At 48.5% G+C, this 251,158-nt stretch overlaps 4 protein-coding genes across 8 annotated transcripts in view; 2 read left to right on the top strand and 2 right to left on the bottom strand.

Moving 5' to 3' along the window:
- Positions 1–10,369: 10,369 nt before the first annotated feature.
- On the bottom strand, positions 10,370–59,596 carry ppil4 (peptidylprolyl isomerase (cyclophilin)-like 4). Its single transcript, XM_038800616.1, has 13 exons — positions 59,439–59,596; positions 56,708–56,775; positions 54,659–54,723; positions 47,217–47,334; positions 44,468–44,610; positions 41,128–41,224; positions 36,180–36,296; positions 33,332–33,456; positions 28,948–29,014; positions 21,800–21,911; positions 14,674–14,770; positions 14,040–14,175; positions 10,370–10,725 (listed from the first exon to the last, which is right to left on the bottom strand). The coding sequence occupies exons 1-13, from the start codon at positions 59,506–59,508 to the stop codon at positions 10,489–10,491; spliced, it is 1,452 nt and encodes a 483-aa protein (XP_038656544.1). The 5' UTR covers positions 59,509–59,596; the 3' UTR covers positions 10,370–10,488.
- Positions 59,597–59,632: 36 nt separating this feature from the next.
- Positions 59,633–95,507, top strand: LOC119967731 (katanin p60 ATPase-containing subunit A1-like). 5 transcript variants are annotated; one of them, XM_038800617.1, is made up of 12 exons: positions 59,633–59,802; positions 74,956–75,129; positions 76,489–76,557; positions 77,046–77,203; positions 80,779–80,953; positions 82,060–82,178; positions 82,437–82,542; positions 85,601–85,759; positions 87,044–87,170; positions 88,895–89,029; positions 89,855–89,981; positions 91,419–95,507. In XM_038800617.1, the coding sequence occupies exons 2-12, from the start codon at positions 74,968–74,970 to the stop codon at positions 91,615–91,617; spliced, it is 1,536 nt and encodes a 511-aa protein (XP_038656545.1). In that variant the 5' UTR covers positions 59,633–59,802; positions 74,956–74,967; the 3' UTR covers positions 91,618–95,507. The 5 variants fall into 5 exon arrangements, with proteins under 5 accessions (XP_038656545.1, XP_038656547.1, XP_038656546.1 ...); XM_038800621.1 differs by lacking the exon at positions 59,633–59,802 and adding an exon at positions 76,661–76,749 and having other exon boundaries at positions 75,009–75,129; XM_038800619.1 differs by lacking the exon at positions 76,489–76,557 and having other exon boundaries at positions 77,136–77,203.
- A 1,201-nt stretch (positions 95,508–96,708) lies between these two features.
- Positions 96,709–211,029, bottom strand: capn9 (calpain 9). The gene is made up of 20 exons (XM_038800615.1): positions 210,702–211,029; positions 188,395–188,464; positions 182,452–182,570; positions 178,643–178,776; positions 168,835–169,003; positions 167,989–168,072; positions 161,420–161,505; positions 159,158–159,235; positions 154,599–154,759; positions 148,737–148,906; positions 144,926–145,134; positions 143,365–143,401; positions 139,848–139,931; positions 134,661–134,718; positions 132,902–132,966; positions 129,137–129,205; positions 128,956–129,034; positions 123,958–124,074; positions 103,067–103,125; positions 96,709–98,683 (listed from the first exon to the last, which is right to left on the bottom strand). Exons 1-20 carry the CDS (start codon positions 210,924–210,926, stop codon positions 98,657–98,659), a joined length of 2,100 nt encoding a protein of 699 aa, XP_038656543.1. The 5' UTR covers positions 210,927–211,029; the 3' UTR covers positions 96,709–98,656.
- A 15,506-nt stretch (positions 211,030–226,535) lies between these two features.
- Positions 226,536–251,158, top strand: part of agt (angiotensinogen) — a 29,223-nt gene continuing 4,600 nt past the window's right edge. Inside the window, exons 1-4 of the mRNA XM_038800622.1 lie at positions 226,536–226,568; positions 233,282–234,044; positions 240,356–240,608; positions 248,703–248,850. Coding sequence (XP_038656550.1) covers positions 233,306–234,044; positions 240,356–240,608; positions 248,703–248,850 — 1,140 coding nt within the window. The 5' untranslated portion in view covers positions 226,536–226,568; positions 233,282–233,305. The remainder of the gene's footprint in view (positions 226,569–233,281; positions 234,045–240,355; positions 240,609–248,702; positions 248,851–251,158) is intronic.

Raw genomic sequence — 251,158 nt, 5'->3', positions numbered from 1 at the left:
TTACCCCCCCATACGAACGCCATGATAAGTTTGTCCAGCACTTTGAAAAAGGCCTTGGGGATGTAGATCGGAATGGATCTAAACAGGAAGAGGAACCTGGGCAGTACGTTCATTTTGATCGTCTGGACTCTCCCCGCGAGGGAGAGTGGGAGTGTGTTCCATCTTTGCAGGTCCTTTTTTTAATTCCTCCGTCAGGCTGGTGAGGTTCCATTTGTGGATCCCTTTCCAGTCATGGGCTATTTGGATCCCCAGGTAGCGGAATTTATGTCGGGCTTGTTTGAACGGCAGCCCCTTTAGTGCTGCCCCCCCCCCCCCCCCCCCTTGCAGGTGTACTGGGAATATCTCGCTTTTGCTCATGTTGAGTTTGTAGGCCATGCTAAATTGCCCCTTAATTGGGGGAAAAAAATAAAATTCAGAGTGGACATGTGGAATTGTTTCCAAACCACTTAGCAAGTACATATCTATTTAGAGTTCATAATGCCAAATGTCTTTCATTGACTGGTGGAGGGTGGAAGGATCTTAATGAGTATGAAGAGAGGGGCCAGGCAGAAATGTGGTAATTAATGTGGAAGTGGTCGCAAAAGCTGTGGCAAATTGTTTTTTGTTTAAAATTTTTTCCAATTGGGCAATTTAGTGTGGCCAATACACCTATCCTGCACATCTGCACTCCTTTGGATTATGGGGATGAGACCCACGCAGACATGGTACAATGTCCAAAGATGTGCGGGTTAGGTGGATTGGCTATGCTAAATTGCCCGTAGTGTAAGGTTAATGGGGGGATTGTTGGGTTATGGGTATACGGGTTACGTGGGTTTAAGTAGGGTGATCATTGTTCGGCACAACATCGAGGGCCGAAGGGCCTGTTCTGTGCTGTACTGTTCTATGTTCTATTCTATGTTCTAATGTGCAAAGAATGGACATTGATCTGGGTCTTCAGCACCATGAGGCAAAAGCTAGCATCTGAATGTGGAAGAGCCCACAGATGCTGTGGCTGCTAACAGTACCATTCCACGGGGCAGTGTCTTAAGAAACTGAAGGATCTATCAGGGGTTGTAGTGTTCTTGGGATTTTTTTTAAATTTAAGATTAAAAAGGTTATGAAGCAAAGATGTTTATATGTCGATGGGGTGTTCGAGGTTAGGTGATATTCATTGGTCATTAAATTCAGAGCGGGGGCAGTACGGTGGCGCATTGCTAACCACTGCACCACCTTACCGCCCTGTTTTTGTTCTACTTGCAATGAGCCTTTACCGCTAAAATAGAATGTCACTTATTTCACTTTGCTTCTACATTGTTCTTTGTCTCATTTTCGGCGGGAGGGAGGGAAATTGTGCTACTCCCAATGACCTACTGTACCAGCCACCAGGTGCGCTCTTGCCACCTAACGGCTGCAGTTGGGTTTCTTCAACTGGTCCACAAGCCATGAGTCCAACAGCATCCATTTCGTCCACCCTGGCACCATCCTGTCTGCAAGTGGAGGGTCAGTCTTTCCAGCAGGGCAAATTTGTGCAACAGTGCTTCCATATCACTGATGAGGATGGTGCCTGATTCTTTGTTGATCGATGTATTAGGACGGTAAGACCATAAGAAATAGGAACAGGAGGAAGCCGTTTGGCCCCTCGAGCCTGCTCCATTCAATAGGATCATGGCTGATCAGACATTCCACATACCCACTTTCCTGGGCTTTCTCTTGATTCGCTTACTGATCGAGAATTTATCTACGCGGCCATAAATATATACAAGGACTCTTTCCCCCGCACCTCTCTGTGGCAAGGAGTTCCAAAGATAGTCAGCACTCTGAAAGAAGAGATACCTCCTCATCTCAGTCTTAAATTGGCAACCCTTTATTCTGAGACTATACCCTCTATCCTAGACTCTTCCATGAGGGAAACATCCTCTCAACATTTACTCTGTCAAACCCCTTAAGAATCCTATATATTTCTATGAAATCACCACTCCACTTCTAAATTTCAATGAGAGGAGTCACAACCTGTTTAACTTTTGCTCAAAAGATAATCCCTCCAGACAGGGGATCATCCTAGTGAACCTTCTCTGAACCGCATCTAATGAAATAATATCCTGAAATAAGGGGACCAAAACTGCTCACAGTACTCTGGATGTGGTCTCACCAGCACCGTGTACAGTTGCAGCAGAAATTCCCTACTCTTATACTCAAATTCCCTGAAATAAGGGCTAACATTCCTTTAGCCTTCCTGATTACCTGCTGCATCTGTATGCTAGCTTTCTGTGTTTTGTGCACAAGTACCCCCCAGTCCCATTGTGTTGCAGCTTGTTCTGCAGTTTTCTTCCATTGAAATAACTTCTGTTCTCTCTTCCAACTTGCCTTTCTACCTATTTTTGTATCGTCTGCAAATTTGGCTGCAGTACATTCGTTTCCTTCCTCCAAGTCATTAATATTTTTTGTAAACAGTTGCAGTCCCAGCACTAATACCTGTGGCACCCCACTATTTACAAATCGGCAACCTGATAAAAGAACCACTTATCCCCACTTGCTGTTTCCTGCCCGTTAACCAATTCTTCATCCTTGTCCATATACTACCTCCAACACCATGAGCTCGTATGACTTAACCTTTTGTGACATACCTTGAAGAAAGCAAATGGAATGTTGGCATTTATAGCTAAAGGAATAGAGTATAAAGGTAAGGAAGTGTTGTTGCAATTATGCAATAAGAAGCCACATAACAGCAGGTTAAAGTCCAACAGGTTTCTTTGAAATCTCAAGCTTTGGAGTGCTGCTCCTTCCTCGGGTGAAATGGAGCCAGTCTCATAAACACAATAGATATAAGAGACACAAAGTTGCAAGATAATTACAGATTGGAATGTTGGAATGCGAGTCTTTACAGGTACATGGAGTGAGAGTGGAGTGAGTGATAATCACAGGTAATCAAGGTCAAAAGAACAAAGAAAAGTACAGCGCAGGAGCAGGTCCTTTGGCCCTCAAGCCTGCGCCGACCATGCTGCCTGTCTAAACTAAAATCTTCTACACTTCCAAGGTCCGTATCCCTCTATTCCCATCCTATTCACGTGAATTGTCTCAAGCCAGGGCAGTTAGGATTCTGCAAACCTGGGCAGTATGGTGGGGATTACATGTAATGTGGCCATTCTCACACGTGTGGAACCTGGCCAAGTTTCTGCTTGGCGATTCTGCATTGTGTGTCTTGAAGAACGTTTGGAGAATGTTTACCAGAAGCTCGAAGGCTGAATGTCTTTTGTTTAAAATAATTTTCTTGAAAAATTTTGAATTTATACAACAACGAACCATAATAAAATACCAAAAATAACAATATTAGCAATCATAAACATTCACCCCACCTCCATGAACAACACAGCATTTTAACAACAACGCCAATTAACACAATATTAACAACGCAAATTAACACAATATTAAGTTACATAATAGAAACTACAATAAGGAACACCCCCCCCCCCACCCCCTTCCCCGGGTTGCTGCTGCTATTGAGCCAGGAAGTCCAGAAAAGGCTGCCATCGTTTATAGAACCCTTGTATTGATCCTCTCAGGGCAAATTTCACCCTTTCCAATTTTATAAATCCCGCCATGTCACTGATCCAGGTCTCCACACTTGGGGGGCCTCGCATCCTTCCACTGTAGCAAGATCCTTCGTCGGGGTACTAGGGACGCAAAGGCCAGGACACCGGCCCCTTTCGCCTCCTGCACTCCCGGCTCTACCGCAACTCCAAAAATCGCGAGTCCCCACCCTGGTTTGACCCTGGATCCAACCACCCTCGACACCGTCCCCGCCACCCCTTCCAGAATTCTTCCAGTGCTGGGCATGCCCAGAACATATGGGCGTGGTTCGCTGGACTCCCCGAACATCTGGTGCACCTGTCCTCACCCCCAAAGAACCTACTCATCCTAGTCCCGGACATGTGGGTCCGGTGCAGCACCTTAAATTGGATGAGACTAAGCCTCGCACATGAGGAGGAAGAGTTGACTCTCTCCAAGGCATCCGCCCAAGTCCCGTCCTCTATCTGCTCCCCGAGTTCCTCCTCCCATTTAGCCTTCAGCTCCTCCACTGATGACTCTTCCACCTCCTGCATTACCTTATAGATGTCAGACACCTTCCCCTCTCCGACCCACACCCCCGAAAGCACTCTGTCCATCGTCCCCCGCGAGGGCAGCAAAGGGAATCCCTCTACCTGTCGCCTCGAAGGCTGAATGTCTTTGACTGCTGAAGTGTTCCTCAACTGGAAGGGAACACTCCTACCTGGCGATTGTTACATGGTGTCCGCACGGTATCGTTGATTTACCACTTTCCTGCAGCGTATGAGGTAGGCAACATTGGCCAAGTTGCATGTGGTGTTCTCGCGTGTAATGGTGGCACCCATGTCGATGATCTGGTATGTCTTGCAGAGGTTGCCATGGCAGGGTCTTGTGATGTTGTGGTCCCTGTTCTGAAGGCTGGGTAGTTTGTAGCAATGCCATCTTGTGGGGAATGCTGATGTAGAGTGCTGAGGGGCCCATTGCTGAGGCGTGTTCCTGGTTCAGTGGTCCGCTCAGGACTACCTGCAAGATACCTTCAAGCAGTTGAGACAACGGTACTATGCCACCTACATGCACACCAACAACAGGAATCTTGAGAAACTTGGCATCGCTATCAGCAACCAAGCCACAGCACCACAGTTGAAACCAGTGCCACTACAGGGAAATCTATTGTCAACTTGTCGGAATACTCCCTTCAACCAGACAAAATCAAAGTTCTTAGCTGGGGGCTCAATTTCTGACCCACCACCAAAATGGATCCCATCGGTCTCACAGCAGACACAGGAATTCATCAGGCAAACATGGCTCCGGGAGTTCTCCCACAAACCCCAAGGTGTCAACAATGAACCCAAGAGACAACCAACAAACCTGAACAGCCGACAGGTTCGCAGTGCAGCAACCAAAGAGGAAAGAGTCGAATTGGACCCTTCCAGAAGGCCAGTGTCCTCAACTTGTATGCTCAAGCCATCAGGAGATGGGTCACTGCCAGACTCATCAGCCGTGCTCACAAGATAGCTCCAAACGTTGCCCAAGCACAATGCAACGCTATCCATGCTCTCAAGACCAACCACAACATTTTCATCAAACCAGCAGAAAAAGGACTACTGCAGAGTAGTGTACCGACAACCCAACAACCAGGAAGACTAGTTACCCACCGATCCGACCAAAGAGCACACCCGCCAATTCAACAGACAGCTCAAAATCTTTGATCCAGACCTTCAGATCATCCTATGTGTTCTCATCTCACGTAGGAGATCTCTACTGCCTCCCAAAGATACACAAAGCCAACACACTCGGCCGTCCCATCGTATCAGGCAACAGGACCCTGTGTGAGAACCTCTCTGGCTACATCGAGGGCATCCTGAAACCCATCGTACAAGGAACCCCCAGCTTCTATCGTGACACTACAGACTTCTTACAGGAACTCCGCACCCATGGACTAGTTGAACCAGGAACACTCCTTGTCTTGGCATTCTACAACAGCATCCCCCTTGATGACAGCCTCAGTACTCAACAAGAAGTTCTTCATCCAGACAGGCACAACAGCCATGGGGACCAAGTTCTCACCACAATACACCAACACTTTCATGCACAAGTCCGAGCAAGCCCTCTTCGCTGCATGGGACCTTCAACCAACATTATACAAAGAACAATACAGCACAGGAAGACCCTTCGGCTCTCCATGCCTGCACCAACCATAGTATCTGGCTAAACTAAGACCTTCTGTACTTATGGAGTCCGTATCCTTCCATTCCCACCCTATTCATATATTTGTTTAGATGTCCCTTAAATGGCGCTATCGTTCCTGCTCTCACCACCTCCCCAGGCAGCGCGTTCCATATATTTACCACCCTCTGTGTAAAAAAAACTTGCCTCGCACATCTGTTGGGGGGTGTAAGGGGGGTGTTCCTTATTGTAGTTTCTATTATGTAACTTAATATTGTGTTAATTTGCGTTGTTGTTAAAATGCTGTGTTGTTCATGGAGGTGGGGTGAATGTTTATGATTGCTAATATTTTTTTTCTTTTTATAAATTTAGAGTACCCAATTCTTTTTTCCAATTAAGGGGCAATTTAGCGTGGCCAATCCACCTAGCCTGCACATCTTTGGGTTGCTGGGGTGAAACTCACGCAGATATGGGGAGAATGTGCAAACGCCACAGTCAGTGACCCAGAGCCAGGATTCAAACCCGGGTCCTCAGTGCCACAGTACCAGTGCTATCCACCGCGCCACATGCTGCTGCCACGCCCCCCCCCCCCCCCCCCCCCACCCTCCTCCGGTGCGCTTTAAACCTATGTCTTATAATATTTGACTATTCTACCCTAGGAAAGAGCATTTGATAATCCACTCTGTCAATGCCATTCATAATCTTGTAGACCTCTATCAGGTCACCTCTCAACCTCCATCGTTCCAGTGAACGACACTAGATATATCGACATTTTCTTCCTTTGGACTCATGGCGAAGAATCACTGAAACGACTACACAATGGCATCAACAAGTTCCACTTCACCATCAGGCTCACCATGGACTACTCTCCAGAATAGCTTGCATTTTTGGACACATGCAGTTCCATCAAGGACGGTCACCTCAGCACTTCACTCTAATGCAAGCCCACGGATAACCTCACAATGCTCCACATCTCCAGCTTCCACCCTAAACATATTAAAGAAGCCATCCCCTACGGACAAACCTTCCATATACACAGGATCTGCTCAGACAAGGAGGAATGCAACGGACACCCACAGACACTGAAAGACGCCTTCATAAGAATGGAATATGGCACTCGAATCATCGATCGACAGTTCCAATGCACCACAGCAAAAAAACGCACTGACCTCCTCAGAAGGTGAACACGGGCCACGACCAATAGAGTAACTTTGCCATCCAGTAGTTCCCCAGAGTGGAGCAACTACGACATCTTCTTTGGATCAGTCAACATGCCATTGATGACGACCCATATCTCGCCAAGCCATCCCCACACCACTACTTGCCTTCAAACAACCGCCTAACCTCAAACAGACCACTGTTCGCAGCAAACTACCTAACCTTCAGAACAGCAACCACGACACCACACATCACTGCCATGGCAACCTCTGCAAGATATGCCAGATGATCGACATGGATACTACCATCACACGTGAGAAAACTACCCACCAGGTACACAGTACATACGACTCGACCAACGTTGTCTACCTTATATGTAATGGTATGTCTAATCTAAGGAGAGTAAACAAGATGATGTTCATGTATATCAACACTAGATGGTATCACTGAGTAGTCTTATAAAAGGCTGTCTAAGCATTCTGGGAGAAGCTGATGGAGCAGGATAGCGTGGGCATCATTGGCTACAACAATATTTATTGACCATCCCAATTGCCCTTGAGGAGGTGGTGGCTCACTTCTTGAATCGGTGGTGGATGGCATCCAATCAAGCAGGCTGTTTTATTCTGGATGGGGGGGGGGGGGGGTCAGGCTTTTTTGAATATTTTTGCAGCCGCACTCATCTAGGTAAGTGGAAAGTATTCTATCACACCCCCAACTTATGGCCTGCAAATGGTGGACAGGATTTTGGGAGTCAGAAAGCAGGTTACTTGTCACAATTCCCAGCTTTGAACCTGCTCTTGTAGCCACAGTATTTATATTTCAATTCAATTTCCGGTCAATGTAACCCCAATGATGTTGATAGTGGGGGAGATTCAGTGATGGCATTGCCATTTAATGTCATGGGGAGTTGGTTAGATTCTCTCTTGTTGGGAGGTGACATTGCCTAGCACTTGTGTGGGATGAATGTTACTTGCCACTGATAACCTGGACAATATCCAGGCTTGGGTTTATGTTTCATACGGACATGGACTGTTTTAGTCTCCAGAGTTACAAATAGTGCTGAACATTGTGCAATCATCAGAAAACAGACCCGTTCCTAACCTAATGATGGAGGGAATGTCATTGAAGAAGCAGTTGAAGATGGGCAGGCCTTACAAGACTACCCTGAAAAACTCTTGAAGTGACGTCTTAGGACTGACGATCGACTTACAACAACCATTCATCTTTCTTTGTGCTAGATGACTCCAACCAGTGAAGAGCTTTCCTTCTGATTCCCACAATGCAACACTCAAGTCAAGTCCTGCCTTGATGTCAAGAGCAGTCACTCACCTCGAGTTCAGCTTTTCAGTGCATGGGACCAAGGTAGTAATGAGGTCCGGAGCTGAATGAACCTGGCAGACCCCAAACTGAACATCAGTGAACAGGTTATTGTCGAGCAAATGCCACTTGATAGCACTGTCAAAGACATCTCCATTACTTGCTGATGATCAAGAGTAGACAGATGGGGTGGTAGTTGGCCAGAATAGATTTGTCTTGCTTTATGTCGACAAGACATACCTGGGCAACCTTCCACGTTGCGTAGATGCCAGGGTTGTAGCTGTAATGGAACAGCTTGGCTGTTACGAACCTCAAGAAAGTTCCAACAAAATTTAAGCACCATGCCCAAAATATTTAGTTTACCTTTCATGGTTATCAGAAGATCTTGTATTTCGATAGCACCCTTCACATTCTCAGGATGTCCCAAAGCACTTCACAGCCAATAAAATGTACTCGCTTCCAATGTAGGAAATATGGCAGCCAAATGTTGATGGTGGCGCAGTGGTTAGCACTGCTGCCTCACAGGATTAAGAACCCAGGTTTGATCCCAGCCCTGGTCACTGTCCGTGTGAAGTTTACACATTCTCCCAGTGGGTCTCACAACCCAAAAGAGGTGCAGAGAAGGTGGATTAACCATGTCAATTGCCCCTTAATTGGAATTTAAAAAAAAGATGGCAGCCATATGTACGTAGCAAGATCCCACAAACAGCAACAGAAATAAACAATAAATCTGTTTGGCTTCTAGCCTTAAATAATGTTATTTGAGCCATATGTTGCTCCAGATCACTGGGAACATTTCCCTCGTCAGCTGTAGCACAATTGGTAATACTCTCACCTCCGATTCAGAAGGGTGCAGATTAAGGTCCCACACCAGAATCTGAGCACAAAAACAAATAGCTGATTCCCCAGCATTGCACTGAAGGAGTGCTGCACTGCACTGGTGAAAGTGTCATCTGATGTTAAACCAAGATAGCTGTAGCTTTCCCAGGTTCTGTGGCACTATTTCAAAGAAAATCAGGGAGCAACTCACATTGTCCTGATCAATATTTATCCCTCAATCAGCATCACTAAAACAAATGCTCCTGTCATTAAATGTAAGAGTTTTCTGAGTGCCACAGTGCCACATTTTCTACAACACTACTACACTTCTACCACTACCTACTTTAGCTGTAAAGACATTTTGGGATGTACTTTGGTCGTGAAAGATTATATATAAATGCAATTATTTATGTTATTTTGAATTGTGCTATGGAGTGTTCTACTTCCATCTGAGATGGTAGATAAGGCTTTGGTTGTTCTGAAAAGACAACACCTCAGGTAATGCGGCACTCCTTCAGTAGTCAGAATAGAGTAATGTGTTCAACTCGTAGGTGGAACTGAAGGCCACAACTTTTTGATTCAGGCACCACTAACATTAACCAAGACGGACTCAAATCTCCACAGTTGTGCTTTTGTGAATGAGCTATGTTTCTTTTTGTCTTCCTTCCACTTTCTTTAGAAATTTTTGGTCAGGCTAGTTTATAACCATCACCCAAAGGCAAACCCATCAATCCTGCTCTAAGTTGTACTAAAGGGGAATGCAGTAACCTAACACAAAGCAGAAATAATATTTCACTTAGGTACTGAAAGCAGTCCTGTCCACCACCATGTTACCCAGGGACCATCAGCTCAGTTATTGAACCATTCATCAGAAGTAATAAAGTGTGTACGGAGCACAAAGTTGCCAGGAGTGTCATGTGATTCCACACAAGTAGAAAATTAAAAGAAAACAGTTTGACTGCATGGTTTATTAAAATTTTAAGAAATCAAAAGTTTTTAAATCACACACTTGTACCTGAAATGGTTTCTCACCCCCACGCTCGCTATTCTTCCAACCTTTCTCACCCCACTTTCACCATCCTCACCTAGACACTGAGAAGGAACAGATAGTCACCTGACTCTATCCACGCCCACCTCACTCATTCTCTCCAGCCGTCCCCACTCCATTTGCTCTCGCTCCAGCTGTCCCGACTCCATTCCCTCCCTGTCCAGCCGTCCCCGCTCCACTCCCTCCCTATCCGTCCCCACTCCATTCCCTCCCTGTCCGCCCCCACTCCTTTCCCTCCCTGTCCGCCCCCACTCCTTTCCCTCCCTGTCCGCCCCCACTCCTTTCCCTCCCTGTGCGTCCCCACTCCATTCCCTCCCTGTCCGTCCCCACTCCATTCCCTCCCTGTCCGTCCCCATTCCATTCCCTCCCTGTCCGTCCCCACTCCATTCCCTCTCTATCCGTCCCCACTCCATTCCCTCTCTATCCGTGCCAACTCTATTCCCTCTCTCTCTCCCTTCTCATTCCATTCTCTCTTTGGAACTTTTGGGACTTCTGCTCCTTCTTTCCTCTGCCCTTTCTCGATGTTTGGATTTCTTCTTGCTCCGGCTTCGCTTGTGGTAATCTTTCTCTTGGGATTCACTCCTGCTTCGGCTCCGATGTCGGTCCCGCTTTTTATGGCCCCTTTCTTTTTCCTTGCAGTGTTCCTCAATGTTAGCAGTGTTTCTGTGCTGCTCAATCTCTCGGTCAGCTGTTCCCTGTCAAGTTAACAAAATAATTTTTTCAGAAGATCCTGAGTTAACCTTTTTTTAAAATTTAGAGTACCCAATTCATTTTTCCAATTAAAGGGCAATTTGGTGTGGCCAATCCACTTAACCTGCACATCTTTGGGTTGTGGGGGTGAAACCCACACAAACATGGGGAGAATGTGCAAACTCCACACGGGCAGTGACCCAGAGCCGGGATCGAACCTGGGACCTTGCCGCCGTGAGGCAGCAATGCTAACCCACTGTGCCACCGTGCTGCCTTCGATCTGGGGTTAACCTGATGGATTGATGAGAGCGAGGGGATGTTTAGTCCCTCCTTCCTGCCTTGCTATTGGCCCATTGCTACTCTTTACCCTATAAGTTCACTTCATCTTCCCTTTTGAGAGATCTAGTAAATCTAAGAAGTATGTTTATTTTTCTTAAACTGAAGCTATATCAGCAGTAGCAGCTGATAATAGTGGAAGAAAATAATGGGGTTCTGAAATGATCACTTACACACAGCAAGCCAAAAGAACCATCTGCCTGACGGGGTTACTGATACAATGTTCTTAACTAATAATGTGAGGTTATCATTTTGGTAGGAATAACAGCAAAAGGGATTATTTAAATGATAAAATATTAAAACATGCTGCTGTGCAGAGAGACCTGGGTGTGCTAGTGCATGAGTCACAAAAAGTTGGTTTACAAGTGCAACAGGTGATTAAGGCGGCAAATGGAATTTTGTCCTTCATTGCCAGAGGGATGGAGTTTAAGACTAGGGAGGTTATGCTGCAATTGTATAAGGTGTTAGTGAGGCCACACCTGGAGTATTGTGTTCAGTTTTGGTCTCCTTACCTGAGAAAGGACGTACTGGCACTGGAGGGTGTGCAGAGGAGATTCACTAGGTTAGTCCCAGAGCTGAAGGGGTTGGATTACGAGGATAGGTTGAGTAGATTGGGACTGTACTCGTTGGAATTTAGAAGGATCTTATAGAAACATATAAAATTATGAAGGGAATAGATAGGATAGATGCGGGCAGGTTGTTTCCACTGGAGGGTGAAAGCAGAACTAGAGGGGGCATAGCCTCAAAATAAGGGGAAGTAGATTTAGGACTGAGTTTAGGAGGAACTTCTTCACCCAAAGGGTTGTGAATCTATGGAATTCCTTGCCCAGTGAAGCAGTTGAGGCTCCTTCATTAAATGTTTTTAAGATAAAGATAGATAGTTTTTTGAAGAATAAAGGGATTAAGGGTTATGGTGTTCAGGCCGGAAAGTGGAGCCGAGTCCATAAAAGATCAGCCATGATCTCATTTAATGGCGGAGCAGGCTCAAGGGGCCAGATGGCCTACTCCCGCTCCTAGTTCTTATGTTCTTAATAAGCCCACTATTCAGAGGTTTCCCTATTTGTGAAATAAATCAGGAAATATAACATTAGCAGGTGACACAACAAAAAACATTGTTGATGTGATTACTTTGGCTCATTTATGTGGCCAGTTGATGTGCCAGTGAAGGTCTTCAACCGAAGGGACTGATCTGAGCATATGAGATTGGCATGGAGCTTTGTAAATTAGGAGCTCATTACAGGAAGCTATGTGCATAGACAGAAAATCAGAAGCGGGGGTCTCTGGAACTTTCCATCATGTGCATACTGTACTGTTCACAGTTCTGGTCTCCATAATATAAAAAGGATTTTAAGGCTCATGGGAAAGTGTAAAAGAAAATTTAGAAGTGCTGGGCAGCACGGTAGCACAAGTGGATAGCACTGTGGCTTCACAGCGCCAGGGTCCCAGGTTCGATTCCCTGCTGGATCACTGTCTGTGTGGAGTCTGCACGTTCTTCCCGTGTCTGCGTGGATTTCCTCCAGGTGCTCCGGTTTCCTCCCACTATCCAAAGATGTGCAGGTTAGATGGATTGGCCATGATAAATTGCCCTTAGTGACCAAAAAAAGTTAGGAGGGGTTATTGGATTACGGGGATAGGGTGGAAGTGAGGGCTTAAGTGGGTTGGTGCAGACTCGATGGGCCGAATGGCCTCCTTGTACACTATATGTTCCATGTGCTATGTTCTGCGATACCAGAACAGAGGTTATAATAATCCGGTGATTGAATAGGTTGGGTTTCTTTCATCTAGAAAAGATAACAACGCTGAGAGCTGACTGATTGAGGTCGTTAAGACTATGCAGGGGTTTGACAGGGTAGATGTAAACGTTTTTCCATTTCTTCGGGAGACCGATACTTGGGGCCCATAAATATGATGAAGTCATTAATAAATCTAAGAGAGAATTCACAAGAAACCTCTTTAACCAGGGTGCAGCAAGAATGTGCAATTCCTGACCTCAAGAACAACAGAGGCAAATTACATAGGTGCATTTAAGGGGAAGAGAGAATGGGCAGCATTGTGGCGCAGGAGACGGAATGGACAGCACGGTGGCGCAGTGGTTAGCATTGCTGCCTCATGGCACCGAGATCCCAGGTTCAATCCCGGCTCTGGGTCACTGTCCGTGTGGAGTTTGCACATTCTCCCAGTGTCTGCGTGGGTTTCGCTACCAAAACCCAAGATGTGCAGGGTAGGTGGATTGGTCACGCTAAATTGCCCCTTAATTGGAAAAAAATGAATTGGGTACTCTAAATTTATTTTTGAAAAATGTACACGAGGGACAAAGCAATAGAACGATATGGTGATTTTGAAGAATTAGTGTTGGAGAATAAACACTGGCACAGGTATGTTGGGACCAAATTGCCTGTTTCTGTGCTGTACATTTTATGTTATGTAATATGTGCTCTCAACAAATGAAGCCTCAAACCAGGGATACACGTTCCTGAAAGTGGCTCAATACTGCACTGTCCCAGAGTCAGTATGTGCTCTGCCTGATGCTGCTAGCTAAATACAGAGATTCAAAGTAATGAACAGAAGTAATGGCAGCATGGTAGCATGGTGGTTAGCATAAATGCTTCACAGCTCCAGGGTCCCAGGTTCGATTCCCGGCTGGGTTACTGTCTGTGTGGAGTCTGCACGTCCTCCCCGTGTGTGCGTGGGTTTCCTCCGGGTGCTCCGGTTCCTCCCACAGTCCAAAGATGTGCGGGTTAGGTGGATTGGCCATGATAAATTGCCCGTAGTGTCCTAATAGTAAGGTTAAGGGGGGGGAGTTGTTGGGTTACGGGTATAGGGTGGATACGTGGGTTTGAGTAGGGTGATCATGGCTCGGCACAACATCGAGGGCCGAAGGGCCTGTTCTGTGCTGTAATGTTCTATGTTCTAGATCTATAATGAAGCAATGATTGTAGGCCAAAATATTTATCCTGGTTAATAAATAAATAGTACTTTCTACCTTGCATTTTGCTGCCTTCAACCCATCACCTTCCTCTTCTGAATGCCGACGATGCCGTTTCTCCTTATGGCGTTTCTTTGAATGCCGGTGGCTTCCACTTGTCTCAGCCTCATCCAGTAACAGTTCATATTTGGAGCTATTTATTTTCATTAAGGGACAATAATTTTACTGAGTGCGAGCTAACAGCTCTGGGGAGAAATTTACAGACTTTAATTGAGGTTGTTGCACTTCCAGTGCTAGAGATGGGAGAAAACAATATCAAAGCTTTCTGATCTTCCGTTCATGCATTTACCTTGGTTTCAAGTACAGGCTTCCCTCCAAAGTGACAGGCAAGATGTCCTGTCGGCACAGAGTCCAGGTTTATTTAGAGGGAATAGGTTTTCCCAATTTACTCTCATCAAAACTTATCATCTTGAACACCTCCATTTTGTCACCACTTAAACTTTTCTGTTCTCAGGAGAATAGTCTTAACTTTTCCAACCTCTCCTCATAATTGAAGTTCCTCATCCTTGCTAACATTCTGGTAAACCTCCTCTGTACCCATTCTAAGGCTTTCCCGAATGTGCTGCAAATACTCCAGCTGAGGTCCAACTATAATATACTATTTATGACTGCTGGACAAGTCCAAGGATACTCCCGTTTAGGTTGTACTTTATCCTTCAGAGTAATGTTGGAGTGTTTGCCGTCGTCCTTCTCATACTCCTTAAAATCTTCTTTGGTGTATTTTGCACCTGTGAGCAAAAAGGTTAAATAAAAATTGAAAAAGCAGGTTAACAATCATATAGAATCGTATATTTGTTGCAGCTGAGGAGGCCATTTGCGTCAATGCCAGCTCACTGCAAGAATGACTCAGCAAGCCCACTCCCCTGCCCTTTCCTCCAGCCTTACAATGCTGCAAAATAAGACAAGGAAATTATTTTGAGATGCTTTGGCTCAGTCAATATTACTGCGCCGGAAGCATTAAAAAAAAATGATTATGGAGGTAAATGGGGTTCATTGTTGGTGGTGAAGTGGCAGCACCTCCCAGTCATATGGTTATACCAAAGCTGTTGGTGAGGAGGGAAAGTCAGGAGGGATTGTAGCTTATCATAGATTATAATAGAATTTACAGTGCAGAAGGAGGCCATTCGGCCCATCGAGTCTGCACCGGCTCTTGGAAAGAGCACCCTACCCAACGTCAACACCTCCACCCTATCCCCATAACCCAGTAACCCCACCCAACACTCAGGGCAATTTTGGACACTAAGGGCAATTTATCATGGCCAATCCACCTAACCTGCACATCTTTGGACTGTGGGAGGAACCCGGAGCACCCGGAGGAAACCCACGCATACACGGGGAGGATGTGCAGACTCCGCACAGACAGTGACCCAAGCCGGAATCGAACCTGGGACTCTGGAGCTGTGAAGCAATTGTGCTATCCACAATGCTACCGTGCTTAAAAAAATGCCTGGTTTTTAAGACATCACCAGCTTTCGGATAGCAAGATCAGAGATACTCTACCTGTGCCTTCATCAAAAAAACTCAATTCAAGTAGATGAAACACAATTTTCCTTTAATAAACATGTGGAGGCTTTCCTTAATTAACCCACATTCATCCAAGTGACTGTTCATTTTGTCCCAGATTACAGAACGGTAAAGAAGAGAGACTTAGTGTACAGTGTCCTCATTTTGCAACTACATGCAACAGTCAGGTATCAGCAGTGGGGTAAATAGAGCCTGACGGTTCTGATGGGGTTAACGGGGATCTGGCAGTACTGGAATGTGGACGGGCAGTGGCATAGCTATACAGAGTAGGATAGATTACAGAAAAATGCAACCCAGGCTCCTTGCTGGACAATTCCACTGCCAGTTACCAAGCTTTTGGGAAAAACTAACCCTTCATCATCATTTGATCAAAGCTTCAACATTGTGAGACTGCAGAATTAAATCCACTGTTCAAACTTTGTACAATGATATCATGAAAATATTACTAGAAGTTTGCCTGTGCCTTCTTCATATGACTATCCTATTATCAAATATTCCTGCATCAAGCAACTTGTTCAGCTCACTAAATCTGCGCTAGGTTTTTTCTACAAATGAGGCCCTGGTCTAATCCCACCCATTTCTTCTTTTAAAAAACATTTGGAGTACCCAATTATTTTTTTTTCCAGTTAAGGGGCAATCCACCTAAGCTGCACATCTTTGGGTTGTGGGGCGAAACCCATGCAGACACGGGGGGGCGGGGGAAGAGAGAGAGAATGTGCAAACTCCACACGGACAGTGACCCAGGGCTAGATTCGAACCTGGGACCTCAGCACCGTAGGCAGCAATGCTAACCACTGTGCAACGTGCTGTCTCTAATCCCACCCATAGAACATTACAGCACAGTACAGGCCCTTTGGCCCTCGATGTTGCGCCGACCTGCGAAACCCCTCTTAAGCCCATCTACACTATTCCCTTATTGTCCATATGTCTCTCCAATGACCATTTGAATGCCCTTAGTGTTGGCGAGTCCACTACTGTTGCAGACAGGGCATTCCACGCCCTTACCCATATCTACTCATTCCCTGAATACTTTGCAAGTAAGTAACTAAATAATTCATGTTTCAAATAATATGCAAGCTGCCTCCGGTTGCAACATATAGGAAGTCACATGCAAGGTAGCTCCCGCTAGAGTCCTTGATTTTAGTTCTTTTCACCCGGTTCCCGGGGGTAATTGGTGGACACATTCATCCCAGTTGAGAGCCTTTTGGGTGAGGATGTCAAATGGCACAAAAAAGAATATTGGAAAGGTGTGAGCAGTAGGCTTCTGAGGAATTCAGTAAGATGTGGAGTCCTACTGGATTAAAGATGGCAGAGACAAGCTTGTTGGGTGGGGCCACACCTATTATAGTGGACGAGCTGATGGAGATAATGGCTGCCAAATTTAAAAGACAATTCGGCAAGCATCGAGAGGCATGGGAGAGAAATGATGGAGACCCTCTAAAACTCGATGGATGATACTTTGGTAAAGGAGGCTTTGGGGATTACGTCGGAAACAGTGTTTGAGCATGGTGAGGTGCTGAAGGGGGTGGAGGGAGACACTGTTGTGACATAGCGATCAGCTGGCCTGGCTAGATGCCGAGCTGTGGAGACAGGAACATGGGCGAATGAGCCACGACGAGCAATGATAGCATGTTTTCAGAGCTATCGGATGGGGGAAAAGGGTCCTGATGTGGACTATGGAGAATCGGGAGGTTTGGTGGGAAGACAGCAGTATTCGGATATACCAAGATGTCATGGCAGAATTGGCAAGGAGCCGGGCGGCCTTAAATAAGGCTAGGTCAGTGCTTTTTAAGACTGGTGTGCAGTTTGATGTGGTGTACCCGGCAAGTCTGAGGGTTACGCATAATGCCAAGGAGATGGCAGAGGAAGCGGAGGCTTACATTAAGGCTCAAGGACTTGAACTGAACTGAGTGGGTTTGCAAGAGACTTTGCTGGTAGTTGGGACGGGTTTTGTTGTAAAGATGTGTAATTTGTTTTTCTTTTATGGGCAGAGTTGTTAATTGAAATTGATGTGGTTTGTTTGGGGCTTTTTCTTTTGGTTTTGTTTTTTTTCTCTTTTGGGTGGGCATTTGTAGTTCAGAGGGTGTTTTGATTGGGGTGAGGGGGAGGAGATGTGTGGTAGATTCAGAGTTGAGGGAGGGGGAGGAGGAGTTTCGGCTTTTGGGTGGGGTGGTTATTTTTTTTAGTTTCTCTCTTGGATTGTTTATTTGTGTAATGTGGGCTCTGGCGAGGGGAGGGGTACCTCGCTTGCAGGCTGAGGCTGTGGCTAGTGAATGAGTAGCTGGGGGATTTCTGGGATGGGGGGGTGGAGTAGAGTGCTGATGGTGACTGGGGTTGTTCTTTGTCCCATCAGGAGGATAGGGCTGGCTTCCATCTTGGGTGGGCTCTGGTTTTAGAATTATTGGGGGTGGAGGGGAAATTCCCTTGCAGTGGTAATAGCTGACTTAAAGGGGGGTGGGGGGTGCGGCGAGTGCCCCGGGTCGATTAGTTAGCTATATGCGGGGGTTGGGAGGCCCAGTGAAGCAAGCGACAGTTTCTCTCATTTGAAGAGTTTATGGGACGATGTGGTGCCTTTGTCGAACACTCTCCCACGGGCGAAGGATCAGTTTAGACTCCATAAGGGTTGGATGAGCCAGAGGTTTTACTCGGGCTTTAATAGCATAGCCCGGGGTTGGTAATACTAATTAACAAAAGAGTTTGGTTCCAGATGAGGAAGGTGGTAGCGGGCCAGAGTGGCAGCTATGTCATAGTTATGGGGACATTGGAGGGCAAGTCGGTAGTTTTAGTGAGCATGTATGTTCTAACTGGGACGTTGTAGAGCTCAAGAAGAGGATACTGGCAGCCATGCCAGATATGGACATGCACCAGTTGATTTTGGGGGAAATTTGAATCGAGTCCTGAACCCTAAGTTGGATCGGTCTAAGCCAAAGTCTTTGGCCCCTTCGGGGTAGTGAAGGTTCTGATGGCATTCATGAAGGGGCTAGGTGGAGCGGATCCGTGGTGGGTTTGGCACCCTGGGGGCTCTTTCTTCTCTCCGTTGCACAACGTGTACTTGCGCATCGCATTTTTTGTGATGGGGAGGTCTCTGCTGCCAGGGGTGATGAAAGCAGAATATTCCAAAATCATGATTTCAGGTCACGCTCCGTACCTGTTGTACATGGTCTTGGAGGTGGGCCGGCGTAGAGTTTGGATGTGGGGCTGTTAGCAGATTTGGGATGCTGTGTGAAGATAGCCAGGGTGATTGAGGAGTGTGTGGAGTTTAACATGAATGGGGAGGTGTCGCCCTGTGGGACGCCCTGAAGGCGGTGGTGAGAGGGGAGAGGATCTCAGACAAGATGCAGGGGAATAGGGAGGCAAGGAAAGAGCGGCAATGTTTGGTGGACAAGATCTTGGAGGTGGATATAAGGTAGGAGTGACCCCATTCCAGAACTTGGCTAGGAGAAAGAAGTTGCAGATACAATTTGATTTATTATCTACTGATAAGGCAGTGCGCCAGTTGCAGTGCTGCGGGGGAGGGGGGCAACATACAAAATCTGGGGAGAACGCCAGTTGCCAGCTAGCTGATCAGATGAGCTGGAAGGCGGGCAGCACGTTGGTGCAGTGGGTTAGCCCTATTGCCTCACGGCGCCAAGGTCCCAGGTTCGATCCCGGTTCTGGGTCACTGTCCGTGTGGAGTTTGCACATTCTCCCCATTTTCGTGTGGGTTTCGCCCCCATAACCCAAAAATGAGCAGGGTAGGTGGATTGGCCATGCTAAATTGCCCCTTAATTGGAAAAATTAATTGGGTACTCTAAATTTATAAAAACAATCTTCAAATAATCTTCAAGATGTTTATCTGGTTAACTTTTACTGTGAAAATCCACTAGTCACCACATTCCGCCGCCTGTTCAGCTACACTGAGGGAAAATTCAGAATGTCCAATCCACCTAACAGCATGTCTTTCGGGACTTGTGAGAGGAAACCGGAGGAAACCCACACAGACACGGGGAGAACGTGCAGACTCCGCACAGTGACCCAAGCCGGGAATCGAACCTGTGACCCTGGTGTTGTGAAGCAACAGTGCCAACATCTGTGCTACTGTGCCGCCCTAGGTTTAGGTGATGAGTGGAGAAGGGGATGGAAGGAATGGGTGGACTTGTTTTTAGACGGACGAGTTGTCAGAGAAATTTCAGTTTTCAGTGCGGATTGGTTTAGATACCTACAGGTTCGCAACCTCGCAAAAAAGGTCTTTCCAACATCCCCTTTGTGCCTCCTTCCTCATTGTTGGAGGAGTTGCCATTGTCAGAAGGGGAGCACGTCGGGGTTTATGGTAGAAGAGGGTTTATGGCAGTGTCTGGAGGGAGTGAAGGCTATGTGGGAGGAGGAGTTGGGGCCGGAGATGGGAGGAGATGAGGGTCAGAGATGGAGGATGGGATGTGGTGTGTGGCTCCGCCTAGGATGAATGCAACATTGTCATGTGCGAGGTTTGGGTTGATACAGTTGCAGGTAGTGCATAGGGTCAGTTAGACCAAAGCCAAGATGAACAGGTTATTTGCAGATGTGGAGGATGACTGTCAGCGATGTGAGGGGGGCCCGGCTAATCACGTGCACACGTTCAGGTTGTGTCCTAAGTACATGGGGTTCTGGGTCTCCTTCTTTAGCACCAAGTCAGCGATTCAACAAATTGAACTGAAACCCTGATCCTTAAAGGGCCATATTTGGGGTGCCGGAGCTGTAGACTGGGGCGTGGGCAGATGTCCTGGACTTCGCCTCACTGATTGCTCAAAGGTGGGTGCTGCTGGGATGGAGGTCAGCTTCTTCACCCAGTGCCTCAGTATGACTGGGGAACCAAATGGAATTTTTATATCTCGAGAAAGGGTGATGGGGGTGTCTTGTGCCGCATGATTTATTGTGTTATCGTTTGTGTATAAAATTTGAAAAATGGGAATAAAAATTATATATTTTTAAATAAAATAATATATAAGCTTCAGAAGAGAAACAAGAGTTAAGAAACTTTTCCAATGATCACTTGCCTTGCTACTGAATGTTGAACAGAAGAAACAACCTGTTGCTACTTATCCTATCAAATCTTCAAATAATCTTTAAGATGTCTATCTGGTTAACTTTTAACCTGCTCAGCTTTTGCAAAAAAATTTCCAATTTCTCAAGTCTCTCTTCATAGCTATAATCCCTCAACTCTGGTAATATCCAGCGACTCTAAGCTGCATTTTCTCAAGTTTTTTTAATAATTGGGTGCCCAAACTGTATGCAGCACTCCAACTGTGCCCAACTAAAGTCTAGTATACGTTACAACACTTAGATCTCAAAGTACCTTTTTTATGGTTTGTTCTTCCTGTGGCTCTACTTATAATGAACAGCAAATCTGCAAAGCCAGGTCCCTCGGTTCTAACTCTCCACTTTGCTTTCATGCTGACCATTCTGTCCCCAGCCTCCTGCCGTGTTCCAGTGAAAGCACAACGCAAGGAACAGCATCTCATCTTTGGATCAGGCATCTGGGTTCAGTATTGATTTCAACAATTCAGACCGTAACCTCTGCCCCCATTTGTTTTACCGTTGCAGGTTTTGGATTTACCCCATTTTCACTTTTGGACGTCAGCAATCCATCATCTGCACCTGCCATTCACATCTCCTCTAAACACCTCTTTTTCATTTCATTATCACTCCCATTTGGCTTTGCATCACAAACTCTTTTAACATTTCATCTTTCTTGTCTTCCACCAAGCCACAGACCTTTCCTTCTCCTCTTTTCCCCACTCTCCTGCCTTTCAATGGCTTAAAATCCTTTGCATTTCTAACTTTTTCCAATTCCAACCCGAAACGTTAATTCTGTTGTTACTCCCCATATGCTGCCGGAGCTGTTGAGTGTTTTCCAACAATTTCAACTCGAGCGCTTTCTCTGTTAGAGAAGAGAATGCCTTATAGAAATACTGGGGGCATCAAATGGTATTTATAAAAATACTTCAAAGTAAGCTATAACATTAGAACCGAGGCAGATTCAAATAGATGAAAGACAAATTTCAGTCCCATCAGAGGCAGCTTGTTTGCAAGAAGTGTGTTAAACACTACAAATAGAGTCTGAGCAGTCTAGTCTAGATGAAAACATCAGCTTCACTTCAGAGCCAGTTACATGCTGTGATATTGGGGGAAAGTTATCATTGTGCCAGATTAATAATGACCTTTTAAGTTTGCATATGAAAAGCAGGTGAACACAAAATTGTAACCAGTGAACCTACCTTTCCCCTTCCACTGAACCTTAGCCACAGATTGGCTGAAATCCACATGTATCCTCCTATCATCTATCAGCACATTATCCATCTTAAAGTAAGCTTTTTCACAATCCTCTTGCTGTGAGAAAATACAAAGTGCAGAAGACGTGTTTGTCAAGGTTGGCAATGCTGTCTCTCACAAATCAAACCATACATAATTCACAGTTTTCAAGTTAGGTTGTAGAAAATAGCGAACCACCCTTGAGATGGGACTGCTAATACTCACTTTCCCCAACACTGGAGTTGATGGTGAGCAGGAAGAAATTGCATATGGAGTTTGGGCTACTCTTGACAGGAAAAGCAGTTCACCAGCTGTGACGCTCGAGTGGCACATTTTATGAATATGGGGAGAAGGCCAGTCCCCTGTTAATGCACCAGCTGAGGCGACAAGCTGCCTCCCGGGAGATAGTGCAGGCGAGGGGCTCGAGTGGCAGGTTGGTCTCCACCCCAGGAAAAATTAGGCTTTATGGGGCCTTTTACAGCAGACGTTAAAAGTCAGAATCCACAGAGGATAGGTTGCCCATGTCAGAATTTTTGGATGGCTCGTCAATTCCAGTTGTAGAGTGAGAGAAAAAGAGTAGGAGTTCCCATTGAGCCCAGAGCCTTAATGCAGTCAGGTAAGGCTCCGGGCACAGGTGGGATTCCCGATTGAATTTTACAGGAAATTTGCAGGTCAGCTGATCCCACTGTTGTTAGATATGTTAATGATTCATTGTCCCGGGGGGGGGGGGGGGGGGGGGGGGGGGGGGGGTATTGTCGGTTGCATTGCGCAGGCATCGTTCTCTTTGATTTAAAAAAAATGTTTATTTAGTTTCATATCTTATAACCAACAATTTATAAATTACAAAACCGCGCCAAAGACCAAGCAAGCAAGTAAGTATCTTCACTACAATCGTGGCTGTGACCCCACCTTGAGTCAGCATACATATTTTACATTCCCCAAAATGGCCAAAACAAGTGTTTTTTTACAGTTTGATTTGGGCCTGAGCTTGCTGTCAGACCTTTCAATTGCGGCACTGACCCTCACATTCTTTTTGTGTCTCCCTCCCTTTCATCCCCTCCTGTCTACACCCCCCCTTCCCCCCCCCCTCCCCCCCCAACGTCCTGTGGAAGCCTTATTCCGAACCACTGATGGCAGATTTTATATTCTCCAGCCTGAGAAATTCTGCCAGTCTGCAGTCTTGGGTGGTGGACTACTGGGGAAAAAAAACTCTTTCTCCTGGGTGTGTGAACCTGCAAGGGTCCACTACCCCTATCCTTGAAGGTGTTCAACTCCCTTGCCATATTCATTAGTTTCCCCGATTTGGGGGACTTTAACTGCATATAGGACCCACTGACAGACAGATCCAGCCCCATTCACTCCATGTGGCTGGTGGCTGGGTCCCTGCACTCCGGGGTTGCCCTTTGCTTTGGGGCCCACCAAGATGGCCACACTTGGTGCCACTGTTTTCACTGCCAACACGTGCAACCTGTCGTAGGCAGCTTTCTACCACCCCCACCCCACCCCACCCCCTTCTTGGATACGTCCTTCTCTCATGTTTCCTCCTCCTCCCCATTTTCTAGAGCTCTCCCTTCGCCCCTCCCCACCCACTTCTACCAGCACTGCTTCCCTATGAGGAGCTGTGTAGAGGTCCTCCTTTGCACGTACTTCCCTGCACTAGCTTGCCGGCTAATGTGGTGGCCTCCCTCCTGGGAGTAATCCCTATTTTCTTCCTCCCCCGCTGCCCTCACCTGTTTCTGCTCTCCCCCTCCTTCCTGGGACTCAAAGCTAGGTCGAAAGCAAGGCATTTTTGTCCCACGCTAATGTTGTTCTCTTTTTAAAACAAATAAACTTAAAGTACCCAATTAATTTTTTCCAATTAAGGGGCATTTTAGCATGGCAAATTCACCTACCCTGCACCTCTTTGGGTTGTGGGGATGAGAACCCCACAAACGCAGGGAGAACGTGCAAACTCCACACGGACAGTGACCCAGGGTCGGGATTAAACCTGGGACCTCGGCGCCGTGAGGCAGCAATGTGCCACTATGCTGCCAATGCATTTCTCTTTGAAGTGAGTTTGACTTCACTGGTGGCGCTGTTGCTGCTGCTTTCCCAGGCCATGTCCTCGCACAAACCCGTCCGTCTCAGCCGGTGTGGTGAAGTAGAATTGCTTCCCCTGGAAGGTTACCCACAGTTTGGCCGGCTACAGCATAACCAAACTGCACCCACTCTTGTACAGGGCCACCTTGGCTATTAAGTTCGGTACGGTGCTTGGCTAGGTCTGCCCAAATGTCCTGGTAGACTCAGATTGAATGGCCCTCCCACTGGCAGGACCGTGTTTGCCTTGCCCAGTTCAGGATCTTCTCCCGATCTTGGTATCGGTGCAGTTTCACCATTATGGCTCTTGGCTGCTCCTCCGCCTTAGGTTTGGCTGGAGTAATCGAGCTCCTTGATTTTGAAGAAGGATAAGGATCCGACAATATTGTGGCTCATAACTCCCTATTTCATTATTGAATGCAGATGCAATTCTTTTGGTGAAAGTTTTGGCAATGGGCTTGGAGCCCTATCTTTCGCAGGTGATATCGGAGTTTGTTAAGGGGAGGCCACTTTTGGCCAACATACGGCTACTACTTAATATTATTTTGTCCCCATCTCACACCTCTGAGCTACAGTGGAATGGGGGTATCTGTTAGAGATCCTTGGAAGGTTCGGGTTTGGGCCTAGATTTATATCTTGGCTACGGCTTTTCTACAGAGTTCCTGCCGCGAATGTTCATACAAATGTCCAGAGCTCGGAATATTTCCAGTGAAATAGAAGTACGAGGCAAGGTTGTACATTGTCCCCCCCTATTGTTTGCCTCGGCAATTGAGCCTCTGGTCATAGCATTGAGGTCATCAATGGGATGGAGGGGAATAGAGAGGGGATGGAGGGAGCAAAAGGTGTCCTCGAATGCAGCTGATCTGATGCATCTAACGGATCCTCTCTTCAATGTAGAGGTAATGAAGGAGTTTTAGCTTCTTCTCAGGGTATAAGTTGAATTTGGACAAAAGCAAATACTTTCCAGTGAACTACCGGGAAGGGGTGCTGATTTGGAGACATTGCCTTTTTGCTTGGCCAGATCTAGTTTTCATTATCTGGGAATCCGGGTAGCCCACAACTGGGCCTCACTTAATAGACTCAATTTTACTGGCCTATTGAATGGGGTTAAGTCTGACTTGAACAAGTGGGACAACCTCCCGCTTTCCTTGGCGGGCAGGGTCCAGTTGGTGAACATGAATGTCCTTCCGAGGTTTTTATTTTTGTTTCAGTCTCTCTCAGTTCTCCTTCTCAAATCTTTCTTTGTGAAGATGAATAAATTGGTTTCTTCCTTTATGTGGGCAGGCAAGACCCCACAGATTCGTAGGCTGTTTCTGCAGAGGGAGATGCAGTTAGGGGGGGCCTAGCGCTACCTAATTTGTTGTTATACCATTGGGCTGTGAACATTGAGAAAATACGGGGCTGGCCATTCTGAGGAAATGGAGACAGCTGGGTGCTATGACAATGTTAGCCTCAATCTGCAGAAATCATCGCTTTGTTCCAGCGGTTTTGGAGTCATCGTTCAGGTCACGGGCGAGGAAGAGGTTGGAGAGGTTTGAGAACATGTTTATAGAGGGGAAGTTCGCTTGTTTTGGATACTGGTTGGGTAAATTCTAACTTCGAAGACTAATGTATTTAGGTTTTTCCAAGTGTGTGACGTTTTGCGCAAGGAGATTCCTTCCTTCCCCTTGGCACCCTCATCCTCTATGTTGGAAAGCGTCCTTTTGCTTGTGGAGTTGGGGGAGGGGAAGAACCCGGATATTTATGGTCGGATTTTGTCAGTGGAGCAAGCTGGATTGGATGAGGTAAAAAGGAAGTGAGAGAGGGAGCTGGGTCCAGTTTCTGATGGGGCGGGGGGGGGGGGGGGGTTTGGTGAGGCGCTTCACATGGTCAACTCCCACTCCTCATGTGGTAGGCTCAGCTTGATTCAGTTCAAAGTAGTGCATAGGGCACATCTGACCAATGGGTGGATGAGTGGTTTTTTTCCGGGACTGGAGGCTAAATGCGAGCATTGTCCTTGGGGGCCAGTCATGCTCTGGTCCATGTCCTAAACTTGTAAACTCTTCAACACCGTGCCAGGGATTCTTGGGATTGAACTGGAGCCTTGCCCGCTGGTGGCCAATTTTGAGGTCTCGAACTCGCCGGAGCTACAGACAGGGGTGAAGGCATTGCTTTTAAAGCCCGGAGCAGAGTTCTGCTTGGGTGGAGGACTCCAGTTCCGCCAAGTGCTTCGTCCTGGTTGAGTGACCTTATGGACTTTTTGTACTTGGAGAAGGTCAAGCAATTTATGAGGGGGTCGACAGAAGAGCTCCACTCTAGGTGGAAGCCTTTAATTTCCTATTTCAAGGAGTTATCCACCTTCAGTTATTGGGGGTGGGAAGGGCTTTTTGTTACAATTTGTTTTCTTTTTGGGGGTGGAGGGGCGGGAGAATACATTTGGAATTGTATTTGTTCTATGTTTTGGTTTTACTGTGTTATAACAAAACATTCTCTCAATAAAATTTTTTTTAAAATAGAGCTTTCTTTGGAAGTCCCGTACTTAAAGAGACAGGGACCTGCTCCCTCACATTTTAGGGATTGATTTGAATGGCACAGCTTTGGGACCACCACGATGGTTTTTGGTAGTCAATTTGTCCACCACCAGAGCACAATATGAGCTGATACAATCAGATCTTGCATAAGCAAAACCAGGTCTTTCACTGGAGATTGGTGTCAGCCACATTAAAGATGACAGGCAATAAGCCTAATTTTGAGCAGTAGTGTTCAAGAGTGCAACAGAGGTTTGGAACATGGATTCAGTATGACTGGAAATCTGATTTTGCAAGGCTCTACATTACCAAACATTGCAGGGAAATTACAAGCCCTGACCAAAATTCCTTTTTACCGAATATTGCCAAAATACAGGCAAACCATTCAATAATTTCTGATTGCAGGATCTTGCTGTGTGCAAATTGACTGCTGTGTTTGCAGCTATAACAAGTGACTGGACTTCAGTGTACTTCATTCGCCATGAAGTCCATATCAGGAGTCCCCAGAGATGCATGGCACCTCAACCAAGTGTCAGAGAAACCCCTATGCAGTGAGAGAATGGTTGTGAATCCACTTTAATCTCAGGATGGTTCCAAACTCAGTTTAAAAATTAGTACGTCGGTTGCAAAAATGAGTAATTTCCCTGCAATGTTTGGTAATGTAGAGCCTTGCAAAATCTGATTTCCACAGTCATACTGAATTCATGTTCCAAACCTGTTACATACTTTTTTTTTAAATTTAGAGTACCCAATTATTTTTTCCAATTAAGGGGCAATTTAGAGTGGCCAATCCACCTATCCTGCACATCTTTGGGTTGTGGGGGACGAAACCCACGCAGACACGGGGAGAATGTGCAAACTCCACACGGACAGTGATCTAGGGCCGGGATCCGAACCCGGGTCCTCAGTGCCGTAGGCAGCAATGCTATCCACTGTGCCACCGTGCTTCCCCAACCTGTTACATACTTGAACACGACTGCTCAAAATTAGATTTCAGTCCGACTTAGTGCCTGTCGTCTTTAATGTGGCTGACACCATTCTCCAGTGAAACACCTGTTTCTGCTTATGCAAGACTCTGATTGTATTAGCTCATATTGTGCGCTGGTGGTGGACAATTTGGCTCTGAAACTTTTCCATTTCTACCAAAAACCATCATGGTGGTCCCAAAGTTGTGCCATTCAAAGAGCTGTGAGATCTTTTACTTCCACATAAACAGAATTAAAATCTTCTCTGAAAGACAAAACTGTTGACAGTGAAGCACCTAGTAGCAGAGAAACCACTCTTATCTCTGGGATTGAATGCAAGCACATATCTGTCCCAAGGATAGAGGGGTTTCTCTGTCACTATGAATTGTCATTTCCCTGCAATTTTTCAGTGTGCTAAACAATAACTATGCAACTTATTTGGGTCTCTCAATAGAACATAGATTGCAGAAGGAGACCATTCGGCCCATCGAGTCTGCACCGACCCACTTAAGCCCTCACTTCCACCCTTCCCAGTAACCCAATAACCCCTCCTAACCTTTTTGGTCACTGAGGGCAATTTATCACGGTCAATCCGCCTAACCTGCTCATCTTTGGACTGTGGGAGGAAACCGGAGCACCCGGAGGAAACCCATGCAGACACGGGGAGAATGTGCAGACTCCACACTGACAGTGACCCAGCGGGGGATCAAACCTGGGACCCTGGCGCTGTGAAGCCACAGTGCTAATCACTTGTGCTGCCCACGGTGTGGCTATTGACTAATCACAGAATTGTTACGGTGCAGAAGGCAGCCATTCGGCCCATCATGTCTGCATCAGCTCTCTAAATGAGCATTATGACTTAGCGCCATTCTACCTTTTCCCCCTAACCTTGCACATTGTTTCAAATAATCATCTAATGCCCTCGAGTGCCTCGATTGAACCTACCTCAGCCACACTTCCAGACAGTGCGTTCCAGACCTGAACCACTCGTGTGAAAAAACTTCACACGTTGCGTCAGCTTCTTTTGCAAATCACTTTAAACCAGTGCCCTATTGTTCTCAATTCTTTTATGAACAGGAAGAGTTTCTCTCACCCATTTATTCAGGTTCCACATAAGATAGAAAGGCATGCGGTGGTTTGAAAACTGTCCCACTATTTTTAAACAAATACAGCTTTGTGACTATCTCACTTTCGACCATGTCGACTGGTGCTTTGAAACACAAGGCATTTTACTCCATCGTATGCACCATATGTTGACTGCGACCAATTGGATCTGTATTCTGCCACCAATAATCATGCTGGTAATCTCAAGGACTTTTTAATCTATTGGACAGTGTAACCCCACTGGAAGACAGACAGAATTTCCATCTTTATGGCTTTTTCCAACCTGCCACATTTATAACAGCCGATGGGGAAATTCCTGGCTGAGATTTTGATTTATGACAAACACTAATTTAAAATTCTACTCGTAATAAAATGTGAATATATACACCAAAACTGGCAATGTTGTAAACGATACTTAAACTGATATAAACTACAAACCAGTTATAAAGTGTAAAGTCTCACCTTCTCAAACTCAATGAAGGCATAACAGAGAGATTCTCCAGTTTTCCAGTCTCGGATGATTTCACAGCTGGAGAACAGATGTTGATAAGTTAAACTAAAGACTTTAACACTTAATAAAAATAATAATCTTTATTGTCACAAGTAGGCTGACATTAACACTGCAATGAAATTACTGTGGAAAGCCCCTAGTTGCCACATTCCGACGCCTGTTCGGGTACACAGAGGGAGAATTCAGAATTTCCAAATTACCCTAACAGCACATCTTTTGGGACTAGTAGGAGGAAACCGGAGCACCCGGAGGAAACCCACGCAGACACAGGGAGAACGTGCAGACTCCGCACGGACAGTGACCCAAGCCAGGAATCGAACCTGGGACCCTGATGTTGTGAAGCCACAGTGCTACTCACCCGGAAGCCTCACACTCAGCCATACATTCCCGAAGGATATATGGCAAGATGGCAGAGGACCACTCACACATTACTTCCTTCCTCTATTCTTATCATTCTTAAACAAGTGGCCTTGTTTAAAGTAAGCCAAGTAAGAGGGAATCCAAAGCAATTATTTGGCTACAACCGATTTGAGGAATCTTAAGGTCATGCAAAGCCCTATATAAATCAGATACTTTATATATAAAAATGCAACTGTTCCATTACACTCCTGACTCGTTTATTTAATTTCTGGAGAGACTTTGCAGACATTTGCCACAAAATAAAAAGCTGCTGACTTTCGCTCACAGCCACAGGATATATGTGGCATTACCAGATGATTTTTCATCGATGGCAACTGTCCCCCCGCCACCCTAGGATGTGATCTTCGGAGTCTCAGCAGTGGTAATGCCACTAAACCAGACTCTCCCTTGTTGGAGATGGTTATTTCCAGGTACAAAAGCCCTTTGACCTCTCAAAAAGAGTACTGACAGAAAGCCCAAGAAACATTCTTATGTTGAAGAGATAAACCACAGCAGGCAGTAGTTACAAACATACAAATAAATTGATTGAAAAATATTTTCTTTTTCTTACATGTATACATTTATTATAATGAAAAGGATATCTTATTTAACAAGTACGTAAGGTAGCACGGTGGCTAGTACTGCTGCCTGATGGTGCCGAGAGCCCGGGTTCAATCGTGGCCCCGGGTCACTGTCCATGTGAAGTTTGCACATTCTCTCCATGTCTGTGAGGGTCTCACCCGCACAACCCATAAACATGTGCAGGGTAGGTGGATTGGCCACACCAAATTGTCCCTAAATAAATAAATTAATTACCTTATTTTGTCATTTTTAATGGGAGAAGTGATGCTCTCACACACAAAGGGATCACAAACACACTACTATTCCCACTTATTCTCTCGCCCCATGCCCACCCTCCCCCACCTCTCCCTTCCTCCCCTGTGCTGCTACCCCTTCCTCACCCGCAGCCGCCACCTCTCGCACTCGCACCCGCCACCTCTCCCGCACACGCTACCTCTCCCTTCCTCCCCTGTGCTGCTACCCCTTCCACACCCGCGCCCGCACTCGCAGCTGCCACCTCTCTCGCACTCGCAACCTCTCCCGCACACGCTACCTCTCCCTCTCTTGTGCCCACCACCGCTCCACCTCTCCCTCCCGATTTCCCCCTCTCCCTCCTGCCCCCCCCTGCATCGCTCTCTCTTCCGCGCACACGTCCCTCTCTTCCTCACCCATCCCTCTCTTCCCCGCACTCACACGCCCTCTCTTCCCCGCACTCACACGCCCTCTCTTCCCCGCACTCACACGCCCTCTCTTCCCCGCACTCACACGCCCTCTCTTCCCCGCACTCACACGCCCTCTCTTCCCCGCATTCACACGCCCTCTCTTCCCCGCACTCACACGCCCTCTCTTCCCCGCACTCACACGCCCTCTTCCCCGCACTCACACACCCTCTTCCCCGCACTCACACGCCCTCTTCCCCGCACTCACACGCCCTCTTCCCCGCACTCACACGCCCTCTTCCCCGCACTCACACGCCCTCTTCCCCGCACTCACACGCTCTCTCTTCCCCGCACTCACACGCCCTCTCTTCCCCGCACTCACACGCCCTCTCTTCCCCGCACTCACACGCCCTCTCTTCCCCGCACTCACACGCCCTCTCTTCCCCGCACTCACACGCCCTCCCTTCCCCGCACTCACACGCCCTCCCTTCCCCGCACTCACACGTCCTCTCTTCCCCGCACTCTCTTCCCCGCACTCACACGCACTCTCTTCCCCGCACTCACACGCTCGCTCTCTCTTCCCCGCACTCACACGCCCTCTCTTCCCCGCACTCACACGCTCTCTCTTCCCCGCACTCACACGCTCTCTCTTCCCCGCACTCACACGCTCTCTCTTCCCCGCACTCACACGCCCTCTCTTCCCCGCACTCACACGCCCTCTCTTCCCCGCACTCACACGCCCTCTCTTCCCCGCACTCACACGCCCTCTCTTCCCCGCACTCACAAGCCCTCTCTTCCCCGCACTCACAAGCCCTCTCTTCCCCGCACTCACACGCCCTCTTCCCCGCACTCACACGCTCTCTCTTCCCCGCACTCACACGCTCTCTCTTCCCCGCACTCACACGCTCTCTCTTCCCCGCACTCACACGCTCTCTCTTCCCCGCACTCACACGCTCTCTCTTCCCCGCACTCACACGCTCTCTCTTCCCCGCACTCACACGCTCTCTCTTCCCCGCACTCACACGCTCTCTCTTCCCCGTACTCACACGCTCTCTCTTCCCCGCACTCACACGCCCTCTCTTCCCCGCACTCATACCCTCTCTCTTCTGCACACACATGCCTATCTCCCTCCATACACACCCCTCTCTCCCAAACACACCCACAGCTCTCTCTCCCATATACAACCACACCCCTCTCTCTCCCCCCAAACACACACGGCTCTCACTTTCTCTCATACACACCCACAGTTCTCACTCTGTTCCTTGCCCTTGGCCTTCGCCACCCACAGCCCCAGCAACCCCACAGCATTGTGGCCTCATAGCACCATTGTCCCAGGTTCAATTCCGGCCTCGGATGACTGCGTGCAGTTTGCACCTTCCCCCAGTGTCTGCGTGGGTTTCCTCCTGATGCTCTGGTTTTCCCTCCCCACAGTCCAAAGATGTGCAGGTTAGGTGGATTGCCATTTAGCGTCAAAAAGATGTGAAGGTTAGGTGGGGCCTATTTATGGTGCTCTTTCAAAGGGTCGACACAGACACGTTAGGCCAAACGACCTCCTTCTGCACTGTACGAATTCGTCCTGAACTTACAGCGCTTAACCCCTAGATGAGTATCGCAGTTAGGGAAATGCTGGTCTGTTACATGCACGTACCTGTGTCATAGCTTCACCAGGTTGGCATCTTATTTTCGGTATGTTTGGTACCACTTCTGGTATTCTACATTGAACTAAAGTTGGTCATCCAGTTTCATGATGACATGAGGGATAGGCTGGTTGTAATGGAATATAATTCTCCTCTTATTGATGATCCAGTGTCTCATGCATGCTCAGTTGTGTGCTGCTGAACCTGTATTTAATCTATCACATTTAGCACAGTAGTAGAGCCTCATGACACTCTGGAGGGTGTCATCAGTGTGGAGATCGAATTTGACTTTCACAACAATTAGCAGTGCTAACTTCCATCAATGCCAAACTAGAATGGCAGTGCAGCAAGTAGTTTGATGAGAACAAGGTCAACTAGATCACTCCCTCATGTTGGTTCACTTGCCAACTACTGCAAGCTCAATCTGGAACTATTTCCTCAGAACTTAGTTAGCTCGATCACTGGTGGTGCTACCGAGCTACTCGGTGACGGACAATGAACCCCGATAGTGGTGTTCAACACAGAGGAGTACTGATTTATCACTTAGAGGGGGATAGTTGATAATCAGCAGGCTTCTTTAGTCTGAAGCTTTGAGACTTTATTAGATCCTGAGTCAATCTTAAGTACTCCCAGGGCTACACCCCCCACTGTTCTCCGCATCTGGGGTGGTAATGGGGCAGTCTGGAACATTGTCTCACTCTCACAATCATACCTACTAGCCACTGATTGGCTGTTGCGTGACTAGTGAGACAGCTCTCCCAACTTTCACAGCAGTCTTCAATTATTAACAAAGATACCTTATCTTTCCAAGGGAGACTGGACTAAGTAGGGCGTTGTCATGTTCTGATTTGATACCTAGGCCACCTCGGAGTGCTCTGTCCAGTTTAATTCTCCCTAGTTTTTGCTGTTCATTTCATACAACCGACTAGTTTACTCAGCCAATAGTTACAACACAACTGCAGTCATCAACATTTGAGCAACGTTTTAGTTAACAACTAGTTGAATGTCATAAAACCATTTCATTACCAGATTCACAAAAAGACACCTGCTTATTTACAAAAGTAATAATAAAAAAGAACCTTTTGATTGATCCAAATCTGGAAAAAATGATTTCCAAATCTTCATCAGTGGTAACTGGATTAAGTTTACAAACAAACAGCACATTTTCAGGGGGCTTTATTTCTGCATCTGGTAGATCGCCAACCTATAAATATTAAGATTGGGTCTTGTAAGCAGTAATTCTGGAAAAAAAACAAGTCAATAAGATCTCAAAGCATAATTAAATTTAACTTCCACCAGTGTCTGGATAAATCCAAGGTATTTCTTCCAAGGCATTATCATTCTCATTTACCTCATTTAGTGAGATAACATCAACCTACATGGTAAACTTGTGCGTTTTCTACCCCTTAACCTTCCCCCACTTATTTCAAGACCATTCTTAAAGCTCACTTTTTGACCCCCTCCTAGTCTGTCTTCTTTGGCCAGCATCCATTTTCACGTCTGTGAAGCACCAGGGGACTGTATTTAAAGGTACTACCTGGTCTGTAGTGAGTTAATATGGACATTGTGATTTCTTTCTGATGTTTACACATGATGCACTGTTGTTTTTCATGTGTCCTTTTGATGAACGTTATGCCCACAGTGCCACCTACAGGTACAAGGTATTTGCATGCTTTTAGTTTACTGTGTAATAGTTTGTCACACAAGCAAACAGCCTACAAAGCCCTGACCGCTTTCTGATATCTTAAACCCAAAGTTACCTGCTTGATAGTCACCAAGCACAACTCTCACAAATATTTCCAATTCCTTTCACCTGATGAACAACTGCATAACCAGTAACTTATTTTAAGCAATACCCTCAAGATAATGAGAGGTAATGAAATAATAATAAAATCTGCATAAATAGTCTTTCTTCAAAGTGTGTAAAGGGGCATGGAAAAATGCTTCCAGGTTTTAAAAAAAGATAACCCAATCCATTCATAATATAGAATCAACGAACAGAATTAGACCATTCAGCCCTCAAATCTATTCTGCTATTCAATCAAACTAAGTGACATGTATGGAGATTGCTAGACTTTTGGGCAAGGAAAACAAAAGGAGATGGAGTGGGAGAGTGAAATTTATTTCAGAAGCGAAACCGACATCTTACTTAATGGCAGAGCAGGATTGAAAAGTTGCTTGTTCCTATTCCTCTTCCTTGTTTTTGCATCTCTTAACTTCAGCTACCCGTCTTGTTTGTTGTAACCTTTAACACCCTTGTCTAACAAAAACGTATCAATCACAATAGTGGGAGAGTTCCAATCTGTACTACCTTTATGTAGAGGAAGTGCTTCCTGACATCACCATGAACCCCACAGCTATAGTTTTATGGTTATATCCAGTAATATAAAGGAAATCATTTCTGCCTACCTTATCAAATCCTTTGAATACTTTAATACTTCAATTAGATCGCTCTTTAATCTTCTATACTCAAGAAAATACAAGCCTAGTCTATGTAACCTGTCCTCATAACTTAACCCTCTAAATTCCAGCATAACGTTGGTAAATCACCCTCCTGAGGTGAAGTGCCCATAACTGAACGCAACTTCCCAAGTGGGGTTTCACCAAAATATAACTGTAATGTAACCTCCACTCATTTTTATTTCAGCCCCCTTGATATACACAGCAATTTTATCAGATAACCGTCACAAATTGTATACTGATTAACCCCAATATTACTGTCTCTATTAAATTGTTTAGTACTGTATTACAAACAAAAGTATTCACTTTGAGAAAGGATGTTACTTCTTGGCACCTGTTCAAAATGTAGGTTTCACTCATTTCCAATAATGTCTACAAGTCCTAACTTCTTGTCATTTTTAAAAATAATAACCAAGCTTTAAAATATCTATTCAAATTAATGTGCTTTATATTCTATAATTAGGTACTTCCTGGATAGTGAAAGCTTAAACTAATGTTACTGCCCCATTACACTGGAGATTAGTGCTGCCACTCTTTTCTAATGGCTGGCATGGTGACCACACACAATATTCTAAGTGTGGCCAATGCATCATAAAACATTAACATAATCTGTGTACAGTTAGATTCTTGCATTCAGTTAGACTTATTACTATTGTCTGGACATTAAAAATGCCTACCATTATTGCGGCTTCTGTGGTGATTCAGTTCCACTCCTACCCGAATTAGACGGTTGCGGGTTCATGATCCATCCCAGAGACTTGAGCACAAAATCTAGGTTGATACTGAGGGAATGCTGTACAGTGGTATCATCTTTCAGATAGGGGCACTAAACCAACGCCTCCAAGAGTTTGTACTATTTTGAAAAAGAGTAGGGGCGCTTTCCCCAGTATTCTGACAAATATTTATTCCTCAACTAACATAATTAGAAGGTTATCGTCATTTATCTCATTGCACACAATTGTATGCATAAATAACAAATTTCCTACATTTCAACAATGATTGCTCATTAAAAATTTACTCTACTTGGCTGTAAAGCACTTTGAGATGTCTTCAGGTTGTGAAAGACATTGTTGAAATGCATGTCTTTCTTTTTTCTTTTTATTTATCTACTTAGATCATCCATGTTTTCAACCGAAACCCTATGATTTTTTGAGTATTATCACATCCATGTATGTCTACCAAACCACATACTGATCTAAACTTTCCTACAAATCTTTTGGTTCATCTAATCTCAACTCTTCTGAGGTGCGTTAACAGCAATGTCACAGCTGTGGAATCAAAACATTTCAATGGGATCAGGTGTTATCTACACAGCTCTACTGTGGTGTGCGGATAACAATGGGAGGAACGAACAATTACTCTTCACATGTATGGATTAGAAAGCATGGAATAGATTGAATGCATTGTCTGTACTCCTCAAAACAGATTAAAGCCCATTTAAGGGGTTATCATAATTAGTTTCTTTACCATCTCCAGTAGTATGGCTCGTGTTTTTGCATCTTTCTCTGCCAGCACCTCTTCAATTTCATCCAGAGTTTTTCCTTTGGTATCATCTATTTCTTCATCAGCTCCTATTCTGCCACTCTAAACAGAATCATATGTCAAACATTTAAATCAAGAACATTATTTGAATGAAATAATACTGAAAGCATGCAAGAATATACTCCTTGTATGATACAATTTTAGCACTCGAGGCCAAAATAGTCTCTAATTCTTTATTTGGAGTGCATGGTCAGATAGTTTAAGTGAGTGGTACGTTTAAACTTTCTTGTGTGGTTGCATGCATACAACAGTTTAAAGGGGTTGACTTGCGTGTAACCTGAGCAGCATAGAGGGAATGTTGTTCAAGACATACTATTCATTTCACACATTTCATGCTCGAGGATCATAATCACTTCTTTTTTTGATGGGATCTGACCAAAGCAATTTCAGTAACATCCTGGTTAAGAAATATAGGTTGTCATTTTGTTCAATGATGTTTCACACTCATTTGACAAAAGACCCCTCATCCTTCGATAGCTCTATCCACACATGGGGCTGGATTCTCTACCCAGCTGCGCCACATTTCTGTTTCACCCCACTGGCGGGATGCTCTGTTACGCCGGCTGGTCAATGGGGTTTCCCACTGTGGCCGTTGAGAAACCTCCCGAGCTAAACAGAGCATGCCGCCGGCGGAGAATCCAGCCCATGATGTTTACATTTACTTCCAGTACAAAGTATCTCATATTTATCTGTCTGTACTGAATTTCATCTGCCACTCATCTGCACATTTCAATTTGATCTTACTCTTTTTGCTTGGGTATCTCTCCTAACTCAACTATTCTCCCAGCTTTAGCGTCATCTGCAAATGTAATCAATTTGCATTGTTTCCAAGCCAATAAAGTGGATCAAGAACGGAGAAAAATACTATTTTAAAATAAATTTAGAGTACACAATTTTTTATTTTCCAAGGGGCAATTTAGCATGGCCAATCTACCTGCCCTGCACATCTTTTTTGGGTTGTGGGGATGGAACCCTCGCAGACACGGGGAGAATGTGCAAACTCTACACGGAGAGTGACCCGGGGTCGGGATCGAACCACTGCGTTACCATGCTGCCCTGAACAAAGAAAAACACATACTCACAAACTAAATCAGCAAGGTGCAGAATTCTTCATGAAGCACTAGTAAAAGTAATTTGTTCACTCTATATGTTCACTATATAAAGTTAACTGGCTAATCTTCACTACTGCATCCCATCAGGATTACAGCACTGGAAGCCTTGCCACTCCCCATAGAAATGTCCTGATGTTGCTGAAGTATTTTTATGAATCTACCTGCCAAGATGCATGCATCCCTATACTACGAGTCCTTGACTGTAGAGCTGCTGGCAGAGAGAAAAAAGCTGCTAATGGACTTTAACCTGCTATCCACTAGGAAAGCAGTGTACCAACTCCGCCAGACACAGGGGATCTTCTACGAATGTTCTATGTTCTAACACGGAGACAAGGCTGGCCACCTATTGGCTCACCAGCTGAGAACTCAGGCAGCCACTAGGGAAACAGCGCAGGTAAAGGGTAGCAGAGGCAGACGGGTAACAGAACCAAAGGAGATCAATCCGGCATTTGAGACCTTCTACTGGGGACTGGTGGGGGAAGACAGACGGGGGGAGCTGGAAGCACCAATGATCTGGGAGAAATCATGGAGAGCATCAGCTCCATGCAGGCGGGGAAGGCACTGGGACCCGACGGGTTCCCGAGAGACTTCTACAAAAAATTTGCACCAGTCCAGGGACATGTTCACGGACCCACTGGCAAGGGGCGCCCTGTCCCCCATGCTAGCGCAGGCCACAATTTAATTGATACCCAAAAAAAGATAAAGACCTGACAGAAAGTGGATTATACGGACCCATTTCACTGCTGAACGTGGATACGAAAATACTCGCAACGGTCCTGGCCAAAAGGCTAGAGGGCTGTGTACCAGAGGTGGTCGCAGAGGACCAAACGGGCTTTGTCAAGGGTAGGCAGCTCACAGCGAACATCAGGTGGCTGCTGAATGTAATAATGACCTCCCTCAGGGAGAGAACACCAGAGGTGATCGTCTCCCTGGACGCAGAAAAGGCCTTCGACAGAGTCGAATGGAGCTCCCTCCTCGAGGTACCGGAACGGTTTGGGCTAGGATCGGGGTTCACCGCCTGGGTGAGGCTCCTGTACAAAGCTCCCAAAGTGAGCGTCCGAACTAACACCACCAGTTCTGAACACTTCCAGCTGCAGAGAGGCACAAGACAGGGCTGCCCCCGTCCCCACTCTTGTTCGCGCTAGTGATCGAACCCCTGGCAATAGTCCTGCGGAATGCGAAAAGCTGGAAGGCAATCTGGAGAGGAGACAGAGAGCAGAGTCTCATTCTATGCAGATGACCTGCTCCTCTATGTCTCGAAGCCACAGGAGAGACTGAAGGCAATACTGCAAATACTGAAAGAGTTTGGAACCTTCTCGGGCTACAAACTTAACCATGGGCAAAAGCGAGGCATTCCCAGTGAACCCAAACAGGGGATGAAGAGAGCTAGAGGGTCTCCCGTTCAAAACAGTCCAGAACAGATTCCACTAACTGGGGATCCAGATAGTCAGAGACTGGACACAGATCCCCAAGTGGAACCTGACTAGCCTGGTGGAGGAAGTAAGAAGAGACCTTCAACGGTGGGGCTCACTACCACTCTTCCTGGCGGGGAGAGTGCAGACGATCAAGATGAATGTACTGCCAAGGTTCCTCTTCCTGTTTAGATCCATTCCGATCTTCATCCCCAAGGCCTTTTCCCAAAACGCAGACAGTCTAATCATGGCGTTTGTGTGGGGGGTGGGTAAGAACTCGAGAATTCCCAAACAGACACTGCAAAGAAGGAAAATCAAAAAGGGCTTGGCCTTACCAAACCTACAATACTACCACTGGGCAGCAACGGCAGAAAGAGTGAGGGGATGGGGACAGGAACCCAACACAGATGGAGGAGGTATTCTGTAAAGGAACGACCCTGCGGGCCCTGGCCACAGCAGCACTCCCATCCTCCTCAACAAGAGACACAACGAGCCCAGTGGTAGCGGCCACGCTGAGAACACGGACCCAGCTGAGACAATACTTCGGGATAGCCAAAATGTCCCCAATGGCTCCCATATACGGCAATCACAGATTCCCCTCAGCCATGCAGGATTCCACCTTCAAAAGATGGAGGCGGGACGAGGGCACATCGACGGTCAGGGACTTCTATGTAGGGCACAGACTGGCGACACTAGACGAACTGACGAGGAAGTGGAGGCTAGCAAAAGGACAGGAAATGAGACAGCTCCAAATAAAACACTTCCTCCGCAAAGAGACAGTACTGGGGACAGAGGTAGGATGGGGACTCTGGAGCGAAGCACTGAGCTGGGCTAACTCCACCTCCTCCTGCGCAAGGCTAAGCCTAATGCAGCTCAAAGTGGTGCATAGAGCGCACCTGACCAGAACCCGAATGAGCAGGTTCTTCCTGCAGGTGGAGGACAAATGTGAGTGGTGCCAGAGGGGCCCAGCCAACCACGCTCACATGTTTTGGGCTTGCCCCAAGCTTGCTGGGTTCTGGACAGCCTTCTCGAGGCAATGCCCAAGGTTGTGGGGGTGAGGGTGAAGCCATGCCCAATAGTGGCAATCTTCAGGGTATCGGAGCAGCCAGAGTTACACATGGGGAAGGGGGACAACATCCTCGCTTTCGCTTCCCTAATCGCACGCCGGAGAATCCTGCTCGGCTGGTGATCGGCAGCACCACCCACAGCTGCAGACTGGCTCGCTGACCTTTCGGAATTTCTTCACCTGGAGAAGATTACGTACGCCAGCGGAGGGTCAGAGGAAGACTTCCTGGATACTTGGGGCAGTTTGTCGGGCTGTTCCAAAACCTGTTCGAGGTCAACAACGAGGAGTAACCTAATAAGAATTAAAATAAAACACCAGGATAGATGAGGTACCAGAGGACTGCGCAGACCGACAGCTTGGTACTTCTTTCCAACCTGGGGAATGATGAATTCTGGAACAATGCAACCTCCATTATGGAATTCATTGATCTTGCATGACTTTGCCTTATTAATTTTCCCAAACCGACAGCTTTGAAAAAGAGTCATCGGACTCGAAATGTTAGCTCTTTTCTCTCCCTACAGATGCTGCCAGACCGGCTGGGATTTTCCAGCATTTTCTCTTTCGTTTCAGATTCCAGCATCTGCAGTAATTTGCTTTTATTAGTTGAAAATTCTTATTGTTGTAAATTATAATCTTGTTCTTACAACTAGGTTTGGTTTTCAAAAACAAAAAGCCAAAAATGTTCAAAAGCTATTGGAAGATGCAGAATACTGCTAACAGAAGCAACAGCGTACGCACTTTTTCATGGTTCTCTACATGCACTTAATTTCAGTTTTCCAATTTTAAATTCTTATGTCCATATTTATAATGGAACGTGCCTGCGTAAATATTATACTTTTCATCCAGAACAGGCACAAGTACCACAACTGATAAGCGGTTTAGCAAGTTTATAGTAACTTCATTGCAGTGTAATGTAAGCCTATTCGTGACACCAATAAAGATTATTATTAAATGTAGTCCCCATTATAAATATTAATGTAAGAATTTGTAATAGAAATATAAAATTAAGGACATTAAAAGAATTGAATTATGCTGGCGCGTCCTAATCCAATTATGGTTTACCCTTTAATCCCACTTCATCTGTAGACAACACTCGACCTGATTCCATGATTTCACGTGACATCAGCTAATATCTATTGTGCGTATATGCACAAATATAAAAACCATATAACGCTTGAGTTTCTGCCAAAATCTTAACATTCTATTGAGAAAGATGCATAACTAAGCCAAGAGGAAGTTTTTCAAAACCGATGGGTACAGAAAGTGTTTAAGTAAATACTCACATCGAGTTGTTCTTTGGTGGGTTCTGGTGAGCTATCTGGAATTTGCAAACCCTGAGGGTCATCAAATGGATCCTCCAGTATTACTGTGTGGGTTATCCTAATATAAAATAGACATTTACTTTAAAGAAACAAACTCTTAAACCTTTTAATTAACCAAATGGGAATCATGCATCCCCTACGAAACAGTACAAATTGATATCGCACACATAATTTAATAATCATCACAGCTTTATACTGTACTGAAAAACCTATTTATCATGATAATTACTGTTCCCTGAATAGTTTCTATGTTCTTAGTACTTCCGTTCATAAATTATATGTTGCACAAAAGCAGCTGAAGACAACTTAGAACCATAGAATCCCTACAGTGCAGAAGGAGGCCATTCAGCCTGCACCGACCCTCTGAAAGATGACAGATATCTCATGAAACTTTCCTAATGCTTCTAGGAATAGAAAGGGAACAGAAAGCAAACAATATATTTCCAACATCCAATCCATGCTCCAGCAAATTTGCTGCAACAAGTGTTTATGCCTGTTCTTTAATTCTCTGCACACAGGGTATAGCTTTGAGGACTACAGCAAACTATTGAACTCCTGACATTAATAGAGTTCTGAACTAAACATCAACAATTCTTCCAGTATTTCCTATTCCCATTAACTCAGAGACCGACAGCTTGGTACTTCTTTCCAACCTGGGAAATGATGAATTCTGGAACAATGCAACCTCCATTGTGGAATTAATTAATTTTGCATGACTTTGCCTTACTCATTTTCCCAAACTGCAGAATCAACTCCATTATTCCAATAACATGGGTATAATAGAAGATTACCTCCATAGAATAATACACATCAACACTTTCATCCCAAGGGTAAAAGCTCAATTCAAGGCAAATAAGAGAAAGCTTTTTAAAGCACGGGGATGTATGGATGGATAGGATATTCACAGGGATGAGTCATAAACCAATGTTCTAAATTTAGGTACAATTGACTTTGAAGTAGAAAATTGACCATAATGGACTGGGAAAGACTATTAATAGGTAAAATTACAAATGAACGGTGGGAATGAAATAATTGGTTCAGAGCAAAGCTGGACAACAACTTATAGGGCTCTGAGAAAGAGATGGGGAAGTAGGACTAATTGGATAATTCTTTCATAGAACGACACAGACTAAAATGGGCAAATGGTCTCTTACTGTACTGTACCATTTATTTCATGATCCTATGTGCTATAAGTTGTAGTTATGGAGGGTAGCACCTCTGGAAAACAAACGTAGCCGTTTTATTTAACTTACTATTTCAAATTACGGGATAATTTGAAAACATTTCAAACAAAAAAGGGACAAGCTATGTCTGTCACGAATTAGGATCCTCACTGACAAAAGAGTTGAGGTACTTAAAGCAATTCTTCAGGTAGGTGGACTTGTCAATTGGATTAAATTGTTTAAAAGTTTTTTGTACAATACTACCATATGCAAGAACCGCACAACAATTTGGTTTAATCAGGAGCATCAGCAAGACGTGGAAGGACAGCAGCATTCAGTTCAGTACATTTGGCATTTGTATCCATTATAACGTTTTATTACTGGGAGCTGCACTGGAAGCACTGGAAACAATCTCCCCAAGAATCCCTACAGTGCAGAAGGAGGCCATTCGGCCCATCGAGTCTGTACAGACCCTCACGGGGGGGGGGGGGGGGGGGGGGGGGGGGAGTTGGGAGGGTTGGTGGGGTGGCTGTATGTGTTAATGCTGACTATGGGCGAGTCCTGTTTCCTCTTTGTTATTTGTTTATGTTAACATGCGGGCTGCTGTTGGGGATTTGGTGGGAGAATGGGATTGTTGTTGAAATGGGGATTGACATTGCATTTGTTACTGATTATGGTTTATTGTTGGTGGGTGTAAATTTTGGAGAAAATGTGAAAAAGGAGAATAAAAATATTTTTTAAAAACAGAACTCGACTTCTCTGGGAGATGATTTCTGGTACAGCATCTTGCATCCAGTAAATGATTGTGAGACCAAATTGGGAGATAACAATAGAAAAACAGTCAACAAGAAGTTAATTACAAGGGAAGTAGATTGTGTGCTTGACTATGTTTCAAGTAGGGTTTTTGGTTTAGAGCAAGCTGGTTTGAGGGACCATTTCTTTCAAGGAGAATTCAGTTGAAAATCTGTGTGTTGGCTAAAAGAGGTTTTTAAACTGAAGTACCCTACAAAAGAGCCAAATTGAGAAGAGAAAGGGAGTTTATAGATACAAGACTCCAGAGTTAAAGAACTTTAGAACCTGGAGAGTTCTGACCTGAATTGGTCACGTTCAAGACGAAATGGCCATGCCCGTGTTTAATGGGTGTCTACAACTGTGTTACAGTTGGAAGAGATTTGAAGGCGGAACCTGGCCGCAGCTGAAGGCCTAAGAAATCTCTACTTTTACATGAATCTTTGAAGTAATATTCAGGTTGTGGTTAATCTTCCAATATTTATGGGTGGCCCGGTGACTCAGTGGTTAGCGATGCTGCCTCACGGCACCAAGGACCAGGCTTGATTGTCCGGCCCTAGGTCACTGTCCGTGTGGAGTTTGTTTCTGCGTGAGTCTCACCCCCACAAACCAAAGATGGGCAGGATAGGTGGTTTGGCCATGCTAAATTGACTCTTAATTGAAAAACAAAATTGTGTACACCAATTTAAAAAAAAAAAAATTCCAATATTTGACAAGAAACTGTCTTGCATTTTTTGGGGACACATCAGATGTAACTGTAGGACTGTACTTTCAAAATCTTGAAAATGTATAAATTATGAAGGTACATGAGTGGCTATCTGTGTGGAATTTGCGCTTCCTCTACGCGTCTCCGTGGGTTTCCTCTGGGTGCTCTAGTTTCCTCCCACAGTCCAAAGATGTGCAGGTTAGGTGGATTGGCCATACTAAATTGCCCCTTAGTATCCAAACGGTTAGGTAGGGTCAGTGGAGGTGACTCTTTCCAAGGGCTGGTGCAGACTCGATGGGCCGAATGATCTCCTTCTGCACTGTAAATTCTATGATCTTTAACATAAGTGACTAGTTAAGATAGACTATAGTTATTATAGTATTCATGTTTGATTTTTGTATAGTAAAATTATTTTGTTTTAAACTGTGAACCATGTGGCTTCATTCTTTTAGTAAATATCTGGGTTTTCGAGTTTACAAACAAAAAATGAAGTAAAACTTTTAACGATCTCAACTAAGATCATAACATTCATTCTGACATTTTCTTTAATATCTAAAAGCCACAGCAAATATTAAAAGAAACTAGGTCCTGTCAATGCATTCTTTGCTATATATTTCCATCTATATAATTTAAATGCACAGACCTAATATCTTGATAGGGACAGAAATCCTTGTCAACAAAGGTCTCGTTGATCTTCATCAGGATATCCATGCCTTCAGTCACCTCACCAAACACTGTATGTACGCCATCAAGGTAATCCACGTTTTCTCCTGCAGTGATCAAAAACTGGTGGGGTCAAGGAGGGGAAGTGGTGCAAGAGTAGAATGAGGAGAAGGTGAGTAAAAGTAAGATGGCAACTAGAAAGTTCTTCTTCATTCTCGCAGTGATACATCACAGACACAAGGCCATGATTGACTGGTTCTAGAAAAACAATGTGCTGACCACATAAGATTTTTATCATGCTGTCATTCATGATGTCATGGGAAGTCTCCTGCTTCCTGCCAAGGATGTATATCACAAAACCACAACACCACACAACCCTGCCAGGGCAATCTCTGCAAGACATGCCAGATCATCGACTTGGATACCACCATTACACGTGGAAACACCACCCACCAGGTACGCGGCACATACTCGTGCGACTCGACCAATGTAGTCTACCTCATACGCTGCAGGAAAGGATGCCCCGAAGCGTGGTACATTGGCGAGACCATGCAGACACTGCGACAACGAATGAACGGGAACCGTGCGACAATCACCAGGCAGGAATGTTCCCTTCCAGTCGGGGAACACTTCAGCAGTCAAGGGCATTCAGCCTCGGATCTCCGGGTAAGCGTTCTTCAAGGCAGCCTTCAGGACACGCGACAACGCAGAATTGCTGAGCAAAAACATAGCTAAATTCCGCACGCATGAATGCGGCCTCAACCGGGATCTTGGATTCATGTCGCATTACATCCACTCCCCACCATCTGGCCTGGACTTGCAAAACTCCACCAACTGTTCTGGCTTGAGACAATTCAAACCTCTTTAACCTGGGGTTACCCCTCTCTCTGGATCGGTAATGATTTGATTACCTGCAAATGCTCGCATTCCAAGCATTGTCCAGCATCTCTGACTTTGTCTATATAAATGCTTCTGGATCATACCTCTCCAGTCACCTGAAGAAGGAGCTGCGCTCCGAAAGCTCGTGTTTGAAACAAACCTGTTGGACTTTAACCTGGTGTTGTAAGACTTCTTACTATAGTTTCAAATGGTTAACATGTCTTAGTGAGTGTGCTTTAGGCCACATTTCCTGTGCCGACTACTCTGGGATGTGTCCCTCAATCTGACAGACATATCCTTTCTATCGTCACAACCCAACCACTCCACAATCCAAATTGATATGGGATCCTCATACATTGTTGTTTTAGATACGAGACTGATGAATACAAAATTTGAAATAAGATTTCATAATTTCAAGAAACTGTCACGTCATTGAGAAATTGGCTGCATTATGATTGTGTAATAAAGCTCATCTTTGGTCCCAACCCTTTAGACTGGCTCCATTATTTTTAGAAATTTAACTTTTCACTTAAACATTGTCACGATCGGAATTTTGCTACATCATTTTTAAGCCTAATGAAAGTTCATATGATAAATGGACAACAAACAAAATATCTCAAAATGGGTGTTGATGTACATAAGTACCTATTTCTCTTTATTACAAATTATAGGTTGTTTATCCCCACAATCCAGTCATAAGTGAGGCCAAAGGTTTAAAAAATAATTTTAAACGATCCAATTCTTTTTTTTTCCAACTCAGGGACAGTTCAGCAAGGCCAATCCACCCTGCACATCTTTGGATTGTGGGGGTGAGACCCACGCAGACACGGGGAGAATGTGCAAACTGCACACGGACAGTGATCCGGGGCCGGGATCAAACCTGGATCCTCGGCACTGTGAGGCAGCAGTGCTAACACCACCCAGCCGCCGGCCCTAGTTAGGCCAAAATTAAAGAAATTTTACTTTCTGCTCCCCCAGTGATCATAATGCAATTTAAAAAAAATAAAAAAAATTTAGGGTACCCTATTCATTTTTTCCAATTCAGGGGCAATTTAGCATGGCTAATCCACCTACCCTGCAATCTTTGGGTTGTGGGGTTGAAACGCACACAAACACAGGGAGAATGTGCAAACTCCACAGGGACAGTGACCCAGAGCTGGGATTGAACCTGGGACCGCAGCGCCGTGAGGCAGCAATGCTAACCACTGCGCCACCGTGCTGCCCATCGTGATGCAATTACATGACATATAGCAGCGTGTGTTTGTGTGTCTGTGTGTTGATTCATGCACAGATATGCAATTGAGAGAGAACACAATGAGGTGGTTAGGATCTTAAAAAGCTCAGAGCAAGGTTCCTGTCAGCATCCCCTTTCACTGACACTTCAGTATTAGTATGAGAAGTGATCTGCCTTTCCATAGCCACTTTCTCACAAAGGCACCTTATGTTACAAGTTTGTTCAAAAACCGAATTTGACATCAGAGGCTGAAATGAGTTCAAAGGGTGGCCAATCGATTCCTGTGCTGACTGTTAATCTTCACTAGGAAAGGTAGGTATCAGTACTCTGTGTAACAAGGGACGTGTACATATACATCTGTGAATCATCTTTATGTCCTTCACATAACCTTTCTTATACAGTACATGGCTAAATTAGAAATCAACAAAAAGGGAGCATTACAAAGAGTTCAATTTACATTTAGAACTAGTTATTGACACATTAAATAACATTTCCTCCACTGCTTCAATTTGTAAATATTAGGAAATTATTCATGAAAAATTAACAATTCTACAATACTAGATACACACATACCAATATATAATGCACATGAAAAATACAGGTGCTATCAATCTACCTGAGATGCATGCTGATCACTGCCATTATTCACCATGGATACAGTTCCTTTTTTCTTGTGCTTAATTCGGGGCACTTTTTCTGCCTCGAAAAATCTTGCCTGATCTCCATAGAGCTTACTGTGGGATAGGGGAAGAAAAATTGTTTACCACAATTGGCAAAACAATTTCATGATAAGCTGTACTCCATCGTTCAGTAATCAGAAGGGGGTATCCCCAAAGACATTGTATCCCTGGGAAAGAAGCAGGGGGAAGGATTCATTCAATCGTACGCTTTCCTGATGCAGGCCAATGAGAAACCACTCCCAAAAAAAGGCAGTGCAACCGAGGAGATTATCCAGCAAAAAAGTAATTTGGCCCAGGACAATTCCATTTGGGAGACTAAACACACTATCAGGAAACTAATGTATTGGGAAGCTGTATTATAAATCATGCTACTGTCAGCAATATGAAACCCAGTGGCGCAGAAAAAAGGGATCAGAGGGCGAGACAGTGGAATGAAAGAAACATGCAGAATGTGTAGTTAAAATGACCCACAGCACAATAATGTTCATATAAAGTACACGTCATGCAGGTCTTGGTGAGTAAATCACCAATTATGTTCATTTATTTTCATTTCTGGGTTTTAAAAAGCCACACGTTTACAATGGAAATGTTCACCGATGCAACAAGGGTAGGGCTCTAACAATATTTAGTAGTTCTGTGAATGATAATGGGAGTAATATTGTCATTGAGATACTGGACATTTACTCAAGAGAGTATATTGATAAAATCTGTGGTAACAGAATACTTCCCGAGATATAAAACTACTCAGAAGCCAGGTCAGCCATGGCTCAGTGTATAGCACTCTTACCAGTCAAAACGTCATGTATTCAAGTCCCACTCCAGAGACTTGAGCATATAACCTAGCTGGCACACCAGTGCAGAACTGAGGGAGCACTACAGTGTCGATGTGCCTCTTCTGGATGAGATACATCTACGGTTGCGTCTGCCCTCTCAGGTAGATGCAAAAGATCCCATCGCTTTATTTAAAAGGAGTTCTAATGCCTTGGCCAACACTTTTTCCTCAACCACTATCATCAAAAGAGATCCGATTGCTGTTAGTAGGACCTTACTCTGTGTATATTGGCTACTGTGTTTGCTACTTGTGCTGTGATTTAGACCATGTTGGGAGTTGGAAATCATGTTTTCAACATTTTACCCCTGAATTGCCCCTGAAATTTTGCAGGGCATTGTGGATTGTGGTTACATTTTGAATTGGAAACATAATTCTGCTGAATGCACAATTTATAGCTTTTCTTAAATATGTAACGTCCCCACCATTCCAGTAACATTCAGCTTTGAGGTTTGTCCGAAGGACACCAAAGAACAGATGTCTCTTTATAAATTCTCACTGGTCCAGTGATGTACAGCTTGCTTCTATCTTTATCTTTAGCTATGTTTGGCTCATCCAGTTTCTTTATAAACAATTCTCAGGGTTTAGCTGATGCTCGAAAGGTCACATTTATTGCCCACGTCCGCAAGTTGCTCCGAGAAGGTTTTTTGCGAGTTCCTGCAGTCTATGTGGTGGTGGTATTCTCCCTTTTGAAAACCACTTGCTTAGCTTTAAATCTACACTTGCGGTTTTGCTAAAAATCTACTTTATTTTTATAAATATAATATATTGTCATGGGAAAGCCAGCATTCAAAATGTATATAATAATCTTTATTGTCACAAGTAGGCTTACATTAACATTGCAATGAAGTTACTGCTAAAATCTCCTAGTCGCCACATTCCGGCGCCTGTTCGGATACACTGAGGGAGAATTCAGAATGTCCAATTCACCTAACAGCACAATTACCGAAACAGTCTTTCAGGACCCGTGGGAGGAAACCGGAGCACCCGGAGGAAACCCACGCAGACACGGGGAGAATGTGCAGACTCCGCACAGTGACCCAATCCGGGAATCGAACCTGCGACCCTGGCGCTGTGAGGCCACACTGCTAACCAATGTATTACCGTGCCGCCCGTATAGTAGTACAAGAGGATCACATTAAATTCTGCAGTGTTATTTAATTGGAAGTGGACAATCAGATGGTTTGGGTTTACCAAAGATATCAGATAAGCTTGATGGTAGTCCACAAATAGTAAGAAATATGTAGTTTTATATACTTTTCCATGTACAATAATTTTTAGGTACTATATTTTATATTTGAGGTAACATGTTGTATGAAACTAGATATTTATAGAAACAAAGGGTAAGAAGTTAGACCAATATGGAATGATTAAATGAAAATCAAAACTGTTTACAATGATAATAAGTGTGAAATGTAGAGTTTAAAAATAAGAGACAGGAAAAGGACGATTCAAAATGAACTACGAAAGGAAACGAGCAGGAAACAAACACTGATACCAAGAGCTTCAATAAAAGAGGAAGAGAATAGCTAAAGTAAATGTTTCCCTTAAGAGGATGATAGGTAATAATGGGGAACACAGAGATGGCAGAGGCACTGAACCAATATTTTGCTTCTGTCTTCACGGTAGAGGATAATAAAAATTTTCGAAGAACAGCAGTTAGTGCAGAGGAACTTAGTGCAATAACCATAACGAGGGAACAGGCACTGAAAAAACTAATAGGATTAAAGTCTCCGGGGCCTGATGGCCTGAACCTTAGGGTATAAAAGGAGGTGGCAGCAGAGATAGTGGATGCATTGGTTATGATATTTCACAATTCCTTGGATTCTGGAAAGGTGGGTTGGAAACACGCTAATGTAACTCCCCTATTCAAAAAGGGAGAGAGGCAAAAAGTAGGAAACTAAAGAATGGTGAGCTTTACTTCTGTGGTGGGGAGTTGCTGGAATCAATCATTAAAGAGGAGATGACTGAACATTAGGAAGGACAAAGCTCAATCCACCACTGTCAACATGGTTTTTTAAAGGGCAAGTCATGCTTGGCAAACTTGTTCGAGTTCTTTGCAGGCGTAACCAGCAAGGTGGAAATGGGGAACCTATGGATCTGCTATTTCTAGGTGCCACATAAAAGATTGATCCAGAATGTGAGTTTGCAGGGAGTGGAGGATAGAATACTAGATTGGATTGAGGATTGGCTGACTGACTGAAAGCAGAGGGTTGGGTTAAATGGGCCCTTCTCTGGTTGGTGAACTGTTACTAGTGGGGTGCCGTAGGGTTCAGTCCTTGGACCTTAATTGTTTACAATCTATATAAATGATCTACAAGCAGGGGCAAAGTGTAACATAGCAAAATTTTGGATACTAAAATAGGCGAGAAAGTAGGCAGTGAAGAGATAAAGAGTTTACAGACGGATATAGATAGGCAAGAACGGGCCAAAATTTGGCAGATGGGGTTTAATGTGGATACATGTGAGGTTATCCACTTTGGCCAAAAAAATAGTCAGGCCAATTATCTGAAGCAGATTCAAAATGCACCTGGCCAGAGGGATCTGGGTGTCTTTGTTCATGAATCACAGAAAGTTGGTATGCAGGTACAAAATGTAATGAGAAAGGCAAATGAAATGTTAGCATTTATTGCAGAAGGACTGGAGTATAAAAGTAGAGAAGTATTGTTGCAATTGTATTGGGTGTTGGTGAGACCACATCTGGAGTACCGTGTCCTGTTTTGGTCTCCTTATTTGAGGAAGGATGTGGTGTCATTGGAAGCAGTTTAGAGGGGGTTCATCACCAGATTGATTCAGGGATTAAGGGGTTGACGTATGAGGAGAAATTAAACTGTTTGGGCTTGTACTTGCTGGAGTTTAGAAGGATGAGAGGGGATTTGATTGAGGTATATAAAATACTAAAAAGGGATCGATAAAGTAAATGTAGACCAAATGTCCTCCTTGTGGGGCAATCTAGAACAAGAGGTCACAGATATAGGTTGAGAGGCGGTAGATTTAAAACTGAGATGAGGAGGCATTACTTCTCGCAGAGAGTGGCGAATTTGTGGAACTCGCTGCCCCATAGTGCGGTGGAATCCGAATCACTAAATGGTTTCAAGAGAGAACGATATATTTCTGATTAAAAACAGGTTAAAATGATATGGGGAATAGGTGGGGAGGTGGCTTTGAAACCAGGAAGAGATCAGCCATGATCTGATTGAATAGCGGAGCAGGCTCGAAGAGCTGAATTGCCTACTTCTGCTCCTAATTCCAATGTTCTTATGTCCTATGTTCCAAAATGACTAGGCTGTTTGCATATTTTGATCGTATTGTCAAATTGGTTGCAATTGTGTTACCAATCAACAATTTAGACTCCAAATCATCTTATTAAATTGTTAACTTTAGTTCAGGACTACTTACATTATATATTAATGACTTGGATGCAGGGATAGAAGGTACTATAGCCAAATTTGCAGGTGACACTAAAATAATATGGATAGGTTAGGCGAGTGGGCCAAAATAAGGCAGAGGAGTTTAACGTGGATGACGTGAGGTTATCCATTTTGGACAGAAAAATAGAAAGGCAATTTATTGTCTAAATAGAGAGACACTTCGGAGTAGAGGGATCTGGGTGTTCTCGTGCATGAATAAGCAAGGCAATAAATAAGGCAAATTGAATTTTGGCATTTATAGCTAAAGGAACAGTGCCAATGTTTCCTCTAGTAGGGTAATCTAGAACGAGATCAGTTTTAGGATAAGGGGTAGCAGATTTAGAACAGAGACGAGGAGAAATTACTTCTCTCAAAAGGGTCGGGAATCTATGGATTCACTACCCCAGAATGCAGTGAATATTGGGACATTGAGTAAACTTAAGTCATCGACAGATTTTTAATTAGCAATGAGTTGAAGGGTTATGGCTAACAGTCAGGAAAGTGGAGTCGTGGTCAAGATAAGATCAGCCATGATCGTAAAGAATGGCGGCGCAAGCTTGAGGGGCTGAATTGCCTCATTCTGCTCGGAGTTCTTATGTAACTATTGATGGTGCATTGATGCAACTGTGAATGGTTATATCGATGGTCTAATTGATGTAAACATAATTGGCATTTCAATGGTCTATTGGGTAACCATGAATGGCGTATCGGTGGTTCATTGATGTAATCGGAAATGGAGTATTGCTAGTTTATTGCTGTAACACTGAATGGTGTATTGATCATATTGATTGTGGTATGGATGATGCGAGTCAATTGCTTTTACCAAATATGGTAGGAGAAATCCTGGATACCAGAGCTAGAGAGGAATAAAAAGGGGTTTCCAAAAGTACACAGTTGTACAGGTTCATAGAAGAAAGCGGATAGAAGTGACTGTGGTGGCAAAGAGACCGTTGTCCGCTTCCTTATGGAACGTACCTTTGCAAAAAAGATCTGGAGAGATTAAGTGGGTTTTTGTTGAGGTTCGCCCCACGCAGCTCCATGACGCAGGATTCTATGCTCTATGGGCTATTGCCAGGCATGCACGCAGAGACAAGTATCTGCTATTTCTGGAAGATCATCAACTCGGTGATGATCTTCAACTTGGTCTGAGCAAAACTTGCAAAAATAGTCTTCCAAAAATTGTCCCCGACCGAGCATTGCAGACTGGCACATTCCAAAGTCCAGGACTATGCACTGAGGGATGCACTAAAGCTTGGTGCAGCTGCTACAATGGGGGAAGGTCGCTGTCCAAGACCTTTCAGCCATAATGAACTGAGGGGCTGGGAATTGTATAGAACCCCCTCGGACTTTATGACTTACATTGAATGTGTACAGTCAATATGATAATAATCACAATTGTATTGAAGCACCTCAGAGTGCAACATGATATATGCTGAGAAGCCGAATATTGTTGCACTTTGTGATGGTCATTGTGAAATGTTTGTAATGTTCTTTCAGATACGTTATGAATAAAGTATATTTTTGCAAAAAAAAAAGAAACAGAAGGAAGAAGCCAGACCAAAACTAGCGTCCACCAATGCCCAAACTGTTCCAAAGGGTAAAGACCTTGTAAACTACAGCCTGATTGTGAAGTTTGCTTTCTTACTTAATAAATCATTTTCTTTACACTGAAACTACAGCCTGATTGCAATTTTTGCATTGTCAAAAATCCGAATAAAGGTTCATGTAACTTACAGAACCTTAGGCAACACGGTGGCGCAGTGGGTTAGCCCTGCTGCGTCACGGTGCAGAGGTCCCAGGTTTGATCTCAATTCTGGGTCACTGGGAATGTGGAGTTTGCACATTCTCCCCGTGTTTGCGTGAGTTTTGTCCACACAATCCAAAGATGTGCAGGCTAGGTGGATTGGTCATGCTAAATTGCCCCTTAATTGGAAAAAATGAACTGGGTACTCTAAATTTTTTTAAAAATTAAAAATAATAAAAAAATTTTAAAAAACTTTCAGAACCTTAAAGAATGAGGAAATATATTTGTGTACAATCTTAGAGAGGTTGTATGCTCTATTCTGGATTAAATTTGCCATAGTTCGTTCTTGACATCATTGACCAGGTGCCCACCTAACTTTAGGAATCTATTTATATAATTGCCAGACATCCCCATTTGGAATTTTTATTTATTTGCAGTTCAATTATTCTGAAGTATAGTTACTTGGCAGCCAATTTGCACACAAGACTCCATAAACTGCAGTGAGATTAACATCCAATTCTTCCGCTTTTAGCTTGACACTCCTGTGAAGTGGTCAGGGCATCTTGATGTGTTAAAAGAGCTATATAAGCTGTCTGACAGATAAATTGTTGGGCAAGACACCAGAAGAACTCATCTTTTTTTTATAGTGCTGTGGTATCTTTTATGTCCAACATTGGCAGACAGTGCTTGATAACTAATCACTTGAAAGAGGGTACCTCAAATAATAGGATACTTCCTTAATTGCCTTGATTACTACTCCTTCCTCAACTATTCAATCCCCCACCACCGACAAGCAGTGCAGCAGTGTGTACCATTCCACAAGATGCACTGCAGGACTTCACCAAACTTCCTTTGGCAGTACCTTCCAAACCCACAACCACTACCGTCTAGAAGGACAAGGGCAGCAAATACATGTGAACACCACCTGGAAGTTCCTCTCCAAGTCACTCACTATCCTGACTTGAAAATATATTGCCGTTCCTTCACTGTTGCGGTGTCAAAATCCTGGAACTCCCTTCCCAACAGCATTGTGGGGCTACCTAAACCTCAGGGCCTGCAGCGGTTCAAGAAGGCAGCTCACCACCACCATATCAAGGACAATTAGGGATGGGCAAGAAATGCTAGTCTAGCCAGGGACTCCCACATTCCGCAAATGAATTTTTAAAAACACAGGAACGTCAGGTAATATAGCGTGCCTGGATTGAGCTCAAACCCCATAACCAAAGATAAGTATGTTACCTGCAGTAAAGTAGCAATGAAGCTACTGACATTTTATTGGATTTAAACTGCAAGAAATGCTGATTGAGCAGGATTCTGGCTAATTGCCCAAGTAACAGTTTATTCAGAAATATGATCCAGCCACTGGCTTAATTAAAATACTTAAGGGGTACCAACCAAAAAATAGATTCTCCTCCACGACCACTTCCAGTTGGGTCGCCAGTCTGTATAACAAAGCCCCTCTGTTACAAAACAAAATAAAAAGTGACCAGGTGTTTACAGTAAGAAAGTAATATATACTTTTTTTAAAAATCAAAATTAAACTGAAAAATGTCAATTCATGTCAATATCCTCACCAACTGAATTTACTCCAGACCTCAAAATTTCACCTTTTCCTTTAACTTCCTGAATTAAAAAAGTTATTTTATTGTTTTTTTTATTGTTCTGTGCACATTTTCTGATACTCTGCACCTGAGCAACCCAACAGCAGAGGCAGCTGAATGGATTTTCTTTCTTTTGATGAAGAAATCCACGAACACTCGTTAGAGGTGAGCAAATGGAGGAAGCAGAGAGTGGTTGAATTGCAGTTGGCAACAGTGAATAGGAACCTGGGAGTTATCTTTGCTCTCCAGGATGCTCTCCAGGATGACTTGAGTAATGTGCAGTTTTGGCAGAATGATAAAAGACTTGGTATACTTGATGTGGTCAAGCCAGATTGGCAATGGCTAAGTCAGTGCACCATGTATGCTCATGTTTTCACCCCTTGTACTTAACGTGGCAAAAATGAAGACCATATGGAAGGAAACAACCAGGATATAACAAGGACATTGCAAGACGTACAAGACAGTACGGCAGGACTTGTGCAAATCAACCACTGTAGAGGTATCGTAGCAAATGGGGCCTAAAGACTAAGCAGTTGGGAATTTAGGAGTACAATTTTAAACAAGTTGGGGCAAATGCTTTTTCAGGGTCGATTCAGGGAGAAAATTATACTGAAGTAGGGAAACGGGTTGTGGGTGTTGAGCGATACAAGGAAGCAATCAAAGATAGATTTGAGAACAGGCAATGTATACTTAGACCCTCTGGTACCATGCAGGATAATGGGCTGCAAGACTCCAAAACCAGCTGATCGTAATGCCTTTCACTCCATCTAAAGTGGTGCCCCGCTCTTGAAGGCGGCCCCCCCATAACTGTACTTTGCCAGGTATTCTTTGCCCAGGCCCGTCTTTATTTTCCATCTGGTGCATTCAATTCTACTGTCACTTTGGCAGAGCATACAATTGAGATGTGAAATATGCATCCAGCTATTCTCAGTCGTCTTTTTATCATGATGTCCCCAGGCAATTCTGACTAGCTCTCTGAACCACTTCTCCATGTGATGCACAGGATCTTATATAGATAACACTAGTGAAAAACCTCCAACTTGTGACACATCTGCTGTTCTCTTCCACATCTATCCAGCATAGACTGCAGTTGGTACTACCATGGACATGTGGCACTGCGGCTTCATGGTCGTGTTGATGGATGTCCTGACCATGTAAAATTGCTGGAGGATGGATGTTGCTTTTTAGATTCTTGTGTGGATGTCAATCTATTGGGGAACGCATGCAACTTTGCCATACTCCTGTGATTATGGAGTCCATGGCGCCCATGCTGGTGGTGTCACACATCTGGAGTCATGGTATAAGCTTTGAAGATGTTACTATTTCATGACAGGATGCCATACTGTCTTGTGATTTACTAGAACTGTCAATGGATGTTATCAAAAGCCTTCAGTGAAGTTGATAACAAGTTGCTACTGGTACTCTAGGTTCTGGTCTATGGCGTTCCTAAATGTAACGATCTGTTCGCAGCTTGATCTGCCACCCATCCTGTTCTTCACCAAGGCAACCATCTTTTTTTACGTGGTTCAAAATGTTCTTGCCAAACACAATACAAAAGATTTTAAATGTGACTAAGTGTTCGCCACAAAGTGGACAGAGCATGTGTCACTCGCATCTATACTTTGTCAAATTGTATAGTTCACAAGGTTCGGTAATTTCACACACTGAAATCTTAATATTGAAATTCCAGTACATCGCCCACGTCATTCTCCAAGTCTTTTCAAATTACATAACATAATCACAAAATAGCAGAGCCGAACAACCTGAAGACGATTTTCTTTGCCTTTTTCATTTCAGGAGAACTAACAAAGTTTAAAGATATTGAAAACGATTGGAAACTCACCTGAACATTGTGGATGAGGCAGTAGTTGTAATACTTGATCTTACAAAGCTTCAGAAAATTCAAACAGGCTACAAACAAAAAAGACATAATTTATGTAAAACGTAACCCCAAAAATCTTTTCAGATTAAATAGGACATAACACAAGATTGTTATTGTTGCTTCAGCATTTCTCTTTTTATTGTGATTGTTCCATCACCCACAGGACTCACTTCTCTGGTTTCCCTCCCCTCCTTGTTTTCAAAAGCTTCCTCAAAACCTTTCTGTGATCACGCTTTTTACCAACTCACTTTTCTTGCTTTGTATTGACCTTTCTTTCCCCCTCCACTAAGACATGGTCTCCACATAAGCAACACAACAGAAATCTAAGCAGCTAAGTTTTTAAAAAATAAATTTAGAGTACCCAATTATTTTTTTTTCTAATTGAGGGGCAATTTAGTGTGGCCAATCTACCCTGCACATCTTTGGGTTGTGGGGGTGAAACCCACACAGACACAGAGAGAATGTGCAAACACCACACGGACAGTGACCCAGGGCCGGGATTCAAACCCAGATCCTCAGTACCGCAGACCCAGTGCTAACCATTGCGCCATGTGTTGCCCCTGCAGCTAAGTTTTTTTACTGCATGATTAAGCTTCAAGGGAATCACAATGCCATCAAGGACAACTTTAATCATGGTCGCTAGTGTAAAAGTATTCGGAGCCAATTCAATTTTAAAAAAAGCAGAACTCTCCAGTGCTTTTTAATACAGAGCTCTAGTCCAATTAGTATCACCCTCTTGTCTTGGAGTCAGGGGGTTGAGTTCAAGTCCCATTCCAGAGACTGGAGTACAAATTCCAGACTGACATTGCAGCACATTGCTGAGGGAGTGCTGAATTATTACAGATGCCATCTATCAGATGAGGTGTCAAACCGTGTCCCTGTCTGCCCTCTCAGGTAGATGTAAAAGTGACTGCTATTTTGAATAACAGGAGCGTTTTCCTCAGTGCCCTACAAACATATGCATTAGAAGAAGGAGACCACCATTTGACCCCTCGAGCCTGCTCTGCCATTCGATAAAATCATGGCTAATTTGATTGTGATCCTTGTGGCCTAAATACTTTCCTGCCTACCCCCTACCCAATCCCTCCCCATACTCTTTGGCACCCTTGTTAGTCAATAATCTATTTAGCTCTGCCTTAAGAATAATCAACGACTATGCCTCCACCCGTCTCTGGGGAGGAGACTTTCATAAACTCTTGACCCTCCGAGAAAAAATTCTCCTCATCTCTCTAAACCGTGTCTCCTAGTTCCAGTCTCTTTCACAAGGAAACAATGTTTCAGTATCTGTTCTGTCAAATCCCCTCAAGATTTTACATGTTTTGATAAGATAAACTCTCATTCTTCTAAACTTCACTGGTTACAGACCCAATCTTTCCTCATTAAATAACCATCCGGTCCCAGGAATCAGCCGAGTGAACCTTCTTTGAAACTGCTCCTCATGAAATTGTGTCCTTTCTTAAATAAGCAGACCAAAACTGTAAACTAGTATCACCAACACCCTGTACAACTGTAGAAAATCATTTATTTTATATTCTATTCCCCTTGCAACACCAGAATTCCATTTGCTTTTCTAACCACTTGCTGTACCTGCATACTAACTTTTGTGATTCATGTACCAAGACATCTAGATCCCTCAGTACCTCAGAATTCTACAATCTCTCCAGTTAAATATGTTGCTATTCTTCCTACCAAAGTGAACAAGTTTTTATTTTCCCACATTATACTCCATCTGTCCACTCAGTTAACCTATCCAGCACTCAGTTAACTTATCCATATCCCCTTGCATGCTCCTTATACCTTCTTCACAATTGTATACCCTTTCTTTGAGTCATCAGCAAATTTAGCAACCATACATTTGTTCCCATCATCCAAGCCATTGTATATAGATGGCATTTTATTTGAATTGAGCATTTTATTTATATTTATATTATGTCTCAACCAAGACCATAAGAAAGTACAGAGAGTCGTGAACACAGCCCAGTCCATCATGCAAAACCGCCTTCCATCCATTGACTATCTACACCTCCCGCTGACTTGGGAAAGTGGGCAGCATAATCAAAGACCCCTCCCACCCGAGTTATTCTCTCTTCCAATCTCCATCGGGCAGGAGATACAAAAGTCTGAGAACGTGCACTAACAGGTTCAAAACAGTTTCTTCCCCACTGTTACCAGACTCCTGAATGACCCTCTTACAGACTGAACTGATCTCTTCACACATATTCTCTACTAGTACTACACTCCTGTATGCTTCACCCGATGCCTGTGTCTATATATTTACATTGTGTATTTATGTATGTCCTATGTTTTTTCATGTATGGAACAATCTGTCCAGACTGTACGCGGCCCAATACTTTTCACAGTACCCCAGTACCTGTGACAATAAACCAAATCAAAATCGCCAAAAGATATAGTTGTTTGCGGGATAAACTCACTGTTTGTAAATTTGCTGCCAGGTTTCCTACACGAGAACAGTATGACACTTCAAAAAGTACTTTATTTACTGCAAAGTGTTTTGAGACGTCGTGGAAAAAGCGATAGAAATGCAAAGTTTTCTTATTAGATCGCTGAGAAAAGATTTAATCCCCTTTCCTTCACATTAACCATATATTTTTGCAGATATGTGTAATAGGCTAACTAGAACGAAGAGGGTGACACCGAGAACTGCTTTCCCGAGTCCCGTGTTACTACTAACCTCGAGGCCTCTCCTCCGTATACAAATCGATCACCAAATCGCCCAGCGTCGTTTCCAACAGCACCGCCATTTTCTTTTCGGCGTGACGCAAAATGGCTGCCAAGTGAAGCGTAGCCCGACGTCGGGGCCTGACCCGAGCTCCAGCGGCACAGGGCGTGGCCCTCACCTGCTCCCGGCTCCTGCGCCTGCGCTCTCGCATACAGACCCGGTCCCCGCGCCTGTGCCCCACCTCCAGCACACCCCCATCGTCCCCGCGCCTGCGCCCTCCCGGTCGTCGTGCCGCCTCCAGAAGCTTCTAGTGGCGGTCGCTCTTCGCGGCTGAATCTGCTAACCGGCTCCGCAGCGGTGTGTTCGGCCGCAAAAGGTATCTCCCACTCCCCGTGGTTAGATTAGCTGTATCTTGTTAGAACATAATCAAATGTTTTCGTGTGTGTGACCCCGGAAAAGTTAGTCAAACTCACCAACCTCGCGCGCTCCCTTCCGACTCCCCCTTCCTCTCGCAGCTTGTACTTTTTTTTCATTTCTATGCCCTGTAAAATTACAGGGTTTTATTTAGTTGTCTGCATTGTATTTTTTTTTCAATGGCGAGAGAGAGGAGGGTGGCAACCCACTTCTTGCATCAGGACAGTGAGCACCTCCAGTATTTACTCCCAAGCAAAAGGCAGTGATCCGTTTCCCCATTACAAACTCCTTTCTTTGTCACTGACTCAATCCTTGCTGACATCCACTCTCCTCTAGGTGTTCCTGGTAAGGTGAGGCAGACATACAGACTGCATGAAAACACCCGCCAGGTCAGACAACACCTCTGAAGAGAGGGGAAAACAGGTCGCTGACCTTTCATCAGAAAGTTATACAAAGTGATACAGGCAACAGAATGACAGATGTGTGGCTGCCTCAGTGAGGAAGGGAATACTGAAGAGTAGGGAAGAAGCAGAAAAAAGTATTACAGAAACGAGATGTAGACAAGGCATCAACAGTGTGCAGGGTCGAGGTAGTTATTTGATTTTTAAGTGTTGAGGTGGTCGTTTATTTGTGCAGTAGTATGCTGGTGCCAACAAGTGTTCGAGAATCATAGCCTATTCTGAGGACGAAAGGTATCCAGATCGGAGAGAAGTATATGAGAAAACTTATTGTAAAAAGAATTGCAACAAAATAATAAAGGACAGCTGGAGAACTGCCTGTGGATGAGATGGCAAAGTGTTTAAGGAGGCCCTGTGAAAGAACTTGTGAGGGTACTGGAGGTGTGACTACTAAAATGACAATTGCAAAGTTGAAGCAGGAAAGAGATCAATTTGAGAAGAATGGCACTGAGGAGAGGTAAGCTGGGCAGTAATAGCACCAAAGGCAAACATGTACCAATGCAAGTATCTTTGTTTGTGGAGAGTCATCATTTGGTAATTTCTGTGTTTTCAGGCAGTGGGTGGCACGGTAGCACAGTGGTTAGCAGGGTCCTAGGCTCGATCCCCGGCTTGGGTCACTGTGTCTGCATGGGTTTCCTCCAGGTGCTCTGGTGTCCTCCCACAAGTCCCGAAACACGTGCTTGTGTAATTTGGACATTCTGAATTTCCCCTCCGTGTACCCGAACAGATGCCGGAGTGTGGTGTAACTTTATTGCAGCGTTAATGTGGCCTACTTGTCATTATTAAAGATTATTATATAAAAAGGAGAGATTCATAGAGAGAAAAGAAGAGATGGTAAGAAAATTTAAATCATGGTTCAATGTTAATGGAGTGAATAGAAGTGTGTAGTTGTCATCGACCAACAGAACATCAAAGCTGAGATGAGGAGGAGTTTTCAGATGGTAAGAATAGGCTTTGGGGGAAGAAAGTGATGGTGTGCCAACTGCCCTAGTCTGAATCAGTGTGATATCCTGGTTCAGAAATGAAGCAAACTGAAGAAGGGTAAGGTAAATATGAACAAGTACAACTTAACAATGGAGGTAGAGGTGTCTTTATAAAATGAGAAACTACAAATAATAACTTAAATTATTCCACATATTCCTGTTGAAGCTCTGATGTTTGGTAGTTGAAAATGATGTGAAGGAAGAAATTTATATCTAAGTACATCAACAATGAAATTTGCATAGACCTGCATAATTTGCATATAAGAACAGTACATAAGAACTAGGAGCTGGAGTAAGCCATCTGGCCCCTCGAGCCTGCTCCACCAATCAATGAGATCATGGCTGATTTTTGTGGGCTCAGCTCCACTTTCCGGCCTGAACACCATAACCCTTAATCCCTTTATTCTTCAAAAAACTATCTATCTTTACCTTAAAAACATTTAATGAAGGAGCCTCAAAGGGCAGCACGGTGGCCTAGTGGTTAGCACAACCGCCTCACGGCGCTGAGGTCCCAGGTTCGATCCCGGCTCTGGGTCACTGTCTGTATGGAGTTTGCACATTCTCCCCGTGTCTGCATGGGTTTCGCCCCCACAGCCCAAAAATGTGCAGAGTAGGTGGATTGGCCACGCTAAATTGCCCCTTAATTGGAAAAAATAATTGGGTAATCTAAATTTTTTTTAAAAATGAAGGAGCCTCAACTGCTTCACTGGGCAAGGAATTCCATAGATTCACAACCATTTGGGTGAAGAAGTTCCTCCTAAACTCAGTCCTAAATCTACTTATTTTGAGGCTATGCCCCCTAGTTCTGCTTTCACCTGCCAGTGGAAACAACCTGCCCGCATCTATCCTATCTATTCCCTTCATAATTTTATATGTTTCTATAAGATCCCCCCTCATCCTTCTAAATTCCAATGAATACAGTCCCAGTCTATGCAACCTCTCCTTGTAATCCAACCCCTTCAGCTCTAGGATTAACCTAGTGTATCTCCCCTGCACACCCTCCAGTGCCAGTACGTCCTTTCTCAAGTAAGGAGACCAAAACTGAACACAATACTCCAGGTGTGGCCTCACTACCACCTTGTACAATTGCAGCATAACCTCCCTAGTCTTAAACTCCATTCCTCTAGCAATGAAGGACAAAATTCTATTTGCCTTCTTAATCACCTGTTGCACCTGTAAACCAACTTTCTGTGACTCGGGTTTGCTGTTATTCCTATCAAAATGGATAACCTCACATTTGTCAACATTGTATTCCATCTGCCAGACCCTAGCCCATTCACTTAACCTATCCAAATCCCTCTGCAGACTTCCAGTATCCTCTGCACTTTTCGCTTTACCACTCATCTTAGTGTCATCTGCAAACTTGGACATATTGCCCTTGGACCCCCAACTCTAAATCATCTATGTAAATTGTGGACCCGACACTGATCCCCGAGGGACACCACTAGCTACTGATTGCCAACCAGAGAAACATCCATTAATCCCCACACTTTGCTTTCAATTAATTAACCAATCCTCTATCCATGCTACTACTTTACCCTTAATGCCATGCTTCTTTATCTTATGCAGCAACCTCTTGTGTGGCACCTTGTCAAAGGCTTTCTGGAAATCCAGATATACCACATCCATTGGCTCCCCGTTATCTACTGCACTGGTAATGTCCTCAAACAATTCCACTAAATTAGTTAGGCACGACCTGCCCTTTATGAACACATGCTGCGTCTGCCCAATGGGACAATTTCTATCCAGATGCCTCGCTATTTCTTCCTTGATGATAGATTCCAGCATCTTCCCTACTACCGAAGTTAAGCTCACTGGCCTATAATTACCCGCTTCCTGCCTACTTTTTTAAACAGTGGTGTCACGTTTGCTAATTTCCAATCCACCAGGACCACCCCAGAGTCTAGTGAATTTTGGTAAATTATCACTAGTGCATTTGCAATTTCCCTAGCCATCTCTTTCAGCACTCTGGGATGCATTCCATCAGGGCCAGGAGACTTGTCTACCTTTAGCCCCATTAGCTTGCCCATCACTACCTCCTTAGTGATAACAATCCTCTCAAGGCCCTCACTTGTCATAGCCTCATTTCTATCAGTCACTGGCATGTTATTTGTGTCTTCCACTGTGAAGACCAACCCAAAAAACCTGTTCAGTTCCTCAGCCATTTCCTCATCTCCGATTATTGAAACTCCCTTCTCATCCTCTAAAGGACCAATATTTACCTGAGCCACTCTTTTTTTTGTTTTGTATATTTGTAGAAACTTTTACTGTCTGTTTTTATATTTCTGAGCAAGTTTACTCTCATACTCTATCTTACTCTTCTTTATAGCTTTTTTAGTAGCTTTCTGTTGCCCCCTAAAGATTTCCCAGTCCTCTAGTCTCCCACCAATCTTTGCCACTTTGTATGCTTTTTCCTTCAATTTGATACTCTCCCTTATTTCCTTAGATATCCACGGTCGATTTTCCCTCTTTCTACCGTCCTTCCTTTTTGTTGGTATAAGCCTTTGCTGAGCACTGTGAAAAATCGCTTGGAAGGTTCTCCACTGTTCCTCAACTGTTCCACCATAAAGTCTTTGCTCCCAGTCTACCATGGCTAGTTCTTCTCTCATCCCATTGTAATCTCCTTTGTTTAAGCACAAATCACTAGTATTTGATTTTACCTTCTCGCCCTCCATCTGTATTTTAAATTCCACCATATTGTGATCGCTCCTTCCGAGAGGATCCCTAACTATGAGATCATGAATCAATCCTGTCTCATTACACAGGACAAGATCTAGGACCGCTTGTTCCCTTGTAGGTTCCATTACATACTGTTCTAGGAAACTATCGCGGATACATTCTATAAACTCCTCCTCAAGGTTGCCTTGACCGACATGGTTAAACCAATCGCCATGTAGATTAAAATCCCCCATGATAACTGCTGTACCATTTCTACATGCATCAGTTAGTTCTTTGTTTATTGCCTGCCCCACCATAACATTACTATTTGGTGGCCGATAGACTACTCCTATCAGTGACTTTTTCGCCTTACTATTCCTGATTTCCACCCAAATGGATTCAACCTTATCCTCCATAGCACCGATGTCATCCCTTACTATTGCCCGGATGTCATCCTTAAATAACAGAGCTACACCACCTCCCTTACCATCCACTCTGTCCTTCCGAATAGTTTGATACCCTTGGATATTTAACTCCCAGTCGTGACCATCCTTTAACCATGTTTCAGTAATGGCCACTAAATCATAGTCATTCATGATGGTTTGCGCCATCAACTCATTTACTTTATTCCGAATACTACGAGCATTCAGGTAAAGTACACTTATGTTGTTTTTTTTTTACCTCTGTTTTGAATCTTAACATCTCCAGTTTTATTCCTTTTAGTATTACTGGGCCTATTCACTGAGCTCCCCTCAGTCACTGTACCTTGTACTGTCGCCCTTTTTGATTTTTGACTATGGCTTCTCTGCCTTACACTTTCTCCCTTATTTCCTTTTGCTTCTGTCCCTGTTTTACTACCTTCCAACTTCCTGCATCGGTTCCCATCCCCCTGCCACATTAGTTTAAACCCTCCCCAACAGCTCTAGAAAACACAGGGACATCGGTTCCAGTCCTGCCCAGGTGCAGACCGTCCGGTTTGTACTGGTCCCACCTCTCCCAGAACCGGTGCCAATGCCCCAGGAATTTGAATCCCTCCCTCTTGCACCATCTCTCGAGCCACTCATTCATCCTATCTATCCTGACATTCCTACTCTGACTAGCTCGTGGCACTGGTAGCAATCCTGAGATTACTACCTTTTGAGGTCCTACTTTTTAGTTTAACTCCTAACTTCCTGAATTCAGCTTGTAGGACCTCATCCCATTTTTTACCTATATCGTTGGTGCCTATGTGCATCACGACAGCTGGCTGTTCATCCTCTCCCCCTAAATGTCCTGCAGCCGCTCCGAGACATTCTTGACCCTTGCACCAGGGAGGCAACATACCACCCTGGAGTCTCGATTGCGTCCACAGAACCGCCTGTCTATTCCCCTTACGATTGAGTCCCCTATCACTATAGCCCTGCCATTTTTCTTCCTGCCCTGCTGCGCAGCAGAGCCAGCCACGGTGCCATGAACCTTGCTGCTGCTGCCTTCCCCTGGTGAGCCATCTCCCTCAACAGTATCCAAAGCGGTATATCTGTTTTGCAGGGAGATGACCGCAGGGGACACCTGCACTGCCTTCCTACTCTTGCTCTGTCTTTTGGTCACCCATTTTCTATCTCCCTCAGTAACTTTAACCTGCGGTGTGACCAACTCGCTAAACGTGCTATCCACGACCTCCTCAGCATCGCGGATGCTCCAAAGTGAGTCCATCCGCAGCTCCAGAGCCGTCAAGCGGTCTAACAGGAGCTGCAACTGAACACACTTCTTGCACGTGAAAGAGCCAGGGACAGTGGACGTGTCCCTGAGCTCCCACATCGCACACGAAGAGCATGACACTGGTCTGGGATCTCCTGCCATGTCTTAAACCTTAGGTAAACTTATACAACTACAATTTCAAAAAACGAAAGAAAAATAAAGAAATTAGACAATGAAAAGAAAAACTACTTGCCAGTCACTTACCAGGGTTAAAAGCACTTCCTCCCCACCAAGTTTCGAATTCCCACCTAGCTTCAAATTCCCAAACTCACTCTTGGTTGTGCCTCACTCTTGGTTGTGCCTCACTCTTGGTTGTGCCTCACTCTTGGTTGTGCCTCACTCTTGGTTGTGCCTCACTCTTGGTTGTGCCTCACTCTTGGTTGTGTCTTCTCTGGCTCACTGGGAGAACTCACCCAGGGTCTTAGATGCTCCCTGGTTCTCTCCCTGCAGATTAAAAGTCACAGGCCAGAAGGAGAGAACATAAAACAGTAGAGAAAAAGCATCTTCTCCCACTCTGCACCGAATTACCTCACTGCACCAAATTACCTCACTGCACCAAATTACCAAGTTCCAACTTCCCACTCTGGTTGTGCATCACTCCGGCTGTGTTTTCTCGACTTGCGCAAAGCTTGTAGTAGGCCATTCAGCCCCTTGCGCCTGTTCCATGGTGATGTAATGAAGAATGGCATAAGTCTATGGAGGCCTTTGTTTGAAGGATCTGTTATCGAATGGATTTGTAATCATGACCCCTCCCTGTGTAAATTATAATACTATACCTCATTATGAAAGTATATCATGTGAGAAGTGTTTAGTAATATTTTAAAGAAATCTGTGTTTGCTTTGAGATATCAGTGAGATGGGAGTTCTTGCTTCTCACTGCAGAGCTCATCACTCGGCACTTCTAGATAGGTTTGAGCTTAGTGAAACTGGTGCCCAGGGTGCATTTGTATTTTAGTTTTAGTTTTAGTTTTTAAATTTAGAGTACCCAATTTCCTTTCCAATTAAGGGGCAATTTAGCGTGGCCAATTCACCTACACTGCACGCATCTTTTTGAGTTGTGAACTTGTATTTTAGTGCTTTTTGTTTGGGTTTGAGTATGTAGTACTTAGAGGGATTTTTCTTTAAATTCTTCTCTCAAAGAAAGTGGAATTCACCTGGCACCTACTACCAACCTTAGAAACTGCAGTCTACACACTGATCTTTGTGCTGTTTTCAGTGTTCCTCCAAACATACACCCTTAGGTGAAACAGGCAGCCAGCCCATTCTGCGTGGCACATGTGTTGGTTGCTGGCTGTCTTGGCTCACGCCCTGTCTGCCTCCATCCATCACTCATTCACTTACTCATGTCTCATGCCCTGTCTTAGGCAGTTACCCACCTGTAATGCTCGCCCTACCTAGAAAGCATTTCTGCATTATTTTGCAGGTCCAAAATTGCGAATCACTGTAAATAACATGATACAGGAAGTGTGGAGCACTGGCAGAATGCAATATAATAGCAAAATACTGCAGATGCTGCAAATGTGGACTGAAAACAGAAATTGCTGGATAAACTCAGATCTGACAACATCTGTGGAGAGAGAGAAACAGTTTTTAAAAAAAAATCTTTTTATTGGCATTTTCAAAATTATATACATTGCCGTTTGTTTTATTTATTTTACAGTACAAAAAGGCTTCTTGGGTTTCTCTATTTGCAGTGTGTCGCCGTCTGACTCAGCGTAGAATCATTCCTACCCCTCCGTCCAGCTACCCTCTCCCTTACCCCCCACCTGATGCCCCCCCCCCCCCCCTTGCAGTTCCTCCCTCGCTGTTCCTCCCTCGCTTTCCTCTTTCTAATCATTTATGTGTTGGCCACAAACCGGTCTCGGAAAAGTCGATTGAATGGCTCCTATGTTTTGTGGAAGCCCTCTTCCGCCCCACGGATGGCGAGTTCGAGCAGGATTCTACGGCAGGCGATCAGGGAGGCAAAGGCAAGGGCATCCGCCCTCCTCCCCATGAAGAGATCTTGCTGGTCTGATACCTCAAACTGCTACTTTCGGGCATGACTCCATCCTCATCCCCACCACTTTGGACATTACCTTGAAGAAGGTTGTCCAGTACCCAGAACATGTGGGCGAGGTTGGCCAGGCCACCTTGGCACCGTTCACATTTATCCTCCACCTCTGGGAAGAACCTGCTTATTCGGGTTCTGGTCAAGTAAGCTTTATGTACCACTTTTAGCTGTGTTAGGTTGAGCCTCGCGCATGTGGAGGTACAGTTGACCATGTGCAGTGCTTCGCTCCAGAATCTCCAACCTATTTCGAACCCCAAGACTTCCTCCCATTTCCTCCTTATCGAGTCCAGTTTGGTGTCGGCCCTCTCTCGCAGTCGTTCGTACATGTCATTACGATTGCCTCTGTCTAGGATGTCTGCGTCCAGTAGTTCTTCTAATTTGTTGTGGTGGTCGTGGATATGTCCTTGTCTCCTTCTGTCGGAAGTTTTTAAGCTGCAGGTATCTGAGTTCTTTGCCTTTAGCTAGTTGGAATCTCTGCGTTCTTAGTCCAGTGTTGTGACCCTATCAGTGTATAGGTCCCTGAATGTCAATGTCCCCCTGTCCTGTCTCTACCTTGCAGATGGGGGCATTGTCAGACATTTCGGTCAGTCCGAATTGCTGCTGTAGTTGGCTCCTGTTGGAGGGTGGCTAGCACTAGGCTGCTGGAGTGCAGGGATGGGAGTGCCGCTGTGGCGAGGTCCCTTGCAGGAGGCAGCCTCCGCGCGCACCCACTTGGCTTCTGGCTCCTTTATCCATCCCATCACTCTTTCTGCTGTCGCTGCCCAATGGTAGAATTATAAGTTTGGGAGGGCTAGCCCTCCCCTAGATCTTGTTTTCTGTAGGACCTTCTTTGTGATCCTAGCATTCTTTCCCCCCATACAAAAGTCATGATTCACTTGGCCAGTGAGTTAGAAACTGCATTGGGGATACGGGATGGATTTTAGTAGGAAGAGGTACCTGGACAGAGAGAGAAACAGAGTTAACGTTTCAAATCCACTTGGCTCTTCGGAGCTGCTTTATGTGCAAATAGAGTGTGCAATGAATACGTATAACAATGAGAGAGAAAAGATAAAACAAAGAAAGAGAAGGGCAGAATTAAGAGTGTTAAACTCAGGAAACTGGTAAACTCCAGACGTAGTTACTGAATGAAAGTCTTGCATGAATATAATGCCTTTCTGTATAAAAACTTTACAATGTTTCACGCAAGTGATTTCGTTTCGAGGACCAATAGTCTTTTGTTGGTTAAGAGGTAAATTACCAATTAATGTCTTTTGTTGGTTTAATAATTGAGGGAGGAATGTCAGCCTGGGAACTGAATAATGCTCTCTATTCTTCGCTCGGGATCATTGCCATCCACTTAACGTAGCCGGATAGAACTTTGGTGTAACTTTGCTTTCGAGGAACAATAATGTTGAACCCACTGCTATATGGTGTATCTATCTTTTAGATTATTTGCTCAAAAATTGAGTAACGTTTTTATATCTGAGTAACACAATAGGAGAGCCGCTAGCTGTTGTTGAAATCTAGTGAAGCTATGTTCAGGTAAACTATTCCAAATGTACCATGCGTCCCAGTTGGTTGTGTTTCCTGAAGTTTTTTTAAAAAATAATTTTTATTGGAATTTATTACAGAAAATATGACAACAAACAATGAAAAGCAACAATATAGCCCCATAATAACTGTAACACCCCCAAGACCGTATCAACGCATGTATCACATCCCCCCCAAACCCAGTAAACAACAAGAGAACTTAAAAAATAAATAAATTAAATTAAATAAGCAAACATAGTCATCGTCTCCCCCGCCCCCTTCTCCCCCCCGGGTTGCTGCTGCTGACCCAGTACTCTATTGTTGAGCCAGAAAGTCGAGGACAGGTTGCCACCGCCTAAAGAACCCTTGTACCGATCCTCTCAGGGCGAATTTGACCTTCTGTAGCTTAATAAAACCCGCCATGTCGTTGATTCAGGTCTCCACGCTTGGGGGTCTCGCATCCTTCCACTGTAGCAAGATCCTCCGCCGGGCTACGAGGGACGCAAAGGCCAGCACACCGGCCTCTTTCGCCTCCTGCACTCCCGGCTCCACCCCAACCCCAAAAATCGCGAGTCCCCAGCCTGGCTTGACCCTGGATCCTACTACCCTCGACACCGTCCTCGCCACCCCCTTCCAGAACTCCTCTAGTGCCGGGCATGCCCAGAACATATGGGCATGGTTTGCTGGACTCCCCAAACACCTGACACACCTGTCTTCGCCCCCAAAGAACTTACTCATCCTAGACCCGGACATGTGGGCCTGGTGCAGCACCTTGAATTGGATGAGGCTAAGCCGCGCACATGAGGAGGAAGAGTTATCCCTCTCCAGGGCATCAGCCCATGTCCCATCTTCGATCTGTTCCCCCTCCCACTTAGCTCTCAGCTCCTCTACTGACGCCTCCTCCACCTCCTGCATTACCTTGTAGATATCAGATACCTTCCCCTCCCCAACCCAGACCCCCGAAAGCACCCTGTCACTCACCCCCCTCGCGGGAAGCGAAGGGAATCCCTCCACCTGCCGCCTAGCAAACGCCTTTACCTGCAGATACCTGAACATGTTCCCCGGGGGAGCCCAAATTTCTCCTCCAACTCCCCCAGGCTCGCAAACCTCCCATCAATGAACAGGTCCCTCAGCTGGTTGATGCCCGCTCTGTGCCAATCCTGGAACCCCCCATCAATGTTCCCCGGAACGAACTGATGGTTCCCTCTTAACGGAACCTCCATCGAGCCTCCCACTTCTCCCCTATGTCACCTCCACTGCCCCCAAATCTTGAGGGTAGCCGCCACCACCGGACTCGTGGTATACCTCGTAGGAGGGAGCGGCCACGGCGCCGTTACCAGGGCCCCCAGGCTTGTATCTCCACAGGACGCCCTCTCCATCCGTTTCCATGCTGCCCCCTCCCCCACCCACTTGCGCACCATCGACACATTGGCCGCCCAATAATACCCCGAGAGATTGGGTAACGCCAGCCCCCCCACCATCTCTACCCCGCTCCAAGAGGACCCTCTTCACCCTCGGGGTCCCATGCGCCCAAACAAAGCTCATGATGCTGCTAGTCACCCTCCTAAAAAAGGCCCTAGGGATAAAGATGGGCAAACACCGAAAGAGGAACAAGAACCTCGGGAGAACCGTCATTTTGACGGACTGCACTCTACCCGCCAGCGATAGCGGCACCATATCCCACCTTTTAAATTCCTCCTCCATCTGCTCCACCAGCCTGGTAAAATTAAGCTTATGGAGAGTCCCCCAACTCCTGGCCACTTGCACCCCCAGTGAAACTCTTCACTGCCCTCTTAAACGGGAGCCTCCCAATTCCCTCCTCCTGATCACCCGGGTGTACTACAAATACCTCTCTTGCCCAGATTTAACTTATAGCCCGAGAAGCTCCCAAACTCCGCCAACAGCTCCATCAACCCCGGCATTCCCCCTTCTGGGTCCGCCACATATAACAGCAGGACGTCCGCATACAGCGATACCCGATGCTCCTCCCCGCCCCGCACCTGACCCCTCCACCTCCCTGACTCCCTCAGCGCCATAGCCAGAGGTTCAATCGCCAATGCAAAGAGCAAGGGGGACAGGGGGAACCCCTGCCTGGTCCCACGGTAGAGCCTGAAGTACTCCGATCTCCTTCCATTGGTAACTACACTCTCCATCGGAGCCGCGTAGAGCAACCTCATCCATTTGATGAACCCCTCCCCGAATCCGAACCGCTCCAGCACCTCCCACAGGTACCCCCACTCAACTCTATCAAACGCTTTCTCTGCATCCAGCGCCACCACTATCTCCGCCTCCCCCTCCACCGCCGGCATCATAATAACATTTAGCAATCTCCGCACATTCGTGTTGAGCTGCCGTCCCTTGACAAATCCTGTCTGATCCTCGTGTATCACCCCTGGCACACAGTCCTCTATCCTGGTGGCCAGGATCTTCGGCAGCAACTTAGCGTCAACATTGAGGAGCGAGATAGGCCTGTATGATCCACACTGCAAGGGGTCCTTATCCCGCTTCAGGATCAGAGAGATCAGCGCCCGCGACATCGTCAGGGGCAAAGCCTCCCCCCCCCCCCCCCCCTCTCCCATGCCTCATTGAAGGCTCGCACCAACAGGGGACCCACCAGATCCGCATACTTTTTATAAAATTCCACCGGGAACCCATCCGGCCCCGGCGCCTTATCTGACTGCATTTGACCAATCCCCCTGACTAGCTCCTCCATCTCTATCGGCGCCCCCAGCCCCTCTACCAGCTCCTCTTGAACCTTTGGGAAACATAGCCTGTTCATGAAGCTCTCCATCCCCCCACCCCCCCGATCGGTGGCTCCGACCGGTACAGTTCCTCGTAGAAGCCCCTAAAGACCCCGTTTACTTCTGCCCCCTTCTGCACCACATTCCCACCCTTATCCGTCACTCCACCAATTTCCCTAGCCGCATCTCACCTACGGAGCTGATGCGCCAACATCCTGCTCGCCTTCTCCCCATACTCATACTGCGCCCTCCTCCACTGTGTCTCCGCCTTTCTGGTGGTCAACAAGTCGAACTTGGCCTGCAAACTACACCGTTCCCCCAGCAACCCCTCCTCCGGTGCCTCCGCGTACCTCCTATCCACATCCAGGAGGTCCCCCACCAGTCTCTCCCTCTCCCTCCTTTCCCTATGGGCCCGGATGGAGATCAGCTCCCCCCGGATCACTGCTTTCAGAGCCTCCCAGACCATCCCCACCCGGACCTCCCCCGTGTAGTTGGTATCAAGATACCCCTCAATACTTCCCCGGACCCTCCTACACACCTCCTCATCAGCCAGCATCCCCACATCCAGGCGCCATAGCGGGCGCTGGTCCCGCGCCTCCCCCATCTCCAGATCAACCCAGTGCGGAGCATGGTCTGAAATCGCTATGGCCGAATACTCGGCATCCTGCACCTTCGGGATCAATCCCCTGCTCAGGACGAAAAAATCTATGGACATGAGAGAAAAAGGAATACTCCCGCGCCCTCGGCCTCCCAAACCTCCAGGGATCCACCCCTCCCATCTGGTCCATAAACCCCCTCAGCACTTTGGCTGCCGCTGGTTTCCTACCCATCCTTGAACTGGACCGGTCCAGTGGGGGATCCAGCACTGTGTTAAAGTCTCCCCCCATGATCAGGCCCCCTGCCTCCAGGTCCGGAATGCGGCCCAACCAGCGCCTCATAAAGCCAGCATCATCCCAATTCGGGGCATATACGTTAACCAGCACCACCTTCTCTCCCTGCAGCCTACCCTTCACCATAATATATCTGCCCTCCTTGTCCGACACCACCTCAGACACCTCGAACGTCACCCTCTTCCCCACCAGAATCGCCACCCCCCCGGTTCTTCGCGTCCAATCCTGAGTGAAAAACCTGCCCCACCCACCCCTTCCTCAGACAAACCTGGTCCGCCACCTTCAAGTGGGTCTCCTGGAGCATAGCCACGTCCGCCTTCAGCCCCTTCAGATGAGAAAGTACCCTAGTTCTCTTATCCGGCCCATTCAGCCCCCTCACGTTCCAGGTGATCAGAGGGCAACCCGCCCCCCTCCCCTCCCCCGCCGGCTAGCCATAGCTCATCGACTGCTCGCCCCAGGCCAGCGTGCCCCGCCCGACCAGTTCCCCATGGCGATAACGCCTCTCCTCTACCCCCCCGGCCCACACCAGCTCCTTCCTGGCCATTCCAGCAGCAACCCGGTATCCCCCCCATCCCCCCCCCCTCCAGGCTAGGACCCCTCCTAGCCGCGACGCACCCTCCATGGTACTTCCGTGAGTCAGCTGACTTCTGCTGACCCCGGCAGCTCCCGCCAAAACCCGTCCCCTCCCGACATGGGGTCATCCCCCTCTTGCCACACCTCCTTGGCACCGCTTCAGCGCGGGAAAAAACCAGTAGAGGCCACGCCCCCACCGCCAGCTCCACCCGCCCGCCCCGCAGCGTGGGAAACCAGAGGAAAGCCCACGCTTTCATACTGCTACACCCCACCTTTCTGACGCAGCTCCCCAAAATCCAGTTTCACCCCAACCCCCAGCCCCGTACAGAAGAGAAAATAAAAAACACAAACCCCGAACATTCCCCACATAACCCAAAACCATACCCAACAGACCCACCCGGAAACAGAGCAAAAAACCAGCATAAAAAACACATGTCAAAATTACAAAACAGCAACAGCAAAAACAGCAACGACTATAGTGTGCCCCCAGACCCTAGTTCAAGTCCAGCTTCTCCGCCTGTACAAAGGCCCACGCCTCCTCCGGGGACTCGAAGTAGTGGTGCCGGTCCTTATATGTCACCCACAGACGCGCAGGCTGCAGCATTCCAAATTTGACCTGCCTGGCATGCAGCACCGCCTTCGTCCGGTTGAACCCGGCCCGCCGCTTAGCCACCTCCGCACTCCAGTCCTGGTAGATTCGCACTACCGAATTCTCCCACTTGCTGCTCCTCTCTTTCTTGGCCCAGAGCAGCACACACTCCCGGTCGCTGAATCGATGGAACAGCACCGCCCGCGGGGGTTCATTTGTCTTGGGCCTCCTGGCCAGCACTCTGTGGGCTCCCTCAAGCTCCAGGGGCAAATGGAAGGATCCCGCTCCCATCAACGAGCTCAACATCGTGGTCACATAAGACGGAAGATCCGACCCCTCCGCCAGGCCCAGGATCCTCAAATTATTTCGCCTCGTGCGAATGTCCAGCTCCTCCAAGCGGTCTTGCCACTTTTTGTGAAGTGCCTCGTGCAACTCCACTTTCCCCACGAGGACCACGGCCTCCTCCTCCCGCTCAGCGGCCTGCTGCTGCAACTCCCGAATGGACACCTCCTGGCCGCCTGGGTCTCAAGCAGCCTGTTGGTAGTCACATTCAGGGAGTCCAGCAACTCAGCCTTCAGCTCCGCAAAACAGCGCAGAAGAGCAGCTTGCTGCTCCTGCGCCCACTTCCACCAGTCCTCGGGTATTCCGCCGGCCGCCATTTTGTCCTTCTTCCCCCGCTTTTCTTGGGGAGCTGCTGCAGCCTTTTCTTTTGCCCCACTCCGGGTGAGCACCATAAATTTCGGGGAATGCTCCTCCAAACACCTTCCCCCACCGGGATTTATTGAAACAACGCCGTTTGGGGCCCTCAAATAGGCCCGAAAGTCCTTTAGTAGCGGGAGCTGCCGAACGTGCGGCTTAGCTCCGCATAGACGCAACCGGAAGTCTGTTTCCTGAAGTTTTAAACAATCTTTGTGTTTGTTCTTCTAGAATGCAGTTAAAATGAGTCTTCTGGAAATCAGTGAGAATGTGAAGTTGGGCCGAGAATATGCATTATTGGGAAATTATGATTCTGCAATAGTGTACTACCAAGGAGTAATTGAACAGATTCAAAAGTACTTGTCTTCTGTTAGAGACCCTTCATACAAGCAGAAATGGAATCAGGTAAGAGCCTCACTCTTTTCAGATTTCTGTGGCCTATTGCACAACTGATGTCCTGCACTACATGAAAACATTTCCGGTTCTGTGCTCATATTTGCTATGTCTAAGTTGGAAGCTGTGATATTTGACAGCAACAACATATAACCAATTATATCACAGGTGCTATTCATTTCCAGGGAAAATAGATTTGATTTGCAGATTCTGGGTCACCCTTCCAGGCATCTCTTGTTGAGTGTAAATTGGCTGGAGGTGGAGGAGATACTAACAGAAAATCCCAGTTCTGGGAATCGGCAAATGCTGTCAATTATATAAAAAAAATGTTTTTACTCTTAAATGAACAGATAATAATAATCAGCGCCTTTGGCTTTACCTGATCAAATTTCAAGACTTATTTTGTTTGGGGGAGCTGCACTATTCTCTCTCACATGCACTCGTTCTCTCCCTCGCCCCTGTTATTTCTTCCCTGCACTCTTCACCCTCTGTCCTCCACCCTTTCTTCCACTCCACCCCTTTTCCCTGTCCCATCCATCTATATTATCCATCTAAACCACACACAATAAACAGTTGCTCAAATATTAAGCTATACCTGAAGAAAAATAATTCTGCAGATCATCAAATCATTTGGAAAACCTGTAGTCCTTTGCAGAATGGTAGACTGATAAGTTCTGTAATGTGTTACACATGCTTAGCGGTTAGCAATGTTGCTTCACGGCACCAGGAATCCAGGTTCCTTCCCGGCTGGGTCACTGCACATTCTCCCCGTGTCTGCGGGAGTTTCCTTGGGTACTCCAGTTTCCTCCCACAAGTCCCGAAAGACGTGCTGTTAGGTGAATTGGGCATTCTGAAATCCCCCTCAGTGTACCTGAACAGGTGCCGGAGTGTGGCGACGAGGGGATTTTCACAATAACTTAATTGCAGTGTTAATGTATACCTACTTGTGACAATAAAGATTATTATTATAGTCTTCATCACCTGGGAACTGCAATCATATGTTTTAATTGGCAACTCCCTTTAGCCAATTATCAGCTGTGGGAATGATTTTTTTTCAGCGTGTGCAGTGATTACCAAGCCAAGCAATAGTAGTGGCTAAATGGAGCTCTCTGAGCCCTCCACTGAATTTTGTCAGGGGGCAGTCTTCAGTGACCTGAATCATTGATTGGGGTGCACTACAGCTGCAGACCAGGTTCTTTGTAAGGCCCCACTTGTATCAATTTGCTGGACAAAGTCCTTGGCCAGTGTGAAAAAGGTTGAGGAATGTTTATTGTTGGCGCAGCATGTGAAGTCGGGTGGTTGGGCTGTAAGACCTGTGATGAGCAAGTGGTTTTTAATGGTGGCATGTTGGTTCCATTCCTGCTGCCATAGGAAGGATATCAACCTGGCCCATCTCCAGGCTTTGGACAGACGATGCATCTGAACAAAATACAAATAAAGGTACCAAAACAGCCAAAGAAAACTAAAGATCTTTAAGTTTGTTATTGAAAAATGTATATTTTTTATGTCTTCATAATGTTCCAATTTTTTCTTTGGCTTTTAGAAGTTTATGTTGCTGAAGAAAATAATATCTGTTGCTTAGTGCTGTGGTTCCACTGATGTCAAAGTCTAGAATTCTGTGCAGCTGTTTTTGTAAGTTTAATAAAAAAGAAAGAATTGATTTTGTCCAGTTTTTTTTTTAATTTCGATTCTCAAAACGAAATGTTTTGCCTCCGGTGAATTACTTTTCAAAGTACAATTGATATTAAACATAGCAGCAGTGCCCCAGAATCAGCTAATGAAATAAATGACCAGTTAAGTCAGTTTTTGTGGTTGAACATGGGATGTTGACCAGGACAACAGGAGAAGTCTATGATTTGTACATGTTCAAAATAAATCCAAACTCCTTAACTGAATTAATGCCTTCTATTTGCTGTGTATCTCATCAGGTATGGCAAGAGATAACTGAAGAATGTCAGCATGTCAGAGAGATTATGGCAACATTGGACGGCTTTAAACATGGCAGTTCTCCCTTGCAGGCAGGAAGACATGAAGGACCAGCACGTGACTTAGAAGTCTGGTCATTGCCTGTGCCTGTAGAACGCAAGTACGTAAGATCGTGTGTACTGTTATAACGCTCTGGGCTAGTGCCAGTTAACCAATTGAACCAACTTCCTCCAAAACTGTTTCCTAAGATTCACTCAGCGCCAACAAGTCTGATTTCTCCTCCCAAAATACAAAACCTAGGAACACACTGTCCACACTGCTTAAAGGCACATTCTGATTATGGGTCTACGGTCCAAAAATAATAAAATAAATGGGACCAAAGAAAATAAACATGAAGGACTCTTAGTACTATATTCTACAACGATGCATTAAAGAATATTTGCAATTTACATTTTGTGGATGGCAAAGTGTTGTTAGAGATTGCAATTACGTTTGATGAGGTACATCAAAAAAAGGCCAAAATATATCTGGTTCTTCCATCCTGGTAGTCACAATGAACAGCACTAACAAAGTTGTTGAATGTAGAGAAATAAGATTTACACCATTTCAAATAAAAATGACAATTCTAGAGCAAATGTAAACTTGCCTATAAAGTTAACCATTATATGTTAAAAATGCAGCTCACAACTTTCTCCCACATATGCTTGCCCCTGTCCTTAGGATCGGGGGGCTTTTGTTCTACTTTGTTTCCAGAGCTTTAATTTTCAGTTGAATAGACAATTATAACTCCTGTGTTTATAATTACAAATTTGTGTTGCGCAAAACATACAATATGTCGTCTTCACCTGTCTTCTTTCAGTTACGAAGCTCATGCACGCACCAGGGTGATCCATGTTATATGACAACCAGACAGAAATCCCACTACTGTGGGGCAGCATGGTAGCATAGTGGTTAGCACAGTTGTTTCACAGCTTCAGGGTCCCCAGGTTCGATCCCTGGCTTGGGTCACTGTCTGTGTGGAGCCTACACGTTCTTCCCGTGTGTGTGTGGATTTCCTCCAGGTTCTCCGGTTTCCTCCCACAGTCCAAAGATGTGCAGGTTAGGTGGATTGGCTATTCTAAATCCCCTTAGTGTCCAAAATGGTTAGGTGGCGTTTCTGGATTAGCGGGATAGGGTGGAGGCGTTGGGGCTTAAGTAGGGTGTTCTTTCCAAGGGCCGGTACAAACTCGATGGGCTGAATGGCCTCCTTCTGCACTGTAAATTCTATGATTCAAAAAGTTGCAAGGAAAATTTCCAGCAAATAAAAACTCCACAACAAATCCCACCAGCATGCACCATTCGCATTTATCACTGGTTGTTTCTGTCGAAGGTATAATGTGGAATCTCCATTTGCAGAATTCTCATACCTCTACTTGGAGTTGAGCAGTTTATCCTACAGGGAAACCTTAAAGAGGACTTTTGACACCCTCTATCAAAGAGAGGGCATTAGCTATCCACATCATAAGAACCACTTTAAAATTGATCATTTGTTCCTTGAAGAATGCAAGGCATTTTCGTATGGTTGTGTTGCTACATGTTTTGAGGGGAATGAAGGTATTTGCACTGAATGTTCAAGAATGAAAGCCTCAAATTGGAAGTTTTTTGTGTGTTTTGAAACATTCTAATTTGAACGTTCTTTACATTTTTCCCATTGTTTATTTACTGCCAGCCTTTTAGTCTATCTACCCAATCAACATTTACCAGTTGCCCCTCGTACCTATATAATTGGCTCCGTTTAAGGTTCTTGTTTGTGATTGGAGTGTCTCGTTTTCAAACTTACTGCGGAATTCAATTTTTTTGTGATCTATATTTCCCGGTGGATCTTTTATTATGACATCACTAATTAACCCTTCCCCATTGCACAATACTAGATCTAAAAATGTCCGCATATGTCCGGGCTAAGTGGATTGGCCATGCAAAATTGCCCTTTAGTGTCCAGGAATGTGCAGGTTAGGTTTTGGGGTTACAGGGATATGGTGGGGTGTACAGGTGAGTGGGCACGGGTAGAGTGCACTTTCGAAGGTTCAGTGCAGTCTCGATGGGCCGAATGGACACCTTCTGCACTTTAGGGCTTCTGTGATCCTATGAAATAGCTTTATCCCTAGTTGGTTCCACGTGATATTTAGGAGCATGAGTAGATCATTTGACCCTTTTATGCCTCCAAGAAACTCACAACAGCACTCTTCCAAACCACATTTGCCAATTTGATCGGTCCAGTCTATATGAAGAACTGAAATCCCTCAAATGTTATTACATTGCATTTGCTCCAAACTCCAATACATGCTTGTTTAATATTCTGTCCAACTGTATACCTATTTTTTGGGAGGCTATAAACTACTCCGCATTTCCTCTTTTTTAAATAATATTTTACAGTAACATAAACAATGACACCAACATGGTAGAATAAACATTCCCGCGCCCCCAGCCTAATCTTCACACACCTCAACCTACAACAACAATGCCCCCCCCCCCCCCCCCCCCCCCCCCCGCATCTGCTGACATTTTAATTTTCCCCGAGAAAGTCGAAGAACGGCTGCCACCTCCGGGTGAACCCTAACATTGACCCTCTTAAGGCGAACTTTATTTTTTTGAGACTGAGAAACCCAGCCATGTCACTAACCCAGGTCTCTACATGGGGGGGGGGGGGGGGGGGGGGGCTTCGAGTCCCTCCACATTAACAAGGTCCGTCTCTGGGCTACCAGGGAGGTAAAGACCAAGATGTCGGCCTCTTTCGCCCCTGAACTCCCGGATCGTGGGCAGCACGGTAGCATTATGGATAGCACAATCGCTTCACAGCTCCAGGGTCCCAGGTTCGATTCCGGCTTGGGTCACTGTCTGTGCGGAGTCTGCACATCCTCCCCGCGTGTGCGTGGGTTTCCTCCGGCTGCTCCGGTTTCCTCCCACAGTCCAAAGATGTGCAAGTTAGGTGGATTGGACATGATAAATTCCCCATAGTGTCCAAAACTGCCCTTAGTGTTGGGTGAGGTTACTGGGTTATGGGGATAGGGTGGAGGTGTTAACCTTGGGTAGGGTGCTCTTTCCAGGAGCCGGTGCAGACTCGATGGGCCGAATGGCGTCCTTCTGCACTGTAAATTCTATGAAGAAAAAAAAAATTCTATGATCTTCCGACACTCCAAAGGTTGCTATCTCCGGACTCGGCACCACCCATGGTTTTAGTACCGTGAACATTGCCGTAGCAAAATCCTGCCAAAACCCTCTAAGCTTCGGGCATGCCCAAAACATGTGGACATGATTTGCTGGGCTTCCCACGCACCTCACACACCTCAACCCCGAAGAACTTACTCATCCTAGCCGCTGTCATGTGTGCCCGGTGGACTACCTTGAATTGTATCAGGCTAAGCCTGGCGCATGATGAGGTATTAACCCTGCTTAGGGCATCCAATACTCTGCATTTCCTGACATATTCCTAATCTCCACCTATCCTGATTCTATTTCCTGTTTTTTGAAATCAAGATCCTTTCTTTTCTCCTTATGTCATCCTGTCTTCCTTCATGATCAGAATATTTCCCCATTCTGACTTTATTTCTCCCAACCGTGGTCACCTTGTAACCATGTCTCTGTAATTGCTCTTTAGCATTTTTGTATAGTTATAGGCAATAAAATGCAGCTGAGCATGTGTAGAGATCATGATCTAACTTGCTCTAAGTAGCCTGATGTGTATTTCCCTGAATGTAGACCATCACCACACCCAAGAAAACGACAGTCAACTCCTTGCAATGATCTCCGAGCTCCTCAAAAAGACCGCCTCGGAGTTCCAGTGAGAGGTTCTAGCCGTCCTGTACCCCGAATAGGAAACAGTGACAGAGCCAGAGCAAACAAAGGAAAGGAAAAGAAAGGAAAGGAAGACAAGGTAGGTTTTATTCAATGAAAATAAGTAATTATGTAGGGTGAAATACTAAAGAATAAATTGATGTGACCAAGAAAATCTTCCGTCCTTTAGGTATTTCTAAAGGTTGAGTGAAGCTTTCTGCTGCTTGAATAAGCTTTCTGCTGCTACAACCTGATTGCCATAACATTCTCTAATTTCCCACTGCTTTTAGTAGAGGATTTGTCCAATAGACTTGCAGGGGAACTGGTTTATGGAAAATCAAATGGGACCAGATACATGAACTACAAATATGAGCAATGTTATATTACTATACATCCAATATTTCTCTCTAGCCGTACAGGCCCTGATGCACATTTTCCATTTACATAACGCATGGTTTATAAAGTGAAATAAAAATCTAATTTGAAATTCGTCTGAAGTGCTGTCACTGTTGTGTGAGTGAAAATAGCGACCAATTTGGGCGGGGGGAGAAATTCATCGTAGGGCTTGAATCTACAGTGCTCTGACTAAGGCCCGAGGGCAACAAGTGAGTTAAGCTGACACTTTTATGTTTGGTTATTGCAGGCATTCATAGTTTAGTTTGTGCTTTACAAGTCTTCTTGCACTTCCTTTGAAAATTCGCAAATTGCAATGTGTTATACGCATTTTTCTGCTAAATATTTGTTATTGCAGTCTACAGAGAATAGCTTAAAGGGAAAGCTTATTCCATCCCCTGAATTCAGCTGTACCCCATATATACATTTTTTGAAAATAAATTTACAGTACCCAATTATTTTTTCCAATTAAGGGGCAATCTAGCATGGCCAATCACACAGGCATGGGGAGAATGTGCAAACGCCACATGGACAGTGACCCGAGGCCGGGATTGACCGAGGTCCTCAGTGCCGTGAGGCAGCAGTGCTAACCACTGCACCACTGTATCTCTCCCTCTCTTTCCCCCCCCCCCAATGTACATTTCTAATAGGAGTTGCTTTGAAAACTTGGATAGAAATAAATTCCCAATAATTAAAATTAAGATCTGGATCTTTACCAAATACATTTTTCAGTGGGATGGTATAAAAGTAAGACAATCTCTGAGGTTATGAAATAGAAGAAATAATCCAATGTGTTAATCTAAATTACTCTAGGTGAAACCGATTGATGCCTCTGAAAGTGAGCCAAAAAAATTTGATGGGTCCGGAAATGATCGAGATTTAGTAGAAGCTTTGGAGCGAGACATAATATCACAAAATCCAAATGTTCGATGGTAAGTAAATCATTAGTGTCTGATTCTTTTGAAATCTGATATAACTACTGAAACTGCATATACCAATTCTGATTTGAAATAATGAACTGTAACTTTTTTTATAACTAAGGCAAACATTAAAGGCATGTCTGATTAATTGAACACTTTTTTGTATAATGTTATCAAAGACCAGTTTTGATTTCTCATCCTAAATGTAACCGGAATGAGACAATTGTGAAATACTGTGTCAACAAGTAATTCAACCTATTTTGTGTTTAGGGATGATATAGCAGACCTGGCAACAGCAAAGAAATTACTGGAAGAAGCAGTAGTTCTGCCCATGTGGATGCCTGATTTCTTTAAAGGAATCAGACGACCGTGGAAAGTAAGATAATATTCAACATTGTCGATCTTTTTAAATAAATATTTTTGTTGGTATTTTCAATTTATACACACTAACACTTTACATTTAATATTTACAGCACGTGTGGTTCTTAGTCTTGGTGTTTCCATCCATCCCCCCCCCCCCCCCCCTTCCCTTCTCCCCCTGGCCCCTCCTTGCATTCCCCTCTTTCGTTCAGGGTGTTCTGTCCCCTACTTCCTATTCTCCCCCACCCCCCTCCTTTCCCTTCATGTTTTCTGTTGCCTGCTTTGTGGGTTTATGGGGACATTATGACCCAAACACACTCCTCTTAACTTTTACTCTTTAAACTTAAAATTCTCAGTCCCAGACTTAACCCTATTATCATTTGTAAGCTCCCAATACATCAAAGTGCATATGTACGTTGACCAGCCAAAACGGTACACTCCATTTGTGGCATTACTGATGAACTGTGCAGATTTAATGTAAGCTAGTACTGGTTGTAATAAAAGTTGTTGAGACATAATAGTATAAATGGTATTGTTAACAATTTTACATTTAGTTAATGTTTTCAGTGATTATTAAAATCAAACTTTTTTTCCACATCTGCAAATTAAAAGCAAACTACTGTTTCATGTATGAATGTGATTCAGTTTGTATTAATTCACATTGTTTAACCTGACATTCCCTCCCATCTACTTCTCCCAAAATTCTGTCAATTGTAAAAAGCTGCAGTAAAAATGAAATGGTCTAGCAGTTTCTCGGTAAAATTAGAAATCTATATAGTTTTTTTAAATTGCAATTAAGTGTGGCCAATCCACCTACCCAGCAAATTTTTGGGTTGTGGGGGTGAGACCCATGCAGACACGGGGAGAATGTGCAAACTTCACACGGACAGTGACCCGGGGCTTGTATCGAACCCGGGTCCTTGGCGGTGTGAGACAGCAGTGCTAACCACTACCACCCTGAATTGTATATAGAGTTAAATAAACTTGTTTATTCTACTCATAATTGTTCTCTCTTAGCAACTATGTGACTATTGAATTGTTTTTATAATTGAAAGGCTTTCTTTGAGCTCTTTATGGCCTTCTAAATTACTTGTAATCACAATTGTGAATGAAGATAAAAATCTTTCTTATTCTGAGTTTGCTAAATGGGCAACATGGCAGCACAGTGGTTAGCACTGTTGTTTCACAGCACCAGGGTCCCAGGTTCCATTCCCGGCTTGGGCCACTGTCTGTGCGGAGTCTGCACATTCGCCCCGTGTCTGCGTTGGTTTCCTCCGGGTGCTCCGGTTTCCTCCCACAAGTCCCGAAAGACATGTTGTTAGGTAATTTGGACATTCTGAATTCTGCCTCTGTGTACCCGAACAGGTGCCAGGAATGTGGCGATCGGGGCTTTACACAGTAACTTCATTGCAGTGTTAATGTAAGCCTACTTGTAACAATAAAGATTATTTTAAAAATATATATTGTGTGTTTGTTCAGCAGAGTAAGAATTGCAAGGTTTGAGACGAGATTTACTTTGGGGTCAATTTTAACTTGGAGAAGCATGTGAATTTTCGAGGGTGGAGAGGTTAACCGCCAGATTGTTTGCAATATTTACATTGATAGGTTACCTTTACAATGTCTAACCTCCATTTTGGAGCTATGATCGATCAGATCAGCATGGGTGCCACTTATGCTCCAGCTGTTGCTGCTCTTGCTGTTGGCACTGTTGGGTTAGCACTGCTGCCTCATAACACCAGGTGCCCAGATTCAATTCCAGCCTTGGGTGACTGTGTAGAGTTTTCCGTGTCTCCCTGTCCAAAGATGTGCGAGTTAGGTGAATTGGCCATGCTAAATTGCCCCTTAGCGTCCAAAAAATGTACAGGTTAAGTGGGGTTATGAGGATAGAGTGAGGGAGTGGACCTTAGCAGGGTACTCTTTCTTGGGGTCGGTGTAGACTCAATGGGCCAAATAGCTTCCTTCTGCACTGTCGGGATTCTATGATGCTACTGGTCGCCTTACCCTCATCTAAGGTCCAAAGTAAAGCAGCATAATTGTCAGTTTGACCATATGTATGCAGTTTGATCCATAAGCACAATATTGATCACACGATCCCATAAATTTTGATTTAAACTGAATAATGCAAAGAAGGATATGTGGATAACATACTAGAAGCTTAGTAGGGACTGAACGATAAAGATTCAGAGGGCCAATGAGAAAGTTGTATTGTTTTAAAACTGAAAGCAATTAAGAGGGAGCACAATTAAAGGTTGGAGATATTCAAGTGGCTTGCTTATGAAATGACCAGATTTTTTTGTGCCTTATCCAAACATGCAAGAGAGGCGTTAAAACAACCTCTCAAAATATTGGAGCAGAATTTGGATGTGACCACTTTTCCTGTCTCAGAATTGCTGCATGTTGTTAATGGTCACTTTGTTATTCCCTGGATATGTGGTTGTAGCAGAGACAAGTTGCTGGAGATAGTAAATGTTGCTGGGCCAGAGTCGAGACCTGGTCACTTGTGTCTGTTCTAGATTGCTTTTGTTCAACCATTCCAATATTGTGAGTTGATCTTAAGATTTCTGTTGTTGAAATTAGCCTTTTTTTCGTATGTGTCGGCACTGTGGCTCTTTGTTTGTGCCGTTTAACATCGCATCATGTAGGGCAGCACGATGGCACAGTGGTTAGCACTGCTGTCTCACGGTGTTGAGGTCCCAGATTCGATCCCGGCCCTGGGTCACTGTCCGTGTGGAGTTTGCACATTCTCCCCATGTTTGCGTGGGTTTCACCAAAGATGTGCAGGGTAACAATAATAATAATCGCTTATTGTCACAAGTAGGCTTCAATGAAGTTACTGTGAAAAGTCCCTTAGGTAGGTGGATTGGCCACGCTAAATTGCCCCTTCATTGGAAAAATGAATTGGGTACTCTAAATTTATTTTTAAAAAACTTCGCATCATGTAACAAAAAAAAATGACTTCCAATAAACATGTTCTATTATTTCTGTTGCACCAGAGGCAAAGAATAAATTACTTTCTTTTAGATAATTAGACATTACTGTCATGGATTAGAGTTTGAAAACATATATGTTTACAGGGAGTACTGATGGTTGGCCCCCCAGGAACTGGGAAAACAATGCTGGCCAAAGCTGTTGCTACTGAATGCGGAACAACATTTTTCAATATTTCTTCATCAACGCTTACTTCCAAGTATAGAGGCGAGTCTGAGAAACTTGTCCGTCTTCTGTTTGAAATGGTAGGTATTTGTACAGTTATTTGTATGTAACACACAATATCATTGATTAATAACTGGTTAATTTTCAGCTAGCAGCATGGGAAAGGAGCTCAAGAAGCAGACCCTAGATCTCAAAATCTCATCCTCGCCAGCCCCTGCACAAAACCTCAGGGTAGCTACTGAAGAAAAATACAGGGGTAACAGGCAAGGGCAGAAACAAAACTCTGTGAACCAAAGGACCTAATCCGTCATCACTTTACATAGTGGGATGGTTCCTGTCCTGGTACCCGACACCTTCACAGTCAACACGGAACTGCTGTTGAAGAGCAAATATTTGTCCTTCTGCCCCACTGACAAATACAATTCCTGCACTCTCAGCTAACTCGCGTTGATCAGTGGTGTTTGCAAGGCATTTTCCTCCAACATTTATTGGGCAGCACAGTAGCACAAGTGGATACTTGTGGCTTTACAGCGCCAGGGTCCAGGTTCGATTCCCCGCTGGGTCATTGTCAGTGTGGAGTCTGCACATTCTCCCCGTGTCTGCGTGGGTTTCCTCTGGGTGCTCTGGTTTCCCCTCACAGTCCAAAGATGGGCAGATTAGTTGGAATGGCCATGATAAATTGTCCTTTGTGACCAAAAAGGTTTGGAGGGGTTATTGGGTTACGGGCATAGGGTGGAAGTGAGGGCTTAAGTGGGTCGCTACAGACTTGATGGGCCGAATGGCTCCTTCTGCACTCTATGTTCTAACAAAAGTTTCTTACTCCCAAAGGCAGGAGCCCAATGAACTGCAGCACACAGCAAACCACAGCTCCTAGCCCTTGCAATATGTGTCCCTCCTTACAGTAGGATTTTTGTGAGGTACCAATAAACATTTTGGCCTGACTCTCCCTCAAGATTTGCAACAGCTGTTGAAGAAGGACTTCAATAACTAGAATCGTCTTCCCTCTCGGAAGATGAGCTAAAATATGATGTAGACCACTCCAACCTCTCCAACCACTCAACAGCTTCATCAGTATCTAGGGCAGACAAGGCCCACATACGTTAGCTTGTGCCTTACAATACCCCAACAAGCTCAAAATTCAGCAGGATGCATTGCCCCAAATGCAGCAACACAACAGATGTTGAAGTGGCAAAGATGGTGTTTTTTGGGTTATCATGAGAGGGTGGTTGGGTGTCATCTCTCTCAATTTACTACTGGGCTTTCCAGACTCAAACCTTTGTTCATCGCTCTTTAAAAATGACTTTATTACTGGAAGTGATGTTGAGGTGTTACCTGACGATGCATTCCTGTTTCTTGTTTTCGAGGCCAGATTTTATGCCCCAACAACCATTTTCATCGACGAAATTGACTCCATTTGCAGTCGTAGGGGAACTGCTGAGGAGCATGAGGCCAGCAGACGAGTGAAGGCAGAGCTACTTGTTCAGATGGATGGTAAGTGCTCTCTCCCCCCCCCCCCCCCCCCCCCCCCGCCGCCCAATTGGTGATGGAACCTTGCCCAAATGTTAGCCGGTTATTTAACCATGGAGAACATCATAACCAGCCCTTGTGTTTGTTTACGTTAACTATAAATGAAGCACAACATCTCAGTTTACATCCACATTACCAAAGGATGCTTCTAATTAGCAATCTTGTTAATGTCTTTCTTTGTTGTTTGCCCCAGTCTAGGTGTGCTGAGACCGATTGTGGCACATCAACTGCTGATCTAACTAAACACAAGATTGGCACGGGTTCACTAATAAAATAGAAAATGCCGGTAATTCTCCGCAGGTCAGGCAGTAGCTATGGAGGGAGACTCAGTTAATGTCTCAGATCAATGACCTTTCATCAGAGTGCAAAAAGATCAAGATAACATCAGTTTTAAGCAAGCACAGAGGAAGGGAATGAGAGCGGCAAGAACAGGGAAAATCTGATGGGGTAGAAGTCGAGAGATTAAAAGACAAAAGGATGAGAGGCAAATGATGTTGGTATTTGGAAGAGTAAAGAAACAACATTTAAGTGTAGGGAAAGTATAAGTGGGAATAGAAAAATAGCAGCAACTCTTATCTGAAAAATAGGGGCAGGAGTTATGATCTGAAATTTTTGAATTCATTTTAGACTCTAGATCACTATAAAAGGCCTAATCAGGAGATGAGCTACTGTTTCTCACTTATGGTGAGCTGAATTGGCACAGTGTAGGAGCCTGAGAACAGAGAGTTTGCAGGCACTGTGGGGCAGAAAATTTAAATGACATGTGACTGGAAGCTCAGGAACACACTTGTGGACTGAAAGGTGTTCTGCAAAGTGATGACCTTAATCTATGTTTGGTCTCCAGAGTGGAGGGGACTACATTATGAGCAGTGAGTAAAAGTGCAAGTCAATTGCTAATTCCCTGGTTCTTGGACATTGAGGAGGTAAAATGCTGGGTGTCGTTGTTGCATGGGAAGAAGATGGGGTATTGATAATGTGTGAACCAAGCTGTCACAGAGGGATCAGTTCCTTCTGCATGCTGAAAGGAAGGGGGGGGGGGGAGCGGAGAAGATGTGGCATCATTCTGGATGTGGCGGAAATGGCAGGGGGCAATCGCTGAATGTGATGGTGTGGAATGTGAGGACAAGAGGCACCATATTATTCCAGGAGGGAATGTGAGCAGAAGTGTGAGAAATCGAAACCTCCTAATCTTGAAGTGTAAGAAAGTTTTTTTTGCTGAATAAAAGCTGTCAAAATCTTTCACCTTGCACTCAGAACACTTCACAGGAATACCAATACAAGGGGGAAACTACAATTAATATTGTATGAAAAGAATTTACTGATTGGTTGGCAAGCTCTCATCGGTAGAGGCATTGCCATGGAGAATGCAACAGGTGACTTGACAGTTAACTGCCAAGCATTGTTTAAAATTTAAATCAAGCAGTTTGATCCTGATTGAGGGCATTGCCCTGAGGAATTAACCAGTAAATGGCTATCACTTATTTTGCTTAGCTTCCTTGTTTTTTTTACATTGTTTTCTTTTATCTCGGTTTTTTTTTCTCATTTTCATTCTCCTTTCTCCCTTTTTCTTTATCGGTTCTCTGCAGCAGGAACTAAATTGAACTTTGAATGATGTGGAAAGTTTCAATTTGATGTCACTTTCAGGTTATATGAAATATATTATTTTTATATCTATTTCCCCGTATTAGGTGTTGGAGGTGCATCGGAAAATGATGATCCTTCCAAGATGGTAATGGTTCTAGCAGCTACTAATTTCCCATGGGATATCGATGAAGCTCTAAGGAGGCGTCTAGAAAAACGAATTTACATTCCGTTACCTTCAGGTACCGATGACAGTTTAGTTATACTGAAGTGTTAATTGGTCGGCACAATAGCACAGTGGTTAGCACTGTTGCTTCACAGCAGCAGGGACCCAGGTTTGATTCTCGGCTTGGGTCACTATCTGCAGAGTCTCCATGTTCTCCCCATGTCTGTGTGGTTTCCTCCGGGTGCTCCGGTTTCCTCCCACAAGTCCCAAAAGATGTGCCTATTAGGTGAATTGGACGTTCAGAATTCTCCCTCTATGTACCTGAACAGGTGCCAGAATGTGGCAACTAGGGGATTTTCACTGTAACTTCATTGCAGTGTTAATGTAAGCCTACTGTTGACACTGATAAAGATTATTATTAACTAGTTGATGAAATATATAGCAATTGAAGCCTCTAGCGTGCAATGTAAGCTTGGCCTTTCTAATTGTTATTAGACTAGGTTAACATTCAGCTTTATGGATATTGCATTCAAAATTTGTAACGGAAAAGAATCGTTATTTAACAGAACATATTTTTGATTCTAAGGTGTTGCAGATTCCTTGTTACATTTGGTTGTGGAATACTATAACCTACATTTTCCTGTTTTGTTTAATTCTACAGAGTGAATCCTAAGTTATGCGGTTTACATTATCTTTAATTGATGACATTGTTTAGCAAAGCAAATGTGAAAAGGAGCAGCAGGAAAATCTTGACATTTTAATGGTGTAAATTCAGTATTTTGACAGTCTTGGTTCCAGGATCGAATAAAGACCCTGTTGGGTGTCAGCATTTACCTGTAATGGTGCTTGTCTGGTGATATATACCAAAATAAGTTCAATACAAATTCAATCTTTATTTCAGCAACGGGCAGAGAGGAGTTGCTACGGATAAACCTCCGAGAATTGGAGGTGGCAGATGATGTCGATGTCAAAAAAATAGCCGAACAAATGGAAGGGTATTCTGGAGCAGATATTACCAACGTTTGCAGGTTTGTTTCAACACAAAAGTATTGAATTCTTATCTCTTGATGCTTTATAAACCTCAGTTGTACAGCAAAATGAAATTGAAATCTAAAAACTACATGAAAACCAAAGACACTCAAATTGTTTACTTGTATATCTTGAAAACCAAAGCGGAGTTATGTGTGCTGGTAAGTGTTGGAATGAACATGCAAAACAGACTAACTGTTCACATTTGATTTGCTGTTTGTGGAATCTTGCGATGTGCAAATCGGGCTCACTTTCACTTGCAAAACAACAATGACTGCCATTTTAGAGTAGCATTGGGATAGCTTGAAGATGTGAAATGCAATCTCTTCTACTTAAACCCTCATCTATATATTCTGCACGGATGCTTATACTGCACCCCCTACCACCCCCACACAAACTTGAATTCTTATGCACTTGGTCATTTGCTTACACTCCCATGCTTGTACCTCATTCAAACTTAAATACAATTTATTTATACCAATTTTATTCCTATACTGATACAGCAACATCTTTCATTTTTCTTGCATCTTGAAGACTTAGTTCATAATAAGTTCATAAGATATAGGAGCAGAATATGCAATTTGGCCCATCGGGTCTGCTCCGCCATTTGATCATAGCTGATCTCATCCTGGCCTTAACTCCACCATTCTGCCCATTCTCCATAACCCTTCTACCCATTATCAATTAAAAATATCTAGCTCCTCCTTAAATTTACTCACTGTCCCAAGATCCACCACATTCTGGGGTGACAAATTCCAGAGGTTCTTAAAGCACTTCAGAAACGAAAGTAGACAGCAGACCATTCTTCTGCCTTTCAGTCATAATTTTGAATTAATGGTCCCACTTCATTGACTCTCTAAATAGTGAAAATAATCTTTCCCTAATTTCTCCTACCAAAATGTTGTATATTTTTTAAAAACCTCAATCACATTTTCTCTTTATTTCTACTAGAGTGGAGATTGCCTAAAGATCACAAGTATATTCTCATCACTACAGTTTCTATGACATCCTCCTCATTAATATATGCTATCCATTGGAGACAGGGATTTAGGGCTAGGTATTTTCATTAATGTGGAAGCTGATCCTTGTGTGAGGGAGGGGGTAGAAACTTGGGAAGGGGCTACTGGAGATAACACTGGGGATGCATAGCTTCTATTGATAGATATTGTAACTATACAAGGAGCAGTAGACTAGAAGGGGGGAATACATGACATACAGTAAGAAATATTAAATGACCTCAAGGAGGACAAAGTGGACGATATGGAACTCCTTCACAATCACAAATGGAGGCATTTGTGGCTTTGGTAGGGGAGTGGGCAGGTAAAATGTATTTGATACCATTTGTTTATCAACACTTTACACAGCCTTTTGCTGTGCTCATACTCCACTCTTGCTCTCTAATTATCTAATTATATTCCAATTTTAATTTTCTGCAGGGATGCTTCCATGATGGCCATGCGACGTCGCATCCAAGGACTAACTCCTGAAGAAATACGAAACATCTCCAGGGATGAATTGCAGATGCCGACAACCATGGAAGACTTTGGAATGGCCTTAAAAAAAGTTTCTAAATCTGTTTCTGCTGCAGACCTTGAGAAGTATGAGAAATGGATTGCAGAGTTTGGTTCCTATTGATCCATGTGAAACACATTTAGTTAGTACCAGCTAAATATTATTAAGTTCACTCAGGTAAGATGGAAGGTTGACTTCTTAAACCTCAGGCCAAAAATGGTTACCTTCAGTGCCCTATTTAAAAGTAATTTGCTGTCAAATCCTTACTTCTGTCCATCTTTTATTTCTTACTTTCTAGAATGTTTTTATTTAAATGGGGGATATTGACAAACCAAAGTAAGGATGTGAGATCTATGTTTTTTTTAAAAAATCAAATCAGTGCAAAGAATTCTGTTTAATTCTAATAATTATTTCTTTACCGATGTCAGTCTATTTTTAAAAAAAATGATTTTATTTAATGTCTTCTGGAAAAATTTGAATCTGCCAGTATGAGTTAATGTTTATAGTTGATGTTGAAGCAAGGATTAGTGATGACTATTAATAACTGTATGAATACAACTGTTTGCTTCAGCATCGATTTGGTCAGGGAGCTAAATCATAAACCTCATTCAGGCGAGTCAATTGTTTTCACTTCTGAATGGAATTGCAAGTAAGCATTAACCAGAATTTTTTGAATTACTATTTTTAATTACATTTCGATGGGCTTCCCTCTTAATTATTCTTGTAATTTATAATCCCTAAATCTCCTTAAAACACATCTTGAAATCCAAGTGACATGCAGAATGAGTACGGTGATAAGATGAAATTATATTCTCTTTTTCCCTGTATTCTTGTTCTCATTCATTTCAGTCTTGTTTATTTCCCTTTTCTTTTTTGCCCTCTGTTTTACTCTGATTTGTCCTTTCCTCCCTTCATCTTAACTCGTTGTTGCCTTAATCCTTTATGTGAAGTTGCTCCATAAATTATAAAGGATCAACCTTAAGGATGCCAAAACACATAAGCAGTCAGACCCACTGCATTTAATGCACACTTGTGACCCAGTTGAAAGGTGTTAGCAGGTTATACATTCCATAAAACTGATCTCTGAATATTTTAATAAATAGTCACTAGTTACAATCTTGATTCTGTTTATTCAGTCAGCACATGTAGATACAATGTATTATTCTAAAGGAAGGAATAGCATTTGACACACTTCCTGTCTGGACAATCACCTCATCTCCCCCCCACCCCCCCAAAGCTGTATAAGAGGGTTAATCTTTAGTTATTTTATTTTCTTCCTGTCAGATATTTTTGTTGTTTCCCACATTAGAAAATGCTTGATTCACCTTCTACTGATTTCTGTGTATTTCCCAGTTTAAATTCTGAAGAAAATCTTACTCAAAGATTGTGAGGGTGATTTTGAACATCTTTATTTTCACTGGGGTCCTCGATGCCAACTGTGCAAATCAGCAACATGCTCTGACCATTTTTTTCATTCAATTAAAGGGTGATGCCTGCTCCTAGTTTTAAAATGAGTCAAACACTCCCCTGTAGGAGGCATCCCACCACTAGTTCTTGCAGCTTTTAAATTGTTGCATCGCTTTACTACAGAATCAGTACAAGGATTTAGCGGGTCTGTTATCCTGCAGAAAATGATTTTGGCTGTAAGAACAGTTAAACATAATTGATTCTAGGGCAGCAAGGTGGCGCAGTGGGTTAGCCCTGCTGCCGCACGGCGCCGAGGACCCAGGTTCGATCCCGGCTCTGGGTCACTGTCCGTGTGGAGTTTGCACATTCTCCCTGTGCTTGCGTGGTTTTCGTCCCCACAACCCAACGATAAGCAGGGTAGGTGGATTGGCCACGCTAAATTGCCCCTTAATTGGAAAACAATAATTGGGTATTCTAAATTAAAAAAAAAAAAAATGATTCTTGGTGCAGAAACAAATCTAGATTGACACCACCCTATTCCCAGTTTGAGGACCAGTGTGCCATGGCTCATTAGGCAGGGGTAGACATATGGTTCACCTGGATTGTACCCAAATTTGACCTCCATGTTTGAAGGCTTGTATTGCCAAATGGAGAAACTTCATCCATGGATTTCACAATTGTCACTTAAATCCGTTAAAATGTAATGTTCCTGTTCGTTCTTACCTTAGTTTTTCTCCTGTAATCTTAATGTAATAGTAATATTCACCTATTCATATTTCTTCCATTTAGTTTGTGTGTTCGAATAAGACAACATAATTAATTGGGAACAATACTTGGGGTAAATCATCACAAGATTGATATTTTGTGTGGTTCAGTTAAAATTATCTATTTGTCTTGTTCCTGAGCAGACCAGCATCCTTTAAGGAAATTCTCTTGTGCATTGGCCATTTACTACGTTTGTGAAATTTTCTGTAGGTTAACTAAGAATGAATGTCTGACCCTCCATGTCTGCACTTCAAACTGACCTGAAATCTATGGCCTTTGACACTTATCATTGTATGTGGAAATGTGAAGAACATCCTTTTACCTCTTTGATCTCCACTCTCGATTTAGCAAAAAAGGTACACTCCAGAGCTGCCTTAGTTAATGAGGCAGATATTTGCTAAGAAGGAACAATGTCCATTACCTTTCTATTGGGGCAGAATGGTACAACTAATCAGAACCTGAAGTTTATGTTCTTATTTGTTTTATTGGTCAAAAACTGAATTGAGGATGATTTTAAATGAATTATGTCCTTATATGCACAACCGATTTGTGCAAAATGATTATGAAATGGAATTTGGAGATTAGACATCATTCAAGATGCTGAACCTTTTTTATACCAAGCCTATAGAGAGAAAGATGGAAACTCCTGGTGGTATATAAACCAAACATAAAGTGAAAGAATGGATAATCACATAAACAGACTGTGTTAAAACAATCGCATTTTCTGCAAACATTTATCAATCTGCATATTTGATGGTCCATTACAACAAATTGTTAATTTGCTATCCACCATCATATCTGTAGCAGTAAGATGTTCAAACTCAGGGCAGCACGGTGGCACAGGGGTGAGCATTGCTGCCTACGGCGCTGAGGACCTGAATCCCGGCCCTGGGTCACTGTCTGTGTGGAGTTTGCACATTCTCCCCGTGTCTGCGTGGGTTTCACCCCCACAACCCAAAGATGTGCAGGGTAGGCGGATTAGCCACGCTAAATTGCCCCTTAATTGGAAAAAAAATAATTGGGTACTCTAAATTTTTACAAAAAGATGTTCAAACTCAGCTTTTGAAACATCAATAACGTTCCATTTTCCCTCTTTGATTAAAATAAATTAAGATGTGCTCCAAAGAGTGAGTACAGTATTTTATAGATTTTATACACTTAATATTTGTACTTCAACTCTCCCAATACATTTCACTGTTTGTGTAAGGAACTGCCTTCAATAAAAGGACGCTGCTGAAAACATTTTGATGTACATTTAGTCCTGCAATTGAAGATTTGAGTTTTTCTGAATGAATCCTTTTGTGCTGTAACTGCTGACGCTACTAGAAAGTGATGATATTGAAACTGGAACTAGCAAAACCGGTGCTTACAAATACTCTACTGTTAAAACCTATGCAGAAACACATGCTGCAATCAAAATAGAAGATCCCAAATGGTCATCTAGTCCCAACGAAACCAAAGAGAACTTTGCCACCGAATCAGATAAGTATGTTTCGAGGCTCCAGGAGACAAATGATAGTCTGCAACATCCAATTTTTTAAAAATGCAACCTGCCAGCAACCAATCAACATATTGTGACAAATTTATTTTGGATCTGTCGGTGGGTTAAGATATCAATGTGTCCATAAAGACTGGCAATGGACTTTCAACATTGCTGGACCTGACGAACGTTCCTGACATGGGGAAGGAGACCAGGCTGACAACTTGGCACCAAGTGGTGACTTTATACTGTCACAGATGCAAGAGCTCTGCTTATACGGTCATGGGTGCAGGAGCCCCGACTACACAGCTGTAAGTGCAAAGGTTTGAAGGGCTATCATTAAAATATGCTACTGCTATTATTCACTTGTTATTGTTGATGCAGCTCTTTGAAGATTAAGGTCAGTGGAAGCGCAGGATTGCAATGCCTGCCGTGATGCAGAAAGAGTGCTGTCGTCATTCCTGAGTGCTTTGGTATTTTTCCTAGATCGCTGGGCAAGCAAAAAACCTTTCCAGTGATTGATGGAGCTCCAGTGATTCACAAGTATCTGATTTCGCAACTCCCTTCATGGGTGTTAACGATCACCCTGTCAACTACAAAGCACATGAAGGCAGCCTTGAAAACCTAGCAACAGTCCACATGTTATATCTAGCACCAAATCTGTGTAATTAAATAGAATGTTCAGCACAAACATCTAGCCTTCCAATCTATGCCATGATTCTGCTCCACATAGTGGGACACCTTTTCATATCACTCTAACACCATAATCCTTCTATTCCTTTATCACATGCTCATCCAGCTTCTCCTTAAAATGCATTTATGCTGCTTTCGCCAACTACCATGCTGTAGCAAGAAGCAGAAATTTACCTGTATTTATCAATTTAGTTTACTGTATTCGCTGCTCACAATGGTCTCTACACTGGAGACACAAAATCAGATTGGAAATGTTCTGGAGTCATCCCATCAGTCAAAACATAACCCCAAGTCCCTTGATCTCACTCCTCTGCAGTGTTTCATTGAACTCATCAGAGTTTTGAGGAACAGAACCTCGCCTTTCAATTAGACGCTTTACTGTCTTCTAGACTGAATAACAAGTTCAAGTTTATATCATTACTCCTGCCCCCATTTTGATTCCCTTTTCTTTGTTTATTTTCCCCTCCTGTTTCCTTTCAAATGACAGCTATTCAGGATACTGCCATATACACCTCTAGACACACTACTTTATTTTTCCTATTACCCTTTCGCCATTAAACCATTTGTCATTTAATGTAATTTGATCTTTTCTGTCTTCCCACTCTATCTTGTACCATTCCTGTTGTTCTTTTAACCGCCACCCTCCTTTTTGCTTGCTATAACGTCTCGGAACTGGAGCACTGACTTTTTCTCTCTCTGCAGATCCTGCCAGGACTGAATATCTCCTCCATTTGATATTTTTATTCCACATTTTGCCCTCGTTTTGTATTCTCGTCCCATCCCCCTGCAAATATTTAAACATGGCGCATGAGACCTTTAGCAGGAAGTAATTGAAATGTGAACAATGTAGAGGCAGAAAAACAACATGGTAGTGACTATAGACTTTATTTCCATTATCTCCACCGCATCAGCATAAAGTTGGTTTAAATGGTATAAAATGCAGAGCAGAATCTAAACCAAAGGTTAAAAACTACAGGGCAGTACTTTGGCATCTTTGGGTGTTTGACGAGCAATTCAGTAACATCTTGTAGCAAAACAATGCAACAAACACTGCACCAGGAAATATGAAAAATTATAACTCTTCTGGTGGATGCAGACTGAGGTGAGTGCGATTGTGCCAATTTATAATGTTTAATGAATTAATTGTTTTTTTAAAATATGTTCTCGGGCCATCACTGGCACACCAAGTAGCAAAGTATAGTGCAGTATTGTCACAGCACTGGGACAGTCTGAGACAGCACCTGGTATATACTAAATAGTACTGGGCCAGTATTAGCACACTTCAACAGTAATGACACAAATTGGGATAGTTCTGGCATGCACAGGAACATTCTGAGATTGGACCAGGACAGTCTGGTCAGGGAAGCACCACCCAGTGATTAGATTAGCCTGGATTAGATTAGGTATGAATATGGTGAACAAAATGGGAAGGGAATGGAAAGTTTATGTATAAAAAGATAATTTTCATTCTTCATGTGCCGCACTGGTCTTGCAGTTTATGGCAGTGTGCAGCTGAATGCAGTTATTACATCAAACGGTTTAAAGGCACATTATAGTTCTGATTGAAATTTCCTCTCCACCAACATAAGGTGGTTGGATCAGCTTTCATCTTGAAAAAAAATACTGTGGTTTTTGAACTCCAGCTCATTGTGTTCTGAGTTTTGAGTATAAACTGGCAGTAAGTCAGTGCAATAAGAAGATGTTACAGGACATGAGATCTGTGCTGGACGTTCACAAAAACCTGAGGTCAATTAAAACAGAAACCAAATAATGTGTCCAGTTATCGTGTTATAAGACATTGTACAGCATCAACACAGTCCTTGAACATGCTCTATAAGTACCTATTATATATTTATCCTAACAGCTAAAGTGTGATAATCCAATTGCTGTGCCAAACCAAATTTGCCACTGAAAGGCTAAATTCTTTCAATTAAAAAGCCCTCAGAAATGACATGGAATTACCCAAATAGTTAAACAGCTATATATATATATATATATTGCACCACTGTTTATGCCCCACATGGATCTCTTCCCACCCCACATCATCCAACTATATCAGTATATTCTCTTATTTTCATGTACATCATCCAACTATATCAGTATATTCTCTTATTTTCATGTACTTATCTAGCTTCCCCTTAGATGCATCTATACCATTCACCAACCACTCATGAATGGCTATTCCTTCAAACGTTCAGCAAGGTTATCTTGGTTTTTGGTGAGTGAACAATTAATAAGATAATCTATCCATGAAAAATGGGAGAAATAACTAATTAAGGTAAAATGATTAGGGTTGTCAAACATGCAATTCGGTGCCACAATAGGTGAATTAATGTCCCCAAGGGATAGATTTTAGTGGAAAAGTTAATATGCTTGCAGGGCAGCCTTTAATTGGTGACTAAGGTACTGAATGGATAACTTTCCATGGAAGAGGATTAAAAAGGATGGACTGAATGGGAAAGTACAGAAAAGAAACAAGCATTTAGCCCAACCAGTCTGCGTCAATGTTTATCCAAGCAAATCGTTCTAATCATATTTACCCAATCAGTGCCCATATCCCTACATTAGGGATATGTGGAATGCCTGCAAATGTTGGCTTTAAAATGGAGGAATAACAGTAGACAATATATCAAAAGCAACACCATCAATAACAGGACAGTTCTCCAAAACACTTCCAGCAAGGAAGTACAATAAAGTACAATACAAGTGAACAAATAAGACCTAATTCTGTTTACACATAGTACCCCTGTTAATGCTGAAATCAAGATATTTGTGATGGCAGAATGCACTGAAGTACGAGGATCTCCAGTTCCATCTTCAAATGTCCATGGTCATGTGGAGCCACTGTTTAAAAAACACAGCAACATGGGTTAAACAATGAAAAGGGTTGATCATGTAAAATATCATTTTGTGGAGATTCCGGTGTTGGACTGGGGTGAGCACATTAAGAAGTCTTACAACACCAGGTTAAAGTCCAACAGATTTGTTTTGAATCACTAACTTTCGGAGCACAGCTCCTTCATCAGGTGAATAAAGAGGTAGGTTCCAGAAACATATATAGACAAAGTCAATGATGCAAGGTGATACTTTGAATGAGAGTCTTTGCAGGTAATTAAGTCTTTGCAGGTCCAGATGGAGCAACTGGAGAGAGGGATACTCACAGGTTAAAGAGGTGTGAATTGTCTCAAGCCAGGACAGTTGGTAGGATTTTGCAAGCCCGGGCCAGATGGTTGGGGTGAATGTAATACGACATGAATCCAAGGTTCCGGTTGAGGCTGTACTCGTGTGTGGAACTTGGCTATAGGTTTCTGCTTGGCGATTCTGCGTTGTCGCACGTCCTGAAGGCCGCCTTGGCGAACGCTTACCCGAAGATCAGAGGCGGGAATGCCCTTGACTGCTGAAGTGTTCCCCTACCGGAAGGGAACATTCCTCCCTCACGATTGTTGCACGATATCTGTTCATCCGTTGCCGCAGTGTCTGCATGGTCTCTCCAATGTACCACGCTTCGGGACATCCTTTCCAACAGCGTATGAGGTAGACAACGTAGGCCGAGTCGCACAAGTATGTCCACGTACCTGGTGGGTGGTGTTCTCATGTGTAATGGTGGTATCCATGCCGATGATCTGGCACGTCTTGCAGAGGTTGCGTAGTGTGGCCGCTGTTCTGAAGGCTGGATAGTTTGCTGCAAACAATGGTCTGAGGTTGCGCAGCTATTTGAAGACAAGTAGTGGGGCTGTGGGGATGACCTTGGCAAGATGTTCATCTTCACTGATGACGTGTTGAAGGCCGCGAAGAAGATGTCATAGTTTCTCTGCTCCGGGATAGTACTGGACGACGAAGTATACTGTCGGTTGTGTCCCGTGTTTTTCTTGTGAGGAGTCGGTGCGGTTTTTTGCTGTGGCGCGTTGGAACTGTCGATCGATGAGTCAAGTGCCATATCCCGTTCGTACAATGGCATCCTTCAGCGTCTGTAGATGTCTGTAATGCCTCATCTGAGCAGATCCTGTGTATACGGAGGGCTTGTCCATATGGGGATGGCTTCTTTAACGTATTTAGGGTGGAAGCTGGAGATGTCGAGCATTGTGAGGTTATCCATGGGCTTGCTGTAAAGCAAAGTACAGAAGTGACTGTGATGAGATGAGTGTCTCCAAGAATGCAACCGATTCTGGAGAGTAGTCCATGGTGAGTCTGCTGGTGGGATGGAACTTATTGATGTCATCGTGTAGTCGTTTCAGTGATTCTTCGCTGTGGGTCCAAAGGAAAAAATGTGATCGATGTATCTGGTGTATAACGTCGGTTGAAGGTCCTGTACGGGAAGGAGGTCTTTGACAAACTTGTGCATGAAGATGTTGGCATATTGAGGTGCGAATTTGGTCCCCATGGCTGTTCCATGTGTCTGGATGAAGAACTTGTCGAAGGTGACGACGTCATGATCCAGAATGAAGCGAATGAGTTGCAGAATTGCGTCTGGAGATTGGCAGTTGTCGCCGTTGAGTATTGAGGCTGTTGCAGTAATGCCGTCGTCATGGGGGATGCTGGTATAGAGTGCCAAGACGTCCATTCTGACAAGGAATGTTCCTGGTTCAACTGGTCCATGGGTGCTGAGTTTCTGTAAGAAGTCATCGTATCGCGACAGAACCTGGGCGTTCCTTGTACGATGGGTTTCAAAATGCCCTCGATGTAGCCAGAGAGGTTCTCACACAGGGTCCCATTGCTTGATACGATAGGATGGTCTGGTGTGTTGGCCTTGTGTATTTTCGCAAGGCAGTAGAGATCCCCAACACGGGGAGTATGTGGGATGAGAGCACGTAGGGTGCTCTGAGGGTCTGGATCCTTGGTCTTGATCAGTCTCTTGTGTTGGCAGGTGTGTTCCTTGGTTGGATCTGTGGGTAACTGTCTGTAGTGTTCCTGGTTGTTGAGTTGTCGGTACACTTCTTTACAGTAGTCCGTTCTGTTCAGTGTGACAGTGGCCCCTCCTTTGTCTGCTGGTTTGATGACGATGATGCGGTTGGTCTTGAGATGGCGTTGCGTTGTGCTTGGGTGACGTCCGGGGCTGTCTTGTGAATGCGACTGCTGAATCTGGCATTGACACGACTTCTGACGGCTTCAGCATACCTGTCGAGTCTAGGGCAGCGGTCTTCCGGAGGCGTCCAATTCGACTCTTTCCTCTTCGGTTGCCGTATCGCAGATCTCTCAGTCTTGTGTTCCGGTTCATTGGTTGTCTCATTGGGTTCGCTGTTGGCCTCTTGGGGTCTATGGAAGAACTCCCGGAGCCTCATTCGCCTGATGAATTCCTCCGTGTCTGCCGCAAGACTGATGGGGTCCATTTTGGTGGTGGTGCTGAAATTGAGCCCTCTGCTGAGGACTTTGATTTTGTCTGGTTGAGGGGTGTAGTCTGACAAGTTGACAATAGTATTGTTTTGTATTGTTTTCTACTGTGGTGCCTAGGGAGGCTTGGTAGCTGCTGGTGGTGATGCCAAGTTTCTCAACCTTCCTGTTCTTGGTGCGCCACGCAGTATTGTTGTCTCATCTGTTTGGCGGTGTTCCGCAGCTGGTCTGCTGAGTCCTGAACGCAAGTTGAGAATATGGCCTCTATCTTGGTTTCCAGGTTGCGGCGTCTGCTGCAGAACTGATGTATGAGGTGGTTGAGGAGTGTGAGATAGGTGCGACGGCAGAGTTTCTCAGTGGAGTCTGTGTTATAGGTCGACTTGAGTGGGTTTGTAATCTGTAGCCCTTTCGGGATCTTGTCTGCTTTCTTGCATCTTTGTAGAAACTTTGTGCTCCGAAAGCTAGTGATTCGAAACAAACCTGTTGGACTTTAACCTGATGTAAAATATCAGCAACACATATTAACAAAGTTAGGAATAACCAGATGATAAGGAGAGGGTACTGAGTGAGCAGAAAGGGAGGACAGTAAGTACAAGGGCACAAGAACATGGCGCTGATTAATAAAACTGGGGAATTGACTGAGCACGTTATAGCAACTGTAAGTATAATTTACATTGAAATCCTGGGCAGCGGAGCAATAAAAGTGCAGTGTCATATTTTTCCTACAGTTGAATCCTGCTGTTGGTTGGGGCGAGGGGGGGGGGGGGGCGGTGACTGGAAAGTGAGCTCCTTCCTCGAGCAATCCCCCAGGAGGGAGAAAATGAAGTGGTGACAGAATTCAGCTCCGTCAGTGGTCTTCAAACACCCAGTAAGTTTAGCTGTTTCCTTTCCCAGGCACAAAATGATCAATAATAGACTTGAATGAAGTATTTTACACAGAATTTACAGTGCAGAAGGAGGCCATTCGGCCCATCGAGTCTGCACCGGCTCCTGGAAAGAGCACCCTACCCAAGGTTAACACCTCCATCCTATCCCCATAACCCAGGAACCCCACCCAACACTAAGGGCAATTTTGGACACTAAGGGCAATTTAGCATGGCCAATCGACCTAACCTGCACATCTTTGGACTGTTGAAGGAAACCGGAGCATCCGGAGGAAACCCACGCACACACGGGGAGGATGTGCAGACTCCGCACAGACAGTGACCCAAGCCGGAATCGAACCTGGGACCCTGGAGCTGTTGTTAAGAAAACAACAACTTACTTCATAGCTTTGTACAACCTTTCTCACCTTAGCTGTAATTGGAAATGGTGCCACTACCATGACAACGAGATCCCATGTCAGATGGGAATATGGCTCAGTGGGTAAGACTCTCATCCTGGAGTCAGCAAGTTGTGGGTGAAAGTCCCACAGCACACCAGAGACTTAAGTACACATCTAGGCTGATTCTCAAGGGTAGTATTGAAGGTGTGAGTGGTAGTCCTGCCTTTTGAATAAATCACTAAACCAATATTAATCGCTTAAAGGCAGGAGACCGAATCAGAAGTGCAAATATTATAGAAATTTAAAACAAATTGTGTCGCAAAATTGATTTTGGGGGCTAAATATCAGAATAGGAATAAAAGATACAGTTGGGAGACAGAGTTTGTTGGAATCTGCTCCTCGCAGATAAATGACTTCTGTTGCCACTTTGCGATGCCATGGTCTAGTATATCCCAACATTCATCCTGGAATGTTAAGCCTATTGACTTTTGGACATATGTGGTTTCCGTTCCCACGTACATGCAAATGCCCTGATATTGTTTCAATGCCTAGGGACATTGATCTTGGCATAGGTGGGTGTGGCTGGGTCGAAGGCTCTGCACTAAACAAATAATGGTTGAAGAACAATTTCTTACCTGCAGCAAGTTCATTGTCACCTCACCAGTCTGCCGGGAATCAAGCGACTTGAACAGCCCTGTTTTTAAAATAAAACCCACAGTGAGTACTACGGGACATATCACAAGACCTAATTATTTAACTACTATCATCTCGATGGGTTGTTCATAAAGGTGTGAGAAAATTGTCTTTCGGCTTAATGAAAGAGGACTACAAATAGTTGGCTTGAAAGGTCAGTAACATAAACTGAGCCACTACCTGGGATTAACTTTTACGTTTGTAAAAGCCTGTCCTCACACAACTCAGCCTTGGTCCCTTTGTTACAGGCCCATGACCTGGGATCATTCCTGCTGATTTGAATTGAATCAGAGCCTGGGCCTCTGACCTCTTTGTGGAGCACAAAACAGGAAAGAGGACAGACTCCGATCTGAGGGGGCTGGTTCCATTCCATCTGCACCAGACACAATATGAATATGAGTGCACCCAGATGACATTCAGATTGACCTGACCAGTACCTGACTCTGTATCTGCATTGGCCCAACATTCCTCCCAGTTAGTTGAAATTCCAATTAATAATTCCCCTATCACTCTCCATTAATCAAATACCCCTCATTACTCAAAATCCCAATTCCTCCTATCCTATTATTTTCATTGAATCAGCTGCACCAGCTGTGTTTCAAAAAGCTTCAATTCAGCGCTCGTGTGTCCGGTGTTGATTAAATTTATAACAGACATCGAATCAGCATAGCATAGAAGGAAATTATTTTGTTCATTATTCCTGTGCCTGCTCTTTACAAGTGTCCCACTATCCCAACTCCACCCCCATAGCCCTGCACATCTTTTCTCTTCGAAACCAAAATTCTTTTGGAAGTTACTATTGAATCTGCTTCCATCACCCTCTCAGGGAGCCATTACCAATCACCACCCTCTCAGGGAGCCATTCCCGATCACCGCCCTCTCAGAGCCATTCCCGATCACCGCCCTCTCAGAGCCGTTCCCGATCACCGCTCTCTCAGAGCCATTCCCGATCACCGCTCTCTCAGAGCCATTCCCGATCACCACCCTCTCAGAGCCATTCCCGATCACCGCCCTCTCAGAGCCATTCCCGATCACCACCCTCTCAGAGCCATTCCCGATCACCACCCTCTCAGGGAGCCATTCCCGATCAGCGCTCTCTCAGGGAGCCATTCCCAATCACCGCTCTCTCAGAGAGCCATTCCCGATCACCACCCTCTCAGAGCCATTCCCGATCACCACCCTCTCAGAGCCATTCCCGATCACCACCCTCTCAGGGAGCCATTCCCGATCACCGCTCTCTCAGGGAGCCATTCCCGATCACCGCCCTCTCAGAGAGCCATTCCCGATCACCACCCTCTCAGGGAGCCATTCCCGATCACCACCCTCTCAGGGAGCCATTCCCAATCACCGCTCTCTCAGAGCCATTCCCGGTCACCACCCTCAGAGAGCCATTCCCGATCACCGCCCTCTCAGAGAGCCATTCTCGATCACCGCCCTCAGAGAGCCATTCCCGATCACCACCCTCTCAGGGAGCCATTCCCGATCACCACCCTCTCAGGGAGCCATTCCCGATCACCACCCTCTCAGAGAGCCATTCCCGATCACCGCTCTCTCAGTGAGCCAATCCCGATCACCGCCCTCTCAGAGCCATTCCCGATCACCACCCTCTCAGGGAGACATTCCCGATCACCACCCTCTCAGGGAGCCATTCCCAATCACCACCCTCTCAGGGAGCCATTCCCGATCACCGCCCTCTCAGGGAGCCATTCACAATCACCACCCTCTCAGGGAGCCATTCCTGATCACCACCCTCTCAGAGAGCCATTCCCGATCACCACCCCCTCAGAGAGCCATTCCCGATCACCGCCCTCTCAGGGAGCCATTCCCGATCACCACCCTCTCAGAGAGCCATTCCCGATCACCGCTCTCTCAGTGAGCCATTCCTGATCACCGCCCTCTCAGAGCCATTCCCGATCACCGCCCTCTCAGAGCAATTCCCAATCACCACACTCTCAGGGAGCCATTCCCGATCACCACCCTCTCAGGGAGCCATTCCCAATCACCGCCCTCTCAGAGCTATTCCCGATCACCGCCCTCTCAGAGAGCCATTCCCAATCACCGCCCTCTCAGGGAGCCATTCCCGATCACCGCCCTCTCAGAGAGCCATTCCCGATCACCGCCCTCTCAGAGCCATTCCCAATCACCGCCCTCTCAGAGAGCCATTCCCGATCACCGCCCTCTCAGAGAGCCATTCCCGATCACCGCCCTCTCAGAGCAATTCCCAATCACCACCCTCTCAGGGAGCCATTCCCGATCACCACCCTCTCAGGGAGCCATTCCCAATCACCGCCCTCTCAGAGCCAATCCCGATCACCGCCCTCTCAGAGAGCCATTCCCAATCACCGCCCTCTCAGGGAGCCATTCCCGATCACCGCCCTCTCAGAGAGCCATTCCCGATCACCGCCCTCTCAGAGCCATTCCCGATCACCGCTCTCTCAGTGAGCCATTCCCGATCACCACCCTCTCAGAGAGCCAGTCCCGATCACCGCCCTCACAGAGCCATTCCCGATCACCGCTCTCTCAGGGAGCCATTCCCGATCACCGCCCACTCAGAGCCATTCCCGATCACCGCCCTCTCAGAGCCATTCCCGATCACCGCTCTCTCAGGTAGCCATTCCCGATCACCGCTCTCTCAGAGCCATTCCCGATCACAACCCTCTCAGAGCCATTCCCGATCACCACCCTCTCAGGGAGCCATTCCCGATCACCACCCTCTCAGAGCCATTCCTGATCACCGCCCTCTCAGGGAGCCATTCCCGATCACCGCCCTCTCAGAGCCATTCCCGATCACCGCCCTCTCAGAGCCATTCCCGATCACCGCCCGCTCAGAGCCATTCCCGATCACCGCCCTCTCAGGGAGCCATTCGCGATCACCGCCCTCTCAGTGAGCCATTCCCGATCACCACTCTCTCAGAGCCATTCCCGATCACCAACCTCTCAGAGCCATTCCCGATCACCACCCTCTCAGGGAGCCATTCCCGATCACCGCCCTCTCAGAGCCATTCCCGATCACCGCCCTCTCAGGGAGCCATTCCCGATCACCGCCCTCTCAGGGAGCCATTCCCGATCACCGCCCTCTCAGGGAGCCATTCCCGATCACCGCCCTCTCAGGGAGCCATTCCCGATTACCGCCCTCTCAGGGTGCCATTCCCGATCACCGCCCTCTCAGAGCCATTCCCGATCACCGCCCTCTCAGAGCCATTCCCAATCACCGCTCTTTCAGAGAGCCATTCCCGATCACCGCCCTCTCAGAGAGCCATTCCCGATCACCACCCTCTCAGAGCCATTCCCGATCACCACCCTCTCAGAGAGCCATTCCCGTTCACCGCCCTCTCAGAGAGCCATTCCCGATCACCACCCTCTCAGAGAGCCATTCCCGATCAGCACCCTCTCAGAGCCATTCCCGATCACCGCCCTCTCAGAGAGCCATTCACGATCACCGCTCTCTCAGGGAGCCATTCCCGATCACCGCCCTCTCAGAGCCATTCCCAATCACCACCCTCTCAGGGAGCCATTCCCGATCACCGCCCTCTCAGAGCAATTCCCGATCACCGCCCTCTCAGGGAGCCATTCCCGATCACCGCCCTCTCAAGGTGCTATTCCCGATCACCGCTCTCTCAGGGAGCCATTCCCGATCACCGCCCTCTCAGAGAGCCATTCCCGATCACCGCCCTCTCAGAGCCATTCCCGATCAGTGCCCTCGCAGAGCCATTCCCGATCACCACTCTCACAGAGCCATTCCCAATCACCGCCCTCTCAGAGCCATTCCCGATCACCACCCTCTCAGAGCCATTCCCGATCACCGCTCTCTCAGAGAGCCATTCCCGATCACCGCCCTCTCAGGGAGCCATTCCCGATCACCACCCTCTCAGGGAGCCATTCCCGATCACCACCCTGTCAGAGAGCCATTCCCGATTACCGCCCTCTCAGAGCCATTCCCGATCACCACCATCTCAGAGCCATTCCCGATCACCACCCTCTCAGAGAGCCATTCCCGATCAGCACCCTCTCAGAGCCATTCCCGATCACCGCCCTCTCAGAGAGCCATTCACGATCACCGCTCTCTCAGGGAGCCATTCCCGATCACCGCCCTCTCAGAGCCATTCCCAAGCACCACCCTCTCAGGGAGCCATTCCCGATCACCGCCCTCTCAGAGCCATTCCCGATCACCGCCCTCTCATGGAGCCATTCCCGATCACCGCCCTCTCAAGGTGCTATTCCCGATCACCGCTCTCTCAGGGAGCCATTCCCGATCACCGCCCTCTCAGAGAGCCATTCCCGATCACCGCCCTCTCAGAGCCATTCCCGATCAGTGCCCTCGCAGAGCCATTCCCGATCACCACTCTCACAGAGCCATTCCCAATCACCGCCCTCTCAGAGCCATTCCCGATCACCACCCTCTCAGAGCCATTCCTGATCACCGCTCTCTCAGAGAGCCATTCCCGATCACCGCCCTCTCAGGGAGCCATTCCCGATCACCACCCTCTCAGGGAGCCATTCCCGATCACCACCCTGTCAGAGAGCCATTCCCGATTACCGCCCTCTCAGAGCCATTCCCGATCACCACCATCTCAGAGCCATTCCCGATCACCGCCCTCTCAGAGCCATTCCCGATCACCACCCTCTCAGAGCCATCCCCGATCACCACCATCTCAGAGCCATTCCCAATCACCGCCCTCTCAGAGAGCCATTCCCGATCACCGCCCTCTCAGAGAGCCATTCCCAATCACCGCCCTCTCAGAGAGCCATTCCCGATCACCGCCCTCTCAGAGCAATTCCCAATCACCACCCTCTCAGGGAGCCATTCCCGATCACCACCCTTTCAGGGAGCCATTCCCAATCACCGCCCTCTCAGAGCCATTCCCGATCACCGCCCTCTCAGAGCCATTCCCGATCACCACCCTCTCAGGGAGCCATTCCCGATCACCGCCCTCTCGGAGCCATTCCCGATCACCGCCCTCTCAGGGAGCCATTCCCGATCACCGCCCTCTCAGAGCCATTCCCGATCACCACCCTCTCAGTGAGCCATTCCCGATCACCGCCCTCTCAGAGCCATTCCCGATCACCGTTCTCTCAGAGCCATTCCCAATCACCACACTCTCAGAGCCATTCCCGATCACCGCTCTCTCAGGGAGCCATTCCCGATCACCGCCCTCTCAGGGAGCCATTCCCGATCACCGCCCTCTCAGGGAGCCATTCCCGATCACCACCCTCTCAGAGCCATTCCCGATCACCGCCCTCTCAGAGCCATTCCCGATCACCACCCTCTCAGAGAGCCATTCCCGATCACCGCCCTCTCAGAGCCATTCCCGATCACCACCATCTCAGAGCCATTCCCAATCACCGCCCTCTCAGAGAGCCATTCCCGATCACCGCCCTCTCAGAGAGCCATTCCCAATCACCGCCCTCTCAGAGAGCCATTCCCGATCACCGCCCTCAGAGCAATTCCCAATCACCACCCTCTCAGGGAGCCATTCCCGATCACCACCCTCTCAGGGAGCCATTCCCAATCACCGCCCTCTCAGAGCCATTCCCGATCACCGCCCTCTCAGGGAGCCATTCCCGATCACCGCCCTCTCAGAGAGCCATTCCCGATCACCACCCTCTCAGTGAGCCATTCCCGATCACCAACCTCTCAGGGAGCCATTCCCGATCACCGCCCTCTCAGAGCCATTCCCGATCACCGCTCTCTCAGAGCCATTCCCGATCACCGCCCTCTCAGAGCCATTCCCGATCACCGCCCTCTCAGAGCCATTCTCGATCACCGCCCTCTCAGAGCCATTCCCGATCACCGCCCTCTCAGGGAGCCATTCCCGATCACCGCTCTCTCAGAGCCATTCCCGATCACCGCCCTCTCAGAGCCATTCCCGATCACCGCCCTCTCAGGGAGCCATTCCCGATCACCGCCCTCTCAGAGCCATTCCCGATCACCGCCCTGTCAGAGCCATTCCCGATCACCACCCTCTCAGGGAGCCATTCCCGATCACCGCCCTCTCAGAGAGCCATTCCCAATCACCGCTCTCTCAGTGAGCCATTCCCGATCACCACCCTCTCAGAGCCATTCCCGATCACCGCCCTCTCAGAGCCATTCCCGATCACCGCCCTCTCAGAGCCATTCCCGATCACCGCCCTCTCAGAGAGCCATTCCCAATTACCGCTCTCTCAGTGAGCCATTCCCAATCACCGCCCTCTCAGAGAGCCATTCCCGATCACCACCCTCTCAGAGCCATTCCCGATCACTGCCCTCTCAGGGAGCCATTCCCGGTCACCGCCCTCTCAGAGCTATTCCCGATCACCGCTCTCTCAGGGAGCCATTCCCGATCACCACTCTCTCAGAGAGCCATTCCCGATCACCGCCCTCTCAGGGAGCCATTCCCGATCACCGCCCTCTCAGAGCCATTCCCGATCACCGCTCTCTCAGGGAGCCATTCCCGATCACCACCCTCTCAGAGAGCCATTCCCGATCACCGCTCTCTCAGGGAGCCATTCCCGATCACCACCCTCTCAGAGCCATTCCCGATCACCGCCCTCTCAGGGAGCCATTCCCGATCACCACCCTCTCAGAGCCATTCCTGATCACCGCCCTCTCAGGGAGCCATTCCCGATCACCACCCTCTCAGAGCCATTCCCAATCACCACCCTCTCAGAGCCATTCCCGATCACCGCCCTCTCAGAGCCATTCCCGATCACCGCCCTCTCAGGGAGCCATTCCCGATCACCGCCCTCTCGGGGCGCCATTCCCGATCACCACCCTCTCAGAGAGCCATTCCCGATCACCGCCCTCTCAGGGAGCCATTCCCGATCACCACCCTCTCAGAGAGCCATTCCCGCTCACCGCCCTCTCAGGGAGCCATTCCCGATCACCGCCCTCTCAGAGAGCCATTCCCAATCACCGCTCTCTCAGTGAGCCATTCCCGATCACCGCCCTCTCAGAGCCATTCCCGATCACCGCCCTCTCAGAGCCATTCCCGATCACCGCCCTCTCAGAACCATTCCCGATCACCGCCCTCTCAGAGAGCCATTCCCAATTACCGCTCTCTCAGTGAGCCATTCCCAATCACCGCCCTCTCAGAGAGCCATTCCCGATCACCACCCTCTCAGAGCCATTCCCGATCACTGCCCTCTCAGGGAGCCATTCCCGGTCACCGCCCTCTCAGAGCCATTCCCGATCACCGCTCTCTCAGGGAGCCATTCCCGATCACCACTCTCTCAGAGAGCCATTCCCGATCACCGCTCTCTCAGGGAGCCATTCCCGATCACCGCCCTCTCAGAGCCATTCCCGATCTCCGCTCTCTCAGGGAGCCATTCCCGATCACCACCCTCTCAGAGCCATTCCCGATCACCACCCTCTCAGGGAGCCATTCCCGATCACCACCCTCTCAGAGCCATTCCTGATCACCACCCTCTCAGAGCCATTCCAGATCACCGCCCTCTCAGAGCCATTCCGATCACCACCCTCTCAGGGAGCCATTCCCGATCACCACCCTCTCAGAGCCATTCCCAATCACCACCCTCTCAGAGCCATTCCCGGTCACCGCCCTCTCAGAGCCATTCCCGATCACCGCCCTCTCAGGGAGCCATTCCCGATCACCGCCCTCTCGGGGAGCCATTCCCGATCACCACCCTCTCAGAGAGCCATTCCCGATCACCACCCTCTCAGAGAGCCATTCCCGATCACCGCCCTCTCAGAGAGCCATTCCCGATCACCGCCCTCTCAGGGAGCCATTCCCGATCACCACCCTCTCAGAGAGCCATTCCCGATCACCACCCTCTCAGAGAGCCATTCCCAATCACCGCCCTCTCAGAGCCATTCCCGATCACCGCCCTCTCAGAGCCATTCCCGCTCACCGCCCTCTCAGGGAGCCATTCCCGATCACCGCCCTCTCAGAGCCATTCCCGATCACCACCCTCTCAGAGCCATTCCCGATCACCACCCTCTCAGGGAGCCATTCCCGATCACCGCCCTCTCAGGGAGCCATTCCCGATCACCGCCCTCTCAGGGAGCCATTCCCGATCACCGCTCTCCTAGGGAGCCATTCCCGATCACCACCCTCTCAGAGAGCCATTCCCGATCACCGCCCTCTCAGAGCCATTCACATTCACCGCTCTCTCAGAGAGCCATTCCCGATCACCACCCTCTCAGGGAGCCATTCCCGATCACCGCCCTCTCAGAGCCATTCCTGATCACCGCCCTCTCTGAGCCATTCCTGATCACCGCCCTCTCAGAGCCATTCCCGATCACCGCCCTCTCAGAGCCATTCCCGATCACCGCCCTCTCAGAGCCATTCCCGATCACCGCCCTCGCAGAGCCATTCCCGATCACCACCCTCTCAGGGAGCCATTCCCGATCACCGCCCTCTCAGAGCCATTCCCAATCACCGCCCTCTCAGAGCCATTCCCGATCACCGCCCTCTCAGAGAGCCATTCCCAATCACCGCCCTCTCAGGGAGCCATTCCCGATCACCGCCCTCTCAGAGAGCCATTCCCGATCACCGCCCTCTCAGAGCCATTCCCGATCACCGCTCTCTCAGTGAGCCAGTCCCGATCACCGCCCTCTCAGAGCCATTCCCGATCACCGCTCTCTCAGGGAGCCATTCCCGATCACCGCCCTCTCAGAGCCATTCCCGATCACCGCCCTCTCAGAGCCATTCCCGATCACCGCTCTCTCAGGTAGCCATTCCCGATCACCGCTCTCTCAGAGCCATTCCCGATCACAACCCTCTCAGAGCCATTCCCGATCACCACCCTCTCAGAGAGCCATTCCCGATCACCGCTCTCTCAGAGAGCCATTCCCGATCACTGTCCTCTCTGAGAGCCATTCCCGATCACCACCCTCTCAGGGAGCCATTCCCGATCACCGCCCTCTCAGGGAGCCATTCCCGATCACCACCCTCTCAGAGCCATTCCTGATCACCGCCCTCTCAGGGGGCCAATCCCGATCACCGCCCTCTCAGAGCCATTCCCGATCACCGCCCTCTCAGAGCCATTCCCGATCACCGCCCGCTCAGAGCCATTCCCGATCACCGCCCTCTCAGGGAGCCATTCCCGATCACCGCCCTCTCAGTGAGCCATTCCCGATCACCACTCTCTCAGAGCCATTCCCGATCACCAACCTCTCAGAGCCATTCCCGATCACCACCCTCTCAGGGAGCCATCCCCGATCACCGCCCTCTCAGAGCCATTCCCGATCACCGCCCTCTCAGGGAGCCATTCCCGATCACCGCCCTCTCAGGGAGCCATTCCCGATCACCGCCCTCTCAGGGAGCCATTCCCGATTACCGCCCTCTCAGGGAGCCATTCCCGATTACCGCCCTCTCAGGGTGCCATTCCCGATCACCGCCCTCTCAGAGCCATTCCCGATCACCGCCCTCTCAGAGCCATTCCCAATCACCGCTCTTTCAGAGAGCCATTCCCGATCACCGCCCTCTCAGAGAGCCATTCCCGATCACCACCCTCTCAGAGCCATTCCCGATCACCACCCTCTCAGAGAGCCATTCCCGTTCACCGCCCTCTCAGAGAGCCATTCCCGATCACCACCCTCTCAGAGAGCCATTCCCGATCAGCACCCTCTCAGAGCCATTCCCGATCACCGCCCTCTCAGAGATCCATTCACGATCACCGCTCTCTCAGGGAGCCATTCCCGATCACCGCCCTCTCAGAGCCATTCCCAGTCACCACCCTCTCAGAGAGCCATTCCCGATCACCGCCCTCTCAGAGCCATTCCCGATCACCGCCCTCTCAGGGAGCCATTCCCGATCACCGCCCTCTCAGAGCCATTCCCGATCACCGCCCTCTCAGGGAGCCATTCCCGATCACCGCCCTCTCAAGGTGCTATTCCCGATCACCGCTCTCTCAGGGAGCCATTCCCGATCACCGCCCTCTCAGAGAGCCATTCCCGATCACCGCCCTCTCAGAGCCATTCCCGATCAGTGCCCTCGCAGAGCCATTCCCGATCACCACTCTCACAGAGCCATTCCCAATCACCGCCCTCTCAGAGCCATTCCCGATCACCACCCTCTCAGAGCCATTCCCGATCACCGCTCTCTCAGAGAGCCATTCCCGATCACCGCCCTCTCAGGGAGCCATTCCCGATCACCACCCTCTCAGGGAGCCATTCCCGATCACCACCCTGTCAGAGAGCCATTCCCGATTACCGCCCTCTCAGAGCCATTCCCGATCACCACCATCTCAGAGCCATTCCCGATCACCGCCCTCTCAGAGCCATTCCCGATCACCACCCTCTCAGAGCCATTCCCGATCACCACCATCTCAGAGCCATTCCCAATCACCGCCCTCTCAGAGAGCCATTCCCGATCACCGCCCTCTCAGAGAGCCATTCCCAATCACCGCCCTCTCAGAGAGCCATTCCCGATCACCGCCCTCTCAGAGCAATTCCCAATCACCACCCTCTCAGGGAGCCATTCCCGATCACCACCCTCTCAGGGAGCCATTCCCGATCACCGCCCTCTCAGAGCCATTCCCGATCACCACCCTCTCAGGGAGCCATTCCCGATCACCGCCCTCTCGGAGCCATTCCCGATCACCGCCCTCTCAGGGAGCCATTCCCGATCACCGCCCTCTCAGAGCCATTCCCGATCACCACCCTCTCAGGGAGCCATTCCCGATCACCACCCTCTCAGAGAGCCATTCCCGATCACCGCCCTCTCAGAGAGCCATTCCCGATCACCGCCCTCTCAGGGAGCCATTCCCGATCACCACCCTCTCAGAGAGCCATTCCCGCTCACCGCCCTCTCAGGGAGCCATTCCCGATCACCGCCCTCTCAGAGAGCCATTCCCGATCACCGCTCTCTCAGTGAGTCATTCCCGATCACCGCCCTCTCAGAGCCATTCCCGATCACCGCCCTCTCAGAGCCATTCCCGATCACCGCCCTCTCAGAGCCATTCCCGATCACCGCCCTCTCAGAGAGCCATTCCCAATTACCGCTCTCTCAGTGAGCCATTCCCAATCACCGCCCTCTCAGAGAGCCATTCCCGATCACCACCCTCTCAGAGCCATTCCCGATCACTGCCCTCTCAGGGAGCCATTCCCGGTCACCGCTCTCTCAGAGCTATTCCCGATCACCGCTCTCTCAGGGAGCCATTCCCGATCACCGCTCTCTCAGGGAGCCATTCCCGATCACCGCCCTCTCAGAGCCATTCCCGATCACCGCTCTCTCAGGGAGCCATTCCCGATCACCACCCTCTCAGAGAGCCATTCCCGCTCTCCGCTCTCTCAGGGAGCCATTCCCGATCACCATCCTCTCAGAGCCATTCCCGATCACCACCCTCTCAGGGAGCCATTCCCGATCACCACCCTCTCAGAGCCATTCCCGATCACCACCCTCTCAGAGCCATTCCCGATCACCACCCTCTCAGGGAGCCATTCCCGATCACCACCCTCTCAGAGCCATTCCCAATCACCAACCTCTCAGAGCCATTCCCGATCACCGCCCTCTCAGAGCCATTCCCGATCACCGCCCTCTCGGGGAGCCATTCCCGATCACCACCCTCTCAGAGAGCCATTCCCGATCACCACCCTCTCAGAGAGCCATTCCCGATCACCGCCCTCTCAGAGAGCCATTCCTGATCACCGCCCTCTCAGGGAGCCATTCCCGATCACCACCCTCTCAGAGAGCCATTCCCGATCACCACCCTCTCAGAGAGCCATTCCCAATCACCGCCCTCTCAGAGCCATTCCCGATCACCGCCCTCTCAGAGCCATTCCCGCTCACCGCCCTCTCAGGGAGCCATTCCCGATCACCGCCCTCTCAGAGCCATTCCCGATCACCACCCTCTCAGAGCCATTCCCGATCATCACCCTCTCAGGGAGCCATTCCCGATCACCGCCCTCTCAGGGAGCCATTCCCGATCACCGCCCTCTCAGGGAGCCATTCCCGATCACCGCTCTCTCAGGGAGCCATTCCCGATCACCACCCTCTCAGAGAGCCATTCCCGATCACCGCCCTCTCTGAGCCATTCCCATTCACCGCTCTCTCAGAGAGCCATTCCCGATCACCACCCTCTCAGGGAGCCATTCCCGATCACCGCCCTCTCAGAGCCATTCCTGATCACCGCCCTCTCAGAGCCATTCCTGATCACCACCCTCTCAGAGCCATTCCCGATCACCGCCCTCTCAGAGCCATTCCCGATCACCGCCCTCTCAGAGCCATTCCCGATCACCGCCCTCTCAGAGCCATTCCCGATCACCGCCCTCTCAGGGAGCCATTCCCGATCACCGCTCTCTCAGAGCCATTCCCGATCACCGGCCTCTCAGAAAGCCATTCCCAATCACCGCTCTCTCCGAGAGCCATTCCCGATCACCGCCCTCTCAGAGAGCCATTCCCGATCACCACCCTCTCAGGGAGCCATTCCCGATAACCGCCCTCTCAGAGCCATTCCCGATCACCACCCTCTCAGGGAGCCATTCCCGATCACCGCTCTCTCAGAGAGCCATTCCCGATCACCGCCCTCTCAGGGAGCCACTCCCAATCACCGCCCTCTCAGAGAGCCATTCCCGATCACCGCCCTCTCAGAGAGCCATTCCCGATCACCGCCCTCTCAGGGAGCCATTCCCAATCACCGCCCTCTCAGAGAGCCATTCCCAATCACCACCCTCTCAGAGCCATTCCCAATCACCGCTCTCTCAGAGAGCCATTCCCGATCACCGCCCCCTCAGGGAGCCATTCCCAATCACTGCCCTCTCAGAGGCATTCCCGATCACCGCCCCCTCAGAGAGCCATTCCAGATCACCGCCCTCTCAGAGCCATTCCCGATCACCGCCCTCTCAGGGAGCCATTCCCGATCACCGCCCTCTCAGGGAGCCATTGCCGATCACCACCCTCTCAGGGAGCCATTCCCGATCACCACCCTCTCAGGGAGCCATTCCCGATCACCGCCCTCTCAGAGCCATTCCCGATCACCGCTCTCTCAGAGCCATTCCCGATCACCGCCCTCTCAGAGAGCCATTCCTGATCACCGCCCTCTCAGAGAGCCATTCCCGATCACCGCTCTCAGAGCCATTCCCGATCACCGCTCTCTCAGAGAGCCATTCCCAATCACCACCCTCTCAGGGAGCCATTCCCAATCACCACCCTCTCAGGGAGCCATTCCCGATCACCGCCCTCTCAGAGCCATTCCCAATCACCACCCTCTCAGGGAGCCATTCCCGATCACCGCCCTCTCAGAGCCATTCCCAATCACCACCCTCTCAGAGAGCGATTCCCGATCACCGCCCTCTCAGAGCCATTCCCGATCACCGCCCTCTCAGAGAGCCATTCCCAATCACCGCCCTCTCAGGGAGCCATTCCCGATCACCGCTCTCTCAGAGAGCCATTCCAGATCACCGCCCTCTCAGGGAGCCATTCCCGATCACCGCTCTCTGAGAGCCATTCCCGATCACCGCCCTCTCAGAGCCATTCCCGATCACCGCTCTCTCAGAGAGCCATTCCCGATCACCGCCCTCTCAGGGAGCCATTCCCGATCACCGCCCTCTCAGGGAGCCATTCCCGATCACCGCCCTCTCAGGGAGCCATTCCCAATCACCGCCCTCTCAGAGCCATTCCCAATCACCACCCTCTCAGAGAGCCATTCCCAGTCACAGCCCTCGCAGAGCCATTCCCGATCACCACCCTCTCAGAGCCATTCCCGATCACCGCCCTCTCAGGGAGCCATTCCCGATCACCGCTCTCTCAGAGCCATTCCCGATCACCGCTCTCTCAGAGCCATTCCCGATCACCGCCCTCTCAGAGAGCCATTCCCGATCACCGCTCTCTCAGGGAGCCATTCCCGATCACCGCCCTCTCAGAGAGCCATTCCCGATCACCGCTCTCTCAGGGAGCCATTCCCGATCACCGCCCTCTCAGGGAGCCATTCCCGATCACCGCCCTCTCAGGGAGCCATTCCCGATCACCACCCTCTCAGAGAGCCATTCCCGATCACCGCCCTCTCAGAGCCATTCCCGATCACCGCTCTCTCAGAGCCATTCCCGATCACCACTCTCTCAGTGCCATTCCCGATCACCGCCCTCTCAGAGCCATTCCCGATCACCGCTCTCTCAGAGAGCCATTCCCGATCACCGCCCTCTCCGGGAGCCATTCCCGATCACCCTCTCAGGGAGCCATTCCCGATCACCACTCTCTCAGAGAGCCATTCCCGATCACCACCCTCTCAGAGCCATTCCCGATCACCACCCTCTCCGGGAGCCATTCCCAATCACCGCCCTCTCAGAGCCATTCCCGATCACCACCCTCTCGGAGCCATTCCCGATCACCGCCCTCTCAGAGCCATTCCCGATCACCGCCCTCTCAGAGCCATTCCCGATCACCGCCCTCTCAGGGAGCCATTCCCGATCACCACCCTCTCAGGGAGCCATTCCCGATCACCCGCCCTCTCAGAGAGCCATTCCCGATCACCACCCTCTCAGAGCCATTCCCGATCACCACCCTCTCCGGGAGCCATTCCCAATCACCGCCCTCTCAGAGCCATTCCCGATCACCACCTCTCGGAGCCATTCCCGATCACCGCCCTCTCAGAGCCATTCCCGATCACCGCCCTCTCAGGGAGCCATTCCCGATCACCGCCCTCTCAGGGAGCCATTCCCGATCACCGCCCTCTCAGGGAGCCATTCCCAATCACCGCCCTCTCAGAGCCATTCCCGATCACCACCCTCTCAGAGAGCCATTCCCGATCACCGCCCTCTCCGGGAGCCATTCCCAATCACCGCTCTCTCAGAGAGCCATTCCCGATCACCGCCCTCACAGAGAGCCATTTCCAGTCACCGCCCTCTCAGAGAGCCATTCCCGATCACCACCCTCTCAGGGAGCCATTCCCGATCACCGCCCTCACAGAGAGCCATTCCCAATCACCGCTCTCTCAGGGAGCCATTCCCGATCACCGCTCTCTCAGAGCCATTCCCGATCACCGCCCTCTCAGAGAGCCATTCCCGATCACCGCTCTCTCAGAGAGCCATTCCCGATCACCGATCTCTCAGAGAGCCATTCCCAATCACCACCCTCTCAGGGAGCCATTCCCGATCACCGCCCTCTCAGAGCCATTCCCGATCACCGCCCTCACAGAGAGCCATTCCCAATCACCGCTCTCTCAGGGAGCCATTCCCGATCACCGCTCTCTCAGAGCCATTCCCGATCACCGCCCTCTCAGAGAGCCATTCCCGATCACCGCTCTCTCAGAGAGCCATTCCCGATCACCGATCTCTCAGAGAGCCATTCCCAATCACCACCCTCTCAGGGAGCCATTCCCGATCACCGCCCTCTCAGAGCCATTCCCGATCACCGCCCTCACAGAGAGCCATTCCCAATCACCGCCCTCAGAGCCATTCCCGATCACCGCCCTCTCAGAGCCATTCCCAATCACCACCCTCTCAGAGAGCCATTTCCAATCACCGCCCTCTCAGAGAGCCATTCCCGATCACCGCCCTCTCAGAGCCATTCCCAATCACCGCCCTCACAGAGAGCCATTCCCAATCACCGCCCTCAGAGCCATTTCCAATCACCGCCCTCACAGAGAGCCATTCCCAATCACCGCCCTCTCAGAGCCATTCCCAATCACCACCCTCTCAGAGAGCCATTTCCAATCACCGCCCTCTCAGAGCCATTCCCGATCACCGCCCTCTCAGAGCCATTCCCAATCACCACCCTCTCAGAGAGCCATTCCCGATCACCGCCCTCTCAGAGAGCCATTCCCGATCACCGCTCTCTCAGAGAGCCATTCCCGATCACCACTCTCTCAGAGAGCCATTCCCGATCACCGCCCTCTCAGGGAGCCATTCCCGATCACCGCCCTCTCAGAGCCATTCCCGATCACCGCTCTCTCAGAGCCATTCCCGATCACCGCCCTCTCAGGGAGCCATTCCCAATCACCGCCCTCTCAGGGAGCCATTTCCGATCACCGCCCTCACAGAGAGCCATTCCCGATCACCGCCCTCTCAGAGAGCCATTCCCAATCACCGCTCTCTCAGAGCCATTCCCGATCACCACCCTCTCAGGGAGCCATTCCCAATCACCACCCTCTCAGGGAGCCATTCCCGATCATAACAACTCTCGCTATGAAAAACCTCCCATCACCCCCTTCCAGTTTTTTGCCAATTATCCTAAATCTCTGGTTACCAATCAATCCTCTTGCCAATGGAAACAGTTTCTCCTTATTTACACTATCAAGACCCCTCAAAATGTTTTGAAAACTTCCCCCTCACCTCCTCAAACCCAGTGTCACTAGCCTCTTCACATACCGTATATACTCGCGTATCCTTCGATCTCACGTATCATGCGACCCCTACATTTTCGTCCCCAAAACATGATTTTATGGTATACCTGATGTAGCATGCGAGTCACTTTTTTGGAAATTAATTTTGGAAACTAAAAATTCCAAATGGTATAATTGTGTGGGGTTTCTGCAGAGTTGATTCTGCTGTGAAAGCTGTTCGCGATTCGAACAGTTTTCCAGCTGGCTTTACTCGCGTCGTTCAGCCACTTGCCGTTTCCATTCATAAAAACATGAATGGAAACGTCAAGAGGCTGAACATCTTCCCATCAGAATGCTGTGGTCAAAATCTGAAGAGTAGTATTCTGATGGGAAGATGTTCAGCCACTTGACGTTTCCATTCATGTTTTTATGAATGGAAACGGCAAGTGGCTGAATGACGCTAGTAAAGCCAGCTGGATGCTATGTGACTTACCTTGGCCAGCATTTCACACCCGCGATTTTTGTACCTCGCGTATCATGCGACCCCCGAAATTTAGGCTTCAAATTAGGTGCTCAAAAGTCGCATGTTACGCGAGTATATACGGTAACTGAAGCCCTTCAAGCCTGGTACCACTGGTACAGCTCTCTCTCTCTCACTCTCCAGGGCCTTGATGTGTATGTAAGAAAGTGCAAAGAGATAGAATAAGATTGATTCTCGTGCAAAAAGGGTGGGACACAAGGAGAGAAGCTCGATGGTTTAAAAGTATGGCTGGATATTCCTTGACAGTGTCAATAATGCTTCTTTAGGTTTGGTGAGCAGGACTTTGCAGCAAGCTTCAAGTCTGCATCAACAAGATCACCACAAGGTGGCAGCACCTCCACAGGATTTTGGCACCTCCAGCCACCTAATCAGGTCCGCAGCATCGTAAAACAGCCCAGAGCACTTCACAATTTCGACTGACCCACTGCAGGTAATATTAGGACAGGTGATCAGAAGCTTGGTCAAAGAGGTATCTTTTAAGGAGTGATGAGAGGAGAGAGGTGGAGCGACTTAGAGAAATAAGTCCAGAGTTTTGGGCCTAGGCAGCTGAAGGCATGGCCACTGCCAGTGGTGATGCGATGGAAATTGCAGATGCTCAAGAGGTCAGAATTGTAGGAATGCAGAGAAATTGGAGGGTTATACGGCTGGAGAAATAGGGAGGGTTAAGGCTGTGGTGAATGTATTATACTAATAATCCACCAGTGTATTTGTATCTGTGCTGTCGCACTAGTATTTGTATATTTGTATCTGTGCTATACTGTTGCCCTTGTGGGCTTCTCCTATGGGCCATTGTATGGCATTAGGGGAACATGTTGGGTACGTATGGGCTCCGCCCATGGCTCCTCCCCCTTAAAAGGAGGTATAAAGAGCAGTCATCCTGCAGGCAGTTCTCAGCATTGGTTCAGTCGCAGGCAGGCTCTGTTCTAAGTTGATTAAAGCCACGGTTTACTTCTACTCATGTCTTGAGTGAATTGATGGTCGCATCAAAGGCTTTGGAGGGACTTTTAACACAAGGCTGGGCGTTTCAAAATTGAGGTGTTGTCAGACTGGGAATCAGTGCCGGACTGTGACCACAGCGTGTGGTGGATAAACGTTGGCGCAAATTAGGATGGGGGGCCACAGAGTTTTGGAAGACCTGAAATTTATGGAGGGCAGATGCGGCGAAGGTGGTTAAGAGATCAATGGAATAAAGTTGCGTCCTTCACTGTCACCGGGTCAAAAACCAGGAAGCCCCTCCCTTGCACAAGATAGACTGCAGCGGTTCGAGAAGGCACCTCACCACCACCTTTTCAAGGTTAATTAAGGATGGACAATCAACGCTGACCTAACCAGTGGTGCCCACATCCTGAGAAAAGATTTTCAAAATTTTCTGTCAGGGGCTACTATCTTCCACTGGACAATAACCAGCCTCACTTTAAAAAAGCAGATTATCTGCATTATCACATTATTGTTTGTGGGAGCTTGCTGTGCTCAAATTAGCTGCCGTGTTTTCCACATTACAACAGTGACCACGCTTCAGGAGGTCATTCATTGGTCAGATATGGCCGGAAGTCGTGAAGGGTGCTATATAAATGCACTGTGGGGGCGGCATGTGGCACAGTGGTTAGCACTGGACTGCAGTGCTGAGGACCCGGGTTCAAATCCCGGCCTTGGGTCACTGTCTGTGTGGAGTTTGCACATTCTCCACATGTCTGCGTGGGTTTCACCCCCACAACCCAAAGATGTGCAGGTTAGGTGGATTGGGCACGCTAAATTGCCCCTTAAAAAAGAAACATAATTGGCTACTCTAAATTTTTTTTTTAATGCATTGAAAGATCAGGAGGCTGTCTTGGTCAGCGAGAGATGATAAGTATCCATTCTGCTTGGCAACCAGATAATACTCTGACTTCCGGGCGGGAGTCAGCCGTACAGTGGAGGGCTCCCGCTCAGGAATAGTATTTTTGGGGGTTTAACGCCCGGTCCCAGGGACAACGGAGGCTGAGAAAGCTGTAAGAAGGCACAGGGAGGAGAAATGTCCAAGTTTGGGAGAAAGACAGCTGTGAAAAGGGGGTTAATGAAAGTCCGCCGGGGAGTGGAAAAGTCAGCACAGGAACTGAAAGGAAAGCGGAGGCTGGGGCACCAGGGGAGGCTGCATCGCTCACAGCAGAAGAAATGACCAAGGTGATGGCTGTGGAACATGGAAAAACAGTTCACAAAGCACATGGAAGCGATGAAGAAGGAGATGGGGGCGGTATTGAAAGTGCTGGTGGAGAAGGCGATTGCCCCGGTGAGGGCGGCGGTATCGAGCACAGCAGGGGAGGTGCGGGAGCAAGGTGAGACATTGAAGGAAGTGGAAGAGGCATTATCGCAGCACAGTGATCAACTCACCTTGATGGGGAAGGAGCTGCGCAGGGTGATAGAGACCAACAAGGGGCTGCGTGCCAAAATGGAAGACTGGGAAAACAGATCCAGGCGACAGAATTTGAGGATTGTGGGTTGCCCGAAGGGGTGGAAGGCCCGAGGCCGACGGAGTATTTTGCCACGATGTTGGCGAAGCTATTGGGGGAGGGGGACGATCACTCCCGATAGGAACTGGATTAGGCTCGTCAGTCGTGGAGACCTATACCAAATGGCCTATGCCAATGGAAGATTTAGCTTTCAAGTTAGTCTGTACCAGGGAATTTCAGCAAAACCTGCCATGGGACAATCCGTGTAGCTTTCAGATTATACCATATGAGGGAATTCTGGGGAGTTTTATCGACTGGGCCCGGGCTTATGAGCCACCAAGAGTAGTGACTGTGTTTTCGTAGGTACAGCGTTAATGAGAAAGTCCAGTGCTGGGCAAAGCAGAAGCGGGTGGTGCAGTGGGCTGGAGCTGGTATACGCATATACCAGGATTTTACGGTGGAGCTGGCGAGGAGGCGGGCTGCCTTCAGCCGGGTGAAGAAGGGACTGTACATCAACAAGGTGCAGTACGGCACAGTATATCCAGCTAAGTTTTTAAAAAAATTTAGAGTACCCAATTCATTTTTTCCAATTAAGGGGCAATTTAGCGTGGCCCATCCATCTACCCTGCACATCTTTGGGTTGTGGGGGCGAAACCCACGCAAACACGGGGAGAATGTGCAAACTCCACACGGACAGTGACCCAGAGCCGGGATTGAATCTGGGACCTCGGCGCTCTGAGGCTGCAGGGCTAACCCACTGCGTCACCGTGCTGCCCGTATCCAGCTAAGGTGAGGGTGACCTACGAATCCAAGAACTTTTATTTTGGGATGTCGGAAACGGCGGCCGGATTTGCAAAGGCAGAAGGACTGTGGCAGAATTGAGAAATGGTCGTGTACCAATGTCGCCTCGTGTAACTTTATTTTTTCACTGCATGTTGGTGTATGTACTAAACGAGTCGACGCTGTATATATTTGGACAAGGGAAGAGATGGGACTATCATTTGCAATGATGATTCTTTGGGGCTTGGGTGTGTATGCTGGGGTTGTGTGCTAAAGGGGATTTCTTGGTTTTCCTGGGACCAGGCAAGCGGGAAGGAGACCCGAGCGGGGGCCTCCACGCTGGCTGGTTTAAGCCGGCCAGTGAACGAGAGTGAGGTGGGGGGAGGGGCTGCGGCCATCGGAGCCTGGTAGAATAGGTTTCATTGAGTCTAGCCGGGGTGAAAAGTTGGGGGAAGGAACCGAGGTTGGGGCGAGAAGTTTACAAGAGGAAGTGGAGGGGAGGAGTCTTGGAGGGGGGTACGGAGGAGGGTCTACAATTCATGGGTGTCATTCACGGTATTCTTTCGAGGATTGGATGGCGTTGAATATTAGTGGGGGGCTGGGGGGGGTGGGTGGACCACATATGTCAATGGTGACCAGAGGCGATTCCTGATTCATTTTTCTTTTTTCCTTTTTTTCCTCCTTGGGAGGGTTTGCTTTATTTGATGCTTATGTTGTCAGGTGGGCCGTTGTTTGGGGGTTGGTGGGAGGATGGGATTGTTGTTGTTAATAAGGGGATTGACATTGTATTCGTTACCGTTTACTGTTTGTTGGTGGGGTGTAAATATTGAAGAAAATATGAAAATGGAGAATAAAAATATATTTTTAAAACTGAGATAATACTCACTGAATGAAGTCTCCAATCGAACCATGCAACGGAGGAAGTGATCAAAATCGATTTGTAGGTACTCGTCTGTGTAGCGGAGGACCAGCAGCTGCAGTAACTGGTTGTTGATCTGAAACCCTGGAGATCAACATTTGCAGTTTGATTACAATCAGAGCTGAATTGGAAACAACTGAGATATCTGACAGCCCGAATTTCACTCCAGCGCATTAGGCAAATGAGCATGTTGGACAGTGACCAGGAATCGTAAAATGCCATAGAACAAGGAGACACGGTGATGCACTATCAATTGACCACAGAAGCGAGGTTGTAGTCTGAAACCGAAGGCTTTAATAGAGAAGATGTTTCCCCAGCAGCTCAGGTACAGAAAGGAAGCTGTGGGGAATACACAGGATCTTATACCCCGCCTTACAGGGCGGAGCTACCTTACAACTCTAACCAATAGGTGACTAGTGTTATATACCATTGGGCCAATGAGCAGCGAGCCTTCTCCACCAATGATGTCCCGGCATTGCTAGTTACCGTAATACCTCTAGTCATACTACCACACACGGATCTTGCCATCACTCTCTGCTGCGCACTCATTTTTCATTACACTTTTACTGAATGGACAACAGCCCAAATCAGAGACCCGATTGAGCATAAGCTGCGGCTGCAAGCAGATTATTTTACCCCCATTGGCCCTCCTAAACCTCTCCTTTCATGAATGCTGAACTTAGAATGTCTGAATAATTACTTGCTAATGATATAGGATACTGCCATTTTTTCCAGTGTTTAGTTAGTGAAACTTTCTGTTAAGGCTGGAGGGAAGTGACACCGGATCACTGCTCCAGATCCCAGTCACACTGGATCACTGCTCCAGATCCCAGTCACACTGGATCACTGCTCCAGATCGCAGTCACACTGGATCATTACCCCAGATCGCAGTCACACTGGATCACTGCTCCAGATCGCAGTCACACTGGATCATTACCCCAGATCGCAGTCACACTGGATCACTGCTCCAGATCGCAGTCACACTGGATCACTGCTCCAGATCGCAGTCACACTGGATCACTGCTCCAGATCCCAGTCAAACTGGATCATTACCCCAGATCCCAGTCACACTGGATCACTGCTCCAGATCGCAGTCACACTGGATCACTGCTCCAGATCGCAGTCACACTGGATCATTACCCCAGATCCCAGTCACACTGGATCATTACCCCAGATCCCAGTCACACTGGATCATTACCCCAGATCCAAATTACACTGGATCACTGATCCAGATCCCAGTCACACTGGATCACTGCTCCAGATCCCAGTCACACTGGATCATTACCCCAGATCCCAGTCACACTGGATCACTGCTCCAGATCGCAGTCACACGGGATCATTACCCCAGATCCCAGTCACACTGGATCACTGCTCCAGATCCCAGTCACACTGGATCACTGCTCCAGATCCCAGTCACACTGGATCATTACCCCAGATCCCAGTCACACTGGATCACTGCTCCAGATCCCAGTCACACTGGATCACTGCTCCAGATCGCAGTCACACTGGATCACTGCTCCAGATCGCAGTCATACTGGATCACTGCTCCAGATCCCAGTCATACTGGATCACTGCTCCAGATCCAAATTACACTGGGTCACTGCTCCAGATCCCAGTCACACTGGATCACGATCCAGATCCCAGTCACACTGGATCACTGCTCCAGATCCCAGTCACACTGGATCACTGCTCCAGATCGCAGTCACACTGGATCACTGCTCCAGATCCAAATTACACTGGGTCACTGCTCCAGATCCCAGTCACACTGGATCGCTGCTCTAGACCCAAATTACACTGGATCACCACTCCAGATGCCAGTTACACTGGATCATTTCTCCGTATCCTAATTACACTGGATCACTACTCCATATCACAGTAACACTGGATCATTGCTCCAGATCCCAGTAACACTGGATCACTACTCCATAACACAGTAACACTGGATCATTGCTCCAGATCCCAGTTACACTGGATCATTTCTCCAGATCCTAATTACACTGGATCACTACTCCATATCACAGTAACACTGGATCATTGCTCCAGATCCCAGTAACACTGGATCATTGCTCCAGATCCCAGTAACACTGGATCACTACTCCAGATCCCAGTTATGCTGGGCTCACTATTCAAGACTCCAGTAATGCAGGAATCACTATTCCAGATCCCAGTTAAGCTGGGAGCACTACACCAGATCCCAGTAATGCTGCAATCACTATTCCGGGTCACAGTTACATTGGGATCACTACTCAGTTTCCCAGTTACACTGGGATCACTATTCCAGATTCCAGTACTGCAGGGAACACTATTAAAGATCCCAGTTACACTGGGATCACTACACCAGATCCCAGTAATTCTTGTATCACTATTCCAGATTCCAGTAATGCTGGAATCACTATTCCAGCTCCCAGTATTGTTGAGATCTTTTCCTGACATTCCATTAGTGCCACACTCACGAGCACAGGATTGACACCAATCCTTATGTTTTAGTTTCAAGCCCTGATCTGTTTAATTTTTCATACTAGGCACGGTATTTCATAACAGCAGCTCCAACAAAACGTTGGACTGTACCATCCCGCATTATTACAAGATAATACATGGCTTAGAAAGGGTGGATGCAAAGAAACTGTTTCCGTTAGGCGAGGAGACGAGGACCCGTGGGCACAGCCTTAGAATTAGAGGGGGTAAATTCAGAACAGAAATGCGGAGACATTTCTTCAGCCAGAGAGTGGTGGGCCTGTGGAATTCATTGCCGCGGAGTGCAGTGGAGGCCGGGACGCTAAATGGCTTCAAGGCAGAGATAGATAAATTCTTGATGTCGCGAGGAATTAAGGGCTACGGGGAGAATGCTGGTAGGTGGAGTTGAAATGCCCATCAGCCATGATTGAATGGCGGAGTGGACTCGATGGGCCGAATGGCCTTACTTCCACTCCTATGTCTTATGGTCTTATGGTCTTATGGTATGTTCCCGAGTCAAAAATCCTGTGGCTGTTGACTAGTTATGTTAATAGTCAGGGAATAGGAACTAATTATTATGAAGACACACGTTCCGGGTGCCACAATTCTCTGCTGCACTGCAATCACGTGTCAACTAACAATGTATCGGTTTACCAGCCATTAGGAGAAATTCAGGAAATGGGATTGATGAAGTTCCAGCATTTTTGAAAGAGTTTATTTTGAACTTGTGGAAATCAGAACACATAAGCAATAACTTCCTCTATGTGACAATCAGCAATGGATTGTCACTCCGTGTCTAATTTCCCTAATTGTCTAATTGAGGTTGCTCACTGGCACAGTGGTTAGCACTGCTACCTCATAGCTCCAGGAATCCTTTGTTCAATTCCGGGTGACTGTGTGGCGTTTGCATGTTCTCCCCGTGTCTGCGTGGGTTTCCTCCGGGTGCTCTGGTTTCTTCCCACAGTCTAAAGATGTGCAGGTTAGGTGGATTGACCATGGTAAATTGCCCCTTAGTGTCCAAAACGTAGGGTTACTGGGTTACGGAGATCGGGTGGAATTATGGGCTTAAGGAGGGTGCTCTTTCCAAGGACCGGTGCAGACTCGATGGGCTGAATGGCCTCCTTCTGCACTGTAAATTCTATGGTTCTACTCACTGGACTTTTCTTCTGATCCTCTCTCATCCGACCTTCCAACTCAGGCCAGGCGAGATCCAGGCAGCACAGCCCGTTCCGAGGCCCAGGGTCAAAGTTCAGCTCTGTCGAAGTGAAGGAGGGCGTGGCCCCTTTCCTACGGCTCTGGGGAGCTCGGGTTGGGGGGAGCTAGGCCGAGGCAGTTTTGGGAGTCGGGCCTGCAGGATGGGGGGAGGAGTTCTGTGCAGATGGGAGAATCCCATGGTGGAGATGGGGGGATAGTGTTGGGTGGTGTGGGCTCCATGGGCTGTTGGGGGTTTGGGGGGAGAAGTCATGGTGGGTGGGTGGGATCTTTACAACAGTTTTAAAAAAATATTTAATTCAGGCATTTTCTTAAAAAACAGGGTGAAGTAGCAGCAAAATTATACATTATAAATAACTAACACCCACTCCTGGTCCCCACACTCGCCCCCTCCTCCCGTCCTGCCTTCTCCATTTTAACTTCTTACCCTTCCCCCCCCCACCTTTTACTGATTCCTCAATTCTCCTTAAAGACGTCAATGAATGGCTCCCACCTCCAAGTGAACCCATCGACTGACCCCCTCAGGACGACCTTGACCTTCTCCATCCTCAGGCGTTCTGCCAGGTCACTCACCCATACTGCCGGCGGCTCCGAATCCCTCCATCCAGGTAAGATCCGTCTCTGGGCTATTAGGGATGCAAAGGCCAAAACATCGGCCTCTCTCACCCCCTGGACTCCCGGATCTTCCGACACCCTGAATATTATTACCTCCGAACTCGGGGCCATCTTTACCCCCCCCCCCCCCCCCCCCAACACCTCGGACATTACGTCCGCGAACCCCTGCCAGACCCCTTTAGCTTCGGACATGCCCAGAACATGCGGATATAATTCGCGAGCCTCCCTGAGCACCGCCCACCCTTTACAAAACCTACTCATCCGCGCTACTGTCATATGTGCTCTGTGAAGTACTTTAAACTGGATGAGGCTTAGCCTCGCACACGACAAGTTGGATGTAAAAGATCCCACGGCCAATATTGTGAAGAAGAGCAGGGGAGTTATCTCTCGTGGCCTGACTTGTGGTACTTGCTTGGTATTGTACACAAGCATAAGCTTGGGTCTTGGGCTTGACCTGTATATCCATCAGTCAACAATATGATTTGGCCATTCTCACATTGCTGTTTGTGGGAGCTTGCTTTTCACTAACTGGTTGCTGGATTTCCTTTAAAATACTGTACAATATCCCCATGGCTCTAAAGCGCATTGGGGCATCCTGGGTTTTAAAAGCCACAATATAAAGTAAATGTAAATTTCTCTCGGTTTTCCTTTCTTACGTGCCTCATGTCTGTCCCAGTTCCTTACCTGAGTTCTTGACGGCAGTTCGGAGTTCATGAGCTGACATGGTCCCTGATCGGTCATGGTCGCAATACAGGAAAGCACTCTGCAAATGGAGGAAATTGGGAAGCAAAGTGAGACCTGACGGATTAAACAGGTGGAAACTGGTAATGGCTACAGCCTGATGCCAACGCTTCCAATACTTTACCTTCCACTGCTTCATTCGATTCCAGAAGATCTTAAATTCGTCAAACCCAAGTCCTTCAGCGTTGTTCCTCTGTGTTTGAGGAGCAGTCAAGGAATAACTCTTGATTTTGTAGTTCTTTACATGTTTTCTGCTAACACATCTCTCTCAGTTGATCATTAACAAGCAGAGAATGAAAAAAATCTGATTGGAGTCTGGTTTCCCTGCCCAGCCTATGGAACGTTTTCTACATTAAAGACATCTAAGAAACGTCAGATATTCCCAATGGAAAATAAACTTCTCCATACGCAGTTTGAGGAGTTGCTGTACTCTCTGCACGTGATATACTATTTGCCTGGTGTTGGTGGATAAATACGCTGATATTCGGATGGTAGTTATACATTTAATAGCGGCAATGCGTCCGCAAGGTTCAAATTGATTGGTTTTTGTCAAAGGGAGGCTGGATGGGTAGTGACGGAATGGGCTCAGTGGGTAGTACTCTTGCCTCTGAGACAGAAGATTGTGGCTTCAATTAGTCCCATTCCAGAGATTTAAGCCCAAGACCCAAGGTTATACTTGTGTACAGTACCAAGCAAGTGCCACACTGCCAGAAATACTGTCTTCTTGTACACATTATATGTACAGCATTTATGCATGTATTCAGTATGTTTCAAAGCATTGCATCTACAGGATTTCATGTGCGTTTAGAATATTTCTAAATATTACATCTACAGTATTTTATGTGTGTTTAGTATCAGGAGTTTGGGAAGTTAATGAGATTAACAGTGAACCTGAGATAAAAATAATGAATAGAAATGTGACAAGATTAGCAGGAGTCAAGAGGCATTGAAGTTCGAATGGCCATATCAAAAATATTCTTTTCCAAAGATCAGTGGAGGTTATGCAAATGGTAACTTCAAAAGGCAAGGAATTTGAGTGCAGTAAACAGCTAGAATCCACAGAGAGGAATATCAAGGAGACGGAACAGTTATAACTGCCAGCACCCTCATTGGGGAAAGCAGGTTAGTTCTCCATCCAACAGTCAGACAGGTGAGTTCTATCTGTGATTCGAGCCATGGAGTCCTGTGCCAGCTAACATTTAGAGCCACGGCAGATATTGCAGATATTCACCTCCAAAAGACTCCGCTTTGTGCCTTCGCAGAACCAGGAAGAGACTTTTCCCAAACGTGATCACCTTGGCTGGAATACAAGAGCAGGGATGTACTTCTGAGGCTGTACAAGGCTCTGGTCAGACCCCATTTGGAGTATTGTGAGCAGTTTTGGGCCCCGTATCTAAGGAAGGATGTGCTGGCCTCGGAAAGGGCCCAGAGGAGGTTCACAAGAATGATCCCTGGAATGAAGAGCTTGTCGTATGAGGAACGGTTGTGGACTCTGGATCTATACTCGTTGGAGTTTAGAAGGACGAGGGGGGGAATCTTATTGAAACTTACAGGATACTGTGAGGCCTGGGTAGAGTGGACGTGAAGAGGATGTTTCCACTTGTAGGAAAAACTAGAACCAGAGGACACAATCTCAGACTAAAGGGACAATCCTTTAAAACAGAGATGAGGAGGAATTCCTTCAGCCGGAGGGTGGGGAATCTGTGGAACCCTTTGCCACAGAGGTTGTGGAGGCCAAATCACGGAGTGTCTTTAAGACAGAGATAGATAGGTTCTTGAATAATAATGAAGGGGGCACGGTAGCACAGTGGTTAGCACAGTTGCTTCACAGCTCCAGATTTGATTCCCGGCTTGGGTCACTGTCTGTGCGCAGTCTGCACGTTCTCCCCATGTCTGAGTGGGTTCCCTCCGGGTGCTCCCTCCGGTTTCCTCCCACAGTCCAAAGATGTGCAGGTTAGGTGGATGGCCATGCTAAATTACCCTTAGTGTCCAAAAAGGTAAGGTGGGATTCTGGGATAGGGTGGGGGTGTGGGCTTAGGTAGGGTGCTCTTTCCAAGTGCCGGTGCAGACTCGATGGGCCGAATGGCCTCCTTCTGCACTGTAAATTCTATGATTCTATAAGGGGATCAGGGGTTATGGGGAGAAGGCAGGAGAATGGGGTTGAGAAAAATATCAGCCATGATTGAATGGTGGAGCAAACTCGATGGGCCGAGTGGCGAAATTCTGCTCCTCTGTCTTATGGTCTCTTATGGTCTATGCGGTTTTGTGTGGTAACTATTAACTGGATTTGACCTAGAGAGTTGCTGAAATTGGATGTTGCTTGGAAAAGGGATGTCTCAGTGAGTTCAGGGAATGTGGATATATCTTGGGAACAAGAGGTAACTTCAGATAAGACGGTGTGTTTAGTTATTAATATCCTGAAGTTTCATAGTGTATATTAGCTTTTTGTCGTGTGTTGTTTCTTTTCTTTTACTTTCATAAATAGTCTTTATTAATTGTTTACACAGCGACCCGTCTGGCTCCTCACTGGCTGGACATGGTTCCTCACATTGTTCCAAACAAATATACACCACTAAGAACCAGTGTTTCAAGTTATCCTTGGGGATTTTGAGATACGCTCGCTGATATCGTCAGCGGGGTTCTTAACCTTAGAATATTTCCATACTGGGCAGCAAGGTGGCGCAGTGGTTAGCACGGCTGCCTCACGGCGCCAAGGACCCGGGTTCAATCCCGGCCTTGGGTCACTGACCGTGTGGAGTTCTCCCTGTGTCTGCGTGAGTCTCACCCCCACAACCCAAAGATGTGCAGGGAAGGTGGATTAGCCACATTAAGTTGCCCCTTAATTGAAAAAAAAAATGAATTTTGTACTCTAAATTTTTTTTAAAATTAAAGAAAAAAAAAAGAATGGAAACATTTAGGAGCAGGAGGAGGCCATTTGGCCCTTCAAGCCCACTCCGCCATTCATTATGACCATTGCTGATCATCCAACTCAAAAGCTTAATCCCACTTTCCCCATATCCTTTGACCCCTTCACCCCAAGTGCTATATCTAACTGCTTCTTGAAACCATACCATGTTTTGGACTCAACTACGTCCTGTGGTAACGAATTCCACAGGCCGACCACTCTCTGGGTGAAGAAATACCTCTTCATCTGTCCTAAATGGTCTACCCCGTATCCTCAGACTGTGCCCCATGGTTCTGGACATACCCACCATCGGGAACATCCATCCTGCATCTACCCTGTCCAGTCCTGTTAGAGTTTTATAGGTTTCTATGAGATCCACCCCACTCATTCTTCTGAACTCCAACAAATACAATCCTAAACTACTCAATCTCTCCTCGTACATCAGTCCTCCCATCCCAGGAATCAGTCTGGTAAACCTTTGCTGCACTCCCTCTATAGCTAGAACATCCTTCCTCAGATAAGGAGACGAAAACTGCACACAATATTCCAGGTGTGGCCTCACCAAGGTCCTGTATAATTGTCGCAAGACATCCCTGCTTCTGTACTTGATTCCTCTCGCAATGAAGGCCAACATACCATTTGCTTTCTTTGCCGCCTGCTGCACCTGTATGCTTACCTTCAGCGACCGGTGGACGAGGACACCCAGGTCTCATTGAACGTTCCCCTCTCCTAATTTATGGCCATTCAGATAATGGTCTGCCTCCTTGTCTTTGCTACCAAAGTGGATAACCTCGCATTTATCCAAATTATACTGCATTGATTTGCCCACTCACTCAACTTCCATATATTTAGATACACAATGCTCAGATGACTGAATTTCACAGTTTTAAATGAGCCCTAATTTAGTGAGAAATATTATTTTGATGATTGTGCTTTGCAGATCACTAAATGTTGACCAGGTTTGATGAAGAAATCATAGGATACGTGGTAGAGAGACACGATACTGCGACAAGTCTCAATTTCAAAACCATCAGGTGCCATTTCTTTTTCTGTAAAACAAAGGAGGGTAAATAATGAAGCGAATACCCACTCCCCCGCCTCTGCTCCCCCTCATCCCCCCGCCTCTGCTCCCCCTCATCCCACCGCCCAGCCAGTAGGTGGGTGACACTTGATTCCTGTAGAGACACCCCCTTAATATACAGAAGCCATTAGCTACAACCCCCTCCTTCGGAGTATATAATGACTCAGCTTTGCCATTTAAGGCAGTAGCTGGTCAGATCCTGTACCCTACAGGCGGGAGAATCAAGGTAAGAATTGCCTTTTTTATAGACTCCCCCAAAGGGACAGTGAAGAGGGGGTTCAGCGATGATACCTCTTCAAACTGAATCGTTAGCGTGCCACTAGAGTACTTTTACATAAGTTGTTTTATTAAGGATTGAGATTAATTATAGGACTGAGTAATTATTATTAACCATTAAACATGTATTTTTAGGACGTAGCAGTGATAAGTAATCAAATGGAATTTAGGATAGCTAACTTGACCAAAAGGACATTACTTCTGACATCTTGTCCAGGATTCTCCCCTACCCGGCGGGGCGGGGGGTCACGGCGTAGCAGAGTGGCGCCAACTACTCCGGCGTCGGGCCTCCCCAAAGGTGCGGAATTCTCCGCACCTTTAGGGGCTAGGCCCACGCCGGAGTGGTTGGCGTCACGCCGACTGGCACCAAATCCGGCACAACGGCCTTTGACGCCCGGCGTCGGGGCTGGCCGAAAGGCCTTCACCGGTTCGCGCATACGCCAGTGCGTCAGCGGCCGCTGACATCACCACCGGTGCATGCGCGGTAGGGGGGTTCTCTTCCGCCTCCACCATGGTGGAGGCCGTGGCGGCGGCGGAAGGAAAAGAGTGCCCCCACGGCACTGGCCCGCCGGCCGATCGGTGGGCCCCGATCACGGGCCAGGCCAACGTGGGGGCACCCCCCCGGGGTCCGATCGCCCTGCGCCCCCCCCAGGACCCCGCTCACGCCGCCAATCCCGCCGCCACCAGAGGTGGTTGAAACCACGTCGGCGGTATTGGCCTCTCAGCGGCGGGACTTCAGCCCATTGCGGGCCGGAGAATCGCTGCAGGGGGCACGCCGATGGCGTGGCGCGATTCCCGCTCCCGCCGATTCCCGGGTGGCGGAGAATTCCGGCCACGGCGGGGGCGGGATTTACGCCGGACCCGGGCGATTCTCCGACCCTGCAGGGGGTCGGAGAATTTTGCCCCTTATCTCTGTGAAACAATTCAGGGTGCTGGTTCTGTTGTTCTGTTTCTCACAGTCAGCAAGCTGCTGGGATTGTAAGCAGCTGTCAGGATGAGGATCAATCATGCGCTGCTTGCAATTCTATTGGGTGAAGTTTAAACACTGCTTGCAATTCTATTGGATAAGTTTAAAAGTAGCAGCTTCAGGGATTGGACCGCATTCAACTGGGGTGGGCTATTGATTTTTGAACGTTGTATAATTACTGTGTTCGGGTCTTTGTTCGGCAGAACAGGTCTTGGCCAATATCCAGTCTGTTCTCCGTGTACACGTAACAAGCTTGATTAAATAGCCATCTTGTTCAGGTTGTGGTGTTCCTCTCAACTGAGCTGAGCCACAGGGAATAACTCCACATGGAAGCTGACTCAATACACAGGTCTTGAAACCGTTCCTACATCAGACAGGTACTCCCTTCCCCAGTTGCACACAAATAATTTGGGACTCACGTTTAGAGAACACAGTATTTAAAACATCTTGCAGTTCATAAGCATTGATTTCCAGATCCTGAAAGAGAAGAGTGAGAGGAATAAGATAATGTTTGGACGTTAAGTATCTTTGTTAAGTATATTGTTTGGACAATGGCGTATCTTCAAAAGGATCATCGAATTGCTTTATTCTATAGTACATTATGACAGACCATTCAGCCCCACTCTTTTATACTAACAATTATGACCTGCTCTTGCCTACTCCCACCCTTTTTCATCTATATATCACTCAATATCAAAAAGAAAGACCACAACCACCATTAGGAAGTAAAATGAAGGGAAATAGACAAAACCATTGAATATGTTTCCAACTCTGAGCAGGTCCTTTGAAATCCACAGGCCTAAATATTCTCGGGAAAGCTACTCCTGAGATTGGAAGAACACGGAGGGCGAGCATCCACAACTTGCAGTGTCTCAAGGCCTCACAGCTGCTGCCCCAGACTCCAGCATTGGGACTCATTTGTGCAGCCAGAGAAAGTCCAGCACCACTTCCAAAAAGGAACAGTGATCTCTGATCTGTCAGTCCCACTCCTGAACCTCGCGTTCTCACTCCTGTCCCTCTCGTTCTCACTCCTGAACCTCGCATTCTCACTCCTGAACCTCGCGTTCGCACTCCTGAACCTCGCATTCTCACTCCAGTCCCTCGCGATCTCACTCCTGAACCTCGCGTTCGCACTCCTGAACCTCGCGTTCGCACTCCTGAACCTCGCGTTCGCACTCCTGAACCTCGCGTTCGCACTCCTGAACCTCGCGTTCGCACTCCTGAACCTCGCGTTCGCACTCCTGAACCTCGCGTTCGCACTCCTGAACCTCGCGTTCGCACTCCTGAACCTCGCGTTCGCACTCCTGAACCTCGCGTTCGCACTCCTGAACCTCGCGTTCGCACTCCTGAACCTCGCGTTCGCACTCCTGAACCTCGCCTTCGCACTCCTGAACCTCGCCTTCGCACTCCTGAACCTCGCCTTCGCACTCCTGAACCTCGCCTTCTCACTCCTGAACCTCGCCTTCTCACTCCTGAACCTCGCCTTCTCACTCCTGAAACTCGCCTTCTCACTCCTGAACCTCGCCTTCTCACTCCTGAACCTCGCGGTCGCACTCTTGAAGCTCGCGTTCTCACTCCTGAACCTCGCGTTCTCACTCCTGAATCTCGCGTTCTCACTCCTGAACCTCGCGTTCTCACTCCTGAACCTCGCGTTCTCACTCCTGAACCTCGCGTTCTCACTCATGAACCTCGTGTTCTCCCTGCTGAACCTCACTTTTTCACTCCTGAACCTCGGTTTTCACTCCTGAATCCTGCGTTCTCACTCCTGAACCTCGCGTTCTCAGTCCTGAACATCGCGTTCTCACTCCTGAGCCTCGCGTTCTCACTCCTGAACCTCGCGCTTTCATTCCTGAACCTCGCGTTCTCACTCCTGAATCCTGCGTTCTCACTCCTGAACCTCGCGTTCTCACTCCTGAACCTCACGCTCTCACTCCTGAACCTCGCGTTCGCACTCCTGAACCTCGCGTTCGCACTCCAGTCCCTCGCGATCTCACTCCTGAACCTCGCGTTCGCACTCCTGAACCTCGCGTTCTCACTCCTGAACCTCGCGTTCTCACTCCAGTCCCTCGCGATCTCACTCCTGAACCTCGCGTTCGCACTCCTGAACCTCGCGATCTCACTCCTGAACCTCGCGCTCGCACTCCTGAACCTCGCGTTCGCACCCCTGAACCTCGCCTTCGCACTCCTGAACCTCGCCATCTCACTACTGAACCTCGCCTTCTCACTCCTGGAACTCGCCTTCTCACTCCTGAACCTCGCGGTCGCACTCTTGAAGCTCGCGTTCTCACTCCTGAACCTCGCGTTCTCACTCCTGAATCTCGCGTTCTCACTCCTGAACCTCGCGTTCTCACTCCTGAACCTCGCGTTCTCACTCCTGAACCTCGCGTTCTCACTCCTGAACCTCGCGTTCTCACTCCTGAACCTCGCGTTCTCACTCCTGAACCTCGTGTTCTCCCTGCTGAACCTCACGTTTTCACTCTTGAACCTCGGTTTTCACTCCTGAATCCTGCGTTCTCACTCCTGAACCTCGCGTTCTCACTCCTGAGCCTCGCGTTCTCACTCCTGAACCTCGCGTTTTCATTCCTGAACCTCGCGTTCTCACTCCTGAACCTCGCGTTCTCACTCCTGAACCTCACGGTCACACTCCTGAACCTCGCGTTCTCACTCCTGAACCTCGCGTTCGCACTCCTGAACCTCGCGTTCTCACTCCTGAACCTCGTGTTCTCCCTGCTGAACCTCACGTTTTCACTCTTGAACCTCGGTTTTCACTCCTGAATCCTGCGTTCTCACTCCTGAACCTCGCGTTCTCAGTCCTGAACATCGCGTTCTCACTCCTGAGCCTCGCGTTCTCACTCCTGAACCTCGCGTTTTCATTCCTGAACCTCGCGTTCTCACTCCTGAACCTCGCGTTCTCACTCCTGAACCTCGCGTTCTCACTCCTGAACCTCGCGTTCTCACTCCTGAACCTCGTGTTCTCACTCCTGAACCTCGCGTTCTCACTCCTGAACCTCGTGTTCTCCCTGCTGAACCTCACGTTTTCACTCCTGAACCTCGGTTTTCACTCCTGAATCCTGCGTTCTCACTCCTGAACCTCGCGTTCTCAGTCCTGAACATCGCGTTCTCACTCCTGAGCCTCGCGTTCTCACTCCTGAACCTCGCGTTTTCATTCCTGAACCTCGCGTTCTCACTCCTGAATCCTGCGTTCTCACTCCTGAACCTCGCGTTCTCACTCCTGAACCTCGCGCTCTCACTCCTGAACCTCGCGTTCGCACTCCTGAACCTCGCGTTCTCACTCCAGTCCCTTGCGATCTCACTCCTGAACCTCGCGTTCTCACTCCTGAACCTCGCGTTCTCACTCCAGTCCCTCGCGATCTCACTCCTGAACCTCGCGTTCGCACTCCTGAACCTCGCGATCTCACTCCTGAACCTCGCGCTCGCACTCCTGAACCTCGCGTTCGCACCCCTGAACCTCGCCTTCGCACTCCTGAACCTCGCCATCTCACTACTGAACCTCGCCTTCTCACTCCTGAAACTCGCCTTCTCACTCCTGAACCTCGCGGTCGCACTCTTGAAGCTCGCGTTCTCACTCCTGAACCTCGCGTTCTCACTCCTGAATCTCGCGTTCTCACTCCTGAACCTCGCGTTCTCACTCCTGAACCTCGCGTTCTCACTCCTGAACCTCGCGTTCTCACTCCTGAACCTCGCGTTCTCACTCCTGAACCTCGCGTTCTCACTCCTGAACCTCGCGTTCTCACTCCTGAACCTCGTGTTCTCCCTGCTGAACCTCACGTTTTCACTCTTGAACCTCGGTTTTCACTCCTGAATCCTGCGTTCTCACTCCTGAACCTCGCGTTCTCACTCCTGAGCCTCGCGTTCTCACTCCTGAACCTCGCGTTTTCATTCCTGAACCTCGCGTTCTCACTCCTGAACCTCGCGTTCTCACTCCTGAACCTCGCGGTCACACTCCTGAACCTCGCGTTCTCACTCCTGAACCTCGCGTTCGCACTCCTGAACCTCGCGTTCTCACTCCTGAACCTCGTGTTCTCCCTGCTGAACCTCACGTTTTCACTCTTGAACCTCGGTTTTCACTCCTGAATCCTGCGTTCTCACTCCTGAACCTCGCGTTCTCAGTCCTGAACATCGCGTTCTCACTCCTGAGCCTCGCGTTCTCACTCCTGAACCTCGCGATTTCATTCCTGAACCTCGCGTTCTCACTCCTGAACCTCGCGTTCTCACTCCTGAACCTCGCGTTTTCACTCCTGAACCTCGCGTTCTCACTCCTGAACCTCGCGTTCGCACTCCTGAACCTCGCGTTCTCACTCCTGAACCTCGTGTTCTCCCTGCTGAACCTCGCGTTTTCACTTCTGAAACTCACGTTTTCACTCCTGAACCTCGCCTTCTCACTCCTGAAACTCGCCTTCTCACTCCTGAACCTCGCCTTCTCACTCCTGAACCTCGCCTTCTCACTCCTGAACCTCGCCTTCTCACTCCTGAACCTCGCCTTCTCACTCCTGAACCTCGCGGTCGCACTCCTGAACCTCGCGTTCTCACTCCTGAACCTCGCCTTCTCACTCCTGAAACTCGCCTTCTGACTCCTGAACCTCGCCTTCTCACTCCTGAACCTCGCCTTCTCACTCCTGAACCTCGCGGTTGCACTCCTGAACCTCGCGTTCTCACTCCTGAACCTCGCGTTCTCACTCCTGAACCTCGCGTTCTCACTCCTGAACCTCGCGTTTTCACTCCTGAACCTCGCGTTCCCACTCCTGAATCTTATCTGATTGTGGCCTACTCCCGATAAACTTTGATTTCTTTGTTAAGAATTTATCTACCTATGCCTTGGAAAATATTCAAGGGCCGAGCCTCACTGCTCTCTGAATAAGCGTTCCAAAGACTCATGACCCTGAGAGAAAAGGTTTCTCCTAATCTCCATTTTATATCAGAGAGCCCTTATTTGTAAATGATGTCCCCTATTTATAGTCCCTCCAACAAGGGCAAACATCCTCCCAGCATTCACCCTGTCCAGTCCTCCCAAGATCTTACATGTTTCAATGGGATCATCTCTCATTCTTCTAAACTCCAATGGATCCTGTCCAACCTTGTCCTCATTCCAGGAATCAGTTTGAGTAAGCCTTATCTGAACTGGTTCCAAGAGCAATTCAGTTCTTTCTTTAAAAAAGGAGGTCAAAACTCTGTAGATGTGGTCTCACCAATGCACTGTACAATTATACCAAAACATCTCTACTTTTATATTCTATTCCCCTTGCAATAAATGCCACCATTCCTCTTGCCTCCCTAATCACTTACTGTCCTTGTGTATTAACCTTTCCCGATTCATATACCAGGACATCCAGATCCCTCTGTACCTCAGAGACTGCAATCTTTCTCCATCTAGATAATATTCTGCTGTTCTGCCAAAATGCACAAGTTCACATTTTCCCACGTTATACTCCGTTTGCCAAGTGTTTTCCCACTCACTAACCTATCTAAATCCCTCTGTGGGCTCTTTATGCCCTTTTCAGTCTCACTCCCGACTCCCCACGTCCTCACTCCTGAAAATCCCGAGCTCTGTGTCACTCCAAGGTTATCTCACAAATGTTGCTGCTCACCTTCCCTGAGATTTGTTCAAACAGCGAGCGGAATTGCCTTTCCTCCTGACTTTCATCCTGGGGGTTCGATTTTGATTTTGGCGGCTGCAGAAAACAAGTTTTCTTTTTAGACTCCAACATTTTTTTGATTTGAAAGTCTCAGTGTGATTCCCAGAGTGAGGGCACTGTGTGCGTGTGTTAATATTTAGATATCGGCTCTCACTCAGCTGCTTGTCTCAGAGTCAGAAGCTTGGGACCCAACTCCAGAGGCTTGGGTGCAAAAATCTACAATGGTACCGAGAGGGAGTCCTGCACAGTAGGAGGTGCCTCCTATCAACTGAGATGTTAAACCGAGGACCAATCTGCCCTGGATGTCAAAAGACATCATTTGAGGGAAAGCAGCAGAATTCTCCCTGGCATTTTGGGCCCATATGTTACCCTCATCCACCGATTATAGGGTCACCATGTGTGCGGGAGCTTGCTTTCGCAAATTGGCTGCCACATTTCATGCATTGCAACAGCGACAACACCTCAAGAAGCAGCTCATTGGCATTGGGACCCTGAGTCATGAAAGGCGCTACATAAATACCAAGTTCTCTCTTTCCCACAGAGGTTCTAGATATTGTAACCAGGCAAAGAGAGATGATCCAGATTAACCCGGGGTAGTGGACACTTTCATCACCCATTAAGTTACATGTTGGGGTGTGTGGGGCAAAATAAATTACGGTTGTGGATCAATACTGCTCACAGGCCAATCACAATCCAACAGAGAACGAATGAAGGGCTATGTGCTAAACATCGCTGGATAGTGTGGGGCACCAGCAGCCCACAACTTATCGATTCACTCCAGGGGCCCCATAATTTCAATAACTCGGAGGTTAGGATTCAGCCGCACTTTTTGGACAAGCGTAAGGACAGCCCTGCTGATCCCACACTGGACATACAGCACCGGTGGCCCACCCAGGACTGTTATTGCTCAGCAGTCGCAGGCTATGCAGCAGGAACATGCATGGAGTAAGCTGCACCCCCCCCCCCCCCTCCCCCCCTCCCCGCCCTGCGCACAGTACAGCATACACAAAATTGTGACTGGAAATGAAAATGTGGAGAGAGGAATAAAACAACATCAGAGTTGATATTACCCATTTTAGACGAAAGTCATTGATACCAACCTGCATCCGTGGGCCCAACTCTCAGCTTCTGAAGTAAATCCTCATTTCATAGTTTAAGGATGGCACCCAATCTCAAGGAGAGCAGAGAAAACGTTTAAGGAGACAAGGTGATAGCGATGTATGGGAGGACCTTGCTCCAAGCCACGTCATACGGCGGTGTCTCAACCAACAGGCCACAACACAGCCAGAAACACGGCCGCATAAACTCTGCTGCCAGAAAAGTGGAGTGAGCAGCAGGAGAACGAGAGCAGAACCTTGTCTCAAGAACCGCCACTCCCCACCCCCCTTCCTCTTGCCCCCACCACTGACGTCAGGGCAACTCTTGTGCTCTTTGCCCAAAGACCTGAGGCTCCAGGATTGAATTGATGAGTCACCTGAGGGCACACAAATCACAAAGCCTGGGAAGACACCATCCTCACTCTGAGGAAATGAGGACAACCCCAGAAACAACAAGAAATGTCATCAATATCTCGGGGTCAGATCCGGTATCCTGACCACATCTCAGTTGCAGTAATGAAGACTTGTGCTCCAGAACTGGCTGTGCTGTTCCAGTTCAGCTACAATGCACGTATTTCCCCAACAATGTTGAAAACGGCCTCGGTATGCCCTGTCCACAAAACGCAAGACAAGTCCAACCCACTCAATTACCACCCCATCAGTCTGCTCTTGATCATCAGTAAAATGATAGAAAGGGTCATTAACAGTGATATCAAGTGGCACTTATACAGCAATAAACTGCTCTACAATGATCAGTTTGGGTTAGGGAAGGGCCATTCAGCTCCAGGCTTCATTACAGCTTTGGTCCATAAATGGACAGAAGGGTTGATCCGATGGGTGAGGTGAGAGTGACTTCTCTTCACATTAAGGCACCATTTAACTGAGTGTGACATCAAGGAGCCCAAGCTAAATTCAAGTCAATGGAAATCAGCGAGAAGACACTCCATTGATTGGAGTCGGAAAGAGCACAAAGAAGATGGTTGTGGTTGTTGGATGTCAATCATCTCAGCCCCAGGACATTGCTGCAGGAGTTCCTCAGGGTTGTCTCTTCGGCCCAAACATCTTCAGCTGCTTCATCAATAATTTCCCTCCATTTGTAAATCAAAAATGGAGATGTTCGCTAATGGTAGCACAATGTTCAGCACCATTTGCAATTCCCCAGATACTGAAGCAGTCTCTGTCCACATGCAACAAGACCAGGATAACATTCATGTTTGGCCTGGCAAGTGTCAATAGCATTTGTGCCATCTCCCCTTGACATTCAGTGGCATTACCATCACTGAATGCTCTGGGGGTTACTACAGTCCAGGAACCGAACTGGACCAGCCATATAAATACTGTGACAGAAGAGTATGTCAGAGGCTGGGAATTCTGCTGCCTGACTCCCCAAAGCCTGTCCACCATCCACTAGGCTCAAGTCAGGATGGAATACTCCCCCCTTACCTGGAAGAGTACAGCTCCAACAACGCTCAAAAAGGTCGACTGCATCCAGGACAAAGCAGCACGCTTGATTGGCACCCCAGACATCACCTTAAACTTTCAGTCTCTCCACCACATGCGCACAGTGTGTACCATATACAATATGCTCTGCAGCAACTCGTCAATCTCCCGTTCATAGCATCTTCAAAGTCACAACCTCAAAGAACAAGGGCAGCAGGCACATGGGAACACCACCACCTGGAAGTTCCCCTCTAAGCCACTCACCATCCTGACTTGGGAATATATCAGCCATTCCTTCACTGTCGGTGGATCAGAATCCTGGAACTCCCTCTCCAACAGCACTGTGGATGTACCTGCACCATATGAATTGCAACGGTTCAAGAAGGCAGGTCACCACCACCTTCTCAAGGACAACTAGGGATGGGGTATAAATTCTGGTCTTGCCAATGATGCCCACAACCCAAAAATGAATTTTTAAGAAGTCTGCCTCACCATTCAGTTTGATTAATCTGGATCTTAACTCCATCCACCCACTTTGGTTCCATTCTTTTAATATTGTCAAACAAAAATCTATGAAATTCAGTTTTATTTTTCTCCTTGAACTCTGTGGCTTTTGAAGTTTGAAACCTGCGATGTCCTGAACATAGAGACAGCAGAGGAAGGTAGATTTTATGAATTTGAGCTTTCCACTAAGAGGCAACACTGGCTAGGAGTCCCCGGCGTGGTTATCACCAGTCACGGGACTGTCTATCTATTGAGTCAATTTGCTTATCTGGAGCAAAAACCTTGCAGTGGGAGTGCTCTGTGTCCAATGCAGGCTCCATGCAATCCGTGCAAGTGGTAACTAATATCCTTGACATTCAATTGCCTAAAGTGACACTGAACATTTTACTCCAAAGTTAGAAGTTACTAAGTTTTAAAGATACACCTACCTCTGGTAGATCTGCACCAATCTTATCCCCCATTTCACTGCAAATAAAACATAAATATTATTAAGAGCATAACCTTCTTGCATCAAATAGTGTCCATATGGATGTCATAAGAAATATGATACTGTAAACTGGGTTGTAGTTGTTGGAAGGATAATTGGCGATGGTTGGAGGATAGTCAGCAATAAATTGGGGGGTGGCAGTTGGTGGGGTGGTTGGTGATGGTTGGAGGGGCAGTTGGAGGGGTGGTTGGTGATCATTGGAGGGGCAGTTGGAGGGGTGGTTGGTGATGGTTGGAGGGGCAATTGGAGGGGTGGTTGGTGATGGTTGGAGGGGCAGGTGGAGGGGTGGTTGGTGATGGTTGGAGGGGCAGTTGGAGGGGTGGTTGGTGATGGTTGGAGGGGCAATTGGAGGGGTGGTTGGTGATGGTTGGAGGGGCAGGTGGAGGGGTGGTTGGTGATGGTTGGAGGGGTGGTTGGTGAGGCAATTGGAGGGGTGGTTGGTGATGGTTGGAGGGGCAATTGGAGGGGTGGTTGGTGATGGTTGGAGGGGCAGTTGGAGGGGTGGTTGGAGGGGCAGTTGGAGGGGTGGTTGGTGATGGTTGGAGGGGTGGTTGGAGGGGCAGTTGGAGGTGTGGTTGGTGAAGGTTGGAGGGGCAGTTGGAGGGGTGGTTGGTGATGGTTGGAGGGGCAGTTGGAGGGGTGGTTGGAGGGGCAGTTGGAGGGGTGGTTGGTGATGGTTGGAGGGGCAGTTGGAGGGGTGGTTGGTGATGGTTGGAGGGGCAGTTGGAGGGGTGGTTGGAGGGGCAGTTGGAGGGGTGGTTGGTGATCGTTGGAGGGGCAGTTGGAGGGGTGGTTGGAGGGCAGTTGGAGGTGTGGTTGGTGAAGGTTGGAGGGGCAATTGGAGGGGTGGTTGGTGATGGTTGGAGGGGCAGTTGGAGGGGTGGTTGGAGGGGCAGTTGGAGGGGTGGTTGGTGATGGTTGGAGGGGCAGTTGGAGGGGTGGTTGGTGATGGTTGGAGGGGCAGTTGGAGGGGTGGTTGGAGGGGCAGTTGGAGGAGTGGTTGGTGATGGTTGGAGGGGCAGTTGGAGGAGTGGTTGGAGGGGCAGTTGGAGGGGTGGTTGATGATGGTTGGAGGGGCAGTTGGAGGAGTGGTTGGAGGGGCAGTTGGAGGGGTGGTTGGTGATGGTTGGAGGGGCAGTTGGTGGAGTGGTTGGCATTGGTTGGACAGATGGTTGTTGATGGCTGGAGGGGGAAGTTGGTGATCGACAGCCAGATCATTTGAGGGAGGGTTTGAGTGACAAGGGAAGAACCATATATGGCTTGCAATTCAAGAGCTGGGGGGGAGAATCTTCCTCCTTGCAATTCTTCCCACCACCTGAGCAGTGAATGGACGCAAATGCAACAGTAACTTTTAAAAGGAAATTGGATAAATAATTGAAAAGGAAATGTTTGCAGATGTATGGGAAAAGAGCAGGGACGTGGGACAAATTAACTGGAGCCAGAACATACATGATGGACAAATGTACCAGTCAAAATCAAGAAAAACTTATTTTTAAGCTTACAGGCTTAAAGCTTTCTTCTCCGAAATAAATCGAACAATGAACTCAGCCTCTGCTTCAGGTTGGAAAGTAGTCGGAACAATCACATATTGTCCTGGTGGAAGTTTGAACCTTTGGGAGTTTTCCCGGACGTTGATGTACGTCTTGCTCTTTGCTTTCGAACCATGAAATTGGAAGAAATCTTTCGACAGGTGATCAATGTCATTTTCAGCCTGGAAAATAAATTCCTGCCTTCAGCCTCATCGTAGCAAAACCTGACACGTCTCATTGCACCAACATGAAAGAAATCTTAGAGAAAATAGCACTTAGTCCATTGATAACAAACGTTTGAGTACCCTAAACCGCCATTAAAGCTTATTCCTCCAGTACTCCAACTGTCCCATTGAAGCCCATCCACCAGTGCCCCAACCAATTAAAGCTCAGCCTGATATAATAATAATAATCTTTAGTGCCACAAGTAGGCTTACATTAAGCAAAGATTATACATTATGGCAAAGATTAGTGGGAGACTAGAGGACTGGAAAATCTTTAGGGGGCAACAGAAAGCTACTAAAAAAGCTATAAAGAAGAGAAAGATAGATTATGAGAGTAAACTTGCTCAGAACATAAAAACAGATCGTAAAAGTTTCTACAAACATATAAAACAAAAAAGAGTGACTAAGGTAAATATTGGTCCTTTAGAGGATGAGAAGGGAGATTTAATAATGGGAGATGAGGAAATGGCTGAGGAACTGATCAGGTTTTTTGGGTCGGTCTTCACAGTGGAAGACACAAATAACATACCAGTGACTGATGGAAATGAGGCTATGACAGGTGAGGACATTGAGATGATTGCTATCTCTAAGGAGGTAGTGATGGGCAAGCTAATGGGGCTAAAGGTAGATAAGTCTCCTGGCCCTAATGGAATGCATCCCAGAGTGCTAAAAGAGATGGCTAGGGAAATTGCAAATGCACTAGTGATAATTTACCAAAATTGACTAGACTCTGGGGTGGTCCCGGCGGATTGGAAATTAGCAAACGTGACACCACTGTTTAAAAAAGGATGTAGGCAGGAAGCGGGTAATTATAGGCCAGTGAGCTTAACTTCGGTAGTAGGGAAGATGCTGGAATCTATCATCAAGGAAGAAATAGCGAGGCATCTGGATGGAAATTGTCCCATTGGGCAGACACAGCATGGGTTCATAAAGGGCAGGTTGTTCCTAACTAGTGGAATTTTTTGAGGACATTACCAGTGCGGTTGATAACAGGGAGCCAATGGATGTGGTATATCTGGATTTCCAGAAAGCCTTCGACAAGGTGCCACACAAAAGGTTGCTGCATAAGATAAAGATGCATGGCATTAAGGGTAAAGTAGTAGCATGGACAGAGGATTGGTTAATTAATAGAAAGCAAAGAATGGGGATTAATGGGTGTTTCTCTGGTTGGCGATCAGTAGCTAGTGGTGTCCCTCAGGAATCAGTGTTGGGCCCAAAATTGTTCACAATTTACATAGATGTTTTGGAGTTGGGAACCAAAGGCAATGGGCGCGATTCTCCGCTCCCCACGCGGCGTGGGAGAATCATGGGAGGGCCCCCCGACAAAATTCAGGACCCCCTGGCGCCCCCCGCGATCCCCCCCCCCCCCCCCCCCCCCGGCTCGGAAGAATCGCCACTCGCCATTTTTCACGGCGAATGGCGATTCTCCGACCAGGATGGGCCGAGCGGCCTGCCGTCCGCGTCCGTTTCATGACGGCGGCAACCACACCTGGTCGTTGCCATCGTGAAATAGGTCAGATATGCCCGTTTGAGGCTTGTGGGGGGAGTACAGGGGAAAGAGCACCACGACTGTGCTCGGGAGGGGACAGGCCCGCGAACGGTGCCCACCGATCATCGGGCCGGCGTCCAAATTGGACGCACTATTTCCCCTCCGCCGTGCCGCAAGATCTAGCCGCCACATCTTGCGGGGCGGCTGAGGGGAAAGACGGCCACTGCGCATGCACGGGTTAGTGCCGTCCGCGTCATGACGTCAGCCGCGCATGCGCGGGTTGGAACCAGACAACCTGCGCATGCGCGGCTGATGTCATATACGCGCCGCCGCTGCGTCATTCTCAGTGCGCCGCCTTGACGCCAGCGTCATGGCAGCGCCGCCGAGAAGAACGGAGCTCCGCTCCTAGCCCCCCGGGTGGGGGTGAAGTAGGAGCGGGAAGCGGGCTCCGAGGCCGTCGTGAAAGTCGGCCAATTTCACGACGGCCTTCGCGATTCTCCGCGGGAGCGGAGAATCGCACCCAATGTGTCCAAGTTTGCAAACGACAGTAAGATGAGTGGTAAAGTAATAAGTGCAGAGGATACTGGAAGTCTGCAGAGGGATTTGGATAGGTTAAGTGAATGGGCTCGGGTCTGGCAGATGGAATACAATGTTGACAAATGTGATGTTATCCTTTTTGGTAGGAATAACAGAAAAAGGGATTATTATTTAAATGATAAAATATTAAAACATGATGCTGTGCAGAGAGACCTGGGTGTGCTAGTGCATGAGTCGCAAAATGTTGGTTTACACCTGCAACAGGTGATTAGTAAGGCAAATGGAATTTTGTCCTTCATTGCTAGAGGGATGGAGTAAGACTAGAGAGGTTATGCTGCAATTGTATAAGGTGCTAGTAAGGCTACATCTGTTCAGTTTTGGTCTCCTTACCTGAGAAAGGACGTACTGGCACTGGAGGGTGTGCAGAGGAGATTTACTAGGTTAATCCCAGAGCTGAAGGGGTTGGATTACGAGGAGAGGTTGAGTAGGCTGGGACTGTACTCGTTGGAATTTAGAAGAATGAGGGGGGGGATCTTGTAGAAACGTATAAAATTATGAAGGGAATAGATAGGATACATGTGGGCAGGTTGTTTCCACTGGCGGGTGAAAGCAGAACTAGGGGGCATAGCCTCAAAATAAGGGGAAGTAGATTTAGGACTGAGTTTAGGAAGAACTTCTTCACCCAAACTGTTGTGAATCTATGGCATTCCTTGCCCAGTGAAGCAGTTGAGGCTCCTTCATTAAATGTTTTTAAGATAAAGATAGATCGTTTTTTGAGGAATAAAGGGATTAAGGGTTATGGTGTTCGGGCCAGAAAGTGGAGCTGAGTCCACAAAAGATCAGCCATGATCTCATTGAATGGCAGAGCAGGCTCGAGGGGCCAGATGACCGACTCCTGCTCCTAGTTCTTATGTTCTTATATTAACACTGCAATGAAATTACTGTGAAAAGCCCCAGTCGCCACATTCCGGCACCTGTTCGTGTACACCGAGGGAGAATTCAGAATGTCCAAATGACCTAATAGCTCGTCTTTCAGGACTTGTGCGAGGAAACTGGAGCACCGGGAGGGAACCCACGCAGTCACGGGAGAATGTGCAGACTCCACACAGGCAGTGGAACAAGCCGGGAATCGCCCCGGGACCCTGGCGCAGTGAAGCCATAGTGCTAACCACTATGCTACCGCACCTCAACTAACCAATTGAAGCCCATCATTTTAATGCACTATCCACCACAATGAAGTCCCTCTTTCTAGTACCCTGACTGTCCCATTGATAGCCCCTAACTCTAGTCCCCTAACATTCCCCCATTGAATCCTGTATAGGAGACATCTCAGGTAGCACTCTTTCCTCGGTATCAGAGCGCTGTGGGTTCAATTCTCACTCTTGGGACTCCCAGCTACACCGTGTCCTCTATTCTCTTTTTCAGTCCAACTCTCTGGACGTTTAACTCATAGATTAACAGAAAGATCACTGAGCAGTTGTTTAAAATTTCTGAATTCTGTATTTACAAACCAGAACTAAGACCAGAAATGTACCTCATAAATGGCAAACCCAACGGTCAGCAAATTAGCTCCTTCCTTCCGCAATTTGCGTCTGTCTTTTTGCATGAGAGCTACGATAAAGGTGCATTCATCTTTGCCATCTTCTTGATCGTCGTCAGCCTCCAGTAGCTGTACTTTATACTGCGGGTTGATCCAGAAAGTGTCTGCCAACAAAATAAGAATAATGCGTAAAAATACAAAATGTTGACACCTCCAGGAATATTTTTATTCTATGGGGATCAATTAACTTTTCAATCTATTGCATACTTTAGCTAGTAGAAGAGCTGAACTGTTTTGCTTTAGCGCCTCCTCTGGCTTATGAAGGAAGAATAATCTCATGCTTATACAGCACTTTTCACAACTGCGGAAATCACAAAGCACTTTACAGTCAGTTAAATTTGCAATGGAGCCACTGCTGTAATGTAGGAAATGCAGCAGCCAATCTATACACAGAAAGCTCCCACAAACAGCAGCGAGATAACAAGCAGATAATCTGTTTTTAGAGATGATGGCTGAGGGATAAGTATCAACAAAGACACTTGGAAATCCCCTGCCCATCCTTGAATAGTGCCATGAGGTCTTTTACATCCACCTGAGAGGGCGGATGTGTCCTTGGCTTAACATTTCATCTGAAAGTCAGTAACTCTGACATTGCAGCACTCCCTCCATGCTGCACTGGAGGTGCTCAAGTTTCTCAATGTCACTACCCTATGGAGTCTTTTGTATGAACGCTCGGAGGGATTGAGCCATTGATGAATATTGTGAGCATCTTATGCACAAAAAAACGCAGGCATCAGAAACGAAATAACTAACTTGCTGGAATTTTTGAGGAAGTAACAGAAAGTGTTGATGAGGGTAAAGTTGTTGATGATATATGCATGGGGCTGGATTCTCTGTTTTTGGGAATATCTCCCCATGCCGTCATAAAAATGGTGGACTTCCACGCCAGAAAAACTGGCGTGAAATGGCCACATGTTCCCAGCCCTACAGGGGTCTAGCAGTGAAGCAGCGTGAAACTAGCAGCTTTTGCAGATACGGGCCCCGCACTTCCAGGTCAGAGGCCGCGCATGCGCACGGCGGCAGCCTCCAGCAGCCACGCCGTGCTCCATGGCAGACTCAGACCGCGGTGCTGGACCTTAAACAAAGTGCTCCCGGTCGGCCACGCGGCTGACCCGGACCCACCCGCCCAAAAATTGCCCGGGCCCATATAATGCTCCCGTTGCCCTCCAATCGGCCCGCCCCTGACCATTGCAGCAGCGGACTGGGTTCGCTAGTATCCCAATCGGCAGGACTGTGTAAGATCCTCGCCATCAGTACTTCGGCCAGTCGGGGGCGGAAAATGGCGGGGCAGGCCTCCAGCAATGGCCACAGTTGAGTGATACGCTACTTTCAGGGGCCCGGAGAATCGGGGAACCATCGCCGGTCCCTATTCCATGCGGGGAAATTAATTCTCCGTCCCAGCGCCAGCCGCAATTTCAGCATCGGGGTGTGGAGAATCCAGCCCATGAACTATCAGAAGGCATTCGATAGAGTGCCACACAACAGACATATAAGAAAAGTTATACCTCCTGGAATAAAAGAGATAAAAGCAAAGTGGATACAAAAGTGACTGAATAATAGTAAACGGAGTAATAGTCAATGGATATATTCTGGGCTGGAGGACGATTTGCAGTGGTTTCCTCAAGAGTTCAATATTGGGACTATTGGTTTTCTTGATATATATATATATATATATATAAATGATCTAGATCTTAGTGTGCAGGGAACAATTTCAAAGTTTGCAGTTGAAAAACTTGGAAATATTGTAATCTGTGAAGAGGACAGAGTAGAGCTTCAGAAGGACATAGACAAGTTGGTGGAGGTGGCAGATGAAGTTCAATGTGGAGAAGTGTGAGGTGATGCATTTTGGGATGAAGAACATGGAGAGGCAGTATAAAATAAGGGGAAAAATTCTTAAAAGGGTGTGGGAGTAGAGGGATCTGGGTGTATATGCACATTGGTCATTGAAGGTGTCAGGACAGGTGGAGAGAGCAGTTACTAAGGCATACAGTATTCCGGTCTTTGTTAATAGGGGAATAGAGCATAAGAGCAAGGAGAGCCTTGTAAACACTAGTGTTAGAACTCAGCTGGAATACTGTGTACAGTTCCGGGTGTCACACTAGGAAGGATATGAACAAATTGGAGAAAGTGCAGGAGAGGCTTAAAGGAATATTCCTCGGGATGAGAAACTTCATTTATGAGGATAGATTGGAAGGGTTGGGACTGTTCTACTTGGAGAGAAGAATGCTTAATGGAGTTTTAATAAAGGTATTCAAAATTATGTGGGGGCTGGGCAGAGTAGATAGGGAGAGCTGTTCCCGCTTGTAAAAGGATCAAGAACGAAAAGACACAGATTTAAAGAAGTAAATGTGATGTGAGAAAATGTTTTCACACAGCAAGTAGTTGGGGTCTGGAATGCACTGTGTGGAACTGTGATGGTGGCGGATTCAATCAAGGCATTCATGAGGGCATTAGATGATTACTTGAATATAAACAATGTGCAGGGGTATGGGAAACAGGGAGGGGAATGGCATTAAGCCATGATGCTCGTTTGTGGAGCCGGTGTACACAGAATGGGCCCAATGGCCTCTTTATGCGTTGTGACAATTTTGTGATTCGGTGAAACAACAATCACATTTCTTCAGTTTCTCTGTAACTTCTTTCAGTTTAAGAACCATCTGTGAACTCTTGAACCTCCAGTTCTGGTCACCCTTCAGTTTTTAATACCCATCTCTTTCAGCACGCTTTTCGTCATCTAACTCTTTATTTGATCCGGTGTCAAATTTTGTTCAATAACACTCCGGTGAAGTGCCATGTAAATGCAAGTTGTTGCGAACAAGTCTTGGCATGCCTACGGCTGGAGAGAAATCCAACATCCAACAAAGTTGATGCCACAAGTTATTTTGTCAAAGAACACTTCATACTAAGCCATCACGCACATGTCTCCCAGGAGGTGAGGTAATTAGCCATAGTCCATGAAGGACCATAGGCATCTCTCTCTGCTAGAGAGGGACAAGTGATTGTACAGCTTGAAGGTCAGCACTCAGATCAAGCATGGGGAAAGACAAGGAGGCCGCCCTCGGTGAACTATCACTACCCCTTCTGGTTTAACCAGCAAGTACTAGACAGAAACTCTTGATCACAATGAGATCGGAATAACACTGGAGGAAGATAACACTGAAGTTAACAGGATTTTGGAAAGATGTGCCCTTATGTTTATGTGTGTTCAACAATCTAATTGATACTGTACATTAGTTATGGAAGAAAGTTAAAAGTTCAAATGAATGAGACACTGTGCTGGTTAACGATTGTTTGCCAAAAAAATCATTCTATTAAGGGAATAGACAAACATAGAACATAGAACAGTACAGCACAGAACAGGCCCTTCGGCCCTCGATGTTGTGCCGAGCAATGATCACCCTACTTAAACCCACGTAACCCGTATCCCAACAATCCCCCCATTAACCTTACACTACGGGCAATTTAGCATGGCCAATCCACCTAACCCACACATCTTTGGACTGTGGGAGGAAACCGGAGCACCCGGAGGAAACCCACGCACACACAGGGAGGACGTGCAGACTCCACACAGACAGTGACCCAGCCGGGAATCGAACCTGGGACCCTGGAGCTGTGAAGCATTGATGCTAACCACCATGCTACCGTGAGGCCCCACTCATGGTTCCCAGAACTTTCCTACAGATACATTTCTAGACATAGGACTATATGTACTCTATGGATGAGATCTTAAAACAAATTTTTGAAACAATAGTAAACAAAGAAAATTGCCAGAAATATTTCCGTCTCCAACTTTCACAAATCAGTGAAAGGATATGGATTACCCTAGGAATTGTGGCAGAATTGCACAAATACACCTGTTGTCCCCCTCTCAACCACATTGATATAATTCACATTGACGAGCACAGAGATTGACAAATATTTAAAAATGGAGGTGAGGAACCATCACCATGTGGAATATGAAACTCACTATCACAGGGAGGGATGAGGTAACGAGCAGGGTAAATTAAGGGGAACGAGTAGATGTAATATACTTCGATTTCCAAAATGCGTTTGTTAATGTGCCACACAAAAGGCAACTTAATAAGCTAAGACCCCATGATGTTGGGGGTAGTATATTAGCATGGATAGAGGATTGGCTAACTGATAGAAGTCAGAGAGCTGAGATAAGAGGGGCATTTTCAGAATGGCAAACTATAAATACATGGGCCGGGATTCTCTGATCCCGCGCCGGGCCAGAGAATCGCTGGAGAGGCGAGAGAATCGCGCCACGCCGCTCTGACACCAGGCCGCCGATTCTCCGGCGCCGTTTCCCTGGCACCAGCGAGGTTGACGCCGCGCTGGTCGGGGGCTATTGAAAGCGGTCCCCCGCCGATTCTCCGCGCCTTGACGGGCCAAGTGCCCGCCGAGTTCGGCCGAGTCCCGCCGGCGTAGGTTACGTATGGTCCTACCCGACGGGGCCTCGGAGTTCTGGCTGCGGGGACTGTCCTGGTGGAGGGGATCCGAATCCAGTGGCCTGGCCCACGATCGGGGCCTACCGATCGGCCGGCGGGCTAATTCCATGAGGGCCTATGTTCCTCCGCGCTGGGCCCCTGTAGGGCTCCGCCATATTGCCTGGGGACTGACGCGGAGATCGGAACTCGCGCGCATGCGCAGACTCGCGCTGGCCGTGGCGTGCATACGCGGACCCGCGCCGCCATGGCGCGGCGGCTTTTGATCGCCGGAGCAGCGCACACCACTCCGGCACTGTACTAGCCCCCAAGGAAGGGGTGAATACCTGGGCCTGGAAGCCTGTTGCCACCGGAGTGGCTCGCGCTGCATTGACACCGGCGTCAGAACTTGGCCGCGGGATCGGAGAATCCCGGCCGTGGAGTGCCACAGGATCCGTGCTGGGGCCACCATTATTCATAATATATAATAATGGACGAGGAAAGTGAATGCGCGATTGTCAAGTTTGTGGATGGCACAAAAATAGGTGGGTAGGAAAGTAGCGAGGATGACTCAAAGAGTCTACAGGGGGCTATAGACAGGTTAGGTGAGTGGACAAAACTGGGCAGATGGAATATAATGTAGGTACATTTAGTAGGAAAAATAAAGGAGCCGAATATTATTTAAATGGAGAACGACTGCAGAAAACCAACGCACAGAGGGATTTGGGGGTCCTGGTGCTGTGTTCTTTGATAAATTATTATTTATTCGTTCATAGGATGTGGGTATCACTGGCTAAATCAACATGTATTGCCCACTCTCATTTGCCCTTGAGAAGGTGGTGGTGAGCTATCTTCTTGAACCGCTGCAGACCATATGGTGTAGGTACACCCACAGTGCTGTTGGGGAGGGAGTTCCAAGAATTTGACTCAGCGACAGTGAAAGAACAATGATACAGTTCCAAGTTGGCATGGTTAGAACTGCTGCCTCACAGCACCAGGGATCCTGATTTGATTCTGGCCTTGGGATTCTGCATGAGGTTTGCACATTCTTCCTGTGTCTGCGTGGGTTTACACCCACAGTCCAAAGATGTGCAGGTTAGGCGGATTGGCCATGATCAATGTGCGGGGTTACGGAGATCAGGTGGGGGAAATGGGCTTAGAGTGCTCTTTCGGAGGATTGGTGCAGACTCGATGGGCTGAGTGGCCTCCTTCTGCACTGTACAGACTCTAACTCAGGATAGTGTGGGGGTTGCCTGCAGCACAAACATTGCCGTGGACCAGTTGGGCTGAATGGCCCGTTTCAGTGTTGTACACTCGATGGAGATGAACAGTCTTTCTTCATCTACTGCTCTTTGTAAGCTCCCAGTACCTTGGAAGTTCCTGCAGCCTCCAGCTGTGCAGCCTTTGGTCCAAGCCCCTTCAAAAACTGTCACTTCCCATTTGTGAAAGGCATCGGTATCCAGGGAGTCCGGTGTAAGGTTACAGATCTCTACTGTGTCAAAATGTTTCTTAAAATCATCAAACGACATCCTGTAGAAAATGGGAGAAAATACAGAAAAAAGTGAGTTGTTAGCGTCCGAAAGGGCAGTGGAAGCAGCCTCAATATCAACTCTCACAGGGGAGTTGGGAAATATTTAAAATGTGATCCCTTTCGAGGACAGAGCTGGAGCAGTGGGACCAATTGGACAGCTCTTTCATAGAGTCAGCACTGGAACAAGTGGCATCAATTTCTGTGAGATTATGGCTTCCGTGGAAAAATAAAGCATTAAAATAAAAGGAATACTGGAAGAGAATTGTTTAAACCCTCATCAGTGGCATAATACTTGCATTAGGAAGTTACCAAGGCTATCTCAATGACACTAAGAAAACAGACATCTACAAATAGGTGACTTGCAGTGTGATGCAAGATAGGGGCAGCCATGTACACCAACTACTAGGTGCACTGCAGGAATTCACCAAGGCTCCTTAGGCAGCACCTTCCAAACCCACGACCACTGTCACCCAGAAGGTCAAGGGCAGCAGATACCTAGGAACCCCACCACCTGGAGGTTCCCCTCAAAGTCACTCAGCACCCTGACTTGGAAATATATCACCGTTCCTTCACTATCGCAGAGTCAAAATCCTGGAGCTCCCTCCCTAACATCACTGTGGGAGTACCTGCACCATATGGACTGCAGCGGTTCAAAAAGGCAGCTCATCACTACCTTCGTGAGGGCAATTTGGGACGGGCAATAAATGCTCCCCTAAAAAAACCCGCACCTCAAGTCTGTGTGGCTCATCGCGCCATTGTTGGCTCTTAAACTGGAGCTCTCGACTCTAATCCAACATTTTCATTTCAGAGTGGAGTTGCCTTCCCCAAACAATGTGGAATTTTGGGGGTTCTCATGGGAAAGGGGGTAGTCTAGTGGAACCATTCCCATGAACATTCAGGAAATTTCATTCCCCACATGACTGGTTCAATGTCCAACTCCCTGTTAACTGGCTTTATTGTCTCTGCCTCAACAGATGCTGGTGGTCAAGCCTTCCGTGTTCTTAACTCTGTGCTCCTCCGACTTCCGCTTGTGACCACGGAGTGATTGGTCACATAGAGGATTGTTCCTGGTCAAAGTCACAGAAAAGGGCTCTTTTTACCCATTTCCGAGTGGAATTTTGATGAAAAGGTGTAGGTGAATGTTAGAGGAGTAGTTTACCCCTGGAATGGTATGTCTTCTGATCACCTAACCCGGCAGAAAACAGTGAGAGGTTTGGCTGGAAAGTTGAAACAGTCTTGTGCTTCCCAGACAGTATCTTCCAGCATGCAGGCGGGGGAGGGGCAAGCTGTAAGCGCCCAGATACAGGAACTGATGACTTTTATCAAGGAGGAATTCCATAAACAGAGGAAAGAAAAGCGTGAGAATCATGCAAAGGCCATTGCAGAAGCTGTGGCAGCCCTGAAGAGTACTTTGGAGCAGATGGAGAGGTGTTTGGAGGTGCAGGGATCACAGATTCGGGAGGTTGAAGGAGTGATCGCGGACCACAGCGATCGTGTGGTGCTCTGGAGGTGGAGGTGGGGCTCCTAGGAGACCTTTGTAAAACGCTGAGGGCAAAGGTTGAGGAGCAGGTGAATACCTCGAGCCAGACAGAACCTGCGAATAGTGAGCCTGTCTGAAGGAGTGGAAGGTGTGAGTGCCACAAGGTACGTCTCGAGGATGCTGGCAGCAGAAAGGGGTGCTGGATAAGGCACCTGAAGTGAACCGAGCGCATAGGTCCCCGAGGCAAAAGCCTAGAGACGTGTGGGTGGTGATTGTGAAGCTACATAAATTTGTGGAGAAAGAGAAAATTCTACGGTGGGCCAGGGAGAAGCGTAGCTGCGACTGGGAGGGAAATAACGTCCGGATTTATCAGGACATGGGAGCCGAGTTGGCAAAGCGGCGGGCAGGTTTCAACAAGGCCAATGCGGTGCTGTACCGACGGCAGATCAGGTTTGGGGTGCTCTACCCAGCAAAATTATGGGTGACATTAGGAGGCCAGGAGTATTATTTCGAGACCCCAGAAGTGGCCGAATACTTCATTAAGGAGCATAAACTGGGGGAGAACTGAGTGGACAATGCTTGGGAACCGGGGTGCAGTATGTAATGGTCGAATGTTTGAAGTGGGTGTAGGGATTGGGGGATTTTCAAACTCTGTGTTTCTCCAATTCTGGCCTCCTGGGCACCCAAAATTCCCGTTGCTCCATCATTGACAGCTCTGCATTCAGCTGTCTTGGCCCTAAGCCCTCAGATACTCATCACACACTTCTCTCTGCCTCACTCAAAGATATTGGTTGAAACCTTCCTCGAGCAAGCTTTTTAAAAAAATAATTTTCAATTAAGGAGCAATTTAACGTGGCCAATCCACCTAACCTGCACATCCTTGGGTTGTGGGGGCGAGACCCACGCAGACACGGGGAGAATGTGCAAACTCCACACGGACAGTGACCCGGGGCCAGGATCGAACCCGGGTCCTCAGCGCCGTGAGGCAGTTGTGCTAACAATTGCTGCACTGTGCCCCCCCCCCCCTTTCGAGCACACTTTTCGTCATCTCTTCAAATATATCTTTCTGTGACTCGGTGTCAAATATTATCTGATAATGCTCCTATGAAGCACCTCAGGATGTTTTACGAAGTTAAAAGGTGACAGACTAGCGACCTGTTCCAGGATGGAACTCACTACAAAAACTGATGTAACCTTGCCTTGTGCACCACTAGGTGCAAGTCGAGAAACCACAATCAACTAATTTAAAAGTGCAGGATAAAGACAACTTATTGTTTTTCTATTGACACACTGGGTGAAAAAACTTCTTCTAATGTATTCCTCTGGTGATATGCCTCAGTCCATGCTCCCTTGTTACCAATGCACCAAGTAATGTTTACAACACATCTCAATTTATCATTGCGAAATTTCACTCTTCTGTAAACCTGCATCGGATCCTCCCTTAACCAGCTGTGTTCCAGTCACTTTGCTGCCACCAGCCTCGCAAATCTTTGATGTCCCAATGGCTCTGGTATCATTCCTATAAGGTAGCCAGAAATCCAACATGGGCCATGTGGATGTCCTGAATGAACAACATCAGTTTACTTGATCAAAGCTATTAGATTGAATTAAATCCTTAAGGTCACAAAACGTATACCTGTTTAAATTCTAGCCCAGGCTCACCCTATCCATTGGGGCTCATATCCCCCCCAAAATACAAAGAAAGACCCATTCCAAAGCATTTAAAACCCTAATGAAGAATATTTACAGCAATGTAGGGAACAAGACAGCTAATTTGCACACAGCAATGTGATTATAACCAGATGATTGTTTCTTAAGTGATGTTGGTTGAGGGATAAATACTGGTCAGAACACAGGGGACTACACCCCCACTCATCTTCAAAATAATGCAGTGGGATCTTTAACATTCACCTGAGACAGCAGACAGTTTAACACCTGATCTGAAAGGCAGCATCCCAACAGTGCAGCATTCCCTCAGCATTGCACTGGAGCATCAGCCTGAATTACGTTCTCATGCCTTGGAGTGGGACTTGAGACCACAACCTTCTGACTCAGAGATAAGAGTGTTACCCATGGTCATGGTGCAGATTCCTACCCACCCTGGATATGTACCCAGTCGAATCTCCAATTCAGCATGATTAAGATACCAGAGATGGATTTCCCAAAGTCAGCTCTTGTAGGCCTCAGAGGCCTGCGGTAACCAGGGGCAACAAACAGACCTACATGTTGCCAGCTTTAAGTCCCTTAAAACAATTAGGGGTCCTGGGCTTTGGTCTGTGCAAACCAGGTTTTATTTTCCAATTAAGGGGCAATTTTGCATGGCCAATTCACCTACTCTGCACATCTTTAGGTTGTGCCTGTACTAGAGATTTATAGTTATTAGGAAAGATTGGATATGGGCTAGGGCTGTTTACTTTGAAACACAGGAGGCTGAGTGGAGATCGAAGTGTATAAAATTATGAGGGGTCTAGATGGACTGGATAGAAAGGTCCGGTTATCCCTTAGTTGAGTGATCCATAACCTGGGGCATAGATTTAGGATAGGTGGTAGGAGGCAGTGGAGAAGGGAGTAGAAGGGAAATTCACCTAAAGAGTGAGGGGGGGGGGAAATCTGGAACTCACTTCCTGAAAGGGTGGTAGAGGCAGAGACCCTCACAACATTGAAAACATACTTGGACATGCCCCTGAATTGTCGTAACCTTCAAGGCTATGGACCATGAGCTGGAAAGTGGGATTAGGCTGGATGGCTACTTGTCAGCTGACATGGAAACAATGGGCAGAATGGCCTCCTCCACGGCCATAAATTTCTATGATTCTAAGTACATGATTGACAAGTATCATACGGGACCTGACAGGAATATATCAATCAACTATCAAAGGGAATTCAAACTGCTTCTAATGCATCAGTTATACTTTACCAGAACTCTCCATCATCTTTGGAGACCATGTTCAGCCTTCGATTATCAGCGGCATCCACTGTCTTCCATTCAGTAGAGCTGCGAAGCAGAGGAAGGAAGTTAGCTTGTCATACTTTACGGTCTTATTTTATCAAAAATTAACGCATTGGTTAATAAATAATTTCAATAGGGAATTCAGGAGAAGCTTCTTTACCCCAAGGGTGGTGAGAATATGGAACTCGCTGCCGTAGGGCGTCATTGAGGCAAAGAGTCGAGGGAAATTTAAGTCAGATAAACACAGGAGGGAGAAAGCAACAGGAGGACATGCTTATAGCAGCGATGGGCAACCCAGGCTAGTGAGTGGGCCACATGAATGGCCCTCCTTCATCTCAGTGGGCCGCAAGATTAAAATGGAGCATGTCCATTAACTATGGCCTTCGAATAAAATTGAAAACATTTAACACACACCGAATATCTCACAACAAGTTCTAGTAAATGCTTTCTCATTCGTACATTAATAGAACTGTCATCAACTTCAAGTGGTAAAAAAAAAAAATATTTACACTTAGGACACAGAGGGAACGCTCGGCTCTCAGACTCAACGTTGTGAGCAATCAGCACGCACCTCACTTCACCTGCCCTTGCTTTACATGCACATCACTTCAGTCACACCGGTAGGAATAAAGCTAGGTGGATGGAAATCGCCGGAATGTGGCAGCCCTGCGCGTGGGCAACGGTCAACAAAATGGGTGGAGATTTCCCATATTATTACAGTGCGAGGCTCTGGCTGAAAGCCGGCGTGAACCTCTCCAGCTGCACAGCCGAGTTTTTATAATAATCTTCATTGTCACAAGTAGGCAGTACATTCACACTGCAATGAAGTTACTCTGAAACGCCCCTAGTCACCACATTCCGGCGCCTGTTGGGGTTCACTGAGGGAGAATTCAGAATGTCCAAATTACCTAACAAGCACGTCTTTCGGGACTTGTGGGAGGAAACCCACGCAGACACAGGGAGAACCTGCAGACTCCGCACAGACAGTGACCCCAGCCAGGAATCGAACCTGGCACCCTGGAGCTGTGAAGCAACAGTGCTACCCCCTGTGCTACCGTGCTGCCCCAGATTTTTAGCCACTTGGAAAATCGAATCCAGTGGGCGTGGTTTATGCCGTCACTGTGGTGGATTGGAGCCTGATAGAGACAGCAAGGCCTGCTCTGCAGAGATGAGGGCGTCCTTGAAAAAGGCACCCGAATCAGTACAGAAAGAAAACCCTCCAGCCCCCCCCCCCCCCCCCCCCCCCCCCGGACCCGTGGACACGAGCACACTCCCCCTCCGCATAAGCATCGGGGTTCCTCCACACACCACAAACTCCACCAACCACCCACCATCGGCATTAGGGCCATCACCCCCACTCCACCACCATCAACATTGGGAGCCCCCACACCCCAAACAAACGTAACGCAAACCCAGCCCCCAATGGGGATAAAGCCCGGCAGTGCTTGCATGAGGCAGCTGGCAGAGCCAGTCCCGCGACATGATTCCCCCCTCACTGAATATTCATACCTCACCGACATGATGGCCAAAACAGGTTATGATAAACGAGATTCAATCGAACGGATTAATCCCCCCCCCCCCCCCCCCCCCACCCCTGGCGCAAAGGTAAGTAGAGTCCCAGGGGAGGGGAGGGGGGGGGATTAATCCACTTGACTGAATCTCGTTTGTCAAAACCTGTTGTGACCATCATGTAGGTGAGGTATAAATTTTCAGTGAGGGGGGAATCAGTGGCGGGACGGGCTCCGTAAATATAGTAAAATGTATTTAAATACCTTTTCTGCCCTTTCTGGGCGAGAACCTCATTATGCCACCATTAAGGGGCATAGAAAATTGGAAAACGCAATCTCGCCCTCAAGAATCGCATTTTCCGATTCTTGCAAAATGTTCTGCTCTAGGGAGCGTTCTCACTGATGCTGAACGCAGGCTGAAAATCATCCCTAATGTCTCGCGGGCTGTACTCGGAAACCTGATAGGCCGCCTGCGGCCCCCGGGGCACAGGTTGTCCACCACTGGCTTATAGTATAGGATGGATAGGTTTGGGAAGAGGCTCATGTGGGCCATAAACACCAGCTTAGAGTAGATGTGCCATATGGTCTGTTTCTGTGCTATAAATTCGATGTAACCTTAACTCTTGGCGATTAAAATCACCAGTAAATCTATGATGTACTGGGTTGTATTGTGATGGGGTGCTTTCTTCCTATCCCGCTCTATGGTTTATCCGTCACCTACTCGTCACTCCAGGATCCATTCCACTCTACTTGACCCCAGGGATTTCGTACGCGGATCAGCTGCACTGGGCGACCTCTGGAGTTCACCTACAAAAGAGATAAAAGAGCCAATTCATATTCATAGGATCGATTTTGCTCCCACATCCACCGTCAGTGAGAACGGCGACCTGTCACAAAATCTTGTGAGATCTTGTTTCCCGACTTTCTGTGCCCCTCGCTGGTGACATAACAAGATTCACAGCGGGGAAGGGGGTAGGGACATGACTGGGCACTGCCCTGGCACAGGTTGGCACTCTCCAGTTGGCAGAGACAACCTGGCAGCGACAACCTGGCGGCGACAACCTGGCAGCGACAGCCTGGCAGCGACATCCTGGCAGCGACAGCCTGGCAGCGACAACCTGGCAGCGACATCCTGGCAGCGACAGCCTGGCAGCGACAACCTGGCAGCGACATCCTGGCAGCGACATCCTGGCAGCGACAACCTGGCAGTGCAATCTGGCAGTGATACCTGGCAGCAACAACCTGGCAGCGACAGCCTGGCAGCGACAGCCTGGCAGCGACATCCTGGCAGCGACAACCTGGCAGCGACAGCCTGGCAGCGACAGCCTGGCAGCGACAGCCTGGCAGCGACAGCCTGGCAGCGACAGCCTGGCAGTGCAACCTGGCAGCGACAGCCTGGCAGCGACAACCTGGCAGCGACATCCTGGCAGCGACAACCTGGCAGTGCAATCTGGCAGTGATACCTGGCAGCGACAGCCTGGCAGCGACAACCTGGCAGCGACATCCTGGCAGTGACAACCTGGCAGCGACAGCCTGGCAGCGACAACCTGGCAGTGCAATCTGGCAGTGATACCTGGCAGCGACAGCCTGGCAGCGACAGCCTGGCAGCGACATCCTGGCAGCGACAGCCTGGCAGCGATATCCTGGCAGCGACAGCCTGGCAGCAACAACCTGGCAGCGACAACCTGGCAGCGACAACCTGGCAGCGACAACCTGGCAGCGACAACCTGGCAGCGACAACCTGGCAGCGACAACAACACAGCGACAACCTGGCAGCGACAGCCTGGCAGCAACAACCTGGCAGCGACAGCCTGGCAGCAACAACCTGGCAGCGACAGCCTGGCAGCGACAACCTGGCAGCGACAACCTGGCAGCGACAACAACACAGCGACAACCTGGCAGCGACAGCCTGGCAGCAACAACCTGGCAGCGACAGCCTGGCAGCAACAACCTGGCAGCGACAGCCTGGCAGCAACAACCTGGCAGCGACAACCTGGCAGCGACAACCTGGCAGCGACAACCTGGCAGCAACAACCTGGCAGCGACAGCCTGGCAGCGACAGCCTGGCAGCGACAGCCTGGCAGCGACAACCTGGCAGCGACAACCTGGCAGCAACCTGGCAGCGACAACCTGGCAGCGACAGCCTGGCAGCGACAACCTGGCAGCGACATCCTGGCAGCGACAACCTGGCAGCGACAACCTGGCAGCGACAACCTGGCAGCGACAACCTGGCAGCGACATCCTGGCAGCGACAACCTGGCAGCGACAACAACACAGCGACAACCTGGCAGCGACAGCCTGGCAGCGACATCCTGGCAGCGACATCCTGGCAGCGACATCCTGGCAGCGACAACCTGGCAGCGACAACCTGGCAGCGACAACCTGGCAGCGACATCCTGGCAGCGACAACCTGGCAGCGACATCCTGGCAGCGACAACCTGGCAGCGACAACCTGGCAGCGACAGCCTGGCAGCGACAACCTGGCAGCGACATCCTGGCAGCGACAACCTGGCAGCGACATCCTGGCAGCGACAGCCTGGCAGCGACAACCTGGCAGCGACATCCTGGCAGCGACAACCTGGCAGCGACATCCTGGCAGCGACAACCTGGCAGCGACAACCTGGCAGCGACAACCTGGCAGCGACAACCTGGCAGCGACAACCTGGCAGCGACAACAACACAGCGACAACCTGGCAGCGACAGCCTGGCAGCGACAGCCTGGCAGCAACAACCTGGCAGCGACAGCCTGGCAGCAACAACCTGGCAGCGACAGCCTGGCAGCAACAACCTGGCAGCGACAACAACACAGCGACAACCTGGCAGCGACAACCTGGCAGCGACAACCTGGCAGCGACAACCTGGCAGCGACAACCTGGCAGCGACAGCCTGGCAGCGACAACCTGGCAGCGACAACCTGGCAGCGACAACCTGGCAGCGACAGCCTGGCAGCGACAGCCTGGCAGCAACAACCTGGCAGCGACAGCCTGGCAGCGACAACCTGGCAGCGACAACCTGGCAGCGACAGCCTGGCAGCGACAGCCTGGCAGCGACAGCCTGGCAGTGCAACCTGGCAGCGACAACCTGGCAGCGACAACCTGGCAGCGACATCCTGGCAGCGACAACCTGGCAGTGCAATCTGGCAGTGACAATCTGGCAGCGACATCCTGGCAGCGACATCCTGGCAGTGACAACCTGGCAGTGCAATCTGGCAGTGATACCTGGCAGCGACAGCCTGGCAGCGACATCCTGGCAGCGACAGCCTGGCAGCGACAACAACACAGCGACAACCTGGCAGCGACAACCTGGCAGCGACAGCCTGGCAGCGACAACCTGGCAGCGACAACCTGGCAGCGACAGCCTGGCAGCGACAACCTGGCAGCGACATCCTGGCAGCGACAGCCTGGCAGCGACAACCTGGCAGCGACAACAACACAGCGACAACCTGGCAGCGACAGCCTGGCAGCGACAACCTGGCAGCGACATCCTGGCAGCGACAACCTGGCAGCGACAACCTGGCAGCGACAACCTGGCAGCGACAACCTGGCAGCGACATCCTGGCAGCGACAACCTGGCAGCGACAACAACACAGCGACAACCTGGCAGCGACAACCTGGCAGCGACAGCCTGGCAGCGACAGCCTGGCAGCGACAGCCTGGCAGCGACAGCCTGGCAGCGACAGCCTGGCAGCGACAACCTGGCAGCGACATCCTGGCAGCGACAACCTGGCAGCGACAGCCTGGCAGCGACAACAACACAGCGACAACCTGGCAGCGACAGCCTGGCAGCGACAGCCTGGCAGCGACATCCTGGCAGCGACAGCCTGGCAGCGACAGCCTGGCAGCGACATCCTGGCAGCGACAACCTGGCAGCGACATCCTGGCAGCGACAACAACACAGCGACAGCCTGGCAGCGACAGCCTGGCAGCGACAGCCTGGCAGCGACAACCTGGCAGCGACAGCCTGGCAGCGACAACCTGGCAGCGACATCCTGGCAGCGACAACCTGGCAGCGACAGCCTGGCAGCGACAGCCTGGCAGCGACATCCTGGCAGCGACAGCCTGGCAGCGACATCCTGGCAGCGACATCCTGGCAGCGACAACCTGGCAGCGACAACCTGGCAGCGACAGCCTGGCAGCGACAACCTGGCAGCGACAGCCTGGCAGCGACAACCTGGCAGCGACATCCTGGCAGCGACAACCTGGCAGCGACAACCTGGCAGCGACAGCCTGGCAGCGACAACCTGGCAGCGACAATCTGGCAGCGACAACCTGGCAGCGACATCCTGGCAGCGACAACCTGGCAGCGACATCCTGGCAGCGACAACCTGGCAGCGACATCCTGGCAGCGACAACCTGGCAGCGACAACCTGGCAGCGACATCCTGGCAGCGACAACCTGGCAGCGACAACCTGGCAGCGACAACCTGGCAGCGACATCCTGGCAGCGACAACCTGGCAGCGACAGCCTGGCAGCGACAGCCTGGCAGCGACAGCCTGGCAGCGACAGCCTGGCAGCGACAGCCTGGCAGCGACAACCTGGCAGCGACATCCTGGCAGCAACCTGGCAGCGACAACCTGGCAGCGACAACCTGGCAGCGACAGCCTGGCAGCGACAGCCTGGCAGCGACAACCTGGCAGCGACATCCTGGCAGCGACAACCTGGCAGCGACAACCTGGCAGCGACAGCCTGGCAGCGACAACCTGGCAGCGACATCCTGGCAGCAACCTGGCAGCGACAACCTGGCAGCGACAACCTGGCAGCGACAGCCTGGCAGCGACAGCCTGGCAGCGACAACCTGGCAGCGACATCCTGGCAGCGACAACCTGGCAGCGACATCCTGGCAGCGACAACCTGGCAGCGACAACCTGGCAGCGACAACCTGGCAGCGACAACCTGGCAGCGACAACCTGGCAGCGACAACCTGGCAGCGACAACCTGGCAGCGACAACAACACAGCGACAACCTGGCAGCGACAGCCTGGCAGCAACAACCTGGCAGCGACAGCCTGGCAGCAACAACCTGGCAGCGACAGCCTGGCAGCGACAACCTGGCAGCGACAACCTGGCAGCGACAACCTGGCAGCGACAGCCTGGCAGCGACAGCCTGGCAGCAACAACCTGGCAGCGACAGCCTGGCAGCGACAACCTGGCAGCGACAACCTGGCAGCGACAACCTGGCAGCGACAGCCTGGCAGCAACAACCTGGCAGCGACAGCCTGGCAGCGACAGCCTGGCAGCGACAGCCTGGCAGCAACAACCTGGCAGCGACAGCCTGGCAGCGACAACCTGGCAGCGACAACCTGGCAGCGACAGCCTGGCAGCGACAACCTGGCAGCGACATCCTGGCAGCGACAGCCTGGCAGCGACAACCTGGCAGTGCAACCTGGCAGCGACAACCTGGCAGCGACAGCCTGGCAGCGACAGCCTGGCAGCGACAACCTGGCAGCGACAACCTGGCAGTGACAGCCTGGCAGCGACAGCCTGGCAGCGACAGCCTGGCAGTGCAACCTGGCAGCGACAGGTTGGGTGGGGGTACTGGTGAGTGCCCCCGATGCTGATGTTTATGGTGGTGGGGGGGGGAAGAGGTGGTTGGGAGCCCCGATGCTGGTGGTTGGGGGGGGGGGGGCAGGAGATGGGTGAGCGCCCCAGATGGTGGTGGAGGGAAGCGGAGCTCGTGTCCGTGATCCGGGGTGGGGGGTGTTTCATTTTTTGCGCTGACCGGGCACCGTTTTTGAAGGGCCTTGCCAGCTCGGTCAGGCCCCAACCTGCCATAGTGACAGCATCAACCACGCCCACTGAATTTGTTTCAGAGAGGCTCCGATTCTGGACTGAAACCTTGGCTGTGCAGCTGGAGAGGAACACGCTGGGTTTCCGTCAGAGCCTGACACTGAAACAAGGTGGGAAACCTCCGCCCACAGTGGGCCGCAAGTTATACAAAAAGATCCAGAAAAGATTTAATCTACTACTGCTGGGGGGAGCTATGCTCAAAGGAAACCCATCTTAAAACAACTGTGGTCTCTCCAGCTCCATTTAAAAACGCCTCTGTCCTCATGCCACCCCGCACTACCCATCCCCCCTTCCACGGGGATTGGGGTGCGGGGGGGGGGGGGGGGGGGGGGGGGGGGGGGGGAGAGGTTATAACTGTGCTCAGATGTATTTCTGTATGTGCATTAGATAAAGCAGGAGCGGGCAAACTATGGCCTGCGGGAGGGGAGCATTTGGTCAGGCCGGACAATCCAAGGGGTCCAGCAACCACAGGGAGTGGTTTCAGGTACGTTGGCCAATGAGCAGTGTCCAGGGCAGGTGTGGGACGGGCATTTCTCGAAGAGTGCGGCTACAATGTGAGAGAATACATGGACGGATATTGCAGCAGTAAATAATGTTTGACAGTCCAGGAAGAGCAGTCACATTGATCATAGAATTTACAGTGCGGAAGGAGTCCTTGTTCACGATTCTCTTAAGGTTAATGTGCAGGTTCAGTCGGCAGTTAGGAAGGCAAATGCAATGTTAGCATTCATGTCGAGAGGGCTAGAATACAAGACCAGAGATGTACTTCTGAGGCTATATAAGGCTCTGGTCAGACTCCATTGGGGGGGGGGAACAGGGACGGACTGTTCCAAGATTTTGACCCAGCGACAGTGAAGGACAGTGAAGGGGCAGCAGGGTAGCATAGTGGTTAGAATAAATGCTTCACAGCTCCAGGGTCCCAGGTTCGGTTCGATTCCCAGACTCTGTGTGGAGTCTGCACGTCCTCCCCCTGTGTGCGTGGGTTTCCTCCGGGTGCTCCGGTTTCCTCCCACAGTCCAAAGATGTGCGGGTTAGGTGGATTGGCCATGCTAAATTGCCCGTAGTGTCCTAATAAAAGTAAGGTTAAGGGGGGGGTTGTTGGGTTACGGGTATAGGGTGGATACGTGGGTTTGAGTAGGGTGATCATGGCTCGGCACAACATTGAGGGCTGAAGGGCCTGTTCTGTGCTGTACTGTTCTATGTTCTATGAACGGTGATTTCCTGCTGGAAGATGTACGCAGACACCAGCTAAAGACAGGAGTGGGCTCAGCTATGGAACAGATCTCGGATGAAACTAGCCGACTAGTACTTGAAGGCAAAGCTTGACACCTGACGAATAATAATCATGGAGGTAAGGTGCCTTAATTATGACCACAAGACTGAACCACAGCAAGGAGGAAAGAATAAGGTCAGGATGGTAGGAATACACAGTATAAATCAACATAGCAATTAGCATCTATTAGCATACCTAATGAGAAATACAAGCTTATAATCAGAGAACTCACCTGATCCAAACCAGTAACAGAATATGCATGTCCTTTGACTAGTCCTGTTTTGGTGCGAGCTTCTGTCTCAGTCACACTTGTAATCTTCAAAAGTGAAAAGATATGTGTTAGCACCGTTAATGATTTAGGTCTATACAGGGTCTGCTACATGTAGTGGGCCCTTTGAGGCTAATGCGATTTTTTAAAAAAGAATTTCTACGAAAAAATATTTTTCCTTCCCAGATGTTATTGAAAGACAGGAAGATTGCACCATTCTCGTAAAATCACTCCCTGCCTTCCAAGAGCAAGTTCAGGTGAAACACCCGGCCCTTCTGGACATAAACCATACCGCAAAACCATTGAGTTTTTCCAATCAGCAACAATAGTTTGGGTAGATGGTCCATGCTGTTCGCCCCCATTGCAATATGGGCAGTTTAAGCATGAGTGGTAAAGCAGTGGGGACAGTATTGCAAAATCATTTGGAATGGAAATTCTCCAGATATGCGGAGCAAGTTTTCACCCCTGTTCTCGGTGGGTGGGAATGATGGAGGAGGGGGAGAATTTAGCGGGAGCCCCAAAACTGCTGTTACCCCAGTGGGATTTCCCATTGAGATTGTTCCCCCGCCAATGATGCAATGGGGTTCCCACCATGAAAGGTCAGAACCCCATTAGCATACATTTAAATATACATAGGAGGCCAACCTACGTAGCATCCACTCACGTAGGGAATTCATTCCCTGCCAGCATGGCAACAGGTCTTGACAAACATGGACCTGATGAACAGAACCCGCCGGGAGTGCCCGGAGGGGAGAGAGTCATGCCCAAGCACTGCCCCCTGGCACTGCTCCCTGAATTTTGAATACTCACATCAATGGAACATCCCAACATGGAGCCTCGTTTCAATGCCTTGTGAAAGAGGGTATACATATTTGGGGGTGGCTCTTTCAACTTGAATGTCTCTCCCATTCCACCAGTAAAGTCTTCCATAGCCTCTAATGTGTTGCCTCCTTTCAGCGATTCATAGCCGCCATATAATCTGTTAATACACAGTTAGATTAACACCATCAAAGTGTACGTTTTGATCGTTCTGTCTATGAAAAAGTAATCCAGTCCCATTTTGTGTTCACGCACTTTTTCTCGGTTCTTCTTACATATCCTTGATATCAGGGATACCAATGCCAGGGCCTCTGTCCTTCATTCAATCACTCCAAGGAGGCTAGGGGCCTCCTGACCTGGCTCTGGTGATTGTACTCAATAGGCAACACAGCAGAGTAAGGGTCACCTGGCCTGGGGTGACCAATCGGGACTTAGGCAAGAGGCATTCCAGAACTAGCTGCATATCTGCTGCTGCTCTTGTGAATCATTGTAAATAAATCCTTTGTTGATCACTAACCAAGTGGATTATCACAGGCACCTAATGTCATTTTAGCGGCTTACATTTTCCCTCTTGTGCAGAATATTTCTTTAGCTTTTCACAGCTTCAGGATGTCCCAAAGTACCTTGCAGCAAATGAAATACTCTACAAGTGTAGTCACTGTTGTAACGTAGGAATTATGGCAGCCAATTTGCACATAGCAAGCTCCCATATACAGCAATGACCAGTTAATCTGTTTTCATGGAGCTTTTTTTAAAATTTAGAGTACCCAATTATTATTTTTCCAATTAAGGGGCAATTTAGTTTGGCCAATCCACCCAACCTGCACATCTTTGGGTTTTTGGGGGGTGAAACCCACGCAGACATGGGGAGAATGTACAAACTCCACACGGACAGTGACCCAGGGGTGGGATTCGAACCCGGGTCCTCATCGCCGCAGTCCCAGTGCTAACCACTGCGCCACATGCCGACCCTGTTTTCATGGAGTTGATTGATGGATCGATATTATCTAAGACACTGGGGAGAGTTTCCTTACTCTCCTTTCAAATGTATCATGGGATTTTTACCTTAGAGGGAAGACGGGGCCTCACTTTAGGCTCTGAATAGAAAGACGGGGCCTCTGACACTGCAGCACTCCCACAGTACTGCAGTGGTAATGTAAACCTGAAGGATGTCTTTAGACTGTGCCGCTAAAGTATCGCCTTCTGACTCAGAGGTGATGGGTGGTATCCACAGAGCAACAACCGACACCAAGAACAACCTCTCTGACAGAGTCCATTAACAAAGTTTATCTATTTACATCGGATCCTTCTAATTCTGGAGGATATTCAATTGGATAACATCAAGCACATCCATCATTCCTGAGACAATGGTCATTTGACAAAAGCTACAGAGGGAAAACAATGGGTCAAAGAGGAAAACTCTAGTAGATCCACTAAATGGGAAACAGGCACAAGTGTTATAAGTGTTATACCCTAGTTCAACTCTATGACTTGACTATTAGGCTGAATCTAGAAGTTTGGTGGTTTAACTTACTGGAGTAGTAAACCAGACGTGAGTTCAGAATTCCATCAGAGCAGTGATGTGTTGGGTAAGCTGGGTCTGCGAGGACTGCATTTACTGCAGCAGTGAGAGTGACAGGCTTCCAACACTTGAAGAAATGCAACACTATTTTATTGAACTCTTAACTATCATACATACTTTAACTGTGGGTTGACATGATGCTGAGTTGACTGGAGACCTGAGGCTAACCTGACCAGTCTATCTTACTGCCACATGGTGGATGTTCTAGTTGTTGCTCACGGGCTCTGACTGTCTCAGAGGCTGCATCCCAAGAGAGCGGGAAAACTAGCGCCCTCTGGCTTTATAGTGGCCGTGTCCTGTCTGGTGATTGGCTGCTGTGTTCTGTGTGTTCATTGCTCATCCTGTGTGTCAATCAATGTCTGTCTGTGTACCATCATATACCTGTGTGTATATTATGACAAGCAGTTTGCCAAATTTTAACTCCGTTTAAACAAACCCAGACTCAAAAACACTGGTTTCAGTGAAAGTGATCATAGAGCTGTCTAACGGTGATGAAAAACCCTACAGTTGCTCGGATTTGGAAATCGGCCACTATACAAGTCCAGGTCCACACTCATGCATTTAATGTTGCTAATTCTCTGAGAGTGTGCTCGAATTTCCGGAACACTGTTGTCAGCAATGCAGGGGAGAGACTCATAGAGGCATTAAAAATAAATGATCATTGTCCTTGGATATGTTAGTTTATTAGTTAGAAGAATGTTGGAAATGGGAGGATAAAAGGGCTACTTGGCCAGTGGGAGCAGTTGAAGGCTGAATATCTTGGGCTGGTTTCTCCATTTGGGAGATTAAGGGCGAGATCTACTTGTCGCGTTGCGTCCGAAAAGCAGTGCGGCGCAGCCGATCTTTGCCAGCCGATATTTGCCAGACGATCCCATTTCCGGGATCTACCTGGCTTGTCGCGGCTTGTGGTGCAGTGGTTAGCACTGCTGCCTCACAGCTCCAGGGACCTGGGTTCAATTCCAGCCTCGAGTCACTGTCTGTGTGAAGTTTGCATTTTCTCCCCCGTGTCTGCGTGGTTTCCTCCCAGAAAGATGTACAGGTTAGGTGGATTCGCCATGCTAATTTGCACCTTAGTGTCCAAAAGTTTGGGTGGGGTTACTGGGTTACGGCGCTAGGGTGGAGGCGTGGGGCTTAAGCAGAGTGCTCTTTCCAAGGGCTGGTGCAGACTCAATGGACTGAATGGCCGTCTTTCTGCACTGTAAATTCTATGAAAAAAAATTCTATGGGCGAGATTCTCCGCAAATGCGGAGAGTCGTAAAGGCTGCCGTGAAACTGGCCGCGTTTCACGGCAGCCTTCACGCCCGTTCCTGGGACCCGATTCTGCCCCCCCATCGGGGCTAGGAGAGGGACCCCGGGAATCACGGCGTCGCAGCCTTAACGGCATCTGTATGACGTCAGCCGTGCATGCGCAGGTTGGAGCCGGCTCCAACCCGCGCATGCGTGGGTGACGTCATCACGCCATTGACGGAACCCGTGCATGCGCGGTTCCGCATTTCTCCACCGCCGCCCGACAAGATGCGGCGGCTTGATCTTGTCGGGCGGCGGAGGGGAAATAGTGCGTCCCTTTTGGACGCAGGCCCGACGATCGGTGGGCACAACGGTGGTGCTCCCGCCCCAAACGGGCCTCTGGATGCCCCAAACAGGTGTGTTTGCTGCCGTGAAAAAACGGGCGTAAAGGCCCGGCCGCTTGGCCCATCGGCCGCTCGGCCCATCGGCCGCGGAGAATCGCCGCTCGCCGTTTTTGACGTGGGTCGGGTGGGGGGGGGGGGGGGGAGAATAGCGGGAGGGCGCAAAAAATGTCGGGAGGCCCTCCCTCTATTCTCCCAACCGGCATGGGCAGCGGAGAATCGCGCCCGGTCTATCTAATGCGATATCGTGAGGCGTCACAATGTGAATCTTGTCTATTGTGGCTGATCACTTTCTGGCATATCTATATTTTAGAGTGAGACAGCTCGTCTCACTCTAAAACTTTAAAGCACTAAAAGACTGAGTTATAGGAATTTGCATCTACATCTATGCGTTTTTGAGATCTAACCAAGCCGTGGGATTTAAGTGCCTCGCCTTGGAGACCTTGGCAAGCATCATTCAGTGCTGGTCTCCACAAACCAGACCCAGACGGAATGGCACTCGTTTGGGCCTCCCTGGGGCTCAGAGCCTGGCACCTGGCAGTGCCACTTGGGTGCCAGCCTGCCACTGCCAAGGTGCCCTGGTGGCACTGCCAGCTGGCATGGGCTCAGGTGCCAGGCTGGGAGTGTCAAGGTGCCAAGCTGGCATTTTATGCACGGCGGAGATCGGGCTGGGTGTATTCCAGCCAGAACCGAATCGCACTACCGCTGGGGGTGTTATTTGATCTGATGTTCGGAGACACAAATTGGCCCACATTTTGCCGACATGAATTGGGCGCAATTCCCAGCCTTCCAATTCCCTGGGGCTGGAATTTGCATTAAAGAACCTGACAAGCTGGAGCTGCTTATAAGCGCTCCACTCATCACACACTCTCATTCCAGGCAAGAAGATGAATGACCTCCTTAGGCCAGGCAACCTGATTGAAGATGATGTAGTCCGATGCCCAGGCGCGTAGAGCATCCATCACAGCTCTGATGCACCTGTGTACAGATGTTTACGAGATCCCACACAGGTCCCTGCTCAAGCCCTGTAAAGAGCCAGACGTACAAGAGTTCAGGACAACCGTCACCGGGAGGGGTGTCCTCCTCCCTATCCCGCTGTGCCAGTGAGCCACAGATGTGTGGTGGGGTATGTGGAACATTCCTTGTTCAAGGCCTACCCGGGTCCCCTCCCACAACTCCTTTACCGATACATTGATGACTATTTTGGTGCTGCATCATGCTCTCGTCCGGACCTGGAAAAATTCATCAACTTCGCTTCCAGTTTCCACCCCTCCATCACTTTCACCTGGTCCATCTCAGACACTTCCCTTCCCTTCCTTGATCTTTCTGTCTCCATTTCCGGCAATAGACTATCCACTAATATCCACTACACGCCCACTTACTCCCACAGCTATCTGGACTGCAGCTCTTCACACCCTACACCCTGTCAGGACTCCATCCCTTTCTCTCAACTCCTTCGCCTCCGTCGCATTTGCTCCGACGATGCCACTTTCCAAAATGGTGCATCGAAAATGTGTTCCTTCTTCCTCGGCCGTGATTTCCCACCTACAGTTGTGGACAGTGCCCTTAACAGTGTGCGGTCCATCTCCCGCGCCACTACCCTCGCCCCCTCCACTCCCTCCCAGATCAAGGATAGAGTCCCCCTCATTCTCACATTTCATCCAACCAGCCTCCGTATGCAAAGCATAATCCTCCGCCATTTTTGCCAACTCCAGCGTGATGCCACCACCAAACACATCTTCCCTTCACTCCCTCTGTCAGCATTCCACAGAGACCATTCCCTCCGAGACAATCTAGTCCACTCCTCCACCATACCCAGTACCTCTCCCATCACCCATGGCACCTTCCCATGCAATCGCAGAAGGTGTAACATCTCCCCCTTTACCTCGTCCATGCTTAACATCCCAGGCCCAAAACACTCATTCCAGGTTAAGCAGCGTTTCACTTTCACCGCGTCCAATTTGGTCTACTGTATTCGCTACTCCCAAACGCAGACTGGGTGTTCGCAGCGCCGGCCCTAGGGTTGCTGGTGCCCCGGGCAAGCTGAACTTCGGTGCCCTTGGGGGGGGAGGAGGGGGGGGGGGGGGGGGGCCTGGGGGGGGGGCCGAGAGAGAGGGCGGGGCCGAGAGAGGGGGGCAGGGCCGAGAGAGGGGGGGGCCGAGAGAGGGGGGCGGGGCCGAGAGGGGGGGGCGGACCCGGGGGTGGCGAGAAGGGGGGGGCCGAGAGGGGGGGGCGGACCCGGGGGGGGACCCCAGGGGGGGGCGGAGGGGGGGGACCCGAGGGGGGGCGGAGGGGTGGACCCGAGGGGGGGGCGGAGGGGCGGACCCGAGGGGGGCGGGGGGACGGACCCGAGGGGGGTGGTGGACCGGGGGGGGGGGGGGAGCGGACCGAGGGGGGCTGCCCTGGGGGAAGGCGGCCACCGCGCATGCGCTGGTTGGCACCGGCCCAACTGCGCATGCGCGGGACCCGAGTCTCTGGCGCCCCCTAGCACATGGCGCCCCGGGCGACTGCCCGAGTTGCCGGTGCCTTGAGCCGGCCCTGGGTGTTCGCTTTTCTGAGCACCTTCGGTCTGTGCGCATTCAGGACCCTGATCTTCCCGTTGTTGCCATTTTAACAAAAGACCCTGCTCCCATGCCCACATGTCTGTCCTTGGCCTGCTGCAATGTTCCAGTGAAGCTCAACGCAAACTGGAGGAACAACATCTCATCTTCCGGTTAGGCACACTGCAGCCTTCCGGCCTGAACATCGAATTCAACAACTTCAGATGATTAGCTCTACCCCACCTCGACCCATTTGTTTACATCCCATTTCATTTTAACTGTCTTTTACCATTTCTTTCTCTCTTGTACGGCCACCAACCAGACCCCTCACGAGCGGCTATTTGTTTTCTCCAGGGGCAGGGGCACTACCACGGGGGTTTCGCTCCCAGCATGGTTGAAGACACCGGGCCCGGTTCTCCACCGGAAGCACGTCCGGACTCACAAAACTGACCCACTTGTAGAGAGAGTGCTCCTGCTCCATCCAAACCCACACTACGCATTTATAGAGTACCCTGATGGCCGTCAGGGCACTGTTTCCCTCCAGGACCTGGCGCCTGCAGGATCCAACTCCGACATTATCTCCGCTGAGATACCCCTCGCACTATACCCCTCCCAACCCCCCGCGCCTGGTGCCCCCATGCCTGCAGTTTTGCTGCCCGTGCTCCGCAACCCCGTGCCCTTGGGTTTCCGGCGCTCCCCGTCACCAGTCGAACCAGTCGGATACGAAGCTCGGACCGAATCACCCCCGGAGTCCGCCATGGTTCCCTCGCCGACCGCCACCGCCCAGCCACCAGAAGAGGCTGCAACCCCGGTGCTTCGTCGATCCCAGAGGACGACTCGGCCACCGGATCAACTTAATTTGTGATTTATAACCTGTAAATTGTAACTTATAACTTGTAATTAGGATTTTGTAGACACATCACCCCCGCTGGACTCAATTTTTTTACAGGGGGTGAATGTGGTGAATCACAGTCCGTGTAATTCACACTGTTATTATAAATGATGGGCGAAATTCTCCGCCCCCCACGACGGGTGGGAGAATAGCGGGAGGGCCTTCCCGACATTTTTGCCGCCCTCCCGCTATTCTCCCACCCCCCCGCCGAAGTCCCGACCCGAATCGCTGCCGCCGTTCTTTTACGGCCGGCAGCGATTCTCAGCTGTTAGATGGGCCGAAGTCCCAGCCCTTTCCGCCGTTTTTACGAACGGCAAACACACCTGGTCTTGCCGTTCGTAAAAACGGCGTCACAAACTCGCTATTAATAACCATGGCACCGATTGGCACGGCCGTACCACGGCCGTGCCAAGGGTGCCATGGGCCCGCGATCGGTGGGCACCGATCGCGGGCAGCGGGCCCGATGCCCGTGCACTACTTGTCCTTCCGCCGCCCCGCAGTATCCATTCGCGGGGCGGCTGAGGGGCAACCCGGCCCGCGCATGCGCGGGTTTCGCGCAAAACCGCGATGACATCACCCGCGCATGCGCGGATTGGAGTCTTCCAAACTGCGCATGCGCGGCTGACGTCATATGACGCGTCAGCCGGCGCTAACTCCGGCAAGCGGGCTTAACGATTTTCGTTAAGCCCGTCTTGCCGGAGCCTACGGCGTCGGGCTGCTAGCCCCGACCGGGGACCAGAATCGGTCCCCGGTCGGGAAGGGGTGCGCTGCCGTAAAACCCGCCCGGGTTTTACGGCAGCTTTACGATTTCTCCCGTTTTGGGAGAATCTCGCCCGATGTACTGTGTCTATGTAAGCTCGGCATACGAGCAGTTGCGCGGCTCTGCCATTAGGGGGAGATGAGGAGTTTGTACTGGGCTCCACCCTTGGCTCCGCCCATGGCTCTGCCCATGGCTCCTCCCACTAACCGGAAGTATAAAGTTTTGCAGTCGTGAGCCTGCCTGCCAGTTCATCTCGTCACAGGCAGGCTCTGTTGAAAGACTATTAAAACCACTGTTCACTTCCAACCACGTGTCGTGTGAATTGATGGTCACATCTTATCCACCTTTCCTGCATCTTTCTCCCTTCCCCTCCCCCACATCTACATCTGTCACAGTTTACCCTCTGATGTTAGTTTCTCTGCAGTTTGGCCTTTCACACCTTTAATTCTCTCTGACTGCCATAGGCACTCTTACCCTTGCTTCCTGTGGGTATTATCGCCCCATTTCCCTGGGTTTCTGTGGCTATGTCTCATCTTTCATTCTAATTCCACAGTACAAATATTTCGCATTTTCTCTGTCTTTAGCTTTGACAAAAGTTCATCTGGATTCGAAACGTTAGCTCTTTTCTCTCCCTACAGATGCTGCCAGACCGGCTGAGAGTTTCCAGCATTTTCTTTTTGGTTTCCGATTCCAGCATCCGCAGTAATTTGCTTTTATTATGTGTGGTGGGGGCTGGTCAACGTGTGCTGTCAGTCACCTGCATGCTAAGAGGCTTGTGTACGGCCATGTCCTACAGCTGGGGTAAGTGAGGGAGGTGTGCGTTTGCTGCAATGTGATGTGAGGCCTGGGTGTGACACAGAGGTTGCGCCAGAGAGCTGATTATATTTCCTTGCCAGAGGAAGGGTGGATGGGAGCAGGGGCACGATGGGCAGGCAGAGCTTGCAGACACCTTGTGGGCCTGAGGTGTGGGCTAGCTGACAGTATCACTGGTTAGGCCTCGACTCTGAGAAGGACAGCGTTTCAAGGAGGGTTCCAAAGGCTTCCTCTGCAGTGAGACTGCATGTTGGAGGATTGCACTGCGGAGTGCCAACACCCGCTACTCCCTGTGGCCCAGGCAGCCAACCTCCAGCAAGTCTAAAAGGTTTAGAGAGCTTTCTTACCTTCTCGCTCCCTTTCAGCAGCCATGGCACCCGGGCCCCGCTTGTAAATACTTGCACCAATTAACGCCTGTGTGACTCCCGCCTGAGAAAGGTGGTGCATAGTGAAGGGGTGGAGCATGCACGATTTTTGGATTATCCAATATTTACCCCTTCCCCCCCCCCCCCCGCTCACAATTCCAACTGCCGTCGTGGGGAGTGCAGCTCCTTGACATGAATCTTCTGCAGTTGGCATGTCCGGCACGGTTGACCCTTATCTGCCAACAGAGGGCCTCACCACCAGCCTCTCAGGGGAATATGGGGATCGGCATTAAATGGGCAGCACGGTAGCATGAAAAAATGAAAATGAAAATCGCTATTTGTCACGAGTAGGCTTCAATGAAGTTACTGTGAAAAGCCCCTAGTCGCCACATTCCGGCGCCTGTCCGGGGAGGCTGGTACGGGAATCGAACCGTGCTGCTGGCCTGCTTGGTCTGCTTTAAAAGCCAGCGATTTAGCCGATTGAGCTAAACCAGCCCCTGAGCTAAACCAGCATGGTGGTTAGCATAAATGCTTCACAGCTCCAGGGTCCCAGGTTCGATTCCCGGCTGGGTCACTGTCTGTGCGGAGTCTGCTCGTCCTCCCCGTGTGTGCGTGGGTTTCCTCCGGGTGCTCGGGTTTCCTCCCACAGTCCAAAGATGTGCGGGTTAGGTGGATTGGCCATGATAAATTGCCCTTAGTGTCCTAAAAAGTAAGGTTAAGGGGGGGGTTGTTGGGTTACGGGTATGGGGTGGATGCGTGGGTTTGAGTAGGGTGATCATTGCTCGGCACAACATTGAGGGCCGAAGGGCCTGTTCTGTTCTATGTTCTATGTTCTAAATTCTGACCTCGGGCCGGCAGGGTGACTCAGTGGTTAGCACTGCTGCCTCACGGCGCTGAGGTTCCAGGTTCGATCCCGGCCCTGGGTCACTGTCCGTGTGGAGTTTGCACATCTCCCCGTGTCTGCGTGGGTATCACCCCCACAAACCAGGGTAGGTGGGTTGGCCTCATTAAATTTCCCCTCAATTGGAAAAAATAAAACATTTTGACCTTGACCTGATTATATTGCCCACATTCCAAAAATAAATAATCAGATGACATCTAGATAAAGCTTTGAAATCTCAGACGCCGAAGGAGGGTTAATAAGAGAAAAGAAAATGTCATAAAGGCACATGAGAATCTTTATGAAGGGATTGTAGGCAGTTAGAGTGTCTGTACTCACTTAGCATAGGCCTTTTCCAATAGGGCACTCCAGAACTCGTCATTGCTGGCAGAGTGCAAAAACACTAGACGATTTCTAAAGGTTGGCAAACGATCATCAATTATGACTTCCACCCACTCGTTATATTGCCAAAACTAGAGGAAATTAGAAAGACATTCCTGATTTTATAATACACTGTAATAAACCCGGAAAATAAAATTCCTTTCACACTTTACTCGAGTTACCGACCCAACACCAGGAATTTCAGTTCTATGGAGAGACCTTTCTTATTCTTTACTGGGATGTGGGCTTCGCTGGCTAGGCCAACATTTGTTGTCCATCTATAATTGCCCTTGAGAAGATGCTAGGGCAGCATGTTGCCGCAGTGGTTAGCACTGCTGCCTCACGGCGTCAAGGACCTGGGTTCCATCCCGGTCCTGGGTCGCTATCCGGAATGGAGTTTGCATATTCTCCCCGTGTCGACGGGGTTATCTTTTTTTCACTGAAAGGAGCTGGTAAGCTACCTTCTTGAGCTGCTGCAGTCCATATGGTATAGGTCCATAGTACTGTTAGGAAGGGAGTTCAGGATTTTAACCCAGCAACATTGAAGGAATGGCGATACATTTCAAGACTGCATAGATACATAGAAGATAGGAGGAGGCCTTTTGGCCCTTCGAGCCTGCTCCGCCATTCATCACAATCATGGCTGATCATCCAACTCAATAGCCTAATCCTACTTTCTCCCCAAAGCCTTTGATCCCATTCTCCCCAAGTGCTATATCCAGCCGCCTCTTAAATATATTCAAAGTTTTAGCATCAACTACTTCCTGTGGTAATGAATTCCACAGGCTCACCACTCTGTGTGTAAAGAAATTTCTCCTTATCTCTGTCCGAATTGGTTTACCCTGAATCCTCAGACTGTGACCCCTGGTTCTGGACACACCCGTCACTGATAACATCTTCCCTGCATCTACCCTGTCTCGTCCTGTTAGAATTTTATAAGTCTCTATGAGATCCCCCCTCGTTCTTCTGAACTCCAGCGAGAACAATCCCAACCTAGTCAATCTCTCCTCATATGATAGTCCCACCATCCCTGGAATCAGTCTGGTAAACCTTCGCTGCACTCCCTCGAGAGCAAGAACATCCTTCCTCAGAGAAGGAGACCAAAACGGCACACAATACTCCAACTGTGGCCTCACCAAGGCCCGGGATAATTGCAGCAACACATCCCTGCTTCTATTCTCGAAACCTCTTGCAATGAAGGCCAACATACCATTAGCCTTCTTTACCGCCTGCTGCATCTGCATGCTTACCTTCAGCGAATGGTGCACAAGGACACCCAGGTCCCGTTGCATACTCCCCTCTCCCAATTTACAACCATTCATGTAGTAATCTGCCTTCTTGTTTTTGCTTCCAAAATGAATAACCTCACACTTATCCAAATTATACTGTATCTGCCATTGGTTTGCCCACTCGCCCAACCTGTCCAGATCTTGCTGTAGGATCCCTGCATCCTCGTCAAAATTCACCCCCCCACCTAATTTGGTATCATCTGCAAACTTTGAGAGGTTACATTTTGTTCCCTCATCCAAATCATTAGTATATATTGTGATTAGCTGAGGTCCCCCACTAGTTACTGCCTGCCAATTTGAAAAGGACCCATTAATCCCTACTCTTTGTTTCCTCTCTGCCAACCAGTTTTCTATCCACCTTAATACATTTCTCCCAATCCCATGCGCTTTAATTTTGCACAATAATCTCTTATGCGGGAATTTGTCAAACGTCTTCTGAAAGTCCCTTGACGACTGTACTGGTTACCTCTTCAAAGAATTTCAACAGATTTGCCGAGCATGATTTTCCCTTCATAAGTCCATGCTGACTCTGACTGATCCTGCCACTGCTTTCTAAATGTTCCGCTATAAAGTCATAAAGTGTGAGTGACATGGAGGGAATTTCCAGGTGGTGGCGTTCCTATGTATCTGCTGAATGATGTGGACAGGCTTTAGGGAGTCAGGATGTAAGTTATACCCTCCACAGAATGCCCAGTCATTGACCTGCTCTTGTAGTCACAATATTTATATGGTTGGGCCAGTTTAGCTTCTGGTCAATGGTAGCCCTCAGGATATTGAGAGTGGGGGATTCAGCGATAGCAATGCCATTGAATGTCAAGTGGAGGTGTTTAGATTCCCTCGCTTTTTGGAGATGGTTATTGCCTGGAACCCGGGCGCTGCTAATGTTTTTTACCACTCATAAACCCAAGCCCAATATTGTCCAGGTCTTGCTGCTTATCAATGTGGACTGCTTCAGTATCTGAGGAGTTGGGAGGAGTTGAGCTTCCTCACGGTAGCATGGTGGTTAGCATCAATGCTTCACAGCTCCAGGGTCCCAGGTTCGATTCCCGGCTGGGTCACTGTCTGTGTGGAGTCTGCACGTCCTCCCCGTGTGTGCATGGGTTTCCTCCGGGTGCTCCGGTTTCCTCCCACAGTCCAAAGATGTGCGGATTAGGTGGATTGGCCATGCTAAATTGCCCGTAGTGTAAGGTTAATGGGGGGATTGTTGGGTTACGGGTATACGGGTTACGTGGGTTTAAGTGGGGTGATCATTGTTTGGCACAACATCGAGGGCCGAAGGGCCTGTTCTGTGCTGTACTGTTCTATGTTCTATGTTCTATGTTCTATGTTAACAGAGATATTGAAAATGATAGCTGCTTTGATAGGTGTGTTTTATTCATTCCTGGGATGTGGATATCAATGACTAGAGTATATGAGGATATGAGGAGAAACTCTTTCCCTCCCTCACCTCAGAGATTGCAGCTGCTCAAGAAGGCGGCTCACCACCACCTTGTCAAGGACAGTTAGGGATGGGTAAGAAACACCATAAACAGGGAAGCCCATTAAAATGAATTTTAAAAATGCTTCCCTCCCCTCTTTCACCCCTCCCTCCCCTCCTTTGCCCCATCCTCCTTATTTTCGTCCCTCATTCTTTATTGCTCTGTGCATGTTGACCTCAATCCCCTCGGTTCTAGTTCATTTTTGTTCTTGAAGCTTGATCACTATATAGGGCAGCACGGTAGCACAGTGCTTAGCACGGCTGCTTCACAGCTCCAGGGTACCAGGTTCGATTCCCAGTCTAAAAACGTGCAGGTTAGGTGGATTGGCCAATGTAAATTGCCCTTAGTGTCCAAATTGGTTTGGTGGGGTTACTGGGTTACGGGGATAGGGTGGAGGTGTGGGCTTAAGTGGGGTGCTCTTTCCAAAGGCCGGTGCAGACTCGATGGGCTGAATGGCCTCCTTCTGCACTGTAAATTCTATGATTCTATGATTAATCAGCAGTATCACCCTCACTCGGCCCGCTCCCTTGTTAAAATTGCAGCTAAATTATCTGGTATTTATCTCATTGCCAGTTGCAGGATTTCTGCACAGATCAGCTGCTTCATTATCAACATTCCCACAATGACTACATTTCCAAATAATTAATTGGCTGCTGATATGGCACAGCCTTGAAATGCATTAATAATAGCAAGATGTTCTTTATCCTTTCAATTTTACATTCATTTTCATTTTAAGTCCTATGATTTCCATCATTCTCTTCCTTGACCTCTCTTCTTCACTTCTTGTTGTCCTCTCTCCTGCACCTTTTGGTTATTTCATTTCTTCTTTTCTGCCATTTTCCCCATTTCCTCCTCCTCCTGCCCCTCTCATTCTCTTTCACTTCCTCCTCACTAACCGCATGCTTCATCTCATGCTTAATTCCTCCTTAGCACAATTCACAATGGAGACTAATTATCGACATTGACCACAGTTCTGTCTTCAGGACCTCAATTGCCATACCCGAAAGTAAAAGATTCCAGCATAATTGCGGTCAAAGGTCTGTTCCAGAGGAACAACCTGGCCCATTATCTTCTGATTAAGAGTCAGCGAAGCAACAGCAGCGAGAAACCAGCAATCGCCTAGTGAGAGAAGACAAAGCAGATGTTAACATCGACTGCAGGTCAGGATCAGAAATACTTTTGGCCACAAAGCCACAGTGCAGCTTTGATGGACAGATCTGTGCAGCATTAACTTTGATAGTGTGAGGGCCCTTCCTGTTCATTCTCCTCGTTCCTATTTATTTTATATTCTCTTTATCTTTTGTGGTCCATGGATCATTAATGGAGACATACCTTTAAGTCGAGGAGAGGAAGTAAGGAATTCAAAATGTCAAAAAGCATACTGTGTTCGAAAGTTTGGTATTTTGGTCAAAAGACTTTATGACTCCCAAGAGGTTGGAGGGGTTTGTTTCAATTGGTTGGCTGGTGGCCAATGGATTGGCCAGGGACAGAATTCTGCCCGGCAACCAACAGCGATTGGTTCCTGTCGGGTGGGGCTTTTCGGAGATAACCCGAGAGAAGCCACTAGACCCTCAAGGTGGAAACAGCTCTCTCTCTCCGCTCTGCTTCCTGACAATTTCTGATCATTCCGTATGAAAGATTATCTCTCGTTTGTTTCATTGGCTGTGGGTTCTCTGTCAGTAATTCTGTAAGCCGAGTGCACCCCGGGAGACAGACCCTAGCCCCTCAGTGTTGACCCACTGTTTGTGCCCCATCAGCACTGGATGTCAGTCAGTGATGCACCTTGTCTCTATCATTGCTGTGGTTACAGATACAGGAATACTAACTTCCGGTGACAGAAAGTAGGTGGAGGTCGCATGTTGGGTGGCTCCGGCACGAGACTCTGGATTATGGATTTTAGTGCACGGTTTCAGGGGCAGTTTTTGAATCAGCTGGTGTAGGAAGACATGAGGAAGGTGGGGAATGTCGAAGATCCAGAAGAAAGCTACTGGGAAGAAGGGGGCGAGTGAAAATTCGACGTCAAGTGAACGGGTGAGCCTGGCAGTAGGAAAGATGGCAGAGGCTGGATCGCTGGGTGGGGCCGCTCCTCTCACAGTGGAAACTCTGACTGAGGTGATGGCTGGAGAATTCGAGAGGCAGTTCACTCAGCACATTGAGGTGCTGCGGAGGGAGATGATGGCTGCAATAAAGGAGTGGGTGGTGGAGGCGATTGTCCCGGTGAAGACATTGGCCGAGGTACGGGAACAAGGAGAGAAGTTCAAGGGGGTGGAGGAAGCTCTGTCACAACACGGCGAGCAGTTCACCTCGATGGGTGAGGAGCTGCGGAGGGTGGCAGAGGCTAACAAAGGGCTCAGAGCCAAGGTGGAGGACCTGGAGAGCAGGTCGAGGTGGCAAAACCTACAGATCATGAGCCTGCCTGAAGGAATGGAGGGCCCGAGGCCGACTGAGTACCTCACAAAGATGTTGGCTGAGCTACTGGGGGAGGAAGAAGAACCTTCCTGATATGAACCAGACAGGGCTCATCGTTCGCTCAGGCCCCGGCCAAAAGCAAACGAGCCATGAAGGGCAGTTATAATTTGTTTCCATAAGTTTCATGTCAAGGAGAAGGTACCGAGTTGGGTGAAGCAAAGGTGGGAGGTGAAGTGGGAAGGCGTTGGTACTCAAATATACCAAGACTTGCCGGTGGAACTGGCGAGAAGATAGGCGGCCTTCTGACGGGTGAAGGCAGCACCCTACAGTAACAGCGTGAGATTCGGCGTGGTCTATCTGATGAAGCCGAGGGTGACCAACAATTCGAGGGACTTCTACTTTGAGACGGTGGAGGCAGCGGAGTCGTTCGTGAAATCCGAAGGACTGGAATTGAAATGAGAGATAAGAATGGAATTGGGACTTGGACTGAGAGGATGGGGACTGGGAGGATGGGGGCCGGGAGGATGGAGACCGGGAGGATGGGGATTGGGAGGATGGGGACTAGGGGGTTGGGGACCGAGAGGATGGGGATCGGGAGGATGGGGACCGGGAGGATGGGGACCGAGAGGATGGGGACCGAGAGGATGGGGATCGGGAGGATGGAGACCGGGAGGATGGGGAACGAGAGGATGGGGACTGGGAGGATGGGGCGGAGGATGGGGAACGAGAGGATGGGGACTGGGAGGATGGGGCGGAGGATGGGGAACGAGAGGATGGGGAATGTGCTTAGCCTTTCGTCTCTTGTTTCAGGTTGATTTTTGCTTTGTATCTGTGGGGGAAGCCAGCTGGGTTTTTGGGTTGGTTAACAGGGGTAGGGTAATTCTAGTCTATAGTTGGTTCCAATTATATTGGGCTTTGGGGTTATGGCGGTTTTCTGGGATGCGGTTTTTGCACTATTTTAGTTTGTTTCCAGGGACTGGGTCATGGAGGAGGGGATTGGAAGGAGGGGAGAGTGGGCAGGGGCCTCCACACTAGCAAGTGAAGGTTGGCTAGTGAATGGGAATGTGGGGGGGGGGGGGTGGCATTGGACAAGTTTAGATGGGCCTGGGATGTGTGAAGAATGAGGGGATAGGATTGATACTGGGAGAGGAGTTTACAAGAGGAAGCGGTATTACGGGCAAGAGGGTGAGGTTTCAGGTGGAAAAGGTGATGGCGGACCAGGGGGACAGGTACGTGATAGTGACGGTGCCACTAGAGGAGATGTTGATGGCACTGGCGAGCGTATATACCCCCAACTGGGGTGATGTGGGTTGTGTGAAGAAGTTGCTGGGTGCCAACCTGGATCTGGATACCCATGAGTTGATAGTGGGGGAGGGGATTGGAATATGGTTCAGGATCAAAGGACTCAGCCATTCTGATTGGCCCAGTCAGTGGGGGGACGGGGTGAAGGCACTGACTGGCCCTTTTCTCCCGGTACACAAGGTGTACTCGAGGGTAGGGTTTTTCATGGTGGGGAAGGCGCTATTGACTGGGATTAGGAGGCGAGGGTATTCAGCAATTGTTTTTTCGGACCATGCTCCGCATTGGTTGGATATGGTTTTAGAGAATGAGATAGCCCAGAGGCCGGGTGGAGAATGGACTTGGGGCTGTTAGCGGGCTGGAGCTTTGTGATAGGTTTGGGAAGGTGATCGAGGAATATGTGGGGTTGGGAGACTGTGAAGGCAGTAGTGAGGGGAGAGGTGATTTCGTTCAATAAGGAGGTGATTTCGAATAAGGAGGAGAGAGAGAGGAGCAGCAAAAACTGAGAGAGGAGCTTTTTGAGGGGTGGATGGAAAGTATGTGGGGTACTCGAGGAAGGAGCTTCAACCAATTGTCCAGGGAGAACGTGGTGAGCCAGTTGAGAAGGGTGAGGGGAGAGCGGTCTATGAGCTCAGGAAGAAGGCTGGGTGTACGCTGGCTGCCATCCTCGGAGGGAGGCTGCGGAGAGGGAGATAGTTCGGGAACGGAATAGGGCGGGGAAGCTGGTGATGGTCCCGGGGCAGATTCAAAAAATATTCAAGGAGTTTTATAAGGATCTATACAGGTCAGAGCCACCGGGGGAGGAGCAGGGGATGGGGGAGCTCCTGATATAAGGATCTATACAGGTCGGAGCCACCGGGGGAGGAGCAGGGGATGAGGGAGCTCCTGGACGGGTTGGAGTATTCGAGGTGAGGAGAACAGAGCAAGATTGGAGGGGCTGGTGGGTGAGCAGGAGGTGAAGGAGGCAATTAGGAGGATGCAGGCAGGGAAAGCGGCCAGGGCCTGATGGATTCCCAGTTGAATTCTATAAGAAATCTAAGGACAGGTTGGCGCCGCTGATAGTGGGAATGTTTGAAGATGTGATAGGGAGGGGTGCTTGCCATAAACGATGGGGTAGGCTTCTATTTCGTTGCTGCTAAAGAAGGATAGGAATCCAGTTGTGTGGGTACAGGCCCATATCCCCACTCAATATAGTTGCAAGATATTAGATGTTGGATTTGTTTATTGTCACGTGTACCGGGGTACAATGAAAAGTATTCTTCTGCGTGCAGCTCAGACAGATCATTCCGTACATGAAAAGAAAATACGTAACAGGGCAAACATAAAATACACAATGTAAATACATAGACACAGGCATTGGGTGAAACATACAGGAGTGTAGCATTTTATTGTTATAAAACCAGAAATGCCTTAATGTTAAAAAAAATCCTTCTTCAGGGGGGTGGACAAGTTAATCACCTCGTTCATTTGAGGGGGAGGGGAGGAAGGTAGCCAGAATTAGGAGGGTGGGCCTGAGGAGAGGACGATAGGTTTGTGTGTGGGGGGTGGGGGATTAGGCCTCCCAAATTTGCTGCATTATTATTAGGCGCTGAAAGCGGAGGATGTGTGGGGTTGAAGCAAGGAGGGGGTGGCTCTGTAGGTAAAGGTGGAGGTGGGCTGGTGCAGGAGGTTGGGGGCGTGGGCATGGGCAACGGCAACGGCGTCGCTTCTGATGGCTTCAGGAAAGTACTCGGTGAGTCCGATGGTGGTGGCCACATTGAAGATTTGGAGACAGTTTAGGCAGCAATTTAAGCTGAGGGCCGGGTCTGGGGGGGATGCCTGCCAGGTTTCGGAGATGGGATGAGAGGGGGATTAAGGAAATGAAGGATTTGTTCCTTGGAGGTGCGATTCGCGAGCCTAGAGGAGTTGGGGAGAAGTACGGGATGGCGCAGGGGGAAGGGTTCAGGCAGATCCAGGTTCGGGACTTTGCAAGGAAGGTTTTCCCGACATTTTCGATAGCGCAGGCCTCCTTGTTGCTGGAGGCTGTGCTGTCAGCGGGTATGGAGAGGAGAGTCATGTTGGCGATCTACGGGAAGATCCTGGAGGATGATAGGTTGTTCATGGATAGGATGGGATTAAGGCAAAGTGGGAGAAGGAGCTGGGGAGGGGTAGGGGGGCACTGCAAGGGGGCTGCGGGGGGTGACTGACTCGACCTTGTGCGCGAGGCTGGGGCTGATACAGCTGAAAGTCGTACAGAGAGCGCACCTCACAAAATTCAAAGATGAGCCGGCTGTTTGAGGGGGTGGATGATATCTGTGAGCGATGTGGGGGAGGTCCCATGAACCATGTCCATACATTTTGGCCCTGTCCAAAGCTGGCAAGGTTTTGGAGGACGGTGTTCCGTACAATCCTGGGGTCTTGCGTGTGAATGTGGAGCTCGGTCCCCGAGAAGCCATATTCGGGATGTCGGACTGGCCCGGGTTGCAGGCGGGAGCAGGGGCAGATGTCTTAGCCTCGCTGAACGCTGGCAGGTGGGTCTTGTTGGGGTGGAGGTCAGTTTCTCCACCTTGTGCCTCAGCATGTGTTGTGGGGGACCTGCTGGGGTTTTTGACCCTGGAGAAGGTGAAAATTGAGGTGGGGGGGGGGGGGGGGGGGGGGGTGGGTGAAGGAGGGATTCTACAATTATTGTGGTTTGTTCATTATGTACTTTTGGGAATTGGTTACCGTTGACTGTTGAAGGGGTGGGAATTGGGAGGCGGGTCGGGGGGGGTTTCTCAGTTTGGATGGGAATGCTTTTTATATTGTTGGGCTTGTTTTTCTGTGTGGTGAAAATGGCGAAAAGCTGTGGAATAAAAACATTTTTAAAAAAGATACAATTTGACATCATTCCTAAATGTTTGAGTGCCATGGCAGGTTACTGGCCCACATTGTTCTGGCGGCTTTGAGAGAGACGGCGGTACAGCAACAGAATAATAGGGCACTGTGTGGAAATATCTTGGGTACCATGCCAATTAGATGCCACCCTACTAAGTATTCCGTGTCCAAATGCACATATCACAACCTGTGGAGAATTGAAGCCACCTCTCCCCCCCCCCCGTTCCTCTCCCCCCCCCCCCCCCGTCTCCCCCCACCCCCCACCCCCCCCCCCCCCCCCCCACCCCCCGGCCCCCACGGCCTCCAGAGACAACTGCAGCCTTAAGTGCAATTTTTTTTTCTAATGTTCCCTTTGTTGTTCTCATTCATTAAGATTCCTTACCCAGGTCTCCTTGGCATATATCCGTCCTCGACGCTCCATCAACAATAAATTTTGGGGCTTTCGAAATCTCCTGCGAGCAAACCAATCAGTTCATTAGCTTTTTTCAAAGGAGCTATCCCATTAGTCCCCACCCACCCCATATTTTTCTATAGTTAGTTACTGTTCAATCTGCTCCCACCACCCTTTCAGCCCATGCATTCCAGATCATGAAAACCCAATGTACAAGTAGAAAACAATTCTCCACATCGCCCTTCTGGTTACATCCAATTCCACTGAATTTACAGAATCAAAACAGACCATTCAGTCTTTCAGGTTCATGCTAGTGTTTATGAGCTGTACGTTTATCTAACATCCCCTCACATGCATCTTTGCCTTGCACTTCAATCACTCCTTGGGCTGGATGTCACACTGAGGGTGGGCTCCCCGCATCGCAGGGTAGATTTCGGCTCCATTTAGCCAGTTTAACTTTTCAGGCAATGGCCCTTTAATTAACCTCGTGCAGGACGTCCCTGTGAGGAAGTGCCACCTGAAGGAACTGATGGCCAGCCTTTCTACACACCAGCAGTGGTGGCCACCCACTGCTGATTCCACAGGTAGGGCAGGAGGTGGTATTCTGCAAAGGACCCAGACATTAAGATAAGTCTGAAATCTCTCTGAGATCAGGTGGATAGGTCAAGCAAAGAGATGGGCCGGGGGGGGGGGGGGGGGGGGGGGGGGGGGGGGGTGGTGGTATGTTGAACAGGACCGAGCAGTATGGTAAAACTGGGCGGGGGGGGAGGTCTCCAATTGACACAGGGGCCTCAGGAAGGAGGTACACCCCGTCTTTCACTGACCAGCAGCCCCCAGGGTTAAACCCACTGGGCTACAAGTTGAACGTAGGCCTCTCCTGCTGCCCTGTTATGAAAATGAAAATGAAAATCGCTTATTGTCACGAGTAGGCTTCAATTAAGTTACTGTGAAAAGCCCCTAGTCGCCACATTCCGGCGCCTGTCCGGGGAGGCTGGTACGGGAATCGAACCGTGCTGCTGGCCTGCTTGGTCTGCTTTAAAAGCCAATGATTTAGCTGAGTGAGCTAAACCAGCCCCTGGTTATATTGGAGTGGCTCATAATTGAGCATTCATTGGTCACTTAAGGGCACCAATGGGGGTCACGGATGACCGACACCTCCCCCACCATCGATATAATCATGGCGGGGCAGAAGTGGGTGGGCCAGTGCCAGGTACGCCATCGGTGATATGGCACCCTAATTTACAGGTCCTGACCGTGGGAGGTCTGTAAAACTCAGCCCCATGTGTTAGCAAGTTCCACATTCTTACAGCTCCCTGGATAAAGGTGTTTCTCCTGAATTTTTATTGGATTTATATTTGTGGCCCCTAGTTTTGGATTTCTGATGAAAACGTTTTCTGAGTATTCAGTCCAGCGAACTGATTCAGAAGTTTTAAACTCCCTCTGGCTAATTGGGCTTCTTGGTTTCTCCTTTCTAACGAAAAGAGCCTCGGCCTGTTCAATTAATCCTGACAGTCACAATCTCTCAGCTCTGCCATCATCCTCCTAATTCTCTTTCTGTACCTTCTCCAGCGCCTCTTCCTGTTTTGTGGAGGCTAGAACTGTTCATAGTCCCTCAAGTGTGGTCCAATTAATGAGTTTCTGTACAAGTTTAACACCATTTCTCTGTCTTACCCAGTACTTCGTCTCCAACGTATTAGAACATAGAACATAGAACAGTACAGCACAGAACAGGCCCTTCGGCCCTCGATGTTGTGCCGAGCAATGATCACCCTACTTAAACCCACGTAACCTGTATACCCGTAACCCAACAATCCCCCCATTAACCTTACACTACGGGCAATTTAGCATGGCCAATCCACCTAACCCGCACATCTTTGGACTGTGGGAGGAAACCGGAGCACCCGGAGGAAACCCACGCACACACAGGGAGGACGTGCAGACTCCACACAGACAGTGACCCAGCCGGGAATCGAACCTGGGACCCTGGAGCTGTGAAGCATTGATGCTAACCACCATGCTACCGTGAGGCCCCAAATATGTTTTGTGCGTTCTTTATTGTGTTGATACTTCTTTTTTTATATAAATTTAGAGTAACCAATTATTTTTTTTTCCCAATTAAGGGGCAATTTAGTATGGCCAATCCGCCTAACCTGCACATCTTTGGGTTGTGGGGGTGAAACCCACGCAGACACGGGGAGAATGTGCAAACTCCACATGGACAGTGACCCAGGGCCAGGATCGAACCTGGGACCTCGGCGCCGTAGTCCCAGTGCTAACCCACTGTGCCACCGTGCCACTCCGCGTTGATACTTCTAATGATTTATGAAACTGTAGCCTTTGCTCCTTGTTGGAACCAACAATTCTACGGACATGTGCTTGTAGGATTAGAATAGCGGTTTTAATATACTTACAACAGAGCCAGCCTGTTAGCCGTTGAACTTTCGGTGAACTGGCCAGCTGACCCTGTGGCACTGATCTTTATACAGCAGCTCCCGGGGGAGGAGTCCTGGGCGAAGCCAAGGGAGAAGTCCCGTACAACTCGAGCATTCCCAGAACTACTCCCCCTGCACTTACAATATAGACACATGTATATACAGGTTATAATCCGGTGTGAATCACATTCACCACACTCCTCTACTCCAGTTTTTTATCAATCACCTTAAGTTCAGGTCCTCTGTTCACCAATCCTCCTACCAATGGAAGAACTTACCAAGTTTCTTCTCATGATGTGTCAGCCTTTTCTTTGACGTTGGTATCAAACCCATTTCGCTGCCCTCCCCAAAATATGGTTGCCCATTTTTCTTTTTCAATTATTTAATTGAATAGGACTACCGGGTGACGGCGGGCGGGAGGCAGCCGCACAATGGAGGGCTCCCTTTCGGGAACGGCATTTTTGGGACTTTAAGCCCGGTCCCAGGGTCCACGGAGGCAGCAAAAGCAGGGAGAAGGCACAGAGGAGGCACAGTGAAGGCACAGTAAAGGAAAATGTCGAGGGTGAGCAAAAAAAACGGCCGTTAAAAAAAACAGCTGAAGGTCCATCGGGGAGTGGAAAGGTCACCGTGGGGTCACCCAGGAAAATGGAGGCTGGAGCACCAGGGGAGGCCGCATTGCTTACGGCTGAAGTAATGACTAAGGTAATGGCTGCAGAATTCAAAAGGCAGTTTACAAAATACATGGAGACAATGAGGAAGGAGATGAGGGAGGTGTTGAGTGTGCTGGTGGAGGAGGCGATTTCCCCGGTGATGACGGTGGTGGCGAGCGCAGTGGCGGAGGTGCGGGAGCAAGGGGAGGCGCTGAAGGAAGTGGAGGATACGGTGGCGCAGCACGGTGATCAACTTACCTCGATGGGGGAAGGAGATGCGGAAGGTGATGGAGATTAACAAGGATCTGCAAGGTAAAATGGAGGACCTGGAAAACAGATCCAGGCGACAGAATTTGAGGATTGTGGGGCTGCTCGAAGGAGTTGAAAGGCTGAGGGGGGGGGGGGTTTAACAACTCTTGGGTATCATGTTTGCTACTCTTTCAGAGGTTCGATGGCGTTGAGCGTGGGGGGGAGCGGGGGAGTTGACTCTATGGTGACCATGGGTGGTCCCGGACTCCTTTTTCTTTTTCTCCTTTATTTTTCGTTTCCACCGTGGGAGGATTTGTTTTATTGGATGCATATATTGACAGGTGGGCCGTTGTTTGGGGTGGTGGGAGGATGGGATCTTTGGTATTGTTAAGGGGATTGATTTAGTATTTGTTACCGTTTACTGTCTGTGGGTGGGGTGTAAATTTTGAAGGAAAATGTGAAAATGGAGAATAAAAACATTAAAAAAAAATTATTTAATTGAATAATGTGGAATCTGCAGAGTCTGCATGTTCTCCCCGTGTCTGCGTGGGTTTCCTCTGCGTACTCAGGTTTCCTTCCACAGTCCAAAGACGTGCAGGTTAGGTGGATTGGCCATGCTAAATTGCCCTTAGTGACCAAAAAGGTTGGGGGGGGGGGGGGGGGGGGTTATTGGGTTACGGGGTAAGGTGGAAGGCTTAAGTGGGTCGGTGCAGACTCAATGGGCCGAATAGCCTCTTTCTGCACTGTATATTCTATGTTTTGTTCTATTTATCCAAATCCCTTTTGAACCATGTTATATTTAGTGTCAATAAGCACCAAAGCGTCCAACATGACAGAGGGATGGCAATCGAATCACGCCTTTGAATGAGCCAACCACTTAGGCCCACTCCCCTGCGTGTTCCCCATAGCTCTGCACCATGCGAATTCCCCATAGATCTATAAACTCTTTCCTTTTCAAATATTCATCCATTTCCCCTCTGGAAGGAACCATTGGGTTTGCTTCCACCACCCTTTCAAGCATAGGGTTACCAATCCTCCAGGATTGGCCTGGAGTCCCCAGGAATTGAAGGTCAATCTCCAGGACTCTGCTGTGCACAGCCTAGCAGATAAATCATTGGGACATTAAAAAGATGGAGGGCGGGATTCTCCGTCCCATCAGCCGGCCAGCGGGGTTTCCCATTGTGGGCAGCCCCACGCCGTCAGGAAATCCCTGGGCGTGGGTGCGCTGCTACGGAGAATCCCGCCAGCGGAGAATCCAGCCCGTAACTTTCTTTCAACATTTCTCTTCACCAGATTTTAAAATATTGCAAATGGTGTGGGGAGTGGGGGGGGGGGGGGGGGGGGGGGGGTTGTTTGGCCTACTGTCAGTTGGGTAGTGAGTCTTGTTACTTTCCAATTGGTGGAGGAAGACAGTATGTCACAAGATGGATGTGTTGGTTGACGGATGGCTGGAGCACAGGAGCAAGTCATGCGATCAAACATCCAGCAATAAATTTAATCACAGTTGGCAACCCTATTCAGGCAGAACATTCTGGATCATAACCACTCGCTGCACAAAAGGATTCTTCCGATCCCCTTTCGGGTTCTTTTGCAAATTATCTTTAATCTGTGTCCCCTGGTTACCAAAACAGTTTCTTCCTGTTTACTCTATCAAACCCCTCATCATTTAAAACGTCTTTAATAAATCCCCTCTTAACCTTCTCTACTGAAAGGAGAGCAATCTACGGATACTCAATTTATTGCAAATTTTTCTTTGGAACGCTGCCAATCTCAACAGCAAGAACTCAGAGACTTTCACCCTTTACTCTGTAAATATTTGTCGGCAGCGGCACAGGCGTTGGTTGCGAAGGCTCGGTGATCACTTGTCAACTCGTGGTCCCAAAGGAAGGTGCATCTTTCCAAATCAGACGGGCAAGCAACATCTCACGAACACAACCCGAGCTTCAACGACCCTCTCCTCCACTCCAAACCAAGGTCAGAGGTTAGCCTCACGAGGTACACCGGCAGGATGAGGTCAAAGTGAATCTTGCAGGAAGGTTCCACGTTGGATCATGCGGGCTCCTCTCCTCTGTGCTGGTGTTATTCATGCTTACGAGAAGGCTACAAGGGATGAAGGACTCCAGTCATCTGGAGGGATTAGAGAAACTTGGATTGTTCTCCTCAGAGCAAGATTTACGGGGAGGGAGCCATGGGCTTAAGACTGGACAAGCTGTAATTGTTGTCCAATTTTAGCTGAATTGACAGTTAATAAAGGGTACATCACTCTACGGGTAGTGTGCACTAACCATTAGACCTGGATAATTATCAAGGTCAGTAAACTCAATGTATAACTGCCAGATTTGTTACTTGAAGCATGAGAAACATTTCCCTGCATCGCACTCTGCTCCACCTCTGACAATAAAGATTCTCCTCCCATAATAGCCTTTTCAGATCTTCCTCATGTCCACTTTTCCACTTTTCCACAGAATTAACTTGCATTGCCAAACAATCAGAGGGCTCCTTCACCTATCACCCGCTTGTGGTCCCAGACTTATATTGGCTCCCGGTTAGTAATGCCACAAATTAAATGTCTTATCCTCGTCTACAGAGGGTCATCTGGACTCGAAACGTGCGCTCTTTCCTCTCCCTACAGATGCTGCCAGACCCGCTGAGATTTTCCGGCATTTTCTTTTTGGTTACGTATTTTTATGGTTCGGTGGCAAATTTGTTTCATAGTGCTCCCGTCCCTTGAGACAATACTACGTTAAAGTGGCTATATAAATGCGACATATTGTTCCAGATGTATGGCATTTTAGCTTACATCCAGGTGATATTCCAAACACTAGCTATTAGAGAAAGAGAACCGAATTCTACAGGTTCAGATAACACTCAGAGCCCAAGGATAAAATTGCTGCTAAACTGGTTCTCAAACAAGCAGGGACGGGCTGGGAAACTCAGCTGATTAGTCACCAACTCCACCTAGAGAGTAATTCACTACCTGTTTCCATAGTAGCGGGTTGGGCTATTTCTGCATCTTCCCTCCCCTGCCCTTCCCCCCCCCCCCCCCCCTGGCAGGGCCCACCACCCTATCGCACCCCTGCCACCCACACCCACAGTAAATTTGGCTGACGCATTATACCTCACAAAGGGAGGCCCATTGCACAATAAGTGGCCTGAATGGAGCGTTCGTGAAGCACAAAGGGCTTTATTATCTCTTCACTGGCACGAAACATATGCATTTTATTCACATATCTGAGCAAATATGAAAGATGAAGAAAGAACTTGCATTGCTGTCACACCTTCCACCATCTCCCAGGACATTCCAAAGTATTTTATCGCCAACACCTTTAGTCGCTGGTGGAGGCAGCCAACTTGAACAAAGCAAGCTTAAACAGCAGTGAAAAATGAAAAATGAAATGAAAATTGCTTATTGTCACAAGTAGGCTTCAAATTAAGTTACTGTGAAAAGCCCCTAGTCGCCACATTCCGGCGCCTGTTCGGGGAGGCTGGTACGGGAATTGAACCGTGCTGCTGGCCTGCCTTGGTCTGCTTTCAAAGCCAGATTTTACCCCTGTACTTCCACAGTGATATATAATCTGCTTTTCAGGGGTTGAAGTGCATTGGTGTCACGCGCAGTGGGGGCTGGCTTCCAGAGGTGTTCGCCCCCCCCCCCCCCCCAACCTCGGGAGTCCGTGAGCAAACACACTCGCCCGCCGCCCTCCCGCCCACCGTTGGGTTAATAGCAGCAGTGGCAGGATGAGTACCCTAAAGGGCGCATTAATTTCCCACTTAAGGGCCTGGTTGGGTGGTGGGGGGGGGGGGGGGGGGGGGGGGGGGGGGGGCCTGTCCACAGGCCTTCCCGCCATGGATTAAACTGGGTTTGGGAGGTGGGAAGACGGCGCTATGCCAGGCTTGAGGACAAAAATCAAAGCTGACCTTCAAGTGCCACGCTGAGGAAGTGCTGCACTGTCAGAAGTCCCTGTGGTGGTCTGATTAGCATAGCTGCCTGCCATTGGTGCAGAACACCGGCTTACCATTGGCCCTGGTCGGTCATGTGCCTCTCGACCGGTTGGTTGAGACCAGTCATGTGACGGCTCCCCGATTGGTCGAGAGGCTGAGTTAACCCCGCCTCCAGGGCGGGTATAAATACCCAGTACTCCCGGCGGTCGTCCTTCTACTGTAATCGACCGCAGGGCTTAACATCTAGTATATTAAAGCCATACTTTTGTTCAGCAACTCGTCTCGCGTTCAATTGATGGTACATCAGTCCCACTTTTGGATGAGGCCTTATATGGCTGCTCGGGTGGATGTAGATCCCCACGACACTATTTCATAGAAGATCAGGGGAGTTACCCCGCCGTCCTGGCCGATATGTATCCCTCAGCCAACATCACACACAAAGAAAACAAGGTGGTCTGATCATTGCCGTCTGTGGGACTTGGCTATTGCACAAATTGGCGGCTTTACTTCCAACATGACAGCAGTGATGACACCTGAAACGTACCTCACCAACTGTAAGCTGCTATGAAAGGTCCAGTGGTTGTGAAAAGCACTATATAAATGCAAGTCTTTCTTTCTATTTTGCTGATGTGGAGAGTACGCCTTCAGAGGTCTGTGAGATTTAAGGGGGCTGTGCACCAGGAGAAACTGTCGCACTGTTGCTTCACAGCTCCAGTGTCCCAGGTTCGATTCCCGGCTTGGGTCACCGTCTGTGCGGAGTCTGCACGTTCTTCCCGTGTCTGCATGGGTTTCCTCCGGGTGCTCCAGTTTCCTTCCACAAGTCCCGAAAGACAAGCTGTTCGGTGAATTGGGCATTCTGAATTCTTCCTCTGTGTACCCAAGCAGGCACTGGAATGTAGCGACTAGGGGATTTTTTACAGTAACAAAGAACAAAAGAACAAAGAAAAGTACAGCACAGGAACAGGCCCTTCGACCCTCCAAGCCCGTGCCGACCATGCTGCCCGTCTAAACTAAAATCTTCGACACTTCCGGGGTCCGTATCCCTTTATTCCCATCCTTTTCATGTATTTGTCAAGATGCCCCTTAAATGTCACTATCGTCCCTGCTTCCACCACTTCCTCCGGCAGCGAGTTCCAGGCACCCACGACCCTCCGTGTAAAAAAACTTGCCTCGCATATCTCCTCTAAACCTTGCCACTTGTACCTTAAACCTATGCCCACTAGTAATTGACCCCTCTACCCTGGGGAAAAACCTCTGACTATCTACTCTGACTATGCCCCTCATAATTTTGTAGACCTCTATCAGGTCGCCCCTCAACCTCTGTCATTCCAGTGAGAACAAACCGAGTTTATTCAACCGCTCCTCATAGCTAATGCCCTCCATACCAGGCAACATCCTGGTAAATCTCTTCTGCACCCTCTCTAAAGCCTCCACATCCTTCTGGTAGTGTGGCGACCAGAATTGAACACTATACTCTGTGTGGCCTAACTAAGGTTCTATACAGGTGCAACATGACTTGCCAATTCTTATAATCAATGCCCCGGCCAATGAAGGCAAGCATGCCGTTTGCCTTCTTGACTAACTTCTCCACCTGTGTTGCCCCTTTCAGTGACCTGTGGACCTGTATACCTAGATTTCTGACTTTCAATACACTTGAGGGTTCTACCATTCACTGTATTCCCTACCTGCATTAGACCTTCCAAAATGCATTACTTCACATTTGTCCGGATTAAACTCCATCTGCCATCTCTCCGCCCAAGTCTCCAAACGATCTAAATCCTGCTGTATCCTCTGACAGTCCTCATCACGATCTGCAATTCTACCAACCTTTGTGTCGTCTGTAAACTTACTAATCAGGCCAGTTACATTTTCCTCCAAATCATTTATATGTACTATGAACAGCAAAGGTCCCAGCACTGATCCCTGCGGAACACCACTACAGTAGTAACAGCCCTCCAATTAGAAAAGCACCCTTCCATTGCTAAACTGCCTTCTATGACCTAGCCAGTTCTGTATCCACCTTGCCAGCTCACCCCTGATCCTGTGTGACTTCACCTTTTGTACCAGTCTACCATGAAGGACCTTGTCAAAGGCCTTACTGAAGTCCATATAGACAACATCCACTGCCCTACCTGCATCAATCATCTTTGTGACCTCTTCGAAAAACTCCATCAAGTTAGTGAGGCACGACCTCCCCTTCACAACACCAAGCTGCCTCTCACTAATAGGTCCATTTGCTTCCAAATGGGAGTAGAATTCGCTCCAGTAATTTCCCTACCACTGACGTCAGGCTCACCGGCCTGTAGTTCCCTGGATTATCCTTGCCTCCCTTCTTAAACAAAGGAACAACATTGGCTATTCTCCAGTCCTCCGGGACATCACCCGAAGACAGTGAGAATCCAAAAGCAGTGTTAATGTAAGCCTACTTGTGACAATAAAGATTATTATTATAAAAGGCAAATTGTTGATGGAGAAGGGTTCCAAATTCAGTGCAAAATGGGACACATGAGTAAAAGGAAAATTGGACCCAGCAACTGGACGTTACATTCTGACGCATCAATTTTTAAAAAAACATCTCGGCTACCCCTCCAACAGAAGGGATAACTTGCATTTATTTAGTTAGCACCTTTGACAACTTCAAGGCTTCCCAGAGCGCTGTATTGGTCATGGCAACCAATTTGTGCACAGCAAGCTCCCACAAAAATAAGGAGCTAATAATGATCAGACAATCTGTTCTGGTGATGCTGGTTGTGGGATACAGCTTGGGTTGGACTCCAGGGAGAACGCCCCGGCTCTATTGCAAACTAGAGCCTTGGGCCTCTCCCGCTGCCTCCGTTTAAGAGCTCACCTGGGTCCTGCACCCACAAACGTTCTGTTTTGGAGGTGAGAGTGCTGCTCACTGAGCCACAACAGATCAAAATGTTCAGAGGCTGTTTAAGCAGCTGGTCCGGTTCTATAGAATGAAGATTAGGCAGAAACGCTGACTGTACACATTTCCTGCTTCACTCCACCCATCAACCTCAGCTATGGAATGCAGTAATACTGGACCGGTGTACATTCCAGTGGTAGCTGACTCACACCCACCTCACATTAATGCTTCAAAGACCAAAGCCAGCTTGATACAGGAGCTCTGCCCTTAGTGTTTCTGATTTTACTCTGTGGCTGCCTGACTATGGATTCGTCAGGATAATGGGATTCCTATCACAGAGAGAGAGGTGGAATTGGCAACTGTTCAGGATGGCCCAGAGTCTTCAGGAATCAAAGATTCACCACTGCACCAAAGATGCCCATGGGAAAACTAATGTGAGAGAGACGGGTGGGGTTCTTGATGGAGTGGCCTGGATGCGGGGGGGGGGGGGGGTGGCAGGATCAGGGAGGGGGGGGTTGGTGGGAAGGGGGGTGTGAGCAAGGAAGCACCTGCAGTAGCAGAGCTTGGCAGAGGCACCCAGTCTCGAAGGTCCTTGAAGGGAGGCACCCATCCCACCCCCTCCCAACCCCCAGCTACACCTGTCCGAGGCCCCAGACATTTCCACTGCCTCTGAACTCCTCATGTTGTCTCAGTATTGACGTCAGTTGGGATGCAGCCCTTTTGTGGCCACTTAAAATTGGGCCTCCGGCAGGCGGGCGGCCCTGGGCCTCACACACCCCATGTAAATGTACACAAGCTGTTTGCAAGTGGATGGGAAGGAAGTGGGAAAGCCATCCTGTGAATTGTGCAACCTCAAAGCCCAGCCACAAAATTCTGCCAGTGAGTTACCATTACAATTGACCTCAGAAGCGATTGCCTTGACAGACAAAGACGAAAGTGAGGTGACGGGAGTGTCACAGGGCACAGGGTGAAACCTCCCAAAGAGCATCCAACCAGAATTTACAACTCTTCGTCAAGCAGGAGGTGCCAGTGTCCTTGAAACAAGTGCTGGGTGCCTGGGACGGTGATTACAATGCAGCTGACATCACGTCATCCCCATTCTGCCCGTGTGACAATTGTGTGATAAGACTGCTTTCTCGTTCCATTTCCTGTCGCTAGGGGCCGCACGGTAACACAGTGGTTAGCACTGTTGCTTCACAGCACCAGGGACCCAGATTCGATTCCCAACTTGGGTCACTGTCTGTATGGAGTCTGCACGTTTTCCTCGTGTCTGCGTGGGTTTCCTCCGGGTGCTCCGGTTTCTTCCCACAAGTACCGAAAGACGTTCTTGTGAAGCGAATTGGACATTCTGAATTCTCCCTCCGTGTACCTGAACAGGCACCGGATTGTAGTAACTAGGGAATTTTCACAGTCATTCCATTGCTGTGTTAATGTAAGCCTACTTATGACAATAATAAAGGTTTATTATTATTTAAACAGAGGCACCAGTTGTAGCAACCACAAAATCAGACACTTGTCTTTCACAAGCTCATGTGACACAATCCAACATGAAAAATCCTCGTCAAATCATTCAGCACAATTCCATTTATAGGATTCTTCAATATTGAGTTTACAATGTATTCCAGACCTCTCGGGACAAGATGATGGTGTACCGGTAATGTCACTAGACCCGTAATCCAGGTTATTGCTCCAGCGACAGTGGTTCGGACCCCACCATGGCAGCAGCTAGTCTCAGAAATGGTCACGTGAAGCCATTGTGGATTATCATTAAAAAAACATCTGGTTCACTAATGTCCTTCAGGGAAGGAAATCTGCCATCTTTACCTGGTCTGGCCTACATGTGACTCTAGACCCACAGCAATGCGGTCGACTCTTAATTACCCTCTGAAATGACTGAGCAAACCCACTCAACGGATGTCCATCAAAGACCAAAATAGAAACTCCAAGCTTCATATTCCAGCCCAATTAGGGCAGACATTGGTTTGCTTAAAACAACTTTTGCCAATTCCAACTTTTGATTCTTACATTACCCGCATGGGAATACTAATTTACGATATATTAAAAGGCAAACAAAGTGGACTTCCGATTCACCCATCTCGGAAGAGTCCCCTTTCTTCAGCATCTGTCTCCTTGACTCCAGTCCCACAACATGTGGTTGACTCTTCACTGCCTTCTCAACTAGCCGAACAAATTACAGAGTTACAGCAATTAGAAATGGGTAGCCGGGCCGGCACGGTGGTGCAGTGGTCAGCACTGCTGCCTCAAGGTGCTGAGGACCCGGGTTCGAATCCCGGTCCGGGGGTCACTGTCCGTGTGGAGTTTGCACATTCTCCCCATGTCTGCGTGCGTTTCAACCCCACAACCCAAAGATGTGCAGGGTAGGTGGACTGACCATGCTAAATTGTCCCTTAATTGGAAAACAAATAATCGGGTACTCTAAATTTATTTAAAAATAAATAAGTAGCAAATGAAAATGAACGCATACAAATGGTCATTGGATAGGCATATGGACGATAAGGGAATAGTGTAGAGGGACTTTATAGGGGTTTCACAGGACGGCGCAACATCGAGGGCCGAAGGGCCTGTACTGCGCTGTAATGTTCTATGAAATGAAATGAAATGAAAATCGCTTATTGTCACGAGTAGGCTTCAATGAAGTTACTGTGAAAAGCCCCTAGTCGCCACATTCCGGCGCCTGTCCGGGGAGGCTGGTACGGGAATCAAACCGTGCTGCTGGCCTGCTTTAAAAGCCAGCGATTTAGCCCAGTGAGCTAAACCAGCCCCTATACTGGCCTTGTCAGCGACGCCTACATCCGATGAAAGAATATATTCTTTAAACTCCCAACCCACTCTATCGATGCCCTTCATGATTTTATGTGCCCCAAGTAAAACTTCCCTCAACCTTCTTTATCCAGGGAAAACAATCGCAGGCGTTCCAATTTTTCAATCTTTCCTCACCGCTAAAGTTCCCCTCTCCGGCTGCAAAAGAATTTGAAATCTAAAGGCCGGTGATGATGGCGATTCTGCCAGGGTAGCGGGCTGAGAATAGGTTGAGGATAGGCCTGGAGATGGTGTGAGGCACACCCCCCCCCCTCAGACATCAGCTGCCACTTTCACCAAGGAGTAAAGCCAGATTGGATGCTCTGGAGGAGGGAAACAAATGGTCCCATGGATAACACTCCTGTCTCCAAGTCAGTAAGTTATGGGTTTGAGTAGATGACCAGGCTGACCATCCCAGTGCAGTACTGAGAAAGACTTGCACTGTGAGAGGTGCTGCCATTCCAGTGAAACGCTAAATCTCACCTCCTGCCCTCTCAGATGGGCACTATTTTGAAGAGGATCAGAGAGTTAAGCTGGTTTTTAATGTTGGCCAAGGGCTTGTTGCAGACATCCAGGGAGAACTACTCCTTATCATATTGTTTTAAAAATAAATAAATTTAGAGTATCCAATTATTTTTTTCCCCCAATTAAGGGGCACTTTAGCGTGGCCAATCCACCTTCGCTGCACACCTTTTGAGTTGTGGGGGTGTGACCCATGCAGTCACGGGGAGAATGTGCAAACTCCACAGTGACCCGGGACCGGGATCGAACCTGGGTTCTTGGAGCCGTGAGGCAGCAGTGCTAACCACTGCGCCGTCCTTCCTTATCATAGTGTTGATTGTGAGATCTTGCTGTTCGCAAAATATGTCTCGTACATTGGCTTTAAAGTTACTTTGGGACATCCCAAAGTTATAATAGGAGTTTTATAAAATGCAATTCTTCTCTGGGCAGGAGATAGGGCAGCTTGGAAATTAGCTACTAGCTGGAATTAATGAGAGTTTTTAAAATTAGATCAAATACAACCCAATTTTCTATATGGAACCATGTCAACCAATCACATGCCGTGATTGCCCCCCCCCCCTTCTGATTGGTTACTAGACCACAGACTGATACGTGTAATGGGAAGATTTGTTCTTATCAGGAGGAGGCGTTGAATAGGCTAGGTTTTTATTTATTTATTTACGGGTTGAGCCGGTTGGGCTATCATTTATTGTCCATTCCTAATTGGTCTTGAGAAGGCAGTGATGTGATGCCTTTGAACCAATGCAATCCCTGAGGTGCGGGGACACCCACTGTGCTGTTATGGAGCAAATTCCCGGATTTTGACCCGGTGACAGTGAAGGAACGGGTGATATATTTCCAAGTCAGGATGGTGAGTGACTTAGAGGGGAGCCTCCAGGTGTGGTGTTCCCATGTATCTGCTGCCCTTGACCTTCTGAATGGTAATGGTTGTGGGTTTGGAAGGTGCTGCCTAAGGAGCCATGGTGACTTCCGATAGTATATCGGAACCAGGGGCAGCAGGGTAGCATGGTGGTTAGCATCAATGCTTCACAGCTCCAGGGACCCAGGTTCGATTCCCGGCTGGGTCACTGTCTGTGTGGAGTCTGCACGTCCTCCCCCTGTGTGCGTGGGTTTCCTCCGGGTGCTCCGGTTTCCTCCCACAGTCCAAAGATGTGCGGGTTAGGTGGATTGGCCATGCTAAATTGCCCGTAGTGTCCTAAAAAGTAAGGTTAGGGGGGGGGTTGTTGGGTTACGGGTATAGGGTGGATACGTGGGTTTGAGTAGGGTGATCATGGCTCGGCACAACATCGAGGGCCGAAGGCCTGTTCTGTGCTGTACTGTTCTATGTTCTATATCTTGTAGATTGCACATACAGCTGCTAATGAGCATCAGTGGTGGAAGAAGTGACTGTGATGGGGTGCCAATCAAGCGGGTTGCTTTGTCCTGAATGGTGTCGAGCTTCTTCAGTGTTGTTAGAGCTGCATTCATCCAAGCAAATGGAGAGTATTCCATCACACTCCTGACTTGTACCTTGTAGATGGTGGACAGGCTTTGGGGAGTCAGGAGGTGAGTTATCCGCTGTAGAATTCCTAGCTTCTGACCTGACCTACTATTTAGATGGTAGTGCAGTTCAGTTTCTTGCCAATGGTAACCCCCGGGTTGTTGATAGTGGGGGATTTAATGATGGTAATGCCGTTGAATGTCATGGGGCAATAATTAAATTCTCTCTTGTTGGGTCCTTTCTCTTTTGAAAAAAGGTGACCGAAATTTGACCTAGAGGTCAAAATTATGAATGATTTGGAAAGAGTGGATACACAGATGTTGGTTCCTCTTGTTCAGAAGAGCAGAACCAGAGACCATCAATATAAGATAGTCACCAAAAAATCCAATCAGGAATTCAGAAATGACTTCTTTACCCAGAGAGTGGTGAGATTGTTGAACTCACTCACCATAGAGTGTAGTTGAGGCAAAAATATGGCTACATTAGAGAGAGGGAACAGCAAGAACAGGTGTGAATAAGGGATGTGTATTAGCGTGGTTAGCACTGCTGCCTCACGGCGCCAGGGACATGGGTTCAACTCCGGTCTAGAGTGACTGTCTGTGTGGAGTTTGCACTTTCCCCCTATGTCTGCGTGGATTTCCTCCGGATGCTTTGGCTTCCTCACACAGTCCAAACATATGCAGGTTAGGTGGGGTTATGGGGAGTGGGCCTAGGTAGGGTGCTCTTTCAGAGAGTCGGAGCAGAAGCAATGGGCCAAATAGTCTACTTCTGCACTGGTTTAGCTCAGTGGGCTAGACAGCAGGTTTGCGATGCAGAACAAGGCCAGCAGCTCGGGTTCAATTCCCGTACCAGCTGAGAATTCTGAATTCTCCCTCAGTGTGCCCGAACAGGCGCCGGAATATGACGACTAGGGGCTTTTCACAGTAACTTCATTGCAGTGTTAATGTAAGACTACTTGTGACAATAAAGATTATTATTAAAGATTATGTAGGGATTCTATGGAAATGGGAGAAGAAGGCTCTGCTGATTGGTTTGAATGGAAAAGGCTGGAAGGAGATTTGCAGCAAGGGCCGTTGGGCTGAATGGCCTGTTTCTGTGCTGCATATACTATATAGTTTAGTTTACAAACTAGCTGAAAATCCACAAGGGTGAAAGGTTGGGAAGCTGCTGACAAAACCTACAATGTCATTGCTTGTCAAAGCCAAATAATTATGATTGCCCAATAGGAATTTCATCAATTAGTGTGGGTGGGGCTGGAGTGGCTGATCTGAGCTCCAAGTAGATTTATCTAATAATTTACAAGGATAAAACCAAAGCTGAGACATTTGTGCCAATCGAGAAGCACATAACAGGCAGGAACTCTTTTCCCTCGGAAGGGGGGGAAGCTGAGGTGTGGGGAGGGGGTTGGGGCACCTGATGGAGATCTTTCACATTATGAAGGGATTTGATAGGGTAGATGTAGAGAACATGTTTGAAGTTAAGGGGCCATAAAAATAAGTTGGTCACTAATAAACTCAATAGTCAATTCTGGAGAAGCTTCTTTACCTAGAGAGGGGTGAGAATGTGAACCTTGGAGCAGTTGAAACAAATATCAGACGTATTTAAGAGGAAACTCGATGTATGCATGAGGGGGAAAAGGAATGGAAGATATGTTGATAGGGTGAGATGGAATAGGGGGTGAGTGGATGTTCATAAGCACCAGAAATGACCTGTTGGGCTGAATGGACTGTTTTTGAACGCTTAATTCCACGTAATCAATCTAATCAACATATCCAATCTGACCAGCCATATGAATATCTTCCGAGTGATTATGTAAGGACAGTCCATTCGAATACAAATTTTGAAGAATTTATTTCCCACCCCCCACCCCAAGTAGGCAAATCAATATCATTTAAACCATTAACTTGAGAACAGAGCCTCCCTTACCAGAGAGTGGCCACACCCTACAATCGGCAGGGTGGCACACCTCTGCATTTTTGCTATTGTTAGTGAATGCAAAGTATGTGTGTACTTAATAAATAATATATTTATGATGAGAGTTATTTCCCTAGCCATAGCACAGGATCATTGCAGAAGTTGCTTCATAACAGAGCCTGCTTTGTGCAACTCAGTATCGCACAAAGTCAGGGAGAGAAGCTTGCCAATGGGCCTAGAAGCATAAGCCAAGGAGTGAATGGAACTGTAGTAGTATAAAAATCACCATTAATTATTAGTATTGATCTGTTATTAGGCAGCACGGTTGTGCAGTGGTTAGCACTGTTGCCTCATTGCACTGAGTACCCAAGTTTGATCCTGGCCCTGGGTCACTGTCCGTCTGGGGTTTGCACATTCTTCCCGTGTCTGCGTGGGTTTCACCCCCACAACCCAAAAGATGTGCAGGTTAGGTGGATTAGCCACGCTAAATTGCCCCTTAATTGGAAAAATTAATTGGGTATTCTAAATTTATTTTTAAAAAAGTATTGATCTGTTTTTTGGACACTAGTCAAGATGAAGGACATTGATGCAGGGTTAAAGGGAAGGGATCTGTGGATTTGGGAAGGAATTCTGCCATCCTCATCTGGTCTGACCTACATATGACTCCAGATCCACAGCAATGTGGTTGACTATTAAGTGCCACCTGAAATGACTGAGCAAGCCATTCAGCTGTATCAAACCACTACCAATTCAATAGCACTGTGGGTTCACCTACACACCCACAGGGATTGCAGCGCAACAGAAGGCAGCTCACCACAACCTTCTCAAAGGCAATCTGGGATGGGTAATAAATGCTGGTCTAGCCGGCGACTCTTACATCCTGTAAATTAATTAAAATATAGTGGGGTTGGTGGGGGCTGTGGTTGGAAGAAGGAGATTAAAGGGAAAGGGAAGTTGGAAAAGGGAGGAGGATTCAAGCTGGGGTGAAGAGGATAGCTACTCATGGGTAGGGAGAGAAGGGGTCCTCAACAGGAATGTGGGCCCAGAACATAGTTGTTTCAGCAGAGGGCAGTGCTGGAGAGGGGCTTTTACCTGTGGGAAAGGGGGGAAACGGCTGCAAAGGGGCTAGAGACACGAGGGAGATGCCTTGAGATGATTGAGATCGTATTGTTTTTGCACCTTGATTACTTTTCTAACACTGCCTTTTCCTTCTTCACTCATCCACAAGGTCAACTTTCTGTCAGCCCCATTCAGTCGTGGCCAGCTGAGGGTAACTTTCCTTCCAATCAACCGAGCTTCACAATTGGTCAACTTGCCTGTCTTTTTAAAGGGGCTTTTGAAAAAAAAATGTTTTCTTCCCATGCACCACCCACATCCCCCACCACCACCGTCCACTCCCTTTCCCCCCAAACTCAGGTTTTAAACAATTTTCATTTTCTTTAGGTCACCTGTAACATCATGAGTGGGATTCCCCATCCTGCCAGTGCCGTTTCCCGGCACGGCACGCCCCCTCCGGCAGCGGGATTCTCTGATCGCACAGCCGGCCAATGGGGTTTCCCATTGTGGCCATCCCACGCCATCAGTAAACCCATGGGCGTGAATGCGTTGCCGGCGAAGCGGAGGATCCCGTCGACGGACAATCCCACAGCATTTATTGGCCATCCCTATCTGCGGGGTCAACTGGGCTGGACGTGCCTTTGTCAATCTGGTGCAAAGTCAATACCAGGTGATCCACCCAGTTTTATTCCAATTTTACTTATCTGCGATGTTTTGATACAATTTAATGAATGATTTGCTAAGCAGTGAATAATTAACCACCTTGGTGTGTGTATGGTATCACATTAAAGCACTCAGATACCCACGTGTCAGTGGCTTGATTGGTGAACATGTACATATCCAACTCCTAGAGACCAGTGCAGACAGCAGCCAGCGACCTGCGCAAACAGAATACGTAACACCCTCCACCCTCGCACACCTCCTTATGTATACTCACAGTGGCCAAATAAATACACACACCACACGCTCACACACACACACACCCACAATCACAATAGATTTTAACACATAGTTTTGAATCACAAATACACATGGAGCCTCTATTCCCTTCAAAACTGAGTTCCAATGTATTTAGCTCCCTGTTTATTTTAATTTCATAGAATCCCTATAATGCAGAAGGAGGCCATTCGGCCCATCGAGTTTACACCAACACTCTGAAAGTGCAACCTACCCAGGCCCAATCTCCCACCCTTTCCCTGTAACCCCATCTAGGGACAATTTGCCATATCCAATCCACCTAACCTGCACATCTTTGGACTGTGGGAGGAAACCGGAGCACCTGGAGTAAAACCCACGCAGACATGGGGGAGAACGTGCAAACTCCACACAGACAGCCGTCCAAGATTGGAATCGAACCCTGGTCCCTGGCGCTATGAGGCAGCAGTGCTAACCACTGTGCCACCCGTGGAGATGTGACTCTAGACAGATAGTAATGTGGTTAATTCTTCTCTCTGGCAAGTCACACAGTTTTCATAGGGCATTTTGTTCATCCCCAGTTGCCTTCAAGAAGGTGAGCTGCCTTCTTGACTCACTGCAGTGCATCTGGTATAGGAACAGCCACAGTGTTGCTAAGGAGAGAATTTCAGGCTTTTGACCCAGCGACAGTGAAGGCAATCAGCCATAGTCCATGAGGGACCATAAGCATTTCTTCCTGTTACAAGACAAGTGGTTATACAGCTTGAGGGGCACCACTTTGCATCACACTTGGGGGTAAGGCAAGGATTGGATTGGATTTGTTTATTGTCACGTGTACCGAGGTACAGTGAAAAGTATTTTTCTGCGAGCAGCTCAACAGATCATTAAGTACATGGGAAGAAAAGGGAATAAAAGAAAATACATAATAGGGCAACAGAAGGTATACAATGTAACTACATAAGCACCGGCATCGGATGAAGCATACAGGGTGCAGTGTTAATGAGGTCAGTCAATAAGAGGGTCATTTAGGAGTCTGGTGACAGTGGGGAAGAAGCTGTTTTTGAGTCTGTTTGTGCGTGTTCTCAGACTTCTGTATCTCTTGCCCGATGGAAGAAGTTGGAAGAGTGAGTAAGCCGGGTTGGGGGGGGGGGGTCTTTGATTATGCTGCCCGCTTTCCCCAGGCAGCGGAGGTGTAAATGGAGTCAATGGATGGGAGGCAGGTTCGTGTGATGGACTGGGCGGTGTTCACGACTCTCTGAAGTTTCTTGCGGTCCTGGGCCGAGCAATTGCCATACCAGGCTGTGATGCAGCCCGATATGATGCTTTCTATGGTGCATCTGTAAAAGTTGGTAAGGGTTAATGTGGACATGGCGAATTTCCTTAGGTTCCTGAGGAAGTATAGGCGCTGTTGTGCTTTCTTGGTGGTAGCGTCAACGTGGGTGGACCAGGACAGATGTTTGGAGATGTGCACCCCTAGGAATTTGAAACTGCTAATCATCTCCACCTTGGCCCCAGTGATGCTGAGTGTACAGTACTTTGCTTCCTGAAGTCAACGACCAGTTACCAGAGGTAGCCCTCCAGAAACTACCATAGCCAGTGCAAGGATTAAACCTATTCCTTTGCATTATTCTGGATCACACTTTAGCGTTCCAGCCAACTGACCCCCACAGCAAAGGTCAAAGGATGGCAATAATAGTTCCAGGTCAGGATGGTGAGTGGCTTAGAGGGGAACTTGCAGGCCGTGGTGTTCCCATGTATCTACTGCCCTTGTCCATCTAGATGATAGAGGTCAAAGGTTTGGAAGGTGCTGTCAAAGGAACTTTGGCGAGTTGCTCCAGTGCATCTTGTGGATGGTGTACACGGCTGCTACTGTGCATTGGTGGTTGAGGGAGTGAATGCTGAAAGTGGTGGAGGGGTGCAAATCAAGCAGGCTGTTTTATCCTGGATGGAGTCGAAATTCCTGAATGTTGTTGGAGCTGCAAATATCCAGACAAGTGAAGAGCATTCCATCACATTCCTGACTTGTGCCTTGTAGATGATGGACAAGGTTTGGGGATTTTGGAGGCGAGTTAATCTCTGCAGAATTTCAAATCTCTGACCTATTCTTGTAGCCACAGTATTTATATGGTGGTCCAGTCCTGTTTTTGGTCAATGATAACGCCCAGAATGTCGATGGCTGGGATTCACCATGAATGAAGCCCTTAGCCGTCATGTACACAGCTCAGTCTCAGTTCCCATATACATAGTTCTCAGTCACTCACGTACACTGCTGTCAGTTCACATATACACAACTCAGTTTTCATATATGTGGCTCACAGTCCCCACATGCATAGTTCTCATGTACACAGCCTTCTGTCCTTGTGTTCACTGCTCTCCAGCCCCATGTACACAGCCCTTTATCCCTACATACACAGTCCCCAGTCCCTACATACACAGCTCTCAATGTCCATGTCCACACCTCTCAGTGTCCATGTACACAGCTCTCGGCCCCCATGTACACAATTCACGGTCTTGTGTACACAATTCTCGGTCCCAATGTTTGCAATTCTCGGCTACCGTGTACACAGCTCTCAGTCCCCATGTACGCAGCTCTCAGTCTCGGCGTACACAGCTCTTGGTCCCAGTGTACACAATTCTTAGTCCCCACATACATAATTTTCAGTCCCCATGTACATAATTCTCAGTTCCCATGTACATAACTCTCAGTTCCCATGTACGCAGCTCACGGTCCCCATGTACGCAGCTCTCGGTCCCCATGTACGCAGCTCACGGTCCCCATGTACGCAGCTCTCGGTCCCCATGTACGCAGCTCTCGGTCCCCATGTACGCAGCTCTCGGTCCCCATGTACGCAGCTCTCGGTCCCCATGTACGCAGCTCTCGGTCCCCCATATACATAATTCTCTATCCCCATGTACACAATTCTCAGTCCCCATGTACACAGTTCTTGGTACCCATGCATAATTATCAGTCCCCATACACAGCCATCAGTCCCCATGTACACAATTCTCAGTCCCCATGTACACAATTCTCAGTCCCCATATACACAGCTATCAGTCCCCATGTACACAATTCTCAGTCCCCATGTACACAATTCTCAGTCCCCATGTACACAATTCTCAGTCCCCATGTACACAATTCTCAGTCCCCATGTACACAGTTCTCAGTCCCCATGTATACAATTCTCAGTCCCCATGTACACAATTCTCAGTCCTCATGTACACAGCCATCAGTCCCCATGTACACAATTCTCAGTCCCTATGTACACAATTCTCAGTCCCCATGTACACAATTATCAGTCCCCATGTACACAGCCATCAATCCCCATGTACACAATTCTCAGTCCCTGTGTACACAGCCATCAGTCCCCATGTACACAGCCCTCAGTCCCCTGTACACAGCCCTCAGTCCCCATGTACACAGCCCTCAGTACACACAGAAAAGCAATACTTACTTTCGGCCGTTTCCACTCAAAGGCAACTGCCGGCTTCTCGCTGTAAAACAGGGAGGATTCTTCCGCTGGGAATTCCGGGTCCTCATATAAAACCCCCTGTTTCAGACACTGGTTCTTCAGCTCCTGATAGGTGAGTTTTCTCGCCTTCACTCCGAGGGTCCCGCGGGCTTTCACCGCTTTCTTTTTCTGGGAGCCCCCACTGGCCGAGGTGAACACATAAGACATGTTTGGTAGATCAGGAGCGAGTCCCCGAGCAAGGTGTAGTTCACCTGTCAGTGCGGGAATGTCCTGGCCCTTCCTGCAGTCCTCCACCTCTCCTTAGCTACAAGGCTGCTCCACCCACTCCTATTGCTCAGCCTGAAACCCACACACCCTCCTCAGCACCTCAACACCCCTCCCACCTCAGGCCAGTCTCCCATCTCTGCTAAACTCAAACAAAAACAGAGGCTCACAACTTAAAGTAATGATAATAATCGCTTACTGTCACAAGTAGGCTTCAATTAAGTTATTGGGAAAAGCCCCTAGTCACTACATTCCGGTGCCTGTTTGGGGAGGCCCGTACAGGAATTGAACCCGCGCTGTTCGCCTTGTTCTGCATTACAAGCCAGCTGTTTAGCCCACTGTGCTAAACCAGCCCCTGCTGGTCACCTAACCTTTATCAGTGTGCACCAATTCTCCATGCCACCTCCAGACCTGGGTATAAGACCATAGGACCATAAAACATAGGAACAGAATTAGGCCACTCGGCCCATCGAGTCTGCCCTGCCATTCAATCATGGCTGATATTTTCGCATCCCCATTCTCCTGCCTGCTCCCCAATTGGCTATTCCTATTGGGTATTCCAATACCCTCCTGCCCTTTCTCCAGCTTCTACACACACTCCTGCCCCACTCCCTCCCTCAGGGCATAGGTTTCAGGTAAGGGGCAGGAGGTTTGAAAGGGATTTGTGGAAAATCTTTTTCACCCAGAGGATGGTGGGAATCTGGAACCCACTGCGTGAGAGGGTGGTAGAGGTGGGAACCCTCACAATATTTAAGCAGCATTTAGATGAGAAGTTGAAATGCAGTAGCATACAAGGCCACGGACCAATGGCAAAATTAGATTAGATTAGATAGGTGCTTGATGACCCGCACAGACATGATGGGTCGAAGAGCCTCTTTCTGTGCTGTAAAACTCTATGGGCGGGACTCTCCGGTGCCAATCGCGTGATTCTCGGCGATGTGCTGTTCGCTGGTGATGGGATTCTATCTTCCCGCCGGTTTCAATGGGGTTTCCCATTGTAACTACCAACACCACCGGGACCCCCTCCACTGTTGGTGCACTGCCGGCAGGAAAAATAAATCAAAACGACCGACGAATTGTGGCCTATGACTCTACGACCCATGGAAAATGGCATCACCCACCCTAACTTACATTGACTCCCAGCCTGACAACACCTCAAACTCAAAATCCTCACCCTTTTCTTTAAATCCCACCCAAGGACTGGGCCCTTTCCTATCTCTTCAATCCCCTTCAACCCTCTGGATTAACTGAGCTCCACCAACTCTGACCTCTTGAGTGTCCCTGGTCTCCACCACTCCACCATTGGTAGCTATGCACTCAGCCGCTCCTATCTTAAGATTGGGAAATCATTATTAAAACTCCTCGACCTCTTCACCTTTTTCTCCTCTTTGAAGATTTTCAAACTCCTTTTCAAACTTCAGGGTGGCACGGTGGTTAGCACTGCTGCCTTTCAGCGCCAGGGACCCGGATTCAATTCCGACTTCAGGTGACAGTCTGTGCGGAGTCTGCACATTCTCCCAGTGTCTGCGTGGGTTTCCTCCGGGCGCTCCGGTTTCCTCCCACAGTCCAAAGACGTGCAGGTTAGGTGGATTGGCCATGTTAAAATTGCCCCTTAGTGTCCAAAAGGTTAGGTGGGGTTATGGGCTTTGGTAGGGTGCTCTCTTGGAGGGCCAGTGCAGACTCGATGGGCTGAATGACCTCCTTCTGCACTGTAGTGATTCTATGATCATGTGCCCCAATATCTCCGCCAGAGATCGACTGGGCCCACAGGTCGGCCCAACCGAAACCCAGGGTGGGGGAGCAGCCCAGTGTGATCATAACCAAGTTGCACAGATACCAGGACCTGGGAAAGAGTGCAGCAAGCGCAGGAGAGGGTGAGGGGAAGATAGAGGGGACACCATCAGAGCAGGCATGGAGGGGGTCAGACCAACCCGGGGGGGGGGGGGGGGGGGCACCATACGAGTGGGAAAGCTAGCGGCAGGAGGTACGAGTGGGGGAAGGGGGGGGGGGGGGCTGAGGCACATTTCCCGCCGGGAAAGAGAGCGTCTGGTGAGGGGTGGGGGAGGAGGAGCAGAGGGGTGAGCAGACGTGGGGGGGCTAGGGAAAGCAGTAAGGGGGGGGAAACAAAATGACGGGGGGGGGATAAAGGCTCTAGACTGGCTTCAGGCGGTCTCTCTCAGAAACGTGGAACAGGATGGAAACCTCAAGGAGCCACTTTGGAAGGTCCACAAACCAAGGGAAACCCTGGAGTGCCGGGGCTCACCCACATTCAGTGCACACAGTTGGCGGCCATGTTGGGTGGCCCCTGGACAAAGGGACACCCCGGAGCCCAGGGGCCCGGCTCATGGTGAGAACCGTGACCATTTTGGACGCCCCCGAACAAAGGGAAACTCCGGAGTGTAAGGGCACATCCACAGGGTAAGTGTGGTTGATCCTGCAGGAGAGGGTGGGGGGGACAAAAAAAAAAAACCCATCTGGATAGTCACCTGGAACATCAGGGGACTTAACAGCCCAGGGAAAAGATGCAGAGTTTCCATCTGCCTGGGTAGTATGAAAGCTGACATAATCTTCCTCCAATAGATGTGCCTGAGGGAGAAGGACCGACTGCGGGTAAGAAACAGCTGGGTGGGACAGACCTACCATCCTGCTACGGAACAAGAGCAAGGTGGTGGTGGGGTAGTCATACTGATAAACAAGAGGATGGCGTTTACTGAGACCAGGGGGACAATGCGTAATGGTCAGCGATGTCCAGGACGGGGCACCGGTAGATCTGGTGAATGTGTACGCACCCAACTGGGACGACATAGAGTTTATAAAGAAAATCTTGGCGGAAATCCCCGACATTAACATGCATCTACTTATCATGGGAAGGGGGCAGATTATAATGGTGTACAGGGCCCACGGACTGATAGGCCGAACCCCAAAACAGGCAGGACCTCTAATACAGCAAATAAACGCGGCATATTCATGGAGCAGTTGGGGCAGTAGACCCATGGTGGTTCACCCACCCAGGGGAGAAGAAGTTCTCCTTCTTTTCCCAGGTACGTAACATCTACACCGAGATTGGGTAGTGGGAAAATCGGTGCTTCCAGGGATAGTAAGAGCGGAATACTCTGCGATCGTGATCTCTGATCACGCTCCACACTATATGGATGTGAGGTTGGTGACGGGCCATGTCCACCACCCCTCATGGAGATTGGACATGGCCCTACTGGCCGACAAGGCTTTCTGTGAAAAAATATCACAGGCCATTGACGAGAATATCACTGATAACCGGACTGGGGAGGTCTCACCCTCCACACTCTGGGAGCGGCTGAAGGCTGTGGTCAGGGGTGAAATTATGGCTTACAAAGCACAGAGAGGTAGGGAAGAGAGGGTGGCTAGGCAACAACTAATTAATTCCATACTTGAGATAGACCGGCGATGCTCCGAGTCCCAGACCATAGAGCTCCTGTTGGACAGGAAGAAATTACAAATGGACTTTGACCTGCTTTCCACGAGGAAAGCAGTGCACCAACTCTGCCCCCCCCCCCCTCTCCCATGGGGATGAAGCAGTTCCTCGATTGACTGGACATGCCAGCTGTGGGGGAAGATAGGACACAGGGGCCCCGGAGTACCGTTAGAACTGGGAGAGGTCTTGGAGAGCATCAACTCCATGCAGGAGGAGACGGCGCCGGGACCAGATGGATTCCTGGCAGGCTACTACAAAAGATTTGCGACAGCACTGGCCCCGCGTGAGATGTTCACAGACTCGCTGGCGAGGGGCACACTGCCGCCTACATTAGTACAGGCCTCAATCTCGCTGATACCAAAAAAAGTACAAAGACCCAACAGGAAACCCCATTTCGCTGCTCAACAGAGACATGAAAATACTGGCCCAAATCATAGCCAGGCAGCTGGATGATGAGACCATCAATTCACGCGACACGTGGTTAGAAGTGAACAGTGGTTTTAATCGTCTTACAACAGAGCCTGCCTGTAACGTGATGAACTCTAGATGAACTGGCAGGCAGGCTCACAACAGCAACCTTCATACTTCCGGTCAGGGGGAGGAGCTCCTCATCTCCCCCTATGGGCAGAGCCGTGCAACTACACATGATCTAGTACAAGGTACAGGCTCAACACATGTTGCACGATACAGTGTGGATTATTAGTGTTTATAATTCACCACACTGGAGAATTGCGTACCATCAGGCCCCTGCTGAACGTGATCATGACCCCCTCCGGAGAGAAAACACCTGAGGTGATTGTCTCCCTGGACGCAGAAAAGGCCTTCGACAGTCGAATGGAAGTACCTCATAGAGGTACTGGAGCAGTTTGGGCTTGGAGCGGGGTCCACCGCCTGGGTAAAGCTCCTGTACAACGCTCCCATGGCGAGTGTACGGACACACATCACCAGCTCTAAGTACTTCCAGCTGCACAGAGGCACAAGGCAGGGATACCCGTTATCCCCGCTGCTGTTTGCCCTAGCAATCGAACCGCTAGCGATCACGCTCAGACCGGCAAAGAATTATAAGGGGATCTGGAGACGTGAAAGAGAGCACATAGTCTTGCTCTATACAGATGACCTGCTCCTCTACATCTCGGACCCACAAAGCAGCTTGGAGGGAATCATGGTGCTCTTGAAAGAATTTGGAACCTTCTCGGGCTATGAACTCAACCTGAGCAAATGTGAGATCTTCCCGGTGAACCCGCAAGGGGGAGGGGCAGAGCTGGAGGGGCTGCCGTTTAAACAGGCCCAAAACAAATTCCGCTACCTGGGGATCCAAATAGCCAGAGACTGGACACAGATCCACAAGTGGAACCTGACCAGCCTGACGGAGGAAGTTAAAAAGGAGCTAGGAGCTGCAGACACACTCCCACTCTCCTTGGGGTGGAGGGTGCAGACAATCAAGATGAACGTACTGCCCAGGTTCCTCTTCCTGTTCAGATCCATTCCGATCTGTATCCCCAAGGCCTTTTTTAACTCAGTGGAAAAATTGATCATGGCGTTATGGCATTTGTTTGTTTGTGTGTGTGTGGGGGGGAGGTGGGGGGGGGGGGGGGGGGGGGGGGGGGAGAGAAGAGGACCCAAGGATCCCCAAAACACTCCTGCAAAGAACAAGAAGCATGGGGGGCCTAGCCCTCCCAAACCTGCAATATTATCACCAGGCAGCAACAGCAGAAATAGTGAAGGGTAGGGCAGCACGGTGGCCTAGTGGTTAGCACAGCTGCCTCACGGCGCTGAGGTCCCAGGTTCGATCCCGGTTCTGGGTCACTGTCCGTGTGGAGTTTGCACATTCTCCCCGTGCCTGCGTGGGTTTCGCCCCCACAACCCAAAAATGTGCAGAGTAGGTGGATTGGCCATGCTAAATTGCCCCTTAATTGGAAAAAATAATTGGGTAATCTAAATAAAAAAAAAAAAAAAGAAATAGTGAAGGGGTGGATAAAGGAACCAGAAGCCAAATGGGTAAGAATGGAGGAGGACTCCTGCATGGGAACATCCTTCCGGGCCCTGGTCACGGCAGCACTCCCATCTCCAAAGAATAGACACCCAATGGGCCCAGTGGTGATAGCTACACTCCAGTTGAGGAATCAACTATGACAACATTTGATCTCACCGAGATGTCCATTAAGGCCCCCATCAGCAACAATCACCGGTTCACACCAGCTAAAATGGACGCCACCTTCAAAAGATGGAGACTGGTCTCTCTTAGTTATAATTTAGAGGGGTTTCTAAGCCAGAGATTGGAGAGTACTGTATTTAGTTTTCACATTTATAGTAGAAATCTAGTACTAGAAAACATATAGTTAACAGTAACTTTAAAAACATTTTAAAAAAAAATTTAATTTACGAATTAATTGACGTAATTTCAATTAGAGGGGTGCAGTGCTCTGATTGTGAGATGTGGCAGGTCCGGGAGGCTTCCAGTGTCCCGGATGCACCCAACTAGAGCTCCTCACAGACCGCATGGTTCGGTTGGAGCAGCAGTTGGATACACTTAGGAGCATGCAGATGGCGGAAAGCGTCATTGATAGCAGTTATATAAATGTGGTCACACCCAAGGTGCAGGTAGAGAAATGGGTGACCACCAGAAGGGGCAGGCAGTCAGTGCAGGAATCCTCTGAGGTTGTCCCCCTCTCGAACAGGATACCTTTGGATACTGTCGGGGGGGGAATAGCCTATCAGGGGAAAGCAGCAGCAGCCAGAGCAGTGGCACCACAGCTGGCTCTGATGTTCAGCAGGGACGGTCAAAGCGCAGAACAGCAATAGTCATAGGGTCTCTATAGTCAGGGGCACAGATAGGCACTCCTGTGGACATGAGAGATTCCGGGATGGTATGTTGCCTCCCTGGTGCCAGGGTCCAGGATGTCTCCAAACGGGTAGTGGGCATCCTGAAGGGGAGGGCAAATAGGCAGAGGTCGTTGTACATATTGGTACTAACCACATAGGCAGGAAGGGGCATGAGGTCCTGCAGCAGGAGTTCAGGGAGCTAGGCAGAAAGTTAAAAGACAGGACCTCTAGGGTTGTAATCTCAGGATTACTCCCTGTGCCACGTGCCAGTGAGGCTAGAAATAGGAAGATAGAGCAGCTAAACACGTGGCTAAACAGCTGGTGTAGGAGGGAGGGTTTCCATTATCTGGACCACTGGGAGCTTTTCCTGGGCAGGTATGACCTGTATAAGAAGGACGTGTTGCATCTAAATTGGAGAGTCATAAATATCCTGGCCGCGAAGTTTGCTAGTGTCACACGGGAGGGTTTAAACTACTATGGCAGGGGGTGGGTACCGGAGCAATAGGTCAGAAGGTGAAAGCATTGAGAGAGAGCTAGGAAATGGGGCCAGTATGGCTCTAAGGAAGAGCAGACAGGGAGATGTTGCTGAAAACAGCGGGTCTGGTGGTGGTCTGAAGTGCATATGTTTTAATGCAAGAAGTATTACGGATCAGGCAGATGACTTAGAGCTTGGATCAGTACGTGGAACTATGATGTTGTTGCCATTACAGAGACCTGGTTGAGGGAAGGACAGGACTGGCAGCTAAACATTCCAGGATTTAGATGTTTCAGGTGGGCTAGAGGGGGATGTAGAGGTGGCTGAGTTGCACTACTGGTTAGGGAGAATATCACAACTGTACTACGGGAGGACATCTGAGAGGACAGCAAGGCTATATGGGTAGAGATCAGGAATAAGAACAGTGCAGTCACAATGTTGGGGGTTTACTAAAGGCCTCCCAACAGCCAGCGGGACAGAGAGGAGCAGATAGGTACACAGATTTTGGAAACGAGTAAAAACAACAGGGTTGTTGTGATGGGAGACTTTAACTTCCCAAATATTGACTGGGACTCACTTAGTGCTAGGGGCCTGGATGGGGCAGAGTTTGTAAGGAGCATCCAGGAGGGCTTCTTAAAACAATATGCAGACAGTCCAACTAGGGAAGGGGCTGTACTGGACCTGCTATTGGGGAATGAGCCCGGCCAGGTGGTAGAAGTTTCAGTAGGGAAGCATTTCGGGAACAGTGACCACAATTCAGTAAGTTTTAAAGTGCTGTTGGACAAGGATAAGAGTGGTCCTAGGGTGAATGTACTAAATTGGGGAAGGCTAATTATAACAGTATTTATTAGGCGGGAACTGATGAACCTATATTGGGGGAAGATGTTTGAGGGTAAATCAACATCTGATATGTGGGAGGCTTTCAAATGTCAGTTGAAAGGAATTCAGGACCGGCATGTTCCTGTGCAGAAGAAGGATAAATACGGCAAATTTCGGGAACCTTGGATAACAAGAGATATTGTAGGCCTCGTCAAAAAGAAAAAGGAGGCATTTGTCAGGGCTAGAAGGCTGGGAACAGACAAAGCCTGTGTGGAATATAACGAAAGGAAGGAACGCAAGAAGTCAGGAGGGCTAGAAGAGGTCACGAAAAGTCATTGGGAAATAGGGTTAAGGAAAATCCCAAGGCTTTTTACACGTACATAAAAGCAAGAGGGTAGCCAGGGAAAGGGTTGGCCCACTGAAGGATAGGCAAGGGAATCTATGTGTGGAGCCAGAGGAAATGGGAGTGGTACTAAATGAATACTTTGCATCAGTATTCACCAAAGAGAAGGAATTGGTGGATGTTGAGTCTGGAGAAGGGTGTGTAGATAGCCTGGGTCAGATTGAGATCCAAAAAGACGAGGTGTTGGACATCTTTAAAAATATTAAGGTAGATAAGTCCCCAGGGCCAAATGGGATCTACCCCAGAATATGAAAGGAGGCTAGAGAGGAAATTGCTGAGGCCTTGACAGAAATCTTTGGATCCTCACTGTCTTCAGGTGATGCCCCGGAGGACTGGAGAATAGCCAATGTTGTTCCTTTGTTTAAGAAGGGTAGCAAGGATAATCCAGGGAACTACAGGCTGGTGAGCCTTACGTCAGTGGTAGGGAAATTTCTGGAGAGAATTCTTCAAGACAGGATCTACTCCTATTTGGAAGCAAATTGACGTATTAGTGCGAGGCAGCATGGTTTTGTGAAGGGGAGGTCATGTCTCACCAACTTGATAGAGAGTTTTTCGAAGAGGTCACAAAGATGATTGATGCAGGAAGGGCAGTGGATGTTGTCTATGTGGACTTCAGTAAGGCCTTTGGCAAGGTCCCTCATGGTAGACTGGTACAAAAGGTGAAGTCACACGGGATCAGGGGTGAGCTGGCAAGGTGGATACAGAACTGGCTAGATCATAGAAGGCAGAGAGTAGCAATGGAAGGGTGCTTTTCTAATTGGAGGGCTGTGACTAGTGGTGTTCTGCAGGGATCAGTGCTGGGACCTTTGCTATTTGCAATATATATATAAATGATTTGGAGGAAAATGTAACTGGTCTGATTAGTAAGTTTGCAGGCGACACAAAGGTTGGTGGAATTGCGGATAGCGATGAGGACTGTCAGAGGATACAGTAGGATTTAGATTGTTTGGAAACTTGGGCGGAGAGATGGCAGATGGAGTTTAATCCGGACAAATGTGAGGTAATGCATTTTGGAAGGTCTAATGCAGGTAGGGAATATACAGTGAATGGTAGAACCCTCAAGAGTATTGAAAGTCAGAGAGATCTAGGTGTATAGGTCCACAAAAGGGCAACACAGGTGGAGAAGGTAGTCAAGAAGGCATACGGCATGCTTGCCTTCATTGGCTGGGGCACTGAGTATAAGAATTGGCAAGTCATGTTGCAGCTATATTGAACCTTAGTTAGGCCACACTTGGAGTATAGTGTTCAATTCTGGTCGCCACACTACCAGAAGGATGTGGAGGCTTTAGAGAGGGTGCAGGATGTTGCCTGGTATGGAGGGCATTAGCTATGGAGGTTGAGGGGCGACCTGATAGAGGTCTACAAAATTATGAGGGGCATAGACAGAGTGGGTAGTCAGAGGCTTTTTCCCAGGGTAGAGGGGTCAATTAGTAGGGGGCATAAGTTTAAGGTGCGAGGGGCAAGGTTTAGAGTAGATATATGAGGCAAGTTTTTTTACACAGAGGGTGGGTGCCTGGAATTCGCTGCCGGAAGAGGTGGTGGAAGCAGGGACGATAGTGACATTTAAGGGGCATCTTGACAAATACATGAATAGGGTGGGAATAGAGGGATACGGACCCAGGAAGTGTAGAAGATTTTAGTTTAGACGGGCAGCATGGTCGGCACGGGCTTGGAGGGCCGAAGGGCCTGTTCCTGTGCTGTGCTTTTCTTTGTTCTTTTGGTCTTTGGGACATTGACAGTCAGGGACTTCTACACGGAGAACAGACTGACAACACTAGAGGAACTGACAGAGATGTTCCAACTGACCGGGGGAAACAAATTAAGAAACATGAAAATTAATAACTGCCTGCGTCAGAAAACAAAGACATACCCGTGGCCGCCATAACTATCGCTATTAGAGGATCTACTGAACGTGGACAACCTAGGGAGGAGAACCTGCAGGCACCTGTATGGGCGACTACTGGGAAAGGCACACTTACCACTGGACAAGACAAGAGAAAAATGGAAGGAAGACTTAGGGTTTGAAATAGGGTGGACTCGGAGTGAAGCACTGCACAGGGTCACCTCCACTTGCGCGAAGCTAAGACTAATGCTGCTGAAGGTGGTACAGAGGGCACACTTTAAAAAAAATTTACAGTACCCAATTACTTTTTTTCTAATTGAGGGGCAATTTAGTGTGGCCAATCCACCTAACCTGCGCATCTTTGGGTTGTAGGGCTGAAACAGACACGGGGAGAATGTGCAAACTCCACATGGACAGTGACCCAGAGCCGGGATCGAATGCACAGCGCCCACTTAAACAGAACGCGAATGAGCAGGTTCTTCCCAGAGGTGGAGAACAAATGTGAACGGTGACAGGGAGGCCTGGCCAACCACGTCCATATGTGGGCATGCCCCAGACTTGTCAGGTTGTGGACAGCTTTCTTCGAGGTGACGTCCCAGTCTGTGGTCAGGGCCGGCCCAAGGCACCGGCAACTCGGGCAGTCGCCCGGGGCGCCATGTGCTAGGGGGCGCCAGACTCGGGTCCCGCGCATGCGCAGTTGGGCCGGTGACAAATGCGCATGCGCGGTGGCCGCCCTCCCCCAGGGCGGCCCCCTCCGCCCCCCCCTCCTCCCCGTCCCCGTGCCTCGGGCCCGCCCCCCTCGCCTCGGGCCCGCCCACCCCGCCTCGGCCCCCCCCCCCCCCGGGCCCGCCCCCCCCCCCCCCCCGCCTCGGGCTCGGCCCCCCCCCCCGCCTCGGGCTCGGCCCCCCCCGCCTCCCCCTCGGCCCCGCCCCCCTCGCCGCCCCCCCCGGCCCCGCCACCCCTCGGCCCCACGGCCCCCCCCACCCTCGGCCCCCGGCCCCTCCCCCCCTCGGCCCCCGCCCCCCCCCCCTCGGCCCCCGGCCCCGCCCCCCCTCGGCCCCCGGCCCCGCCCCCCTACCCCCCCGGCCCCCGGACTCCCCCCCGAAGGGCACCGAAGTTCAGCTTGCCCGGGGCGCCAGCAACCCTAGGGCCGGCGCTGTCTGTGGTGTTGAGGGTGGAGCCACACCCGAAAGTGGCAGTCTTCGAGGTATCAGCCAGAACTCTTTATGGGAAGAAGGGCTAACGACCATGCCTTTGCTCCCTAATCGCACGCCGGAGAATCCCGCTCGGCTGGCGGTCAGCAGCGCTACCCACAGCTGCAGACTGGCTGTCCGACCTATCGGAATTTCTCCAGATGGAGAAAATCTAATTCACCATCCGGGAGTCGGAAGAGGAGCCATTCACCCGACTGTTCCAAGACACGTTTGTAGCCAAGGGGGTCACACAGACGAACCACAGATACAAGCAAAACGTTTGGGGAGGGGAGGAGGAGGGTGGTGGGGAGGGGGGGGGGGCGGGAAGGGAGTGAACAAAGAGACGCCGAACCCAACCATCCTAATGTGGTGAATTATAAATACTAATAATCCACACTGTATTGTGCAACATGTGTTGAGCCTGTACCTTGTACTAAACCATGTAGTTGCGCGGCTCTACCCATAGGGGGAAGATGAGGAGCTTGTACTGGGCTCCACCCTTGGCTCCGCCCATGGCTCCTCCCCCTAACCGGAAGTATAAGGTTGCTGTTGTGAGCCTGCCTGCCAGTTCATCTAGAGTTCATCTCGTTACAGGCAGGCTATGTTGTAAGACGATTAAAACCACTGTTCACTTCTAACCACGTGTCGCGTGAATTGATGGTCTCATCACCTAACATGAAACAGCATACGTAACATCACACTACCCAACAGGTACAGGTTAGATGAACCAACATACAAAGAAGACACGGCACATAGCAAGTGAGGGGGGTCGGGAAGAAAGAGGGAGTTGGAATTTGGGAGCCAAGCCAAAGCTGGACACTGGTAGAGAAATATGAATTGTAACTGATGTATATAGTGTATGGTAACCAATGTATATAATTTGTGTGTATGTTTTGTATAAAAAGATAAACCCTAATAAAAACACTTATTAAAAGATTTCACTATCTGTGTGTCAGAGAAAATCACAAAGTGGGGTGGGGGGGTGGAAAGGGAAAGGGAAAACACACATGTAAATAGAAGACAGCTACCCACTGTATAAGTGACACAATAAAGGATCTGAAAACAACATGGGGACAATACCAACAGAAATGTCTTGTATATTGCTCCCAATTCACATATCCTTGTTGTGAATGTACAGTATATAAAATGTAAAAACATTTTTGAAAAGGTATTCTGTTGTAGATCAATAGTACACAAATGCCTTAAGTGTTCACATGAGTCCGCTTTCCTCCATTACTCTCAGCAGACGCGTCGGGCAGATTTTAATAAGTGGGTTAGTGCCTCTGGTCTGGGAAACAAGAAAATCTCATGCAAATGGAATGGGCGAGTACGCTATTATCTCACAAAGCAGCTTCAAGGGAATCCTGTACATCCAGGAATGATTCAGAAACAGGCTGGGCCTTTACTCACCTCACAGCATGTGGTGCGTTGGGAAACAAAAACTAGTCAAACTGGGCCGGCAGAACCACTTGTGGCCCCTCAGAATTGGGAGTGCCTGGTAATGTGTGAAACCTGAACTCACTGCTGCTGTGAAACTGCTCTGAGCTGTCCACCCCGAAACTAGTTATTCACTTCATTCCCTTCCACTGGTATATATGGTGGAACACCCAATCATACAGATGTGAAGGAGCTGACTTTGCTCTGCGCGCTATCTCTAGTTAATGCATTTGTAGGTTTTCCTTCACAGTTAAGCGTGATGAAGTTGCATTTTTAATAAATTTACAGTACCCAATTTGTGTTCCTCCAATTAAGGGGCAATTTAGTGTGGCCAATCCACCTACCCTGCACATTTTTTGGGTTGTCGGGGCGAAACCCACACAAACACACGGAGAATGTGCAAACTCCACACGGACAGTGACCCGGGGCCGGGATCGAACCTGGGACCTCGGCGCCGTGAGGCAGCAGTGACAATCACTGCACCGCCTTGGAAGTTGCAGTTTGCAGCAAACCCAGAAGCCACACCCTTGGGAGAACAAGAGCATCACAGCCAGAGAGTCCAGAGAGTCTCCAACCTCTACTCACTCACTCAGCAGCCCCTCTACCCAAACCCCCTCCAATCACTTATTCAGCAACCCCTCTACCCAAACCCCCTCCAATCACTCACTCAGCAGCCCCTTTACCCAAACCCCCTCCAATCACTTATTCAGCAACCCCTCTACCCAAACCCCCTCCACTCACTCAGCAGCCCCTCTTCCCAAACCCCCTCCAGAGGGCAGCATGGTAGCATGGTGGTTAGCATAAATGCTTCACAGCTCCAGGGTCCCAGGTTTGATTCCCGGCTGGGTCACTGTCTGTGCGGAGTCTGCACGTCCTCCCCGTGTGTGCATGGGTTTCCTCCGGGTGCTCCGGTTTCCTCCCACAGTCCAAAGATGTGCGGGTTAGGTGGATTGGCCATGCTAAATTGCCCGTAGTGTTCTAAAAAAGTAAGGTTGGGGGGGGGTTGTTGGGTTACGGGTATAGGGTGGATACGTGGGTTTGAGTAGGGTGATCATGGCTCGGCACAACATCGAGGGCCGAAGGGCCTGTTCTGTGCTGTTCTATGTTCTAGATACTCACTCACTCAGCAACCCCTCTACCCAAACCTCCTCCAATCACTCACTCAGCAGCCCCTCCCCAAAACCCCTCCAGACACTCACTCAGCAATCCCTCTACCCAAACCCCCTCCACTCACTCAGCAGCCCCTCCTCCCAAACACCCTCCACTCACTCACTCAGCAACCTCTCCTCCCAAACCCCCTCCAGACACTCAGCAGCCCCTCTACCCATCTCCCTCCAGACACTCACTCACTCAACAGCCCCTCCTCCCAACCCCCCTCCAGACATTCACTCGCTCAGCAACCCCTCTACCCATCTCCCTCCAGACACTCACTCACTCATCAGCCCCTCCTCCCAAACCCCCTCCAGACACACTCACTGAGCAACCCCTCTACCCATCTCCCTCCAGACTCTCACTCACTCAGCAACCCCTCTACCCATCTCCCTCCAGACTCTCACTCACTCAGCAACCCCTCTACCCATCTCCCTCCAGACTCTCACTCACTCAGCAACCCCTCTACCCATCTCCCTCCAGACTCTCACTCACTCAGCAACCCCTCTCCCATCTCCCTCCAGACTTTGAGATGTTTGGTGATCATGAAAAGCAGCATAAAAATACAAGTCTTTCTTTCTTTTACCTTTTTACGTCTACCTGAAAGATGGCACCTTCAACAGTGCATTGTTACCTCAGTACTGCTTCCGATTGTGAATGGTTGACTGATTCACAGATTAAAACATCTAGGGTGGGATTCTCCGTGACGGAATCGGGAAATGCGATTGGGTGGAGACTCGGTTCCGATGCGGAAATCGTGGTGGGTGCCATTTCTGGCCAAATCCTAACTCTCCATTGTCTCGACAGCGGCGCCAATGCATTCCAGAATGCAAGTACAGTAAACACCATTTGCATATCATCATTAGGGCCCGACCCAGTATTCTCCGGGGCCTCCACGATTCTCCGAATTCCGATTGGCCGAATTCCCAATGGCGAGGCTCACTTGTGCTTTTAAACATGATGGTACAGTGGTTAGCACTGCTGCCTCATGGTGCCGAGGACCCAGGTTCGATCCCGGGCCCAGGTCACTGCCCATGTGGAGTTTGCACATTCTCCCTGTGTCTGCGTGGGTCTCACCCCCACAACCTGAAAATGTCAAGGGTAGGTGGATTTCCCACACTAAATTGCCCCTTAATTGGGGAGAAAAAATGAATTGGCCACTTACATTTTTTTTTTAAATGGTGAAACAGGCGCTGTGACTGGTGAGGGAGAGAGCGGGGGTATGGAAGGTATCCAACATCGCCACAGTTTATTGACAGTTGTGCCATTCGGCCCATTGGGTCTGCACCGGCCCTTGCAAAGGGCACCCTACTTAAACCCACACCTCCACCCCATCCCCGTAATCCAGTAACCCCACCCAACCTTTTGGTCACTCAGGGCAATATAGCATGGCCAGTCCATCTAACCTGCACATCTTTGGACTGTGGGAGGAAACCGGAGCACCCGGAGGAAACCCACACAGACCCGGGGAGGAAGTGCAAACTCCACACAGACAACCTTAGCCAGTAATTAACCCTCAATCGACATCACAAAAATGCAGATCATCTGGTCACTGATCTCACTGCTACTCTTGGGAGCTTTCTGTGTGCAAATTGACTGCTGTACTTCCTCCATTACAACAGTGGCTACACCTCAAAAAAGTACATTGGCTGTAAAATAGTTTGGGCCATCCTGAGGTAGAGAAAGCTGCTGTATAAATGCAAGTTGTGTTTTCTCTTTACTGGAAATAAAGGCCATTTTTGGAGGGTCGATGATATTTGATGGGCCGAATGGCCCCCTTCTGCACTGTAGAGATTCTATGATCATTCTATGAAGTCTTAACATTTCAGGAGTGCCAGGGTTAACAGGATGACCCTCAAAAACTGTCCTGGTGTTTTGTGACCAATTGGGCATTCAAATAGAGAGCTAAATAGTTAATGATTAACAAAAAGAAAACATTTTATAAGAGATGTGCCCTGACAGATCAAATCAAAGCGCACCACTCCGGAAAAGGTAAGGAATCGCTGAACTCAAAACTAATCTGAAACCACAGGTGCCGTTCTTGCGAAGTCAGAGGGAGATTCTGTTGTGATCAGCTGTCTCAGTAAATTCCCTTGAGACACATGGGCCTGGATTCTCCGCCCACCGACTCCGAAATCGCGTTCGGTGCCAGAGTGGAAAATCCAGTTCCAGGCATGGAATCGGGACCGGCGCCGGTTCAGAGATTCTCTGCCCCCCCCCAAACAATGGCGTACACAGTACTCCCCACTGGAGGCCATTGCGAGAGGCCCGCCCCACTATTCTTCGTCCCCGACCAGGAAATTTCCGACGGCGTGGACCACTCATGATCCTGCTGTTCGGGCTTGTAGTCGGGGGCGGGCCAATCGGAGGGCAGGGGGGGGCCTCAAACAGGATCGGGGTACTTTTGAGCGGGCAGTCCAGGTCGGGCGCAAGGCCGATCGGGAGCACTATTTCCGCGGTCCAGGTCCGCCATGTAGCACAGCATGGCCGCTGGAGGCCGCTGCCATGCACATGCACGCCTCTGACCTGCAAGTGTGGTAGGCCGTATCTGCAGCTGGAGCTGCGAGCTCCATGACGGCTCCCTGCTAGCCCCCTGCAGGGCTGTGAATATGTGGCCTTTTGACGCCAGTTTTCCTGGCGTAAAAGTCCACAGTTTTCACGATGGCGTGGGGACATAGACCCTGTAATGGAGAATACAGCCCATGAAGTTTTTGAAGTGAGACTTTCTTTTTGGTTTGCTTTTGATTTGTAAGATATCTGAAGGCATGCACTTGTTCAACCTGTTGTGGAAGAGGTAAAAATGCTAGTCAATCTTTAAAAAAAATAAATTTAGAGTACCCAATTCATTTTTTCCAATTAAGCGACAATTTAGCGTGGCCAATCCACCTAGACTGCGCATCTTTGGGTTGTGGGGGCGAAACCCACGCAAACATGGGGAGAATGTGCAAACTCCACACGGGCAGTGACCCAGGGCCGGATCCGAACCTGGATCTCGGCGCTGTGAGGCTGCAGGGCTAACCCACTGAGCCACCGTGTTGCCGCAATGTTAGTCAATGTTGACTGCTACACATTTTGGTCTATCCAGAACAAGAGGAATGAGCCTTTGTCTCAGTGATAGCATTCCTGCCTCTGAGGCAGAAGGTGGAGTGTACAATCCCCATTCTAGGCAGTCCCAATGAATCATAGATATTTACAGCACTGAAGGAGGCCATTCGGACCATTGAGTCTGCACCAGCCCTCGGAAAGAGCACCCTACTTGAGCCCACGCCTCCACCCTATCCCTGTAACCCGTAACCGGACCTACCCTTTTGGGACACTAAGGGGCAATTTAGCATGGCCAATCCACCTATCCTGCACTTTGCGAGGAAATCGGAGCACCCGGAGGAAACCCATGCAGACATGGGGAGAAAGTGCAAACTCCAACAGACAGTCAGCTGAGGCCGGAATAGAACCCGGGACCCTGTAGCTGTGAGGCAGCAGTGCTAACCACTGTGCCGTGTGGACTGAGGTTTATCTCTGAACTCCAGGTTGAAATCCACTGGGATACCTGCATCTGCTAGATGACCCCCCCCCCCCTTCCCCCCATCGAATGGGCCAAAGGTGGTTACAGAAGTACCATTCACATTGTGGCCTCTCAGCCTGTGAAACCTCCCATTGGGGCAGCATGGTAGCACAGTGATTAGCACAGTTGCTTCACAGCTCCAGGGTCCCAGGTTCGATTTCCGGCTTGAATCACTGCCTGTGCGGAGTCTGCACATTGTCCCCGTGTCTTCGTGGGTTTCCTTTGTGTGCTCCAGTTTCCTCCCACAGTCCACAGATGTGCAGGTTAGGGGGATTGGCCATGATAAATTGCCCTTCATGTCCAAAAAGGTTAAGTGAGGTTACTGGGTTACGGGTGTGGCCTTGTGGGGTGCTAATTCCAAGGGCCGGTGCAGACTCGATGGGCCGAATGGCCCCCTTCTGCATTGTAATTCTATGATCTATGATCATTACTTCACTCTCCAAGCAAAGACTATGATGGTATAAATACAATAATTTCGGATCTGAAAAGAATATTTCAAAGTTGTGAATGGGCTTTTGATGGGAGTTTGTTCGCTCTATTGCCATGGCAAAAAGTAACAGGGAGAGCAGCATCCCTCTCTTGCCCCACGGTGTAGACCAAGTCCCCCGAACTATCTTGGTTCACCTGCGACAATGTAGGGGGGAGTTCCCCCCTCTGCCCTGCCTCATTATGTGTCCTCACCAGCAGTGGTCCCAGCCTCACCCCAAACGTTTAGAAAACTCTACTGGAAACCCGTCAGCCTTCCCTGCCTGGATCGCACACATGCCATCCACACCTCCCTCAACCCAATTTGGGCCCCCAGACTCTGAACCCTTCCCCTCCTCCTCCTTGGGACGCTCCAACCAATCCAGGAACTACCTCAACCCCTCCTCCCCCTTTAGGGGCTCCAACTCATAAATGCCCCATTTGGGTCCGTCACCACCTTACCTCTCTCGTTCCGCACCCTGCCAATCTCCCTCGCTGCTGTCTGCTTCCTTGACTGATGGGCCAGCATCCTACTTGCCTTCCACCCCATACTGCCCCTCCACCTTCCCCGTACATACTAACCCAAACCACCATCTGGAGCCTCTGCCTCTACAACCCCTCCTCCGGTGCCACCAGATACCTCTGGTCCATCCTCAGAATCTCATCTACCAGCCTTGCCCTCTCCTCCCTCTCCCTGTGCACCTGAATTGAAATAATCTCTCTCTCTCTCTCCCCCCCCCCCCCCCCCCCCACCCAACTACAGCCTTGAGTACCTCCCACAGCGTGGCGGGTGTGATCTCCCCTGTATAATTCACCTCCACATAACCCCGTAAGGCAGCCCTCACCCGCCCACACACACCCTCATCCGTCAACATTTAACCTCCACTGGGGCCATTGGGCCTCCTCCTAAAATCACCCGCAAATCCACCCAGTGCGGCACGTGGTCAGAAACCACAATGGCCGAATACTCTGAGCCAGCCACCCCTGCAGCAATGCCTTGTCCACCACAAAAAAACACAATCTGGGAGTGCACCCGGAGCACACAAACACTCCTCCGACCTCAGCCTCCCAAACATTCACAGGTCGCCCCCTCCCCAACCTCCACCCCACCCCACCACCCCCATGCGCTTCAGCTCCCTTGCCACTGCCGACACCCTCTATGATTTACGATCGACCGGTCCAGACCCGGTCCAAGACCGTCTTGGAATCACCCTCCGTAATTGACCAATGCGTGTCCAGTTCCGGAATCATTCCCAGCACCCACCTCAAAGCCCACGTTGTCCCAATTCGGGGCATAAACATTCACCAGGACCACCGACATCCCCTCCAACTTCCCGCTGACATTACACACCTACCCCCCCCCCGGAGCGGCCACAATGCTCCCCACCTCAAACGTCACCCTCTTATTCAGCAGCACCGCCAACCCTTCACATCCAACTCCGAGTGGAACACCTGCCCCACCCATCCCTTCCTCAGCCTCGTCTGATCCCCCAGCTTCAGGTGTGTCTCCTGTAAAATCACAGTGTCCGCCTCCAGGCTGCTCAAATGGGTGAACACACGTGACCGTTTAACCGGCCCATTTGCACGTTCCACATGACCAGCCTGGTCAGGGGGCTACCCGCGCCCCCTCCCCCTGCCGAACAGCCATACCTCTTTTTGAGCTAGCCCGCAGCTCGCGTCACGCACCCCTCCAGGCCCACCCTGGGATGCCCGTTGTCATCTCTCCCTCCCCAACCCACCCACCCCTTACACTTTACAATGAACTCAAAGCTTCTCTCCAAACTTCAATGCCCTCACACTCACTGGAGTCCATGGTCCATCATAACGTCCATTGCCTCCTCCAGTGAGTCAAAATAAAACTCCTGCTTGTGTCAACCACAAGCGGGCAGGGTACAAAACCTTCATCCCCGTCTTAAAGGGGACAGCCTTTATCCGGTTAAACCCGGCCCTCCTCTTTGCCAAGTCTATACCCAGGTCCTGATAGACCCTCACTCCCTTGTCAGCTGCAATTCCTGGTCTGCCCATTTTTGGATCATTTCTTTGTCCAAAAATCGATGCAGCTTCACCACCATGTCCCTCGGTGGCTCCCCCATCTTCAGCCTCCTCATCAGTGCCCTGTGCGCCCGATCCACCTTGAAGGGCCGGTTGAAGGTCCCCTCCCCCCATCATCTTCTCCAGCATCCTCACCACATACTGGCGGCCTCCACTCCCTCGATGCCCTCAGGCATCCCTACGATGCTTAGGTTCTGTCTCCTGGAGAGATTCTCCAGGTCCTCCAATTTCTCTCTCAGCAAAATACTGGAAAGGATTCTGAGAGATAGGATTTATGATTATTTAGAAAAACATAGTTTGATTAAAGATAGTCAGCATGGCTTTGTGAGGGGCAGGTCATGCCTCACAAGCCTTATTGAATTCTTTGAGGATGTGACGAGACACATTGATGAAGGTCGGGCAATGGATGTGGTGTATATGGATTTCAGTAAGGCATTTGATAAGGTTCCCCATGGTAGGCTCATTCAGAAAGTTAGGGGGCATGGGATACAGAGAAATTTGGCTGTCTGGATACAGAATTGTCTGACCGCAAGAAGGCAGCAAGTGGTAGTGGATGGAAAGTATTCGCCTGGAGGTCGGTGACCAGTGGTGTCCCACAGAGATCTGTTCTGGGACCTCTGCTCCTTGTGGTTTTTATAAATGACTTGGATGAGGAAGTGGAAGGGTAGGTTAGTAAGTTTGCCAATGACACGAAGGTTGGGGGAGTTGTAGATAGTGTTGAGGGCTGTTGCAGGTTACAACAGGACATTGACAGGATGCAGAGCTGGGCAGAGAAGTGGCAGATGGTGTTCAATCTCGATAAATGTGGTGGTTCATTTTGGAAGGTCGAATTTGAATGCTGAATACAGGGTTAAAGGCAGGATTCCTGGAAGTGTGGAGGAACAGAGGGATCTTGGGGTCCACGTACTTCGACCCCTGAAAGTTGCCACCCAGGTTGATAGGGTTGTTAAGAAGGCGTATGGTGTGTTGGCTTTCATTAACAGGGGGATTGAGTTTAAGAGCCGTGAGGTTTTGCTGCAGTTTTATAAAATCCTAGTTAGACCACATTTGGAATATTGTGTCCAGGTCTGGTCGCCTCATTATAGGAAGGATGTGGATGCTTTGGAGAGGGTACAGAGGAGATTTACCATGATGCTGCCTGGACTGGAGGGCATGTCTTATGAAGAAAGGTTGAGGGAGCTAGGGCTTTTCTCACTGGAGCAAAGAAGGCAGAGAGGTGACGATAGAGGTGTACAAAGTGATGAGAGGCAAGAATAGAGTGGATAGCCAGAGACTTATCCCCAGGTGGAAATGGCTGTCATGAGGGGACATAATTTTAACGTGATTGGAGGAAGGTATTGGGGAGATGTCAGAGGTAGGTTCGTTACACAGAGAGTGGTGGGTGCATGGAATGCACTGCCAGCAGAGGTGGTGTAGTCAGCGTCATTAAGGACATTTAAGCGACTCTTGGGACAGGCACATGGACAGCAGTAAATTGAAGGGGTGTAGGTTAGGTTGACCTTAGATTAGGACAAATGGTTGGCCCAACATCGTGGGCCGAAGGGCCTGTACTGTGCTGTACTGTTCCATGTTCTATGTTCTTCTGACTGTTCAAAACCATCCCCAACTCCACCTCCAACGAGGTGACCCACTCCTCCTGCTCCCCCACCGCCTCCTCCACCTTCTGGGTTGCCAGGCCCTAAGCCTCCTGCCCCCTCAATCGCACCTCTGAGTGGCTCCACCACCTTAGCCCGGTCTTTCGAAGCCTCTTTCCTCTGCTGTTGGAATTTATCATTCAAAAACTCCACCAGCTGCTCCGCTGACCACTAGGCAGACAGCGCTGCCCCCTTGCCCTCCGCCATCTTCACCTGTGTCGCACCACGAAAACTTTCCTGTTCCAGCTGTTCTCTCTTTCTCGTGGCACTTCTCGTCCTCTGTTCCATACACCAGCCCTACCAGAGGATAATTACGTTCCCTAGGCACTCACACATCGTTCACCCTCAAAGAACCCCCGAACCGGTGGGGAAGGACCAAAAAAAAAAATCACCGTGAGCGGGAGCCACTAAATGTGCGACCACTCACTCCGCGGCCCAGATTTTCTGTGGTAGGCTAAAACCTGGGACTTCACCAATCGGGTCAGTTACCAGGTTGCAGTTGGTGACGTTTGCAGTCAACCTGGAGCCAGACCATCGAGAGGTGGGGCTGTTGTCAGTTTGGACAGTGTGGAGTGTGTTCCAGCAGATACTATGGGATTCCAGACAGGTATGTAGGTCCTGTGTCAATGGGAGTTCTTCATTAGCTGTCAGCTGGTGGGGACAGAAGGGTCGAAAACCAAAGGGCACAAGTTTAAGATGAATTGGCGAAAGAACCAAAGAACCAGAAAGAACCCTTGTTGAAGAGAATTCCAAAGATTAATGACTCGCTGAAAGAAATTTTAGACGCTTCTTAAAACCGAGCTGTTTGGCCAAGCTTTTGGTCAAGTAGCCCAATATCTCCTTTTGTGGCACAGTGGAAAATTGTGCTTCATAACATTTTTGTGAAGCACCCTGGGAAATTTTACGTCATAAATTAATCAATATAAATACGAGTTGTTGCCAGGTAGTAAGTTGTCTTTTAACTGATGATTGTTCTCCCTCTCTCATTTTAGAACTGGGTTGCGACGAGGCTGAGTATGAGGTGGATCTTCTCCCTGCTCTGGATGGGAGCACTCCTGGAATGGGGGACAACAAACCGACCTTACATTCATCCTTTCAAGCTGCTCGCCCGCAACCAAACTGTGTTCCAGGAGGAAATGGACCAAAACAACAGCTTCCTTCCCGAGCAGAGCCCCGTCAACGTGTCTGGGGAGTGGTGGAAGGTTGAGGAGGTGTGCAAAAGCAGCCGCATCAAGGTGTTCACCTTAATCACTCTCCAGAAGTCCCTGGCCAAAATATGGTTCGCCACGCTGGGCTCAGTGGAGGGGTCAGGGGTCACGCTGCTGTCTCCCTTCCAGCTGTACGGGAGCCTAGCTGCCATCTCCCTAGGGGCTGGCGGCACTACCGCCCAAAGCTTCCGCCATCACCTGGGTCTCGTGGAGTCCGAATACATAGGTGACCAGCACTCCTGGATCATGCGCTGGCAAAGCAGGCTGCTCCACCATGAGATCCTCGCTCGGCATGAAGGCTCGCTGTCCACTGGCAGCTGGTTGATTTTCCGGAAGGGAATGCAGCTCCCGATAAGCTTCAGGTGGGAGCTCTGGTGGTTCAATCCTGAGGTGCAGCTGATGGCCGCCAACATCAACTCATCCCACTCAGACGAAGAGGCCATCAACAGCTTCATCCACAACGCGTCCGCTGGCAGAGTGAGCAACCTGGTAACTGGCTTGAGTCCCAGCACCAACCTGGTGCTGGCCAGTTATATTCACTTTAAAGGTAAAAGCCTTGGCGATGAGAAGCCTGTAAAAGGTCAAAGGAGTGAAATTACTCTGCAGGAAATATCCCCATGTTCCTACCAAACTCCAATTTATGGAGGAAAGCCTGAGGAAGCTCTGGCTTACCTCAGGCCTCCTTCGGTGGGTTGCAGCTTTATTAACACAGCTGAAAATGGATTAATCACAAAAAATAAACACCTGGAAAAATACAATGTTAAACAACTGAAAATGATGTGAGCTTTGTCTCAGAGGGGAGGTGAGAGGGACTGCCCTTGACATCAAGTCAGCATTTGACCGAGGAGCCCTAGCTAAACTGGAGTGAATGGGAGTCACGACAATCTCTCCGCTGATTGGAATCGTACCTGGCACAAAGGAAGATGGTTGTGGTGGTTGGAAGTCAATCATTTCAGCTCCAGGACATCACCGCAGGAGTTCCTCAGGATAGTGTCCTAGGCCCCAACCACCTTCAGCTACTTCATCAACAAGGTCTTCCATCTATCATAATAATAATAATTCATAAGGTCAGAGGTGGGGAATGTTTGCAGATGACAATGTTCAGCACCATTTGCAACACTTCAGACACAGAAGCAGTCTTTGACCATATTCAGCGCAATCTCGACAAAATTGAGACTTGGTCTGATAAGTAGCAGGTAACAGTTTTGCCACAGAACTGCCAGGCAATGATCACCTTCCCTTTTAAAAAAATGTTTGTTTTAAAAAAATATATATTTATTCAACTTTTCAGTCAACTTACAACAAACCCCCCCCCCTACAGAAAAAAGAAACAAGAACGCAAGAACACAACGCGCCAGAATTATACATAGGGATTTTCCCCAAAATACAATAGCCCCCCATATAACAATAAGAACACAGATCTGGAAACACCCCACCCTAACACCACCACAGAGGAAACCCCCTTTTTCCCCCTGCCCGCCCCCCTCCCCCCGTTACTGCTGCTGACCTCCTAACGCTCCGCGAGAAAGTCTTGGAACAGTTGCCACCACCTGAAGAACCCCTGCACAGACCCTCGCAAGGCAAACTTTATCCTCTCCAACTTGATGAACCCAGCCATGCCATTAATCCAAGCTTCCACGCTAGGGGGCTTCGCAACCCTCCATAGTAGCAAAATCCTCCGTCGGGCTGCCAGGTATCTAAAAAAAAATGTGTTGTTCCTCCCCCCCCCCCCCCCGCCCCCCAACCCCTCCACCCCACTTTTTGTCGATTGGCCTCACCCCACCATTCTTTCCCCCCCCCACCCCACCCCATTCTATTTTCAGTGTTTCTTTGGGGGTTCTGTTTCTTGTGGCCTTGTTCTAGGCCTCTGATTCCGTATCAGCTGTTTTCCAGCCCACCCCCCACATCTTCTCTCACTGCTACCCTCCCTCCCTGTCTGCTCCCTGCAGTCTCGTTGGCTCCTGTACAGCCCCACCACTCCCCTCCCCCTTGCTCCCGTGCGCCCCTCCCACTCGCTCTACTGGTTGTTGGCCTCAAACAGGTCTTTGAACAAGTTGGTGAATGGCCTCCATTGTCTTGTGGAAGCCATCTTCCGTCCCTGAGAGGTGAATTGGTGAATTTGATCTTCTCCGGCTGGAGACATTTCAACAGGTCTGCCAGACGGTCTGCAGCTGGGTGGTGCTGCTGATCGCCAAGCGGGCAGGATTCTCCAGAGGGCGATTAGGGAAGCAAAGGCAAGGGCGTCGGCCCTCTTCCCCATAAATAGTTCTGGCTTGTCTGATACCCCAAAGGCTGCCATTCTCGGGGACGGCTCCACCCTCATCCCCACAACCTTCAACATTGCCTCAAAGAAGGCTGTCCAAAACCCGACAAGTCTGGGGCATGCACAGAACATGTGGGCAAGTTGGCCGGGCCTCCATGACACTGTTCACATTTGTCCTTCACCTCTGGGAAGAACCTGCTCTTTCGGGTTTTTGTCAGTGCACCATTTTCAGCCGCATGTTTAGTGCTTCGCTGCACAGTCCCCACCCTCTTTCCGTCCCTAACTCTTCCTCCCATTTTTCCCGTGTTTCGTCCAGTGGGGAGCGTATCATTTCTAACAGTCGTCCGTACATGCCCCCCCGCAGTTACCCCTCCCCAGACTGTCCGCATCCAGTAATTCCTGACGCATTGTGTTTCTCGGGGTCCGGGGTAAGCTGTTGTCTCCTTGCAGAGAAAGTTCTTGACCTGTAGATGTTGGGAGTTCATTTCCGAAAGGTAGCTCCAGTCTCTCCATCAGTTCCTCTATGGTCGCTAATCTGGCCTCAGTGTAAACTTCTCCTACTGTCAATGTCCCCCCCCATCCTGACTCCACCTCTTAAAGGTGGCGTCAAACACGGATGGTGCGAACCTTTGGTTGTAGCAGATGGGGGCCATAGTGAACACCTCGGTCAAACTGCAGTGCTGCCTTATCTGGTTCCAGGATCTGAGGGTCCATACCACCACTGAGCTTGTTGAGTGTTTTGTTGGTGAGCATGGGAGGGTTGCCATGACGAGGGCCTGGAGGGTCGTTCCTGTACAGGAGGACTGCTCTATCCATTCCATTTCTGGCTCCTTCACCCATCAACTCACGCTTTCTGCCTTGGCTGCCCAGTAGTAGTACTATAGGTTTGGGAGGGCCAGGCCACTCCATTTTTCTTCTTGTTTGTAGGTGTTTTTGGGGGATCCTTGGACACTTCCCTCCCCACCCACAAACGCCATAATCATCTCGTCTACCCAATTGAAAAAGGCCTTGGGGATGTAGATTAGTATGGACCCGAACAGGAAGAGGAACCTGGGCAGTATGTTCATCTTGATCATCGTTACCCTTCCCGCCAGGGAGAGCGGGTGTGTATCCCATCTCTGTAAGTCTCTTTTTACTTCCTCCACCAGACTGGTCGGGTTCCACTTGTAGATCCGTTTCCAGTCATGGGCAATCTGGATCCCCAGTTAGCTGAATTTGTTTTGGGCCAGTTTAAATGGTAACCCCTCCAGCTCTGCCCCTCTCCCTCTCGGGTTCACAAGCCTCTATCTTGCTCGGGTTATGTTTGCAGTCCCAAAAGGCTCCAAACTTTCTCAGGAGCTTCATGATTCCTTCCATGCCACTTTCAGGTCTGAGATGTAGAGGAGTAGGTCATCGGCATAGAGTGGGACTCTGCACTCTCTGCCTCCTCTTCGGATACCCTCCCAGCTTCTCGCCACTCTGAGGGGGTTTGCCAGTGGCTCTATTGCCAGGGTGAATAAGAGAGGGGACAGCGGGCATCCCTGCCTTGTGCCTCTGTGCAGCTGGAAGTATTCTGAGCTGGTGGCGTTGGTCTGTACGTTTGCCTTGGGGTGTTGTACAGGAGGTTCTCCCATTAAGTGAACCCTGACCCTAACCCAAACCTCTTCAGTACCTCTTTGTGGCACTGCCACTCGACTCTGTCGAAGGCCTTTTCTGCGTCCAGGGAGACTATCACCTCTGGTGTTCTCTCCCCGGATGGCGTCAATATCACGTTCAGCAGTTGTCTGATTTTCGTAGTTGGCTGTCTACCCTTAACAAAGCCTGTCTGGTCCTCTGCGACCACCTCTGGTATGCACTTCTCCAGCCATTTATCCAGGACGTTTGCAAGTATTTTACAGTCTACATTGAGCAGCGAAATGGGTCCTTATGATCCGCATTCCATTGGGTCTTTGTCTTTTTTGGGTATGAGCGATATGATGGCTTGTGATAGCATAGGAGGCAGGGTGCCCCTCGCTAGCGAGTTTACAAACATTTCCCACAGGTGTGGGGACAGTGCCTGTCAGGTCCCAGCGCCTTTCCCGACTGCATGGAGTTGATGTTCTCCATGACCTCTCCCAGTCCTATTGGTGCTTGCAGCTCCCTCCGTCTATCGTCCCCCACGACTGGCATTGCCAGTCTGTTGAGGAACTGCTTCATCCCCGAGTCCCCATCGTGGGGGGAGGGGGGGGGGGGTTTGGAGGTGTACAAGCCCCTAGTAAGCCCTCAAATGCTTTGTTGATCTTTTTCGGTTTGGCTAGCCCACCTCTGCTGTCCTTCACCTGTGCTATTTCCCTTGTGGCTGCCTGCTTGTGTAGCTTTGCTATTACCGCTCTCAGCTGATCCCCCGCCTTCGGCCTATAGAGCAACTTGTGAGCCCTGTCGATCTCTGAAAGCTTGGGGAAGCTGTCCCTCCCCACCAGGTCGCCCAGCATTTGGGCTACATAGTTGGTCGGGTCCCGGCCTGTGATCCTCTCTGGCAGGCTCACTATTCGGATGTTCTGCCGCCTCGACTGATTTTCCTGGTCCTCGACCTTCACTTTCAAGCTCCCCGGGTCGCACACCAACCTCTTGATTTCAGCTTCCAGAACAACAATTCGGTCACTCTGGTCTGTCGATGCCTTCTCTAGTTCCTTTATAGCGCTCCCCTGGATTTCCAGTTTCCTTCCCATGCGGTCGAGGGTTGGCGGCTATCACCCCCGCCACCGCAACTGTGGCCTTTATCTTGGCTTTGATGTCATCCCTCATCGCCTTCAGTTCCCTGGTCTTCTATCCATCGCCTGGTGGGGGTGGGGGAGGAGTTTGGAGCTCGCTTTTTGGATCGCTCTTACACAGTGGTGGGCGGGGGCCCCTCGCCACGTGAGTCCTCTGATCCGCTTGCTCACTGCTCTTGTCCCTTGCATCAAGGTAGTGGTGTGAGGACGGCAGAGTGGAGTTGAAGCCTAAAATCAGCCATGATGTTATTCAATGGCAGGGCCGGCTAGATTGGCCATATGGCCTACTCCTGCGCCTATCTCTTTTGCTCACGTAATCCAGAAGCCTGATTGTCTTATGAGGAAAAGCTGAGCATGTTGGGCCTATTCAAATTGGTATTTAGAAGAATGAGAGGCGATTGTATTGAAACATTTATAATTCTGAACGAGCTTGACTGATGGGTGCTGGGAGGACGTTTCTGTAATGCAGAATTAGAGGTCTCCCGTGTGAGGTGGAGATCAGGAAGAATTTCTTCTCTCAGAGGGTCGTCAATGCTTGGAAATTTCTATCCCCAGAGAGTAGTAGAGGCTGGATCATTCAATCTCTTCAAGGCTGAGTTAGGCAGATTTTAGACCTTGAAGGGAATTGAAGATTATGGGGGCAAGCAGAAAAGTGGAATTCGGGCCACAATCAGGTCAGCCATGATCTGATTGAATAGTGGGGCAAGCACAGGAGGATCAAAATGCTTCCCCCTGCTCCTGTTTCTTATGGTCTTGTGCACTGGGATGGAAGGGAAAGTAGCAACATTGATACAAATTGGGCAAAGTTTAGAAAGCTGGGCTGTGGTGAAATTCTCGAGGGTTCAGTAATAGAGCCGCTGCTGCTTTCGATAAACCATAATGACCTGGACTTTAGGATATGGAGCACAGTTGTGAAATTTGCAGATGCTGAACACTGAGGGATGAGGACAAACAGTACCAGTTAATTGATACAAGTTTAAAGGGCTTGAAGAGAGCGACCTGGGGGACACTTGCTCACAAATCGTTTAAGGTGCTGACGGAGCAATTGATAACATATATGGAATCCTGGCCTTGATAAATATAGGCAGAAAGTGCAAAAGCTAGGGAGTTACGAGTTGGCAATGGATTAGTTACTGTCAGTGCACTCCTAATCCAGAGGTCCAGCCTAATGCTCTAGCGGAATTTAAATGTAATGAATAAATCTGTAATTCAAAGCTCCTCCTAGTAATTGCGACCATGAAACTTTAATCGACTGTTGTAAAGGCCCACTTATGGTTCACTCATGTCCTTAGCTGGTGTGGCCTACATGTGACCCTGGATCTATAGCAACGTGGTTGACTTTTACCTGCCTTCTGACATGGCCCAGCAAGGGAAATTAAGGATGGGCAATAAATGGTGGCCTAGCCAGTGGCGCCTACATCTCGTGAAATTAAAAAAAACCTAAATAAATCACTACTTCTACCCCAGCTGGAGTACAGTTGTCCAGTAAATGCTGAGTTCTTACGTTGGTGAATTATATGCTGCCACATCTTTTGGATGCAACGTTAATCGGAGGTCCCTCCTGCGCTCTCATATGGCTGTTTAAGTTCTCCTGGCATTTTTCAAGGTGAGCAGGTGAGCTTTCCCAGTGATCTGGCCAACATTTATCCCACAAGGAGTAAAAGGTGCCTTAGAATTGCAATATTTCTTTCTTTCCAATCATTTTTATGACCTCAAGGGTTAGCTTAGAGTCATGGGTAAGATCACTGTGAGGGTAGAAACCGAATTGGGGATGCTACTAATTTTGCAGAAAAGCAAGATGATCAGGCTGTAGGTTGTAGCGTTTCTTTCACAAGCTGTGTGAAAATGTTCCTTTCTTCCCCTTAGGAAAATGGAAGACCAGATCTCAATGTCCTGGGTCAGAATTTCAGGATTTCTTCAATGACGGCAAGAGCAAACTGCAGGTTTCTATGACGACCTGGTGTGGCAAATTGCAGTACACGATTGATCCCAAGTACACTTTAATTCAACTCCCACTGAATGGAACAGCGTACATGATGGTTGTCCAGCCAGTCCAATCTGACAAGCTTCAGGAGATCGAATCCACCCTGGATGTCGAGGGGATTACGCTTAAAACTGAGTATGTATAGTCGTTATATACATACATTCAATCTATGGAACAGAAATAGACCATTTTGCTCAACTGGTCTTCGTCAGTGGTGATGTTTCACACAATTCTCCTTCCACCCTTCTTTACCTCACCCTATCAGCATACCCTTTTATTCCTTTCTCCCTCGTGAGCTTATCTAGTTTCCCATGTAGCTGTGCTAGATACCTCTGATAGAGAATGCCGAAGGATGTTATTTATATGGACACACAGAAGGCTTTTGATAAAGCCCCTCATAAGAGTCCTTTAGCTAAAGTTGAAATTCATGGAATTGAAAGCATATTACTGATGTAGTTGGAAAATGGGCAAAGTGGCAGGATGCAGAGAGTAATGGGTGGGAACTCTAATTAGCAGCATGGGGCTAGTGGTGTCCCACAGGGGTCTGTGTTGGGGCCTCAACTAATCACTGTATGAACATTTTAAGATGACAAAATCGAAAGCCACATACACAATTTACTGACAATACCACGATAAGCTACATTGTAAGCAGTGTGAGTTGCAGCATAAAATTATAAAGAGACATTAATCAATTAAAGTGAATGGACAAAACTGGAACTTGCTATCCATGAAGATGGTAGAAGCAGAGCGTCAATAATTTCCAAAGGAAATTGGATGGGACCTTGAAGGAAATAAACTTGCTAGGCCACAGGAATAGCAGAGGCTTGGGACGACTAGATTGTCCCATTGAGATCTAGCATTAGCCTGAAGGTTTACTCGACTAATAGAAATGGGCAGGTTATCTCATGAGGAAGGTTGGATAGGTTAGGTTTGTATCCACTGGAGTTTGGAAGAGTAAGAGGCGACTTGATTGAAATCTTTAAGATACTGAGAGGTATTGACTGAGTGGATGTGGAGAGGATGTTTCGTCTTGTGGGAGAATCTAGAGCTAGGGGTCACTTTTTAAAAATAGGGGATCGCTCATTTGATGACGGTAGCACAAGTGGATAGCACTGTGGCTTCACAGCGCCAGGGTCCCAGGTTCGATTCCCTGCTGGGTCACTGTCTGTGCGGAGTCTGCACGTTCTCCCCATGTGTGCGTGGGTTTCCTCCCACAGTGCAAAGGCATGCAGGTTAGGTGGATTGGCCACGATAAATTGCCCTGTTGCTCGTTCTGGGTGAGTGTGCTTAACACTCAATTTGGCTCTGTTTCGTTACTTAGCTTTGGAGTCGCCAGGTATCGTTAAGATACCGCCACAAGTTTCAAGGTCAAGTTCAAAGCAATAAAACCATACACCAATTAGTAAGTTCAAACAAGACACGTTTATTATATTACAGTAATCTACTAATCATGCATATAAACTATAAGACTAGGCTAATCCTACCACTAATAGGCCAAATACTTATCTGGACAAGGGGACTGCCGGATCAGGGAACAACGGCTTCTAGCTTTGTCCTGGGTCCGCAGGCTTCCAGTAGTTATGGACTAAAGGGGGGCGGACCCTCTATACTCTCGCAATCGATTGGGTCTCTTCCCAATCGATTGATTTGAATTCCCCAATAGCGGGCAGTTGCTCGATCACTGGGGCGGTTCTTGGGACTCATTGTTTTGGGCTTCTTTGGCGCCGGAAGGTCTGGCCTTCCATTGAATGTATCGATTAGTGTTAACTTGTTTCTTTTGTGCCTGGGGATCGCCCGGTATCGCCTTATTAATATGTTAACTGTTTTCTTTTCATAGTGCTGTCTGGTTTCTGCAACAGCCAAAACTGGTTTCTGCAGCAGTCCAATATACAAGCACTCTGCAAGCTGCTTGCTTTTTACAACCTGTCCATTTTCCCTGCATTCCTTGCAATCTTCCATTTTGTGTTTGGGCAGTGGTCACCCCAGGTGGCTACAGCCCTTAGTGACCAAAAAGGTTAGATGGGGATATTGGGTTACGGGGATAGGGTGGAAGTGAGCGCTTGAGTGGGTCGGTGCAAAATCGATGGGCCGAATGGCCTCCTTCTGCACTGTATGTTTTATGTATTATGAGGGAAATACTTTCAGAGGGTTGAGAGTCTCTGGAACTCTCTGACAAAAAGAGCAGTGGAAGCAGAATCTTTGAATATTTTTAAGGCAGAACTCGATAGATTCTTGATTAACAAGGGGGATCCGGCAACACGGTGGCACAGTGGTCAGCACTGTTGCCTCAATGTGCCAAGGTCCCAGGTTCAATCTCGGCTCTGGGTCATTGTCCGTGTGGAGTTTGCACATTCACCCCGTGTTTGCGTGGGTTTCACCCCCACAACCCAACAGTAGGTGGATTGGCCACGCTAAATTGCCCTTAATCGGAAAAATATTAATTGGGTACTCTAAATTTATTTTTTTTAAAACAAGGGGGTGAAAGATTATTGGGAGTGGGCAGGAGTGTGGGGTTAAGCTTCCAAACAGAGCTGAAGGCCATGCAGGCAGGTAAAGCCCCGGGGCCGGACGGGTACCCAGTGGAGTTTTATAAAAAGTTCTGTGGGATATTGGGGCCGGTGTTGTTGAGGATGTTCAATGAGGCAAGAGGGGTGCTGCACCCGACGATGTCACAGGCCACGATTTCGCTGATTCTGAAGCAGGACAAGAACCCGGAGCTGTGTGGGTCCTGCAGGCCGATGTCCCTATTGAATGTAGATGCCAAGTTGCTGGCCAAAATGTTGTCCTCCAGGATTGAGGACGTTATTGGGGAGGACGTTATTGGGGAGGACGTTATTGGGGAGGACGTTATTGGGGAGGACGTTATTGGGGAGGACGTTATTGCCGGACGTTATTGGGGAGGACCAGACGGGGTTTGTTAAGGGTAGGCAGTTGGTGGCCAATGTAAGAAGGCTGTTAAATGTGATCATGATGCCCCCGGAAGGTAGGTAGGTGGAGGTAGTGATCGCAATGGATGCAGAAAAGGCTTTTGATCGGGTAGAATGGGGTTACCTGTGGGAGGTACTGGGGCAGTTCGGATTTGGGCGGGGCTTTATTGACTGGGTCAGGTTACTGTATCAGGCTCCTGTGGCAAGCGTATGGATGAATAGGACAACATTGGACTATTTTAGACTGCACCGGGGGATGAGACAGGGATTCCCCCTCCCCCCACTGTTGTTCACGCTAGCTATAGGGCCGTTGGCAATTGCTCTGAGAGCCTCAAGGGGCTGGAAGGTGCTGGTCCAGGGAGGGGGGGGGGGGGGGGGGGGGGGAGCACAGAATCTCGCTCTATGCAGACGACCTGCTTCTGATTGTATCGGAAGAGGGGGTGGAAGAAATCGTGAGGATTCTTGGGAAACCGCGGTTTTCAGAGTATAAGCTAAATATGGGGAAAAGTGAGATGTTTGTGATCCAGGCGAGGGGACAGGAGAGGCGATTGGGAGAGCTGCCGTTTAGATTAGTAGGGGGAAGCTTTAGGTATCTAGGCATTCAAGTGGCGCGGGAATGGGACCGGCTGCATAAATTAAATCTGGCCCGGCTAGTAGACCAAATGAAGGACGATTTTCGGAAATGGGACGCGCTCTCGCTGTCATTAGCTGGGAGGGCACAGACGGTGAAGGTGAAATTCCTGTTTGTATTTCAGTGTCTCCCCATTTTTATTCCACCGTCCTTTTTTAAACGGGTCAACAAAGTGATCTCTGGCTTTGTTTGGGCGGGTAAGACCCCAAGGGTAAGGAAGGCAATGCTTGAGTGGAGTCGGGGAGAGGGCGGGCTGGTGCTGCCAAATTTTAGTAACTTTCACTGGGCGGCGAATATAGCCATGATCAGGAAGTGGGTGGTGGGGGAGGGGTCGGCATGGAGGTGGCTTCATGCAAGGGCACCAGTCTGGGGGCGTTAGTAACTGCGCCTCTGCCATTCCCGCCGACACGGTACTCTACCAGCCCCATAGTGGTGGTGGCCCAGTGAGTCTGGGGGCAATGGAGGAGACGTGGGAGCAGAGGGAGCATCGGTCTGGTCCCCAATCTGTAATAATCACCGTTTGTCCCCGGAAGTACGGATGGGGGGTTCCGGATATGGCGGAGGGCAGGGATTGAGAGGATGGGAGATATGTTTATAGAGGGGAGCTTTCCAAGTATGTGGGCGCTGGAGAAGTTTGGGTTGGCGAGGGGAAACAAATTCAGCTATCTGCAGGTGCGGGACTTCCTACGTAAACAGGTGTCAACCTTCCTGCTCCTACCGCTAAGGGGGATTCAGGACAGGGTAGTTTCCAGAGGGTGGGTAGGAGAAATGGCTTGGACATTTACAAGGAACTTAGGGGGTCAGAGGAGACACAGACCGAGGAGCTGAAGCGCAAGTGGGAGGAGGAGCTGGGAGAAAAGATAGAGGATGGTCTATGGGCGGACGCGTTGAGTAGAGTCAACGCGTCCGCAACATGTGCCAGGCTCAGCCTGATCCAATTTAAGGTTGTTCGCCGAGCTCACATGACAGTGGCCCGGATGAGCAGATTCTTTGGGGTGGAAGACAGGTGTGCAAAATGTGCGGGAGGACCAGCGAACCATGTCCACATGTTCTGGGCATGTAAGAAGCTTAGGGGATTTTGGCAGGGGTTTGCAGATGTCATGTCCACGGTGTTAAAAACAAGGGTGGCACTGAGTCCAGAGGTGGCGATTTTCGGGGTGTCAGAAGACCCGGGAATCCAGGAGGAGTAAGAGGCAGACATTCTGGCCTTTGCTTCCCTGGTAGCCCGGAGACGGATACTATTAGCTTGGAGGGACTCAAAGCCCCCGAAGTCAGAGACCTGGCTATTGGACATGGCTAGTTTTCTCTGTTTGGAGAAAATCAAGTTCGCCTTGAGGGGCGAACCCTATTAGGGTTCGCACGGAGGTCGCAACCGTTCGTCAAATTCTTCGCGGAAAATTAATCGTCAGCAGAAGGCGGGGGGGGGGGGGGGGGGGGTGTGGTTAGTTTAGCTTAGAGTATTAGAGTAGGGGGTTAATGAAGATGGGACCTGTAAGGGAGGGAGATGGCTTTTGCACTATGTTTATAGTTTCATGTACATTGTTTATTGTGTTGTTGTTATAATACCAAAAAAATGCGTATTAAAAAAAAAAGCTTCCAAGCAGATCAGCCATGATCTTACTGAATGTCGGAACAGATTTAAGGGGCCGAATGGCCTACTCCTAATTTGTATCTTCGAAACAGTGGAGGTTGAAAGAGACTTGGGATCTAGCTGCAGATCATTCAAATATCATGAATGGTGCAGAACATAATCAAAAAGGCAAATGGAGCGGGCGGCTCGGTGCTGCAGTGGTTAGCACAGCTGCCTCACCGTTCGATTTTGGCCCCGGGTCACTGTTCATGTGGAGTTTGCACATTCTCCCCGTGTCTGCATGGGTCTCACCCCCTGTAAGATCTACCATGTGGATTCAGCTGTTTTTGAAATGCTGAATGCGTGTTTTGAAATGACCTGAGGTGATGAGTGAGTTTGAAAATGGTATGTAATAGACTAGGGGCTTAATGCTAAATAGCTATCTTTTACCTATAGAAAATAGCTGGCTTCTACACCCCCACAACCCAAAGATGTGCAGGGTAGGTGAATTGGCCCCACTAGAACTGCCCCTTAATTAGGAAAAAAGGTAATTGGCACTTTAAATGTAAGAAAAAAAGGCTAATGGGATGCTGGCCTTTATATCTCTAAGATTGGATTCAAGAATGTAGGAATCATGCTGCAGTTATACAAAGCCCTGGTTAGACCATATCTGGGGTGCTGCAATTGGAGGGAGTGCAGTATAGATTCACATGAATTACATCTGGATCTAAAGGTTCCTAGTTATGAGGAAAGATTAAATAAGATTATTTTTCAAGATTTCAAGGGGACCAGCTAAGTTGGGAGAAACTATTTCTGCTAACTGGGGAGTTTTGGAGGCGTAGCCACAAGATTAAAGTCAGACCTTTGAGAAGTTAAATTAGGAAACACTCACAGTCAAAGGGCGGTAGAAAGATAGAACTCTGCTGAAAATGGCAATTGATGCTTTGCCAATTGTTATTTTTTAAAAATTCTTTCATGGGATGGGAGTGTCGCTGGCAGGAGCAGCATTTGTTGCCCATTCCCAACTGCCCTTGACCTGAGTGACCTGCTAGGCCATTTCAGAGGTGGGTTCAGAGTGGACCACATTGCTGTGGGTCTGGAGTCACGTGTAGGCCAGACCAGGTAAGGACAGCAATTTCCCTTCCCTGAGGGACATTAGTGAAGAAGGTGGGTTTTTACAACAGCCGATGGCAGTTTCGTAGTAGTCACCATTACCGAGACTGGTTTTATATTCCAGGGGTTGGATTTTACCCCCGCTCTACAGCGTGTTCTGCAGCTGCAGAGGGCAGCTCAGCAGTGGATGTTCTGGTCCCGCCGTTGTCAACAGGGCTTCCCATTGAATGCACCCGTCGTCGCTGCGAAACCCATGGTATGAGCGTGCCGTTGGCCGGACCTTAAGATCCCACCAGCGTGAATCCCCCCCTCTTTCCTCCCCCCCCCCCCCCCAGATACTTTTTAAATTAATGGAATTTAAATTCCACCAGCTGCCACAATGAAATTTGAACCCATGTCTCCAGAGCATTAGCTAGGCCAGTGACACTACCACACTGTCATCGTCTCCCCATAATGTCAAAACTGCGACTTATAGATCTTGTATTTAGGCACATGAGTTGCGTCACGAATCAGCCAAGGCATCATTGAATGTCGAAACAGACCCAAGAGGTAAAATGGCCGACCTCTGCTTCAATGTTCCTATAAATGGAGGCCCAGTCTGTTAAATCTATCCTGATAATTATAACCTCCCAGTTCTAGTATCAATATTGTGAATATTTTTGTACATTCGCCTCAATAAACATCTTTTTTAATATTGAGACCAGAACTGTTCATAATACCCCAAGTAGGATCTTACCAAGGTTCTGCAGAAGTTGGATACAGCTTCTTTACTTTTCAATTCTATGCATCCAGAAATGAACCCCATTATTTACATAGAACATAGAACAGTACAGCACAGAACAGGCCCTTCGGCCCTCGATGTTGTGCCGAACAATGATCACCCTACTTAAACCCACGTAACCCGTATCCCAACAATCCCCCCATTAACCTTACACTACGGGCAATTTAGCATGGCCAATCCACCTAACCCGCACATCTTTGGACTGTGGGAGGAAACCGGAGCACCCGGAGGAAACCCACGCACACAGGGGGAGGACGTGCAGACTCCACACAGACAGTGACCCAGCCAGGAATCGAACCTGGGACCCTGGAGCTGTGAAGCATTGATGCTAACCACCATGCTACCGTGACATTTACATTTTCATTGTTGCAATTTGTATTATGACTCTTCATGATGATTTGTCTATCCGTATCCCCAAAGTAGTTTCTCTACTCCTTTCATACTCTTAAACATTAGATGGCCTTTTATTTTTCTATCAAAATTCTCATAACATTTATGTAAAAAAAGGTTACACAAAGACAGCCCTGGTTACAAAAGGGGGATAAAATTGGACACGCGGGGGACGGACACTGGAGTGTTTCACGTCGGCATCAACAGGCCCCTTGGCCCAGCGATTCTGTTGCCCACAGGGGGCCAGCACGGCACCAGAGTGCTCTGCGTTGCTCCAGGTGCCGTACGCGGCCCTGCACTGCCTGTCGCGTGTCCGCACGTGTGCGTGGTGGCCGTTTTCGCGTTGGTCCCCGCGCATGGCAGAGCCACACAACGGGCCTGTCAATCGTGGAGGCTCCCCTGGAGTCTGATTCCCCCCCCCCCCCCCCCCCACCCCCAACCAGGACGGCGGGAACTCGACTAGTCGACCGCAGAGAATCACCGTGGGGGCCTCTTTCAATGGCCCCCGACTGGCGCTGTGTCGACCGCGCGCACACGTGGTTGGCTGCAAACACCCCGGGCGTCACGGGCCGTCTCGGTGTCAATGCCGATTCTCGAGCCGGCGCAGGCTCGGAGAATCCTGGCCCTGATATTTGGTTCTTCTGAAGTTGGGTCGAATTGAATAAGTGGGGCGTACAACGAACAATCACCTGCCTATTTTTCATCCTGACCCACATCCAATTTCACTGCCAGAATGTTTTTTTGAACGCACTGAAACCCGTCGTCTTTTCTTGGTAACGGGGAGGAATACTCTTCTCTTCTTCCAATTACCCCACAGGACTGTGAAGCTCATCATGCCACGGATCAAATGGGACAGCACGTACGACGTGAAAGAGCTTTACCGCAGGATGAGGTTGCCGGATATGTTGGGCGGTCATGCCAATTTCTCCAGATTGAGCAATGTCCCGGAGCTGACACCAGACCAGGTAGGGATGTAGTCCGACATTCCAGGTTCTGACCCCCAGAACATCTAAAATACAAAGTCACCCCCAGATGTTGCAACCTGCACTGACCTATAAATAACCTGGTATACTAAATCCCCCCTCTCTGGCCACTCTCCGGTGACCTATCTGAGCCCATCTTCTCTCCATTATCAAGACAGCCCAATTCAAACTCCTTAACTCTGCCTCAGCCTCAACTCCTCTGCTGCCGATACACTCATCCAGGTGGTTTGTTACCTTCACCCCAACGTTTGCAACAAACTGTGCAGATGCATGGTCATATAGCAATGAGGAACGTGCCACACAGGGAACAAGCAGGTCGCACACAAGTAACGTAGCTTTGAGATATGTGTGCGCGCACTGCGGCGCAGAGGAGCTACGCAGTGTAACGAGCCAGATCCATGCTGCAAATAGATGTTAGGATTGCTCCAAACCTGATTATTCTAATGCTCTTCCAGCTGACCACCCACCTTCCAAAACTCTGCTGCCCATATCCTAATTTGTACTAAGTCCAGTTTACCAATTTAGAACCATAGAAGAACTATAGAAAAGTTACAGCACAGAAAGAGGCCATTCAGTTCATCTTGTCCATGCCAGCCCGCAGACACCCAGGTGCCCGTGCTACTCTCTCATTCCTGCACCCGAACCATAGCCGTGTAGCTTACAGCATTTAAGGTGCAGATTGAGGTACTTTTTAGAAGAGTTCAGGGTCTGTGCCTCCACCACTAACTCTTTTTTAAAAAATAAATAAATTTCGAGTACCCAATCATTTTTTTTCCAATTAAGTGGCAATTTAGCGTGTCCAATCCAACTACCTTGTACATCTTTGGGTTGTGGGGGCGAAACCCACGCAAACACGGGGAGAATGTGCAAATTCCACATGGACAGTGACCCAGAGCCGGGATCGAACCTGGGGCCTCGGCGCCGTGAGACAGCAGTGCTAACCCACTGTGCCACCGTGCTGCCCTCCACCACCAACTCACGCAGTGAATTCCAGACTCCCACTACCCTCCGTGTAAAAATGTCTTCCTCATGTCTCCTCTAGCTCCCCTGGCTCTAGAATTCTCCACCAAGGGAAACAATTTTATTAAGTCCACTCTATCAATTCCACTCAATGTTGGAAACCTGAATTATGTCATCCCTCAGCCATCTTAGATCCAAGGAAAATAACCCCAACCTATCCAATCTCTCCTCGTTGCTACACCTTTCTAGCCCTGGCAACATTCTTGTAAACCGCCACTGCGCTCTGTCCAGAAACATTACTTCCTTCCTGTAATGTGGTGACCAGAACTGCACACAATACTGCGATGATACCTCTTAAAACTGAATCGTTAGCCTACCACTAGAGTACTTTTACATAAGTTGTTTTATTAAGGATGGAGATGAATTATAGGACCGAGTAATCATTATTAACCATTAAACATGTATTTTTTGGACATAGCAGTAATAAGTGATCAAATGGAATTTAGGACAGCTAACTTGACCAAAAGGACATTACTTCTGGCATCTTATCTTTGTGAAACAATTCAGGGTGCTGGTTCTGTTGTTCTGTTTCTCACAGTCAGCAAGCTGCTGGGATTGTAAGCAGCTGTCAGGATGAGGATCAATCATGCGCTGCTTGCGATTCTATTGGGTGAAGTTTAAACACTGCTTGCAATTCTATTGGATAAGTTTAAAAGTAGCAGCTTCAGGGATTGGACCGCATTCAACTGGGGTGGGCTATTGATTTTTGAACGTTGTATAATTACTGTGTTCGGGTCTTTGTTCGGCAGAACAGGTCTTGGCCGATTTCCAGTCTGTTCTCCGTGTACACGTAACAAGCTTGATTAAATAAGCCATCTTTGTCCCGGTTGTAGTGTTTTTGTTCCCCTCTGTACTGAGCTGAGCCACAGGGAATAACTCCACGTGGAAGCTGACTCAATACACAGGTCCTGAAACCGCCCCTACATCAATCCTTACTTTTAAATTCCATACCTCTGCCAATGAAAGAGAGCATTCCTTAGGCTTTCTTAACAACCCTGTCTACTTGAACTGCTGCCTTTTGGGACTTGTGTATCGGAACGCCAAGTTCTCTCACTTCATCTATCCCAACCCCATCATCCTATGTTTGCTGACATATATTAGCTTCCTGTCTGGTAACAGTCTTGTGTTAAAATCACTCCATGGCCACACCCCTTCCGATCTCTGTAACCTTCTTCAGCCCTATCTGGCGAGATCTTTGAATTCCTTTCATTCTGGTCTCTTGCGTATTTCTGATATTCATTGCTCTACAATTGGTGGCTGGCGTTCAGCT

This window comes from Scyliorhinus canicula, chromosome 6 (assembly GCF_902713615.1).
Source record: "Scyliorhinus canicula chromosome 6, sScyCan1.1, whole genome shotgun sequence".
NCBI classification, from domain to species: Eukaryota; Metazoa; Chordata; class Chondrichthyes; order Carcharhiniformes; family Scyliorhinidae; genus Scyliorhinus; species Scyliorhinus canicula.
The sequence above is the reverse complement of the archived record's forward strand: the minus strand, read 5'-3'. Positions and strand labels throughout refer to the sequence as shown.

Coding starts and splice junctions, on each gene's coding strand:
- capn9 (XM_038800615.1), bottom strand. CDS start 210,926: ATGTCTTATGTGTTCACCTCGGCCAGTGGGGGCTCCCAGAAAAAGAAA. Junction 134,719..139,847: donor TTGAACAAATCTCAGGGAAG/GTGAGCAGCAAC, acceptor CTTCTCTTTCAG/GATCTGGAAATCAATGCTTA. Junction 132,967..134,660: donor AAATACTGTGTTCTCTAAAC/GTGAGTCCCAAA, acceptor TTTGTTTTACAG/AAAAAGAAATGGCACCTGAT.
- LOC119967731 (XM_038800617.1), top strand. CDS start 74,968: ATGAGTCTTCTGGAAATCAGTGAGAATGTGAAGTTGGGCCGAGAATAT. Junction 82,179..82,436: donor CAAAATCCAAATGTTCGATG/GTAAGTAAATCA, acceptor TTTTGTGTTTAG/GGATGATATAGCAGACCTGG. Junction 85,760..87,043: donor TCCGTCTTCTGTTTGAAATG/GTAGGTATTTGT, acceptor CTTGTTTTCGAG/GCCAGATTTTATGCCCCAAC.
- ppil4 (XM_038800616.1), bottom strand. CDS start 59,508: ATGGCGGTGCTGTTGGAAACGACGCTGGGCGATTTGGTGATCGATTTG. Junction 54,724..56,707: donor GCCTCATCCACAATGTTCAG/GTGAGTTTCCAA, acceptor GTTTTGTAACAG/AGGGGCTTTGTTATACAGAC. Junction 21,912..28,947: donor CCTTCATTGAGTTTGAGAAG/GTGAGACTTTAC, acceptor ATTTTCTCACAG/CAAGAGGATTGTGAAAAAGC.